General features: G+C 39.3%; 11 protein-coding genes across 34 annotated transcripts in view; 6 read left to right on the top strand and 5 right to left on the bottom strand.

Moving 5' to 3' along the window:
* Positions 1-25,920, top strand: part of ehbp1 (EH domain binding protein 1) — a 120,992-nt gene extending 95,072 nt beyond the window's left edge. For all 12 annotated transcript variants that reach the window (XM_066697277.1, XM_066697276.1, XM_066697275.1 and 9 more), the window contains 4 exons: positions 17,256-17,355; positions 18,298-18,371; positions 24,235-24,349; positions 24,746-25,920. In XM_066697277.1, the coding sequence (XP_066553374.1) occupies positions 17,256-17,355; positions 18,298-18,371; positions 24,235-24,349; positions 24,746-24,836 (380 nt within the window). In that variant the 3' untranslated portion in view covers positions 24,837-25,920. The remainder of the gene's footprint in view (positions 1-17,255; positions 17,356-18,297; positions 18,372-24,234; positions 24,350-24,745) is intronic.
* A 5,083-nt stretch (positions 25,921-31,003) lies between these two features.
* otx1 (orthodenticle homeobox 1) lies at positions 31,004-37,081 on the top strand. 2 transcript variants are annotated; one of them, XM_066696991.1, is made up of 5 exons: positions 31,004-31,099; positions 31,250-31,331; positions 33,034-33,222; positions 33,926-34,077; positions 35,300-37,081. In XM_066696991.1, exons 3-5 carry the CDS (start codon positions 33,126-33,128, stop codon positions 36,038-36,040), a joined length of 990 nt encoding a protein of 329 aa, XP_066553088.1. In that variant the 5' UTR covers positions 31,004-31,099; positions 31,250-31,331; positions 33,034-33,125; the 3' UTR covers positions 36,041-37,081. The 2 variants fall into 2 exon arrangements, with proteins under 2 accessions (XP_066553088.1, XP_066553087.1); XM_066696990.1 differs by having other exon boundaries at positions 31,004-31,331.
* Positions 37,082-44,208: 7,127 nt separating this feature from the next.
* On the bottom strand, positions 44,209-115,265 carry wdpcp (WD repeat containing planar cell polarity effector). Of its 3 annotated transcripts, none has more exons than XM_066696855.1 (18): positions 114,692-115,265; positions 92,648-92,732; positions 91,132-91,176; positions 88,537-88,587; positions 85,536-85,606; positions 85,179-85,238; positions 83,933-84,047; positions 81,617-81,750; positions 79,635-79,826; positions 75,055-75,664; positions 65,856-66,044; positions 64,652-64,775; positions 61,477-61,540; positions 58,361-58,463; positions 51,886-52,039; positions 48,570-48,670; positions 46,234-46,262; positions 44,209-45,607 (listed from the first exon to the last, which is right to left on the bottom strand). In XM_066696855.1, the coding sequence occupies exons 2-18, from the start codon at positions 92,706-92,708 to the stop codon at positions 45,557-45,559; spliced, it is 2,154 nt and encodes a 717-aa protein (XP_066552952.1). In that variant the 5' UTR covers positions 92,709-92,732; positions 114,692-115,265; the 3' UTR covers positions 44,209-45,556. The 3 variants fall into 3 exon arrangements, with proteins under 3 accessions (XP_066552952.1, XP_066552951.1, XP_066552953.1); XM_066696854.1 differs by having other exon boundaries at positions 51,886-52,042; positions 114,692-115,249; XM_066696856.1 differs by lacking the exons at positions 91,132-91,176; positions 92,648-92,732; positions 114,692-115,265 and adding an exon at positions 89,541-89,778 and having other exon boundaries at positions 51,886-52,042.
* A 231-nt stretch (positions 115,266-115,496) lies between these two features.
* On the top strand, positions 115,497-120,059 carry mdh1ab (malate dehydrogenase 1Ab, NAD (soluble)). The gene is made up of 9 exons (XM_066696835.1): positions 115,497-115,618; positions 116,418-116,516; positions 116,784-116,880; positions 117,515-117,690; positions 118,400-118,522; positions 118,672-118,848; positions 118,966-119,079; positions 119,374-119,463; positions 119,601-120,059. Exons 1-9 carry the CDS (start codon positions 115,616-115,618, stop codon positions 119,721-119,723), a joined length of 1,002 nt encoding a protein of 333 aa, XP_066552932.1. The 5' UTR covers positions 115,497-115,615; the 3' UTR covers positions 119,724-120,059.
* Positions 120,060-127,109: 7,050 nt separating this feature from the next.
* Positions 127,110-148,816, top strand: ugp2b (UDP-glucose pyrophosphorylase 2b). 3 transcript variants are annotated; one of them, XM_066697053.1, is made up of 11 exons: positions 127,879-128,402; positions 129,384-129,431; positions 130,777-130,904; positions 131,882-131,989; positions 141,955-142,140; positions 142,923-143,056; positions 144,772-145,069; positions 145,500-145,697; positions 146,399-146,641; positions 147,335-147,439; positions 148,361-148,816. In XM_066697053.1, the coding sequence occupies exons 1-11, from the start codon at positions 128,384-128,386 to the stop codon at positions 148,466-148,468; spliced, it is 1,575 nt and encodes a 524-aa protein (XP_066553150.1). In that variant the 5' UTR covers positions 127,879-128,383; the 3' UTR covers positions 148,469-148,816. The 3 variants fall into 3 exon arrangements, with proteins under 3 accessions (XP_066553152.1, XP_066553150.1, XP_066553151.1); XM_066697055.1 differs by lacking the exons at positions 127,879-128,402; positions 129,384-129,431 and adding an exon at positions 127,110-127,369; XM_066697054.1 differs by lacking the exon at positions 129,384-129,431 and having other exon boundaries at positions 127,880-128,402.
* A 635-nt stretch (positions 148,817-149,451) lies between these two features.
* Positions 149,452-168,057, bottom strand: vps54 (VPS54 subunit of GARP complex). The gene is made up of 23 exons (XM_066697052.1): positions 167,904-168,057; positions 164,853-165,021; positions 164,190-164,431; positions 163,739-163,823; positions 163,468-163,496; positions 163,234-163,365; positions 162,337-162,722; positions 161,650-161,776; positions 161,305-161,412; positions 160,675-160,730; positions 159,930-160,026; positions 159,474-159,814; positions 158,214-158,343; positions 156,220-156,401; positions 155,080-155,192; positions 154,603-154,666; positions 153,642-153,747; positions 153,235-153,322; positions 152,732-152,853; positions 152,453-152,533; positions 152,090-152,197; positions 151,860-151,954; positions 149,452-151,627 (listed from the first exon to the last, which is right to left on the bottom strand). Exons 2-23 carry the CDS (start codon positions 164,989-164,991, stop codon positions 151,522-151,524), a joined length of 2,937 nt encoding a protein of 978 aa, XP_066553149.1. The 5' UTR covers positions 164,992-165,021; positions 167,904-168,057; the 3' UTR covers positions 149,452-151,521.
* A 736-nt stretch (positions 168,058-168,793) lies between these two features.
* On the bottom strand, positions 168,794-207,350 carry peli1b (pellino E3 ubiquitin protein ligase 1b). Of its 2 annotated transcripts, XM_066696529.1 has the most exons (8): positions 207,015-207,350; positions 181,731-181,891; positions 180,852-180,902; positions 178,639-178,768; positions 177,309-177,410; positions 176,428-176,625; positions 176,114-176,302; positions 168,794-171,320 (listed from the first exon to the last, which is right to left on the bottom strand). In XM_066696529.1, the coding sequence occupies exons 2-8, from the start codon at positions 181,805-181,807 to the stop codon at positions 170,754-170,756; spliced, it is 1,314 nt and encodes a 437-aa protein (XP_066552626.1). In that variant the 5' UTR covers positions 181,808-181,891; positions 207,015-207,350; the 3' UTR covers positions 168,794-170,753. The 2 variants fall into 2 exon arrangements, with proteins under 2 accessions (XP_066552626.1, XP_066552627.1); XM_066696530.1 differs by lacking the exon at positions 180,852-180,902.
* A 10,349-nt stretch (positions 207,351-217,699) lies between these two features.
* Positions 217,700-236,189, bottom strand: abch1 (ATP-binding cassette, sub-family H, member 1). Its single transcript, XM_066696688.1, has 20 exons — positions 235,860-236,189; positions 234,345-234,483; positions 233,757-233,916; positions 233,171-233,325; positions 231,730-231,837; positions 230,842-230,935; positions 229,872-229,946; positions 229,093-229,264; positions 228,821-228,917; positions 228,495-228,663; positions 227,668-227,768; positions 226,457-226,527; positions 225,862-225,911; positions 225,009-225,065; positions 224,421-224,491; positions 224,209-224,297; positions 223,289-223,392; positions 220,776-220,935; positions 219,334-219,438; positions 217,700-218,751 (listed from the first exon to the last, which is right to left on the bottom strand). Exons 2-20 carry the CDS (start codon positions 234,473-234,475, stop codon positions 218,645-218,647), a joined length of 2,076 nt encoding a protein of 691 aa, XP_066552785.1. The 5' UTR covers positions 234,476-234,483; positions 235,860-236,189; the 3' UTR covers positions 217,700-218,644.
* Positions 236,190-238,923: 2,734 nt separating this feature from the next.
* On the top strand, positions 238,924-246,872 carry LOC136718894 (galectin-related protein). Its single transcript, XM_066696687.1, has 5 exons — positions 238,924-239,174; positions 239,714-239,797; positions 239,889-239,977; positions 240,451-240,631; positions 241,031-246,872. Exons 1-5 carry the CDS (start codon positions 239,124-239,126, stop codon positions 241,172-241,174), a joined length of 549 nt encoding a protein of 182 aa, XP_066552784.1. The 5' UTR covers positions 238,924-239,123; the 3' UTR covers positions 241,175-246,872.
* A 2,849-nt stretch (positions 246,873-249,721) lies between these two features.
* LOC136718783 (aftiphilin) lies at positions 249,722-274,849 on the top strand. Of its 4 annotated transcripts, XM_066696520.1 has the most exons (10): positions 249,723-249,932; positions 254,969-256,897; positions 264,966-265,117; positions 266,009-266,135; positions 266,564-266,620; positions 267,394-267,516; positions 267,879-267,939; positions 269,092-269,175; positions 272,034-272,157; positions 273,528-274,849. In XM_066696520.1, exons 2-10 carry the CDS (start codon positions 255,011-255,013, stop codon positions 273,670-273,672), a joined length of 2,760 nt encoding a protein of 919 aa, XP_066552617.1. In that variant the 5' UTR covers positions 249,723-249,932; positions 254,969-255,010; the 3' UTR covers positions 273,673-274,849. The 4 variants fall into 4 exon arrangements, with proteins under 4 accessions (XP_066552619.1, XP_066552617.1, XP_066552618.1 ...); XM_066696522.1 differs by lacking the exon at positions 267,394-267,516 and having other exon boundaries at positions 249,722-249,932; XM_066696521.1 differs by lacking the exon at positions 269,092-269,175.
* Positions 274,850-284,237: 9,388 nt separating this feature from the next.
* Positions 284,238-288,358, bottom strand: part of LOC136718934 (SERTA domain-containing protein 2) — a 36,278-nt gene continuing 32,157 nt past the window's right edge. For all 4 annotated transcript variants that reach the window (XM_066696737.1, XM_066696740.1, XM_066696739.1 and 1 more), the window contains one exon: positions 284,238-288,358. This exon is cut by the window's right edge and continues 494 nt beyond it. In XM_066696737.1, coding sequence (XP_066552834.1) covers positions 287,826-288,358 — 533 coding nt within the window. In that variant the 3' untranslated portion in view covers positions 284,238-287,825.

Genomic DNA, 288,358 nt, shown 5'->3' with positions numbered 1-288,358 from the left:
AACAGTGTGCTCATCCATGCAGAGCTGGAATACATATCTGTGCCTCATTGATATGCTGCGGCAAAAAAAAAAAAAAAAAAGGAAAAAAAAAAAGTAAGATCTTTACTGTTCTACTGATTCAGTGGAAAAAAGATTTGGCCAGCTAAAGCCATGTAGCACATGAAACAGGGCACACTACAAGGGAAAGGCTCCATTGACTAAATCACTGAAATTTGAGAATAGCATCCTGTTACTGATACTTAACAATTATTTTTTTCAGAAGAGTAGGTCTGAAAAAACGTCAGGATTTATACACTTCCATCACATTTCGCTGTATCAAGACTATCTCACAGTTTTGTGTTTGGTTACCCTTTTTTTTCTTTTGCCCCCTCGGCAAGTACCTCCTTAAATTGTGCAGCATTGTGGAAATTCAAAACCAATATACATTACAATTTCAGACTTATAGTGGAGCAGTTACCTGATCTCTGATCTAAAAGTATATATATAAATAACATTTTAAATCATGTATAAATGTATAAAAATTTATATTTTACGTTCATGAACTTTTGCAATTTTCTATGTATTTGTTAAAATATGAAGAGTATAAGGTATAATAAATTAAAAGATTAACTATTTACACTGTTGGTTACCTCAGAGAGAGAAAGTGTTGGACTAACACTAATATAATTTACAAAATATGAGCTCTAGGGTGTCAATGTGTCGGTCCAAATTTTATATATTTGTGTTGATAAAATCCAGAATTTGAACATGAATTTAAATCTGGAAAAAAATAAAGTACATTTATTTTGTAAGATAATTCTGTAATAATAGAGTGCCGTTTTAATTTAAAATGTAGTTGATCGATTGTGCATTACGTATTACATACACAAAGTAACGTGCAGTAAGTCTGAAGGTGGTGGAAGTGTCCCGGTTTGATCGCTGTATTGACAGTAGTGATATTGTGGTTTGTAAGCATGTGTTCTGTTGCAATGTGTGCTGTTGTACTCCTGAGGAAGTTTATCTCGTAATACCATTATCAAAACATCAGGAAATAAAATGCTACTTTATTTGAATTGGCAGAGTCCTGCTAATGTCAACATTAGAATTAAATGGCTCTTAGCCCAGTTTATCCAGATTTAAATGCTGACCTTCTGAATAAAAACATCTTTGCAGCTTTCAGAATTTAGTTATGCAATTTATATTGACAACAACTGTTTCCAAAGCTGTAAAGAACATGAACCACACACAAATAGAGCTTCGTAATGCAACATATATATTTTTTACTGCATCAGTAAGATACTATAATGTATACCTAGATAGATATAGATATTTAATTTGTACAAACAAAGACCATAGATCACATGCCTAAATTATAGATTCTGGAATCACCATACCAACAGCACTAACAAAAAGTGAGTGTCCTTAATAGATGTGGTGTCGCCTTTTGCCTTATCCAGTATTCTTACACATTTTGTGGGTGTGATGAGCCATCCTGGACTGGTACAGAATCTGTCAAGGATATCCCACACATGCTCAGCGGAGTTCATGTCCAGTGACAAAATGTCCCGTTTCCAAATAAGAAACCATTTCAGCCTTCTTGGACACATGACTTGGACGGGTAAAAGTCTCCCTTGAGGAATGTTGATGTGTAAAGCAAAAAAAGTTTTCTTTTTGCAGACCAGCAGCTGTAAAAATGGAGTGGTCCAAATCCCCCCCCCCCCACTCACACACACACAACCCTGCCATGGTCAAGCCTGGCACTTGGCGTATCTATTCTTGATCAATCTCTGCTGAAGCTTCTTCATGAACCCAGGACAGGGCTAACCCAGGGCTAAGTACATTTCTGGCATGTATAAGATAACGAACACCAAAAATTCACCAGTACTATGTGTAGACCTGGAATAAACTGTCTTTTTACTTCTGTCATATGTATAAGCTATATCCGGGTGTGTTGTCCAGAGTGACCACTAAAGATAGGGAGGGTGTTCAAATACATGCAGGGACAATATTAATAATAAAACAATATATGCTTGGAAATTATCATCAGCTTGAACGCAGTGTACTTTATAACAGACGTGTAAAGGAAGATCTTGGGCTTTTAAACTGCGACAAGGTGATGCTTCCTCACCTGTTTTGGTGAGATTTTGGCTGAAACGGAGACCAGGCTGCGCACGTTTTCAGATTAGGTATATAGAATTCTCCACATTTTCTATTACGTTGTCCCTAGATGAATTCAAAGTAATTGGGGTGGTTAATTTATTTACACAGAGCAGTTCACAGCACATTAAATAATAGAGATAATTGAACAAGAATTGTCAAGTGTCTTCTGATATCAGACATATTACAGAAGGGAATGTGCATAAAACTTCATTTCTATGCAACCATTGTTTATGGTAATTAAGTACACAGATTTATCCCTTGGTTGCCTTCCAAGCTTATGGCAACTGCTATTGTTGTCCTCCATTAATATGTAATCAGTAAATAGTTTAATTTTCTAATCTGCAGTTTGAGAATTCACTTTCTAACAACTCTTAATTACTGCATTGCCCTAATGATGCTCACGGTTATGAAAATTGAACCAATAAACTCGTTGGAGAAGTCTGGGGAATTTTAATTCCTGAGGTGGTGCTTACTTAATGAACTTGTTATTTCTTCACCAGAGGGAGCAGTGTCCTTCAAAACAGAAATGGTTTGGAGATTTATTTTCACACATTTTACAGGGGATTTTTTGTTTGTTTGTTTGTTTGTTTGCTTCAATGCTTGCTTGTTTTGCGAATAGTGTTTGAGTCCTGTAGCAGTCTTTTTTTTTTTTTTAATGAGTGAATTTAAAATCAAATTTTTTTACCGCAATTTGAGACATTGAGACAATGTTTTGCATTGCGTATGCCCAAGAACAAAAGGATCATATTTAAAAATAAAATACATCACATATGTCTACAAGATTTCAAGTCTTATGGAGGAACCAAAATGTCCAGTATCTTTGTGCAGTTTATATTATCCAGGGAAAAGGAGAAGGTACTTCCTAGTCATCTCTCGATTATTTCTTCATCTTTTCTATAAGCTTCACCAGTGCTGAAAATACAATGTACAAAAGACCAGAACACTATTAATAGTTTTTGTGTGTTGCTTTTTTTTTTTTTTGCGTAATGCTTTTTTTAAATTTTATTTCCCATTCAAAATTTACCGAATGAATAGGGGCATGGTGTGGGATTGATATGATCAGCTTTGATTATGCATGTCTTTAACAACATTTTTGTATTATTCTTGCAAAACAATTCATTTTTAAATTACTACATAAACTGTAACAATAGCAACAATTATCAAAATAACTGTTTAACATAGGACTATGCCTTTCCACCTATGAATGATAAGAGATAAAAAGAATGAGTTTTAGCCTAGATTAACATATGTTTAAAAAATGCACTTGACACAGATAAGATTGACTTAGGTTTTATAGCAGACTAATCCCTATTTTGTGTTCAACTCAGAAACCTAAATTCACACAAGAAGGATATCAAAGGCTTAATGTAGTATACAGACAGGCCACCGCAGCCCTAATAAAATAGCACGGATTTGTTCATGATGGATGAATGTTTTTTTTTTTTTTTTTTTTTTTTAACTGTGGAAAAGAATGTACTTTTTTTTTTGTAAAAAATGAAAAAAAGAAAACACCAGATTTTCCCATTTGGAAAAAATGATAAGCAATAAATTCAAAACACATAGACATGTGTTTATGTGTTTATTTAATTAGATACATAATTTTTTAATTATTTTAAATACGGCTACCTTTATTCTTGATTTTGTCGCAGACTGGTGGATCAGATACTCCTACATAGCTTTACATTTTAAATGGTAGGCGAGGTTTGTTTGTTTTCTGTCACCCTTCTCTTTTTATTTATTTATTTTGTTTTGTTTCTCTCCAGCTTTTGATAGCGTATGTGTTTACTTCCGACTTTAAACATTCGTTCGTTAAACATTTTGTGGTGATAAGTTAAAATTATTCCTTCTGTTCATAAGCCAACACACTCATCATCACCCTAGTTTGACTAAAGATTTAAGCTGAAGTACGTGAGCGGCATGGGAAACATATCCTGCTTAGAAACACAAACAGCTAGCACAGCTTTAAGTATATTATCAGGCAAGTTCTTTCAGAAACGTATTGCTAAAGAAGCTTAACATTAATTATTGTAACTTTGGGAAGATTACATCCACACCAGCCTTGTAAGAAGCAGCATACACTTCTTGACCTCCTATGCTAGAGCTTAAAGACACAAGAATGGCATTTTACCAACTTTAATGGGATAACCAGTATAATCTTTCAGCAGTAAGGGAAGAAAAAGTGTTTAGAGCATAATACCCTTCTGGGTTCTGACAGAGGCTGTTTCTGATGTCTGTTGCAATCAGCATGCATAAGTTTGCATTATTGCATTATCACATACCCGTTTTTATTATTTTTTTATTTTTATTTTCTTTAGTGAAAACTGTACCGTCTTACCAGCTTGCATGTTGGCTCAAAGCCTCGGCCACTCATTCTCCTTAAATACCAAGAGCTTTCTGCAGACTTAATTTAAATTCCTTGCCAATGACATTCCTTTTAGCATCAGTGTCCAGCTGAAAGAATGGGAACAAGAAATCAGAAATTCTGCTCGCCAACTTCGCATTCCTTTTGAAATTAATATATAGCTGAATTTCAAGCAGAGCAGCTGGAGAAGTGACAAAACTTTAGTATTCGGAGAGCAGACTGGTGCCTTTTATGATTTCTGCTAGTGTTTGCTCGCAGGGTCTTCAGTTTCATTCATAGTTTTTTTTCTAGATTTCTGGGGAGAAAACTATAAGTGTTACTTTCATTATCAAGATCATTTAGAATTTTGCAGGAAGCGTGCAGGAATGTTTTATTTACTGATGTATGCTTGTATTTATTTATTAAATAGAATTTAATTATTTTTCATGTAGGGTCTTTCAAAGCTTTTCATAGATATCTTTGAAAAACACATTTCCCAGATCCAGAAATGTCCTGTAACTGCTTGACTCTGAATGTGCGTGCATACTATAAATAGCACCATGCTTTCATGTGTAAAACTCCTCAAAACTTTGTAAAGCAGGAGTTCAATCCGTTTTTCATCAAAGATACCTCCTTTGTTTCCAGGACATTAAAACGATGTGTAGATGTGATGAGATTCCATGTTGAGTGAGTCAAAAAAGCACCACGCATCATTCTTAATTAATCTCTAAAGCCAGTTAAATGTTTGAGAAGCAAAACAATTTAATTAGTTAACCTGCAAGGACTCCCCTCCCCCAGATGTGCAGTGGTTTTCGGCTTGGTGTCAGGCTTTCAAACATTCTTAAACAGTCAGATGAAAAGGGATTTTTAGGAAGATTAGGGAATGGGCTCCTCTAGGCATTGTCTGAGAATCTTAAGATAAAACGTATTGGCTGGGTAAAAGCGGGGAGAAAAGATAGAGGAAGCATTCAGATGCATGTAATTTATATTTTGATAACTAGACACCAATTACAAAATAGTCTAGCTATTTCTGTTTTTTTGGTTTGTTTTGGGGGGAGGGTTCATTTTTTTTTTTTTTTTGGGTTGTTAATTTTTCTTTGGTTCTGTTAAGCCAGTCCTCTTCAAATTGTTGATTTGAACTTTAGTTAAACATTCGTACATGCTGCATTGTAACAGCAAGTGATATAGCAGATTAACATTCTGAAAAGGGACAATGCCTATGCTTATTATAATCCCTCTTTTATTGAACTATCCCAGGGTGTGATTGCCTTTTCATCTGGAAGCATTTTGACATTGATTCAACTAAAACAGGGCCAACAAACAGGATGTAATGTAATATATGATGTATAAATAAATGTTTTTTGAAAACCACTTTATTTTTTTTTAGAAGAGGCATAGTGAGAAATCTACATGAAAAGAGTGAACACTTAGATACGTTTTCTGGATTTTCTCACCCCAAGTGATTACCTCTGGCTGTCTGAATGTATCAAATCCCTCTCCTTAAGTGATCAGATAAAATTACCGCATGGGATGTGCTAAAGAGGGGGGGTTTACTTTGCATAATTGATCATTATTTAGTTTACAAATTGTGTTCTGACAACATAATTGAATTTTACCTTTGCAGTCAATTAATAGACCTTTTCAGATGTTAACTGATTCAGACGCACTTTACAATTAAGTGTAATGACTAGGATCCTGGGAGTAATGGCTGTATTCACTTGCAAAAGTTGCTATGCTGCCACTTTTGTAGTTGTTAATTTCCTATTGTATTACTCTGTTTTGCCTACAAACAGCAATTTAGTTGTTTACCCATTGGGAGAATGAGAAAAGAAAAGTCATTTAAAAATGTAATTGTTCGCAAAGTGATTTCAATTCTCCAGCTTTACTTTATCTAGTTGAAATGCATCCGGATTTACAGCTTTGAGTAGGTAGGCCATTTTGTTAATTTATATATATACATTACGCAGATCTAGATATATTTAGTCTGTCACAGAATTTGATTGCCTTGCATTAAACAAAAACATTACAGAGACTCATCCAGGTGTTTAGTCGAGCCTAATGGTGTTAGCACAAGCATTACTACATCAGATTAATTCATTAAGCAAATGCAGTTATAACCTTGTTGGCCTTCTTGAAATGCGTGTAATATGACACTAGGCAAATTTGTTATTACACATGACCTGGGGAGATAGCAGCCAACAGCTAATGGAGGAGGAGGGGAAAATTATGCAAAGAAAATTGGGACTGTCAACAGACTTTGGCACCTCCATTGTAAGAGTTTCTTGTGCTGTTTTTTTTTTTTTCTTTCCCCCCACTTGGGATCTTCAGTGTTTGCTGTTGTGTTACCTCAGTGAGCACCAATGGCAGTAATTTATTGAGGTTCTGCATAAACCATGAAAACTTCAAAGAGTTTTTACAATCCTCGTCTTTAAAGGCACAATATTGGATTTGCAGTATGGATTGGGGAAAAAGAGTGAAAACCAGAGAGGAGAGAAATATATGTATATTAATTTATCTAAAGGCTTAAAAACACAAAAAGGGTAGTTTTTCTAGGGCAAGGTTGATGCGCTAGGGTAATGTGGGATGCGCTGTGTCCTCTCGGGCTGAAACAGCAGGTAATGGACTATTTAAACACACCGTAGTTTTATAGTTGAGTCTTTTGAGTGAAATTGGTAAAATTAGTATTGAATCACAGGTATGCCTTGAAGGTATTATTTCCAGTTATGTTATTTTCAGTTATGTTAAATGTTTAATTTAGCATTGAAGCATTAATGCCTGTGAGCTGAAGGGGACAATTAATTACAACAAATATTGATCAGTCATTACTGAATAAATGGCACAGGTTGTTTTTATTCCCTACCTCCAACAACCTAAATAAAGAAAAATATCTATAGTGGGGAACAGGCCATTTCTGCCGGTGGTGTTTGTGTGTGAGCTCATGATCAAGTCGGCACAATGGGCTCACGATGCTAAAGCAGAAGACGACGGTACAGCTGTCAAGTAGCGGAAGCCAAAGCAAGGGCCTCGACACCACAACAAAGTCCACCTGCAGGATCTGTGCTTTAATTCACTTCCAGGTGGCACTTGATGGAAATTTGCGATTAACATCCAACCTACAGTTTTGCTTCGAATTTCTGCAGTCATGTGATCATCACCACAGGAGATTATTGTAGGGATATCTGCAGCCTATACTGTACTGTTGACCTCAGGCAAGAAACCGCATTAATTACTGATTAAACCGGCTCTCTGAACACTTGTCAAATTTAAAACATTCCATGAAACGTAATTTGCTATGAACGTTTTATTTTTTTGTTTTGTTTTTTTATTGGCCGGCGGTTGTATTTCTTTTAATTTCCGAGGATAGCATCAGATTTTTGTTTGTTGTTGTTTTAAACTTCAATTAGATGAAAAACATTTGCAAAATCAAGTTTTGGAACACCAAGTGCATGGCATTTGAAACAAAACGCAGCACAGTCCCTGCATGGCTGACAGATGAGTTCTGGCTAGCGCTGATATGTATGCATGCGTTTAGTCTTTGCTACTAGGAGCCACATTTTTACATATACATGTATGCCTGAGGAACTTCACATGCAGCCGCTACCCACTGCTGTCTAATCAGAACCCTGGCAAGATGCATTGTAACTTTATGCAAATCTATTTACATTGGAATGGGGCTTGGGATCTTCAACTCAGGCAACAAAGTTGAAAACCGAGGCCAACAAATAAATGAAAGTTTGCCTAAATCCATCAGATAATAGAGGCAGTGTTAAGACTAACCACGGAGCTGAGCTAAACAGGGGGATTACTCCTGGGCTTTGCATCAGTTGTTTTCTGCTGGGTGGCCTCACTTGTCAAAAAAAAAAAAAAAAAACGTTTAACGGGTGGATATTCACATGGCACATTGAGAAAAGGAGTGCACTTAATTCCATCAAAGCTCAGAAATCAGTCATTAATTTATTCTAACCCCCCAATTGTTGGTCATTTCTGAAACATCTGGTCCCAAACTCTTTGGAAGCCCAGATAGGACTAGAATGTCGAATTCAAGTCTCTTCCATCGCTGTGGTTAGCAGCAGAAAGAACGGGGGGAGAAACATAGGAATTATTCAGCTGTTTAGATTTTGTTGAAACATTTAAATATATTTTTTGAAGAAGGAAAAGAAAAAAAGGAATGTAAATGTTCCAGTCGATGTCCAAGAGGTAGAAAATGCGGCACTGTGTAAATAAAGATTTACCATCTCTCCTAACACTGCAAACCAACCAGCCATTTTCAGATTCTAATTAAAAAAAGATTCCATAAAAGCAGTAAGTGGAAAAGTCCTGTATTTCAGTGTTTAAAAGGGCATAACCTCTCCTTACGGTTGGTTACTTTGTAGAAAACAGCAATGAAAGTAAAGAAATTGCTAAATCTAATGGAGGACTTTGCATTTGCACTCAACTACAGTTTTTATTTGTTAGATGCAGCCGAAAGTGTGATCTCAAGGTTGTGGGTCATTTCCAATTATTTCCAGATTCATATTTTGATTATGAAGGGAAATTGTGCTGATTCCTTCACTTGCTGTGTATATGTGTGGGGTAAATTTAATCACCATTGCTGTGCACTTTGCCTTTATAGTGTAGATTTTTTTTCCCCTCCCTAACAAGATCTGTAGTAAACTAGATTATCTAAAAAGGCATCCCATTTTATGTGTACTGAAAGAGGTCTTTGCAGACGTCCCGTTTAAAATTTCTGTTTGGTCCATCAGACATGCGCGAAGTATCGGCAGGATAGGAGATGATAGGAAGAATCTCGTTAAACAGCTTGTGAAATTTAATGTTTGAAACAGTGCTTTTGAGAAGGAGCAGATTATGACTTGCATGGTGACTCCTTCCAGCTCTCTGGGAAATGAGCTGTTGACATTCTTTCGGGTCATCATCCAAGATAGGAGGCCAACCACAAGGATTTAACAGATAAATCCATCCAGCGAGACCTTTATCCATTTCACTACAACTTGGAAAGGTTGATGCGGGATAGTGAGCATTAATGTAGCCTTTTTCTTGTTCATCAAAGCAAAGCCTTACATATATATATTTTATTAGAGAGGGGGAAAAAAAAAATCAAATGGCCCCAATCTTAAATTTGACGGGTCTTCCTGGGCAAGTCATTATTTATGTACCCTCAGTACATAAACAAAATCCTTCATGTCTTTTCAAACTGCTGTCTTATCAAAACACAGCTCCTTGACTGAGGTTATTGGGCACCAGTCTCTCTCCCTTATTTCCCCCTGTTTTGTATTTGTATGATTTGTATTATTTATAAATGCTTTGGGCTTCTGAAACTTTTGCATAAGATTTGGGGACACACATGGTATAGAGAGAGGAATGGTGCTACAGCAGTAAGATTATATTTATTAAGAAACTCAAGGGGTGAAAAAGAACTAGAAGCCAACTTGGTTTGGAATTGAGAAGTTGTGCCACTGTCTAAATATACAGGGACGTTTTTCTTTTCCCATAATTCTCTGTGCAACCTGGGGCTAGCAAATACCCTGCTGTGCTGAAAACCCCAAGAAAAGACAAAAGCACAATGAAATAGAGAGCTTACCACCGGCAGCTTTCACAGAACGGCAAAGTAGGCAAACTATACATCGCGGCCACTCCAATTTTGTCAGAATGCTAATGAGCCTGCTCTGATCTTTACTCAGCTTCCCGTGTTTTCTCCGTCTTCAAGGACCACATGGCGCTAGCAAAATAAAGACAACTAAATGAGAATTTCGAACGCTTTTTGTGTTGGGACTTGGTGCTTTTCAGTTGGCGCACTCATTGAATATTCTCGACTAAAAAGAGTGCAACAGGGGGTTGGGTATGAACTTTTTAACTGGGCAAAAATTGTACAAAAAAGTAAATTAGTGTGACAAGAAAAATATGAGAGAAATTTCTGATTAATTTTCACTCTATAATATCACTGACACCTTCAGCCCCACTCGTCGTCTTCCAACAAGAGAGAGAGATAAAAGGTGAATGAAGGCTGTGTTCCCAGTGACTGTTTAGACCTCATTTAATAGCAGCGTTCTGTATAAAAGGCATCAGGAAGTACTCCGCATTAGCAGTTGAGATCACTAGTTAATAGGATGATGTCTTTTAGCTTTTGTTACAAGATTATTAGCTAGGATAGGTTTCTGTTCTCGTCGTAGCCTGGTTTGGAGTGCCTGTTGAGTACAAGTGCTAAAATACTGGTTTCTCTGTATTGTTTGGGATGTATAGTAAAAGCCTTTTAATGCAACACCTTTTATGGCTTTACCAGGTGATTTCATCATTGATCTCTCATCTGCCCATCTTGCAGAATTAATTACCTGAAGTGTTCTGCTTTTCTAAAGGTCCTTGATTTTGCCTTGATATTCAACACAGAAAAGCAAGCTGTAAATAGACCCCAGTGGCCCCTAACACAAAATATAGTAATTTGTCACACCTAGACCTTCACCAGGGTTTTTATTAGGAGAGCTGTTTCTAAATTAGTTTGAACTAAGTGTGATGATGGAGCCCAGTATATAATATAATTATGGTGACCTAAACAGATTTCGCTATAAAAAAGCAACTTATTTGCAATTGTTTGTATTTATCCTGTCATTTAGTTTGTGGAGACCTTGTTCTCAAATCAGTGTAAATGTAATTTTCAGTCTTGCTCGACTGTGAGACGTTCTTTGTGTATTTAGTTTTTTTTTTCTTCTTTTAATTTCTGCTCCAGCGAACCAAGATATTATAATATTAAAGGGCCCTAAAGAGTAGAGTATTTCTAAAAAGGGAAGAGGATGATTCCAAATTGCAGTGAATGAAGCACAGACAAAATAAGTCAATGTTTTTTTTATGATTATAGAATAAATTACCAAAATGTATTTTCTTCAAATACAGAAATGGCCTAGATTTTTTCATTTCTTCTTCATTTATGTATACACCTTCTAAACACGCTGTTTAATGGTTTAATGCAAACCTGTCAGCATCAATACCCGCCTCAAAGCTCAACGAAAATGTGGACATGCTAGTCTGAAAATTAGAAAAACAGAGGTGCTGCTGCAAGTAGCTGATAGACTGTTGGTCTGTGATAATGTTTATTGATTTAAAGAATGCAATTTGACCAAAAAAAAAAAAAAAAGAAATAGACAGGAAGGGGGGTTGGGTTTGTGGGGCAAAAATATGGAATGTTTTTTGCATTTTGTTTTTAACTGGGATTTCCTGTTGTAAACTGTGATTACAAAATAAATAAAAAGTGGAGAGAGAGAGAAGTTAGGCAAGGTGAAATTAAATTAACACTTGGGCTTAAAAAGCAAATCTGTTATCGGAGTCGTGTTTGCCTTAGCCCCCGTTATTAACTGAATGTTGTTATCCCTGCCAGCAGTGGGAGGGGGTGTTTGCCGAAGGGTGTTTGTGTACTGCATAGAGGAGATGTAGAAATTTATTAGCGAGAGTTATCTTCCGTGGGTAATAACGATGTGTTCTCACAGAACACACATTCAAACAATTACATAAAAGGCTAGGTGATAACTCTGTATGTATAAGCCATGCTTCTCCCATTTAAAGAGCATTTGCTAAATCCTTTTCTGTGTTTGACGACGTCAAGAAATACTTCAGCTAAAATGTGTATTTGCTTCTGGTTTTAACTGTGGTGAAAGATCCTGATGATTAACATATTATAATATTAATTATCAATAATAAAATATGAATAATATCTGTAATAGTAATTGTGAAACCACGGTCTAACTTATTTCCAGAGCCTCAGTTATTTTCTGTTTGTAGTGGAGATGGAGGTTCATTTTTGGTGTACAGGTTTTATGATTTGAGCTAAGCTGCATCTGCATTATTTTTTCAACATAATCCTTCATACTCTGTCTCCCGATTAAAAGAACTGTTATACACTAAATATGTATTTATTTTCTCTTCTAGTTCATCAACAAAAATGTCTGACATTTTTGATAACTGATATAAACGTATTAAATGGCACAGTGAATTGAGATTTGTACGCAAAGCTTTGGCCGGACAACATATTTGAGTCATTCTGAAACTTTTCAAAGGCACAGAAAGCATTGAACTCCGTGCGTAGAAATAAATTGCAACTTGGTTACTTTTCTCCAAGGTTAGGGAAGATAAGTCGTTTGCCAGCGGAAGGGTGGTTAACCAGGTTGAGTTAAACAAGAGAAAATGTGTTACATCCATTTTAGACTAGTGACTGCCCCTTAAACTACAATGCAGAGTGCTTTATCCTGAGATTAGGTATTGTGACAGAAGCTAAACTACCTTTTCGAACAGAGCAAGAATACAGCCTGCCTTTCTTCCTTGCTAACAAGACTGCTCCACACCATAGCCCACTCTAAGTAATTAAATCAATCCTTTGTACTTACCGTATTCTCCTCTAGTGACGGTACTAGATCTGATTATATGCTTCATGCATATTCAAAGTAAGGCAGTGACAGGTCTTTAATGAGCTCTTACTTAATCAGTAGGAACAATGTTCATCTTGTTCTTTTTTCCTCAAGACATTAGAGCAACGAACAGTGGGGCTAAAATGGAACATGCAGCATTCTTCAGAAAATATATTGTATGTTCAAACGTGATGGAGCCATGGAAGTTGCATTCTGCCCCTTAAAAGTCTGATAGACAAATTGGATTACTGGTATTGGATTAAACAGAAAATGGTTGGATAAGAAATGAGAAAAGCTTGCTGTGATCACAGGATTTAATATATTTTCTTTTCTTTTCCTTTCTTTTCTCCCCCCCCCCCCCCCCTCCCTCCAACTAAAGAAACCCAGGTCTTAGCGACAGTTATTAAAATCAGGATTAATTTGTTATGGTCATTCTTGCACAGTCATTGAAAGATTGTTATCTAAAGCAAAAATATATAAACAAATATGAAAATTAGTAAAAAGGATTTTAACCTGCCTTGTAGTTTGTCTTTGTATGTGGGTTTGCTAAATAATTAAATGTCTAATCCATCAAATATAAGTTGTAAACAAACTCTGGAAAAATTGAAACTTGGGACAGTAAGTGTTTTATAGGGAATGTGCATGGTGAAAACGCAGGCAAATTATGTTCGGCATCACATTTTATTTAAAAAATCCTGTTTCCTCCCATGGTTTTATTCATTTTTTTGTATTTAGTTTTTTTCCACTACTTAAAAGAAGGCAACATCAATGCATACAATCACTTGTCCTGGCTTATTCTATATAGTGTGCATTTTTATTAGTTAGGAACTTTTTATTTATTATCCTTACAATACACGAATACACACACACACTTTTTATATATAAAGTTCATCTGATATACTCTTTGTGAAAATGCATCTTTCTCAAACACACCATTTTAAATATCGAAAATGTATTTAAAAAGAACAACAAGCACATATCAGTGGATAGCTTTTTTTTAATCTGCATTATCTCGTATGGCTAACAAACGTAAGATAGGTTTACTGTTCCTTTTTTATATGTAGTGAACCTTCACTTTAATAATCAGCAAATAAAACCACAAAAAAAAAAAAACTAGCAGAAATATACAGAAGGTTTATACCGCAGGGGTTTTTCATTATTTATATCTGGGTTTGAATGTAGCAGTGGCCAAGATTGCTATCTTAATCTTATTTGGCTATTGAGGCTTGCTTACACACTGGTGTACTTGCCTGGCCTGCAGGCCACTGAAATAGGTCTTGTCTTTCCTTGGCTATGACTCTTCACATGCACAACACTGAGAGCTGAAGTCATTGGAAGATCACCACATTTGATGTTATTTGAATGTACTTCATTGGGACTGTAGTTTGGGGTTGAAGTAGGTCAATGAAATAAATATCAATGATTATGACCGAGACCCTTATTTAAGAGTTTCACAGTCTAGTAGACTTTATTTTCTTATTTTGACTATTGGTATGATGTGTCCGGCTACACCACTGCAATTTACGGACAAATATACCTTTGCCCTGGTAATGGCCTTTTCTGTGATTTGTAAACGGGTGAGATTGCTGAAGGTTGAGCGAAGTTTGTTAAATTGCAGAGCCTAGTGCGTCGCTGACATCGCGCTCAGAAATTCTGCATCTGATTTCCTAGAAAGAGCGATGAGTGAGTTAGTGTAAATCTAGTTGTGGCTGCAAGATGGTTTTTAAAGATGAATACTTTGTGTACATTAAATTGTGGTACACGTTTGAATAATAGACTTTGAAAAAAAAAATCTGGACTGGTTTGTGTTTTATTTTTAAGTTATTTTCTTTACTATTTGTTACACTTTAAGGCCTTGTGTATTGGTTTAGCTCATTTTTAGTTTGTTTTCTCAGACTGAGCAAAGAGAATGACCAGAGATTTATATTTTGCGAGTTAAATTGCATGAAATGTTAAAACGTCGATGAGAGAATTTTATTTTGTGGTCAAAATAAAATGCCCAACTGAGATCCACAGAAGAAAGCGATTTAAAACTACTTTTAAAATGTATCCTTCAAATGTTAACTGCTCTAAAAAATAAGTTGAACACATCTTTTCGATTTTAATATGTACTATTTTATTTTGTATTAACTTCATTGCACTTCTCTATATAAGCACTCCCCGAATCCTTCATATGCACAGTCTCCATGGCTGTGTGCGTCTGTCTTGAGTTCTGTATACGGAAGGAGAATTGTGAAGATCAAAGGTACTTATTCGAGAATGGAAATATATTAACACTGAGTCGGAGATGACCTCGGTCAATGTTCAAGGGTTAAAACTTGGAGAGGGAGTCTGAGTGACAGAAGCAGCTGCCTTATGTTGTGCCTGTGTCTTTGGTTTCCCCCACGAAGGAAGATCCAGCACTGCCCAGACTTGCTGCTTGTGAGAAACCATTAGGCCACCATAAATAAATAAATAAATAAAATCAACAGGTTGTATTTCTCTACTCATTATGATATATCTATATCTATACATCTATACATCTATATCTATACATCTATACATCTATACATCTATACATCTATACATCTATACATCTATACATCTATACATCTATACATCTATACATCTATATATCTATATATATATATATATATATAATCTGTGTGTGTGTTTGTTGTTCACTGTTAAAACAACCTGTCATAACACTTTTTTTTTTTTACTTGTCTAACATAATCCAAAACTGATCCTAAATCCCAAAGTTATTAATAATATTACATGCGTATACTATTCCACATATTAAAAAGGGTCCCCCTGTGGAACAATTGGTCTTTTTTTTTCTTCTGAATGACAGGCCTTTATTCCTCAAGTTTTTCTGGCTTGCTTTTACTCCTTTTGTTGCTGCCCAGAGATTTGTGTCTGTGGTGCCACTCTCACATGACCAGCAGAGAGCTGTCACATGGTCAGAAAATGACAACAACCGCCGCAACTTCAGACCCAGATAACAAACAAAAGATCCCCTCCACAACTGGTTCTGTTTCAGGTGGACAGATAAATAAATACAATGTGTTTAATTTAGTTATTAAGCCTATCTGGCAGTTTTTTTTTGTATTAATTTGTTGATAAAAATTTTGAATAAGTGGAATTGACATTGACAGGAACATTATAAACACTTAAAATTAATTGAGGATTATACATTTTTACATATTTTAACCTGTTAACATCACTTGAAATGTCCCTTTTATTGGCTATTTATTTTTAATGTATATTCTACTTATAAAGACCTTTTTGAATTTTGTGTTAATAGTGTAGCACATTGTCATCTTACTTAATTGTTTCTATGTCTCCATTCACAGAACTGATAATTGTGCTCCATGTTGATACTCAGGGTTGTATTGTGTTTTAAATACTGTTTTATCTCTGATTGTGATTGCTTTATTTATTTGTAAGTGAGAAGTAATAAAAAAAAGAGCTATTCTAAAGCTGTAGTCTGAGCCGTGAGTATTAAGAATAACCTAAGAGCTGAGATGATTACACAAGCTTAAAGGATGCCTCCCTTTTTTCCCAAAACAAATGAATTAGTGTCACCGAAATACTTTTAATACTGTCTGTTGATTGCTTGCGATGACATTGTTAGCCTTGAACTTCCTGAATTAATTAATTTGAATATACAGCTGCTTATTCATAGTAGCCTTGCCTGAAAAGATATAAACTTCCAGCTGGTTTTTCGGAGGAATGCATCTCTTAGATTGTTTTTGTTAAATATTCAATTACCATATTGTCTCCCTCCATGGAAATCAGCTGTAATGTTTATTAATTGTTTTTCTTTTTTTTTTTTTTCATCTCCTTAATATTATTTTCCATGGCTTAAACCACAGCCATATGTCTGTCAACACCAGGCGATACATACTGAAACACAACAGCCATTGCGCCCCTGGGGAGGATTTTGATTTGGAATCCCTTTGTTAGCTACACTTAAAGTGTTAATATGATATGTATTATAATAAAGTTTAGGGGTATTAAACTTGTACATTCACGCTGAATGATGCAGAGGGACTGTCCACGCTTTTGGTGTTTAAAATCATACACCTGCTTGTACAAATACAGTAATCTAAGCTTATATCTTGTGGTGTTTCTTCTACTCACAATAAGTGAGTGTCTGTTAAGTGTCTAATATTTGGCCATTGAAATGCATCTGGCAGAGTTCCTACCTTGTACGTCAATCTGGGCGCTTAACGAAAGCCCCTAATAGTGTAATTTATTCATTTTCACAAAGGTAGTACAATGTAAAAAAGGTGCAGCTATAACTTCCACCAAACTAATTTACTCAACGTTTCAAATTCACTTTTTTGTGCATTGAATGTTTATGCATTTGATATGAATGCAAGTTATTTTTTTTCTGATTACAGGAAATAACAAGGAGGAGGAAGAGGCGATGATGCAGGAGTGGTTTATGTTGGTCAACAAAAAAAATGCTTTGATACGAAGACAGAACCAGCTCTCCCTTTTGTAAGTAAAGCTCCCAGTAACTGTTTTGCATGTAAAGAAGGTCTCAGTCAGTTTATTAGTGCATTTACTGCTGATACATACAGATCACTCCACTCCAAAATGGTCTTGTATACTTTATCATAATTTTATCACCAGTAACCTGGTAAATACTACTAATAAACTAATGGCCCGCCTTATGTACTGCAATGCAAGTTTTGCATAATTAAGTAAATGACCCCTTGACAATAAACACAGTGCAGTGTGTTCTTTAAGTCGGCTTGTCTCTGGGTGCATGACATGAAATGTTCTGTTTTTTTGTTTTTTATTCCATGAACAAAAGGTGGCCATAATACTTGGCAGTGAAAGGCTTTGTCAAATTGGTCCCTGAGTGGCTTTTTATTAAAGGAAATAGTGATATAGTCCTCTTTTGTTTCTTTTTCTTTTTCCTTTTAATGAGTTAAGTATTCTACATGTAACTCCAGCGTATAGAACTTTCCCAAGATCAATGCTCTTTCTACTTGAATATTTAATCTCTTAATATTGTTATCAATAGTCTATTACACTTTTTTTTTTTATATAATAATAATCATTTGGCAAAGCTTTTAGACTGGTCAATTAGAAAAGCCCTGATTGCGATTTCTCTTTCACCCTGTCTTTGTCATACAATTGGAAGTGAAGGACAAATTCTATTACGGGAGAATTAGTACAGTTCTAGCGCATATAAAAAGAATAGACATGAAATCAAAATGAAATTTGCCAGTTAACTCCCCCTACCCCCCCCCACCCTTTTTTTGTGCGTGTTCTGTCAGATAGCTTTAGGTTTCTGTATCAGTTTTTTGAAGTAGATTAATGTTAAGGAGAAAAGGTGGTGGCAAGTCCTTAAATCAATGTTTATTAAAGGTTTCTTTAAGTGTTTAATGATTTAGTAATTAACATATTGATGAACTTTTACAACTTGCCTAGGGAAAAAGAACATGATCTTGAGAGGAGGTTCGAGCTGCTAAACCGGGAGTTGCGGGCGATGCTGGCAATAGAAGGTAAGCAACACACACAGCCTTTTCCACCGCAATATAACCAGTGCACCTTGTCAAGTCATTGTGGGGTACATGCGTCTCAGAGCAGAACTGCCTGAGACTCCACAGTCATAATCTTGTTCACTCTACAGTGCAATAGTTATATTTTATTCAACTCCATTGATTTGTAAAAGCTTACAATGTTCGTAATCGGATTCTAAATGCTACTGTAGAAAAGATAATTTCTCACATATGGGATGTTTTTTTATTATGTATCCTGTTTGATTAGTGTTTAAATTGTATGATTTTGCTCACTACAAGTTAACTCTTTCAAAGTCCAAATAAATAAACCCTGAAATCAGGATATTCTTTATGAGTAATATGGTATACTTGGGATTAACGTTTTGTGCATGTTTTATATAAAATAAAACATTTGTGTTTGTGTGTAAGCAGTATATATTATCTGGACTAGTATACGCTTTCATTGATAAAAATGTTTATCTGTTCAGTGGCCATTTATATCAAAGGATACTCTGTATGTTCTTTTCAGCATTTCTGTTTATAAGGCTGGAAAAAAGGCCATTGTGTTGCCAAAGTTGTCTGCTTAAGTTTAATCCTTTTGACAGTGTCCTCTTTCGCAAAATGAACCTTTTACAATCAATGCAAATTGATTTTGCTATTCGATTGTGACCTCTTAACCCTTTGGCTGGCCATGGTAATTTCTTTCTTCACCTGATAAGGTACCTGATCCATAATAAATCAATTCTAATTAGTTTGGAGACTTCACTGATGGTAAACGTGCAGATGACAGAGGGGAACGCAGGCCATTTGTTTTTGTTGCAGGGTACCTGTTTTTATTTTTCATGTCTGAAAGCTTAGACATGAGGGAATAATGTGAGTTCACACACACAGATTATTATGTTTCTGGTTTATAATCACAGTTCATCAGCAATTGTTTTAGAATAATCATGTTATTGCTTTAGATAACATATACAAGTTGTGTGTCATAACTACAATGCACTACAGTCTTAGCCATGACGTTTTGTGTCGTTAATTTCAGTTATGTAATTATACCATTCAATCAAATTAATGTTTCTCTTACATACATGCCATCTTGTAAATGAAAAACAATTTCATTTATTCTCAAAGGATATATTGTGACATTGTTTTACTACACTGTTTATCAATGACTACCTCCCCAAACAGCATGAATGAGAGAGAAGTTAGCTGACTTTAGGATAGATAAGGACTAAAGGGGCACAGTTATGGTTCTTGCTAAGATTGGGTAGGCTGGTATTAACATTGGGTTCTGAATGGTCGATGGATGACTGTGTTAAGCCTGAAAAAGGGAAAAAAAAAAAGAAAAAAAAAAATCAAACGGGCTGTGTTAACCGTCCTCCGAGTCAGTGTGCGCTCCATACATTTGTGCAGACGTCTGTGTTGTTCTAGACTGTTGCACTTCAACTTGTTGAATTTACTGAATATAACTTATCTGGCGTTTTTTTTTTTTTTTTAAAGGAGCACTTAACATTCAAAGGTAGGGCTTTCTTCTTCGAGACAGATAGTTCTGACCTAGTGATGAGGGAAGAGTGCACATCATTTCTTATTTAGTGCTCCAACAGGTCCATTCATGACGGCGCAATACAGACAGGTAATTGCTGATTTGCTTGGCCAGTTGATGACAGAGAAACATAGGCTCCTGAAGTGCTCATGCAGAGACCCACTGATGGAAAGTGAAGGCACTTTATCAGACATGGGCTTGACCTGTCAGCGGTGGTTGTGTGTGGACAGCCCCAGCACCTTGTTTGTATATCAGTGTGTTGTTTGGTGATATATGGACAGTTTTCACGTGGTTTGTTGATAAAATGGCATGTGTGGAGATTTGGAGGGTTTCTTTCGGGTATTTTTTTTTTTTTAGGTGAAATGTTTAGGAGGGGGAAGTAGATAAGATTTGATTCTCCGATAAGTTGACTGCGCTGAAATAAATCTTGTGGAATCACTGGCTTGTGACTTCCAGCAAAATGCGTAGGGCCCACTCTGATCCAGCCACGTCTCGAACAAATAAGCTTTATATCTCACGAGTAGATCAGCGAGCCAATACTTGCTGGAATTAATAATAAAACAAATAAAAAAATGAATGCAAATTTAACAAAAGACAGTTTTGTTTTATTTTTCTTTTCTTTTAAGCACTAAAGAAGCGGTGGTGACTTCCAGTAGTAAAGGTCTTGAGTTTTATTAACAGATTACAGGACTGGAAAAAGAAAAAAAAAAAAATTGATCCTGGATTTTCGTTTGTTAGGTCAGTGGATTTACAGCACTGCTAACTGAGTAACAAATACTTAAAACGATGTTGGAATAATCTTGTGGTAGCTCTGTTGTTTGTCTTTGCGTATTTAATGTTTGCCTAGAAAAGCTGCTTGGGTTAAGTTTTACACACCCTGCGGTGGTCTTTAGAACACGCCGTGTTTATTTTTCTCCCGCGAAACGGATCTTTTTCCTTTTTTTTTCTTCTGGATTTCTGTATGACTTGATTCACTCCCTGGTTTGTATTTGAAAGTGGACACTCTTCTAAAGGGATTTATGCATAGGTTCACTATTTTTGTAGTTACAGTTTGTATGATAAGCTTTTTTATATATTTAAAATCAATATGTAATCCTGTGGAGGAGCTTATCCCCTAAAAACCCCATTTGTAAATCTATTTTAGCTTTGTTACACAGCCCAGCCACAGTATTCCACAGATTGATTAGGTTCAGCAGGAGAATCCTATCAAATGGCCTGCTCTGATGATGTTGCAAACTCTTTCAGGATTGCTAGTTGACTGGAACTAAAGATAAGACTCGATTGCAATCCCCTGTGCACTCTTCACAAAAAGTGTTAATTTCCATTAAAGTACAGCCCTAGTTTTATAGAAATTGAGAGTTTACTAACAGACATTTGAACCTTAAAAAAAGGCATAAGGTAACTTAACTTTTTTGTACTATTCTAATGTACCAGAAGTACTTTTAAGGATTCTCTCTTTAAATGAACTCAAGCAAGTTACTGATCTTCTGACTCTAATCTACACACGGCATATTCATATTCTGTTATTTTATTGTTCTTTATTCAGATTGTTTTCATTGTTGTTTTTGGTTTTAGATTTTGTTTTGTAATTTTCCCAGTTAGTTATTTTAAAGTACTTTGTTGAGAGACTGTTTTATATGCGTTTCTTTTTGTAGAATACATTATCAACCTCAGCCTTATTTTTTTTAATTAATTAAACTGAGTCCTAACACGTGCATTTTGGGGCAACATTTTCAGAGTAGTTTTATTAGTTACCCACATGACTTTCTTCTTCAGTTCCATTTGGTGTCTGTTTGCCTCCGTCTCGGGCTGCTCTGGCTTTGGACAGCAGGACACAGTGACGCTCTCTGGAATCCAGCCAATTATTTTTCTCTCTGATGTTGACCTGGCCTTTGTTAGCCAGGTAACCCTGTGTTCAAAAGTGAACCTTTCTTTGACAAATTCAGTCTGTATTGTAGATCCACTTTCATTTCAGAAAAAAAAAATCAACTTTAACTTTGGTTTTCTGTTTTACTCTGCTTTTGTTCTGTGACCATCAAAAAGAAAAGAAAAAAAGATATAGATAGATAGACATTATCCATCCAACTGTCAAGTTGCCAGAGCTTATATTCAGATTGTTCTGTTATAAAGCAAGATTTGCATCTCTCCTTGGCCCATGGTTGACTTAAAGCAACTTCGCAGTCAAAGGAGAACCTCTCAGATTGAGCTCATGTTTTTGTGCCTTGCATTTGTGTTGTTCCACCAGTTTAAAAACTTTAATTGTTAAAGGATCTACAAAAAAAAAAAAAAACAATCCATATATATGATGCACTAGTGATTATGGTGTGGATCTTCATACACACACACACATACATATATTTATACCTTTAATATTCCTTTTAAACATGGGACACATTTGTGTTGTGTTATGCTAAAGCCTTCATCATATGGAGATGTATCACATTGTAAATTTGTAAATATAAACCAGAACTCCCTGAAGAACCACTTGCTTTCATAAAGCTGCTGAGCAGTTTGCGCTCTTGAATAAATTTTGCATTGGAGGGGGGTCATGGGGATTTGAACCAGCGCATTCTTGTGTGGCTTGTGAAGATTCACATGGTAACCATTGGTGTGCATTGTTAGGTTTATCTGAATAAGCACCAGCCATGTGAGTTTTAACGTGATTGCCCAGGGCAATGGAGAAAGGGAGAGAAGAGAGTAATCCAAAAGGATTGCACACACTCTTTGCTCTGGGTTCTTTTTTTTCTCTTCTTTTTTTGGAGGGGGTGCACTGGGGGGGAGGGCGGTTGCTTTAGTCAGTGGCTGTAGGTTTTTTAAGCTGGTGTCTGATTTCCCTCCTGGTCCTCATTTGTTCTGCTATGTCTCTCATCATCTACTGCGCCTTCTTTTTATTGTTTACCTTCCTAATGAGGTAGGCGGGACAGCCGGCCTTCTGATTGACAGGTGCATGCTCCCACTGTCTGCCCAGCAAGGGAAGCACTTTGGCTTTTGGCTCGGAGGTGTGTGGAGGAAAAAAAAAAAAAGGCCCTTTTGCAGATATGCGGCATTCTCGAAAAGTTTTTGTTGGCTCTGCCCTTCCCTTTCCCTGGCTCTGTACTTTTCACTCAAGTGGGGATTTCTGTGGGCAACAGAACTGGGGTTAGCATAAAGACAAATAAAGTGAGGATTTAGGCCTCCGCTTGTCTTTCAGTACGTTTTGTTCGGCCACCGTAAATAGCAAGCATGGCTTTAAAGAAACAGTCAACATCTATGTGACAAACTGTTGTTGGTTGAGGCGCTTTTGCCCCAATAGGAGAAGGGGCTGGCTCTTTCACGACATTTTTATAGTGTCTAAAGGATTTTGACAGTGCAGGGTTAAAATAGCAGCTTGGGAATTGTGGAAATATAGCATTACATCATTTATGTTTCAGCATGAGTACTTCATCAAAGTACTTCAAGTACTGAAATGGTATACAAATACAGGATTATATATATATGTTTATTTTTTTAGTGACATTTTTATTTGGTGCTTTCATTAAGCAATGGCCATGAGAATTATGACTCGTCATCATTAGGAATATAATATTACACAACAACAAAAAACAACCAAAATATAGAAACTCGGTTTAATTTCGGTCATCGACTGACTTCAAAGCATTAGAGGTTAGATGAGAATAGAGCAGATCTTTCAGGACAAACATATGGTGCCCAGCATGCAATCTTCCCAACTGTTGCAATTTCACAGAGTGGGAGAAGAAACACTATGTATATATTATTCATACTTGTATTTATTATTATTAGTATTATTATTCACAAAATAAAGGGTTACTTCTCATTTTTCAGAGATACATTGTCATAAATTACACATTTTACTGACTGTACTTTTTGTGGAGACGATTTTGTACTGCCAGATATTGTCATAGTAATAGTAGTATAAAACATTTTTTGGAGAAAGCACTATTTCCTGCCAACTGTTAGTGTTCTGGTGTTCGTATAGTGTTCAGACAGAAGGCTCTTAGTATAGATCTGATTCTGGACACTTAAAACTGGGGGAACGGATGTGTTTTTCCTCCGTACAATTCAGTGCTTATTAAATACCGCTGTACTGAAAGGTGTTAAGGTGTGGCATGGCTCAGTGCTACTGCAGGAGTCTTTTATTCACGCAGTCAGGTTGCACATTGGTCCATCATATATAATCATGAGTTTGGAAGTCTGCGAAATCCAGGGCAATACGTGCATTTCCCCCCCAGCTATCTGCCCCTTCCATTCTCTGTGTGAATCGATGTACAGCTGATATGAAGAGAGAGAGATATCCTACATAACCTTGTCTTATTTTGTCTCACTCAGACTGGCAGAAAACAGAGGCTCAGAAGAGGCGAGAGCAGCTTCTGCTGGATGAACTGGTTATTCTGGTTAATAAACGAGATGCACTGGTCAGAGACTTGGATGCTCAAGAAAAACAGTAAGTCAAATGAAGACTGAAAAGTATTTCTATTGTTGTTGTTGTTATTATTAGTAATATTATTATTATTATTAATAATAATAATAATAATAATAATAATAATAGAGATATAGGTGCTACATTGTGTAACTCTGTTTTGCATTCATCAATCTGTGAATGTACTATACAGTTAAATGTTAAAGTCTTCAGATCAGCTTTTACAAGGCCTTCTGGGTGATTTCAAAAAGAAAACAAGTTCTGTATTCATCTTGTGTTTAAAGGGCAGTAGTCCATAACCAACTTCAACTTTCCTTGCATTACATATAGTACAGAATAAAGTGCCATTTGCTATATATATATGCGTGTATGTGTGTGTGTGTGTGTATTTATATATATATATATATTTATATTTTTTAGGGCTGAAGAGGAGGATGAACATTTGGAGAGAACTCTGGAACAAAACAAAGGCAAGATGGCCAAGAAAGAAGAGAAATGTGTCATTCAGTGATTCCCATCATCACAACGAATAAAATCTTTATAATAGTGAATATTTTAAAACTTTGCTCAAATATGTGAACCTGGAACCCAGTTATCATTTGGTTCAGAACTGTGTAATATTTTCTGTTAATGGTTTAAAATGGTCCCTTGAATGCCTTATTCCAATTTCTATTGAACTCCATTGGTTTTTACTAAACTAGAAGGTACTTGTACTTAAATATACAATCAAGTGCATACAAAGTGGCTATTTACTCTCAAAAAGTTGTAAAATTAATAATGTCTGATTAAATGGCTTAATCAAGAACATCTCTGCTGGTTTTACTTTTAATAAGAACTGCTACAACAAACACACACAGTTGTGTTGATCTGAATGTGTTTTTGCTACTGGGAGGGGTCAATTTATAATATTTAAAATCTGTTTAAATGTTGGACTTTCAATAATTAAAAGGTAACTAAGATAACAAAGAATACCTGAGCATACCTGTTGATAGCAGGTGAAAAGGAATATCTAATGAATACAAATAATTTGTATGATCTGCAGACTATCCATTTTGACTGACCCTGCTATATTTTAATTACTGTAGAACTTGCTTTAATGTTTTTACTTTTAAGAAATCTTAAGGAAAAATAACTATAGTTTTATTTAAAATACTGAGGTTGTTTTACTTGTGTTGCTCAAAGTATGGTTTAGCAGACAGGTTTAAGAAAGTGTCCAATTTAAAAATGAAATTATTAAAACAAAAAGAAAAGAAAACAAAGTTAGTGTACTATCATCATTGTTGTGGTGGTTATTAGCTTGAGACAGTTTCATCAATAGAGTTCAGACAACACCATGTCAAAATGATTATTTATTGCAGTTTGTCCGTACTTGAGTTACATGTAAGTAACTGTAACATCTTGACCATGTACATTTACTCAAGGACATTTGTTCATATTTATTGTATACTTTAAGATTTAAAAAAAAGTTTGCTCTCATGTGCAGATATCTCGGTTTTACATCTGGTGCAGCTGTCTTTTTGTGCAAACAGTTACCGGTTTTATTTATTCCTGTGTCATGTATGAGTCTTCAATAAAATCTAAATACTTTCATACTGCATATGACTGTTCTTTGCATGGTTTGACAGTAATCGCTTGTTGTTGAGTTTTGTTTTCTTACTGAAAGGAGTGAGATTGTATTTTTTTTTTTTACTTTTGATCAGATGCCCCAGAAAAGAATAATATTTTATCTTCCGTTATTGAGGGAAACTCCTGACGAGGTATTAGAAATATTTACATATTTAATGTCACGTCTTATTTGTTGATTAAATTAAAACCAATTCGACCAAAGTGTGTTTTAATGTATGTACACGATGTTTTTTCACCTATTTAAAAATAATTATTCCTAAACAGCCAGTATTGTTCTCTCATTAGAATTCCAAATTATTTTGAAAGTGAATCGAAACACAGACAGTATTGTTGGGTATATTCTGATATTCATTAGATTTATGTAATTAACTTTTGAAAATGTGTATATTTTATATAGGCTATATTAAATGTAGTAAGGTTGTTAAATAAACTTCAAGCGCATAGATATCACTCATTTGGTATGCGCATTTTTGGTTTTATTAATTTAATTTATTATCAAGGTTTGGACTGAAAAAGTTTTAGTCGATTAAATATTCCCTACCGTATTTACCTATTGGACAATATCGAAATCATTGTTGAAAGTAGCCTTACTATCCTTTCAAATACAGTATATATGAAGAAATTTGTTACTTCACAATAACAGCGAAGTTTGAATGTCGCATTTTTAATTTTTGATGGAGAAGCTCTTAGGGCTCTATATTTCCCTGAAAGGAAAAATGTATAGCGACTTTGTCGTCATTACAAGTAATAAACTATACATTTAAGCAAATGAATTACATTTCTTACAGAAAAAAAGACAGCAAACGCATACGTATATGTACAGATGGATTTGCGCATATATAATATACGTATGATATGTATATATAATGTACGCACGCATGTATGTATATATACATGCATATGCATTTGCGCACACACACACACACACACACACATATATATATATATATATATATATATATATATAATACATGTATGTATACGTGCACGACGCTCACATAAATTGAACCTCAGTGCTTCTTGTACCGCGCAGGTTTTGTGCGTTTTTTCCCCCGTTTGTTTGTTGTTTGATTTTATTGGTTGGTTGTTTTTTTCTTTCTTTTTTTTTCTTCTCAAAATTCCCCGGTGTTTTATATTCATTTCTAAATGAGTGTTTGTATTTTGTTTTAATTTAGGTTAATGCAGATTATTCCTTCCTGAGAGGCAGATTAGACGGAATCGTTTTGTACAGAGCATCTGTTTAGCCCCGGTCCTCTTCTGCAGGCAGGTTCCTATATGAAGAGCCGCCTCTCAATGACAGCGGCCTCACAAGACTCATCACCAGTGTGATTAAAGAGTGCAAAATAAGTTTGGACAGCTGACGTCCTCTCTGGCCTTTCTAATACTTTCAAATTAATTTGCTGATCGCTTCTCTGCTTGGGTCCAACTGTATACCCATATCATGTGCTGTATGCAATGTGTTTGTGTTGTGATTGGGATCTGTTCAATAGCCACGAGCTCGCGAAGTCACTGTTTATTACATTTTAATAAGCGGTACCCGGCGCCTTTTCCGCATTATTCATTTCAATACCTTTTTAATCTCGCAACTGGGAAGTGCACCTATTTAAGGAAACTCGACCACAAAAGACGCAAACTGCTGGTTTCTTCGTCCCTGAATTATCTGCCTCCAAAAACCACTAACATTGTTCGGGCCTAAACTTGGTTTTGTCGAACGCACCAGGTTTCAAAAACACATTATTTTATCTTAACGCACCTAAAAACGTGCAAAAAGTTGGTTTGAAGACAGAAAGAAAAGAACAAAAGTCACAATTCTTCACGAAATAAAAATGTACAATTCCCCTCAAAAACAAGCAACCTTAAATACTTCTGGGTTTAAATTGCCTCTCGTGTATTTAAAATGAACACTACATATTTCAAGACGAAACGAACACATGCGAGTTGTATTATTATTATTATTGTTATTATTATTATTATTATTAATAATAATAATAATAATAATAATAATAGCGACTATTGATAAGAATCTACATTTAAAGCTTATTGTAACGTCAAATCCGCTAATAGTGAGGAATTATAATTAAAAAATATATATTTGTAAATAGGTGGCCCAGATTATGCCCCTCTCCTCGGAGTTGAGAAGAGATGTGCCCTGTCTATTGCGTTCAGTAGGGCTCTGGATGGCAAATAGCTGTTTATATAACCCCAGAAGTACATGGTATACAAAAAAAATCACCTGGATTGAAATTGACAATTAATATATTCTACACCTGATGAACTGTTCCAATAAACGTATTTGGTTGAATCGCAAATCATGAAAACATGCCATGCCTCGGCTTACCTGTACCTTCCCAGCAGCAACGTGGTGGTTTAGGATACACCTTAACCATGATTAATAAAAACAAACTAAGAGAAACTCTTCACAAAATGAAATGAATAAAAAAATACGGCAAAGAAGCCCATTAGGGGAGAGAAATACCTGCAGAAGTCGTTGTGTGCGAAAGGCTTATTCTCTATTGTAGAGGTACAGACTTTGAAGGCTGGCGCTTCACCTCACAGGTGCTGCAGATCAGTCGCGTTTCATGGAGGAGCCCCGGCCATTGCATCCTGTATCAATTCCTCCCTACTTTTCACAAAATGCACCAGGAGAACACGCTACCCATCTTCTCTTACAATTTCCTATTTTATGCATCACCGTTTTAATAAGCACCCAACAACATCCCCGATCTGCTACAATCCTGCCGGCTAAAGAGACCAAACTTTTTTCCCCCCTTCCCTGCGCTCCCTTAATCCCGGGCTTTATGGGCTCAGCATTAAGAAAATTCGTCTGCAATTTGGGATTAGACAAATACTCTTATTACAAAAGGTTAGTGCTACTTGATACCTTGATACTTATACGGGGTTGATCACATCTTCTTTAACGGAGATCACGAATAAAAACAGCAAATCTCTCCGATTGTTAAAGGAATACTTCCTTTTGTATTTTAAAGAGCAATTTTTAATCTGCAGTGTTATCGGCTCTTCTGTGGGGATGTAGAGCTCCACTGAAAACCAGAAAACATCAGGATGTGTAGCAGTGCATTGGGAAAACGACTTCTATTTACACCTCCGTACCTATTGTCATTTAAATCGTTCATAATTATCCATGTTACTTATTTTAAGTTTAGGCTTGTCCACTTTTACACAGAAATGCAATTTTTACTTTTTCTTTTTTTTTTTAAATAAATCAATAAATCTATCTATCTATCTAAAGGCTATATCTATACACATACATACACGGGCACAGGCCCCTATATATGTATACATTATATGTGTGTGTGTGCATATATATTATATTGCATTTTATATATACACCCGTGTGTGGAAAATCAGTCGTGTAGGAACTTTTTGTCTTGTTTTCCAGCCTTTTGAGCTTCAGCAGCGGCATCTTTGTTCTTAAAAATGGAGAGAAAGTGCTCGTGTCGGTGACTTTTGGGATCTATGGAGGGATCGTGTAAACCCTGCCTTTGAGTTGATGTCCCATATAGTCAGAAATGTAATTTCGCTCGTCTGGCGGTCACTTTCTTTGAACATTAGCTCGCTTTCAGGCCCGGCTTCAATTAGACTGAGTTGATTTTGTGAGATCAACAAAAGCAGCGACCAAAGGCTTATTAAGGCCCTCAGCACATCTCACCGAGCCTTTGAGACGCAGTTAAGGAAACAGCGCGCCCTCCATGATATTCTGTTACCGTATTTTATTGGCATTTCTTTAGGAAAGTGACGCCTGAAAGGTGCTTTCTTTGATATCCAGCCACTGGGCTTTCTTGCCTGATTTCATTTATTTTCTGGTGTCGGTTGGGTTTTTTTTTTTTTCTTATTCTTTTCACATGTCCCCCCCCTTCTGTTAAAAGACAGTCCCTATTAAACTTTACTCTGACTATTCTGAGATGTAATTCTAAGTGGGGGATTAGCTCGTCATCAATATTCATGAGATGGTGTTAAAATGAAGAAAAAAAATGAATTCAGATTTGACCATGTTTGGTAAAATAATAATAATAATAATAATAATAGTAGTTATACTAAATCTACAGCTATCAGAGGCTGGCATTATTACATCGCACTTCACTCTCAAAGTAATAGGGGAAAATGCATTCAGGCTACTTAAAATGGAATTAATATGCTGTAAAATCAAGTGTTGTTGAAGTAGCCAATTTTATTATTCCACTACTTCTCAATATATTTGATATATTTTGTATATACAGAGCACAACTGCTGTTGCAGCAGTTTGTAGGAAAATCAGTGTTTTGCGCAAATGGCTAAAACCATTCCTATGTTTTTAATTTACAGGCGCCGTTATTTTGTGCCAAAATACTACTTTTATTTCATTACTAGCAGAAATGGTAATGTAGGCTAACTACCACATAATACATTCAAATAATAATAAAAACAATAAAGCTATTTCAGCTTTTTAGCGGCCACAAAGCGATCGATAAATTCACCACAGACTCATTTAATTATTATTTTTGCATTGTAAACTGTGAATAAAATCCCATGCAACGCACCGTTTTAAGAGAATACCGAGCGCATCTCGTTGAATCTTTCTTATGTAGACTGATGGCGTTATTATAGGCCTATTTGTTTGAATTTCTATACATTTTAAGTAAGGTTCTTACAAAAACAATGCATTTAAAACGAAGTGCAATTCGTATTTTAAAAGTTATCTCCAATTGTTTATAATCAAACACGAAGACGATAACTTTTAATGAACCAAAAAAAAAAAAAAAAAAAACCTTACTCTGTAGCATTGCTTTAGTTCAACGACTAACTAAATTGCAACTAAATAAACAGCAATTCATTAAAAAAAATCCGCCTGCGCTCACTTTGCAGGTTTATGTTGTTCTCAGTATAAAGGGGAGGGGCTCCTCGGAGACTGTGAGCAGCCATTGGCTCCGGGCGCCGTCCATCAGCGAGGGCGAGCGCGGGGATTGGCCGGGGTGGGCGGTGCCGCAGGTGTCTCATGCTCATAGAAGGGCAGGGCAGAGGGAAGGTGATCAATCTTCATCCGTCCACATTAGCAATCACCTTAACACCGGCGCCGGACTCGCACCGCAGCCGAGCTCAGGCGTCCCGCTTATTGGGTCTAAACCCCGGAAACTTTCACTGATCGCCACAGTGAGTAACACACAACACGTGCGCCTGGCCAGCGTTGCTGCCGAAATAGGGACAAAATATCCACACAAAAAAAATATTTATTTATTTTCCAAAAAGAGTCAATATCATTTGATTTCCTTTTTTTTTTCCCTCCATCGCGTTACGTTGCAGATTCATTCCCCTGGTGGATGTTTTCTATACAGCTCCGATCATTGATTACATTGCACAAAGGAAACCAATCCGAAATAAGAAGGTAAGTTTTGCATGCTTGAACTCGTTCTGTTGCGACCTAGAATTGTGGAAAACGAAATGCATTGAAAGTTTCGTTTGCTCTCTCTATGAAGCGCAAGTGTAGTGTAGGAAGCACTGTGTGGGTCTGGTCAGATTGCGATGGTTTGCTCTCTGGGTGAAAGTTGCACACAGGCTGGATTGGCACTGGCAATTTCCAAACCTCAATTTAGCAATCGCTGCAAAGAGCTGCTCGATTTGCTTGCAAAGTGCGATTAAAGCAGATGCCTCGAACTCGCAGGGAGTTTGTTTACACCCATTTTTACATATATATGCGATGCATTATTCTAATGTAAATTAATAATTTGAAGAGTCCGATTGTCCATTTAAAAAAAAAAAAAACGTTGAATCTACTTAGTAGATAATTGGAGAGGCGTGTTTTGGTTTTTGTTAATTTATTTTGCTGATAAGACCCCTTCTTTAAATGGTCTCCCTGGAGGTCTAATCTAAATTGTAATTGAGTTCATTTGCACAGAGCTCTTCGCCTTTGCAATCCAGTGTATCTCCGTCCCGTGGAGCTGCAAACGCACTTTCAGACGCATCTAAACACACAGCGCGCCGGGTTTACTGCCGGGTCATTTTCACAGCACGGCACCAGATCTGTATCTTTATTAGGGGTGGGGGGGGGCTCTTCCAGTAGTTAACACAATAATTGAAATGCAACATGCAATATTGGTTGGTTTAAGTTTGATCACAAATGTAAGTAGAGTTCTTCCAAATGTGAAATGTAATGCAATGCCTACAGACCTGCTGTTTCCCTTTACAAGTTTTCTGTATAATGCAACTGTTTCTATATTTCCACCATTACTATTACTGCTACAGTGTTGCGATTTATTACAAAGTGTTGTTATTATCATCTGTGAATAGGTTACAAGTTGATATGCGCGGGTGGAAATGTATCCACTGTCCCACAACAATAAAGCCTCCTCAGTGGCTTTACACTTTACATTTCAGATGTAAATGATTATTGCATTTTTATGTTCTGCTCTCTGATTTTTAAATTGTGAAATGTTTTGCATGGAGAACTGTAGTGCTACAATTTGAGGGTATAGGGAAAACGGCTACACTTGATTTGCAAAGGGGGACTTGAAAATAACGTTCAGGTGAAGAGTCCTACATATGAATTTGACATGTTGTGATCCTGATTTAGTGTACACATTTCTTCTTGGCATGCAGAATAAATAACATGCGCCTAAAATTGAACATGCATTTGGATTTATTCGATTATTTTTAGATCACTGTATTTTATTATAATTAAAACGAATCTATAATCCCACCAGTTTGTCATGCCAAAAGAAAACATCTTTAACAAAATAAAATGGCGGGCCACTTAAGAATGCTTTTATTTTTTTTTAGAGGGGGTATGAAGTTCTGCAATGAAAAGCTACAGTATACTCTTGTATCTACTGTAGTTTGTATACCTATTCCATATCCGTCTTGCTTTTTTTAATTTTAAATGTTCTGATTTCTTAAAGCAAACGAGGTAACTTGCAGTAACTATCGAAACTATTTTACACGTACTGTATACGTGTTGCTAAAATTGCTACATGCTATTTTTTTTGTTCCCCCCCCCCCCCCATTTCGTGGTTCGCTTTGGCAGTCGCACTATTACAGGAAGAAAAGTAAGTGGGACGGAACATTAATGTAATTGTTGTTTTGTTTTCCAGTGCTGATAATTGCCCGTCCCAATTATCTGAAGCTGAATATCGAAGAAAAGCGACTAATTGACCCGCATTGGGAAACGTGTGAAGCCTTTAGCATGATGTCATACCTCAAACAGCCCCCGTACGGCATGAACGGGCTGGGGCTGAGCGGGGCCGCCATGGACCTGCTGCATCCCTCGGTCGGATACCCAGGTAAAGCCCCGACCGAAACTGGGCCTCTCTCCTTTAAAATGGATATTTTTACAGTAGAGTTGAGTCCATTTTGATGTTCGGTTTTAATTGTGAAGGAAAGCGAAAACTTTTTGGCCTATGCTTAAGCGTCCAATTTGATCATTTGTTTTTAATCTTTTCCTCTTCTAATGATGGCGAACGATGGTGTTGAAATGTTTTAATTTATTTTGTAGTATTCTTGTGAAGTTTATATGGACACTTGTGTATAGGGTTGGCTGGTATAGGGTTCTGGTTAATTTTTAATGTAGGCCCAGCTCCTGAAAAATTCATTTGAGGCTTTGAAATGCTTACTGGAATGTATTTATGCTACCAAATGAAGAAAGGGGTTTATTATAATGTATACATGTATTATAAATGTAATGCCATTGAAGTGTTTTATTGTATACAGTTTGTTTTTGAGACTTGAGGGATAGACAATTGCGTGCAAGACACACACTTTTTCTTTTCTTTAAACGGCACCAGTTGAAGATGGTTTTCTATAGACCGTGCAGACGTGTATTGAACCGCATTGCAAGAGCAAAACAACTTTTCCATGCCATCAACCGGATTGCGAAGCGTTACCTGTAGTTTGTTTTAAAAGCCGGGCAATTATCAATACTATTCCAGTTGTGTTTAGTAATTATTCTTTTTTACAAGTAATTATATCTAAATGAATGTGTTGTAGCCACCCCGAGAAAGCAGCGGCGGGAGAGGACCACCTTCACCCGCTCCCAGCTGGACATCCTGGAGGCTCTGTTTGCCAAGACGCGCTACCCGGACATATTCATGAGAGAAGAGGTGGCTTTAAAAATCAACCTGCCGGAATCAAGAGTGCAGGTATATTATTATTATTATTATTAATTATTATTAGCAGTATTGTTTTTTTTTTGTTTTGTTTTTAATGAGGTTTAAGGGCACTATTCTCATTTGAAACGCACTCACTGCGGATGCTCGATCTGTGCGCTATGTTGAGGTGCTTGACGCACTTATTATTGGACCTGCTGTAATGGCTGTTTCTCCCTCTAAATAATATATACAGTAGAAGATGCATATAGGGGCAAAAAACGTGCAATTCGCTCAGTGGCCCCCTCTTGTGCTTATTGTCTGAAAATATGTAAGGAAGGGGTCAAAATGATTCAAGTGCAGATGGAGTAAATCCGCAGAAAAGCACACAATCTAGTGCCGTTATTATCGACCGGAGCATCCATACCAAACCTTCATGATCACAAACCGTGTTGCATTTGATCAAATAGTCACTAAAGCACTATGAATTGGTTATATCTTGTGTGTATGCCGATTTGCTGCTTTTTTGGGTATGTTTATCATTGTAATAAAACTACGGTCGGATCACTGAGTAACTTTACTGTGTACCTTGATCATTGATATTGAAGTATTAACGTAAAATAAACAATTTAAAATTACAGCAAGCTAATTAGCGCACACGAATCAATTGAAACGAATCTTAATTAATTGTTACAGAAAACGAATTTGCGTGTCCGCATTATGCTTCTACGCAAAGATTGACTTGACGAAAGCGCACCGAAGCGCTCCTCAAAACAATGGCTCTGAATAAGATGGCCACAGTTAATTTTAGTTTACCCGATTACTCTGTATTTTAAAAATAAAATTAAAAAATATTTGATTACCCACCTCCCATTCAGTTAAGATTAAAGCTGCCTCCTATAGATACATATGAGAAAATGGTCTAGAACAATCTGGAAGGATGATGAGGCACACTTCTCAGCCAATTTGTAATTTTTCAAAATGTGTGTGAGGAAATGTGTTGTACATGAGTAGGCCACTGAATATTGAATTACTCTCTTCTACATCAACATCTATTAGCTTATTTATCAGAGTAGGTCCTACAGCATGAAATTAGACCCATGGAGAAGTTGAAGCCTGAATCCAAATGAATATTAATGGATATTAATTGGCAATTGGTCCTGCTGCCAAAGTCGTCGTCTTTAAAATTATTTATGGGTCTATTTAATGCATGAAAACCATTGCCCCTCTCCCCGGATTTTAGGTATTTTTTTTTTACAGAAATGTATTTTTTCAGGTGTGGTTCAAAAACCGCCGTGCTAAGTGTCGGCAGCAGCAGCAGAGTGGCAGCAACGCCAAGGCCCGGCCGCCCAAGAAGAAGTCCTCCCCGACCCGGGAGAGCACGGGCTCCGAGAGCAGCGGTCAGTTCACCCCTCCGGCCGTGTCCAGCTCGGGCTCCTCGTCGTCTTCCTCCAGCTCCAACTCGTCCAGCAACACGGGGATCAGCAGCACTTCTACCTCCATCAGTACCCCAGTCTCCTCCATCTGGAGCCCGGCCTCCATCTCTCCTGGCTCTGCCCCTCCGTCCGTGTCCATCCCCGACCCAATCCCCCCCACCAGTGCCTCCTGTATGCAGCGGTCCGTCTCCGGGGCTTCCACCGCCTCCTACCCCATGTCCTACAGCCAAGCGACAGGCTACAGCCAGGGTTACCCAGCCCCCTCTGGCTCCTACTTCAGCGGGGTCGAATGCAGCTCCTACCTGACCCCCATGCATTCCCACCACCACCCACACCAACTCAGCCCAATGGCCGCATCCTCCATGTCAGGACACCCCCACCACCATTTGAGCCAGTCCTCTGGGCACCATCACCACCACCATCACCACCATCAGGGTTACAGTGGACCAGGGTTAGCCTTCAACTCCTCAGACTGCCTGGATTACAAAGAGCAAACGGCCTCCTCTTGGAAGCTCAACTTCAACGCAACGGACTGCTTGGACTATAAAGATCAGGCATCGTGGAGGTTCCAAGTCTTGTGAATTTTTTTTTTTTTTTTTTTTTTATATATATATATATGAAAGTCTTTACGAACTTTTAAAGTAACCTGATAGATAGAGACATTCGTATGTATTTTTTTCTTTTTCATCCCTTTAAGACAAAAGTAACCAAAACCACTTGTGGACACAAACAGCCCAACACTATTATCCGCTTTTTAATCTTAAAATATATTTTTATTTTTATTCCCTTTTTATCCATAAAGGATTTTAATTAAAAGACAACTTAAAATGCTGGACAATTATTATTTTTTTAAGTTGTTTCATGAAACTGCAGCTTATTTCCAAACCCCTTGTATTGACCAAGTGTTAATGATGAGGAATGATTTCTCATTACAGAACTTTATATAAACTGTCCTGTTGCATCCCCACCCCAGCCCCCATCCCCCATCCGATCAAATTGTGTATAGTTTTTTTTTTAATTTGTTATTTTTAGGATGGAACAAAATAGTCAGCTGCATTAAGGCGCTGAACATTTGTAAATATGTATTTGGGTCCGTTGCAGTGACCACATTTAGTTGGTGTTACTGGATTGAAATTGTTTAAAAACATCATTTAAACGGGGAAGAAAACCATCCCAAATGTCCAGGAAAAAAATCGGCTGTAAGTCAGTGTACCTTTTCAATGGCGGCTTTCATCTGTCGTGAACAATCCTGAAAACTATTAAAGGAAGTCTTGTATTTTATTGCCCAGGATACAAAAAAGAAAAAAAGAAAAAAAACGAATAATTATATTGGATCTCCAGTCAAGTTGCTGTTTTTCAAATCTTGAAGTAAATGAAATAACGGATATATCTAGTAAACGTTAGAGGCATTGTCTATAGTGATGTATGTTGCAGACTCATTTTTAATAGCAGCACTTGAACATCTTTGTTAATAACAGTCATGACTGATTTGTCCTTTTTTATAATGCGAAAATTATAATGTGGATTAGAGACAATTTCAATATGCCAGTGAAATGTTGAATGTATACAAGGCAAACGCCCCTACATTCATGTCCATAAAATAAAGATCAGTTTAACACATATCCCCAGTGGTTTATTGAGTGATAATTTAATGCCTTGTTTGATCAACCGCCGAAGTTGGTGATGATGCATTTAAACTTTCTAAAATACACGTAATTAATTAACTTTTTAAATGTGACTCGACTCTTTTTCAAATGCATTTTTCAACGAATACAGTCCCAGTCGACGACCGTTCTCTCCAGCCTTGGTGTCCCATAAATGATTTTAAATAAACTTTAATTTCGTGTTAGTTATTACATTTATATGGAATTCGTACTAGCAACATTTGTACTCTTTTATATCTATAATAAAGTATATATTTCGTGTGATCAAATTGAAACGCGTTTCGAGCTCCACATGGTCGAATAATTGTATTTTTTTTTTTTTTACCAACAAATCGGCCCCATTGTTTCAGCAAATGTATCAAAATAAGTCGCAGTTAATATTGCCTTTTTAATTGAGCTGGACTATATGAAGTGCCTGTGCGCGCAGTTTGCGCTGCTCGTCTATTGACACAAAGCGGCCGCAGCGCACGGGTTCCCACGCTCCGGTGCGCTGCGGCGCTGAAAGGGTTAACACCGGGCCAGACCCTGCTTTCGACCACATCATTGCCATTTCGTTTGTGAAATTACATTTGACATTTTATGCCCACTTTTTGTGGGTAGCGGTAACTTCGTGGGCCAAGGTTTCCTTCTAGAAAAAAAAAAGTGTAATGTAATGCAGTTCAATAGCCATACAGCACGGAGCAGGAGAAATCCATTTAAAGGCGCTTCATTGTCCTGATTTAATATACTATTTTTGGTTTTGGTTGGCATTTTTCAGTTCTTCAATCCTTTTGGGACATTTTAACTTTATTGCACACTTTCACATTGTCTCATTGGTATTATATTATAATGATGTGTGTATATATATATATACACACACACATACAGGTTTCAGTTGTGTTCATTTCCAGCAAATACAGGCTAAATGTGAAGAGCTGGTGGAAACGTTTTGTTTTCCATCAAGCTGAGCTTTGCAGTGTGTAGTAAACTGCGTCTCCATGCCTGCTACTGCGCACACGCACACACACACACACACACACACACACACATGTATAGCCCGTGATCAGATGGCACAATCCAATTTTAAAATTAAAGTGGTAATTACCAGACTTCAGCTCCCGTGAATGAGCCCCTCTAAAATAACCTAAAGCAATATTAGTGCTTATGATTGTGTGATTGCGTGGGTGGAGTCGGGTTAATGGGTCACAAAGTATAATGGGGAGATGTTGCTTTTAGGCAGCATTTAAAAGTCAAAAAATAATGCTAATGAAAAAAGCCAGTTGTTCGTGTCCCGGTTGTTTAGCAGTACATGTTGTAACAATGAAAGAGTACGTGGCTAAGCATGTTGATCATACTTCACCCAAATCTCTGAAAACAAAGTCGCTGGGGGCAACATGGGGGGGACTAACTTTGGCGCACATGTAGTTTAGATGGAAAGGTTTCATCAGTTGTATTTCAATAGCACAGACCTGCAATGGTTTTCAGACTCTTATATTACAGATGTAATTCAGTATTTAATTCACAAACGTTAAAATGACCAGTATCTATCTTTAAATGAGGTATACCAATTCATTTTAAATGCCCCCCCAACTCCCTTTTCTTTTCTTTCTTTTTCTTCTTTTTTGGCTGCCGTTGTTGATCTTTACGACTCGCAAGAAACAAACTGATGAAGTAAAAATATTTGCCCATTCATTTGTGCCCTCTTTTTTATATTCTCATGGAAATGTTGTTTAATTTTGTTGATCGTCGTAAGAGAGATTTTTTTTTTTTTACCAGGACAAAAGCGCACGAATTCAATTAACGCCCGTCCGTGTTCTCTGTATGTTAATTAATATTGTGTAGCAGCTGAATAAATACAGGGGCTAAACAATCCGCCCACCAGGACAGGAAATGTGTTTGCTTTGCTCAGGGCGCTAAGACCCTCTGCTGCTGATTTCTCTCCATATTTCATCACCACTGGATTTTGTAAATTTGCATCAAATAAACGAAATCTTAATGTTTTTGAAGGAATTGAGCCGCCATGGAGATTAATTACGCATCCCCGGTGAACGAACACACCTTCAATAAGATAATGTGTATATTGTAAAATATTTCACACCGCTTTATTCATTTTAAACCTGGAAGATTCATACAAATAATACTAATAATAACTAATAATTATAAGTGTTGGTTCCTATCAATTGCATTATTATTATTATTATTATTATTATTATTATTATTATTATTATTATTATTTTATTATTATTATTATTATTTATTGTGGTTCTTGAGATTTTCAGTTAGGCTGTATGTATTTTCTGGACGACCTTTTACAAGACTATTTGTCTTACCTAAACGAATAACATGAAGCTTGTGAATTTATATTTTTCTACTTATACTTCTATTATATACATATCATACAGTTTTAATGTCAACAAAAAAGTGAAAGAAAAACAATGTTTTAAATGTGAATAATTGTAATTTAACCACGTCTCTGGGTGTATGGCTATGGATACTTACACCAGATACTTCATAACGTTATATATATATATATATATATATATATATATATATATATATATATATATATGCACACACACAAATAATGGAGGGAAAGTTAAAGGTTTACACTCCGCCCTGCTAACACAACGTTGTGGCAATGTTGTGTGTGAGCAAAGCGTCTCTTAATTGTGGTCAGTCAACTACAATTTTAACTTCTACATTTTCCGCATAATATGTCCTTTAATTGCGGTCCCAACCCGTTTCTATGTGTTCTTGAAAACATAGATCTTTGCTTTTGACTTTTCACCTTGATATCACTGTCCTAAATACATTTTTGTTTTTTTTACATCCCCCTATAGTTTTAAATTTACAAAACATAATTTTCAGACATTTTGTATTAAAAGTGTACGTTTCTCCTGTTTCTGTATCATATTACGATAGTCACACTCAAATATAACTGAAGGTGTTCATGTATAACATTGTTTTTCGTTTGTTTGTTTTAATAAAGGAGATTCATATTTAATCATTTTAATCGCGACATTAATTTTATGGTGACATTCCCGCCGCCCAGGGATTAATCTGATCAGTCGTCTCTGCTTGTGGAGTCACACGTTTGAACTGAAATGAAATTAACTGTTTTATGAACTTTGATATAAACATTAACATTTCGATGCCCTTATGTAGACGCGTTAAGTATTATACTAAATCATGATTACAACGGTTTTTACACTGTGGATCTTTTTATACATGCTAGTTGTTAATTTCTAATTGCTAATAACACAATATATTGATAATGATGCTGATGATTATAACATCTGTGTGCTGTTGTAATTAAATAATTTAAAGATGGGAAATAATAGTCTGAATATAGACATGTATAGACACAACATATTAACAAAGAGCAGACCTATTCCTTTGTATATATAACAGTTTCTTGTGAATACTATAACTCATGAGTGCTGGGTCAGTACCAGTGGATAAACAGAGCTCTGAGACGGGCCATTCAAGCAGTGTGTGTACTCCTACTCCCAGGCTGAGTGGCCCTCATCCCATCAGGCATACAGGTCAATGTATATCCAAGTTTAGTATTTGTGTTTGTCAATGAGAATAACCAGCCAGACACTGTGTGTTGGGTCCAATTTGCATTAGTGAGTCAAGTACATGACATTGTTCAAACTTCCAACTTTGCAAATTCTGCCTGCGGTGAAACACTTTTGCAAACCCAAATTCTGTACCGTTGTTGGGGTCAGCAGGTCAAAGTAAGCTTCTGGAAGAATGCCGAACAACAAATAAACCAACACATCAAGCTTGTTCAAGGAGATGTTCTTGCTCGTTCTTTCCTGGGCCTGATTATTTGGGATGATGTCATTTTTTCTGTTTGGTCCTCTCATGGCTCTAGGTTGACCATAGGTACTGTCATCACTCCACCTTCCCAGAAATAACACCTCGCTGTGAGGCATCAGTATTCACATCATGGACCATTTTTGTTTATTGGGATCTAGAACAAAATATATTCAATAGTCCTTTTTCAGCTCTGTACACCTACCAAATTGTTCTCTGTAATCAACACTATGAACTCCTTTTTTCATTAAGCTGTTCTGTGCGTCTCACAGCCTAATGCCCAACTAAGACGAGGCTTTAATGCAAGATTCAGACTGCTGACAATCTTCTATTCTGGCCAACTTGTTGACAGTGAGAGTGAGCTCATTTCTTTGATAGTACAATAACTTGTCAATGTTCGACTTGCATAATTCCCCGGAAAACAAACTCTCACAGCCTTATGCATGTATAGATTACATCTATTCCAGTTTCTGACTTAAGTCTTCCTGGAGGTACTAGAAGAGATGGAAAGATAGCAGCCTATAACCATTGCAGGAATTGAAACCGCCACATTTCAGACCAATCTGATCTTGGTCTTCTGCCCTTGGAAGCCAAATTCAAAGCATTTTTGTCATCAGTCCTCATACAACCGCACTGGAATTCTATTTCTTGGCTATGTTATCAGATGGCTTCGAGGAGCATTCCTATTGGAGCACCTGCCCTTCTTCAAATGACTCGAAGGGTTGATTGAAGGTCATGCTTTCAGACTGGGTGTGGTTCAGGTGCATCCGGCCCCCTGGTGGGTGTTTAATTATGTGCATTTGTAATGTATTGGATTTTAATGAGGTGCACAGTTAGAGCTGTATAAAAAAAAACAGATACTGAAAGTTTGGTTGTAGAGATGGGATACAGTACTTGTAGCTTCCAGTAGGGGTGCACTCAGCCATTTGCCCATTAAGCAGGACCTGGACTTTCAGATCATGTATGTATATTTACATGTTTCTTCTAATCTGTGGAATGGAATTGGACTAAAATCTTCATCCCAAAACTTATTTCAGAGCCATCATAAACTGCTACTGTTGATAGCAATTACAGCAAATTGAATTTCACAATTGTAGTAAAATATTAATTTTCTTTTTTATATTTCTAGGCAAATTGTAAATGAGATTTCAGTAAATGCTGATCAAGATGTTTATTTCTGAAAAATCATCTGGCAGTCAATTGCGTTCCATATGGTTAATTATCACAATACACACATTAATGGCATCTTGATAAAACAGTCCATTTGTGACGGTATCTGGACATCTTTGGGTTCAAAATAATGAAAGTCATATCTTCCTGCAAAACCAATATTTTTGAGACTTAAAAAAATGATATCTGTAATTGAGGTTGGTTCGCACCGTTGCCTTATAATTACTGTGTGAAATGTAAATGTAAACATTTTCCTTTTTAAAAGCCAAACGTTTTTCCTTGTGGTGGTTAATAATTATCCTAAAACTAATTATCACAAATTCTTTAAAAATGTACATTAAATAACACTTAATGCTTTGACAACCTTTTCAGAGATTTCTTGCTACTTATATTTCCTCTCTACATGGTACCCTTCAGGAAAGCTCTCACTGCGCTAAACCGCGTACCTGTTGCCTGGGTGTGCTACATCATTTCAGGTTAGGGACAACACCATATTCATTCAATTCCTTTTGCGATGTCTGTGTTATTTTATAATGGGCAAGCAGTCCACCAGGCGGTTAACCCCGTAACTACCTGGCACAGAAGATTCCTGTACCTCCAAAGCTGGTGGCATTGTGTGGTTTGGCATCTATTCTGTTCCCTCTTTCCAAAGCCGCATAGCTGTTTCATGCCATTTTTCAGCCTTCAAAACGTATGGTTTTGAGAGGTATTCTGTATGAAAGGGTTTTAACACATTTGTGTGTTATTCTATTAGCAGTGCAGGCTTATCAGAGGTCGGATAAACAGCAAGAGTGCATAGTCTCCGAAAAAAAATAGAATTAGATTTGCTACTCAAACAAAGCAGTCGTTTGGAAAAAAGACAGTCTTAAGTCTTGGGTTCATTTGTGTTCTGTGTGAATAAGTGAAAGATTATGACTGTAAGGGGGGAAAAAACCTCTCTCCATCCAGGTTTGTATTATGAGGTTGTTGTGGCACTGCATAAGACAAAACAGGGCATTTCTCGGGGGTCTTTTTTTCAGGACACTTCAGTCAAATTATCTTTATGTTTGATAGCTTTAAACTAATTTAAGCATAATCACCTATGTGACCTACAGAGCTGTGGTTTGAGGTGTGTATGGCTTAAATGTGGAATAGGCCTCTATATTTACCTTTGGATTAGATTATTTAAAAATATTAAAATAAAAAGCAAGAATGACTCAGTGTGGGTTTGCTTAAAATACCAAAATCATATAAGGAAATAGAACCTCTCTCTGGTAATTTTGTTTAACACATTTCAATGTAAATCATAACTAAAGTAATTTGGTCAAAAATGACTCACAACATTTATTAAAGTAATGTGTATAGATAGATAAATATATACACATACACACAAGCATTGCCAGTATAAATAACTGTGAGTGTTTGTTGGTTGATATTTAGTGATCATCTAAAAGGTTTAATACAATAATTAGTTATTATTTTCAAGGAAATTCTACAACCAGTTTAAAAGAATAAATATTATTTTTGTAGAAAAGCTTATACAAAAAATAAATCTGTATAACACCCCCCACCCCCACCCTCTCCCCCGCTAATCCCTGTCATGTTAAAATTTCCTTTAGTAACTAATGGTGTGCTTAAAGTCGGGAAAAGCATCTGTTTTGGGAATATAAATATGTAATAATAACAGATGGCTGTCCTCTATAAAAATAGCACCAGAGATATAATCTGTGCTTACACAAATTGTACGCACCTAAAGGTTTAAGTGCTTCGTGATAAGCGATTTGCACATTGAATCACATTTTAATTTGATGAACAAGGTGTGCAGATGGGAAAGCTGTTGAAAGGAAAGCACAGTTTTGTGCAGCACGACGGAGAAACAAAGGCGGTTTCTCAAGTCCTAAAGTGACCCGAAATGTGTTTCCGAGGAACACAGAGCGTCAACACCGATAGGCTGTTAAAAAGGATGACAACACATTTGTCAGACCTGCTTTACAGGCAGAAAAAAGTGAGGTTGACAGAAATTATGAATCTATCATTTAGGATAAAAAAAAAAAAAGAGTGAGAAAGAAAAAATACTTTACATAGAGAAGTAGTTAAATCTATTATCTATTCCTTACCGTTCCTCTGAGTTAGACTCCAAAAAAATGACAGATTTTAATAAAATAAAAAAGCCAACAGATCTACTTAAAACAAAACAAACAAACAAAAAAAAAAACACCCTGAAAAAAAACGAGCTGTCCTGATCTTCTGTCCATTTCCAGCATCACTTCTTGTATATTTTTATATGGAAATCCTCTTAGAATGCAAAGTAAATAGATTACGATACAGTGAAGGATTATGGATCACTGGCTGCTGTCAGATTAATCCTCAGTACAGACCATCAACAGCACTGACACAACCATGGCTGCTGTTCAGGAAATCGGCTCCAGTTGTTACATTTTTAAAGGCACATGCAGATTCGTTCATGAATAACTGTCTTCCAAAATCACAAATAAAATAATGAAAAACAAATCTATTTATACATATGTACATCACAATATTTAAAAGAGAAAGGCTGGTGGAAACAGATGTGTATCAGGGATCTTGAGTAAAGCAGTGTATTAAAATGTTCATTATGTTTAAGACTGTCTCTGTTAAAATACATGAAGGGTATCCAGTTTGTACTTATATACATACATACATACATACATCATTTAATTAATTTAAATGTAACACTATAAATAAACCTATATATACACATATGTTGGGTTTGGTATATTAAGAAAAGCACCCACACGAATAAACTTTATGTGAGGATAAAATATTTTGTTTATAACAAAGTAAAACACTTTCATTGTACAATACATGGATTATATCATGTAAAAAAAACATTTACAACATGAGTTCAGTTTAAAAAAAAAGTTACAAAAAATATATCACAGAATATGTATTTGCAAATGATACAAAAATTGCAGTTTTTTCATTTAAAGCAAAATAAAAGTTTTACAGACAGTCTTAATAGATTTTCACAACCTTGTTTGCCTCCAATAGTAAGGCATTTTGGCATATACACATTGCTTTATAATGATACCCTAATATAAATCTTCAAGTGTTATTGCACCAACTCTACACCAAAGGAGTTCCACATTCCTCTTATCTTTACAGAAGTGACTCATAATTTCTGCCTGCCATTCTGGTGATTGTACGTTTCAAAATAAGCTGGAAACCCTTTGAAGTGAACCTGTTTGTAAAATGTATTCTTAACTGAAATTAAATGTGACAACTGTGAAATATACATTTAGAAATATAACAACAAAAAAACAATCTATAAACAGAAATGAGAAAAAGCAGCTTTTATACACACACACACACATTATATACATATACACACACACATATATACACACACACACATATATATATATATATATATATATATATATATATATATATATATATAATCAAAATATATTTGAAGTTTAAGTTCCTAAATAAAATACCTGTTTAAACTATGCCAAAATGAACTACTTTGAGAGATCCAGTTTCTCCAGTTACCTAAAAGATAAACAAAAATTGGTAAATTAATTATAAAGACAACATTAGCAAAGGTAGAGGATCGATTGTGTTTTTCAAGGATGTACTGCACTGAAAAATGCATGGTCAAGCCAGCAACTGCAGTGTGTCCACCTGCTGTCCGTGAGTACAACCTGGAGAACACGGACACTATTTCTGAAGGACTAAAGAAAAATCTTCCACACGCATTGTTCCTGTTCTTTATACTAATGATTTCTTGCAAATCTGCACTACTTCCTTGTGCAAATAACATTTAAAGGTGTCAAAATCCCAAAAGAACAGAGGGTGCAAGAGCCCTTCCACATAGTAAGGGTAAATGTATCAACAGGACGTCCATGCCTCTCAATACATTTCTGTATGGAACCGATTCAATATTTTTATGGAACACGTCATATTATGATCTAACAATCAAAATGTGATGCTAAATTCACCCGGAAAGGCAGTCTCGATGCTAATAAGAAACACATCACTCGATTTAAACAGCAGTTCTTCAGGACAAGTCCAAAGGTACACAAGGTACTCAGACAGGATAAGGGGCGAGCTGTATTGATCATACGGCAGTTTTGAGTGCTCACTTGAGTGGATGTTAGAGGATAAAAGCATATTACCTGATCTCCGGTTTCAGCCAGATTATTTCCTGAAAGGAGAGAATTATGAAAGAAAAAAAAAAACATTATTTTATTTATCATTCTAGTAAAATAAGACAGGTTTTCATATTGTAATAGTAAGCGATGTACAATTATGTAACATCATTAGTTACAAACCCTTTCAGAGAGAGAATTCCACCCATTTAGCAACAGAAACCGGAGATTAACGCTTTTGCATCATGAGGGGGAACAGTGGCTTTTTAAAATGCCACTCGTGGGATTTCTCTGTGCCTCATGCGTAAGAAACCAGCACCAACACCAACACGCAGTGCCAAAAGACTGCTAACTATTGGCAATGGACTCAATGTTAGGCCCGTGGAAGGTGAAAAGATACAGCCATTGCGAAGTAGAAAGTCATGACAGAACAATCATTGGGGCGACTGTTTTCACTTTAAACATCTGATCTTTATACGGGCAGATTCCTCGGAAAACAGCCCTGGACTTTCTCAAAGTTGTGGCCCAGATTACACTGCTTCTTATCCCTGTGTTCAGGACGTCTTACAGTTCAGCTAATGCTGCTTTAGAGACAAAGCGGCATATGGAGAAGGAGCCTGCCATTGTTGGGCTGCAGCCTGAGTCTAATCAGGTGATTCACATGACTAGAGGCTGTACTTAGCTGGATACCTACCGGCTCCTTCTAAACAAACCAGTGTGGGTGGAAGTTTCACAGGATTAGTGCAGAGAGAGCCCTTCCAGTACACATGCTCCAGGATATCACTGATAATTTAGGGCATTAAAGAGATGGTGGTGGCAAGCACAAAGAATATTGTTTTTAATAATATAAATGATTAATGAAAGCCCATAACATTTTTAATTTTGATTAATCAGAGATTCTGTGATACAATGTTCTTCACCTAAGTGACCTAATCTGACAAATCTTATAAATTGCTGCATCAAGAGGCCAAAACCTCCATATTACAGTAGAATGATGTCCCTTTTAGTGTAATTTCCATATTTCAGTTTATATAATCTTGCGATTTAACATTTGTATGTATTACAGTGTTTTATTTATTTATTTATTTTTAAATTAGTTTTTTTATCCCAGGACATCAGGAAAAGATTAAATGTCTTCTTGGGAGACATTAAAATATAAAAATAATAATTTCCACAGAGGTCTAAACTTAATCTTATTAGATATGGAATATATATATATATATATATAAAAAATAATCCAGCTGAGTGTATTCCTCAAACTTGTAGCTAAATGCAAAAAACAAAAAAACAAAAAAATACAAAGTAACTGTTTTGGAGGGTCATATTATCTATTGGGTCTACTGATTTTACTGAGGCAATGTTTATCTTCAGCACATTATAATCCTAAATTGCTTATTAAAAGCACTATATTAACTTGGTCAAGGTTTTATATTTAAAAGAAAGGGAAGTGTTGCTGACAAGCAGCTTGTCAATGGGATGGGAGTAACAAATGCCATAAATCAACTAAAAATAAAGGCAAAATAAGACTGCAAACTAACCTACCTGTTATCTGTTATCTGTATGCAAAGAGCTACTTGAGACAAATATAATTACCATGGTGGTGGTTCTGGTTTTAAACTGAGATTTCCCCCAGAAAACTAACTGTGCCAATGGAAGCAAAGACATAGGTCAATAATTAAATTAGCCATGTTTAACGCAATTTAATGTAGTATGTTTGCAGAAACTACAGCCAAAAACGTATTTTTATGAGCTTTTTTCCCCAAACTTATGTGCACTGCCATTAGGTGAAACTAACCCTGCATGGAAACTGGCACTGTGTCATAATGTAGATCAGGGGCATCCTGCCCTAGTCATGGAGAGTTACTCTAGGTATCACTTCAGCCAAGGTCTCAATTATTGAATTGAATTGATTATAAGCTTAATTAGCCCCAATTTTCACCTTGCATACTACAAGTGATTTGCCAATATTGTGCAGTAATTTTGCTTTTTTATTTTATTTACACTTTTGTTCTGTGGCACAACCACAGTTAAAAATTACACTTTTGTTTCTAAAATACTTTATTGAAATATACAATATTTCTAGTTTTAGATTTCTGTTGCTATTTATTTTCTCGTCTGATGAAGCATCATTTTATGCTTATAAAAATCGTGACAACAAACTCCTAATCTGTATATGCATAGTTGGTGCATTTATATAAAATACAGACTTTTCTTTTTATATGAAAAATCAGAGATAAATGGTTCTGAAACGACAAACCCCATGAGTAGTGTTTTGCTGTTAACCCAGTCATGCCTTCAGGCCCCAGCCGGCCTTGTGTCTATTGGTCTGGCGGTGTCTTCGGGAATCAGGCTGTCAGTCTTACCTGCCTGTGTCCAGGCCCAGGGGTCGTCCATTAGAGCGGCTGTATAGGCCTCAACTGCCAACTCCCTCCCCAGCTGGCCTGACAGAGTCTGGCTAGAAGGTCTGGGAGGTCAAGGGGAGAAGGAAATGCATTTATCAGATTGTCCTCACAGCAGCAGCACAGTAAAGAGGTATTCCTGAAGTAAAGATGGGAAAGGTACATAAAATAACAGCACATAGGCAAGGTTTCTTGCGGGGTTTGAGGGACTTACACATGCAGTTTACGGTGTACTTCTGTCATGTCTCCCTTTACAAGAAACATACATGTGATATGTCGGAAAAGCAGTTAATTGTTTATACAGAGCTTCTCAAGAGCACAGGCCTAATTCGCAAACTCAAAATGACACCGTTGGGTGCTCTGGACTGGACCAATGTTCACTCTGTGCTGCGGGGTTGGACACTGGGCCCTCACAAGACGAGGGCCTTTATTCAGTGCAAGGAGCATGAAGGGTGATCTGCACCCTGCCTCCACATGAATGGCATGTACAAAACACAAACAAGATCTGCAGGGGGAAGGAAAAAAACAAAAAAAAAAACCCTCAAAGCACAGCAGACGTTGCCCTTCACGGTTCGACTAAAGAATCCACCAAATGAAGGACCCTAAAACACGGCATCAAAGAGGCTATCATTCTGGAATTCTGAAGACACTCCAGAGAAGTCTAATGGAATCTCGAGTTACCTTTCACCGGTATAACACAGCCACAAATAAACACCAATAAACAATTTGGGTGGTTTAAACCTCACTATGTTTCGAATGATGATTGTCGATCAATTATTATTTCATTATTGTTAAATGCATTTCCAAAGATTGCACTTATATATGTTGACTCTCTTTCGCCTTTAATTGAACAATTCAGAAGATGGCCCATTTTAGACGTCACGTTCCACTGGATTAAGCGATTTCTGTCCATGAGTGGAACGAAGACTTAAGTAAAGATAAATTATATTTTTAAGGGAACAAGTATCAGAGTTGATTAAAACTAAATGCATCATCAGAAAATCATCAGAGCCAAGGTAGGTAATTGGAGGCAATTGAAATACAGTTTCTGTACTGGTTTCATTTACTTGGCTAGGAACTTTCACTCTGTCATGAAGTGCATAACACATTTGTATGGCTTCACACTCATTTTGTTTAATTATTTTTGGGAAAGTAATGTAAAGTCATCAAAATTGGCTATTTTATCTGCTGTTCAATTTAATCATTAATCAGGATACAATATTCATCAAAGTAAAACAAAACAAGGCATAATGACTTCAAACATTTAGTCTGCCATTCCTTTGTCATTGTTATTGAAATGGGTTGAATTAAGGTTGACTTAATACGTGATATGTTTGTGGTTTTTGCTGTACAGTAGGTACATCAGAAACTCTGACTAAGGTTCTCATTTCTACTGTCGTGCGCTGTGTACAGTACAGAATGGGACTCCTGTACGGGATGACTACGGCTCTTTATTCAATAAAAATGTCAAACGATTCCCACAGCACTGTAAAAGGGGGAAACGCAAAGTATTAGTAAAAATGTTGGGATTTTTCCCAGATTTATGCCTTTTTCTGCTCCCTGTACAGTAGGGCTTTATGCATGCTGCTGTGAAGCCACAAACCAATTGTACTTCTCATCGGCTTTCCCTGAGCCAAAATAAAGCTGGAATAATGCTCCTACTCCATCACGCTAAGCCTTATTGGCTCAACATAAGAAACAATGAAACTTCATCTGAGACCAGATTAGGTTGGTTAAAAAATTGAGGGATTGTTTTTCTTTCAGTCTCCATTATCTTTCCTATAGCATCTTGATCAGCTTTCTTACATACTGTCACTAATTCTGTGAAGACCTGTAAACTGCTTTTTTGGCTGCCAAATTGCCGTAACCCTCTTATTTTATGTTCTAAAAGAGCTTAAGTCTGTCCATCCTCTTTGGAAGTGCCTTTTTAAATTGGCCGATACTGGGAGGATTTTTAGATATATCTAAAGGCTTAGAAGAAGATGTAGTTGCCACTGAGCCTCCAGTTGTATAGTCAACAACCATGAAAAGCCTATAAGGATAAAAAGAACAAGACCATTTTTATCTAATACATACAAATCCACATAAATACTCAATGTATTAGAGGAAAAACTATACACTTCCTTTTTTCCCCCCTCTCAAACTGAGACAGATCAAGCCTTTCCACACATTTGGCATGTGTATTTAGTCACAGTGTTGTTGAATTTTTGTTGTATTTATTTTTAAAGCACGTTCCTATAAAGGCCTCCTGATGATATCACACGAGAGAGGAAGTAGGCAACGATACTCCCATGTTCCCTCCAGCTTTAAGCCCAAGTAAGATTCAGGTTTTTTCTTTTCTGCGGGTAATGTATGAAACTAAAGCAGAGTGTTTTTGTATATTGCTACAAAGGTCTGTTGATTTCAACAAACCCCCTTTCAGTTGTTTCCTTTTCATTTGCAAGCATGAGGAGGTTTCTTCAGAAATAAATCGTTTATGACATTTTGTGACATGACATTGCGAAGGAGATTTAAAAGTAATGGGAAATGTTTCTTAAATAACATTTAGGAATAACTGGAAGATGCTTTCAATTAAGCCTCCGTTCGGTGCCTAAAGTGAATTTTAATAAGTCATTCTACAATATGACTGCATTTTAACGATTCCACTGGTGTTTTTAGTAGCGCACTGGCAAAAAGATAGAGATGACATGAGATACTCCTCAGTGGGATGAATTCATTTACAGTTATGGACAAAAAGCCTTTTCAATGCAAGATGCTTTAATACATACTGATTTTATTACTTAGAAATGAGGATGGGTGTATTAAAACGTGCTTTAGCTCCTGCAGAATTCAATTATGTTAAGAACTATTGTATAACACATTTTACATTATGTAAAATAATATGCACAATTAACATTGTATTGTATACGTCAATACAAAGTTTATTTGGTGCATTAAATTCTAATATTCCCACAACTGTTAATTTCAAAACAGAAAAGCACAAGTGCTGTGAAGAATTTGCCCATTTAGAGAAAAATCCGTAGTCATATAGATATGCATGAATTAAAGCATTTTGCCCTTAAAAGTAGTTTAGTTGTGCAGAGTTTTGTCCCATCACACTTTAAGACTTCCCCTCACCATTATGTGCAGTAAAAGTGTGTGCAATGGTTAAAGGGAGGACAATTTCAGGACAACAATATTTTCATTACACTTTTCTATAATTCCCCTTCAATCTTTTGAACCCAAGCTACACTCCGGGTGTTCCCAGGCCTGCAGGCTGTAATGTGACCCCTGTGCTCACCGGAGGCGTGATCTGTCCTGAGAGGGACTGCCTTGGCACTGCAGGCTTCTTTCTGCGCTGGGCCCTCGGGGGGGCAGTCCGACCTTCTGTCTGTCCATGGGAGCGTCAGGGAGGTGTTCGTTCAGGGTCTCACCTTCAAGCAAGGAAGCCTGCTCTTCTGGTCAAGAAAGAAAACCCCAAAGTAAAGGCAGGTATGAAAACCTTATGTCCACAACACTAAACAACCTTCTTGGTTTAAATTCTTCATTGTACATTTGACAGACAGAGTATCTTAACAGCGACCTCAATTTCAAAGAATGTCCTCAATCATCTTTCAGGAACTAAATTTGTATTTAACCTAGTATGATCACGTGTTGGTGTGGTGCAATGTACCACTCAGTGGAGATTTAAGGGTTAAAAGGTTCCCCTGTTTTCCTCCCTGGATTGACAACAATACAGAAAAAAGAAAAGAAAACTGTAATAGGTAATTCTGGGTTCTCACTCAGAATGACATTTCATAGCTACTCTCACAAACCAAGGATTCAGAGATGCAGGATGGGAAATATTATTCTTGACATATTGCAGTTACAGGCTTTTCACACACAAAAAAAAGAGGAAAAAAGTCTTGGATAGCAAAGAGATAAAGCTCTTCCACTTTACTACAACAGCAAGGGCCTGAAGCAATACCTTCTATTGTGAGGCTAACGCCACGGAATAAGCATCTCTTGGATATTCCTCGTGGCTAAATGTTCTCAAAGAGCCCAGCTCACATTCTTTACTCTATTACACATGACAAAGGTATATCTTCCTAAATCAGCTCGGTTGTCAGCCAGACATTTAAAAGTGATTTCCTTAAGGACTGTGAAGCACTGTCATCTTTATGTTTGAAGGAGTAAAACAGAAAAGACTGAACATAAGAGTTTCAAATTCTCAAAGAAAAAAAAGTAGAATTGTATTTTTGAAAAAGAAAACACAATAGAAAGTAAAAGAAAAAACATTTCCCTCGCATAAAATCATAATGTGCAGCTGCTATTTGACAAGAAATACATTTTTTAGTTTTATTTAAGAAATGTTTTATTTTTGTTATCGAAAACCGGACAGCTAATTAGTTTGTTAATAACTGAAAATGAAGTTTTTTTGACCTAGTTCTTTTGTGGCCATATATCACCTGTGGGTGATGGATCGCCTAAAATAGACTTGCCAACCTGACACTGAAGGGGAGTGTACCTCGCTTCCTATGGGTATAAACTACTTCAGAACCTTGAAAGTTGATCTGAAGATACAACGGCCGCCTATCACATGACCGCTCGCGTAAGCCCCGTGCCCTGGATTTCGGCAGCTCCAATCCAAGCCGCTCTGAGCTGCCTTTTGGCTGGAGACCCAGAGAGAGTGCGAAACCAGGCTGGTCTTGCCCACATCACTGATTCCCCGGGGCACGAGGGGCGGCGGCAACGTGTCAACATTTATGTTGCATGTTCCAAAATCGTGAAAAAAAAAAAGCAAAACATGCAAGCAAAAAACTAAACTGAGATGTGCTAAATTATTCAGATGCACACACACAAAAAAGCCACGTGGCATCATGTAACATGAGCCACTTTCTTGCGTGCTGGCATCTTCTTGCTCACTAAAGCTGTCCTCAAGCACAAATACTGTACTGCGCCCTCAAATTTCCCCTGTTGTGCCATGAGAGACATTAACCTGCTCTTATGTTGTGATGTTCGGTATCGTATACACTTGAGAATACTTCTGTGAACAATTATGTTTTTGCTTACCTTTCTTGCACTTACAAAAATGTGGGCAGAATTAATGACACCATAATAAAAAGTGTGCATCATTGAAATTTTGTTCACAGATGAAATATATGGATTCAAACACTTGAGTCATGTGCTGTCTGTTTGTGTATAGAAAGTGCTGAAAAGGCATTTTTGTGAAGAGATACAAGTCAGTCAAAAGTATTCACTTGCATGTTTACTAAATGTACTCCTAGATAACTCAAAGATCTACTTGAACTGCAATAATTCAAATCAGTTAAGCAACACAAATCTTCTAACAATCAGACATAACTTAAACACTTAAAAGGAAAAGATAAGGAAACAACGAGGTCACTTTAAGTGCATGCTTGTTAAAACGTAATACACTGCTTTTTAACGTGATGGCATCATAGGCATATTGTAATATCCACCCAGGACCAAGATTCAAAGCTTCACTAATACATGAAACTGTGAATAGACTGTGAATGGAAGTTAGGAATGCCCTGCCATTTAACTTTATAAAAACCCTAAAAACAACCGAGTGGCAGATCTGACTGTACTGCTTTACGAATGTGTCCCTCAGCTCACATTGATGAGGAATGGCTGTTGACATTGCTCAGCTGAGCAGAAGAGCGCAGGTCGAACAGGCTCAGTGTGCGTCAGGTGTGAGGATGGAGAGGGTGAAGACTTGCTGAAATTCGAACTGTCTGCCTGTCTTTTTCTCTCTGCACTTTTAAAGTGAGGCCGGCTGGAGTGTATGCATCTCCAAGGCGTTAAGGTTCTCTCAGGCCTGTCACTGTGGCACAGCTTGTCAGCTTGACTTCCCAGCCTAGCCAGGCTATGAAAATCAAACCTCACCTCCCAGGAGGACTCTCTCACACACCTGCACCGCTCTGGGCTGCAGAGGAGTCCTCTCTGTAAAGACTTGACTTCCAGGTACATTCTTGACATGACAGGGGCTCACAAAGATCACTTTGGCACCAACTATTCTGCCACCTCCCAACACATCGAAGTAAGTAGCACTTTGGTCTATTTCTTTGGGAATAAACCATTACTATTACTACTACTACTACTACTACTACTACTACTACTACTACATGTATCCACATGTTACGTCCAGGCTGGTATAGCAATTAATAGTAATTGGTTAGTTAGGAAATAATTATTCTCCCAGGTTTTGTTAATTAAATATATTCCTGTTTGTAAAGGATCAGCTTGATAAATATATTTGGTTGTCCTGCTTTTCACTTATTAAGGTCTAAGTAAGGTCCATTGTGATGTAAAATCTCACAAGTAGTTTGCCTAGTAGTAATACAGCCTTTAATCAGCAGCAATGATCTTAATAGGCTGGAGCAGATGTGAATTAAGATTAAAAACACGATAATGTGATATCTTAATAAGCTTTTAACTGCTCCCAAATTATTCCAATTTTTGCACAGTCATTATTTTTAATTAGTACAGTACAACATGTAAATAATAATTAACATAAGGTAGACTTAATGCCAATTTACATACTAACAAAGACAAATACCAACCAGGTACTTAATTGGATGGTTATCTAAATTAACCCCAAACACTGTATTTGGTTACACTAACTTTCTACTGGATAAGCTTCAGCAGACTTTTTCAGACAAAAAAATGGAAGTGAATGTGAGAGAATGCAGGACATAACAGGGTCATTTTAAATATTTAGCCTATTTTACAATATTATTGTTGTTGTTGGGAAAGGACAGTTATAATATTCATCAACATATATACAAATATCACAGTGCAATATAATGATTAATATAGTTAGTTGTTGTTTTTTTATATATCATGAAATCAAGAGTTTAGGTCAGTCTATAAATAAAATGTGAACGAACTAGAGAAGGCAGTAAGGTATTTTCATGGGGAACATGCATGTAAATTGTAAGCTGGCCCTGGAGATAAAAGGTACTTTGTTAGATTGCAGGACTGTAACTCTCCCAGAATGGCGAGCCTAATGAAGTTAAAAGCAGTCCTCTCGGTGCTCTCTGAAGAGCAGTATTTACACATGCAAAACAATAACTGACAGCTGTCGCTCAGAACCAGTCCTCTGGCCCTTTCAAATCGTAATGAATTCAACATTGCTAAAACCCGACCACTGTGGAGGGTAGCGTTTTAAAGAAGGAATGCCTCAGCTAGTAAACACTTATTGTATCGAAAGGAGCCTTCGAGAACGGTTTCAGACTGTCACCCGAGTGAAACGTGGAGCGGTGTTGGTCTCAAGAAGCGTTTTTTGTTTCCCAGTTCCCCTAACTCCTGAGAAACTCTCCAGTCTTTCCCAGCGTGAAACACTGGGGGGAAGAATGACCTACTTAACATATAATTGCATATAATTCGGACTTCGATAAAGCAGGTCTAGGTACTCTAAGGAATCATATAACAAAGTTACAGAACTGGCCATTAACAAAATATATTTTCTTCTCTCTTAGTCGTTTAGGTCGAAATACATAACGAAAAAACAATTTCTTATGACTTAGCTGGATAGATGAACACACAGAAAGGAAAAAATAATAAACAAATAAAATGCCTTTAGGGACACATAAGAGATATTCTGTAAATAAAACACATGCACTTATTAATTTATTTTCAGGACTACTTCATCAAGGTCTTCCATACCAAAGAGATTCTGCATGTCATCTGCATCTGTTACATATTTGAATTGCAGTGACCATCAATATCATCACACTGCAAATTAATGAGCAACTTCAGACATCCAGTGCAACCTGGCCTCTATTGTGAAGCTGCCACCGGTTCTCAGCTCATCACCAAACAGGGCGCTTAAGCACTAAGTTGGCCTGGCCTGACACACACTTTTCTATATAAGAAGATATGGGCTGGAATCCTGACACTGGTGCTACTCATTGCCTATTTATTACTACAGTCGTAAAATATTCTCCTGCAAGTGTGATTTTTGGTTTTGCTTGAATTTCTGGCCTTCATCAGACTCCTTATGGGAAAGACTTATTGATTTAAATGCTGAGATACATTGATGCGAAGAAGCCAACGTGTGATTAGTTGGGAACTAGCCTAGGGGGCAAGAGCTGTGCCATTTCTTCCGCAAAGCAATATCCAGGCAATCAAATATAATTGCTACATTTTAACCATTAACATCTGCAAAGTGTTCCCAAACAGAGTTCACCAGCACTACGAAATTCTCCAAAGTCTTTAGCCTGGCCGAGTCCAAGGATGTGTGATGCTCCAGGTAAAGTGTGAATATGGAAATCGTCAAAGGCATAATTAAGGAGCCTACAGACCGGAATGCACAGAACGATCCCCATAGGAGTTTACTGTCTTTCAACCGTGCTTAAAGGAGTCCAGGTCTACCTTTCACTTCCATGAATGCATATCATTTTGTTTTTTCGTTTTTAAATTGGGAATGACAAATAAAGCTAATATTTGATTGGTAGGCTTATTTTACTCAGGCTGAACTTGTGAAATGTCAGGCAGATCCCAGAATTATGGCATTCGTTTTTAAATCCTACACATATTATGAAACCGTGGAAAATCATAGACTGAGGACTCTAGCCCAGGTAAAATACAGCTCCTGATACAGTCAACTGTCTTACAATCAACTGTCGGTGATTATGTCCAAAGAAATGCAAACATAACAGGACCTTAATAAAATTGTCTTCACTGAGAGTAGGATCAATTTGTATGTATTTATTTATTTTTACAAAAAACATCAAGTGAAAGCACTTTCCAATTTTTCCTTGTCCTGTCTGGGATAATAGTAGATTTAACTCTCTACTGGATAAGACAATGGTTTCCTTATGCTTCTTTTATCACATCACGCCTTAAGATGGGTAATTGTAACTCTGATCTAAGAGTTATTATTGCACTTTGTATTGCTCTTATATTTTGTAAGTCGCCCTGGACAACGGCGTCTGCAAACAAATAAATAATAATAATAATAAAAGAGTCTGAAATCCATTTAACACCAGGGAGAGCGCTGTCAGTGCAGCCGCTGAGAGATCAGGGCCTCTGTCCCCTCAGCTACAGGTTACACTCTCATTAGGTTGGGCCGATTCTGACCTGGTGCCGGACTCCCCATTCCCCCCGGCGTTCTCCATTTCTGATATCATCTCATACGCAACATCTATTGGAGGTGTCTTGCTAGATTTAAACACCACGTTGTTATTTACATTCCCATTCAGTATCTGTACATTTGAGATAGCTAAGACTGAATAATGCCTCTCACTGCACGCTGCAATTGCTGAAAATTGACACATATCACACACAAAACATATTATTAATTTGATTATTTAATAAAGGAACTACCACATTTTGATGAATTAATTAGACTTATGCTTTCATGTTTTCACAAACACAATGACATTATAAACTTATACAAACTCTGAAGTGCTAATGTTACATAGCCTACCTATATTGTGAACAAAATACCTTCGACATTTACAGAAGTATACTGGATATTTGGCCAAAAGTATAAGAAAGGCACCCAAAAGAAGCCTTAATTAGAGGAAAACTATGTCTCCTCCAATTATCTTTGCATCATGCCACTAATACAGCAGCCCTGTCCACCAGCTCCTCGGCCCTGCCATTGCGGAGGTTAAATGGCATTTCAATCTAAATTATTTTTTTACAAAGCGGCCAAATCAACCAGAAGCTAATTTTAAGTCCTCCTGAAAAGACCTACTCTTCATGTGCAATGTTTTACAGAAAGGCTCATTTCAAAAGAGTGCTTTACTTGACAGCGTTCTTACCCAGTCCAGTGGTTATTGATTCTGCATCAATTTCATTAGCCTTTTTCTTCGCCACTTCAGCCAGCACCAATTCCCCCTTATCTAGGGCTAAGTAATGGATGTCCTTTGAAAGTAAAGCAAAATAAGAGATTAATCTAAAATGAATCTGGGTCCAGCAACAATGGTGTGTTTTTGTTAAAAAGATACAAGAAAAAAAATCAGTTTGAACTTCACATCAGACAGCCTGGATGAAAATGCTTAAAACTTTAATTTAGTCACATTCCCCCTCTGATTTTATCTTAAAATTAAAAAAAAAAAGAAAAAAAAAGAACTGGTATGTGGACAGCTCATTTCATGGCTTTTTTATCTTCTTGTCTGCAGCTAATATTACAGTTCTAGTAGGTTGCTTAAAATGGTATGACACCTGCATTGCTATGTTTATTTCGAAGTCAGTTAAATGAAGTGAGGTATATTGTAATTATAATTTAGTTTTCTATATATAACATGTTTGTTGTTGTCATCGTTTTGGTTTTTATTCACAGACTACTTTAATATATTTTTTAAAAGCTTACATTCTTGCATCAACCCAAGAAAATCAGACCAATTTTTCGTTCAGTTACTAAATCAATCATTGGGTCACTGTAAATGTATCCATATCTAGCCTTCATTTGGTAATATGGAGTCATACTAAAGTGCCGCCTTGTTTTTGAGTTTTCCCCATAGTTATTCCTGCCTGGTAATAGGAGGGCCCTGTGTGCGGTGGGAAGCAGTGTCTTCTGGGAGCAGCTGTGGTTACGGCAGTTCAGTACCAGCCAGTACCCGTCACCTGTTAGAGCAATACTCCCAGCACTGGCCCAGTAATGACCATTATCAAAAATCAGGGCTGAAATTTTCTTTTTCTTTTCTTCTTTTGGAAGAGTGGGGGGTTGTTGTTTTATCTTAATTGCTTAAAAAAAAAGAAAAAAAAGAAAAAAAGAAGGGGTATGATGACTACACAGAATCAGCAAGCTGGCAGATTGGACCCCCCTCCAGCCCCTTGAAAGAGGAGGTCGTTAAGTTTGAATTCCAGCTGTGTGCGCCTTGGTTTTGATGGGGTTAACTGCATTGTCACCCCTTTTGTGCACCGAGGAGAAAGGGGAACGATCACAGCTTCTGCTGCTGCTGCCGGCCCCCAGTGATTAAGAGGGGAGCGCTGGTGCGTTAGGGGCTCAGTGGCTGGATGGGCCTGGCCGGTCGCTGCCAGTTGAGCCTGCTCGGAGAGGGAGTCAGAGAGATGAGTGCTCAGGGCCTGCACGGGGGATAGAGGGGACTAAAAGGGGATCAAAATGATCAGATATTACACCTTTTATTGACGGCCTCACAAATAAGAGACAGGATATACGGTAATCTTATTTAAGAGCTTTAGTGCACACAGAACTGGAGCCTAAGTCTTCCTGTTAATCTGTTTTATAACCTTCCATTTCTTTTTTTCCCCAGCAACTAAAAAACTTGCACGCCCACAAGGCCAAGACCTTACCTTACAAAAAAGAAGAAGAAGAAAAAAAGCCATATCCACCAAAATGAATTAGAACTCCTCGCATGAACACGTGTCATAACATCCACACAGCCACCAGAAACAGAGTCATTACTGTAATCTGCGCAGCGCTTTATAACGCATTGATCAGATAAATGGCCGGGACTTAACCTTTTAATAGCATTAATTGTTCTTCTCAATAAAACAACTAATAAATCAGATTTTCTGAAGTACAGTACAGCTTGTTCTGTGATGAATATTAATAGCAATGTCTAATCTGAGATGTTGAGGCGGCTCTTTCACATTTTTTTTTTTCCCCCCCCTTCTCTCTCAATGCAGCCAAATCAAAAACAAGACCCATTAGGAACAAAGCGGAGATCTGATTCTGTAATCAGAATTCTTATTTAATTATACATCACACAACTGGAGTGCTCACAAATGACCTAATTGGATAAATTATCCGGCACTATCAAAGTGTAATTAGAGCTATAGAATGTCATCATTATGCAAAACACTCGAGCAAACGAGTCCCCCGACCAAAGTATTTCCTAAACAAAGGCTTCTTTCCCCCTATTGTTTCTTTGAAAACAATTGAATCAGCTGTGGAGAAGTGGCATGCTGGGAGGCTTACGGGGAGCTCTATTGGTTTTGTCCACCCGACCTCGTGCGACATTGTGGGGCAAGATCTTACAAAACAAGGGCCACATGCAGGGCCTTTACAGAGCCCTTTAAAAGGCAGGTTAATTTTACTTCTGTAGCTAATTAAATGGGAGGGTAGAATGTGAGGTGAAACGTCAATGCCTTTGGGTCCTCACTGCTGCTTTGTTGTTTTAAAAGTAGCTGTGGGAGCGTTCATAATTTGTCACTTTCTCATGTCTCTAAGTGACACACTGAGTCTTTTCAAGGTCCACAGAACAGGCCCCACCTTTCAATTCTGGTCTCAGCAGCTGTACTTAGTGGGGAATGGATTGGAACCGTTCCTATCTATTTAAGTGAAAAGCGTCCGCAGTACTCAGTGCGGAGGAGAGGAGGGGGGGCATAGGAAAAAAGAAAAAGAAAGTGGTTCAAAGATACAGGACCATTACTTCAGATATAAAGAGGGGGGAAAAAGGACAGTGTGACCATGATGAGTCATAAAAGACACAAACCTTCCAAGTTATTGCTCGTTTCCACCAGGCTGCTTCCTGGTAATGTGTTTTTAGCGAGGTGTAAGCCTACACTGGTTCTGGGCCTATCTTATTTTTGTGCTGCGAGTGGAAAGCCCGGGAAAGAAAGAAAAAACAAACAAATGTGTGATAGGATTCCTGAGGGGAATGTTCCAGGAGAGGAGAGGTAAATAGCAGCTGAAGGTACAAAATGGGCCCACATATAGGAATTTCAGTTGCACATTTATTATTATTATATTATTTTGTGGAGAAATTCCTATACCTTTTTCTTTAGTTGATAATGTAGCAATTTTGCATTTGTCCTTGCTCATTTATATAAATCTGCCAATGTGTTGAATAACTTTGTACAGAATCATCTGAACTAACGATATTTTGTTCCCAATGTCCTCCACTGGGATAACCCCTCCTGCGCATTTACAAAACCACAAATGTGGGTTTAAGTGAACAAACACACCTACCATAAACAAGTCACGGGCTCCTATGTCCACTGCCAGCAGGAAAGCTTTTTCATATCGCTGGTACCTTTGAAAAAGAACGCAGAGGGTCTATATTAATAACAGCACCAATGTGGTTAATCTTTATAATGGCTATTCAGCATTAATGCAAGTGATTATTTTCCATGTGGAACCAAAAATGTCTACTAAAACCATCTGATTAGTACAGCCAATTTGAATGATCTGTGCATAACAATGAGTGAACAAGAAAAACAAACAAAATGTTTTTAAAATTTTTAAGGTGATATAGTTCAGTTTGGTCACAATGCTTATAAAATGAAGACATTTAGACACCAGTGGGTTTATGTTTTTGCCCTCTCATCAACCCAACCTATGTTTTAATAGGGCTTAAATGGGATGTTTGGTACTCAGTGAACAGCATTTCATTAAAGGAAAAAAATGTTTCAATGAGATAATGTAAGGCATGAACACTGAAAAACAATGTAATTACGTAATTAAGCAATGTAAACTGTTTAAATATATACCATTCATATACTCTAGTTCATTTCATCACATTATTTCCCACAAGAATTACACAAAAATGTATAAACTGGTGTCCTTAACTGAAAATCAGAAAAACCACCTGGGCAGCCCAGGACAGAGCCAAGCATAAAATGTCACCAGCATTTTATTTCTGACCATCAAGATAACAGCACCTGTCACTATGTACCAAACTGATTTTCTCTCAGTGCCTCATGACATCAAGCACAGATCAATAAGACTTTAGTTTTCAAAAGCATCAGAAGCCGCTGAACAGAAATAAACAAGACCAAATATACAAGGTGTAAACAAACAAACCAATAAACAACCTACACGCCATACATTAAAATGGGCACAATACTTTAATAATTGAACAGTGTGCCAGAACATCCCACGACACAGATTAGTGGAGACACTGAATATCGCTAGAAAACAAACACCAAAACTTTTATGGTGGGAAACTGACATGAAACGAAAACAAGTCTATTTAATGTGAACACTGCAAAGAATGCAGGTCTACGATAAGGAAATTCTGAAGCCTTTCATTTTTTCTCTTGCATTAGAGAGCCAGGCAAAGGGAGTGAAATGTGTCGGTTTTTATTTTGTGCTCAAATAAATAAATACATACATAAATAAATTTAATGAAAGCTTTATATGTAGAGGTTTGTTTCAAGAACTGTAGTGCTTACTCAGATTTTATGTATTTCTGTGCAAAACCTCAAAATAGGTTTTGAAGACTTGCTTATATGGGGTAAATACTAGGCCAGCAAGCAATTAGTGTTTAAATATGGGGCTTGTATTATAGAAGGATTAGTAGTACAGCACTGACCTCCTGTGACCTTATTAGTAATGATTGAAAGACTGATTTATTTTGTTGAAAAACAAATCTTAGTTTTATAAGCTTTTTATTATTATTTTTTACTGTAGGCAATCCTGACAAACAGTGCTGGTCATTTGCATCAACAGCTTTTAATTAATACATTGCTATGGCTAATCAGGTCAAATACAGTCCTCAAAATTGCTAGGACCTCTACAGATTTAAATCTGCATTATAAAAACAAAGCAATATGTTATTTCTGGGAATACTATCAATCTTTTATAATTATTTTGAAGTCTGTGAAGTACTATTAAAATAAACAGTGTAACTTTCTGGTATACATGGAGTAGGTAATAGTCCAATGTAATTATTTTTGTTCTAATTTTTTTCAAACAGTAGTCCCAGAGCTTCATTAATTCATTGTGAATGCTAATAAACCTTGTTTTTAATAATGATGAGAAAACAATCATATCAGCTGGCTGCACTAAGCATCAAAGCAAGGACACTGTAAAACAATCAAATAGTTTGATAGCAACAGATTTCTGCAGAACTAAGTGAAAAAGTGACGAAAAAAAAAAAAAACTACAATACGTATTATAAAAAAATGTATATTTTCCATTCCCATTTGCTTATTTTACTGCATTTGGATGTACAGATAAGGATATTATTTTCCAGTAGTTCTTACTGAAAGATGACTGCCCCAAAGAGGTTGATAGTAGCATTGCATATTCCACAGTATTACTCAGTTCATATCAGATATCAATAAGGCTGTGCAGTTTAGGGTTTTATGAATTGCTTTTCATAGCAAAGAATATATCTGTTAGTGGGCTTACCCTGATTTACTGATTCAAGCCCAAAAATAAACAGTCTAAATAACATGCAATTATGTTTGCCTGTTGACACAATAAATTGTCTGTTGATTTCTGATCTAGGACCCTTAATGAAAATGTGACCCCAGGGTGTACTCGCTACCTATTACAGAGGAGGACTGTGTCAGTTTCAAAGGTAGTATTGAAGGTGGGGATAAAGTCATGTAGGTACCTTTCTAATGAGATTGTGGTGAGCAGATGTAACTACCTTTTCCCCTTGTTCAGTCCACATCTTTCTTTTGTCTTCTCACAGACTCTCTCACTCCAGTTCCTGGGAGTCCTGGTCTCTAATGCTTTTCATTCCAGAAGGACTGTTAATTACTCTAGCTAACTGAACCCTTTTAATTAAACCGTTTGCCAATTTCAGCTCTTAAAGACCCTGTAGAAGTTTTAAATTAGCAATATCCCTGCACCAATTTCTGGCTTTCTAAATTCCCCCTGTGACCAGACATCTGGAATTTAAGCAGTCGGGCCCATGTGACACGAGGGGCTGATTTCACAGACCCAGATTAGCACAGGTTTTGTACTACCCAATGTAATCCCACAGTAAATTTAGGCAGGGTAGTCCAAGGCTAGCGCAAAGGAATGCTGTGGAAATGCTTGATATCAGAGTGGTCTGTTCACCATTCAATGATATGCTATTAAGAATCGTAAAGACATCATTTTTTACATTCAAATTTTTAAAATTAATCAAGGATGCCCCCAAAAGATCTGTTTGCTGCATTTCTGCAAACCAAGGACTGAGACAGGAAAAACTAATACATAAGTAAACAAAGAAGTGTTCTTATTAATGATAATAACTATGTAATTAAGGCACAGTGGCATTATTATTATTAACTGAAATACATCAACTGTAACTGCCTACTTGCTCCCATTTCACTTCAGGTTCTTCTTGTCTGTTCACATTTTCTTTACAGATTATGAACAACACGGTAGAGTAAATCTGTTAGGGGGAGCACCATGCAGGCCTCACCGGAGCAGGTGATGAAAGAAGCGTCGGGCATACTTGCTGATGGCATCCCGGTACTCCAGCACTGTGGTGTCAGACAGGGGTTTTGACGGAGCGTAAAAGGTTCCCAGAGCAGCTTCGAGTTGAGCTGAAAACAAAGTAGGACAGCAGGCATCAAATAAAGTGTCAGACTGTCCGGAGACTGCTTGATGGGAGCAAGGGACTGACTATTCATGGGATTACCGTATGTAAAAGGAAGAATATCTTTCTTTCAAATTTTGGTGAACAAGCGTTGCCCTGAATTGGACTATTAGTCCAGTCCAGTCACTTTGTTCATCAGTCAGAAAAGACAGCCATTTTTTATTTTGCACTTTTAAAAGAATAATACCTGTATACCAATGCTGACGAACCTCCACAAACACAGGCAGAATTCACTTACAGCCCATGACAGAAATCAGCCAAACAAACCCAAATTGACTCTGTTATTACAAACTGCTCAGTAAAGGACTGCCTGATTATGTAGCGTAGGAATAAAGTAGCGAGTCAGTATTACACTGGCCTTTTCCCTCAGGGATAATGCTCTGGATTCTGTCTGGTATAATGTCATGATTTAGAGTTATACATACTTAATTAGTAGATAGATCGTATTTGACCCTACTTAGTATTTAGAGCACTCGAGAAGACAATTTGTACTGAGTACAACACTACAAATTTGAAGCATTGATCCTTTACAGAGGGACAAGAACCTGATTATACCTGACTGGAATTGAAAACATCAGTGAGGGAAAATGGTCAGGGAATAGAATGAATTAGAGTTTACAGTGTAGTATCTTAATAGGAGCACTGTCTATATCAGAGACTGGAAACCACAACCCCCTTAAAACTTGAAGATAAATAAAAAAAAAAAAAAAAAAAATCTATTTTTTTCTTCTCATTCTAATTTTACAGTGATATACTGGTTAAACAGAATGTCACCAAAATGATATAAACTATAATTTCATTCAGTACAGTAACTTAATATTAGGTGCATATTTCTGATATGGCAGATCAATAATACCTTTGCTTCAACATGTAATCAATTCATTGTTTAAAGAAAAAACAAGAGAAGAAAAGCATAAAGCTCAGTATTTCACACGAGGAGTGCTCAAAATCAACAAACAATTGGAACAATAAGGTCATTAACGAGGCATGGAAAAGAAAAAGAAGCAAAAAAAATAACTTGTCAGACCTTCTGTATCCACTGTTAACTTCTGCCGGAGTAGATGATCCACAATGGCAATTAGACACCTGTAGGAGTCCGGTCCCATTGTATTCCAGTTGATGCCACTTAAGATGTTAATACTTTCGTCCACCTGGTTGTAGCGGATACACTGGAGGGCCATGTCTACTGGCCCCAGCTGGCCCCCGTTAGTGGCACCTGTCACAGACAAAAAAAAAAAACTCAGATGCATGGTACACCTGAACATTACCTTAAATGCACTCATTAAACCTCAGGACCATCTTTAGAGACAACAAAGAGGACTGCAGATACACATGCTAAGCTATACCTCTCACTGCCCATCTCTGAATTGCCAGGTACTAAGAAGCTTCAGAAATCATATGAAGACTGGAAGACAACTTTTCTTTAGGGTACGATACTTCAGCATTACAAGAGACCGAAGTTAAGAAATTATTGTGTGTGTACATGGCACTGTATTTCTTTTAAAGAAAATAAAACCAATAACAAGGGGAAACACTGATATCTTCAGTAAAGAACTGGTTTAAGTACATAATTCATTACCCCCATTAGTGCTTCACAAAAAACCTAAAAGCACCTATTGCTTCTTTTCCTTTTAGCTGATATAAATGTTTACTGGAGGTGTGCCAAAATGTTCTTCTTACAAACTATATCTGTAGTGAATCTTCAATAGTATGCCGTTATATCAGAAAGACTTTCATCTCGCACACACCAAAGGGCCCGATCTGGATCTTGTGAAATGACAGAGTAAATGAAGAAGGCACGAACGAAGGCAGGCAGCTATGGAGTGGCAGTGAAAGATGCCGGTCCATGCAGAGGAATCGCGAATCCCCGACTCAAATAAGGAAAGTAAGTGCCTGCCGAGCTTCGCCATGGTGAGGGCGGTCAGGAAGAAAAGGAACACGACTTAAAGTCTGTCATGGTCTTTTGAGTGGAGCTGATCAATACCACCGAAAATAAACCACTGGAACTTAATCTCGACAGAACAAAATAAAAAGCATACTAAAGCTTCACTAAATCTTATCACGTAATAACCTGGCATTTGTTTTTTTGGGGGGGTGGGAAGGGTGGTGGTGGTTGGTGGGATTTCTATTTGGTCTGTCAACCATGCAGTTCTCCAAGCTATCACACATGGGCAGAGGGCTCCTCCTCTATTAGGAAGCTGCTCGGTTGTGTTAGTGCTGCAACGCTGATCGTGACACTGAGGTGGAAGCACATGTCAGTGACACATGGGACATTCTTGGGTCTCTTCTTGAAACAAGAAGGAATGTAAAACAGAAGGATTTACAAGTTGCCATAGACAGACACAGGACAGTACAGGTGAGAGGCAGCCATCTTGTTGTGTTCCTAGTTTCAGACAGTCTTAGCATTCCTGATTTTGTTTTAACTGCCTTAATTTAAGTTAACCTTATCTGTAGTTTGCTTTAATTTAAGTCAATTCAGTACAGCTGTTGAGTTGGTGAAAGTAAATAGGTTGAAGGAAAGGTGATTTAGTCTAGGACTAGCAGGATTTCAGTTAAGTGAGTTGTGCAAGGTGGATCCAGTTGGAGCCAGTTAGGTGTGAATTGGGGGCAGGTAGACAAAAGGATACTTTAAGCTGCTGTTGAGAAAAAGCTGTGCTGTTGAGAAAGAGCTGTGCTGTTTCTCGGTAACAAAAAAGTGAAGCAGTTGACCACGGGACAGAAACCAAGAATTAAAAAAAATAAGAAAAACTAGCAAAATTTAGAAGCATGTGGCCACTACAGTGTCATGTTTGCAGAATGATTGCCTTCCTGGATGAACTCATCCAAGAAGATTTAATTTGTGAACGCTCTCAGCATGTTGAAATCCTAGAGATCAAGGTCCGTGATCTTGAGGCTCAGATTGTTGATCTGTGCTGTATTAATGATATGGAAGCATTAGTCAATCAGCCCATTAGAGAGATGTGTGCACGCCAAAACCTAGGAGAGTTGAGACCTTAGAGCAGGAAAGTGTAGAGAACTGCTGGGTTACAGTAGGTTGTAACTGCAGAAAAGGGCGCGCACAACCCTTAACATAAGAAAATAAGAAAGTTTACAAACGAGAGGAGGCCATTCGACCCATCGTTTGGTGTCTATTAATAACTAAGTGATCCAAGGATACTATCAAGTCTATTTTTAAATATTCCCACATTTTCAGCTTCAACCACATCGCTGTATAGTTTCTTCCAGATTGTGACAACTCTGTGTGAAGAAGCATCTCCTGTTTTCCATCTTGAATGCCTTGAAGCCCAATTTCCATTTGTGTTCCCGGGTGCGTGTGTCCCTGTTGATCTGGAAAAGCTCCTCTGGTTTGATGTGGTCGATGCCTTTCATGATTTTGAAGACATGAATCAAGTCCCCACGTAGTCTCCTCTGTTCCAGGGTGAAGAGGTTCAGTTCCCTCAGTCTCTCAGTAGGACATTTCCTTCAGACCTGGAATAAGTCTGGTTGCTCTGTGGAGCCAAGAACTGTACACAGTATTCCAGATGAGGTCTAACTAGTGCATTGTACAGTCTTAACATTACATCCCTTGTTTTAAATTCTACACTTTTGACAATATACCCTAACACTCTGTTTGCCTTTTTTATTGCTTCCCCACATTGTTTGGATGGATAAATTGATGAGTCCACATAGACCTAGATTCTAGATCCTAGATCTTTCTCATGCGTTACTTCATCTAGTTCTACTCCTCCCATAGTGTAATTATAGTGGACATTTTTGTTACCTGCATGTAATACCTTGCACTTGTCCACATTGAATTTCATCTGCCAGGTGTCGGCCCACAACTGAATATTAACTAAGTCCCTTTAAATAGCCTGTGCTGCTGAGATTGTATCTGCTGAGCCACCTATTTTAGTATCATCTGCAAATTTGACAAGTTTGCCAACTATCCCAAAGTTCAGATCATTAGTATAGATTAGAAAAAGCAAAGGCCCTAGTACTGATCCCTATGGAACTCCACTAATAACCTCACTCCAGTTAGAAGCAACCAGTTCATAATCCATCTACTTACATTACCCTGAATGCATACAGCTTCCAATTTGAGGATCAGTCTTTGCTGTGGAACCTTGGTGTGGAAGAGTTAGAAATGCCCAACAGGTTCCAACTGCTGGACACTGAGTTGGACAGTGATGGATCAGAGGGTGATGGGAGGGCAGTTGAGCACCAGAGCACCATGGTGTCCACTGCCCCACAGAACAGGGAGGTAGTTATAATAGGAGACTGGATCCTTAGAGGTGTAGATCACACAAAGTGGTCTAGTGATAAGGAGACTCGCATGGTATCTTGCCTGCCTGGTGTTCAGGTTGCAGATCTCCCTAAACTAGTAGACGGGCTACTGGCCAAAGTTGGGGGGAATCTACTGGTCATGGTCCCCATTGGAACCAATGATATAGGAAAAGGACAAATTTAAAGAGTTAGGAAAGAAACTAAAGAACAGAATCTCCACTGTACTTTTCTACGAAATACTTCCGGTACCACATGCATGGCCAGGGAGACAAGCAGAGATTAGAAAGTTTAACATGTGGTTGAAATCTTGGTGTAAGGAAGAGGGTTTTAGATTGATGCAGCATTGGTCTTTCTTCTGGGATAGATGGTACCTGTACAAACCGGACGGTTGCTAATGCATTGCGAGAGGGTATGTGTAGAGTAATTGAGAATCTTTTAAACTAGGGACCAGGGGGGCAGGGAGCTCTGACAATGGGAGATGTTCCACTAAGGAAAGAAAACAAAGGGAAACTGCTAGTAGGAAAGTCCTGAAATGTTTGTACCTCAATGCCAGGAGTATAAGGAAAAAGATGTTAGACCTGGAAGCCACAGTGCTGGCATGTGACTATGATGTTGTGGGAGTGACAGAAACATGGCTTACAGAAAATGATGGGGATGAATACAAGTTGAAAGGATACACACAGTTTAGGAGAGACTGGCAACATCAAAGAGGGGGTGGGGTAGCACTGAAATTACACTGAGATAGAAAATAACTCAAATCAGATCCTAGTAATGAAACAATCTTTGTGGGTTAAATTTTGAATAAAAGATCTGGAGGATTAGTGGTAGGAGTGTGTTACAGACTACCCAATTCAGATATTCAGAAAGATGTTGCATTGTACAGTGTAATCAGGACTGCATGTTGCAAGGATCTTATAATGGGGGATTTCAATTTCTCAAACATAGACTGGGAAAGCCCAGTTGGGACTACAGAAGCATAAATAGAAATGGCTGAGATGGTAAATGACTGCTTTCTAACCCAATTTGTCAGGGAACCAACCAGAGAGAGTGCATGCATTGACTTGATCTTTTCAAATGACCAAGATAGAGTGAGGGACACTAGTTAGAGAACCAATGGTAAACTGTGATCACAATATGGTTAGCTTTGAGACATTCTTTAAAAAAAAAAGGACCAAGTCTAAAACAATGGTCTACACATTTAGAAAAGCAAACCTTGAAAGGTTGACTCCTTGACTGGAGCACACTGGATACAAATTCGGTTGAAAACAGATGGTTATATTTTAAGATTATACTACTTGAGGCTCAGGAGATATTTGTACCAAATTGAGGACCAACAAACACTGGCCAAAATGGTTTGATAGAAGTATGCAAAAAAAATATCAAGAGAAAGAAAATGTTGTATAGCACATACAAAAGGGATGGAGATGAAACAAAATACAAAGAATATGTTGAACTGCAAAGAGATCTTAAGAAAGGGATCAGGAAAGCAAAGAGGGAAATTTAAAGAAACATAGCTCTTGGAGCTAAAACTAATGTTAAGAGCTTTTTTCAATACTACAACAGCAATAGGTCAATAAAGAGGAAGTGAAACAGCTAAAGGACAAAAATTGAAGTATCTTGGAAAACGAACAAGATGTGGCAAATGTTCAAAATGAGTATTTCACAGAGGTTTTTACAAAAGAAAAAACAGATAACATGCCACAGGTTAACAACCAGTCAAACCCAAAGAGAGATCAGGATAAATGAGGAGGAAGGGACTTGCAGAATAAAAAACAAACAAATCACCTGGGCCAGATGTTATATTTCCAATACTACTTAAAGAAATTAGGGAAATTATTTATAGGCCACTAACTCAAATATTCCAAATGACAGTTAGAACAGAGGATGTGCCAACGGACTGGAAGATGGCAAATGTCATACCAATCCACAAGAAATTGGACAAAACTGAGCCAGGAAATTACAGACCAATCAGTCTCACCTGCATTACTTGTGAAATGTTGGAAAAAAATATTAGACAGAAAATAGAGGAGCATCTTAATGAAAACCATATTCTTGGAGATAGTCAACATGGTTTAGAGGCAGATGTTTTTGAACATGCAACTGCAGCTGTAGATCATGTGAAAGCATATGATATACTTAGATTTTCAAAAAATATCTGATAAAGTTCCACAGCAATAATAAAGGGTAATGTAAGTAGATGGGTGATGAACTGGTTGCTTCTAACTGGAGTGAGGTTGTTAGTGGAGTTCCACAGGGATCAGTACTAGGGCCTTTGCTTTTTCTAATCTATATTAATGATCTGGACTCTGGGATAGTTGGCAAACTTGTCAAATTTGCAGATGATACTAAAATAGGTGGCTCAGCAGATACAATCTCAGCAGCACAGGCTATTTAAAGGGACTTAGATAATATTCAGTTGTGGGCCGACACCTGGCAGATGAAATTCAATGTGGACAAGTGCAAGGTATTACATGCAGGTAACAAAAATGTCCACTATAATTACACTATGGGAGGAGTAGAACTAGATGAAGTAACGCATGAGAAAGATCTAGGATCTAGAATCTAGGTCTTTGTGGACTCCTCACTTTCTCCATCCAAGCAATGTGGGGAAGCAATAAAAAGGCAAACAGAATGTTAGGGTATATTGTCAAAAGTGTAGAATTGAGAACAAGGGCAGTGATGTTCAGACTGTACAATGCACTAGTTAGAGCTCATCTGGATACTGTGGACAGTTCAGGGCTCCACACTTCAAGAAAGATATCGCTGCTCTAGAGGCAGTTCAGAGGAGAGCAACCAGACTTATTCCAGGTCTGAAGGGAATGTCCTACTGAGAGACTGAGGGAACTGAACCTCTTCACCCTGGAACAGAGGAGACTACGTGGGGACTTGATTCATGTCTTCAAAATCATGAAAGGCATCGACCACATCAAACCAGAGGAGCTTTTCCAGATCAGCAGGGACACACACAAATGGAAATTGGGCTTCAAGGCATTCAAGACGGAAAACAGGAGATACTTCTTCACACAGAGTTGTCACAATCTGGAAGAAACTATACAGCGATGTGGTTGAAGCTGAAAATGTGGGAATATTTAAAAATAGACTTGATAGTATCCTTGGATCACTTAGTTATTAATAGACACCAAACGAGCACGATGGGTCGAATGGTTCTTGTTCTTATGTTCAAAAATCTGAGGAGGTCTGGCGGCATCTGGCCTAGATGGAACACAGCCATTCATGCTTAATAACTATTTCCCAATAGGCCACAGTAATGCACAATGTTATATGTAGGAATAGTAGAAACCAAATAAATTTTAATAATGATAATAATCATAACTATAATAATAATAAATGAGTAATTTAGTAGATGCTTTCATCCAAGGGGCATAAACAATTGCAGAGAGAAAGGTGCAGATTATGGCTTCAAAAGCTATTGCTGCCGAGTCCCTGACGATGGAGTCACTAATTGTGTTTTACGTCTGAAGGCAAGAGTAAAGGAAAATGAACAGACTTGTTCAGGTTAAAACACAATGAACAGTCAAATAGTATATCTTGCTGCTCATGGAATCACCAATAATTGAAAACAGACCGGGAAACATCGAGCCCTGCATTTTATACTCAAAGTCTCCCATGGTAAGAGTACCAATTAAGGAATCTCCAGTCATATGCCTTTTGTTTTTCTAACTAATTTTGAAGGGACATGCACTTCCCTCTGTTTTAGATCCTTAAGCAATTTAGCATTTGGTTTTGTAGCAAACAATTTCTTGTGAAATGAGGAAAGGGTCAGCTGGTCAGCATTTGGTTCCCATGACACCAAAGCTTTGAGCAGTAGGGGGCTAATCAACATGTGTTTCAATAACCCGAAGCTTCTAACACCTACATCAGGTGTAAACAACAAAAAACACCAACAGACAGAAAGTTAATTATTCAGTAGTTGACAAATCCCAGGTATTGAATCTCCCTGGGCGACACAAAATCATGAATCAATATTGGGCTTAACCTTGTTAACTCCAAGCAGGGACTGAAACCGCAGTAACAAATCTGTATGACCCAAACTGGAGACTCTTTTCCTTATATAAAAAGTTCATTAATTTATTTACTTGATGTTGTCTTTTCTGAAGATGGCAAATTACAAATATGCAGAGCCAGTTTTTATTTTTTTGGAGCAGCGAGGACCACTAATTGTAAACTTCAATTGATCTCCATCTGGACAACTGACCTCTTGTGGGTGGTAAAGCTTCCAAATGGCCTGCTTTGGAGAATAAGGTGACGGCCAACTTATTGCCTAATTGATTTAAGAAAGAAGGAGGCCGTCCAATTAAAATTACAAGCTGGCAATTAGCAGCTAGGCCCCTAAATCCCCAAAGAGCCTGCTAATGTCAGTAATAAATAAACTGAGCTCCAGATTTGGGAAAAAACAAAACAAAAAAAAAACCTTGGTCTTTCGTCAGCGTCGGCTCTGAGCTAAATCCCTTGGGAATGGGGGGAGGGATGACAAACACACGGGCACGACACAATATGAAACATACACAAACACATATGCAGTTATGCAACCCTGGAACAAACAGTCTCCTGTCACCCAGTCACACTTCTACAAATACAAGAGCAACATTTTTACTGGCCGATAATGGGCACATCTCTCCAGACCCTCACCTGCATATGGATATCCCACTCACAAGCAGATACACATCCTCACCCAACACAGTCCCTTTTCAAAAGGCTAGTAGAGCATCCAGTCTGAAGTAACTCAGCATCCAAATTTCACTTATAGGACTACTTGACTATGTCCTTTAACTGTGTTTTACATAATGAAAGAACAACATTAGGTCGATCAGACTAGGTTTCAGGCAAAAATGGGTTTAGTAGTTCAATTAAATATGACTTGGTCAATTAAGGAACCAACAGCTGTACTACTACTGCTACAATTATTATTTTTATGAATACTAATAATAATTACAGAATATAAAGCCAGAACATGATCATTGAAAAATGTAAAGCAAAGTGTTCTTCACACTCAGATAACTCTTAAAAAACACTGAAAGAATTAAAAGGAAAATATTTTTCTTTTCTTTTCTGTAGGCAAATTAGTCTTTCATTCAGATCTAAAAACTGTGCTGTGGAACGTTTTATGTTACTGTTTCCGCATCAGCAAGGAGAAGAGCACACGGCAATCTAGTAATTATTACAGCCCACAATTCTGTCAGGCTAATGAGACCTGCGATTTTAAATCCACCCTCAAAACAACAGCATTTCAGGGTCTGTCAAATGCATGCCCAGATGAGATAACTGCATGTGGCAAAAACCTTAGTCAAACTGGAGGCCTGCCAATCCCTTCTTCCACACCGGTTCAAATTGCTCTGTCGTCTACGATTTGCAAATAAATAAATAAACAAATAAACAAACAAACCCTATGTGTCTATATAATTATTAACAGAAAAGACATATGCATAGTGTTTCTTCAGATCCAAAACCTTGGCATGAGATCATTGGAAAAGAGGCAAATATCGAGTGTGCTCTCCAATCTCTATTGTGTGGCCCCATTTCAAACCTTCTTCGGGTCACAATTAAAATGAGATGGCTTTACGAGGTTGATTGGCAAGCTTTATCTTAGTACCACAAGACAAACTGCACTGTAAATGATCACGGCACAAAATCACCACACAGGACTAGGGTTGAATGCTTGGGGTTATTGATGGTAAGACCTATCGTACCATCCTTATGAGAAGCTCCCACACCAGCACAACATTCATTTAACATTTAAAAAAAAAGTCACACGATTTGAAATGTCATATTAATGCATTAATGCTTTCACAGAACAAATGTTAATTTATTAAAAAAAAAATTATGCCAATTCTTTTACATAAAGAAAACGGTCATATCCCCTATATAGAAGGACACCCAATACACCTACACGTGGATTTAGTATCATCTGATAACCTCCAAAAAAAAAAAAAAAAAAAACGTACCAAGTCTGAGACGCAAGGCTCCTATTGGTCCCCCGTCGAAGCTGACGAACAGCAGGTCATGAACCTCCAGGCCATCTGCACCATGGGGGGGCAAACGGGCAGCTGCCCACTGCACTCGTGCCAGGCCTCCCGGGGTGTTCAGGTGCCGACTGAACTGGAGAGTGGGGGTAGGACTCAGGTCCTCCGCCAGCAGCTGCACCTTGATGGGCGAGAGGGCCACGTTGAAGAACTGCAGCTCCCCCTGGCTGCTGCCCACCAACAGCAAGGCCCCCTGGGGGTGCCACTCCACCAGGGAGGGCAGAGCGGTTGCCTGGGCGAGGAGGGTGACCCCTTGGTGCCCGTCGTACAGCACCAGTGAGGAGTCCAGGCAGCCCAGGACAAGCTTGCTCTCCGTGGGGTCTCGGCTGCAGGAGATGGCCCGGGCGGTGAGGGGGATGCTGGTGACTGCCAGCCGTTGGATCCGGCCCCGGGCACACTCGTACGCACAGCTGTCTGCCATCCACTCCCTGTGCGTGCCCAGAGAGTGCTCCACTGTCAGGACCTGGTAGGGCTGGGTGATGCTGAAGCAACAGTCCAGAGGGTCCCACTCGGTGCGAATGCAGCTGAGAATCTGACAAGAGGGCAAGACACCAAAGTGCACAATGACTGACGGTTGATTTGCCTCAACAGTAAAAGAAAGAATAACAGCACTGGTTAGATTTCTTTTGCAAGGCATCGGATTAGGTTTTGAATACGGAATGGAATGGAATTTTATTTCTCTCCTGTCCCATCTACATGAAAAACAACATATAATACAAAATATGCTGCGATGTTAAAAATAAAAATGAACCATGCTGTAAATAAAAGGAGGAACTATGTACCCTGAAACCTAATTGCATATTAATTCTTTCTACTCAAACACACCTGTTTCATAGGTTCCTGCAATATTATTTAGCGGTCATATTTTTTAATAATAATCTTAGGTAGAAAATTGTAAGAGGAGAGACCTTCACTTCAACATAAGCTGAATAGGCACATAATAGATTCTATCATTTCAAAATCTAAACAGAGGAGATTATATTAAACATTACTAGTGCTGATTGTAAGCGGTTAAGAAAATATACAAATTACCTATTTCTTTCTTTGGAAAAAAAAAAAGAATTTCTTATTTCAATGAAGAAATATTGAATACAATGTTACACTGTAGCAAAATGTATTGATGCCAACCATGTAGATATTTTTTGAGTGTTCTTTAACATTACAAACACTGTTACTGATTAAGTTATTGCAACACCAAGGTAAGTGATGTTTAAGCTCAAGAACGAGGAGGAAAGAACTTCATTGTTCTTGTGTAAACAAGACGTAAGATGGTCATTGAGGCTGTTGAAAGTGGGCAGGAGTTAAATAAGAATGGATTTAAGAGGAAAAACAATTAGCTTCCACTTTATCTGAGAATCCTGCATGTAAAATTCATGTTTTTCATTTTTGTTTTGTTGTTTTTTTTTAAATATGAGAACTCAGAACTCAGACCGAGACTGGAGAAAGCAATTGGTCTCTAGTGCCCCGCTGTTTCACAGTCTATAATTCATAAAAAAAAATGTGTATCGTTGCAAAACTAAAGTGCGTCTCTGCCGTACAAGTGCAGTTCATTTTGCCGTGTAGACAGAAGTGCAGATCTGTTGTAAAGCTTGTGTTTGTCAATGAGTGCCAAAGGTAAGCGGTTCCAGGGCTCTGGTCCTCTATATGAAAAGCAGATTTCCCATTATCTTTCCTTTCGCGATGATCTCCAGGGGCTGGAGATGAACGTGCTGACGCTGCTCCAGTCTAATTCATCTTTCTGCCAGCTCAGTTATCCCTCCGACTCTGGGTGGCATCGCCGACAAGACGGATTTGCCTCAGAGTCTGAGCTCATCCCCGTGGTTTAGCCGAGGCAGGCTGGGCCTGGTCAGAAGTCCCATTGAAAGTGGAGGTGCCGAACAAAGCAGCCGCTCGGGCTAGCCAGGGGGCCCTCTTACGCTTACAGGATTGTTCGCCAAACAATGAATGGGAAAACTCCTCGAACAAAAGAATAATGCCTCACATGAAATATACTGCCTTCTCATTTTAATTGCATTATAGTGATAACATTTTCACTGCTTCGTCGCTGATATTTTCCAGAAACATCGGACACCCAGCATATTTAAAAAAAAAAAATTAACACCAGGTATAACAACAAGGTGGATAATGTGTTGAAAAGAATCAGAAAAAAATCAAGACACAAAAGTGAGCCAAATCTCCCTCTTTCTTACTAAAGCAGGAGCGACGGATTTCTATACAGTCCCAATGACTGTTCGTTTGGCACCGTCAAGTGCCGGCTGCATTATCAGCCACACGGTGCACCATAAACACAAACGGGCACTCACACTCCCTTTCTTGTGCAGTAGTGTCTTCTCCCACTTATTGGTTTCAGTGACTGATCAACTACTATTCTTCTTTCTTTTTTTCCATAGATAAACCCCGGATTGTCCAGCTGAGATCCAAGCCCTTGTTCACAGCAGTGTCCCTCTTTGACCGAATTTTCCAGTTCAGAGAGCGGAGGCGCTGAGAGGCCAAGAGAATGGCCTGGGGGGGGGGGGGGGGGGTCACACAGCGAGGAAGAGGCTGTGGAGTTTGGTGCCCAGGATCTTGTGGCATTAAGACTCTGATGCCATCTTTCACCTGTTCTGCTTTAGAAGTGACATGCAGCCTGGGAGACAACTCTCACATGTGTTGTTGAGTCATGGGTGTTGCCTTCTAATGCACACTCTTCAAAGAACACAGACAGCAGAGCTTTAGTGCCAACAGGAGAACAGACACTGCTTTTACTGGTAATTTGTAGCCCTGCAAGCAATGAGCCAACCACTATATAAAGCACATGATACGTTTGATAAAGCACTGACCGCACAACAGGTGAACTGTGGACTGCAGGTGGAACCTAGCAAATATTTATAGAATTGCGATTTTCCTTCCTAAGTTCTACCCTACATAACATCTTAAAATGTGTTCATTCATCTCAATGACTGAGACTTACTGAGCACCCAAAGAGCAGCAGTGGGTAAATACAATGCCAATGCCCCACTCACATTCACATTAAAAAAAATGAGGAACTTGGAGAGATTAAATTAGATTGTGATGAAGCGTCTCAGAGACCTCACCCTAAAATTCCGGGTGAGCTCTGATATTGGCCTGCTGATTAAAGAAACTGAGTAATTCACTTTCCTAGTGTCCAGGAAAACACAATAATAAATTGATTCATCTTACCAAATGAAAAAGGATTAGAAATGCACTAAATCTCCAGCGAAAGACAATGGGGCATGTTTGGAGTGAACACACTATCAAGACTAGCACAAATAAACTGATTGGTGAAATTAAGCAAGATACGAAATAAAATGTATATTTTGTAAATGTTTAAAGATTATTAAATATAGAAACCACAAGTCATTAAAAATGTTAAATGTCTGTATAATTAAGCACATTTTTTTTCTTGCTATGGCGGTGCTTATCAGTAAGGGGTAGGGATAAAGACCACATAGGGAACTAAATAACACTTTTAAATGCTAGAGTCTAAGTAGAAAATTGGCTTAGCATGCAGATAGAAAACTTAACAAAAGAAACATATATATAAGCTTGAAGTGATTGAAGTCCCTGTCTTTCTGATGAGAAAAGTGTTTGATTTACTCCATGGGTCTTACATAAACTGCTAGCTTAATTTCACACTGTGGATCTGAAAATGACAACAAACACTTTAATTAGAAATGATGCAAGGAAGGACTTTAATGTTCTTTAAGCGTAAAAAAAAAAAAAAAAAAATAGGTGAAGGACTAAGATAAATCCTCTGCATACTCCAAACAGACTAAATATACTGCATCATTTTGCATTTATTTTCATAACTCGCATATGAAATTGGTAACGCTATTTCCACTCTGCAAAAATGTTTGCATATATTTAAGAAGCACTCTGCTATCTTACTAAGCTGCTCAGTAATTTGGGATCGTCTGCATTGAACATCAAATTATTTGTCTATAAACTCAAGCGGCGGTGCACACTATCGGTTAGTTCTGAGGGCTGGGTTTTGACAAACTCTTTACTGAAATCACAGCTTATTTATCAACTCCATGCCACCCTGGAGACATTTAATTTATCATCAATAATTAGCATGAAACTGTAAAAAAACAAAACAAAAAAAACAACAACAACATTAATTTGTCAGACCAGGAATGTATATATTCATAATATAAGGACACATATAAACACTCCCCAAATATGTTTGAGGTGCATTGATAAAATCTATTATAACTTAATTATTATTTGTATATGAGTTTTGTTACTATACCTATATATCTGGAACAATGCACTAAGCTTCCAATATCTGTATAACAACACAACCACAGTTATATTCAGAGAGCAAGAGACAAAGACAGTTACCATTGTCTTTCAGTGGAGATGGCCCTCATAAGCCATTCTATTATTTAAGAGGTTATGCCCTATTTATTAATTGACCTGTAGTTTTGCATTTTTAGAATTTCATCCATGGCCAAACAGGCATTTACATAAATTGTCCAGCTCACGCGGCAGCGCCGTACCTTCAGGCTAGCGTTTGCACAGCCCAGCAGCACCAGGTTGGCTCGGTCTCTCTCGCTGGAGATGGGAGACCAAGGCCAGGCATCATCATTAACTGTTGGCCACCAGCAAATAGCTACATCCTGCAAGCAGTTTACAGCCACCCGCCGTTCCAGTCTGCGTCCAGCAGGCCCAGGCAAATCCACATAGGAGACCTAGCCCAGCAGAAGAACAGGGCAGCATTAACAGGACAGATACGCTCCCCAGCACCTTCCACTGATTATTAAGCAAACAAAAAACAAACACACACAACCAATACAATCAATATGGCTGACCATGTATTCATTTTTATTTTCAGCCCCAAAGTAAATGTTATTTTTATTTTTCTTTCAAGTCTTCTTTGTACGTTTATGTAAATAATAGCAATCATCAAAACAATGTATTTATTTTGAAATCTAGTACTGACATTTGTTTTTAAATATTTATTTAATAAAAGTCCAATTTCCAGGCTGTATCTGTCATCCAAACAGACTCCAGTCAGGGTGACACATAATGCCTTCTCTAACAGATGTCAACAGCTCTATCTGGCTGTTACTGGGTTTATTATTGAAGCAATATGGTTTTAAGTTGCAGATGTTCAGGGGAAACAGAGAGTGTGGAGAAAAAAAAAAAAAAAAAACATGGGCAGCCAACCATTTGGATGGGGAGCAAAGCCCAAGTTATATATAAAAAAAAAAAAAAGAAAAAAAAAAGGGGGGGGGGGGTTGTGGCGAGAAAAACATGGAAAAAAATGAAAAAACAACAACTAAAATAACAAGCCGTAGATATAGATTGCAATGCATTCCTAGCCAAGGAATTAATGGTAGTTTTGATAGCAGAAATAACTAAATAAATGAAATAAAATAAAATAAAATAAAAAATGTCATCTCGCCTTTGCTGGTCAGCAATAATCAAACCACTTTCTGGGGATTAGGCTCACAGCTTAGCCTACTGGACCAAACACTAGCAGAGGGCAGGGGGTCCCCTTATCAGGGAAATGCTTCTGGAGCCAGTCTCACTACAGGATAGATTGCTTTCATATTCCCGTCTGCGTGGCAACAAAGGATGACGGTAATGCGATAATGCCAGAGTGCAATGGGTGTTAAGGACCCGATGCATTTATGTATTGTATTTAGTAAATAATCAGACTCATCCAAATTGTGATCTCACCACTCCGTTCGGGCCATTAAAATGGGGTTAATGCTTTAAAAAACCCTTGCCGAATTTATGTGGCTAAATAAAAAGGCTGCTCTATTTGCTCAAGCACAGTATTGTTGACCTCTGCATAACCTGAATGAATACCAAAAGTGAAGAAATCTGTGCAATTATGGCGTTAGCCTTGTACCTTAAATGCAGATCTTCTCTGTTTTTTTTTTTTTTTTTTCCCCTACACTCAAATATTTTAGACTTTGAAAACCAGCTTACATTTACAGACGCTGAGCCTGGATGAACAAAACGCGGTGTGTGTACGATTTAACGTAACGGTGGCCAAACCCGAATCCCCTTTCCTCACCTCAGGGGGAAATTAAAAATACTCAGTGACTGGACCACTTAATATTATCCAAAGACACTATTTTAAAATACTTGTATATTAAAAAACAAAGTGAAATTTAATTGAGAGACGTTTTTTCAAACAAACAGTAATATTTCAATTTTCTGCCTTGTTTTATATACAGGTGGATATTCATATTTTAACCTGTGTTACATAATCTTTGCTAAAACACATACATTTAGTTTTTTTTTTAATGAATCAATTATAACAGATATATTTCATATATAGTTTTATTGTGTATTAATTTAAATGCAACACACTGCCCTCATAAAATTTCAAATTGAGATCCTCAATGATTGTTCTAGGAAAAAAACAAAAAGCCTGTTTATTGGGTCCAGTAAAAGGTAGTCTATGCTTAATTGTGTTTTATTCCTTCAGGTTATTAACTTGAACATAGTATAAATGTAATTATACCTTAAGTTCTGAAAAGGAGAGCTTTTCCAACCTCTTGCTGATGTCTGGAGAGCTTTGCTTCTTTGTCAAATGGATGTAACAAACCTTGTTTTTCTCCAGGAATGTCAAAATCATGAATCTGTCAGTGAGTACAGCTGCAGGGGAGACAGACACACAAATCAAAAACCAGATCTGTTCAATACAACTTAACATAAAGCCGAGATGCTCAGAATGTGCTTTCACATCCCTGTTTGAAAAACGTTCCCCAACATACACAACAATCTCTAAACTATCTTGTTTTGAAAGATATTCACAGCTGCGCTTGATTTCACACCAGTCGTTCCCTCACATACTGCACAGAGCAGATACATGAGCTGCCAAAACGATATGAAAGCATCATCAGAAATTGATGTTTGATTGCTGTGGATTTTAGTGGCTGTTAAACTGTGGTATAATTACCCTGAAGGGTGCAGGGTGTTAAATTAAAAAAAAATGTACTTGATCCAGCTAAACTGCTTGTGAACAACATCTATAGTGATAAAGCAATTAAGCCCCTTAAAAAATTAATCTGTTTATAAAACCAATTAAACAGATAGAAATGTGCTTTTGGAATTTCCTGTTTTGCTTAAGAGAATATTGTACCCTACATTTTACCATCCAAAAACTAATTAGAATGACATTATGAATATATATGTATATATTTTAACCAAAGAGTACGATTAAGTAATAACTGAACACAGAAGAAATACAACATCTTCAATTGAATTCAATTGTTGCTAATTTGTTATGTATGTATGTCATTTTTAAATCCTACGATTTTTAACAGAGCTCTTATAAAGATGGACATTTGCCGTCAAAATTACAGGATTTTTTTTTTTTTTTTAATCATAATTCAGCATGGTATGAGTATCAAAATCAGTAATGATTGGACAGATTTAAGTTATTATTTTTCTGATCGGGGGTAGGGACTGCAAATTGAATTGCGTACGCTGCACCGCAAATTGGGAAAATAATAAACAGGGAAGTTCAGAACAGAAAGAATATGGACCATAACATTTATACACTGGCTGCTGTTGAAGATGAGTGCTAGTCAGAGATACATACAGTTAGGGAAGCATGAGAGAAGGGGTCCTGTCTTCTTGTCATTCTGCTCGGCGCAGTCCATACGGGGGCTGCGGAGCCTCAGGTGTACAGGGTATTGTTGAACAGATGCACAGATGACTCCCAAGAGCACATGCCTCCATTCTTCCCCAGTAATTAGTTCCTCTATTGCAGTGAATGGACAATTGTGGTCTTTCTTTATGGGCTGCCGTGAGACTGTAGGGCTGGGGGTCTCAGGTGTCAGGTGAGTTGTGGGGAGGGGATGTTGCGTGTTTGTGTGTGTGTTTGTGTATGTGTGTGTATGTGTTTGTGATGGGGGCTCAGCTGTGATAGTAGGCAGGGTGTTCCACTGTGTCACAGCCTGTTTTGCCCCACTGTCAGACCAACGGTTTTATAATCACTTCGTTTTACTGCAGTCTTTCCAAAGAATACTGTCATTTGGCAACATTCATACTGACTGAACAAACTCAATTATATAAGCAAGAAGCCCTTTGAATTGAAAAGTCTTGGATGTTTTTTCAGAATCAAAAATACTGCTAAAGATGAAATGTAGATTTAACAGTGCTAGAGTATAAACCTGTATTCAGATCCCAGGTCAATGTATTTTAATGTCCCTAAAGGAAATCCATTTTGTGCATTTATCCACATCAGCCTTCTACTCATGTAAATGCAGTGCTGTTTATGGGAACTAAGGTACCCTCTCCGACTGTTTAATTTAGCAAGATACCCCTTGCACACAATTTGTTTGTGTGTGTGTGGAGTGGGGAATTATTATCCATTAATATACACCCTTTGACCACAAAAAAATAAAACGAAACAAAAACACTCAAACTCAGGAAGGATCGATACAGAAGGAGCTGTAGGCCTCTGCTTAACTCACAGTGAGCCCTGGACTGATGGAAAAAACACATGCACTTTAAAGTATACCAGAGCAGAGGAGGATAATGAGAACAATTAGCAGACCAGTGAAGACTCTAAACTTACATCACCTTCATTATTACACCAGTAGCCCTTCGATCCCAAGGAACTGAATTATGAAAAAGAAAAAAAAGAAAAGAAAAAGAACTCTCTCAAATTCAGCCTGTACAGTCTCAAGGGTGGTGACTAAAGCAATATTTGCAATTACTTTGGTGCTCTGCGATTCCCTGGTGTCGGCAATCAGTCCACCTGTCGGCAGAGTATATTTAGCGTGCAAGTGTTAATGTAGACAGTCTGTTTGCTCTTGTGTGTAATTACCATCACTGATGGTGTCAGCGGCCAGCTTGCCCACCAGGGTCTTGTCGATTGTCACTTTTTCCAGCTGTGGCCCAGAGAGGCTGAGAGACACCAGCACACCTGAACCGAGGATCATCTGAAAACACAGACACAGCAGAGCGGGAGCCATCAGCAGCAGGACTGGGGCACGGTCTCTTAAAGCATCACCAAATGCGTGTATTCCCCAGTGTTTCCATTAAGGTGTTCAAACAAGCCTGTCAATTAATTACTGTCATATTTTCAATGGGTGCACGGGTGTGTTAAACAAAAAAGACTACTATTGTGGATCGCACAGCAGTTATGAAAATACAAAAGTACACTTAAGACTGTGGTTAAAATCTGTAACACCGTGAAATTAGTTATTATTAACACATGAGACTTCTCTCCAGGGCTTCTACAGGTTAAAGCAGAGATTCGGAAACAGGCAGCAAAACGTTTACAGGGAACTAGTATGATCTTGTACATCCCCCTAGGATAACTCACTGTTCAGAACTGAATCAAAACTAACATGTGAGGTACCGTCAAGTTTCTTCTAACATCAACTATACTTAAAACACTTTAATTCAAGAAGGTTGCATAACAAAACGTAGCATTATTTTGAAGAGAATATGCATGTGTCTATAATTGACTGAAAGCCCGAAAGTTTTCCATGTGCATCGTACATCCCAAATTCACGCTCACAAGGTACTAGGCATGCAGTCTCCTCATTTAATACACAGACTTTATCAGAAGTTAAATGGATCAAATTTTTTAATTAAACCCCCCCCTCCACCGCAACCACCTTTCCAGGAGAGTTTATCGCCACATCAGCGAGGTACCTCTCCCTGGTTTTAAAAGATGTGGTTTGGCTGAGAGGGAAGGCATTGAGTTGCTCAGTGATGCAGGGAAGGATGCACTCTGACAGCATCACTGGTGGAATTCCAATGATTGCAGCTTGAAAAACATCGGTTCTGTCAGAGACCCACAGACAGCTGATTTCAATCAAGTATAGCAGTGAAGCGGTTAACTTCACTTGAAACAATTGTGGGAGCCTAATGGAGAATGTAATCTTTTCTAAATGGTACAATCAAAGGCCTGTTTTCAAGGCATCTGGACCCAGAGCCGGGCTGCACAGATATGTTCTCGTTTCTGTATCACGGTCACCATCGTATGCCTACAGCTTATGGTGCTGAAAAGCGGTTCAGGTCTATTGGTTAACAACACACCGGCTAAGTGCAGCAACATTTACCTGACAGAAGTGCTTGTTCCTCCATTTGCTTCGAACACAGCGGCTGCTTTGGAGCAGCTCCTGAAAAGACAACAGGACACAGTCAGCCATTTCCAACCTGCGCACGGTTACCTCTCGGTGAGGTGTTTCTGATTTCAAATCGGGAGAGATTAGTGTGGTGCGCAAACAAAGATGCATCTGTTTCACGACGAGCCGCGGCATAGGGGCACTGTTACCGCCACGCTATGGCCTGATCCCTTCAAATTTTGAGGCTGTTGACAGAGGGGGAATGGCGAAGGGTTAGGGCGGGGGGGGAGGGGAGCGTAATTGTTTGTTGTCAATCTCGTAGCACTAAAAAAACAAAACAAAGAATGTTACCTCCAGCTCCTTCAGCGTGTCTCGAAGTTTCTCGGGACGCCTATTCTTGGGAGTCCATGGATGCCCGCGAGCTGGAAAGAGAGAGAAGGTATGACATCTGATACGTTTGTCATTTGACTAGTTAGGGGACATGGTGGGAGGGGGGGTAAAAAGTGCACCAGCACATAAAAGGTCATGCTAAGAGGCCGTGGGGAAAAGAACAGTATAGCTGAGGTCTTCCCTCCCCCGGGATATCGCCAGGCTTTTTACTGGGTCTGTAAGGGATTAATACATTTAATTAATAAACAATTTGTATATTGCGCCGCTGACCCACCAGAGTTCAGGAACTCTTCCCTGCAATGCAAAACCACAAATCCTCAGCCGTGCAGAGACAGTCACCACCTGTGCAGACAGGCTACTACCAGCATGGCCCGAGACGAAGGCAGGCAAAGCTAAACACAGGCTGTATCCAAGAACATGGGAGTCCTGGAATGTGGGCTCATATTTCCTCATAAGTACTACTCACAGGAAACCGGTAGCTTAAAAACATACATTGCACCCAGTAATTATGTTTTTGAGGCATTGTAAAATTAGCTCTGAATGCCAATTAGTCTGAATTGTGTATAACAGAATACAAATGCCCCATGTCGCCTGGTCATGTGAAAAAATCCTGCCCATTCCTTGGCCTAGGCCTATCCCAACTTTCCTGGTCACAAGAAGACCCCCTAACTGTATCAGCCACTTGTATATTTTACAATGTGAGTACGCATTTGTCTGTGAGCTCCACTGAGCAGCGTTATCACTTTATCTGGAAAGTAATGAAATTGCTATATTGACTCTTTTTGCTCAGTGAAGTTTCAGCCGCTAAAATCTGAAGCCATTTATTTTTTTGCCTTAAATGTGTAATGGATAAATGGTTAAGAAACGCAAAAGGCTTCTGCAAAAACCTGGGAAGGATCTTTTGGTTGCTGTCCTACTTCTGGAGCATTTTCTGCAGCTCAGTCTTCATTTTTTGAGGAAAAGAAAGTATGGTTTACTGTCCAACTGCTTTGTGATATCAAGTGAAGGTTGTAGCCTATATGTGTTGACCTGATTGTCTCCATTAGGGAGAGGATTCCCCTCGCATGGCTTCCATTTCAATTCAGAGAGCCATGAAGACCATTCAAACTGATGAAGACTCTGCTTTAAAGGAAAGTTAATTTGCTTTTTTTCTACTTTAGGGAAGATAGTTTATATCTGTGAGCAAGCAAACAGAATTTTCTTCTTCCTTTAAGAGCTTGGATTCAATTCACTTAACAGCTTGAGGGTGAAGAGTTGTGTTAACATTAAAAGGCAATAAATGGACCAGATGAGCTTGTTTTTTTTATTTTTTATTTGGGCTCAATTTACAACTGCTTATGTATAATACTATACCAATACTAAAGCAACGCTTCTGCTCTCTGCATTACATATTTCATATCCCACTTAATATTGTTCACTTGGTTTTACAAAAAAAAAAAAAAAAAAAAAGAATAAAACTTGTAATTTCCCATAAGGCTTCCCTCCAGCGAAAAAGTTAATTGAATTCTCTGCTGAGTTCAGGCACTGCATATACATTAGCATTAATGTGGAAACGAGGTCTGTTTTTTTAAGATGCTGTAATCAAATCAAATCTGTTTTTAAACCATTAAGAAATTTCCTTTAAAAGAGAAAGAAACTAAATAAATCAATTTAAATAAATAGTGAAGTGAGGGCGGCACAGAGCAGTGTGTTTGTCTCCTGATAAGGGTGTTTATATTTCCCTTCTGGGCGCCTGGTTTGAATCCAGAGCAGGTCGAGTGATTGAGAGTTATTTCTGGATGATGGCCATGCCATATTAGGCCTTAATGATTCAATAACCAGAAGGTCTGAACCCCAACACAGAGAAAGTGGGAATCCCCCAACAACCCTGCAGTCGCAGAGCAGTGGAGTGGAGAGAAAGGTAAATTAGAGGGATTTTTTTTTTCTCTCTTCAGTTTCTTTGACATCAATATTTATATTCCTAGAGCTGTAGCCTACAGGTTTAAAACAAAAGTAAAAGAAAACAAAGGAAGCAGAGTAACAAACTCAAATTTTCACTTCTTGTGTCAAACCTGACAGAATATTCTCACAGACTGCTCTAGATCTGGACATTTAAACTCAGCTGCTGTACGCTTCTTGCACTGTAAATTAGTTTCGCTCTGTACAGCACTATACTTCACTCTACACTCCCCCTTGCCTGCAGAACTGTTTTTGAAGGACAAGAAAAATGGTTCCTGTTTATATTTGTATAGAGAATCTTTTAATATATGATCTGAAGTGCTACCATCCTACCATGATAAAGTCCGAATTAGAAAGCCTGGGGGAACAGGTTTTTTTTTTTTTTTGTTAACTAATTGCTGTAAATATCTTGAAACTTGCCGATTGTGTTTTGTCCTTATATTCCACTAATATTTAAAGTAATTAAAAAAAAAAAAAAAAAAATCCCATAAGAGGCATATTTGTAAAAAAAAAAAAAACTACTGTAAAAATAGAACACAATCATAAAATGTATGTTTATTCACAGTATTTTGACTTTCATTGGTTGAGTATGTTAAATTATTACCTTTACCAGCTGTTCTAAGTGGTTAAATAGTCAGACTGAGACAAACTTTTTGGTCAGGAGTTATGATGAATCCAGAGATGGAAATATATAATTTATTTCACTATTATTTCTATAATAACAGACTCAAGTGAGCTACATTATCTTTCTCAACTCTATCTGTCCAGTCAAACACACTCTTAGCATGCCGTCAAAGAAGTACTAGTAACACAATGATCATAACATAAGATGTAAGCCATTTAATATCTTCAGTTTTTAAAAGAAAGCAAATATTAAAAAGATGATCAGTATATATACCAGTTCCTTGGCTTATTGTGCATAGCTTGTTTGTTTTTAGTTTCCATCTCAATTAACTACCACCTTTTGTCAGTGATGGAAATAAAACAGGTAAGATGTGAAAGAACATTTAAAAAGATGACTTACTTTCCAAAAAATGCTGCTTCTCTTCAAAGTAATGATGATCTGTCGGTGTGACTAAAAAAGAAAAGAAAAAAAGATGAAAATGTTTCTTGGTGCGCAGTTTTAGTAAATATTCTATGGAAATAATATCAGTGTCCTAATTTCGCCTGGCATTTTCACTTTAAAGAGTTCAGAGACCGGGGAGCAGGGTGTGGGGGAGAAGTAATTTTCATTTTCACCAGGAAGTGCCTCAACTTGGCACTGAATAAAATACTTCTGTAGCCTCAACAGGTGGGCTGGGATCATAGCGCTCCTTGTATCATCGGATAGGGAAATGGTCTGAAACTGAATCCAGGGCCGAGGCGCTTGTTCTCTGTCTGTCAGCAGCTCTCGGCAAGACAATATATTACAGCCACACCCTGGACAAAGGTGCCACACAAACCTCCTCCTTAACCTGCCCCCAAACAGGAAGCAACCTTAGCTGGAGGACCTCTTGGCCATTTAAGAAACTTCCAGGATTAATGGAATTAATCAGATAAAGAAACATTATTATACACCAAGGACCTGACTATTTTTATAAGGCACCTGCTGGGAAAGGGGCCGACCTGGTCCTTATACAATGAGCCTGTAACTCCCTCTGCTGGACAGACCATATCATAACCAGCCAGTCAAGGATGCTCAAATAATTACTGCCACACAGAATATAAAAATGGCAAAAATCAATTTGCACAGTTTCAATTATGCTGAAATGAGTCAGCCCTTTCTCTCTCTCGCGCTCTCCATCTCTCCCCCCCTCTTTCTCTCAGTTATCAAGCAATACTTTCGTAATCCTTCGAATTAAAAGGATTTCAGCAAAGAGCAGCATCTCCACTGAAGATTTTAATGAAAGGGACACCAGACTAACTCTAAAGTGCTCCAGAGAGCAAGGAAACACCCACTTGATTAAGAAACGCAAGAAGAGAAATGGAAGTAAAAGAAAACAAATTAAAGGTCCAGCCATACAAACACTTTGACAGCTTAAGACGTACCTGAAATATACATCCTTACTCCTTGTGCCATGAAAGAGGACATGCCCCCTTATTGTACTTCTTCCACATTAAAAAGTATGTTGACAAAATTACATCAGGAACCTCAAATTCGGACTCAAGCACAACTTTAAGCAGAAAGTGCATATTTTTAAACAAAATGTATTCCAAGATTACCAATTATTATGATGTATCATGATCTTAAACCCCTTTTAAACACTCCTTTGTGCATTTCTGAGGGCAAACATTCCCAAATAAATAACGCTTCCTGTTCTTCATCAAAGCACCAGTTGCGAAAATGATCAGAGGAGTGTCAGCAGCTATTGCAGCCATTGTGGTCTCGGGATCATATATTGCATCACTGGAGTGGAAGTTAAATGTACTGGTAATACTTCCGACTAACAAAAATAACAACTCCTCTGCAAGCCTAATCTATGGAATTGTATTTGTCCCTGATATCTTCTGATTATCAAACTAAATATTACAAAAACACCTGTCACAATTTTGAGCAGTGTAAAATGATTTCTTCAAGGGGAAGGAGAACAATAATCTTGTGGGACAAAAACAATACATAATAATAATCACACAAACATATAGCCATTCTTCGCTATAAGAATGTTATAATACCCAGAGCTTGTAAAGCATAATTACGCAGTTTAACCACTGAACACAAGGTTACGTTTAAGGCGGCAGACAATCTTTTTGGTATTCATTTTGAAACAATTGCTGAGGTTTAAAAAAACAAATAATAAATAATTCCCACAGGAATACTGCCTGTTAATGACACAACTAAAGCCTCATATTATGCAATACGGCTTAATTTGCTAATCTGGAACAGTACAAAATTCAACCGCTTTTTCCCTTGAAATGAAGAAGGAATAAAAAAGAAAAAATCTTACATTTTTTGCAGTTTTCTTTTACAGTAAATCTCTTTAAGTTTTACATTTTTGTCAACATTCACAGTCCTGACGAAAGCTTTACAACTAGAAGAGTGCATCCACGTCTTAACTATAGGAATATTATATTCCACGCAGTTTTCCATGAAAAATCTGATAAAAACAGTGCAAAAATGCACAAAATGAATGGAATCCTGAAGTGAACTAAAAAGAAGAGAGACTGAACTGTCTGGATTAAAAAAAAGCCTCATAATTATCCCGTACAGCGGTTTTGAGTTTAAATACAAACTATTTTGTTCTGTTCATTTTGAGAGTAAAATAAATAAATAACGACACTGAGGTTCTCTAACTGCAAGTAATGTTAGTGATTTATGTGCTACTGAGATTTTCAAAGACGGATTTCAATTTCATTAAAACATTCATATTGAGGGCTTGAAGACCATATTCTTGATATTCTTGTCACCAGCACTTAAAACAAAATGGTTTCAGTTATGTGATGTTTAAATCTGCATATTATTATACAACTTGGCACGGAAATCTGCATATTATTATACAGTATGACCTGAATAGACAGTGAACAGTAATTATAGCACTTCTGATCTAATTGCATTTCTGTAATATTATACATTACCTACCTGGAACTTAAATCATTACAAGGAAAAGGGTAAAGAAAGAAAGGAAAAAAGTTGCTTCTTTACCTGGCTCTCCTTTATCATAGTACTGATACGTGCCAATATCTGTATCTGTGGACAAAATAAACACTCACTGTTAGAAGTGAACAGATCAGCAATTTTGCACTACAGGATAAACAATCATTATCTTCCCATGTCCAGCGCCATCTGGTGCATAGTGAGAGAGATAAGAGCGGGGGAGCGCAGGGGATGGATTTGCCGCAATGGATTTTAATAAAGACGGACCACTACGCCCAACAAAGCCTTTAACCGAGGGGCGATCTTCCTTTCTGAAATGCGGTCAGCTTCTTAGAAATTGCTGATATTCTTTTTTTTCCTCTCTCATGGCATCAGAAAAAAAAAAAGGTTAGATTTTCACAGCACATCAGTTTTCCTTTCTTTAAGTCTGGGGCCATGTTGTCTTTCAACAGACCCAGTACATATGCACTGTATAACATACACAGAACACTGCACAATGACTGTGGGAGAAACTCATTTTAAGTGCAGCAGGAGCTGGCAAAACAAGTTACTTGTTATTTCATGAAAAAGAAAAACACACAAACACACACATAAAGCACTTTTTTACGATTTTAGAAATAAAATAGAAAGAACCCTAATATCAGTGCAACACAGAGACGTATGTACCACATAGCTGGCTTTGTACCACTGCCATTCGCTGAATGCTTCACCCATTGTTTGTGTGAGACACGTCTGGTGCACTGGAGAAAATAAACTGTGTGTGTGGACTGTCGCACAGAAAGGGGTGAAACCTGACAGCGTGTAATATACAGATGTACACAGACATTTTCAAGACAATACAATCATAAAAAGTTACCTGCCTAAGGTGAAAAAAAAAAAATATCTACAAAACCAAATCAACTTGATTAAAGTGTAAAGTCAGTTTCCAGTGCCTGTCCACCCTGGGCACAATGGGTTCCCCTCTTCACCTCTCTATGCATACTTGTAGGTTTAAATCCTGGTGACTCCTAGGCCCCATCCCATTCTGACCCCTGTGTGAAGCTGAAGAGCACAGGGGTTCAGGACAATGACACACTCCTGCACTATTCTCTGCTGCATTGTATTGGAGCTCTTTATCTGCCTTTATTCTGATTTTAGCAAAGCACACTATACAGTGAAGTGGACAGGAAATGTGACCTATTCGAGTCTACTATTCCAGGGCTTCTGTATGTTCTAGACAGAATCAAATCGATACATCCTATCATCAGAGTCAAGTCGTGGAATAATTTCCACTGGTCATCTTTTGATGTGCATCACTATATACAGCAAACTGGGATGTTAGCTATGACTGCTTTCAGTGAAAAGTAAATGTTCAGATCTGCCACTCGTAGCTTTGAAAACAGATTTTTAGGTGAAGCCGAAAGTATGTCGTGTTGGCAGCTTTTCAAAAAATGCATTGTGAGGAAGCAGGTGAAACAACTAAGGCAATGCAGCGAGCCTAGCGGCAGACAAGAGACAAATGCCTCCGCACTGAATTAGCATGGAAAGTAAAAAGGTGCAGACAAATGATCGCCAGATTAATTACCTCTGACATGCAAGGAACTCCTCAAGGACCACAAGTGCAGCTCAGTCAGGCAGAAAGACATCTGATTGTGAAGGGAAACTTGATTCTGTTGAAACAAGAATGGAAAAAAAAAGACAACAACATAAAAGATAACTCTCCTGATGGGTGTTAGGGTTCTCTGGCACAAGAGCTTGTAAGAGGCTACTGGAGAGTGATATGTGGACACAGAGCCTTTCTACAACCTTGTACAATTTCACACCAATGGGCATTTGCTTTGTGAGTGAAGTTGTGATATTTCCCTGAGCCAGCCTCACAGATGCCACTCGTTTGTTGATAAAAGGTCATAATTAAAGCACGACTGAGTGAACATTGAATTTAAATAAAAGAGACAGAATTATAAAGGTTTCACTTATATAGTTATAATTATGTTTTCAAACAAATTCACTATGTTCTTATTAAGAAAATCATTGAGTTTCAGTATAGTTAAATAGTTCTCAAGTTATAACAAATAAAATGCAATTTTTCCCCACAAACAATAAAATAACAGTAATTGTATCAGCATAGCGAGATACATAGGGATCTGCAGTTGCCTATATTGAATGAGCCGAGCCTGGGGTGCTCAATAAAACTGAATTCTGACTACTCACTTTTCTTTTCCTTGGTCTTTGTTAATTTGATGCCTGAGACTGGTGTGGGCCATGGTAACAAACACAGTCAGGCTCAGAGCCAAGAGGTGCCTGGAGAGCCACCCTCCCTCAGAAGTCCACAGGCCACCCCCTCCTCCTAACCTGAATAACTCCTGCTATTGGGGCCTGGGCCTCTGCCAAGTCACGCTGCCAAGATGCACTGAATCATGCCAAGCTGTGTTGCCATTTCTTTATTAAACCGGGAGAGAGAGAGAGATGTGAGTACCAATGTCTACCAGGAGTAAATCTGAGACCACCAAGGCTTGGGTCAGTCCTAACCTGAACTGGTCTCCAAAACCAGGCCTGAGGTAACTAGATACTTCAAATCCCTATTTTCCCTTTAATTCCTGCAATTAAAAGACAAACAAACAAATCAATCAAACAAAAAAAGAGCGGAATATGACTATGGTACTATCAAAAATGGGATACCCTTTTGTCTCCTGAAATATAAATAGACCTTCTGAAGCCAAATCTCAAGGTTACTGGGTTACGTCTTCCACCACATTGAGTCTGTTGTGCAAGACCTCCAGGATTTTGTTTTGTTACCCGAGTTAGTTCTGAGAATGAGCAGGACACGTTGTTTGACAGTTACTAGAAGAACTGTTACAAACGAACCGTTGACCTTTAGTAAAAAAAAAAAAAAAACAGGCATTCACTAAAAACTCCACCTAAAGCATCTGGCAACATTTCCGTCCCCCTCAGCTATTCACCAGTTATTAATTCACAATATTGCATGCAGTCCATACATTATTAACACCCAGAAAAAAGGTGGCACTGGTATCCCTTTCAAATCTCACTCTCTGGCCCCATGTGAAGAAAACTGATTGTGACTTAAGATATGGACCTCAGCAGGGCGGGATCATTGGAGCTTTGCTTGATTTTGTTTGGCTTTTAACTGAAAACGAATATGTCGAGCAAGTTTTTCATACAGCTCACAAAGCCTGACATTAGTCGTCCATCTCAAGGTCAAAACAGAAACATTCTTGAAAGCACCAACATAAACTAAGCATGTTAACAAAGGGGTCTTCTTTGCCGCTGCTGAAGGCGACTCTGGGGGAGGGTCTGTTTGGCTGATAGGAACTTTACAGCATGGTAACTGGCAGTGTCAAAGGAGAAGGCTTCCCGTGACTGGTATTTGTGCCGTTTAGAGCAGGATAACAGATAAAAGGCTGTAAGTTTCTGTCTTTTTCACTCATCGCTCTTCTTAACACAGGCTTCGGCAGCTCAGCAGCGGCGGGGCAGGCTCAGAATAGGGATCTCCGAGCACTCGGCACCCCGGGGCATCACGCGACCGCTGCTGCCGGCCAGCCCGGAGCAACCGAGGCCAACACACAGCAGATGTTACAAACAGGACAAAAAATACACAGACTTCAAAACCCACAACGAAAGCTAAATACCCCCATTCCCTCTGCTGACACTGCGGATGTACAGCTGCATTTGGAGGAGGAAAAAAAAAAAATGTGTGCATTCAGAGTAACAGGTCCTTCATTACAAGCCATGTCACTGGGGTGAGAGCTCAGAGCTTGGAGAGTCTTATCTGGTCCTGAGGTTGCAGGAAAAGGAAAATTTGCCACACTGTCCACGGGAAAAAATGTGATAAATCAGAACCTATATAAAGTGCTGCTCCTAGTATTGCTGATTAACACGTTTACGGCAATAAGAGGATTTTTAATCTATTAACAAGTTGTTTTTTTGAGAAAATAAGTCCACTTTTTTTGAGTAGGCTATTTTTTTTGCAACCCCATCTTTTAACAAACTCATATATCTGGCCAACAGCGCAGAAGATATTGAAGTTAGAGTTTGTTGCCTATTCTTGTGAAAAATATAAAATATATATATTCTCTCAAAACATTAGGCCACGTTTAAATGCAGGTATAAAATGCACTTAAAAAAAATGCCTATTGGCATTAGTGGTATTAAAACAGCAACAAGAAAGAGACAAAGCAATCATGGTCTTGGATTCAGTTAACTAGATCTAGCCTACTAACCAGTTACTGCTCAAGAATATAATATTAATAGGAATATAGAATTGAATTTAGTCAAACTTATTACATATCACAAACAGTGTGTATGTATGTAAATTTAGAAAGATGCAGCATATATAGTCTACTTAGTAAATCTCAGAAAATGAACTAGCAGTAATACAAATATGAAACCAACGCTTTGGGATACATACTTGGCATATTTTATTGCTTCCCATTCACAAAACAGATTCACTCCCTAAGTGTTTCTTAAAACAATTTGATTGGGAAATGGGAAGCAGCTGTTGAGTGTAAGATTTGTAGTAGAGAACAAATTGGTGGTCTTTAATTGCCCACACATTAGCATGCATTCATGGGCTAATGGGCTAATAATATTCTTGGTTGTAGTTACATGTATTTTAATATGAAAAGCAGGAGAGCCTGTGTGTGCAGTGTGTGTGCAGTGTGTGTGTGTGTGTGTGTATGTAGGTGGCGGGGGGGCTGAAACAGTTTTCAGACCTAGCATATGAAAGCAGACTGCCTAAAAGTCCCTGAACCCAAAGTAAAGGAAAACATTGCCCTAGGAACCCTGAGTTTCCTGCATGTCCCTCACAAGGAGTTTAGTCACAATGTCAGCCCTTCAGCTGATTTCCTTGCTTAACTACATGCACGCCCTAAACATTCTTCCTTCAAAGGAAAATGTAATTACTTTTTCTAACAAAGACAACTCAAGTGCTTCTTTGAATTCTGACAAGCTGTCATTCGCACCTGACGCAACTCTCTTTTCCACTCCTGTGCGCCGGCGAGGCTGCAGGCTGTGGTGAAGCCCACTCCTGATTTGTGCTGAACCGTGAAGAGAAGCCAGGGAAGGCGCACAGGGCAGGACCAGTAGATCACGTTTTCCTGGACTCCTCCTGGTCTCTGTTGCGTCAGGCGAGGGGCACTCTGCCACCTGCCCTTCTCACCAGAGCCAGACATCGCCAGAGGGACATGGGCGTTGCTGGTTGGCGGCTGATACCAAACCTCTGGGCCAGACAGACACTCTCAGCCGAGTTCCAGCACACAGAGGGCTGGGAGCTGTGCCACCGGCTTATCTGGCTGGGCCAATCAAGCATAGACAATGCCTTAACATCCAGCTCTGCCGGCGAAGCTTATCTCCTCATGTTAAGGAACAGTGTGCCATGCGGTTGCTTTAATCCTTACTAAAAAGTGACCATTCGTTGAACATGCTGGGGAGCTGCTGTAAAATTGTGTTCCAATCGCGCTGGAGCTCAGCCGCTGGAGCTGACGCTGGTCTTCTCAAGCAAAGTGGAGACAATTCACGTGAAAGGGTTACATGCAGTATAGAGCACGCGCGGATGCATGTAAGGAACCACAATATAGGGAGTATAAGAGGCATCACCCAATATAAGTGGTTTGAATGTTATTAATCGCTGAAGGTTAAAGACTTCATAAATAAATAAGTCACAGCTGATGCCATATCTCAAGGGAGAGAAAACAGTCTGAGTGGGGAGCAACACTTGAGAATCAACTGGGCAGAAACAGAGCAGAGAGGGGCCACCAGGACTGCCATTACAGACACTGCTGTCGAAGCTGAGAAATGACCAAATGACTTCAGTTTCAGTGGCACTGGACAAGAAACTATCAATGTCATCATAGGCAACAGAGCAACTAGAGCTGAAGACCAATGAGCAGAGCTGTGCTTAGCTATCTGAGGGTCTGTTCAGTTCTCTTCTGTTCTGATCATCTTCAGGGCTAAAATGTTACATATTTCCTCCTGCCCCTTCTGTTGTCTGAAACACATTTAAAATCTAGCCATTAAGGGCTTATGCAAAGCGAACATTTCCCAAGGACCTGGGAAGTGTGGGAATTTGTGGTAATGCCTTCTAAATCCTGGTCTTGGTTTAAGCAGATAGGGAAGTGGGAAGTGCCACGTGAAATGGCATCTGACGTCTTTATTATTAAGCATGCCGTTTAGAGCAGGATAACAGATAAAAGGCTGTAAGTTTCCGTCTTTTTCACTCATCGCTCTTCTTAACGCAGGCTTGCACAGCTCAGCGGTGGCGGGGCAGGCTCAGAATAGGGATCTCCAAGCACTCGGCACCCCGGGGCATCACACGACCGCTGCTGCCAGCCAGCCTGGAGCAACCAAGGCCAGCACACAGCAGATGTTACAAACAGGACAAAAAGTATACAGACTTCAAAAGGCGAAAGCTAAACACCCCCATTCCCTCTGTTGACTGTGCTGATGTACAGCTGCATTTAAAAACAAGAATCTGTGCATTCAGAGTAACAGGCCATTCACTACAAGCCATGTCACAGGGGTGAGAGCTCAGAGCCTAGAGAGAGAGAGAGAGTGATAGAGATAGAGAGAGAGAGAGGGGGGGGTCTTATCTTGTCCTGAGGCTGGACAAAGGGAATTGGTCAAGAAAGCGATATGTATATTGGCATAAAAAAAATGGTATTGAGGAAAAAATCGTGAAAAAAATAAGTACCGCAGAGCTTCCCATTTTTCGTCCATGTCTTTGTTTGGCACTACGGAATACTAAACAGTAAACCCAGCGATGAAGGATGAGAACTCCAGAGAAAAGGCTTCACAATGGGTGGAACTAAAATAAAATGTGCAACTGAACTGGCTTCAGAATTTTGAAAAAATAAAAAAGAAGAAAAAGGTCAAGTTTTCTCTCTGAACATTCACGGGACTGTGATCTCTCGCTTTGAAATATGACTGACAGGATTGAGAGATCTTCAGAGTTGTTGTGTAATCTGCAGAGGCCTCTTACAACCTATACGTTAACATTAACCCTACATGTTAGAATAGTAATGGTGAGGTTAGAAACAGATTTACATTTTTGGACTAGATCTTTGACATAGCAGATCAGATTACCACCTACTGATCAATAAAGTAATGACAGCATAGTAAAGTTTACATTTCAAGACCAGAGCTGAAAGATAGAATGCAGAGAACTCACATGAGAACTGACTGACGACTTCCCATTGTAGCAGTTTTTACTGTTAAGTAAAAGCCATTGACAAGAATTCATTTGGAGTACCATGTATTACAAACTGACTCAGTCATCTGTTTACTTAGCAATTTCATCCCCTCAAAAACTTCTAGGTTTTTTTTCCACTAGGTTTTTTATCTGCAAAATATTTAAGTTCACACATGGGGCCTAATTTCTAGCTATAGGCTATGGACAGAATGGCACATTTTAGCACTCTTGCGTTGCTCAACAGCTGTCAAGACAAATGATAATCCCTATCCTGGGGTTTGAGATTAGCCCGTCCAGCAGTCCCTGCTGGGGGAATTGGTGACCTGTGCAAGTGAACATTTCTATCTACCTGTCCAAACACATGGCTGGAAATTAGTTTGTCTTAGTTTACAATTAAAGAGGCTGGTGTAACTTCAAAGCACAAAAACAGAGCCATATTCTCTTTCAACTCAGCTGCAACAGAAGGGATTTTTCTCCCCTTAGATCTTGACTTCAGTAAATATCCCCCGTGAAGGAAATAAGACCTGGGCAAGATATTTTGGTGTTAAATATGAACTGCACTTATTAGACACAGAACCAACTGACCATTTCATAATGGGTTCAGGAGTTCAAACACCACCAACAGACTGAGGTAATTTTGGCCTAAACTCACTTGACAAAGAGAACATGATGGAATGAGCCAATGGAATGAGCCAAAGAGCTGCTGCAAAGGTGGTGTCAAGGGGTGGAAAAGGGATGTAAAGCAACGAATGCTGGGAAAGCCACTTATGCTTGGTAAGGTGGAAGTCAGGTGTGAGATTGGGGGTGTCTTCCTCAGGAAAACTTCAGCTTGAAACTCCATTTATCAACCCAAACAATGAAGAAGATTGCAGACTGACTTCATTTATATTGTTGTTTCACTGGATGATAGTGCAGCATTTGATTTTATCATAATATTCTACATATTTGTTACCTGGTTTGGGACTTATATGTAGTAAAATAAATTCTGCTACTCTTGGAATATTCTCTTAATCTCCTAGATTCTTGACATTCAGTGTTTCTATGGGTCATGTATTAAGCCCTTTATTTTTCAGTATTTACATACTCCATCATTGCTGTTTGGACTGATTGCTGTCCAACTGAGGACATTCATGAGGACATTCTGAAAACACTTTACACTTACATAGGAGGGCATGGACTGATCATATAATTCACAGCAAAAGGTGATTGTGAATCAACTCAGAGTTATGCAGAACTCAGACAATTAGTGCTGTAACAACAAAGTAATCAAATGACAGCAAAAATGCAGGACAGTGTATTCCTTAAGGCAAGAACTGGCAAAATGAAATACCTCTAAAACTAAGCAAGAAGGTTTGCATTGTACAAAAAGAGAAAGGCTTCTTGTGACTAATAGTTTTGAATGCCTGCCCTTCTTGCTTCAAGTGAACCTAACATCATAAAACCAATAGAGTAAGGTTACTTTTGTCAAGGTGCCCTGTCAAAGCCAGGCCCATCTCACAGACTTCCATCACAGGGAAGTGAGACAAGGTCATGTATAAATAGACTTTTTAGTATTCCATCAGGAAAAAGCTGTCCCTGTCTAGAAGCATGGATTAGTCTCCATGCCTAAGAGATCTGACATTTTCCTGCTTAATAATTAAAGATTAAATTAATGACTCCTCATTTATTCCCCACTTTTTTGCTGCCACTTCACATTTCCCCATCAGCCCTCCCCACCTATTTCACAGCTGTAATGACTCTTAATACCACCAGCTCTTTAGTGAGTAATCATTTCATTTCTGTTGCTGTGACGTAAAAAAAGGAAAGAAAAGAAAGAGAGAACTCACATAATGGAATCTTCAGTGCTTTTAAAGCTTGTCCCCTTGGCAACCCTTGAATGTCTCCATTAGTTTTGCACTCATGAGGACGAATCCCTTGAATTCAGCAAATCCCTGTTCCACAGCGCCTCCTATTGGGAGTAGTGGGCAGGATTGCTGCAGGTGTCCCTGAGTTTACAGACTTCTGACTTAATTAGGTCACAAATGGTTGAAACCAATGGAGCGCACCTGTCTCTGGCTTTGATTAAAAACAGGAATGATCTCTACTGGGTTCTCTATTTTTCCTGCCACATTATCTACCTAAACACATACTACTCTCTCCTCATTTATATCAATGCACTTAAATCAAATACGACTCAACAAATTATGACCAAATAAATCAAGAAAATTAAACCCTGCTCTACAATAAAAGCCTGAGAGAAACAGAACTAAAGAAATAAAGAAATAAAGAATAATCTGAAAAGCAACTGTGTCCCAACAAACCTTTAATGCAATTATGACAATTGCTCTCGTGGTCATACAGAACGATAGTTAAATCTGATCTATGGACATACTATATTAATGGAATTTAGAAGTGATTAGATTAAACACAGAAAACTGAAAGGAGATTGAGAAAGGTTTGACTGTGGTGTTACCTTCTTGTATACATGAACAGCACCCCCATGCTTGTAGCGCTAAAAGCAGACTAATTAATGCCTGTGTCCGGCGCCGAGCTGCCACGAGATCTGTGCCCAGGTGCAGCGTGGGAAAATCACAAGGATTACATTCAGCCCTGTCAGACTACATTCAACACAAGGGTTTAATTTATACCATTTCCTATTAAACAGGAAACCAATTTAAAATCCCAACAACACTTGTGGACTGTTTCTAATTAGTTTTTTGACACTCACTAATAACAACCTAACTATTAACTGATAATAAAAAAATAATAATAATTAAAAAAAATAATAATAATAATAATAAACTATTTCCTATAAGTATTTCTGCTAATATCGGAAATATTATGTGTAAATATACTATACTACATTAGATGTCAAACCATCACATATATTATGCTATGAGCACAGATTAAGGTGGAGACCATTATTCAGCATTGATTTAGTCTAAATGTCCTACACTTCATTAGAATGTTTTAAGCCCTGTCTAATATAAATTTAAACAGTGTTGAATATCCTCATAAAACCGTTGCTGACAAATCTCAAGCACTGTGTATTTAAGCCTCAGTAATAAAACTGCAATGCAGCAGGACTCTTATCTCTGTCCTTGAGGGGACTGTCATTTTCTTACAATGGTAGTAACAAGAGCAAGAATTAAAACAAAGCAATGCTTTGGGAAAACAAAGAACCAATGTCACAGATCAAAATTCTGTATCAAGGGACAGGTGGTGGTTGCCTCAGAGCACTGTACAGTAGTTGATAAGTTCAAATTAAAACAGATCATGTTATGAAGGTCAGATCTGTAGCTTCTCCATAGTGGTTGATAACCTCGGCACCACTGGAAGTTATCTGAGCAGAGGGATGAAGTTGAAATTCCCGATACAGGCGATTATCAGCGTGAAAGGAACATGACTGGAGTGCATGTGGGTACGATGGAGATTCATACACATAGTCAAACCCCTCAGGTAATGAAGTGCTGGAATACCATGGCAGATAAACATCATATTTACTGGAATAAATATGAATTATATATATATAATTCATATTTACTCCAGTAAATACGATGTCCAGCACATCCATGATATAGAATATATATTTATTTTCACAATATTACAAACATAATAATAATACAAGTATGTATTACAAAAATTGTCAACTCAACTTTGAAACCTCCCAAAATTAGCATGTGCAAATATGTAGGCTTAATTCTGTCCAATCAGTTTCTTCTAGTTGAAATAGCATGATAGAAGTATTCCCTATGTAGCCATTTTATTGCATCAGCAGAAGTAAAAGTTGCTATTTTTCATATGCATAATTATATAATATTATTATAAATAATCACAAAATATATTTGAATTAAAATGGGGGGGGGGGGGGGTCTGTTTTTTACTTACAGCAATCACATATCATCTGTAAACCTTCAGTAAGTTGCTATTATTAGTAGTGGTAACATTACCTCCTCAAAGAAACCTTGTGTCAGTGCAACCACAATACAGACAGACCGGTTTATGGTACCGATAGGTTAATATGATATGACCAGAAATTAACATTTAAAACATTTCAGTTCTGTCATTAGCCCAGAATTACAAATACTTCTTCCAAAGCTGCAATTCATATCCGCTCCTTCACAAGCTCTGTCAGAAAGTCAAATGTACCATTTAAGAGCGACAAAGTATCTCCGCTGAAGAATGTACTCAAGAGCGACACACCTATTGAAGAGCAGAAGGACAATGTGGCGCCAGCCGTAACACTGAAAGAAATGTGGAGGTTGGTAAAGTAGAGCTAAATTAACCCGGGGAAAATACCTCATGCATACAATCCGTACGCCAAGTGGAGTGGTTATAGAGATACTCCTGTGAGAGACAAGCTATTGACTAACAGAAAGGATAATAGGATTATGGACAACAAAACAAAATGAGCTAAAGGTAATACTATTCGTTCAGGAGACATGTACAGTGTGTGTATCAATCACGGCCCTGACAACATTAATGAAGTCCAACACTCAGTGTACAACCGATACTGCAGACGAGTCTCACTGGCGGCAGGAGCCATCTGAAGGGATGGGTGTGAAAAGTTGAGAAAGGTCAAAGAGGATCCAGCTATAATTGGCTGGGACTTCGGGTGCGCTCCGAGTTAAAAGTTGAAAAGTTCATGCAAAAGTGTAAGATGGGACCTCAGGCCAGAGATAGAACACAATACAAGGTGAGAAAGGGGGGACGGGATTCGTGTAATCATCAATCTATGAAACTGGAGAACTACAAAAGACTGAATAACCAGATTACACTCTGACACGGGAAAAGACGTCATGTTTACTACGGGAAATCGTCACGTACAGAGCAATGCAGGTATGGTGTCGTGGCTTTCGTCAGGCACTGGGAGATATGCTGAAGATGAAGCCTTTTTCATGTGCTGTACTGTTTCAAATATTGAAATAGAGCGCTATCATATTGCATGTCCCAGAAGCACAGTCTCCAACGCTTCTCTTAATGTTTCTCACTGGCAGAGATTGGGATCCCTTGGACAGCCATTTTCTCAAAGAGGAAATGAAACGTTACATGCAATCAAAATGTCAGGTATACTACTGAATGAAAGGAATCAGACACTTTGTAAACAAAACCTCTTTTCAGCATAAACAGTGCATACACACACAAACAGTGCAGTGATTGATGTCAGTCTTAGAAAACATTAGTAGTTACAAGGATCTATAAGAAGTGGTTGTTTATTTAATCTAGAAGGACTACAGAAAGAGGCGACAAAGGCTTGGCAGAAATACCAGCAACATCTTATACAACACAGTTAGGCAGGATTAGCTGAAGAATGCCCCCTTCAGCTGCGTTTGACAACCTGCCATGTTATTTAAAGCTTGACATACAGTATTTTCTGGAACATTAGAGAATTCCTATCATATAAGTCATCTTGTTTGTTTCGCCGTTTTCTTTTCTGAACACAGTCATTTTACGGTTATTATCTCAGACACTGCTAAAGCCATGAAAAACAGAAGAAGAAAAAAAAATTAATTAATCTGGTAAATGCAATCAATGTTTAATTTCAATTAGTCTGTAATGAATTTCTCGGGCAACAATGGCAGACTAAACAGTGAGCTCAAAACAAGAAACCTTTGATAATTACAATGTCATGGACTAGACAAAAAAATGTTTTGCTTTTAATATTGTTGTTTATTTTCTTGTTTACTTTCTGATTTTTTAACAATGGGAAGAAAAAAAAAAACATGGCTTTTTAAATCAATACTAATGTCTGACTGGCTTACCACCAGTTACTCTGTATACATGCCATAGGCCAAAAATGTCAGTGAGACCCTGTACACTGTACACATTTATCTCCTATATATTTATTATTTTAATTATGTGTCTGTTTGTTTTTTATAAGGTAAGAGGATAAGGGGGGAACATATATGTGGCTGAATGGCCTACCAAAAATATACTAATACGGCCTTTAAGAGTATTTTAGTAGGGAACACTGCTCTATACAGAAATTACTCTTTCATGGAAGAAAGCAGAAGTCTGGCAGAAGATTGCAAGTCCTAGGGAACAGGGTGATGGTGTGTGGAAAGGGCTGAATTGCGCAGCTCCAACTGAGAGCTCCAAAGAAAATGCACAAGAGTTCGGGAGTGTCTCTGAGCTCCTCTCAGGCATTCTGGGTGAACAGTATCAAGGCATTGAATTTGCAGGTTTAAGCAGGGCCCAGCGGAGAGCGTGCTTCACAGGGTTTGCTGTGCAGCCTGAAGCTGAGAATGCAATTGGAAAAGGGGGATTGAATCAGAGTCTTTTCTTTTATTCTCCTTCCAGAGCTCAGGTTGGAACAGTGATGATAACCTTGAACAGGCCTATGGGGTCAGGTCTGCGAGCACAGCAGCACCACCGCTGAGCTAGAGGAGCCCCTACATCCCACTGATTTACTGGGGAGGCAGCTCTCGTATCTGGAAAAACGGCTTCTCTGTTTTATTTTGGTTTTTAAGAAACTGCTGAATAATAATTCACATCCTGAATGAACTCAAAATACACTTTAATTCCAAACCATACACACTTACATTTCTATGTAGAATTTGGTTACTAAAAAAGAAAATTAAAAAAAAAAAAAAAATCAATATTCAAACTTGAGATTTGAATCACTGACAAAGTATGTGATGATGGCAGCCATCTTTCAATTTTAACCAACCATATAAATAACTTTATTCTAATATCTATCAAAAGTTCAGAGGCCTGCTGTTACCACTCAATAGTTGGGTTAAGAACTGAAAGCCTTGTTAGCACATAGAAACAGGAAAGAGCTAGGCTTTTCTTATGAACTTATTTAAACCATGACAAAGATGTACAATATTAGAACTAAGGTTTTAAAATGAAATTCAAATTTACTCCCTATAAAATGAAGAAAGATTAGTTTACTGGAACAAATACTCAGTACTCTGGATTAGGCCAGGTAACAGTAAAATCTGTTCCCATCTGAGATCCGTATAAATAGGCCACAAGTGAATCGCACCAGCAGCTTTGAGATACCGGTACACAAAGACTTTGTAAAGGCCCGAGTTGTGACCGCTTGCAGGTTTATGTAATAGTTTTCTGAAACAAACAGAACTATTTCAATTACTCATTCAATTATGGTCTCACCAGCTGACCACTGTTTTCCCCTACAAGGGGAAACTGCAGAGGACGCCAGACTCGCTTCTGGGATCGCAAAGATTAAAAGCATTCCTCCCAGGATAGAGGGGCTATTTGAGATTAGCTCAGCCACCCTTGCCACATACTCCGACGTCATGCCACAGTCTTATGAAACTAGTTGCTGCAATCCCACTTGGGCTGAGAAAAACAACTGAGCTAAATTAAAGAAAACAGGCATTGGACAATACGGGTCTTAATAATAATGTTTTCATTGTAAGTTTGTTTTTACATTATTTATTTGCCCTATACAGCCCAGACACAGGTCAGCTATGTCTTCCATTGATATGCTCCTTCACACATAGGAAAAGTAACAAATTTCGATTGGTCTCTTTTGTGTTTTGTGAAACGTACAAATGGCGCAATACGGTTCAGTTTACTGGACCCTCAAAGGCCGCCAATTGCATCTAGTCGCTATTGGAACCTCTTTAGAAAGGTCAGGACGGAGAAACTGCGTGGGAGCAATAAGTCAGGGGCACTAAGAACATCTGCAAACCTCATTAGAAGGTACAGCAAAGTTACAAATGAGAAGCAATACAATAAAATGGCTTTTACAGGTATTTGCGCTTAGAGGAGAAGCAGTAGAATAAACAGACAGATCATAATGGAAGCAGCTAGAAGGTGGAGCATTTCTTCTCCGTATGAAAGTCTCCTCGGGTTTGATGAGCTGCTTAGCTTTTGGCTTAGGAGGGCAGTCTCTGTGGGAGAGTTATTTACACTCTTCGCTCGGGCCCCTAGAGATTATCGTTAATCTCAGACCCACCCAGTTTTACATTGGTCTGTGGTCTCTACAATTTGCTTTCCACTTCACTTGGAAAAACTAAATGCATAACCTTTAAGTCAACTAAAAGAATACAAAACTCCACAACGGATCTACAGGGATAAGGGACTTGGTACCAACAGATACCGTCACCGTTTCTCAAACTCACATCACCTGACTTTTTCCAAAATGTCAACTGTCAGATGAGAGCACCGCTCACGTCTGGATGTTGTCCGTGCCATTTAATGGCAGCATATAAGTCCTAATTGTGAGGACAGTGAGGAGCTGCAAGCTGAAGAAAGGTCAGAGATTTTTCCTATTCTCGTTAGCCAATATCCTTGACCTTGGACACGATCAGACCCCTATTGCGATTTATTTTTTTCAATCCCATGTTTTTCCTAGTTATTTGAGATGTCAGTAAGAGGGCAGTGTTTACCAGTCTTATTCCAATCAGCGAAACAGCTGCATGCTTTCATAAAATGAGACAAGCAACATGAAAATGGACAGACACATTCTAGGTTGTTTGTTTCTCCATATGGGTCATTTGTGGTCTTCTGCCTTCTTCACTGAAAACCATTTGCAATACATAAGTAGTGTGGCAGACTACTCTGAGAGAATCTAATCAGACCGTTCAATAGTGACCTGCAGACAAAAGCTGGAGGCCAGATCCTTTTCCACGGTGACAGGAAAGCTCGGTGGACAGCACACAGCCCATAGGCCATTATTGATTGGAAATGGGACAGCACTGTCCTCCCAATGTTAGTGGGTCTGAATATTATTGTGCATTTCAAATTTAAAGAACATGGCTAGGTTTAAAAATTATGCTTACTATATTTTATAGATAAATGTCACTTTGTAACCAAAACAGGCAGACAGGACGATGGGCGGCTATTTAAAGAGCTTGATTTCATTATGTGGAATTACTGACGTTTCTGTATACAGAGAGGGACGTATCTTTCAAATGGAGCAGTATCTGAAATAGTAAGAGTAAAAATATATTCGTCACATAGAGCTCCACACCTGGGTGTTTCTCAGCTGACAGCCCCCCCCTTGGTGTTCAATGATGCATGCAGGGCTTCACAGTCAATTATCTTCAATACCACAGTGATTTCACCATACTCTAGTAATGTCCCTCATTTGACATACATTTCTTTTCTTTTTTTTCTTAAGAAAAACATCAAACGATTGTGCTTTCACTAGGTCAACTAGTACAATGGTAAGAAAAAGTGTATTCCGCCTTCATGTCTTGGCTTGTATGATTACCTATCATCTTCCTATAGCGCATCGCCTAAAGGCAAGAGTCAGTTGTTGAATATTCACTGGCAGTTAAAGTATTAAAATGACTTTCAAAGTGTACAGTTTCAGATTTCAAATAACTCTGCTTGTCAGGTTGTGAAGTTTCAAGGAGAAAATATGTAGCAGAAGCAGGAACCATTTTCACAGGGGAAGGAAAACACAGATTTTGCGTGTGGGACACTCCATTCAGGACCAAGATATATTGTTTTCTCTGTCATTTCACAAAATTCATAAGTGATTAAGTATCCATGACATCCAGAAATAACATAAGTATAGTCTTAAAGTATAATGAACCATAATTATCAACTAAGAGCAAAAACTTATTTCACATTTTCCGTTCATAATGTCAGGAAAATTAACACAAACAAACACAAGTAACCTATGCAAAAAAAAAAAAAAAGCACCTGAGAGAAAAACATTTTCAACTACGCCCTGTGTTTTGAGTCTTGACCAAATCCACTAGCAACCTCAGACTTGTAAAGATATAGGCTTACATATAATTGTTCAAATCCTTAGGCATTTTCTGAGCAAACAAAAGTTGCACAGTATTGGAAACCAGGGAGAGTTAGCAATGATGGTATCTTCAGCTACTTTGTCGGTCTGAGAACATGACCCCAGAGTTACCCAAGCTCTACAAACATAAAACTAGCGTTGTAAATGTAAATTGAGGCAATTTCCAAAGTATTTTTCTGCTACAATAGCCAACCATGACTCAACAAATTAGAAAGCTAATTTGGGACTGTGCTCAAGTATCACACAGACAACATAGCTGCTTATAAAGCCCTTGTAATTCTGTTAATTGTATTTCTACCATAAGCTGCAGCTGAAAAAATAAATACAAATATATAGACCTGCGATCTTACAAGATTTTCAAAAAGTTTAAATCAAATGTATCAAGTATTTAAACCTCCTACCATGAACATTCAACAGGGGGAAATGCATACATACTAAACTTCTTTGCTGAGGGTATTTCTGTTCTTTCAGCAACTCCTTATTAAAAAAAGCAAACAAAACGAACTTGTTGGTTGGGGAGATTTAACCTGGAATCGGATTGCCCCACATGAGTTGAGAGGCGCTCACATCCTCTTCTATTGTTGTGCAATTGCTGTTGAAGCCTGACCAAAAACATTTCCAGACTGCAGGATTTGAATTAATGTCACATTGTAGAGGGCAGTGGATTTCAAGGCAGTGCCATGGACATTTTTTTTGTCTAATAACAGCCAGGCTGCGCTCCAGGCCAATTGCAGTTCCAGGCCACTTTGCAACACGACTTCTTTTTAAGCCACGGAAAGAGAAGAGGGGGGGAATGGCGGGAATAGAAAGAAAAAAATAATAATCAAACAAGGATTTTGTCAGGAACATCAAACTACAGCTCTATAGCACTCTCTATGGGTTTAGAACTATACAGGCCTTTATATTAGCTCAAGTTAAAAGACAAAACTCTATTAAATTTCAAATTGTATTGGGGTAGGGGGGTTGTTTAAGAAAAAAGTTTGCTTTAATTGGCTTCTATGAAATCGTAAAAGGCACAGTAGAGTTAATAAGAAAGTGTAGATACTTTGCAACATCACAACAATGTTTTAGCCTATCTGAGTCAGGGACAAAGACAGCTGAGTTTATTCTGCCTTTATTTTCCTTGCTTATTTAACATTACTGAAATAGGAACACGTCTCATTTCATTAAAGAGAAATTAAAAGCACCATATTAGTGGCAGAGAGGGTGGGGTAGCTCAGAGGATACAGCTGTTAAAAAGAGGTGTGATCCTTTTAATTACACAGAACCAGGTTATTAAAAATGTGAAAATTATAATTGTGTTGTTCTTTTAAAGTATTAGCAACAGTTAATGCCCTTAAGGTGTTTATATGTGCCAAGGGATGAATAATAGTACAATTTACATTCAAATTGATTTGCAAAGGTGACCTAATTCCTCTGCTTATTTGCTTTCTAGGCTACACATCCTACAATCTTTCTATCTCCCGTATGACTGCGTATAATGCCTCGTAAAATGCATTACACGTGTTCCGTGACAGATTTGGTAAATGATATCATTTAAACATATTTTCCAGTCCGAAACAAATGCTAAGCTTCATGCAGGCCTGTCTAATCGCTGTACTTTTATCAAGTGCTTTCAGTTCACAAAAGATTGTGTATACAAACCATGGAGCCGGCTTAACTGTGGGCGTATGCTAAGTATTGTGACTCAATGCTAGTAAAGTTACTTAGGTAATCTAGGGAACAATTATAAACAACATTACACAATAAAGCCCTTTGCTAGACAAAATTAAAGTGACATTATCAATAAGATGTCTCCCTCTAGTGTTCTGATGTTGTGACTGCAGACACAGACCAATCATAGCACAGGGCAACTGCAACAAATGGTACCAAATAAACTTCAAAATCTGAATTAGCTCCATAAATATCTTCATTAAGAATTCCCTCCACCTAAAGGTCTCAGTTAAATATATTATTATTACAACCACTTCAAAACATTATATATAGTTTGTCCATTTTCTGTCTAAAAGGCATATAGTAGAAGTAAGCACAAAAACCTGTCAAACTCCAAGTAAGGGTTTTAGTCTAACTGATCTGATATGTTCTACAATAGGAAACTGGAGCTGTCATTAAAATTCCAGAAACACGTCCCATTTAGGTTGTGACTGCTTTAGGAAATACCTTCTTTTCTCTCTGCCAGGTATTGTCTTTCACTGGCTGGTGGTGTATTGGCAGAACGTGTGAAAGAAGAATATGGAACAGAGCGGGTTGTTGTGGTATGCACAGTCAAGTGCCAAGGTGGAAGTCCCTGCACAATGGAGCTCCACTAAGACACCCTCCTTTAATAATGTTGTGTGTGTGCGATCTGTCATAATCGGGATATTCAAATGAAGGGGTCGTGATGTTTGGATTGCCAATTCATCCCAATAGGACACATCTTCCTTATGTGCTGTCATTTCAGAGGACACCCAAAACAAATAACTGGTTTATCACAAAGGAATATAAAAGAACACTGTGTACAAGGAAATCCATAATGTAGTCCATGGATTATGGAATGTGGTTATGGAGAACATTGAGGAAAATGGAGCCCATAGCTACAACCCACACGTGATCCTCTACAAAGATTGACTTAGAAAGGTTTCCATTAAAGTCTGGATATTCATGAGTATGCTATAGAGGCAAGGGCAAATCTGAGACTTGGGAACCTTAAGGCTGGGTGATTTTTCTTTCAGCTGATTGCATTGAACTTCCACACTGTGTCTCAGCCTTAAGCCTTTCTCAGTAAAAAGCTGTTTTAACTGCTCTGTGGAGGAGATTTGTACACAGCTACCAAGACTGTTTTAATGCTGCCAGGATCACAGCTCATATCTGATATCTGGCTCGACACTCAACTGCGAAGGAAAATCATTCACAACAAGGTTGTTTTCTCTGTACACACAGGAGGAATTCAAAAAGGCACCAATAACAGATAGTATCATCACTGGGTTTTATTTATGCATTTATTTATTTATCTTTAAGCAGGCTTAGAGGCAATAAGCCCAGATACTCAGGTGCTTTCATGCTATTGTAAAAAAATGTCCTTAAGATATAAATGCTTTTTTTTTTTTTTTATTCACTTGGCAGACATACCTTTTCATTTGGCAGACATGATCTTTAAGATATAATGATCATTTTTCTAAATGGAACAGAAGATGTAAAAACAGAAACATCTTCCTACCTGTTTTGTGGTCTGTGTTCTGTTACCCTTTGTCTGTCTGCAGAGCTGGGTGGTTCAGACACTTATGGAAAATAAATTATTTTCGCTCTCTTCGTTCAGTGAAGTGTTAGCAGCTGTCTACAACTGTATTTTGTCTGGATAGGTACTTAATAAATAGGTCAAATGTTTTACAGATTATGAAGAATAAATGTTCTGTTCTGTGTATAACTGTAACATTATTCATTTTCATAACCAAGCTTCAAAACCTTCACTGTCATTAAAAAACAACGATCTGTTGGAAATAGAAACCAACACAGTATATCTATCCACAATGGCTAATGTCAAGTTTTCTTCCAAATAAATATTAATAATTGATAGAAAATACTGATTGAACTGTTTTTAAGAATTTACAAAAAAGACAAAAAGATGATAAATATTAATCTGCTGTATTTTACAAGTTGTAGCTTGCATACTGTAGCTGCTTAACAAAATATGAGTCTTTAGAAACCAGAATTTCAAACTTACTGTAGCTCAGTTAATAGAACAAGCCCACTCACTCTAATGGCAAGTATGGACAAGCTGATTAAGAGAAGAAACACTAGTTCATATAAATGGAAGGCCCCAATAGTATGAATAGTAGTGAATACCAGGGCTTACCGTTCAACAGCCTGTCAATCACAGGAACATTTCAACTTTTTGTTTATTTGTTTTAAGTGAAATCAAGTCAAATTAAAACAAGGATTTTATTTTCTTTTTTTTAACACCCAACCTTTTTTAATGTTTCTGTGACTCTGAATGAAAGTGATGACAGGCCAAGAACAGTTTGGTTAGCTATATAGCAAACAGCAAATGTGAGTTCCTGGAGGATTAGACAGCTGCTGGCATCTGTTAAATCAAAAGAAAGAGCATCTTTTAAGCTACAATACCACATAATTCCGGCACATTTGGTCTAGGCTTTGACGGATATAGTGTTTTATATTTTCATACTTTTTAATAATGCTACACAGCATCTGTTTTTTACACTAATTCAAAGAGTGGATTCTCTTTTTGACATTTAAAGCACTCACTGAAAGAGCCATTATTAAAAAAAAAGGAGCTACTAGTTACCTTAGTGTTTTCTACAGTTCTATACATTAGAATAATTTTCAAAACCCTAAGGAAAGAAAAATCTTTATTATGTTTTAATTTAGTTTTAGTTTTTTACACAGCCCCGAAAAAACATACTGTTTATCTTAAAACACAAGTATTGCCACTTATATATATATATATATTAAAGGTATTACTCTCATGAAAAGTTTTTTTTTTTTTTATATATATATATATATATATATATATATATATATTAAAAAAAAAAAACTTTTCATGAGAGTAATACATTTAATATATATATATAAGTGGCAATACTTGTGTTTTAAGATATATATATATATATATATATATATATAAAAAAAAAAAAAAGAGAGTAATACATTTAATAAATGTATTATTCAGGCTCATCAAAAGAATTGTAATCCATGCTGTTAATACTTGGAGCTGCCTTTAACTCTCCAAACATCAGTATACAAAGTTATACAACAGCCCAACATCTTCACACCCATATAACCACACTCCAGAAATAAACAGTAACAAACATCACAAACATCACATCAAAGATCAAAGGCCAGCAGGCACAATAATTCAATTAAATAAAATTATTGTATTAAAAAGTTAAAGTAAGCCCTGAAATTTGCTTTCCTAAATCTGGTGAAAACAAAACTATCAACAAAAAATATATATATATATATATATATATATATATATACTTTCCCGCTGTAAAAAACGCACGGAAATGTCTGTCACAAAACAATGCATGCCGAGGTCAATGAGATGTAACACAATCTCGAGCTGTTTTGTTCTGTTGATGTAATGACCCTGTAATTAGACCATGAAAAATTCATAAGTGTGATCATCTAACACAGCACTCTCAATGGAAAGCCTTTTACCACTCCTGCTATCAAAGACCTGCACACCTGGTCAGGAAACACAAAGGACTCTTCAACTTCTCTGCGCCAAACCTGTGTGGCAACTCCTTCACAAATCGATGTCTTAATTGATGCATTATTTTGTTTCCCATCATTTTATTTGACTCATTGGCTCTCACGGTACCTTTGCTGACAAAATAAATAAGGGGCTTTAAACTAGAGGAATGTAATTATAATGATGGGTGTCATTATCATCAACCTTCCTAGTCATCTAAACATGTGCAACTAGTGCAAAATCACACCTATCACAGCTTTTATATATCTATATAGATATAGATATAGATATACCCACAAACTGTATATAGGCTCTGTAGTTCAATTTCACAAAACAATCCTAGACGTTTTGTGAAAACAGTCCTTGACTTCATAAGTAAACCTTTTGTTTTGATCGGAAAATAACTATATTAATATTATTTAAATAATTCATCATTACATAGGAACAAAAAAGGAGTACTGTGGATTTTTTAATATTGTTTACCATGTTTCCGAAAGCTAGGAATAGATTTGAAAAGATTTTGTTTTAGGTAAAGTAGCTTAAGTGAATATACTAGACTGTGTTGTATTAGCTGAAATGTAACAAAGATATTTACTAATCAAAACAGCTACAGCACACAGAGGTCCAGTTGAGCGCCTGGGGTTTGCTCGGATGTGGCAGCACTGTCTTCCAACAGCTGGCATGAAGGGGGGGGACAGATAGGTGCCAATTCCAAACAAAGCTTGACTGTATGAAGTCCCACAAACATAATACAAGTGCAAATGTTAAGGACCCGCCACACTTGTCCTGGGGAGAAAATGACCTTGATTGTGCATTTTGATGGCAGTGTAACAAACATTTTGAAACCAGCCCTGTACAGAATGTCTCCGGGAACCATTTGTCTGGGCTCCATAAAGGAACTGACCAATTTGGCTTGCAATACAATCATGTCATAGGCGTGTCGTTTCCTAGGACAGTTTTTATCTGATTTTTTATTTCTCAGTTTGGACTATGTGCACTGCGAAGGGTTGTGCGAAGTATCCTATTAATGTCATAGTTTCACATGTTACATTCTTTTAGTCATCGTGGCATTAATGCAGCTTTTGTTAAATCTTATATTAATTAGGTGGGAGATGCATGACAATACTATTTCTTAGCTCATGGGAGGGCATTGTGAGTGGAAACCTTTTGACGCTGATTGTACTATTATTGCCGAGTATTAGGCATGGAGAACATATTTTGAAATATGCTAAACAAACTTCAGTTACACTTGATCAAAATCACATACATTTGGAGACAACTGTTTAGCGACTGTACACCCAGGCATCACAGCTATGTGCAAAAAAAAAAAAGTACTAAAGACTAGTCACAAAACATCGCATTTCCAGCATTGCAGTTGCCACAATGACGAATAGTTACTGGAAATTCAAACAGCATGGGCGACTGAAAAGGCATGTTACGCGAATCTGCTCATTCTTAAACGAATTATTTTAAAACAGCATTGCTAAAATCACTAGTTTGATCACGAATTGGGGCTTACCTGCTTGATAAGGAAACCGTTGCTGCAATCTTGGTTGTGTTCATTTGGTGTTTACGAGACACAGACAGACACCGTGCGTCCTTCTTTGCAGCAGCAGCAACAACAACACACACACACACACACACACAAAGTTACTTTTGTTTCCCAGCAGTGGTCTACATGTGATGCATCAATGAAGGGTGTTTGCTGCGGACTTGATTGGGGGTTGTGCACTGTTACAACACCGGTAACATCACTTTCACCGTAGAAAAAGCCCTTCCCGCGGCCTGGACCGGTGCAGGTTTGACTCTTCGTGTCCAGGCAACAGTGCAAGCGGCCCGGCTCCCCTGCAGTTCAGACTCCGGAAGAGAGGGGGTGCAGGCGAGCACGGCGCCGAGCGGGGTTATTCACTTCCGGGTTGGTCAACCGATTGATTTGTTAATTAATTGTGATATTAATTTTATTATATAACAGCACATACATTACCTTTATTATTTTTGAAACCAAAGTATAACTAGCTGACATTTTTTTTAAATCGCTTAAACGGATACAGTTGCACACCAATATTTGTCCAAAGGAGAATTCAAATTAAAAAAAGATCTATAATATTTTACTTGCTGTTGACTATTTTACGACAAGGATAGAGGACATCTCATTCATTATTGTTTTTTTCTTTAAAGCGTAGGCGTATTTAAATCCATCGGGCTGGCGACTGCGCGGTGGATGTTGGTTAATGTATTTCTCAACTGTTGGTTTGCAGGGAGAGGTCGAAAAGCGATTCTGAAATATAAACTACATGTCCCACAACACATTGCGTTTGTCGGCGCATGCGGCGTAGCTATTCTTTTGGACCCCGTGATCAGCTGCTGCATGAAATAGAGGTCACCCCCATTCTATTGCATTTGAAGTGGGAGGACGGTTGTTGTAGGGAGAAGAAAAGCAGATATGGTGAGTGAGGAGATGCTGTACAGATTTACATGCATTTTAATTCAAGTAAACCTGTTTAGATTTGTAGTGTGTCGGTTCTGAAGAAGGTCGTTTATAAGTTAATGTATGAGTGAAGTGAGTAGGCTATGATTTATTTAAGCCAGATATACATCAAGTGAAATGGGGAAACTCGAGTTTCTGACATCTTGAATTGCACTGCATAGGACATACGTGGCTCCCAAAGATATGTTTTCAATTACGTTTTTTTGTGCGTGCATTTTATATAGAGCTCGCTGGCGATTTTTATGCATTGTACGGTTTCCTTAAGGAAGGTCTAATGTTTGCACATTTTAAAAGATTGAATCTCTACATCGTGCATTCTTTGACAACCGCAAGCTGCGCAACCGCTATGCTTTGCGTTATTTCACAGTGCATTTTTAACGCTGTCTTTTAAAGCTCATTCTTGCATTTTATTAACTCAAGGTGACTCGATTGTAGGACAACTAGGATGTTTCTACTTCCGTATTGAACTCGATTGATTCTGTATATATTGGTCTGTACATATTATGAATGTACTGTTTCTTTGCGCCGAATGATGAATTGATGCCAGCACCGTTTTTAAGGCATTTGCAACCCGTTAATACGTGTCTTTACCGTGTCCTCCTTGAGGTAATGCCGGAAAAGTGTTTTCTATTTATGTGAACCCCTCCGCCTACCTCTTGCGAGCTACGCATTTGATCCGTGCTTAATTTATACTCTTACCAGTCTCCCACATGGTATTGTTAGATCATTGAGGTTTGCATTTGTTTTCTTGTTGCAGTCTGACCCCATTAAGGTTTTGGTGACCGGCGCTGCTGGGCAGATCGCCTACTCCCTTCTGTACAGCATCGCCAAGGGAGATGTCTTCGGCAAAGATCAGGTAGGAACCGGAATCCATCTTGCTGATCTGACTGATCATCTATTCAAAAGAATATTTAAAGTAACTAACAAATAAGCTACAGGTAACTAGGTGCTGTAGCCAAGGTTTGTGTCCATGAAGCCAAAATAGATGCTTGTTTGGTCCACTTTCAGATTAATCAACTGCTTTGGAAATGGTCATTTGAACTTGTTAAGCAGTGCAAGGGTTGGTTTGAAGATCTCATTCACCTTATCATGCACTGCTCTATTCTTATCTGCCCCATGTTAGGCCCTTATCCTTGTTCTCCTTGACATCCCTCCAATGCTACCAGTCCTAGATGGAGTTGTGATGGAACTGCAGGACTGTGCTCTCCCACTTCTGAGAGGTATGATCATGGTGCCCAGGGCTTGGTGCTAATTGTACAACGCATTGTAATGCACCGACTTGACAGTGTTGGCGGTTGTTGTACGTTTCTGTGCAAAAACAAACAAAAGGCAAGCATGCTTTGAAGGCTTTTAAAATAAGGCATTTTAAGTGTGCTGGTCTTACTCAGTCTTGCTTGAAATGGCTGGCAAAACGTCTGTGCTGAAGCCCTAAAGCAAAATACTGTTTCTAAGAACACAGTGGAGAGGTGTGTAAAATTGGAGGGCCCTGATTGGTCCTCACTTGTGACATCGATGAATGCTGCGTTTTGTGCAAGGTATTACCATGTTATCAACTCTCTGAGCCCTGGCTGAAGTTCACCCTGATAAGTGATTTATCATCACTTATCAGAGTGAAGTACATCGGTTGGAATCTGTGAACGGGGCCGTTTTCCTAATTAATTTTGCTACATTGGTCATGTTTAAACTAGTATTTTCCATTAAACTGACGGGTTTTTCTAGCGTTTATCTGAAATCCATGCTTCAAAAAAATAGACCTACCTACCCCTTCTCGGTTGGTTTAAAGGACATCCTCAGATTAAGTTTACAGTTTACAGTTTACAGCTCAGATTCTGAATGAAGGTCTGTGTTCTGCAGAGGTCATTCCCACTGACAAGGAGGAGGTGGCATTCAAGGACCTCGATGCTGCAGTCCTGGTGGGATCGATGCCAAGGAAGGAAGGCATGGAGAGGAAGGACCTATTGAAAGCCAATGTGAACATTTTCAAGTCCCAGGGTGGTGCTCTGGAGAAATATGCTAAGAAGACTGTCAAGGTGACCAAGACTAATGAGGCTGTGGGGGGGGCAGCCGAGCTGATTGCTTGTTAGATTGATTTTTCATGTGGTGCACACAGCAGCCTGTCTGGAAATCCGGTTTCTGCAGTGCGAGCAAGAATTCCTCAGGTTACTTCCTGCAGGTTTTTAATTTTAAGAAGTCATTTCTTCTCTAGTAAACTTGCTTTAATTTTGAAGTATTAATTTAAGTAGCATTCTAAAACTAGTTGTCTAGCACTTATTTTAGCTTTTTCTTGGTTAATTTTGAAGACCAGTAACAATCTTGTAAATGTGAAAATTTGTAATGATTGCCTGAATCCATTGGCATCAGGGGAGACGCCAGGGTATCTCCTCCCCCATTCCTCTATCCAGTCCCTGGCAACAGGAAGGAGGGTGTATATTTTTCTTCCTGTTGCAGGCTTTTTTTATATGAAAATATGCACAGATCAGCAATGTACCCCAGACTTAAGCATACGAGGGGAAATGTCTTGTTTTCTTTTCTAAATTGAAACTTGCATTTAAAATTTGTTTACTTGAAAATGGTTGGAGTTATGGTGCATCTTTTTTTACACTATTCAGTTCTAGTATAAACCAGGATTTGATGAAGTTTCTCAACTTGTTCTGTGTAAATTCAATAGGCAATTGTATTCTAGGCCCTTTCGTGACCTGGACTGCAAGAGTTTCCAATTAAGCTTTTTGTTCTTTCCAGGTCCTGGTGGTTGGAAACCCTGCAAACACCAACTGCCTGATTGCCTCAAAATCGGCTCCATCTATCCCAAAGGAGAACTTCTCCTGCTTGACTCGTTTGGATCACAATAGGGCCAGGTCACAGGTGTGTGGATTTGTAATGTCAAAATGTGCCCGGTGATATAACCTTGTAGTTTAAAACTTGTTCTGAGGGGAGATTTGTTCATAAATCTGTCCTGCCACCATAGAAGCTAAACAATCTGGTCCCGTCACTGAGTTTTGGCCTCTGTGCAGGTTGCAATGCGGGTGGGAGTTTCTGCAGACAATGTGAAGGATGTCATCATCTGGGGGAACCACTCCTCCACCCAGTACCCTGACGTTCACCACGCCAAGGTCTCCATTAAGGGCAAGGAGATCTCCGCATATGATGCAGTGAAGGATGACGCCTGGCTCAAGGGAGACTTCATTTCTGTGAGTCCCCCACCTGAATAACTCCTCAGTTACCAGATAGACCTCCTATGATTTATTTAAATGTTCTGCTCTCAAACCCACTGTGGAAACTCCTTTCTCTGTTCTCTTCATCGTCAGACGGTGCAGCAGCGTGGGGCTGCCGTGATCAAGGCCCGCAAGCTGTCCAGCGCCATGTCGGCTGCCAAAGCTATCTGTGACCACATGAGGGACATCTGGTTCGGTACTCTCGAGGTTAGCAGGCTTTTGCTGAAAGATATCTTGTGGTTCCAGCCTCCTTGATTTAAACCTGAGCTGTGCCCTACAGGAATATGGCAGTGTGGAATGGAGGCTGGTCTTCAGAAAATCCTAAACCTCAAATTTACCTCCTGTCCTTAACCCTGTGATAAAATGTAAAAGTGATAAGGCTACACAGCAGTGCAAATTGATTTTCGTAAAGCAACTGTATTTACAGGGAATCCGCTTTAAAGTTGAACTTTCTTAACCTCCCAAGCACAAACTTGAAATTGGTTCTTCTGCCTCTTTCAGGGTGAGTTCATCTCTATGGGGGTGTATTCTTCTGGAAACTCCTATGGTGTCCCAGATGATCTCATCTACTCTTTCCCTGTGACCATCAAGGTAAGGTCACAAACTGGAAATTGTCCTTAAGCAGGCAAACCCAAGTGCTTGGATGGGTCTATGTGGATGTTGTATGATCAATAGATTTCAAAGCTCCAAAATCTGAGGGGGTCTTCTATATTAATTTTCCTGTACAGGACAAGACCTGGAAGATTGTAGAGGGCCTGTCCATCAACGACTTCTCCCGTGGGAAGATGGATGCCACCGCGGAAGAGCTGGTGGAGGAGAGAGATACCGCCGTCTCATTCCTGGGAGTCTGACTAGGACCCAACGAAGCAACAACACAGCACTTAGAACCCCAGAAACTTCAATGTCGTCTGTAACACCAGCAGCACTGTCCTTTATGAAGCTTTACCGGGCCTTGTCTGAAGACACTAGAGTGATCTTCGTAATGCACTAGTCCTAAAATCATTGTATAGGTGACTTTAAAAGTACAATAAAAAATTAAATGGAACATACCTTACATGTTTTTTATTTGCTTCTAATGGTGATCCATTAGTTTCCTTCACACCTGGTACCTTAAATCTACAGACTGGAGGTGATGTTTGTCAGACTTGTTAAAATAATTCTATTTGGAATAAAGTTGGTAACCCTGAGATCTGTTTTATTTTAAAGATTGCTTTTCACAACCAACACTAACTTGTTCTAAATGGTAGTAGAGGAGAATTGCCACATGAGGGCAGTATTTACTGAAACTACTGGCTTGTACTTTCATTTCAAGTCATATATATAGATTTTTTTTGGTTTTAGGATAGCCAGATTTTTAATCTTAAGTTGAGTAATCAAGCTAAATGGGGGTGGCATTTTATATTACTTTCAAATGAAACCTGACCTTGCTTACGGCAAATGCACTGCAGCCCTCTCTTAATGTGTTCATGGGAATTGGCATTGCTCCTCTATTTTAAGAACTGCATATAACAAGACCAATTGGGACTTGCATGCAAGAGAATCAAATGCTGTTTGGGCACATTCACAGCAGGAGTTCACTAGAATTGGTGACACCAGCAAACTGCAAAGACTTAAATTGTACCAGTCTCTGTTTTCATGGAAAGACATACTGCAGCTCTATAACTGCCTTATTACTGGCAATCAAAAAAGCACAGTCAGACCCCTTGAGTCTTACACACACAGCATTAGAATAACTTAAAATAAGAGATTGTGAGATGATGTAGCTACACATTCTGCTTCATAAATGAGAACAATGTGTTTGCGTAACCTGTTTAGTTACGGTTCATGTGTTATCCAGCGCTTTGTTCAATTAATCATGTGGAAAAACTAAAATGAAAGCACAGCATTGTAATTGGAGAGCAGTCTCATCAGTATGACAGCCAGGCTGCCGTGACGAGTTGTAAAAACCTCAAAATTCAGAGGCATGCAACCAAGACTCTAAATGATGCACAATACTAGTATAAAGAGTGACATAGTGTTTCAGATCTGAGCACTTCAGTTCCTATCCTCAATGCAGAAAAGTATTTTATGTAAAATATAAAACACTTCATTTTTTTTATATCAGCTGAATACAAGGAAATCTGAGTGACTTGGCAGCCAGAGACCGTACCATGCAGTTATTTAGCAATCTGAGCTTTTCCTTGGAGCACAATGTAAATTAAGTGGAACAGCACAAGTATTAAAAGCAATTTTCACTTTCATGAATCCAATGCACCTTTTGTGGTCTATTTCATTAATGACTGCTCTGTAGGGAGCAGCTTATTGAAAGCATATGCAGTACACTTCAGCTGCCATGATATCTAAACCTTAGCAGGGGCTGGAAATGAATAGCAGTTTGAGAAACGAAATCTTTAAAATCAATTTGATAGGACAGACAAATAGGAATAAGCATGTTAAAACCCAGGTACATTCCCACACTGATACACTTCATTTTCTTGTAAAGGGCTCAGTTTAATTTAGCTTATAATTCTAAGGTGTTCTTTATTTTCCATACAGGATTAATAAAACTGCACAAATGTGTATGCTGTCAGGTTATCTTCCTGAAACCAAAACATTGAGTGACACGGCTGTTTTTGACACAGTATAAAGCATGTTCAGTGGAGGATATTATTTATATGTTGTAATTATAATATTTAGAAGCATAAGCATTGTTTCACTCAACCTTAAAGTCATGTTTCAAAATGATTATTGTAGTCTGTAGTGTTATAGGAATAGCAAGGAATGTTGGTTAATAAACAGTCCTCTGGTAATTCAGACACCCTCACCTCAACAAAGTATTGTATTATTCAGAGAATGTGGCACTTCTTTATAATGTACATAGGTAAAAAGTTCACATTACAACATTATCTTCTCAGGAAATATCTCTAGAAATTACAACATCCACCAGATGGCAGTAGATGGGAAAAATGTAAAACATGCAAAGCAGTGGCCTTGTAGTAAACCTATAAAACACAGCAATACATTATTTGAGGAAAAGTAACTGCATATGGTCCCTTACATTTCAGCTTTGGGGATAACATACATCATTGAAGTTGGCATACTTCATGAAAATATACTGCAGGTGCCTAATTTACAACTTCTACAATATGTTGTGAGCTACTTTTTACTTATCAAAAATACTTGTTTCATATGCTGTGTATGAGCATGGCCGGTAGAGACGAAAAACAAAGATCAGAAAGGTAAATACAGAGTGCTTTCATCCCAGTTTATTTAAATACTTGTTATCCAGCAGTAAATAATACAAGGTTCTTCTTTATTACATATTTGAAACTGAGATAAATAACAATGGAAAGACGGAAATATATTGCTTTGAATTTGCACTTAAATGACATTGAGTTAAGAGGGACACGTAAATGTTACAGAATCCACCCCAAGCAGATTTACAATAAGCACCCGAGAGATGGGGCTTATCTGTTTATTGGATATCATCACTAGGCTACCCTTCAAACAACCTTAAATGTATATAGTGAACATGGCCCTGAAGCATGATTGGAATAGTCACAGCTGATTAATAAATAAACCAATGGATTTAGATGCTCTATGTTTTCCATATTTTTCCTGTTGCCTTATCAGTGGGAGATAAATTAAACTGCACTTTGAATCTGGAATTTGGAACACCTAATTAAACCTTTTTCCAGGGAGCAACATTAGTGGTTATCAATCAAGCATAACATTAGCTGGTTCCAGGGAATATACAACAAAAGTTCCTAATTACTAATTTGAAATGGGTCATTAATGGTGAATTCTAGCAAAAAGCTAGGAACATCTTCAATTAATAATCTAATTCCATAGCTACTGAGAAGAGGAGAGCACAACTTTTGTTGATCATTAAAGCAGCAAAGGTTAGCGTATATTTTTTTGATTTTATATTCCCTGCAGAGACTGTATGTCAGATCAGAGTCACTAGTCTGGGCAATAAACCATACAGCGAATCTATACTCTTTGCAGTAATGTTAAAAGACTGTCAGGGGCATTTCTTGACAACAGTGTCAATAACAATTTGGTGCACAGTCAAGTTTCAGGGACTGCCGTTACAAAACCAAATAAAGGGATGAAAAGAGTTGCGTACATTGTGTTTGAAATATGAGCTAATCTTGAGATTTGACGAGATTGTTAGCAAATGTAGTTCCTAGACTTTCTGTGAGTTTCCCCACAATGTTACCACATGTATCAGTCACAATTAAAGGGACACCGCCACCAGGGAGGTGACTGTCCCCTCAATTTTAAAACTGGGGAGGTCAGCATATGATCCCCCCACCATACACCCAAATGTTAGCATTACTGGAGATTTGACCAAATCTAGACTATACAGGAGGGCTTTAAACTCCCTGACTGTGCATTTTGTCAGGGATCATATAAGGTAGGGATGAGTGTATCATCCGATTGTCCTGAGGCATCAAGGTTATGCATTTCGTTGAGGGCTGAGAGAGACAGATTGCATTCTCAGGGGGAAATACAAGCCTCAAGACATTGAGTTTGTAAAAAAAAAAGGAAAAAAAAGGGCGAACATGATTTTTCAAATTAGTTAAATATGACAAAATATGATTTACACTCCATCTAAAATCCATTAATAAATAGTAAACTATTACTACATTCAGAATTTTCATTATATTATACAATGAATAAATGTTCTTGTCTGTGCACATCTAAGCAATTTAGCATCTTGTATGTCTGTTTTGTAGAAAAGTGCCATGTTGTTATATTATTTTACATTTAAAAAACCTGTAAGGGGACGAGGGGATGTTAAGGTCTACAGCAGTTTTGAAATATTAATGTTTTGTTAGGGAAACAGTACTTATTATTTTTTTTAACATTGCAGCTACTAGCAAACCTTATCAACTGCTGATCCTGGCAGCAAGGAAAACTGCACCAAGAAATTAAAAGATCAGCCACAATTTCAAAAAGCCAAACATCTCTATTCAAGTATCTGAAAAGGTTAGCTAAAAATATATTGCAAAGGAGAATCTCTGTCTCTGTTATATTGCATTAATTTAACATTTCGTATTGCCAATGCTTTATTGTTCTTTTCTTTTTTGTTTGTGGATTTGGCATCAGAAAAAACAGAAGTGTACAGATGTATCTGGAAAATATTATAAAGGTAATTTACATTATTTGCATTGACCATTAATGTTTACAGGAGTGCTGCTGATGTGGAGTGATAATGCAACTTCATGGTTTGCTCTTTTGGTTGACAGCTACACTTTCTCCTATTTCTTTCCTGTATGGTGATTTTTGAAATGCGCATATTTCACGTCTGCTGTAAGACACCCTGTGTCAGGGCACACCTGCTGATTGCAATCATTCTGTGCTATTGGTCCACTCCCTGTGCTGTTCGTATTTAGACCCTTCGCATACTGACCTCTTGAACTTAGTACTATTCATGTCTATCTATGTACAGTTTTACTTTCTAACACTCACTTATTTAACCCTGGAGAGAATTAATTTATTTCTCACCAGATTGAGTTGCCTGTGTTTTCTGTTCACAAATTTAAGGTGTAAGCGTACATGTGCTCGGATTCTTTCAAATACATAAGCAGCTTTAGCTGAGCAATATGCTTGTTTACTACAGGTTGCAAATGATCTTTTGTCACCCTATTTTCTACAGCGATAGCCTGAAATAACCCTAAGTGTGGAGATCCGCCCCTATACTGTTGAAGCAGTTAGTGTGCCAAAACTCGGATATGGCCTATGAATAACAGGAAGAATGGGTAATGAGTTACTGTGCACCCCACCTCACTTACACAGGTCCACGATGTTAAATATACCTCTCTCCCAGTTCAATCTGATGAATGTTTATATAGCCTTGTATAGTCAAAGCACTTACATTGCAAAAGCTGTAATGTAATGTAATGTAATGTAATGTAATGTAATATATATATATATATATATATATATATGAAGTAACTCTCTCTCTCTCTCACACACACACTCTCTCTGTGTGTATGTGTCTTTATGTCTCTCTATATACACTCACCTAAAGGATTATTAGGAACACCTGTTCAATTTCTCATTAATGCAATTATCTAACCAACCAATCACATGGCAGTTGCTTCAATGCATTTAGGGGTGTGGTCCTGGTCAAGACAATCTCCTGAACTCCAAACTGAATGTCTGAATGGGAAAGAAAGGTGATTTAAGCAATTTTGAGCGTGGCATGGTTGCTGGTGCCAGACGGGCCGGTCTGAGTATTTCACAATCTGTTCAGTTACTGGGATTTTCACGCACAACCATTTCTAGGGTTTACAAGGAATGGTGTGAAAAGGGAAAAACATCCAGTATGCGGCAGTCCTGTGGGCGAAAATGCCTTGTTGATGCTAGAGGTCAGAGGAGAATGGGCCGACTGATTCAAGCTGATAGAAGAGCAACTTTGACTGAAATAACCACTCGTTACAACCGAGGTATGCAGCAAAGCATTTGTGAAGCCACAACACATACAACCTTGAGGCGGATGGGCTGCAACAGCAGAAGACCCCACCGGGTACCACTCATCTCCACTACAAATAGGAAAAAGAGGCTACAATTTGCACAAGCTCACCAAAATTGGACAGTTGAAGACTGTAAAAATGTTGCCTGGTCTGATGAGTCTCGATTTCTGTTGAGACATTCAGATGGTAGAGTCAGAATTTGGCGTAAACAGAATGAGAACATGGATCCATCATGTCTTGTTACCACTGTGCAGGCTGGTGGTGGTGGTGTAATGGTGTGGGGGATGTTTTCTTGGCACACTTTAGGCCCCTTAGTGCCAATTGGGCATCGTTGAAATGCCACGGCCTACCTGAGCATTGTTTCTGACCATGTCCATCCCTTTATGACCACCATGTACCCATCCTCTGATGGCTACTTCCAGCAGGATAATGCACCATGTCACAAAGGTCGAATCATTTCAAATTGGTTTCTTGAACATGACAATGAGTTCACTGTACTAAACTGGCCCCCACAGTCACCAGATCTCAACCCAATAGAGCATCTTTGGGATGTGGTGGAACGGGAGCTTCGTGCCCTGGATGTGCATCCCACAAATCTCCATCAACTGCAAGATGCTATCCTATCAATATGGGCCAACATTTCTAAAGAATGCTTTCAGCACCTTGTTGAATCAATGCCACGTAGAATTAAGGCAGTTCTGAAGGCGAAAGGGGGTCAAACACAGTATTAGTATGGTGTTCCTAATAATCCTTTAGGTGAGTGTATATCTGTCTGTATAGAATTATTATGAAATATCTACACCTGGGATATATTGGATTGTTTCACAAAAATGAAAAAGACTTTCCACAAATACAAATGTTGCAGTTAACTGTTACAAAATGCAAATCCCCTGGCAGGATATTACTGCTGTTTTATAATTGGTTACACTCTGTGAAACCTTAAGAATAAATTAATGAGGGGGAAAACATTATAGCAATGGGCTATATTATGTGTATATTTGTCTACAGCGATTGAGTAACAAAACTAACAGCAGATCCCCTTTAGAAAACTTTTGATAGTTTATTCATACAAAAATATGCATTTGACTCAATTCAATTTACAAACCACACTTCCTTTGCAGTTGCATTTCGTACACCAATCTGTTTCCCAGTGATGTCTGCGATTATTAACATCCAGAAATTATTTTTGCACGAATAAACACTTTAATCATATAAAACACACACGCACACGCTCAGTCACAGGGTATAATATGGGTTGCGCAACTAACATCACAAGACACTGTCCGTGATGGTAATACAAGAGCAGGCTGAGTTCAGGATCCCAGCCAAACTGGAATAACCTTGAAGCCTGCAGCCTGTGGCAATTCATCTGTACTTATAGTATTGCACTGAGAAGAATCCATGTTGGCAAATCCATCAGTGGTTACAATGTATATTAACATGTGCTACACTTTAAATCTAACATGAATAATTAGAATGAGTTTCACAATCCCGTCCTTTCCGTTCGCATTGTACCTCGAAAACGTGCGGAGGCCCTGATTGGCTCCTTCTCCCGTCCATCTCCCATCCGCGGCAGCCCGAGTGATGTTTCCTCGTCTCCCATTGGAGGGCTTGTCATTCCCCGATGGCTGTATCGCCAGCCGCCATTGGTCCGCGCAAAACCTGCCATTCGCAAACCCCCTCTGTGCCCGCTGATTGGCCCAAACCCTTTTCTTCTCGCATTCTGATTGGTGAAAACGTTTTCCAAACCCGGCGTGCAGCTGCCGGACGGGGCTCGGTTATCACTCAAACGTGTGCGACACTTCCGCTTAGGCGAGATGTTTCTAATCTGACAGTGGCCGGCTGTAAATCTCTCTCTCGCTTTGCTATCAAGTATATAGCCTAGCTAAACCTTCTAGCTAGCATAAAAACAGGGATATGCTCTCCTGAAAAATAATATTGCACTGAAAGCACAGACTTAGAGTGCTTGTCCTGAGCTAAAATACCTTACCTTTGGAGTTCCAAGTTGATGAAAGTGTATTTATTATAAAAAGGTGGGTATGGCTGCTTCAGTTAGAACATTAATAAAGCTTTTGCTTCAGTAAATACTCTAGTAGACGGTTGGTTAGTGCATTATTATTATTTGCATTGTTATCCCTTTCCCTATATGTGTTGCTGTGCTCCGCCTGTGGTGCTGCTTAGTCAGGTTTTGCCATGTTTGCATGCTACGTAGTGTGCATTTCCTCTTCTACTTCCACGATATAAATGTAACTTAATTATATTGCCGATATGGGTCTTCTTTCGCTCTCTCTTAAGCATGGTCGGTATGTTTGTGTATCCGCCTAGTAGTTGTATGCGGAAGCCCGGCCACTATTATCCTAACGTAATATAAGGAAGTTGAAGAATATGGGATTTACGGTAAAAAAAAGGGGGCGCGGCAGGCTTCCCTTAGTTACGCGAGGGGGTTTAGTGCGAACCAACCAAGAATGTGTGACGTGGATTATTTATCTGCAAAAGGGGCCGAACTGGTATAAAACACGTCCGGGATTTTTCATCCCTGTAAAATATTCACACACAATTGTGCAAGAGGGGTGTCTCGTCCCTTTTCCCATTAAGATCCGCGATTGTGTCCATTTTAATTGGTTGTTTCCAGCGAGGACAAGTGGGAGGAGAGACGATGACCCTCGTTTAGAAGGATCTGTGTGTGTTTCTTTTTCTGATTTTTCTTTTAAAGGAAATGAGCAAGACCGGGCATTACCCTCTCATTCAATGACCACATCATTTCAATGTGTTTTTTCACGCTTTCTGACAGGACATTGGATGTTGAGTCGCTGAGGGCTGATTAGATGGCACTGTTTTTTTCTGCTCCGGAGTATATGAAGGTTGATTTTAGATGGTACCACGTTTATTTGTCTTAATGTCTCTTTAAATTGACTTCCACTCAAGCGGGGAAAAGAGATTCTCCTTATTATTATTTTTTTTTAATGTTATTTGTATTATTTTAATTTTTTCCAAGAAGATACATTGTAGCTTTCCAAAGAGTATTACACGTTACAGGATCTGTCACTATGTCGCGTTACGTTGAAGGTAAGTTAAGTTACTTTATCCTCACTGTAGCGGATTAAAGATCATTAATACCCAAAAGGAGAATGATATTATGCATTTAATAAGTAACACAGTTGCCTCAACATCCTATGTGTAAAACGAGTTCATTATGGACACTTTAAATAATGGAAGTTCATGTTATGCCTTCCAGGGAATGAAAATCCGTGGCTAACTGATTTATTATAGGGTGACTAGTATGTGATTATGGGGTTTTCTACCACTTAACCGACTGTGTTGCTAAGGCTTTGACCATGGTATTGATGATAGTTTCGTATTATTAATATTAGGTTAGCTTTGTGATTGTAAAGGCAAGGTCACAGAGTGTGAATCTGGAAAATACAAGGGTCGTTTTCTTGAATCAAACGCTTTAGAGGCAGCGTTTCATTTGTAAGGTAGCCAGCCCATCACTCCCTGTGTACGTGTTTCAATGTAATGCTACACCTCTCACTCACTGTAAGGTAATGGGGAGAAAAGAAAGCCCACATGGATCTTCAGTCCTGCTAAGACATTTGAGAAATCACACATGTTTGCACTGTCTGCCATTGCATTGCATTTTTACATGTACTTCATATTATGATTGCTGTGCTGGCATGCATCTTAATGTTGTTTTCTTTCTACACACAAAGGGGTCTTCTGAGCAGATGCTGAAGTGGAATTAAGCAGATGTTTACAATTATTTCTAGATTTTGAATGTATAGCATTGTGAATTGAACGGAGATCGATACACCCTGTACAGCTGTTTTGCCCCGGGAGATGGATGCAGTGTGTGTGACTAAAATGAAAAGCCAGACTATACTTCATGAGGAGAATTTGCAAACCACAAGTTAACGTTTTCTTTTTCACCTAGTGCTTACCACAAGCTCTGAAGGAGATGTACCACAGTCAGTTTTCTGTACACTTTACACTACATTCATTAGCTAAAAATAACTTTTTTTTTTTTTTTTTCTCACCGCTTCATTGCAGTTGCCCCAGAAGTGTTATTTTGGGTAGCAGAGTTCCAGAGTCCCTCAGGTGCTCAATTATCATTAACTGCTCCAGACTTTAGCCACCTCTGTGACAGCTGCATCATAATACACTTGAGTGTTGGTGTCAAATACTTCCTATTTTCTTGTATCTTATGATGCGTAGAATAATGAATTCTAAGAAACTGAACTGAGCTTTGAAAGTTTAAACTAGGATTTAGTAGGAAGATAAAATCTCTATCCCCCACACTTTACGTTTGTCTGTGTCCAGTGCCCCTGTCATAACGTGAATATCTGGTGTTACTTTATATATTGGCCGTTATTAAAAACTGCCCAGTATAATTCCCTATACCATGCTGTGAGCAAAACAATAACTTGTCTTGGCAACAGCAGTGTTTTCTGTGCTGCATTTAGCTACAGGTACTGAAGTGCAAAGGTCAGGTGATTTGCCAACATCTGCTTTGGGCTTTGCTTTCCTAGTTCTTATTCCTCTAACCATTTTTTAAACCTAAAACTTAAAGAAAGCCGAAGATCATGCATGCCTCCTGTAAAATCTGATTTAATGTTTGATCTTTTTAAAGACCTGAAATGAGATCATGCAGAAATTAGATCACAACACCTTTAAATTGTGAGGGGGAATTGTGATGGAGAAGTTCAGGGGGAAAGAGCTGCAAAATCTAAAATACAATGTTACATTGTTCATGGTGGTACATTGTAGTACTGTCAATACTTACTGTCTCCTTAGTGATGAAAACATCTGAAAAGGGGTAGAGCTGGGATTAAAATGAGATCATACAATTTGGCCAAGTCAGATGCTCATTTCTTTTTTTTTCTGCCATTGGAAATTGTGACCATACATTTACAACATGCTTGTATAATTTAAGTGATATAGTCACACCAAACATTAACCATGAAGTGATTTCTAATTTGACATTTTAAAGAAATTCCTTCTCTGAAAACTCTTCATACTTCCTCCTCCTCCTCCCTAATCATTTATATGCCAGATTTCCTTCTTAGTGATGGATACATTTTCTCATTTCCTTAGCAAGAAATTGTAATACTTTCTGAGCTGAAATGAAACCACTATGTCATTGCTCAATACGATACTCTATTCATAAAATGGTAATGGTGGGTGGGGCTTGTCCACCATAATAGAATATTGCAATGAGATGCCAGATTGCACAATAATCAGTGACTGATGTATGTGAGCATGTGCAGAATGTTGTAAAGATGGAAACTCCTGTCATACCTTTGGAAGAGGCCACTGTGTGGTGAAGGGTCATCTGTCCTCTATTGGTATTTCCCGGTTTCAGGTGACAACTCTGAAAAATTAAATGTTAAAGTTTATTCTGCATGACTCATTGACTCTGGACAATGGCTTCCTTCCCTCCCAGGTTTTACCAAGCGAGCTACCAACAGTGGGATGGCGCAGTTTGAAGAAGTGATCCGCCAGGAGCTGGAAGAATCCATGAAGAATGAGCTGGAGAAACTGCAGGCGACGGCAACCGGTGTCGAGGCAGAGGTGGGTGTAGCTCATAGGCTTATAAGAAGTCTGGATTACTGTTACTGTGCACAAAACATACATTTCTAGGCTTATTTTTGTGTAAGCACCTGAACATACTGCACAGTTCTGAAATGTCTCCCTTAAATAAGTGCAGTTTAGCTCGAGGAGGATTGCCCCCAGGGTCCACCTAGGCCCGGTTGTGTACTCAGGTGAACCTCTAAGCAGATCTGGAAAGCTACAGTCAGTCCACTAAAGCTCTTTATAGTGTGGCTGCTTGTAGCTGATGGTGATAAATGAGGTGTCAACTATGGTAGCGATTTCACAATGTGGACAGATATCCAATTAGTTCTGGGATGAGACTTCTCTGGCTTGGGTTTCTCCTGAACTGTCTCTCTCTTTCTAGGCTGCAGTTAAACCCCCCTGTCCCAGATATGAAGGTCACAGAGTCCCATCAAATCCACTTTATTTTAAAGGCTTGACAGAGGACCCATATGGTATTAATTGTGCTTGCTGGCTCTATGTCACTTAAGGAACTGACACATACTGTTCTCTCAGACCCAACTTCTGCTCTCCCAGTCTCAGAACAGAAAAACATGGATGGCAACAGTTGTCAAAGCACAGCCTGACCTTTAACCAAAACTGGTGTGTCTACTAACGTGTGTAACGTTTGTTATAATTAGAGCACGGTGTTAAGGAGAGAACGCATGTCTTGTGTACAAACAAATCACCTATTAGCAGAACTTTTACTTGTAACAGAATGGTGTAGGCTTAAGTTATTGCACATGGGTCACATGGGAATAATTCACGAGTGCAATAAAACCAGCTACTGAAAGTGGAAGTTCTCTAAGCAGCTGTGAGCACATTTAAAATCTTATTAAACTCTGGAAAGGGTTATTACAACTTTGAATCTAGTTGTTTTAATTGTATTTTGTAATGTCATTAAAGAAGGCAAAAATACACTCTTTGTAGAGTTGTAATGTATGTACTTTTCTTAGGTTACCAGGAAGGACTTTGAGGGCTTTAAGAAGTTGTTCCACAGATTTCTGCAGGAGAAAGGACCCTCTGTGGACTGGGGGAAGATTCAGAGACCCCCAGAGGATTCGGTGAGTTGGGATATTTTTCATATGCTTTTATTCCGGTTCATAATGATAAATCCCTGGTTCTTTCAATAAGCATTTGAGTACAGAATGAAAAGCTTTACTTATACTGTACTAGTATTGTTTTCCTTTCATGTAATTTTTACTTGCACATTGTGTAGCACTGCTCCAGAAGGGCTCAGACAAATGCATTTTAAAAGAAATGTGATTCCTTTCCAAAATTCCAAGGTTAGCCTGGAGTATAAAAGTAAATTAGACTGAATACCTGGAATATTAAAAGACAGTGATGACCAAACAATTAACACTCAGGGGTTAGTGGATCCGATATCGGAAACTGTGTCAGTCATGCTCTGGCAGCAGTGAAGATCTGGACCCTGTGGCTGGAACTGGCTGCTATATTTACATTCCACTCTGATGGAATACAGATTCGGCACTGAGGGGTGTTGATGTATTGGATCTGGCCCTTCGGTGGGGTTTTGTATTTCTCAATCACTGTACCCCCAACCCACTCAGTTCTGGGGTATACCCAAGCAGTCAATGTTGCTCTCACACTCGCATCCTGCCTTAAGCACTCCATACATGTTTCTTACTCAAGGTCATTCAGTGCTTTCCCATTTTTCCATTACATTTTTTCATTGGAAGTTGCATAAATTGAAAATTGTGTACTCAGTTCTGCTGGAGAGCTCAATTTGACATTTGTGGGACTGTCCTCATACTTGAGGTCATATAGCCTACATGTATTGAAATTCACCAGTTAAAACCTAAGCTAGATGCAAATATTTGGTCTTGAGGGTTTTTTGTATTCTGAACACAGCCTAAAGTAAGCTGGAGTGTAACTGCTGTTTGCAAAAGGGGATGCATGTGACAGCTACTGCCTAGTATTCAATGTTTCATTAATAAAGTGCAGTAGTATTCAGACAGAAGGCCTAGTGTTGGGTTTATTTTTTTATTTTTTTGAGGCCTGCACCCAGTTCCCTTTCATGATCCGGGCAAGCCCAGTATTCCTTTAACATTCAGAGATGGTTGGAGCTTTGGAAGTGTATGTGTGGGGGGTGGGGGATGGAAACTTAACACTTTTGTGGCCGGTCTGTGCTGATGAGGCCTGGACACACATCATAGAGGTGATGTAAAAAGAGTGACTGCCCGTGACATTTAAATGCCTTAGAAGTCCACCATGGCTGTAATATTTATATTTTTGGAAGGTTGCTCTATAAATAGTGCAACCTCTGTAGCATCCCACAATTCCCCTCTCCCTTTGAGTTGGCTGACATTTGCATTCTAATGAAACTTTAACAGGTCACTTCTCTCGGCGATTCTCATCTTGCTAGCTATTCTAGTGCCTCAGGACCTCAGGTTTTGTGGAGTCAGGGAATGCGTTCCTCTTTAATTGCTTTTGTGTGTGGGGCTAAATACTTTCTACTGTAAGTCTCATTGTATTGTGGTATCACTTTGAAATCCTGTAATTCATGTTATATCTGTATTTCATTTTTCCCTCTGACTCCTGAAGTAAAGTTTAGCATTGGCCATGACTAGGTTTTCTAGTGTCTCTCTCATGGCATATGTCAAGCTCTTGTAGTGTTTCACCGACTTAAAAATAAATTCTGATACCAGAGCTTCACACTGGTACAGAATGACATGCTTTAAAAGAAAAGATCTGTTTCAAAGCAAGGACAATGGCATTTTGATGTGGTTCGGCTTCAGTTTCCTGTGGGATATCAATGTTTGATTGTTTGGTTTTTCAATGAAAAATGCATCTCCAAGGGCAAACCCAGAACTTTACATCGAGTATTTTAAGTGCAGACAAAGAACTGTCCAATGCTCTGTGCTTTTCAAATAAAACCAGTTAGACCTGATTTGCATGGCAGAGGTTTACAGATATCATCAATACCAGAGAAATGTGCTTCATTGGGGCAGAGTGTCATAGTTGCTCATTTGGACTTACTGCTGTGGTTATTAATATCTTCTTTAAGGGTTTATTGCACAGGTCAATAAACTAGAGATTAGCTTCACTGAGCAGCTTCCTGGGTAACAATGGATTTGATGTTCATTACCTTATGTGTCAACAAAGAGGATTATTCAATATCCCTATTTTCTAGCATCTTATACATATTTAAACATAATGTTGAATCAAAGACACATGCAAGAGTTATGCACTTACCAGGAAAGATGACATTTCCATGCAAAAAAAAAAAAAGTAATTTACTTTACATGATATTTACTTTCCCATCATGTTTGTACAGCTTAGGTAAGATGATGGTGATCAGGGAGGAAACAAATGGGGGGGGGGGGGGGAATGGCTGGGAAATGTGTGAAACTCATCTAGCAATAGAGTGACAGAAGTCGTGCTCTGTCCTGATCAGAATTTGACTGCAGTCACCAGCTTAATGGCAGCTTCATCTCCTGCTGTTTATTTAGGTCTGTGCTCTCCGTTATCTTTGTTTTGACAGTATTCCTCCCTGCTTTGAGCTTCTCCCGGTCTTTTAATGTCCATCACTGGCCTGTGTTAGTGTCTCGGGCTGAGGCAGGCTGTGCGGGGCCCGGGGTGAATTACACACAGACAGTTCGACAGGAAATCTCGGGGCTTGTCGAGGAAATGGTCTGCATCTCTCCTGCAGACTGTTTTTCTGCAGCTGGAACAAATGAGTGGTGCGTAACTTCCCCTGAGACAGAGCAGAAACGGGCATGCGGAAATATATGCAAGAAAACAGATTGAACTTCTTTACGTTTCCTCACTTCTGCAGGTTTAAGTATACCTTGCTCACACAGCCCCTATGTTCCTGTTTTTCTTCTTTCTTATTGGATGATTTGGGATTCTGACGGCCCTACTTTTGTGCGTAAAAGGTTTGCAGCTGACCTATTTTGTCTTTATAATCCTTCCTCCTGCCCTTTCATTCTCACTGATTTGTGGGCACGGTTTAAAAAGACTGACTGTGGTGTTCTTCTCTCCCACTGCCAGTGTTTGTCAGACATTTGTGTGAGACGACTATTCTGTAGCTTCCCAATTGCTAGCCTGTTTCTTATACTAATTCCTTGTACATTTATGGGTATCATATGAAATCAATTACTTTCTTTATTCTGGGTGACTATGGTTTGGAGATGGGAGCTGGTGTTAATAATAATGAGCCATATTAAAACAGGAAGAGAACAGAAATTGCTGAGAATCATGTCTGTGGAGGATTAAGTCTGTTATTAATTTACTTGCTTTAAAGTAGCAATTTGTGATTATTTGTTGTATATAAAATGTTCACTATCCACCCACATGGGGCTGGACTGCTCAGGGTCCTCTAGTTTCTGCACAGACTCCTTTCTTAAAGGAGTCTTGGAAGTTCAGAGTGTCTTGGATGACTTTATCTTTCCCGCTATGGTTTGCAGACTTTTGCCCAGCCGACCATGTTTTTGTAATTGTGGCTTATGAGTTATCTATTTTCCCTATTGTTTTAACATAGTTAGGTCTATAAATATTTGGACAGTGACACAATTGTCATCATTTTGGCTCTGTATGCCACTACAATTGATTTGAAAGGAAACAAAAGGGAAATGTTCTTTTAAGAGTAGGCTTTCATCTTTAATTTGAGGGTAGTTACATCCAAATTGGGTGAACGTGTAGGAATTACACCCGTGTGGTCCCCCCAATTTTAGGGGCTCAAACGTATTTGGACAAACTGACATAATCATGAATTAAATTGTGAGTTTCAATACTTGGTTGCAAATCCTTTGCAGTCAATGGCTGCCTGAAGTCTGAAACCCATAGACATCACCAGATGCTGGGTTTCTTCCCTGGTGATGCTCTGCCAGGGCTGCACTGCAGCTGTCTTAATTCCTGCTTGTTCTTGGGGTGTTTTGTCTTCAGTTTTACCTTCAGCAAGAGAAATGCTGCTCAGTTAGATTCAGGTCAGGTGATTGACTTGGCCATTGCAGAACATTCCACTTCTTCACCTTAAAGTCTTGGGTTGCTTTCGCATTATGCTTCATGTCATTGTCCATCTGCACCGTGAAGTGCCGTCCAGTGAGTTTTTAAGCATTTGGCTGAATCTGAACAGATAATATAGCCCTAAACACTTCATCAATAAATACAAGGGTATCAGTTCCCTTGGCAGCCATACATGCCCATACCACAACATGCTTCATGATGAGGTGGTATGCTTCAGATCATGAGCAGTTCCTTCCCTTCTCCATACTCTTCTCTTCCCATCATTCTGGTAGAAGTTGATATTTGTCTCATCTGTCCATAGGATGTTGTTCCAGAACTGTACAGGTTCTTTAGATGTTTTTGGCAAACTCTAATCTGGTCTTCTTTTTTCCTGTTTACATCTTGTGGTAAAGTCTTCTCTTGATTGTCGACTTTTACGCCTACCTCCTGGAGGGTGTTCTTGATCTGGCCGACTGTTATGAAGGGGGTTTTCTTCACCAGGAAAATAATTCTTCTGTCATCCACCACAATATGCATGGTCTTCCGTGCCTTTTGGTGTTCCTGAGCTAACCAGTGTGTTCTTTCTTTTTAAGTGAGCGAGTGTACCAAACAGTTGATTTTGGCCACACCTAATGTTTTTGCTATCTCTCTGATTGGTTTGTTTTGATTTTTTATTATTATTTTTATTTCTTGGCAGACGCCCTTATCCAGGGCGACTTACAACAAACTGATGGCAAAACGCCTCAAGATCAAGCAGGAACTAAAGACAGCTGCAGTGCAGCCCTGGCAGAGCATCACCAGGGAAGAAACCCAGCATCTGGTGATGTCTATGGGTTCCAGAACTCAGGCAGTCATTGACTGCAAAGGATTTGCCACCAAGTATTGAAACTCACAATTTAATTCATGATTGTTAGTTCGTCCAAATACTTTTGAGCCCCAGAAATTGGGGGGACCACATATGAAAATGGGTGTAATTCCTACACCGTTCACCCAATTTGGATGTAACTACTCAAATTAAAGATGAAAGCCTACTCTTATAACATCTGGATTGTTTCCTTTCAAATCAATCGTGGTGGCATACAGAGCCAAAATTATGACAATTGTCACTGTCCAAATATTTATGTACCTAACTTTACTTTTGGTGTGATAACAGACTACTTGGTTTTACTGATTTTAAATGTGTGCTACCACATCTACTTTCCTACATAAATTGCTCTGCTGTGTACAGTCTTTTGTTATATTGGCACACACAGGTGCATTCACTGAAATATTTTACACCACATTCCTAAAATTAGACCTTGCAAACCTTGAGGCCAAAGCATCACTTTGCAAACATACAGAATTTCATTTTTCTTGACTTACTGCTTTAACTTGTTTATCGATGGGTTTCTTTTTTCGTTTGCCCTCCGGTGATCCACCAAAGAGGAAAGACAAAAAGGAAAGGGAACTATTATATGTTGCAAACAAAACCGTATCTCGGAAATGGTATTACTTAAAATAGAAGATGTGTGAAGGACTTAAAAAATATGTCGGCTGTAGCCTGCTCATATTTGTGTGAATAACAAAAATTGAAAGAATGAGAGTTAAACTAAAAAAGCAGGCAGGGACATACAACAAGAACAAGGATATAAAGTAGCTTCACTCTCAGAAGCAAATGGATTTGATATTAGAAATTGTTGCTTATATATTGATGGGAGAGATTGGAATGTGTCGCTGGGTTCCAATAGAGCAGCTTCCTTTTTTACTTACTCATGAAATCAGATAATTGTTTTGGAGCTATCACGTACTTTTTAAATATTTTGTCTCCAGGGGATAACTGTGAAGTGTTTGCTGTATAGGAGAATTCTTACATGCCCATAGGTTCAGGAAAATCTTGGTGCTTGGAGTTAGGCATTAAATACTGTGATTTGAATGATTTTGCTTAACCTTTTCTGAATATCAGTGAGACACTTCCTAGCCATTTAGTGAATGCATATTTAATTTCTGGATGATGAAACCGGGAAAAGTGACTTTCATATACATTATCCAGCAATTACACAGAGCGAGAGAGTTGTTGGGAATGAAAAAAAAACATTGACCTTCTTTGCTGGGATGTGCGAACCTCAGGCAATGGCAGCTCTAGAGTTAATGTGCTGAAAAAGAGCAGCAGGCCGTGGAGGCAGTCTTTTCACTCTGCATTGCCAGTTCTGCAGAGCGAGCACTGGTCCCGGGCCGCGTGGGCCCCTGTGCGGCGGGGCAGTGCTCTCGCCGGGTACCTGAGCGCACACAGGCTCATTGTTAAAGGGCAGGCGCGGGGCCTTGGGGGCCGCTCACAAAATTAATCCCCCTGGCCGTGCAGGAAGCGAGAGGCATGCGGCTGGAAACCAAATGAGGCCTTTCTTTCCCCAGTCTGCACGATGTGAACCGGGGAGCTGCACTGTGAATCAGGCACGGGGCGGCCGAGGCAGAATCTATAATTAACTATGTCTTTTTGTCCTCTGCGTCAGACATTCTCCTCCATAGGCTGACTGTGTACAGATGAAAACCTTGTGCTCTTTAAGCAGAAGGATCTTTTTTTATTTTTTATTTTTTTATATATATATATATATATATATATATATATATATATATATATATATATATATATATATATATATATATATATATATATATATATATATATATATGTCCTTTCCAATCACATTGTTGCATAGTCACTCATGGTATTTTAATGTTAATGTAATATGTGAACAAGCAGAGCTTTTAACTGACATTTTGAACACTAATTCTTCTAGAATGGAAAAGGAAAATGTTTTCGTTTTTATTCTGGGGATGCTTGCTTTTTCTTCTGGCACCGAGCACTTTGTGAAATGACATTTTAAATGCATAATTGGAAATGTACTAATGCAGCACAGCTACGGGAAGGTAGGCCCCGAACAGTAATTTCCTCTTTTAACATTATTAAAATATATATTTTAACCTTCTAATTCAAGCTAATTACGTCACTGTCGCCCTTTACTGTCCTTCTTCTTTTTGTTAAATGTCCTGATGTTACAGAATGAAAATGCTACTTTCAATCTGATTTATGAAAATCAGATCATTTCCAGTGAAACAATAAATAGGTTTGAAATAATTTCCTAAATTGCAAATGAATAAAATAAAATGACACATGAATGAATGATTAACTAGTTCATTAGGTGGTATTTGGGAAATAACTGAATGCTCTTGGTTAGTGACTACAGGTCTTGAAGAAATACAATTAATTATTCTATTAGTTAATAATTCTGTAGAGAAGGTGATGGTAGTATAGCTGTAACATCTGAGATTATTTGTACTTTCATTGCCAGCCTTTCCTGACATACCATTTTTAATAACACGGACACACGTCAGAAAGTTCAGAATGTCTGTCGTATGACCAAACCCTTTTCTATTTGCAGAAAAAATTATCTTAATCAGGACTACAGTCATATTTTAAAAGTTTCCAGAGAAATGGGACTTCAGAGCATAATAATTAATAATGTTAAGCAGAACTTCATGCTACATTGTGAGGAAATGCACAATAGCAGCATTAAAATAAGCCAGGTTGATCCCAACAATAATAGGTTTACCTGCTTTTTTTTTTTTCTTGTCTAAACCCATTGACTCTTTAATCAAAAAAGTGGATTAGTAATTATGAATGCTGAACTAATTGAAATGCGCACAAGCCTTATTTCTTAGTGTTCCTCCCTGACTACTCGCTTTGAATAGCACAGTGTGCAGGAAATATAAGCTGACACAGTGCATGTAGCACACAGTGGGGATTACTGGAAATGAGTCTTGTAGTGTAGATGCAAAGTAAAGAAATCCTCTTCAGCTGTGGACGCTGGCTGAATGCTTTGCTTGTACTGAACAGCAGGCAGGGAAGCTAAATGGAGGAGCAGGGAAAACTGCGCTGGTCTTCTGTTCTTGAAAAACGTGCACAGCCAGTCTTGCCATCAAATATATGCACTACGAACAGCAGTTTAGGCCCCTAGCTTAACCACAGACATTTTATAAATGGTTATCGGTCCACATCCATGTTCTAGGAGTATCTTTTGTCAAACCACTTTATTTTTATTGTGGCAATATAGTGTACACAAGTCAGCCACGCAGTTGACCTTTGGCAGCGGGCTTTTGTAATTACTTATTTCTCGACATCATGAAAGTGGTGGTCATTGAATGCCTTTAAACAATACCCGCCATTAGAAGCAGTAAAAAGTTACGAGGACTGGCTCCTAACCCGTCCCCCTCTAATTTCATGGTGCTCTCAATTTCACCTTGCCCACGTGCCCTCACCTGGATGGAAACACAAGCTGCAGAACCTCTTAATGATCATACTGTAGAGAAGCACAGGTTTCAGGACAGAATATTACAGATTTTATCCGCCCAGGTGTTGGGCAGATCAAGCCCACGGTAAACAAATACGAATTTCGAATGAATGACATTACTGTATGATTTCCCTTCCTGTATACGCACTTTAGTAAGCATAGTGGAGATGCTGTCTGGCTAGGGGAGACGGGGGCAGTGTGCTTGAATAATCTGGAAGTTGTTTCAATGTGGAGAGTCAGTCCTTCCTGTCGTCTATGTAAGTGCTGTAGTTTTAAAGTTTGGGAGTAGCCACTTACTCTTTGGGATCGAACCAAACCAACACCCTGAACTCAATACTTAATTTCACTCAGGACTGATTCCCCTTCTACAGTTATCTTTTCTTCACCCCTTTCTCTGGGAAAATAGAAAAAGTAATAGAGATGAGAGTATAATAAAGAAAAATCAAGATGGATAACCTGAATTGTTGTTTTCAGTTTCAATTATAGAAAAATGCTATTGTCTGATGTTTTTGTTTGTGATGTTTTGAATTTTGAAGTGACACTAAATCTAAAATGGATGCAAATCCTGAAATGTCTGCATGTACATTCTTTACATTTCAGGAAGAGTTTTCTATTATATTGTAATTACTTGTGTTGTTAAGAAGATGGTAGGTGTAGAGATGTAAAATCCTCAAGTGGGTGTGCCTCAGCAGTTTCGCTATGACGCCCCAGCCCTGATGACGTGATCTCATACAATGTTAAGGCGTGTTTCTTTCTGAAAATGTTTGGGTGTCTGTATTGTTAAACACTCTAAGGATAGAATAATGCTTCGAGGATGGTGACATTTAAAGAGTAATCTCTTGGATGCCATCAGAGAAGTACTGGAAATGTGATGTTGGGTATGCTGACAAGATTTGGGCTACACACTGTTGCATGTGTTAAAATGTACATTTACTCGGAACACTATCTGGCCTAGTTATTCACACCTACTTGTACTTCTGAGATGTATAACCATACGTGTGACACCACAAATACTATGGAATGCATTTGCTTTGTGGTCTATGAATCACCATTTCTGTGAAGTCCCTCAATTGGTTCAGATGCACAGATTCCCATTACAGGAAGTTGAACCCACAGAGTTTGTGTTGTGTAATAGTTGTCCATCACATTGCCTTTGTTGTGGTGAGCAGAAAGCAAAGCCAAGACCAATTTTCTGCGTTTACAGAAATCCAGTCTTTTGGCCATGACGAACCTCTTGAGAAGTTGTTGAATCAATGTCCAAATAGTGTCATTGCGATGTCTGTACTTTTTATGTGCTTTTTGCTGTGGACTGATCAAATGTACAAAATAAATCCTACCCATTTTAAAAGATTTTCTTAATAATGGACTGATTACTGTTGGCAGCCACACAACATGCTTCAGTATAAGTAGGATTATGATAATCCATCATTCCTAACCTTCAATGTCAGTGTTTTCCGATAATGAAAGAAACCTGGTAGTTTCATATTTGCTATAATCAAGAAAAGAAAAAAACTTACATTTTTCTATCGGCTTACAAAACATGTGGAAAAACAGGAAAGGCTGAAACATATTTCTTCCACTTCCTGGAATTAGATGGTACCTAGTGTCCTGGGTTTAGATCAGTGTAATGATGCCTGGTGCTTTGCGAATACAGCCCCAGCTATTATTCTGTTGGAGTTTGAAGGATTGCCTAGGCTGCTCTGACCGTTGGCTCTTTCCCCGACCTCTGAATACAGATCCAGCCCTATGACAAGATCAAGTCCAAGGGGCTTCCGGACAACATCGCCTCCGTGCTGAACAAGCTGGTGGTGGTGAAGCTCAATGGAGGCCTGGGGACCAGCATGGGCTGCAAGGGTCCCAAGAGTCTGATCAGCGTGAGGAACGAGAACACCTTCCTGGATCTCACCGTGCAGCAGATTGAGGTAACGCAGGGAAACTCGTCGCAAGTGGGTCACGATTGGCTGGCATTGGGTGTTTGTGGCGAGGGTTGTGTGAGTCGAAAGGACCAGAGTGATTGTGAGGGTCCAGTTCAGCCTTGCTGGCTGATAGGCAAGACACAACAGACACTTCATGGTTGCAGCACACTAACTTTCCCCATTTCTGGGTGAAAATTACAACCATATGCAAGTTTTTTTTTTTTTTTCCTTGTACCGTTTATAAAGTTAAAATTCAGGCATACACATAAGTACACAAGTACTGTATTTTCAATATTTGACATCTAGTCAACCTTTTCCTCCCCAACTCTCTACTGAAAGCGCAGTGGTTTTTCAGTTCCTGTGTGAGTTGAGTTGAGTTCTAGCTGCTGAGAAACAATATCCAGTCTGTTTGGAGGCTAGGTGTGGACGTTTTGGCCAATATGAGACACCAGTTGTAATACACTAGTCCCAGTGTCTCTTATTATTGCACTAAGACTCATATTAATCATCGTCTTCTAGGCAGATTTACCTCTTAAATTATCCTTTCCTTTTCCCCAATAAATAAAAATACCATACCTACTATAAACCTTAAGTTAAGAAGAGCACCTTTATTGATGTATAATAAAATTAAACCCTTACATTAGTGATGCAGCATTCTCCCCAAGCTTTTCATCATTTTAAAAACATAACTGTTTGAAGCAGTTTCTAAATCCGCATTGACTGTTGTATGCTTTGTGATGAATTATAGTTGGCAAAAGTGTAAAGATGTGTTGTTTCCCCCCCACCAGCACTTAAACAAAACCTACAATGCAGACGTGCCCTTGGTTTTGATGAACTCTTTCAACACAGATGAGGACACCAAGAAGATCTTACAGAAATATACGCACTGTCGGGTGAAGATCCACACCTTCAACCAAAGCAGGTAACGCTTCATGAATTGCCCCCCAGTGGCTCGGCACAGTGCAGCCCAAATGACAAACGTGACCATTCATTTTAATATTAATGTTAATTAATTCCATTATAGATGGATAGTGTTTTTCGGTTTTGCTGTTAGTAGGTCTGTATCAAAGTGAAACTAAACCCTAAACAAATGTGGTGTGGTTTACAAAGCACTCCGATAATTATTCCCCTTCAGATATGGATTGTAGTGTATTTCCACCACCTCCTGTAGTTTCAAAGTCCATTGCAAGAGGTACATTCCCATTCCAGCCTTTGCTTAATCGATTTCGTTTTTAACCTCCCCCGCCCCCCTCGAAAGTCAATAAGACTTCATAGCATAACATATTTCCTGCTCTGAATCTCTCTCAAGGTCTAACTGTTGGCAGGCTTTTTTTGGTTATCTAAGAATACAATAGTCCAGAATCAATTTAATATTTCATGCCTCAGGGGCGAAGCATGAATGATTTAGTTATGCTTTGGTTAATTGTCACGAGTATCTAGTTTAAGTATCTGCACGCTGCCTTCACGTTCAATCCAAATAAAAGATTAGACTGTCTTAATCTCTCGCTGTCTGCTGCGTTAGCCTTTTGAAGCATGTCGGAGCCTTAATCTTCAAACAGCCAAGGTCCTTGTGTCTCACACTCCTGACTCCTGTATCAATATATTGGAAAAGGAAATGCATTATTATTGCAATGCGTCTAAGAGCCTGCGAATCAATACTCGGCAGTTTTCCAGATCTTATACATTTCCTTCAAATGTACAGTATTGACCCGTGGTGGAAATTTAGAATATGAACCATCTTAAAGATGAATGAGCTCTCTGTGATTAATGAGAGCATTCATATTTTATGAGTTACAAAGAGGAATATAGCATGATGTTTACATGTAAGTTCTTTAACCTTTGGGTAATTAAATAAATACGCTATATACATAAACACATGGAAATAACGATGATAAAACTGATTTAGATGCAATGAAGAGATGTCACAGCAGTAAACAGGGGGAAAAGACAGTCATTCAGCACACATGCAGATTATTGATGCATGTAAAAAAAGTATTAGTCCATAATTAGTCTTACAAATGGAAGAATACCTTTTGGGGAAGAGATGCATTTTCCCCAAAGCAGCGCACGATTAACAGATGTGATGCGTCAGAAAAGCTGCATCACGACCCCACTTGATTGTCACATTCTCAATTCTAGCTACTGAATAAGCCAGTATAGTTCAGCCTTAACTAATACCGTTACAGGGTGTTTACACTGAATTCAAGACCTGTGAGAATCAGCTGTGTGTCATCAGCTTTATCTGAGCTCCGATGACGCGGCCTGTTGCTGTCTTGATTGGGAGAACCTGCCAGACACTGCCTTTGAAGTCTGCGCTTAGTAATTGGGTTGTGTAATCATCTTACCAACTCTACCTGCTCTCCTGCCTCAGATTCCTCGCTGCCAATAATTCCCCAGATTGTCTACGAGCCAGAAAACGTCATTCTGGAGATAAACTGAAAATCTTCTAGTTTACTCTATTATTCCATTTAAATGCTGCCATTTACTGCTTAACTATATCGAGCACTAATGGCTTTCTAACACACTTTGCAAACCTGACCTATATCAACCTTTATTGATCCACTGCTGGATGAAGGCCTCCAAGATATTTCCACTAGTTTGGGGGGAAGGAATGATTTTATTTCTCCTCTTCCCTAGATATCCTCGGATAAACAAGGAATCCCTCCTTCCGGTCGCACCGGATGTGTCCAAGACAGGAGAGAACGCCGATGCCTGGTATCCCCCTGGCCACGGTGACGTGTACGCCAGCTTCTACAACTCGGGGCTGCTGGACCACTTGATAGCGGAAGGGAAGGAGTATTTATTTGTGTCCAACATCGATAACCTGGGAGCCACTGTGGACCTGTACATCCTCAACCACCTGATGAGCCAGCCCAACGGCAAACGCTGCGAGTTCGTCATGGAGGTCACGGACAAGACCAGGGCCGACGTCAAGGTGAGCAGGAGGGCAGTGCGGAAAAAGGGCCGCCAGCCTGTGTGTGTGACCAGCAGTGGCCGTTTTTGATAACCATATATGTCCTAAACATTGTGTGTGTATCTGTTGGCCTCTTTGTATGTAATGCTATTAGTGCAAAGTGGAAGATGTTATGTGGATGTTTCCTGACAAGTAATCCCACATTTTAAGTACTAATGATAGAAGTAAACATAATGGGCACAACAAGTCCAATAATGTAACCCTTTAGAGGCCTGGGCATCCATATGCATTTGTTGGCATCAGTCAAGCAGCAGTCCTTACCTGAGATGAGTGGCAATAATTGGGTTTAATGACTCGAGTTGGCACCAGTTTGCTCCATCCCTGTCCGCGTGTTGGTGGTGGTGCCGGTTGCCTGCTTTCAGAGAGAGTAGCTGTGTGGCTCTGTCTGCAGGGTGGCACTCTGACGCAGTACGGGGGCAAGCTGAGACTCCTGGAGATTGCTCAGGTACCCAAGGCACATGTGGATGAGTTCAAGTCGGTCTCCAAATTCAAGATCTTCAACACCAACAACCTGTGGATCTCACTGCCGGCCATCAAGAGGCTACAGGAGCAGAACGCCATCGACATGGAGATTATTGTGAACCCCAAGGTGAGTCGGGCCTGGCTGCACAACAACAAACATACGCATTTCTCACTGTACTATTACACTTGGATTGCACATGTTTGTTGCAGATTTTAGTTTGATTATAAAGTATTGTGTGCTTCTAAGGCAGTGGATTTTGAACTTAAAGGGTGAATCGGTCACTGTAAAGAGCTTCAGGGAAAGGGGACACCTTTGTGAGCATATATATTATATTAAATGATGATCGTTTAGTGCGGCGCTGCATATTCTACATCTGTAGCTCACTCCCCTTGAGGTGTGGGAGGGTAAACACAGCAGGCTCTCCGGTGAAGCCCAGGGGACTGTCTCTCTCTTTGTTTTGTGGCACTCTGGGGAGGGGAAACATGCATTTGCTAGTTACAGCACATTAAGCAGAACCGAAACACGGCGCAAGACAAAGAACATCAGGATAAATAAATAATGATTTACCTCTTGCAAATGACTGCATCCTGAGTTAGTTCAGCCTGTTTTCTTGGATTCCTTGGAGCCATTGCTCTCATTTGTATCGGTAAACCAGCATTTTACGTCTGTTCGGTGGGGCTGCTGATCTGACGGTGAGAGAGGACTCCTCTTGTAAACGATTACTGGCAACATCAGAGCCCGTTTATGGATTAGAAAGCAGACTATTGTACACAGCCATTGTAGAGCATTTTCTAATATTTAATTTTGCATCGTTTTCTTCCTTCCAGACTCTGGACGGGGGGCTGAATGTGATCCAGCTGGAGACAGCGGTGGGGGCGGCCATTAAGAGTTTCGACAACGCGCTTGGCATCAACGTCCCCAGGAGCCGCTTCCTGCCGGTCAAGACGACCTCTGACCTCCTGCTGGTGATGTCCAACCTGTACAGCCTGAACGCAGGCTCCCTGACCATGAGCGAGAAGAGGGAGTTCCCCACCGTGCCGCTGGTCAAACTGGGCAGCTCCTTCACCAAGGTCAGGGGCCACACAGACTTCAAAACTACCAGGACTTGAGATCTGAGGTGGCTTCTCTCCGATTAGTGACCTGGATTGTGGGCAGCTGTAATTCACACAAAATTAAAAAGCAAATAGTCTTAACTGAAACCACCTATTTGTTTAATGTAATCGACACTGAAACACCATGTTTTATAGGGAGTGCGGTTTATATAATTGCCTCCTTTTTTCACCTTGCCTCAGAGTTGCCTGCGCTACTGGAATGAGTGACAGGAGAGAATGGACCTTTTTAGAGTAAAAGCAATTTAAAGTCCATGAAATAATACAGGCTAAAGCTTTCTAAACTCCCTGGTGTATGTCTCCTCTTCCAACATTATCAGCTACTGCAGCAGTAGTTGTTTAACCTGCCCGTAGTCAAGTTTATCAACCCTTCTGTTGTCTGTGTGTTTTGATTTGAAATATGGTCGCCTACAGTTCAGATCTGCCAGATCTCTCTCTCTTCCTCCTTCCTGCTCCACGGTGCTTGGCAGACCAGTTCTGCTTCATTTGTTTGTTGGCGACTTTCCCTGTAGATGTAAAGAGTATTCATCCTGTTCATCAGGATCTAAATGAAGAGTAATTCGGTGCGGTTTGCTTGTGTACACCACAGGCATATATATGTAGATGAGCATACACTGGCATTGTTTTAAACGTGCTTTATTCTGTCGTTATTAGGTTCAAGACTATTTGATGAGGTTCGAGAGTATACCAGACATGCTCGAGCTGGATCACCTGACCGTGTCTGGAGACGTGACCTTTGGGAAGAACGTTGGTCTTAAGGTAAGCCCCGGGCGCGGGAGAGAAGGGGTTGTCAGGGAAAATGGAAAAAAAAGTTCTCCAGCAGTCAGCGTATCGACAGGAGTGTGTGTGGGCCAGTCACGTCACGGGAGCTGCTGGAGAGACTGGTGTAGAAATGTATACTGTGACAGAGCCTACGCCGGCTCGTTAACAGCCAAGCTCATTAACGTCAATCATTCTTCATTGTATGAGTAAGATGCCATGAAAAATACATGCTAACAAGGCTGAAGATGATCAGGTCCATCTCCTCAGCTTTTAAAACGATACAGATCCCCTCTCTCTCCACACACACACACCCACTCCCTACTCTTATTCTGGTTTTACACTTCACATCTGAGCAATACTTAACAATTCAATAAGATGTTGGATCATTCACATCCCTTTGCAGGCCTACATTGCTGGCATTGATAAGCACTTACTAAATCTAAAGGGACACAGAGAGAGTCAAAACCAGTTACTTCAAATCTTGTGCCCTTAATAAAGAATGCTTGTAGCTCTTCATCGTATTGCGTTGAGGCCGCTCTCCACCGCAATCGGAAGCTTGTTTACTGAAATTACAAGAGCTGCTCGGTTCAGAAAGTGGGTGGCAGACATGGCTGACTTTGTAATGAGCTCTGTGCGTTTTCATTGCACACAGTGAGCTTCCCCGCTTATTACATCAAAGAGGAGCTGACAGCATTTAAATTGTAAGATGATAACCTTTTAATGTAGTCTGCAGAAAGTATTCATCACGGAAAAATACTTTTGCATTGCTAGGACTGAACAGGTTAGAAGGAATGTGTGTTTATACATTTATTTTTCTTTTTACAAATTGTCCTACTACTCTATTCTGCTTTTTGGGGATTCTTTACAATTACGAGCTCCAGCTCATTACATTCAGACATGATCTAATCTCTCTTTCAGGGAACAGTGATTATTATTGCAAATCACGGAGACCGGATCGACATACCTGCCGGAGCTGTGCTGGAGAACAAGATCGTGTCTGGCAACCTGCGCATCCTCGACCACTGAAGGCGTTATTAATCTAGAATTTCAGCACCATTATGAAGAGACTTTTTAGTATTCACCCCGGGTTGTTACAGAACAAGAGCCTTCTTGATTTATTTTTCCCACTTCGCTGTTATGAAACCCGTTCATACATCACGTGCAGTACAAGCAGTCTGTCGTCCACTGTTCTTTTAGAGAGTGTGCTGTGTATTGAGTGTTAAAATCCCATACAATTCTTGAATGTATCATATCTGAAGTATGTAGACTGCAATTTGTTGTTGGAAAGCAATAATTGTTCTTGAAAGGGTTCCAGCTGAGAAGTCTGAATTCTAGCTCGGTCACTGACTGTAATAAAGTGCAATATGGATTAAATGTGTGGCCTCAAGTCATATACCTTTGAATGAAAGGAAATGCTGTATTTAGCACAGTATTAAATGTCCAGACTGAAATATCTTGGTTTGCCATTAATAACACTTAAGACAGCTTGTGTATTACACTGTGAATGAAATCCAATAACAGTACTGGACCCAGTCAAAAGGATATCTATTAAATTCAATTTATATTTGGACAATATCAAGTCAAAATGAATTCTTCACTGACAAGAGCATTGAGGTCAAATAGTGCAGTGCCATTGCTCTGCTCTTGGCAAACAAAATAACAAAAAGCCTTCACCCAGGCAACTGCCAGGAAATAGAGGGGGGAAGTACATTAGTAAAGCACATGCATCCCTGTAACTTACATTAAAAAAAGCTCAGTGCAGATATTACCTTTTATCCCATGTATACTGTGAGGGAGTGATGAGTAAACCACAAACCAGCCACTGGCCATATTGCGTTTCAACAGCTGCTTAATGTCCAATTAAATTCTCAGCGGTTGTACAAAGACCCAGACACCCCCCCACCAAAAAGCAGTTAATCACTGTAGAGATTAAATCATTGGTTTCCTCCTCTCCTAATTTGATTAAGACTCAAACCCTGACTCTGCAATGGAAGACAGTCAAAGGAGAGTACTTTCATAGATTGGTTTTATTGAGAAAGTTCTTGGGTTCAGGACAGTTCAAACTCTCAGGCATGCCATTGAAGTTTTTGTACCTGCCAGTGCAGCAACCAGGGACCATTCCATACGACAGGGCGATCGCTTAGGCACTGGAACAGGAAATATACTGCTGGAAGAATCCATAGCCTTTGATACTCATTTAAAAGTAGGCACTTTTGAGTTAGCAATGAGTTTACAGCACTGTTACTCAATGGTGCAAAGTTAATACAAAAAACACCTTGTAAACGTAAGAATCAACTCACTTCATATTCAGACTGCTATGATTGTTAAAAACAGGGGGAACATGTTACATATACTGAAGAAAGGAGACACCAGTGTTTATATGGACAGTATGCAAATTAATAGGGGTTCATGTGCTGAGTTGGACAACCCCCCACATGCCACAATCGACAGACAAAATTCCACGCTACCTCCTCTACAAAGTCCCACAATTATTTCCCAAAACCTAAAAATGATTAAAACCATTTATAAATATTTATTTGGAATAAAGAGCTCTCTAAATTAGCTTCAACTCCTTTCTTTCTTTAAATAGATTTGTCCGTGTAGATCGTGTACTGTGGGATTCTGCCCAAGTTCATTTTAAGCCGTGGCTCCACCGTCGGCAGGTTATGAACCATGGCCACAAAACGGTTACATTTGGTAGAATACGCAGCACCAAGGGCATCTGTAAGTTCACCTCAGAATCTCCTCACACGGGCCCTGATGTTCCCAAATCGAGCTGCTGTCCACACTCCTCAGTGTCATCTTCCACAACTGAACCAAAATTGCCCCTGTGGTTATAAATACTTCTCACTTGACGCCCAGTAGCCCCTTCCTATTGATATTCCTGTTTGCCTACTGCAATACCAGAGATAACTTAGATTGTAGAGTTAAAAACAAATGTCCTTTTGAGAGATCATGTTAGGGCTAGGGACCTTTGGTCATATATGACACACACACACACACACACACACACAAGTACAGGAGTGTGCGTTACATTTACTTGGACTTCTCGCTTTTGTCATGGCGTGCTTAAATCAACGTATTCACTCAATCAGTGAATCAGATCCAATATACTGCATACCTAAATCAAGACCATACAGAATATACTGGGGATTATATTCAGATAACATCGAGGTTTTATCGCTGGAGCCAAAATGTAAATTATACTGAACCGGAACGGTTGAATGCGATATCTGATGCTCCACCACTCTTTAAAGTCGCTTACAGTTGATCTAATGGGTGGTGAGGATGTTAAAAATCGGTAAGCGATCACTTACACCAACTCCAGAATTTAAAACGTTCTAAATAAGCAGATACTGCAAATAAAAAAAGTCCTTCTGCCAACCCAGAAGATGCTTGACCAAAACTGAAACACCAAAAGAAACAAAACATTCAAATAAACTAGGATTTATACAAATATATTATATAAGATTTCATTTAACAACCTGTACAATTACATCCAGATTTACACGCATGTAACCATTTCTGTTTTGTATACCTTGCTGAATCAAAATGTTTACATCTTTTAACGCAACGGAATCTAAAAGTAAGATTTTAGAAAGATCTGTAAAAAAATAAGTTACCAGATAGTGTTTGTTTTTTTTGTCTTTACCTCCTTGCAGGATTTAAAAGCTTTTGTCATACAAACTGTACCATGATTGAATTTCTGGAACTCAATTGCACATGAGATGAAGTCACAGCAGTACAGATGCGCCGCGCTGTCGTCTCACTGACAGAGCTCTTCGGCGCGGCCCCGGCTGTGTCACAGACATATCCACGCTGCGATTTGGTCCAGAGAAACCTGAGTCTTTCTAAAGAGTGTAATAAGTCACAGGGCAGCAGCAGCAGCAGCATCCCTGGCCTGGCCACAAAGCCCTCTTCGGGGCATTCCTCCCCGGTCACGCTCACCCTCGGCCCCCAGGGGCCCCGCTGCGGCACGGCTCTGGGCTGGGAATCCAGTTCCAGGGCAGAAAAGGTCTTAGAATTGAGAAGCGTATCCTGACATGCGATGGACGAGGCTTGAGTTTCCAGTTAGAGCATCACCTCTTCTGCTCCCAGATCTCTGCCATGTTCAAGTGTAGATTTTCAAGTGTCTTCAGTGATTGGATATTCCCAGTGTAAAAAGCTATATCTACCATAACCAGACTGCAGGAGAGAAAACACGGACTTGTAAAATAAATCAAACTGAGCTGGCTGCCTAGACAAAAGGTTTCCTAATAATAAAACAGCTCTGAACTATTAAACGTTCTCCTGTAACTCGGATTCTCATTTCAATTATGTGAATAATTTCATGATGATAACTTGGGAAATGCATTCAGGAGGAAGTACAGATCTGAATTGTGTCACAAACAGAATATTATTCAAAGGTATTACACACCCGTGTTGCGGTCCCCCGTCGTTTATGACATTGAGTCGAGCTAGCTGCCTCTTCAAATGGAGTTTAAAGCTTGCATTTATCCTCAAGAACAATATCTTCAGGAGGGAAAGAATGAAGTTAGATCTTAAATTATGCATAATATAAGTTGAAATATCCCAATTTTTACTTAAAAAACTTTCCTGAACAATTCAGGTAATCAGCATCAAGAGACTTGGTAACTGAAGTTGCACCTGTGTTTGTTCTTCAGGTAGAAGATCATATATCGCTTCATGCATTTTGGCCATTTGTTTACAGACATTTCGGAAGCAGGTAGATGGCATAGGGGCCTTAACTTCATACTGGAAAAAAAAATAAAACACTTTAAGAGAACTGATATTGAAATCCATTTCAGTGTCACATCACTTTATGTATTGTTTTAGGATTAACATAACTGAATTGGTGGTGAGTGAAAAGCAACCATAGCAATATTAACTAAAACAAATACATCTTCCATCTCACTGCTGATATGAATAAAATCTGTAAGCTTCTCAGTACCACTTCTTTTCAGATAGATCTCCTCAAACAGAATAATTAGAAAACCAAAACTTCCTTACCTTGGACAAAACTTTCTCGAACAAGCCGTCCATGATTGCTACAAGTTTTGCCGAGATTTCAGCTATATGGTCATTATAGTCCTGTTATGGAAGGAAACTGCATTTAGAATCAACAGGTCTCACGGTCAGATGCTGAGCTCAAACAATACCCCTTGTTCCCCAGCTCAAGAAGTACCAACCACCACCATAACAGTCTAGTGGAAACCGACAAAGACAATGTATTTTTTTTGTCCTGCAGATAGTATGGTCAACACTGAACATGTCTGGGCTCCGACTCACCTTTGTAATGTGGTCAAAGTGCCTGAGAATGCTGTATTGTTTGGGCTGCAGCCGGGCTTCGAAGTGAGCCCTGATTATAGGAATGTAGTGTACGATCAGTTGCAAACAGCGCGAGGCAAGAGCTACAGGGGAAAACACAAACATTAGGATCATCCAGTGCAAGTAAAAAAAAAAAAAAAGAGCGCTGCATTTCAGAAACCCATTTGGAATGAAGATTTGCGGTTTTCTTATTGAACTGTGCGCTGAACTCAAAAAGCATGTTCATAATGGCACGAGTCTGACCAACAAAAGCAGGGCTGTAGCGCGCTTACCGTAACTCACAACATCTGTGCGTCAGGGTGAAGAGCAGTGCAACAACCAAAACTAACACTATCTGGCAGTTTTTGATTGTGAATGGCTGAACTCGTTTACACTGATTCTCAAAGCAAAACTGGATCTTCAGCCATGTCAGACACCTACAGGGTTCTCCGTGTACCCTACAGCTCAAGAAAGCCATACTGTACCCAGATTTTTTGTAGTTATTGTCTTCAAACCAACGACCTGCAGGGCCCCAGCCCCGAGGACCAGTTGGCAGCTCCGGGAGTTGAAGTGCTGAGGGCAAGCAGCAAAGAAAGACAGGATGAAATTTGAGTAGATTAGAGGACAAATGCTCATTCTAAGAGATTAGCATGACTTGGAACTTAAACCTTTGCAGTTTAACAATGTTTTCCCCCCCCCACAAACCATACATTTAATTTATTCATGCATATGTATCATACTGGATACTTTTAGACATCTACAGCGAAAGAGCACACTGTGAGAGATGTCAGTCAGTTGTTCCTCTAGTAGAGACGAGCTTCAATGATATCAGTTTGTTACACAGATTATTACTTTTATTTCTCCTGAGACATGATGGAGACTTTTCACCAACCTTCAGTAAGTCTGACAAGCGAGTGAGCATATCGGTGGCTATGGAGGGGATGTCGTTCACACACTGGCAGTATTCAAGGAAAATTCTGATCAACAGCAAGACCGTCCTGCCAATTACAACAAAAGCAGCCGTTTAGCCAAAAAGCACCAAACACAACATTCTCCATCAGCAAACCGAGCCAGGAGAACCCAGGCGCTCCAGAACACAGTTCAGACTAACAGATGCTGAACAAAAATCACATCATGGAAAATAAAGCTTGTGAAAAGGCACGCCTTCACAATTTGCAAATCACCCCTTTCATTTCATTTTGACGGGCTCTTTCTAAAGCTTTTGCTCTTTGCACTGCGTCTGTTTCCTGGGAGACGGTAGGACTGAAATCTCGCCACAGTGATCCCAAATTCCCACGGCACCTTGGCAGCAGCACAGATTAAAACTCTTCAAGGAGTCGCACTTTCTAACTAAAGCTTGCACTACAGTAAAGCAACGATGACCCCTGGAAAGTTTAATTTGTGGGTGCGTTATCTGTTACAAAGCTCTTTAAACATGAAATTGTGACAATTGTATCATTTGCATGGACCAAGCACACAAGTGATTGAACAAAAGATCTATTCAACACCAAAGGGAAGAAACAGAATAGCCCATATTTTGCCCCAATTGACTAAGCAGTTAGTCTAACGTCTTTCTAATGGTGTCCTTTTTTTCACATGCTGTAAAGAAGCTGAAAGGCATGGTTCAATTGTTTTAACCTCCTCAGCAGATCGGGGGCGATGAAGGATGTTAAGTGCAGTATCGCTAAACAGAACAGCTGACCACAGGAGAAAAAAAACTGAGCAGAGAATAATTTCAGCTTTGTTACACCTTTATAGACAGCTTTTAGTGTAATCATAATATATACACACACCAAACAAAGAGATAATCTATATTGAGAGTGTTTCCTCTAAGTAAATGATACAAGTCTCACCCAACAACAGTGTACTTCTGTCCATCAACACTCAGGTAGTCACTGGGCTTCCGGTCTTCTGTGGCTGACGTGAACAAAAACAGTTTCATTGTGAGAGTGGCAGAGACTCAAGTACACAAATCTGTGTGCTACACAAATACAGCACCAAAGATACAAGAACTTCCTGGGGTTTGATCATTATTAGATTATAGATTTAACTTGACAAGAACATCCACACACCTCCCTTGAGAAAAGCACAGACATACATTACAATGTTTATAATGATGTCATAACTCTTTCCCATCCTTAAGATGAAGTGAAGCAGGGTTTCTGCCATTATTGTAGGAATTTGAATCAGAACATAATTTTCAATGTTCTTCACTCTTTCCTCAGTTGTGCACACTGAACATAAATGTTGCAAGCAGTCAGAGAGCCGAATATAGTTTAGGATCCTGCCGTGTAAGTGAAGATGGAAGTAGGAGGCTAAGACGAGCATACCCGTTTGCTTTTTATCTGGTAAAGTAATCCTCCCGTCAGCAATAGAGTTAACAAGGTCCTGAAACTCTGCAGGAACTTCTGCCTGCTTCCAGCGTTCATTATCGAGCAGGAGGCTGGAGGAGAGGAGACACACGTATTAAAATATGCATTCATGGAAGAGGCACACACCTTCAAGCCCATGTTTCAGCTAGAGCAACCTCAGATTTAACACCCAGCAAAGTGAGACATGATGCATTACAATGAAGAGGAATAACAATGTAATAGATGATTAATTGATTAAACCCTTTGCAGTCCAATTATTTTGCAGCTGTCGGGCTGCTCAGGTCCAATTTAATTTAGTATTGTTCAAGTTGAAAGAAGTTCACTTTTTTGCATAAAAACAATGCACAAAGCAGTATTATTCCAAAGGACAATCAATATTTACAACTATTTAGAAGTGACAAAGTTTGAAAACCAAAAATAGAGAAATATGTAAAATACACAAAAATACGCAAAAACAATCACCTGAAAGCTATATATAATTTGCAATTGTTTTGCAAAGCTCAATGGTCTCTGTTTTTGCCATGTATGATACTTCTTGAAGCATTCATTTGGGTGTAAGCCAGGCTTTCTGCTGCAGGTTTTGCATAAGTATATAGTCTCATTTTTGCTTCCATCTAAATAACTATTTACTTCACTGTGCTTATTCTAACATCTGTAACAGTTGTGCAGATATGCACGCTGTTTTCTGACTCTGTGATGCTGATGCATCTATGTTTAGCCTGCAGTGAGAGCCTGCATCTCTCTTCCTAACTCCAGACTCTCGCGGGGGGGGGGGGGGGGGTGATTAGCCCATTGAGTGTTTTTCAACTTATCGCAACGTTTCAAAGGCTGCTGAAGGCTGTGCTCAGCTTTTTCCAGAAGAGAATCGTCTTTTTCAATACGAAAAAGACAGGATCGCAACCGTATTTTTACAATGTCGGATCCAGTCCGACATAGGACGGCAAAAGGTTAAACATGGGAAAATAACATCTTAACTAAGAAACCAATGTGGAATACATCTTGCAATGAGTGGATATGGAAATCAATATAACAGGCTGTGCCTCCAGACACTGCAGAACACCCTCTCTCTTTCTCTCAGAGCAGACAGTCATGCCATACCTTAGTTTGGTCTTGCGTTCCTCGTGGAAGCGATTGACAAAGCGGTTGGCCTGGCTCTGCAGCGCCCCCCTGAGGGACATGCTCCTCCTGCCACACAGCTCCTCCGTCTCCTGCACAAACTGCTCCACGGCCTGAGAGAGCCCCACGAACTCGGACGAGCTCAGCCTCTCCAGAGACCCATCCTGAAGAGTGAGAAATAGAGGAAAAACAAAAAGGGTATATCACAACGAGGTGAAGGTTTAATAAGCTTGTGTAAGCTGGTGTGCCCTGTTGAGATATATCAGAATATGGATCCACTATAAAGACTGCAAAAAAGGGATAGGAGGCTATTCCACTACCAGAGGCACAGGAAGGGTAGGAAATGGGAAAACACCAAAGATAACAACATGAAAGCTGTTCCAAAACCAATTACTCCTCATTGCTTTGAAGACAAAAAAAAAAAAAAAAAACTATCTAGAAAAGCAGCCAACCCCAAATGAAAGAGAAAATCTTTGAACTGTGGATCAAGAGAGGGAGAAAGGCCAGGCACTGGAGTCAGAAGAACACCTCTAGATAGTGTTGAGACCATAATAAAGTCATCTGCAAACAGCAGCTCTTTGGAGCCGGTCAGAGATTGTCGTACTCTGTAATCTGGGACACTTTTACCTGGGTTTTGAGATTACAAGCCAAACCCAAATTTGATTCACGGTGATTGCATTATAATCTTTTGAAACGTCACCATCAGCAGAGATTTTGTGCCCCGGATTCACAACACGGTGCCATTACTTAAACCTAGGGGCCAATACATACCCTCTAGACAGGACTGATTAATTTATTCTCCACGATATGGCGAATCTGGCTTTCATTCAAAATTACCATACGATATCAATTCTAATAAGAGAACTTAAAATCCCATCTGCCCGGAGGAAAAAAACTATAAAGCCTGGAGCCAAACACACAGCATCAAAGCAGATGGGCGTCAGATCCTACAAACATCACAGTGGGAGTTTATTACTAATCATGTTTACTGTGCTGATTTTATTAGTAATAGGAGTATAGGAAAAAAGGGAAGCAGACAGTTTTCATCTAAAAATCAAGGGTATACATTACATTTTCTAATAAAGGAAAAAGAAAAATCGAAAACAACAAAAAACGAAAACTCATTTGCATAAATGGCTCCAACATTTCCTTACTTTGCAACCTATAAACAGTAATAACAGCACTGCTTGACACTTCCCACTGCAGAACACCAGAAGCACATTTGTATAACTTGTAGATCTACATGATTGCTATTTATGCATAAAACAGTCTTGCATCTCATATCCAAAGCTTCTGCATCTTGTCCTTGAAGCCGTTTGTCAAATGTAGAGAAACCAAAAAGAGACGTTGGATTACTCTAGTAAATGTTTAGTCTTCTCTCTCGTTTTCCTTGTCATCAGGCTACATGATTTATATGTGCAACAGCCACAGAAGATACAAACATGTGCCGTTTAAAAATTGAATGCGGCAACGTGTAAAAAATAACATGACTTATTAAAATGCCCAAATGTAGAGTTCTTTTACCTCTATACTCTGCAGAAAAAAATACTGCATTCCACTCTATTTAGACTGGCAAGTCTAGAGACCCATGTGTGCAGCTGACCCATTTTAGACAGAACATTACCCACACTCTCCTGCACAGATGGGTACAATCACATTTACATCCACGGGGTGAGGCAAGGAAATACTGTGCCATGAAAAACAACAAACTGTGGGCAATAATGATTATCAAATGTGAAATTCCTACAATGTTGTGCAAGGAATTTTCAGGTCAATGCTAGTTCATTAGCAAACAAAAATAAATGACTTAGAAATCTGATCCAAAATAAATATGAATAATATGCACACACAACAGCACCACAGCCATCAGCCTCACACACTAGATGGGCTGGTTAGCATTACCTCTGGCCTTAACAGAAACATCACCCACCGGGAAAGTCACTGAAAATTACAGATATACGTTAGTTTAAATGTACCTTTGCCCTGGCCATGAGGAATTTGACACAGCGGTCGTGGCACACATCGGAGGCGTTGTACAGCAGCTCTTGAATGTTATTGGCCACCCGGCCGAGTTCAAGGTCTGTCAGCATCATGCCCTCGCTAACTCTGCAACACAAACAGGACAGTAAGCAGAGCACGCAAAGGCCGCTGCCCTGCCCCCCTTCACACAGTTATGGACTGCCTGTAGGTCGAGATGAACAGCTTTTTGTGTTTTTTAAATCAATAGTGTACAACTTGCAACCTAAAATAAATAAGGACATCTTCGTAAAACCCAGGGTGCCAAGGACAACTCATTAAGAGTAATTAAGAATGTTGGCTCTGAGAACCTGATAAAGAAAGAACAATTTAAAAATACCCACCCCCCAGACCTGATTATTAAATATTTCACGAGCAACCTTCAAAAGGTTTCTGCAGAGGAGACCAGTGAATTATGAGGTGACATTGAATTTTCTTGGCTACATTAACATTGTTCCATCAGATGAGGCACAGGGGAAGTGCCTTCTGAGTTGGCAAATCTGCCCCTTTCTGACAAGACATGTTACTGATGTCTAATGTTCTGCTTTTTGCTTAGTCTGTGCAAAATGAGTTCAAGTGAATTGAAGGAATAAGCACACACAGCGATGTCTATGAGCAAGGTAATGTCAGGCCATGGAAGTGCTGAATTCTCGCTCTAATTTCCTTAAGTTTGATGAAGGAGAGCTATGATTCCTATGAATGCTAGAAACTGAAATGCAAATATTAGCTACTGAAATGAAAATTGAGGAAGTATGGAGTTGCACAAGCTATTTTAACAGATTTTCTGCCAAGTTATTCTACGCTGTGGGGGGGGAACACTGGAGTGTTATGCTTGTATAGAGGGCTTGTAAGATTAAAGTACAGGCCTTAAAATATATCATACATAGAATAGTAGCTTCGCGTTTTCCTCACATCTAGGAAAAACAATCAGGACAAACCAGAGGTACCAGATAACATCATAATAACTTCTTCCATTAAAGAGACGCATTTCCTAGTAGTTAAAAATGTATGAATTATAATCTGTCGTGCTTTTCACATGCACTGATATTACATAAGCGTGACAGCTTGTGCAACTCCACGCTTCTGCATTTTTGTGCTTATATTTTGTAAGTCGGCCTGGATAAAAAATAATAATGGCGCTGGTGTCCCATATCCAAACAGGTGTCGTCTCATATCCAAGTTTTATACACAGCTCTAGACAAAAGTGGCCAGTTACGTACATCATCTCCATCGCCCCCGGGGTGAGCGAGGAGGACGTCCGCTCCCTGCTGGATGAGGACTCTGTGGGGCAGTCGGGCTCCGAAGCAGAGTCGCTCCCACCCGGGTCGGTACGGAGGCTCGAAACCCTTTGGTTCTTGCAATCGGCTCCAGCGCTGCTCGTTTCCGTTGCGCTGAAGGCGTCGCTGATGAACAGGCCTTCGTGCGTCAAGTAGGCGATTTCAGAATCCGGGTGGGGGTTTTTGCCCGCACTTCCTTCAGCCACAGCGCTCTCGGCCAGCTTATGCTTTTGGTTCCCATCCAACACTTCCAGAACAACATTCCTGATGACACTCAGTGTCGCCTAGTGGAAAGAAACGCAAGACAGCGGGGAGATTAATAATTTAACTCCACATACATAGAACAGTATCGCTTGCATCACGTGAAGACCATTCGTGAAATATTAAAGCCTTCCCTACCTTTATCCTTTGGAGGAAGAGTATAAAGTTTGCAAAAATGTACTTCAGAAGTTCAAACCACTGGGGGAAAGTCATGAGCCTCATCTGATCGGCAAGCCTTTTAAATGCAAAGTGAAGAAGAAATATGAAAGATGTAGGATGTGTTCTCTGACTTGTAAGTCACAATTCATTTATGAATCTTTCTAAAGGCAAAGTGAAGTAAAGCTATGAATCAAGAAACAAAGCTTTTTTAAGGTCTATGAAGAAACACAAAATTAATTATTTAGACTAATGCAGAAAAGCAGTAGGACTACAAAGAGAAGAGGTACAAAGTGTCTCAAACTACATGGGAAGAAAATCTGATTTAAAGAGATGAGCGCTAACCCATTCCTGATAAGTTATCAAATAAAACCTCTGTGATGGTGTCTTTGAGCTGGGGGCAAATCAACAAACTGCATGGCACTGTATATGAAAACTAGCTGCACACGCACACATACAGCATAACTATAGTTCAATTGTGCATGAAAAAATAATTTGTAAATGATCACTTGAGCTTTAGAATGGCAATCCAGAAAGTATGGTTGCATCGATCATTTTTACATCGACTAATTTCTTCTGTAGATAACTCTGCTCTATCTATCTTCATTATCCTAAATTTATCATTTAACTTGCCAATGTGACTTCACTTAAGAACCCAATGTTTCCATTTATCTTCTATTTACAAAAGTAACCTGGAGGTATTTGCTTTTACATAGAAAATACTCACTTTACGACAACTTCTGTGTCTATTTCTTCAATTTGTAACACTGTGTTGATAATGCACTGTGGAAGAAGAAACTGGTTTAAATAACAAAACAATCTAACAATTACAAATTTCTCGAAGCACATCAAAGAAAGGCCAAAGGTGGTTCCTCCTTCCCCCTTTGGACCTGAGCTCAGAAACTGTTCATTTCAATAACATTAACGTTTCCCTGGGGAGTTTCTCATTTAGTACATTTTGTACTTAAAGGGTGAATTTAGATAAGTAACATACCATCCCAAAACAAACTCAAAAACTAAACTTTTTTTTTTATAAAGAACTGCATTATTCCCCATAGCAAGAAGACAAACTACAATCAGCCCTTCCGTATATTTGATTGGAACGCTGATTATATCTATCAGATGTCTAGCTGTGATGGGAGTGTGATACAGTCCTAAGATACAGATACCTCTGTTCTATCCTCCATTGTGTGTCCCTTCCTTTGGCGTCAGATTGAATTGAGAAAAGGATTTGTATTTATCTGTAAATTGAAGGCATGTTTGACTGCTCGAGGACACAAGTGACAAATAAACCTTTTCATGCTGAAAATCAATTCAGTAGTACAACCCAGCATGCATTGCACTCTGCGGCCCCTACCTGTTTGACAATACTCTTTGCAGCAATAATCATCTCGTCACTGTAGATCTCCAAGAAGTCGAGCTTTCTCTGTCTCAGTAGCCCAAACACCAAGGACTCCAGCCTATCCTTTAAAGCAGAAAGCACAAAAAGCATTTCAAATCAATAAGTACACATGACAAAGCCACTATACATAGTTATGCTCTATTAAGGCAGAAACATGTATTATTAATGCATGTAGCAGCGATAGATACCGAGTGTTTGAAAACTGTATAAATGCTGTTTCAATACTTATAAATGGATAGAAACACTTAATGTATCCTCTTGATATTATGTTGGGCAAAAACAGAAACGCCACGCTCATACCTTCTCTAATACTTGGCATTCATCCTCCAGGGGTCTGTTCAGGTCACTTCTGGCATAGGTGATGAAATCAGCTATCATCATCTTATCTATTAACTTTTCCAGCTCACAGAGCTGTGACCCCAGGTGTCTGTGAGGAGATGATTGTTTTAAAAACTTGGCATTAACCTGGCTTGATCAGTTGGATACATCTTGTCAAACAAAAAAAAGGAATGAATTTAAAAAAAAATATATATATATATATATATGTAACTGCCTTATAACACAAAAGAGAAAGACCAAGCAGTGTAAAGGAGCCTAAAGTCTTCCTTTACACAATAATTATGTAACAAAAACAAAAACAAAGCTCTACATAGAAACTAGAGGGAGATGAATCTCCTTATACATAATATATTTGGTAATGAGAGGAAAAGGTCTTTAACAAAAATAAAAATGTCAAACTGAAAAATGGCAACGACAACAAAAAAAACCTCACCATGACCTGATTTTGTATTTTTATTCTCTGCAGAAAAAAAAAATCTGAATACTTAAATTTAAAATAATGTCTGTAATTCCATGCCAACCAAAATAAATTAATAGATGACTGTGTGCTGCCATCATGTGTAAGTATGCGGTACTGCAAGTCCCTGCTAGAGGGAAGCCCTGGCTTGCTGGCATTTCCCCACACTGGGACTGAGTGCAGCCGCTGACCTGAAGCTGTGGATGCCCTGGAGCTCCTGCTGCAGCACCTCCTGTGTGGTGGCGATCAGCTCCAGCGCCCCTACGAACTCCGAGGTGGACAGCAGCAGCTGCACGGTGGGCTGCGTCTGGTGCACCGTGGCCATGAGCTTCATCTTGTTGTAGAGCTTGACACAGTTGTTCCGCGTCAGCGCCTGCCGCAGGATACGCAGAGACCCTTCGCACATGACCTTGTCAATCTGAGCAATTTTCTCACGCAGCACTTTGACACCCTGCGAGGTTTTCCTGAGGTAGTCCTGCAGCTCATGCTGGGAGGTCATGGCATGAAAGAAGGCTTCAGACCGTAGGGAGATTTGGTGTGCAATATTCACCTCCACCACGTCCAGGTAGTGGCTCAACTGCAACAAAAGACAAGTGCTCAACAGGCCTGTCTCAGTGAGAGAGAGCAGGGCAAACCTAACCATAGCCATGTCTTGAAATCAAAAGGAAAATGAGCAAAAGAAATCAGCCCCTTGTAACAGCAGCTTGGCACAAACAAAACCTAAACTGTTAAAGCAAATCAGCATTTACTAAGGAACCTTTTTTAAATTTGTACCCTAAATGCTACCAAAAAGATCAGAAAGGACCAATACAAGTCAGGGATACATTTCAGAAAAACAATCTATTAAACTACTGAGTAGCACAGGTGATTGGAAACCACATGTAATTAAACAAATATATACTGCTCAAAAAAATTAAGGGAACACTCCAAGTTCAGAAATCAATGTTAATTTTTTTGAGCAGTATAGTTATGTTTCTGTCAAACGAGGGGTACACGGTCACAGTTTGCAACTATTTAATTACATGTAAAGAAAAATTGCAGCATTTAAATTCTGTGGAATCATACTGAATTTAAGGGAGAAGGTTTACCTTCTCTTGAAGTAAGCGTGAGGAGGCCAGATCACGGCTTCCTTTCCCCCCAGCACCACTGAAATGCGACCACGGTAAAACGGCATTAAACGTAGTGGGATCATCCAGGGCAAAATCTGGCTTCATAAAAATCTGTGGCAGAAAAGATCAAATTAATGCAAAGGCAACATCTTTTAACCTTGTATGCAGCGTTGAACAACACTCTATATGTTGATACAGTAAGAAAATTCTTACCTTAGGTACTTGCTCCAGGTCTGATTTACCTGCAAAGAATATATTTCAAATAAATATTCAATTACATAATACATTTCATTTTGACTTATAGATGTAGTAATTTAAAGTAACGTTTGATGAACATCACAAGAGTGATTTCAAATATATTGAGGTTCATATGAAAATATCAATGGTGGCAAAGCAAAAATGAATACATAGATGGGTTAAGGATCAGGTCAGGCTGAAAGGTGTGGGGGGGTGATAGGGATTGGGATAACAATAAACATCATACCATGGTTATTTGAAAGGTTGGAGACTGTGTCAAGTTCATCCTTTGTCGGACAGATATTCTTGCATTTTTCGTGGATTTTTTCTCGCTTAAAAAAAAAAAAAAAAAAAGATTAAAAAGGATTATTTTTTAGCATTTATTGATTCTATGAATTATTGCACCGATTTAAAAAGTATGAGGACATGGAAGAAAACATTTTGCTGTCCTTTATAGATTATCATTCTTGCTGGATCAGTTTTCAAGTTTTTAACGTGTTGGAGAAAATTCATTTTTTAAACCTGATGGGGCACATTGCTGCTTAACCAATATGAACTTCAGGTTACTAGAGTACAGGGGGAGCCAACTCCTGCACAACAAGTTTTATTGGTGGTAAACACCTGGTAAAGACCTGGGGAAAAGGTTATTTGTGCAGGGCTGCAGTAGACAGAATGGCTTTCCGCATGGTATAGCTTACCTGAGTGGTCTGTTGAAGGTAGGGTGCAAAGTGTTCCTTAGTGACATTTGGGAGGTAGAAGGAAGGCATGACTTCAGTCTCTACGAAGTCCAGACCCCATGTTTTTGTGAAGAAGTCCGACTCCCTTTTAGCAAGACGAGGGTCATTCAATGCCGCAGGAAGATTGACTTTCGAGTTATAAACTGTCCATCTGTGCTGATCAGCTACAACAGATGGGCCATCACATAGACTGTGACTATCCTCTGGAAATATAAAATGATAAAAAGGAGAAACAAAAAAAACAAGTGTTTAGAAATCCAGCTGAGCCTTGTCTGGGCCCTGGGACTCTGAAAGTAATACACAAATGAATAATACACATTTGAAATCAACATCAAGTCATTGTTTTCAATTTAAGTCAGATAGGAAAGACTTTCAAGAGTGGGATGTGGTAAGTCACCATAAACCACACTAACAGAAGCAACCACGGCTACATATACAAGCAAAACAGGCACACCTAGCACTTTAAATGCTGCAAGCCCCTTTACAGAGTATATGCATGCATATACTATGGACATTGATCCCGTGCAATACATGTGTATCTCGTGATGGCTCTTCTGAGCGTCTGCTCACTCATTTGTTAGGAAAGGCTAAAGTAATTTGAATCGCCCTGATCAAACATCCTACCTGTGGGCTCCTTTGGACACACATCAGGTAGTGACCGGACAAGCTTAAAGTGTTTTGTAGAGGAGTTCCTCTCTTTTTTAAAGATACCATCACTGTTGCTGGGATGAGGCACTGGTGAGGAACTGTGGCTCGAAGCCATTGCATAAGGACACCTCGGAAAGGAGGCTAGCTGCAATAGAAGAAAGGACAGGGTTAGCGGCCCAATGGGCAAGCAAACCACAATTTAAAGAAACATTGACTCTGGGTTTACTGTTGTAGTGGAAATACCCTAGTCAGTATAACACTTTTAAATGTACAAACACCTCTATACTTCCTGTAAAACATTATGTCTAACTTGATATGGAATGGTCATTTGACATATAATGGTCACATTGATTCCATGAAGTTCCACCGCGAAGAGAAGGAACAGGACCAACTTTCAAAATGTTCAAGCAGAAATTTCTAATAGAAGTGAAGTGAAACTGTTGTCTGTTAATCAAGATTTCTCTTCTACTTTCATTTTTACATTCAGTTTAGAATAGCTTACTCTTCTCAAAGCAAAAATAAGACCAAAAACAAAATTTTTGAAATAATGCACAAATCAGTGATTCTGAAAGGATATTTTTATGCAACTGAAGACACAGCATGGTAAATTGATCAATGCCAATAAAACAGTGCTACTAGAATGCAGTTCAAAATAGAGCCATTCACAAAGAGAAATACTTTCAATTATCAATTTTGGATACATCGATTAATTTAGATCGAATTTATAATTAGGGTGCAAATGAATTCCACAAGACCTTTCTTCTACAACTGAATGGGTAAATGCCATTTTCACACAAAAAATAGATAAAGGACAATTAAATACTTACTTGGAACAAAAATGTTTAAAAAACAATACAGATTATTGAGTGTCTGATTGCATTCTGTAGGTACACTCTAATGTTTCTCCCATGCAGTGAACAACCTTGTCCCCTTAAAACTGATCTCTTCTCACTGTTACTAAGTGTGTGATCTAAGTCTCGACTAATTTTGTTTTTGTTTTTTTGTTTGTTTAAAAGACAGAAGGAAATCGACTGTTTCTGGTATTAATGAGTTATTTTCAAGAACAATTAGTTATGTCTTTTGACATAAAAATGAATATTCTGGCCTAAAGTGTAGGAATTCAGCTCTGATTCCTGAAATGATACAGGCATTGAAGTGATCAGTAGATCCCCAAGAACAAGTCTGCTATAATTTTCAGCTGCTTGCAGTAACTACTAAAAAGAAAAATGATTCATTCATTTAGTTTTTAATTTATTTCATGACTTAATGAATTATCCTTCTGCATCTACCTCCATGTCCATAGCTTGAATTTTACACTTGCGGATGAGAAGAGTTCAAAACAGGAAGTGTCGTTATTCCTTGCACAGTTTTTCATAAACATATCAGCCACTGGTCGGAGAGCATGATACATCCTTTTACAAAGATTTGTTTGTGAACTTAGTTCAAAAAATATTTTTCAAAAAGGGAATGAAAAAAATACAGTGATTGACACCTGAAGGACACAAAGTAAAGAATCTGTTCAAATGACCAATCAAAACATCTCAGCAACCACCACTAATACTGAAACGATATATTTATGTATGCATGCGAGTGTGTGTATCTGTGTGTAAGTATACTGATGCGTGTGTGTGTGCGTAAATAACCTTTAGGCTACATCACCCAACCCAAAGCACTTGCTGCTGTATGTGAACATTGTTTTGTTTTCCATCTAATTTGATTTAGCTTTGTAATTTAGACAAGAACTAACCATGACAAGCAGGAACATATTCACACAATAAGAGAAGCAGTCTAATTTCTAAAGATAAAATCACAGCTTCTGTTCATTAAACCAACCAAAGCATTTTAACCTCCATTAATTCAAGTTCTGCTTTCAGCTGGTGGAGATGGTTGTGGAAAGAGGAAAGAGGCTTAACGTCTTAATATGTCCTTCCCAAAATTACTGGAAGAGACTGCTTTCCAGAGGGATGTTTTTACAGGAATTAACTGTGTGAACACCTCAAACTGTTGTTAGTGAACAAAGTAAGTGTAACAAGAAGCTGGCAGTGGGAAGACAAGACCACCTTGTAGCCACGAAAATGATCTCTGAAGTGAAGTAACAATGTGTATAGGAAGGAACAGGACCACTGAGTGTGAACAGTTATAGAAACCACAACAGTATGCAACCATTAAAAAAAGTATAATAAAGTTCAGCAATATGACTATGACTGAGATTGACTCATATTGTATACAGCACAGAATAAAGCTCTAGAAAGACCAAATTAAACGCGGGGAAATGGAAATACTGCCTTTTCTGGAGACGTTTTCTTTTTAGGCAGAGATATAGGATTCACTGAGGATAGTGAAACTCACTTTTTCGAGATGCATACTTGCGAAGTTGGCAGTTTTTATAAAGTGCACATCTAGACGACTCTGGCATTGAAAAGGTTGCAGCACACACTGCAAATATGAAAAATGCTTACGGGTCATGGCACAATAACTGCTGGTCTCATCAGCGACAAGGATTTATTTGCAAACTTAATGAACGCAAATCAATAAGTAGCAACTTAAGCTAGACAACCGTGTTAAATCCACATCCAGTATGTGATTTTTACAAAACACACTTTAAAATCAAATGCAATGACTAATACACCTCTACAAGACACTGTCACCCGAGTAAAGCGGAGACCTGCAGTTTCAGGCAAAAACAGCACAAAACACTAACAGCCTGCCTATGTCTGCGCTGCTACACCAACACAAAACACGTCAAACTGCGTCCTCCATTATAGTTACTCTTTCCCACAACCATGTTTCACTCGGACTCCATTCATACTGTCTCCCGAAACCTATTCCCGACTGGAGCAGGACGCGGCGGTACACCTGGCTGAGGCCTAGTTTACTATCCAGCTGGATACAGTTACACGTAGTAAAGCACCAGCTGCCGGGACGGCCTGGAAAGAGCAGCGCTCATGACAGCCTCTCCGCCATATCAGTGCCGCGGAAGCAGGCCCGAGCCCGGATTTCGCCGCACACAAAGCCCGCATTTGGTACCTGTCGTCTGAAACACAGCAGCTCCGAGCCGTCCAGCCTCCCCGATCCACCATCACAGTCATCAGACAACAACACGGCAGAGAGCGGCCCGGCGACCACAATGCACCGCGCCGGGGCGGAGCCAAGTGCAGGGATGGAGGGATGGCGTGTCAGCGGCAGGAAGGGGTGCTGTAGGTGTGCCTGTCAGGTGGCCAGACACCGATACCGTCATTATAAAGTATTAGCCGAATGTGAACAATTAAACGGTGTCCATCTGAATCCATTTGTCCCTGTTGTGTGGAGTCTGAAAGGTCTCACTTGTTGTTTCACCATAGGCCAGCGTGAGCAAGTTGTGGTCCACGAGTATCATTGTTTTTAATAGCATAGACATGACGTAATAGCTTTAAAGGACTGACTCATAATATTAACATTTTAGAAATGACCTGCCCTTAAAACTGGAAAACATTGTTTTGGTATTGTAGTGGCAAAAAAACACAGTACAATGTCAATTTGCAAGGTAATTTGACTGAATGTTACAATTAATCTGCCTTCTAATGCATAACTATGTGTTTTGTAGTTTGTGTTAATTCCACTATTTGAAAACAACTATAATAAACAGCTATGTTATCATTGCAGGTGCAACCAAAAAGCTAATTTGATTCCTAAACTTAATTCTAGTGCAAAATGTTAACAAAAACAGAAATTATTATTATCAGACCATTCCTACCTTTACATGTTACTAGTTAAAGCTTACCATTACTCCAATCATTTTCAAATGTATTCTCTCATTTAAGATATTACATCTTCTCCATGCAGTGTAATAATTTTCTTGACAGCCTTGAGCTCTCTACAAAATACATTTACACTGAAAAAAAATCTGTTATGAACACATACACAGAGACACCAAAATGTAAAATCCATACATTTTAAACTTTATTGTTTAAAGTTGGTACAAAACGGTTATCCGCAACAATATTCTCGATTTGCCTTAAAAGCATCAGGGAATTTCAGAGCACAGAGGAACAGAAATTGAAGTAATGCTTTAGGGACACAGACCATGCAGTGAGTACATTGACAATAAAAAGCCCTTTCTTGCACTCTTTTTCATAAAGAGAGTTGCTGTTCCTTAGAAAAGTCCATAGTTTAGCTTAAATACATTACTTAATACTGGATTGAGACAAAAAACAAGAACAAACAACAATAAAACGGAAAGAAACCAGCAGACGAAGTTGTCTGTCCCCCAAGGTTTCTAATAAAAATGCTGCTGTTCCAACATGAGACTGTTTCTGAATGCAAGTGACCAGACTGCGGCCTCTCCCTGAGATGTGATTAATGCTGCACTGAAACCTGACATACAGTGGGCGACAAACCCCTCAAACACAAACCGAACAGAGCATCTGTGATAGGCACACAGCACGGAGAGAGAGGAAAAGAGAACACACCAGTAAGTGAACAAATTTGATTTACGAGATTCTCATCCTGGAAAACTCCTGATGACTCCAAGACAGTAAATGTTCTAAAAAGTGTTTGGGTACAACAACTAAACTGGATACTAAAGACAATCTCATAATTCAGTTTTGTAAAGGACCTATAGCCTCTGCATGTCATTTGAAAGACACACACAGACTATAATCGTCAGCAGCCTTGGTCAATCCACTGCTGGATGAAAGCATTTCCAAGGTTTTTCCTATATATCATTTATATATATTTGGATACACAACTATTGAAGACGGTTTAAATGTTCACTCAACAATGTAGTTTCTTTTACTCTAGGTATGGGTTCTGTGATCAAGGATTTCAAGTATCGCACAGGCTTTATAGGTCAGCCCTGTCTGGGCTATACAGTGGGGTATGGCAGTGTCAGTGTCAGAGTAGCGAGGAACAGGAAAGAGCTATTTTGAGTGTGGGATTATTAAACAAAGGGCCACATTCAAATGAAAGGAAGCAGGCTTTGTTTTGGGCCTGTCTGAATAGAGCACAAGTCATATCAGTAAATGCTTTATATCAAGCAAAGACCTACATTTCAATATGGTCAACATTACACAAACAGTTTTGATTAACCCAATTATTTAAATAAAATAAATTCATGGTAATGCCTTAGAAAAGAGAAAACAAAGAGGTCATGCTGCATGAAAAGAAGTGTAAATCTTCCCAAAGTAGTTTTCCAAGTAACAAGATGGTGAAACAGACACTCTTGGATCCATCATGGAAGCCAAAGAGGTGGTAACAAGTCTAATACACACTAGCTAATCCCAAACAATTTGTACAGATCAACACTTAAATTAAAAACAAAAAAGTTACTAATACTCAAGTTAAGCATATTACACAATATAGTGATTTATTAAGAAAGACGTGTTAATTGCTTTCTATAAACTAATATAGTTTGCATCTTGGAGTGGTATTTTTATTTATTAAGCATAAACAGTCTGCATGTGTGTAGATTGTTTTAGAAGAACAAATTACAAACAAGGGGGGAAAAAAAGCACACACCCACACAAAACTGTGAATGATGTATAAATGGATATCACGTCAATAATGAAGCCTCAAAGGCTTCTAATAATATAGTATTTAATTCCCTATAAATTAAAAAAAAAAAAAAGATGTTCGACAGTTGTTTTGAGCCCGCTGTTTTTTCTCAGATGAAAATATACTGATCTTTTTTTTGTTCTTGTTGTGTTTTTTGTGTGTGTTGGTTTTGTTTTTTAGTAAATAAGAAACAGCACTCACTAGAAAGGTCACTTAAAAAAAGTCCCAAAAATCTCAAAGAGGAAAAGGAAAAACAGAAAATGAAAAATAAAAATAACAAAAACTAGCTTATCTTGCATCATAAGCTTAGCAGTGTAAGAAACTGTATTAGTAATCATTAGGAGTCTAGTCCACAGGTCCTTGGAATATGAGTCTAATGTAGCCCTGCTCTCCACTGAGCTGCTGTGCACAGAAAGGACAGGCTGCATGGAAGGTGTGCGTCCCGTGGGGCAGGGGGATTTGGGACCAGTAGGCCACAGTTTTTTCAGAGCACACATGGCCACAGGGGCTGAAGGCGTGGGTGGGGGGCCCCGCGTCTACGTAGAAACCTGCCTCGCAGCCCAGCCACAGGGGCACGTAGGGGCCTCGTGCACGGCACATCGGACACTCCCGGTCCTTGCCGTCGCGCTCCTCCTTGTTGCCCCAGTTGTGGTAGCCATGGACGTGGCCACAGTTGAGGTAGACCCAGGGTTGCTTCTCGTCCACCACCTCCTTCCGCCGCATGCTGGGGAACGCCAGCGTGTTGAAACCCACCGGGCACTGAGGTCGGGCGGCATTGATCTCCTGCCGCAGGGCCTCCAGGTGCTTGACCGTGGGTGTGTGGGACAGTCCCTCCGCTGTACGCCACAGCAGCGTGGCACCACACAGGTCGATCAGGGAGCCGTCCACAAGCTCATGGGTCTCATTCTCCACCTGCCAGGAAGAAAAGGACAAACCATAATCATGTTAATCCTAAATTATTATTTTACTCCAGGATGTTTATTGGCTTTACAGATCATGTGGTACCACATGGCAACCATTTTTTCTCCAGACGAGGCAGAGAACTGAAATCCACCCAGAACAGTAATTACCTCTTTTCATAATTAGCCAATAAACGGTGGCTTTGCACACATCCTTAACATAATGCCAGGCAGATTTGTAGAAGGCATATTGCAGTTTGTGAAACTCCTCAGAGGCTGACAGATTGAGACTGGAGATCCTACAGGAGGTTCTCTGTGTGGTACAGAGACAAGTGGGTGTATGAAATAGATCATCCCGTCATTCTGTCAGCAATGATTACTGAAACCCTTCATGAACACTGCAGCAAAGATGAAGTCAAGTTGTCAGATAGAGTTGGGAATATGAACACATACTGTTAATACATTTGACGGGGCTGTGACCAGACTACAAGAACAGAATAAAGTGATCCTAAACCAGATGGATTCTGGGAAGCCTGACAAACACAGTCAAGTGTCCAGATTAGAAGTTGTATGATTAAAACCCTAGTTTTTCATCACATAAATTAAAATCTCATCTGCTCTCTGACATTCTGTGGTTAACTAAGGCGGCAAAGTATCAATCCTCTGTTGGGTTTCTTCAGAAGTACAATACAATGTATGAAAAATTCAGTTTCCATCTGACTGGGGGAGCAGAATATAGCATTTATTAAATATCACCTGCCTGAACCACATACCAGTAGATATTTGAAGACTTAGCAAATTAGCAATGACGTTTCAGGATCAGGACAATCCCTCTTCAATTAGTCACTGTTGGACACTGACCAGAAAACCATGTATTGTTTTAAATTATACATAATTACAGTACAGTAAACTGGTTGTATCATAATAACCACATCAAAAACAGACTCTGCTGGTCTTAATATCATTGGATCAGTTTTACTCTTTCATGTGCTTGCTGTAATTTACCTCATTCTTGACACACATCACGAAAAGACCAGAAAATCATTATTTAAAAAAAAAAAAAATATATATATATATATATATATATATATATATATATATATATATATATATATATTTAAAGAACCCACTTAGACAAAGATCAAATAAACTTTCTCCTTCACTTAACTAGAGTCCTTATTTGAGATTCACAAAGCTGATGAATCATGTCCTGAAATCAGCAACATCTCAATTCAGCTTCTTGCAATACTGAAGATGTTCCAATAGATGGCGAACAGCACAACATTTTAACTTTCTTTTTGCATGAAAAACCACTCAGGATCACACCGCAATTTCAGCATTTCATTCTCAGTAATTCGTAAGGTGAACAACAATTGACCACATGTCATTAATTGAAAGATAGTGTGGTTAACAAACTCATGGTTGACAGCAGATCACTGCTAGATTTTCAGCTACTTAGGTGTCCATTTTCTCTATGATTGTATTATGCTTAGTTAATTTTGTTTATTTTTTATTTCATGAAATATAAAGTATTACCACAGACAAAGGGAATACACTGCACATTCTACATTTCAGCAATTTTGTTTGTTTTGGTAGAGCATGTTTATAAGACATAGATGTAAGGTGTGAAATATATAAATCTCCAAAGATTCATATAAGGAACTTGCAAATACATTTGGGAAATCACTGGCAGGGGTTAAAAATAAATGGGAGAAACTGTGATATATTGTCCTGGCTTGTTTAATCGATTCTAAAAAGGAAAAATATTTTCCAAATTATACTTTAGCGGTAGCCAAATTTTGTTTATGTTTTTCTACAAAAAGGAGACTTGTCAAATTTCTAGTGTGTGAGAAGCACATTTAGCAAAAGCAATTTAGTTGTTGGGTTTTATTGTCAGTTCCAGCTGGTGACAAAAATAAATCGTGTGTTGGCCCCCTTGGACTCCAAGTTCAATAGCCCTGATTGCGCAGCACTATCGACTTATTGAAAATGTGCAGTTTCTCCAGGTTTTCCGTCTCTTCTCCTACCACAGCTTGGCTGTTAGTTCCTGGGCTTGAGTCTCTGGGATTAATTGTGTAAGCATATGCTTCAGGATTTAGGAACATGTTAATTTCTCATGCTAGTGTAAAATTAGTAAGGCCACACAGGGTTCACAACTTTTCCTCTTTTCTTTTCAAACACTTCAATAGCAGTCACCAAACGAGAACCAGAGCGTAATGGAATGGACTCGGTTTATATCAGTTTCAGTAAATAGACTAATCAAACTAGTTACTGGGTGGTCTGAAAACATGCATACAGCTTCCAAAAATAGTCAAGTAGAGCCAAATAAGCAGTCTGTACAAGGAGCAAACTGAGGAGACCTGGGTCCTTTCACTACACCAGAACATGAGAAAAATTCCAGTGCTGACGTTGAGCATACCATAAACAAACATTGTGTTGAACATCAACATGCTCCTGCAATGCCTGTGTAACTCATTTGGATATCAGTTCCACAAGCAGTGTAATCTTGGTCTCTACCTTCATCTGTCACCTACACTTTCTGCCAATTGAGAGAAATGTTATGTCTGTGACATCACTTGATTGAACTAGAGCAGGGGAAACCAGTGCCGTACCAAGGCTTTGAATTTATTGTCGTTTTTCAGTGTGGAAATGATTCAGCATGGCCCATTTCCTTGACTCAAGAAAAGACAGATGACCTCAAAAGAAAAACAGAATAGCACAGGAAATGCTGCTGATGAGTAAATGAATGGCATTGTATTGGAAATGGGGGGTGCTGGGGTAACATACATATATTAAATGGTGCAATAATTATTCCGATTAATACACCCACATGCATAACATTATCCAGGTCCTGCTACAAGTCCTTTAAACGCACACACTTTTGTCCCATACTTCCAACAATCACCAGGGAGACTAAGGTCAGGACTGCGGCGTTCTATGAATGTCCTCAGGGTGGGTTGTATCTTGAGTAAATGGCTTTGTATGTATTATTAGATGAGCAGACAACACTATGACCTACCCTTTCCCTCTAAATGGTATTGGAAAAGTTATTAAAACTCTATCCAGGCCTAAACATCATTTGAAATGCAACAAGTTGGACTAATCTCATGAGCAGAGGCTTGAAAAAAAAAAAAAAAAAAAAAAACATACTTCCTATATCACAGAAAACGCAACTCAGACAGGACAGACAGTCTGCACACACGAAGTATAGAATAGTATAGATATCAGAAGAGGGAAAAATGGAAAACAGAATAAACACTGGGGGTGGGTGAAATAAAAGTCTCTTACCATTATTAGCACCAATAACCCCAAAATACATCTGGAATGGCAGTAAACAAATGTAAAACATCTTTCTGACATCTACTCCTAACTGTCAAGTTAACTGGTTTCAAAAATCTTTCCCACCCACAAATTTAAAGATGCTCTAATGAAATTCATCTTTAAGAGAATAAAGTATGCTTTGCTGTGCTCCTATCATACATTTAATGTTTCTTGTTCCTATCCCACAGAAAAAACTAATGCATTTTATAAGCGTTGTGATGATAAACAATGCTACATTTTCTTTCAAACAAGCACACAAAAAAGCAGATTCAAAATATGATAAACAGGACAGTTCTTGGTGTAATCTGCATATAACCTTCAGTGAACCATGCAGCAGTCACATGGTGGAGAAGACATTACATACAGAATACAGGAGAGGAAAACTGAAGCTATTGTATGACAGTGTTAAGAATTTGAAGTCCAGGTTCCCATAAACATAAAAGGACTCCAGCAGGGACAGAAAGCCATTCTTCAGGCCACTGCATTGTCAGCCTGCTCCAGACAGGAGACGTGAATGAGTTCACCGCTGCCAGCTCTGTGTTTAAACTGCCTGTGTGCTCACAGATTAACAGGGCTCCTGAATGCACTGACACTGCTTCTCCCCTGATTTACCTCAGACCTTTAACAAAGGGAACAATTCAACAACAAGATGTCGACATCTTGGCAGGAAGCAGTGAACGTGATGCAAATAACGAGCGCAGCCTGCTTCTGATGCGGTTAAACCCCAAGGTGGAAGGCATTGCAGGAATTGGTGCTGTGTGTTGCACTGGGAAGAGGGAACCAGACCTGGGAGGGTCAGACACAGTACTATTTTGAAACTCTGTTAAGTTCAAGTGTGGGTTACTAACTGAGCCCCATTTCAATTACAGTTAAATAGATTCATTTTCCTGTTTACAACTTAATTACAAAGACATTACCCAGAAAATAAATGTATAGGCCATGCCAGCACTAAAATTACAGTTGTGTTTATGCCAGAACCTATTACCAAAGAAATTAATAATTAAAAATGTTCTTGGATAAATGTAAATTGTCTTTACTGTCAATCTGCAGTGAAACCATGACTTTTGTCCTCTGTATGAACTGGTCATAGTCACATATAACCCAACGAATAACTGTAAAATGTATATTTTTAAATCCAGTCTGAAATTTCAAGTGGGCTCAGCAAGGCAGTGTACAGACAAACAAGGGAGAGGTATATATGTTTGAGAGATTGTCACATAAAAGTGACTGCACTAATAATTTACATTAATCACTGATACATACGAAATGTGCTTATTTGGCTACATGAGTATTTGGACTAGTTGTCAGATCAGAGACTTCAAGTCTTCTAAGCCATTGTGGGTAGAGCTTCAAACACATGCACACACACACGCATACACACATGCACCACCCCCGTTCCTTTCCATTTCCCCTGAAACAGATGGGGAAATACAGAACGACCTAGAATTCCCCCCCCAGAGACAGTGGGAGGGGACAGAGACCTACCATCTTGCCCCTCTGCTGTGCTGATCTGGTCTCCCGCAGAGTGAAGACGCTGCCGCAGACGGAGATCTCTCTCCACACGCCCGGCTTGGAGTCCTCGGTGAACCCATTGCGTGGGTGCATGACAAGGACACCATTGGTCGTCAGACCGTCCATCTGACCATCTGTCATCTTCCACTTGGCAGCCTTTTCCTGCCAGTACAAACCAGCACTTATAAAAGGCCCCATTTATCCAGGACCACGCCTGGTCCTTTATACACATTATATATATTTTCTATTGATACATTTAGTTTCTCCCTGTTCCTGAATTGACTTACTCCGAGGAAAATGTTCTTGGACGAATCAAAGCCGGCCGCGTAGATCCGGGCAGTGTAAGGCGGGGTCCTCTCGCACATGATACGGCACGCAAACCTGGAGATGGTGCTCTGCACAGACTGCGTGTCCGAGTTGCTCTGGCTGCCCGGGATGGTGTCTGTCACCACAAAGTCGATGGGGCTCTCAGTCGACCGGCCAATCTTTAGCGACAAGGAGGGAAAGGCGGAGCAAGGGGTTACGACACCAAGACTGAGGCTGTCATTGCGAGCACAAAGCAGCGGGAATTCAGGTCACCCAGCAATACATTTGAAAATGTCTGTGATAGTCATCTCTAGATTATAAATGTGGGAAAATGTAGAACATTTCTCAAACCCTTTCTTTGGGCTGAAGCTTTTGTGAGGGGGAAATATGTAAAACTTATGTAATTCATTCATTTTCTTTAGATTTAAATCTGAAAATAATTTAAGGCCCTTTAGCTTTAGCAGCATGACGTGGATCGTGCATTCAAACAACATTCTCAACTGCACCCTGCCATCACGCCTCTACCACTTGAAAGATGTTTTTTTTAATAGTTTGTGAATTTTAAATTCATGCTACCGGCTGTTTAGAGCGTGTAATAATCAGATCTATTTATAGCCCTTTTTAATCTATTTATATTCCCAGGATTTTGTATGATATCTATATATTTTTTTTTAATTGGAGTTCTCTGTAGTCCTAAAAATCAAAGCATGACAGCTCAGACAGCTTTTAAAACCCTGTGGTTCATCCCTGTTATGAAGTCTCTTACTCGAAGCATAACTAGGCTTCCAATACAGGAAACGGACAAGAACCTGTGATAAAATAAACCGAGGAGTTGGCAAAGAATCAGATGTCTTGGGCCTACCTGGAACATGTCTGTATTGCTGTCGTGAGTGTATTCCACCACCACAGTCTGTGCTCTCGAGAGAGTGTAAGAGATACTGTGCTGGTCCTTGTTGCTTATTGCCTGTAAAGATTAAAAATAAAAATACAACACGAGTAAAAATAACAGGAATTATTAGTGAACACTGTGAAAACAGGATGGTTGAGAGTTTTTCATGCACTCCTACCTCTGCACTGGAGAGAAAAAACATCTTCCATTTGTAAGCACCTGCTAATATCTGTACACATTCTTTTAGCGCAGTGCTGAACCACAACCAGCTGGGCATGGGTTTTAGAAGGGGATTTTTCTACTCAGCTTGGTCAGTTGTGGAAAAACAACAGAAAGACCCCATTCAAATTTATTAGGCCGGCCATGGGCTGCCTCAAATGTAGTCCTACTTTTTTTTTCACTAAGTGTGGGCGAAAAGGCGGCCTAAACGACATGCATGGCGGGAATAAACAAATCTGCTCAAACAAACCACTTACACATGACATTAGGTCTGCTTACAGGTGCATGCGATGTATGTATAATCACAATGTATTAATACTGATATATATATAGGCTATTGATTGGTTCTATATTTTCTTTGAAAGTAATCTTAACCCTTTGCAGCTGAGGCTTTCTAATATAAATTTAAAAAATGTGCTGGTTCAATGGGGAATCAAATTAATATATTTCCCTTTTCAAATGTCTATCTGCGGTTCTGCAAGTCTAAAAATGCTGTTCTACAATTCACCCGAAACCGAAGCACATTTAGTAGGACATCTACATTAAATCATATGGATTAGTTTTCAACAGCCTATTGTGTATTACATACACACACACATACAGTACACATAATATATAATATAGTAGTAGTACTTCAAAAGGGTCTGTCTTTCAGTGCTGTTTGCTGCAAGTCGATCTGTCCCATGCAATCCAAGCTGCTGCTCAGAATTTCTTCTCAGATTTCTTCTGTATTTACTTCTGCGTTGGCGAGAAGCGGCGTCTCCTTTGAGTCAGACACGTGAGTCTCTGGGGGCTGGGCTTGAGTTACGTCACGCACTGACGCTTTCCACCCGGCCCAGAGCCCGGCGTATTCATATTCACATTTAGGTCGCCTTTAGACCGCCTCAAGAGATTTAGGCCGGGTCAAAAAGATGGACTAGGCCGCCTTAAAACCATGACCCCGTTCCCAATTTAGTTAAGGCGGCACTGGGCCGGCCTAAATCTCAAATGTGAATGGAGTCAAAGGCTTTAACTTACTCAGACTAGTGCAGCATCACCATGGATAAAAATTTCCCCAGCACGCCCACATCTTGGTGGCTCTTACCTTGGCAGCTTGTGGTGTGCAGGCAACATGCACTGTGCTTGGCTTCACCCCATTGGCCTTTGGTCTTTTGCATAAAGCAAAGCGGCTTTTGCGTCTCCCCCGGTCTCCATTAGGTAGAGAGCCATTGTATCTACAACCAAATCGAGACAAAGAGTTCATCAAAAAACATGAAGTGGACAGAACAATTAAGTCAGAACTATAGCAATGTATGTTTAAGAAATACATCTGTACAACTAAATCTGCATACAAGATCAAGTTTGAGGAGCTCTTAACTCTTATTTTTTATTTGTATAGGTATACAAGTATTTAAGATAATATGCTAAACAAAGATGTGTGTTTTTTTGGTGATGGCACCTGTGATGTAAAAAGTGTAGTGCAGTACACTTCAACAGTGCTCTACATATTTTTCCCTGGAAATATTTGCCAAATCACAGTACAGTTCTGGTGGCTCAGAAGGCAAACGTCCGGACAAACATGCCACAGACGGGTCATTTCAGAGTTCAACAATAGGTTTCCCTTTGTTTACAGTCAAAGCTCCATATAAATGAAATCCTCTTATGTTAAAACTGCCAGCCTTACAGTCGCTTTTAATTAAGAACTTAAATCAGGCCAGGCTTGTTTACAAGTACCAGTGCGCTGTCCTTCTCTCCCATTACAGCCCCACACCCAGATCAAATAGTGGGTCCAGAGAAGGCCGATGCACTGTGAAAACTGAGTGAGCTCGGAGTCAGGAGGACACCCCTTGTTTTTAGAATGACCTGGGAGACGCCAGCCCTCTTTGGCGAGTGCCGTCGTTTTCTGCCTCTTCTGTTTGTGGATCACCAGGCCTTGTGACAGGCTGGCCGGCTCTGTCCTCCCCACCCCTGTCCAGCCTCCCAGAGCAGTAGCACATCTTTGATAGAGATGTTCCCTCCACTGTCCACAAACCTCCCAACAGCTGCATCCTCCAGCCTGCAGGATGATATTTTGACCCGAAACCTATTCTTTGACCTGTCCCCTCCTCCCCCTCTACACGCCAGCACACTGCGTGTGAATTTCCGTTTTTGAGATACTAAACTGCCATCTAGAAAGCAGAGTTTCATTTCCAAAAAAACAATTTCTCATTCATATTTGTCCTTAGAATGAAAAATAAAACAAGCTTGTAAAGTAATGGATGAAAACGCATCACAAAGGCAGATCACGGACATTGGACTGCAGTATTTTGCAGGCCATAGTTTAAAACCTCCAGCAATTCCTCTTCTAAACAAAGGTTACTTTACTGCCATTGTTCTGTCTGGCCGTATTTAACAAATGTAAAGAATAAAATTAGCCTGTTGAAAGCCATGTTGAATTAATTAATTGTAGGGGATGTATGCCCTTTCACAAGTCAAAGCCTGTCTGTGTGACTTGCTTTATCTTATATAATTTCTGTATAAATACATACAGTATTTTAACAGGCTATTTGTGTTGCGTTAGGAACACTGGTTGTACTGCAGTGAATCTGTATGCTACAAACTATACTCAAAAGAAAGAAAGAAAAATATATCTTCCTGTCTTTTGGGACAGCATTTTCGTAAAGGCTCTCTAAACAAAACTGCCAGCTAAAACACACAGGGACATTAAAGTGTTGAGATAAAAAAACAACCTCAAATATACAACTTCATGCTAATCTCCAGGGAAAGCGAAGGACTCATTGCAACACACGGATGATTGTCGAGGAGGTATTGAGCAGCTGTAGGATGAGTCAAGCTGTTGAAACCGGAGCCAGTGGATACTCTGTCATGATGTGTCACCAATGACAATCTCCTCTACAACACATCGCTCTAGAAAGCTAGCATTTCTCTGCAAGAAACATCTTTCTGTCCGAGTCAAGTGAAGTACACTTACAACTCATGTGTGTTTAGTTTAGTTCTGTCTATTTCAGGAGGCCTGTACAATGCTGCTGCACAATCTCAGGTGAGCCTGCCCCCCAACTCAAACTCACAGAAGAGCAGACAGAACATCTGACATACAGATCCCTGCATCACAATTAAAGACCACCCTGAATTCTCGACTTCAGGACAAAACAATTACATTTTACAGGCAATACCATCATACGTTTATTGCACATGAAGCATTTTCAGAAAAAGCCCTCCATCTAGCTATTATTACTTCACAGGATGTTATTAATTTTTTTCTGTGCCAATCTTCCCTACACAAAATGGAGGGTGATTTCTAGTAAGTCTGTATCTCACATTTCTCCATGATCTCTGCGTTCTTCCCCCAACACTGGGTATCTTTCTACCCTAGAGAGAAAAACAAAACAAAAACAAAAAAGAACAAAAACTCCTTGGCTGAGAAAGTACAAAGACATCAGAAATTGACTACTTTAGCAGAATGTAACAGGTCTAACATCTTAGGTGTAGGAGAAGTGTTGTGTCTAACCAATACAGAGAGGGAGAACTCAGACTGCCCCAGCATATAGTGCTGTGGGCCCTATGTGACTAGCACTGCTCCACCACCTGACCTACATTTCTAACACATTAGCGTACATCCCGGCAATTATGAGTTTTATCCACCATGAAATATTTGTGTCCTTGATAAGTCTTTCTGACTGCACAATGACAACATGGTTAAAACATGTTCACTGCAATCAAACTGCCCTTCGCAGAGATGGGTGTAGGACTATTGGGTTCCAATTGACCTTATCTACCACATTTCCTGATGGTCGATAAGTCAGATAAGACCAACACACTGTAGAACTACCAAATCTACTACGGTGTGCATTTTGTTTAGTGTACTGATTTAGACTCCAAGCAAAGAGATAAATATACATACAATTCTTAAAGCCAATTGGGCAACAGCTCAGCACTATGTGAAACTGCACTACCTCCATTTTCTTTCTAGAAAAATCAGTTAAGCTTTCCAAAAATAAATATATTTTTTATTTCCTCTTACTAGGCTTGGTGTTTGTTTGAATCTGGGTCTGTTCTCAGATTAACAGCAAGCGCCTTGATTTCCTAACCCCCCCCCTCCCCCCCAACACACTGAACTGCACACAAAAGCTGCCCTTGTTCAAAAGCAGCTGTACAGTCTGCGGGTGTGTGAGTGTGAAGTAAACCTAGTCTCCTTACCCCAGTACAATGAGCTCTCCGTACTTGACGGGCACTTTGGTGGAGGCAGAAATTTTTTCTTGGTCAGGAGAGAACATTAGCCTGGCTGTCCAGTCGTCACCCACAATTAATGCTCTTCGGTTCTGGGCCTCAGTCCTTTCTGGTCATTCTTTTTGCCAAAGCTGTGCAGAAAAAAAAAAAAAAGAAAGAAAACAAATCTGTAAGAGAGAAACATAATTCCCCCAGGACATCCGTTTTGCTCCGCTCCAATCTCTCCCGTTCTCGTCTGCAGCTCAGACACGTCCTACAGCACAGGACTTGCACGAGTGGGCCGACATCGTTGCCTTGTAACTCGGCGCTACACAATGCTGACACAGCAGTAGGGGAAGGGCATTTCTTCAGCTGGGGATTCCTCAAAATAAACCAGCGCTATCAATCCCATCACTCCAAGCTAAAACACCAAGACACTCAATTAAGCCTAATCCAAATCAGCGGCACCACGGAGAACAGATAATCACACAGACGATCGTTCACAGAAACGAGAAGCAACAAAACCGTTTCGAATCTGGGTCGGGGACAGGTTGTTTTGAACACTAACCGAATGAGAGAAATGCTACGGTTTCTTCTTAGTTAACAAACCAAGACCTAGTGTTTTTATCAAATCTACATGGATAAAGGCTTCCGTTATCAGTTATTTGTTGTAGGGCTTTTCTTTTTTTCTGGAATTTATTTTCCATGGATTTGTAGATTGTAAATAGTTATCATAACCTGCCTGCGGATACTAAAATAAATGAATAGAGAAATTAACAAAAACCAGAGAGCACAAGGATCTACATTTAATCCTGTAACTGGCAGCCTCAATGATCTCTAATGCTCTAAGGGCATTCCCAAAAGGGCCGTGGAGAAATACCATTGCTGCCCAGGTGATCTCAAGGGAGGGTCTAGTGTAAAAGCAGCCCTGCTACTCTGCAACAGGTGCACCACTTGACAAACTGGGGCTATATTTGTGGGGGATTAACAGGAAGGCTCAGTCTTCACATGCTTTGCTAACCCCCTGTTGGATGTTGTTTGCAGCTCAGGGTTATTAGCAGGGGTGATTTTGCTACTTGACGGATCCCAGGTAGAGTCCATAATCTGCTCCCAACCAGTCCCGTCCATATGCTTCACTGATTCAGATCAGGACTGGCTCAGAGCAAAGTCCAGAGCAAAGTCCAGAGCTTACAGTGCTCTTACTATGGAGTGTAGAAAAATTGACATTTCCAGCACACATTTTTGTTTTGTATACACATTCAGCCGTCATTTGTAAATGCAAGCAGGTCAATACATTTCCCCCGTTCACATGTTCAATTTTACAGTAACAGAGCAGTCCCCTTGTCCATACTGGTCCCTACGTTCCCCACCACTTCCCCACTGATGACTTCTGGTCTCTGGCTACATTCCCTCTAGGCGCCAACCATCTGGGCTATGGCTTAAATTATTCAATGTTAATTCAGGAGGCGGAACGTGACGCAATCACAGCGAACTTCACACCCGTCAACGGAACACCTCGAGCAGGGTTTAATTAATTATTGGTCGTTATCTATCGCGAGTCAGTTCAGCGTGACGATAATAATCCGACACGGTCATTTTAGAAAGTAGAGGAACCCAAAAACTTAAAGAAACAGTAATGAAGGAAGTCAAATCAAAGGAGGATAATTATAGTTTGTGATTTTACTCCTCCTTCGATTCTCCATATCCATGACATGATTTAACCTCAAATAAGAAATAGCAAGCTCTTGATGTTAACAGGAAGGCTTCACATTGGCAACGAGTTTGTTTTCATGGTATGACTGCTTGCAGTGCACTTTCCATACGCAGGGCAGTGAAAGCACCAATAAAGAGACTGTCTTGATGCAATTGAACAGTCTTCACTCGACGCCGTGCACAGAATGACAGCAATCGCTCTCTGACGCAGTAAACACTGCCGTAAAGAGCTGCTGGGGGTTAGGCTACATAGAAGTACAGGTCAAGCAAATCATTACACTGCTTACGACTGCATTGCTCATAAGGCTGTATTTCAAAGAAACACTACCTCAGCCTGAATACTCCCCTTCAAACACTGCCAGCCTATAAACACTACAAGCTGGGGCCAAGCAGGAGAATATCCACACCTGGCTGTTAAACATCCACACACTTCCTACTATAGTCGGAGAAGTACTGTATTCTCCTTATTGTGCAAAGTGAACATCATGTCAGGCTTTTCCAACAATGTGATTAACTTTGATCTTTTTAGGATCCCCAAAACCATTTTATCTTTGAGAGGCATTACGTATTACTCACTGACATTTATTGTATTGCCTAATTACGTGGATCATTTAAAAAAAAAAAAAAACATTTTACAGTGCACATTTCATTTCCTGATAATATGAACAAAATGTACTGAAAGTCTTCCAAATGAATAAATAATCTGAAAATAACTTCCACTGAAAGACATCTGTAGGCAATCAAATATCTCGCCGTTCCTCTCCATGTCTCCATGAACAGACCCACAGAACAAAAGGGTTTGCGTAACAGCCAGAATTATCATTGTTTTTCTTCTTCCAATGATAAAATATATACATAATGCAATTGGCAATACTTAGAGATCACACTGAAGGCTCCCTGAAAAGTGAGGACTTTTTTTTTGTAGAAAGAGCAATGACAGGGTTGTTTATGAAGGAAAAGACCAGCTCCATGTGATAGCAATGTGTTACAGGCAGGCTAAATTACACTACTATCACTGCTTCTTTAAAACAAACTAAAACCTGGGGTAAATTTCAAGGAGAAGTTAAGCTGACACATCTGTGATTAAAATGACAGAGTTTTTAACTAAATACTAATTCTGAGTGCAGACCTGTCTTGTGAAATAAACAACAATGAGGGTTTCTGCTTTGGAGTACAGTCTACAGTCGAGTGCTTGGCTTTAGCTTTTGCCTTTCAGCACATTTCCAAAGCAAGAGGACTCCTACACTTCTCATCTCACGAGAGGCCTCCTGGAAATTAGTTAACACATTCCAGGGGCTAGTGCACTCCGAAAGTCAGTCTCTCAGCGCTAATTACACAGAAAGCCATCCTTACAAAGCAGTCTGATATTCACAGATTTCTATCCCCACCATGGTGCTGTTGAGTGTGGTAGAGATACTCAAGTGAATGGAAAGGTCAATCCGGGAAACTATTAAAGCAGGGTCTCTGTAGGAATAGAACATGACTTTACAAAGCACAACTCCTGACAGCACCTCTCATTGTGCCTAGATCTTAGCTCTGTTAAATGAACAAAAAACAGGCACTTTGCAGATAATGTCCCCTGTTTAGAGCATTCATTATCAAGGACCCAGTGAGCTACTGTCTTTCTCAGGCAATAATTTTCTGAGCAGGTTGTGAAGTATCGGTGACACTTTGGGGTTTTGCTCCAGACTTTTACTTGTGGCACCTAAACAACTATTTCCATATCTGAACTAATAATGTCATCTCAGCTAAGTACACTAACCCAACATTCCCCCTCCCTGAATGAGCGACATAGTTCCGGATTCCCATGTTATCCACGTTGTGCCGTTGCCATGGTGGGGCTGTTGTTTACGAAGTGTGTTTTTGTGAACCTTGTGCATTTGGCACACGGCTCCAGTGGTTAATCACCTCGGAGGTGTCGGCTGAGTGGATGACGGGTGCCGAGGCTGGGCCGGAGAATGCGATATTCCTCCAGATTGTGCATGATTCGTAACCACAAGAATCACCACTTCCAAAACTGGAATGCATTATGATAGAACAGATGTGATAACCAGTTAATGCACACACACACACAAAAAAGCAAAGCACAGTATCAATTACAGAGAATTTGGCCGAATACTAAGAATTCCAGTTATCAAAAAGTTGTATGGTCAAGATGTTAAGATGAAAAGCCAATGACCTCCTAGTTACCAGCCTAAAACCTGTCCTTATTTAACAAAAATATCACACTCTTTAATCCGGATACAAAACTCTACCACAATAATCTATTTCAGTTTGTTAATTGTTTCAGGTATGATTTTGATTCAATGCCAATCACAAAGGACTAGTTTTCTTTTTTATTGCATTTAACCGAAAATTTAAATGTATAATCTAACAACACTGGGACTAAAAACAGATAAGTGTTTCTCTTTCCAATTAATCCTATTCTTGTGACATGACATCAGCAGTCCAGGGGAATTTAATTTTCTATTTTAAAGTCCAAAAAGGGTGTAACCATATTTATTGAATTTCTGAATTACAAACAGTAGTCCCAATTTTAGAAATGATGACCTAAAAAAAAAAAAAAACCCGACATGCTTTAAACCTACATGTCAATGCTGGATGTAATATCTTTGACCAGCACTCTGGGGAAGTTCCCTCATACAAGAAAAGTTTCATGTTTTTTCCTACAATGGAAAATGTATCCAATCACTAGTGGGTGGACAAAAAACATTTTAAATTACAAATAAATGTGAATAATAAATAAAGTCAAGTGTATATCATAATTTGGTTCCTTCTCATGCCTTTTTTAGGAAATGGTTTAAATAACAGGATTTAAAAATGTGCTACCTTAAGTGAATAAATACTTACATGCATACAGTATATAAATACATACAACTAACAAAAAAACAAGCTAGCACCTGCCCAAGTTATATAAGGAAAGTGTCTGCCCTCCTCCACAACTGTGCGATGGCTTCTTCCTCCTCCAGACCCACACAGACACAGCCCGTGTGTGGGCTGTCTAGTCAAGAGAGGCATGTTGACTCACTACAAGTCAATCTGGGCACAATTCTGGGCACATAAACTCTTTCCTGCCTCTGTCATGTGTCCTCAGCATCTCCAGTACGCCAAACACCACCAGAAGTGGATGCCTCACAACCCGGGCCACACAAATCGAAAAAGAAACACAAAAACAAGGGGTGCTCAGTTCAGCCCAGCTCTATACACTCACCTAAAGGATTATTAGGAACACCTGTTCAATTTCTCATTAATGCAATTATCTAACCAACCAATCACATGGCAGTTGCTTCAATGCATTTAGGGGTGTGGTCCTGGTCAAGACAATCTCCTGAACTCCAAACTGAATGTCTGAATGGGAAAGAAAGGTGATTTAAGCAATTTTGAGCGTGGCATGGTTGTTGGTGCCAGACGGGCCGGTCTGAGTATTTCACAATCTGCTCAGTTACTGGGATTTTCATGCACAACCATTTCTAGGGTTTACAGAGAATGGTGTGAAAAGGGAAAAACATCCAGTATGCGGCAGTCCTGTGGGCGAAAATGCCTTGTTGATGCTAGAGGTCAGAGGGGAATGGGCCGACTGATTCAAGCTGATAGAAGAGCAACTTTGACTGAAATAACCACTCGTTACAACCGAGGCATGCAGCAAAGCATTTGTGAAGCCACAACACGTACAACCTTGAGGCGGATGGGCTACAACAGCAGAAGACCCCACCGGGTACCACTCATCTCCACTACAAATAGGAAAAAGAGGCTACAATTTGCACAAGCTCACCAAAATTAGACAGTTGAAGACTGGAAAAATGTTGCCTGGTCTGATGAGTCTCGATTTCTGTTGAGACATTCAGATGGTAGAGTCAGAATTTGGCATGAACAGAATGAGAACATGGATCCATCATGCCTTGTTACCACTGTGCAGGCTGGTGGTGGTGGTGTAATGGTGTGGGGGATGTTTTCTTGGCACACTTTAGGCCCCTTAGTGCCAATTGGGCATCGTTTAAATGCCACGGCCTACCTGAGCATTGTTTCTGACCATGTCCATCCCTTTATGACCACCATGTACCCATCCTCTGATGGCTACTTCCAGCAGGATAATGCACCATGTCACAAAGGTCGAATCATTTCAAATTGGTTTCTTGAACATGACAATGAGTTCACTGTACTAAACTGGCCCCCACAGTCACCAGATCTCAACCCAATAGAGCATCTTTGGGATGTGGTGGAACGGGAGCTTCGTGCCCTGGATGTGCATCCCACGAATCTCCATCAACTGCAAGATGCTATCCTATCAATATGGGCCAACATTTCTAAAGAATGCTTTCAGCACCTTGTTGAATCAATGCCACGTAGAATTAAGGCAGTTCTGAAGGTGAAAGGGGGTCAAACACAGTATTAGTATGGTGTTCCTAATAATCCTTTAGGTGAGTGTACAGTGGCATGAGAAATCGGTGCTGTGAGAATAATGCCACTGTGGTTTAAAGTTGCCCCTAATGGAGAATCACAGTGAGCACAGTGCCAATCAAGATGTCCTTGGGCAGTAGGTCGAATTTCTGTTGGGCATTATTAATGTTCCAGGAGGCAGACTGGTTATCGAGCTGGTAAGGCAGACAATTGATAGTCATTGTTTTTTTCCAGTTTTGATGTTGTTTTGGTTTGGTTTTGAGAGAGATTCAGCTAGACTGAGATCCAAATACACTGTAGGTTGCACTGTGGAAAGTGGAAATATGCCCTGAAAACATTTCCATTCTTTTTCTGCGATGTCCTCTCCATCAACCAGTTCATCGATCCTTTAAAAAGTGACAATACACCCCACTCTGAACAGCAACTGTTTGTCGATCTCCACCGAGTTTGAAGTTTTGGGAGTAAAAAAGGTCATCTCCGGCACATAGGATTCTCAGAATATCTGGGACAAAATCTTTTGTTTATCCTCTTCACAGCACAAGGTTTAACAAAATGATTAAAAAGTGACTATAAGCTTGGACTGTACAGTGTTTCTATGGGTGTGTCTGTCAGGGGTCCAAGTCTAGTACTGTACGTGTACTTTATCAGGTTATTGCTCCACATTAAAGGCTTTTTATAATAAAACAGGAAAACACATGATTAGGCAAGTTGCTTGTTCTTAATCTGATATAATGAATAATAATGTGTACAACATTCCAACTCTAAATGGGAATGAAAAGGGGTGGAGTTTAAAAGCACAGAATTATGACATTCAACCACAGAATAGGAAGCCTGAACAACCACATTAGAGCATGTGTGCCGAGACATCCACGTAAATCAGGCAAGTTTGAAATTCTTGGCCCAGCAGTCATATAAGCGATTACTATATGAAAATCTCTTCACCTAAAGTTTGCTACACTTGCATACAGTAAAGACGCACAGTGAAATTCATTCCAACTAGTGAAGGACAGATGTAAGTCACATTTAAAGTACGAAGCCAGGAGGAAATCTGTCTCTGTGGGTAATCTAGAAACAAGACCAACACACCAGAATAAGGAACTTGATTTCCCTGAATCAAAAACACATAAATCATTGCAAGTACTAAGGTACAGCACTTCTCTAAATGAAAACCAGAAAACTATAATAAAGGCCGAGATGAAAAATTGGTATTTGCCTTTAACCTGCTTTAGCTCGTGACTTTTATTTTAGGTGCTGCCTTTGTGTTTTGGAAATGATAGGAAATCCTCACTTGGAAGGGTCAACAAAACTACACCTCTTCCTGCAGAAAACATGGAACACATGGTTCACTTTAGATCTTCAAAATCAATGATCAAAACAAAATTACATAATAGAATTACAGGTATACCTCGTTTTGCACGAAAGAGAGGTTGCAGAACTATGTGGGCTAAACAGGATTATAAGTACATTGCATTAATGGGGTTGGGGGCATGCAGGAAAGCGCTTTGTTTTCTTTTGACTCACTTTGTGGATTGGAATAAATTCCGTTTTTAAATGACTGAACGTTTTTACAAATCTATTTTTTTCCATGTGATTGACATTTTCATTTATTTTTAATGCTGAATGAATATTATTAAACTGAATGCATCTGCTGCATCTTGCCTTGTGTCAAAATCCTCTAAAAGGATCACATAATTTTCACAAGTGTAATAAAAGGATCAAACTGGTGTCAACAACACCGGTTTAATGTTTGTCAAGCCTCAGTGAACCATGTAATCCATCTATGGATTGGTAGTAGCAGGCTTCAAGCACAGGAAACAAGACTAGGCTGTGAAATCAGTCTCCCTTGCACAGATCCAGTGCGTCTGCAAAGAAATGAATGCAGGCCCACGCAATACCGCCTGGTTCTAGGTTTTTGTGCTCTACATGACATTGTGCACAGTCACACAGTCAGCTGTGACTGTGTGGTCCAGACTGCAGCAGTAGATCCAGACAGTATGACAAATCAGCCTGGGTCTCCCATCCTGAGATCTAGTATAAAGCATTACAGCGTTGGCGTGGGGAGACATGCTGACTGAGTATCATTAAATACATCCTAGAAGGCAAAAGATATTTGAGCAGCTTCCCTTGTATGCATTCCAGTGCTGGGCTACCACCTGCTTAATTATGTTACCGAATGTCTCGATTAATCAAACAATCAGCAAGCCAGCTGTGCCAAACGGCTACAATGGAATGACTCGGGAGACCCAGTGTTGGGCGACACATTCCATTAAATCTGAATGTCATGCATATGGAATTTCCACGCACCTGAATATAATGCTATGCATCTAGTCATTAGACATCTGTAAAGCAACCTGACATTTAAAAAAAACGAACATTCTCCATTGTGAGCTGGCCAGTCCTACAGGGGCTGTCCTTAAACTGCAGCTGCCATTGCAACGCTCTCAGGAATACATGACACGTTCAGTCCCAGGAAGTGAAAAAACAAAGCTAAACATCTGGTGTAAATCGGTGGAACTGCATGTGTGAAAGTATGACTGAAAAGAGACGTTTGTAATGATGGCTGGAAGAGTGGGTGGAGGACCAGGGCTCTCACAGATCCCTGTGTGGTCAGGGGTGTTCTGACTAGGCTTCCTGTGTGACATCAGCGAGAGAGGCCTGCCAAGACATCCATGCCTAGAAAGAAAATATGATAAACAGAGACCAGCCAAGACACCTAAAGTCCGGTGCTATAGAAGGATTTAACTTCAGAATGGGGGAGAATAAAAGAGAGCCTATCAAATCTTACTGTCACTCCCAAGAGCATGAAATGTGTTTATTTATAACAAATTATATAGGAAGTTTATTTAGCTCTTGTAAATTTGTCACACATTCCAAAATAAGTGACATACAAAAAAGCACAAATCTCAAGAGGTAATTGTGAGAGCGTGTGTGCCAAAAGAAACACAAAACGCAAAAAAAAAAAGCAAGACAAAATTTGCAACCACAAGTGAGCCATTTAAAAATAAATAAAAGCTTAGCAAGTCTGACATCACTGAATTTAACCATGAATGCCTGTGAATCGAGCACGTGCTCCCTTTGCCTTTTTACACACACAACTGAAACTAGGTCATTAGATCAGGGGGGGTGGGGGGGCAGGGACACACTCCCCACTATCTCCACTGTATGGTCACTACTAATTTATTGCGCAAATGGAACAAGCGACACCTCTCTCATCTAGATCGCATGAATACAATAGTGCCACTGTTGTAAATGATGAATTACGCTGTGGATTTGGAAGAAGGTACCAGACACCACTAGCCAGCGCTGGTACAGTTCACTGACTGGAGAATAAAAATAAAAACACAAACACAAAGGTCTCAAGTGGATCTAAACAGGGAGCCCCTTCATTCATTATCATTCTTCCACTTCATCAGCCTAGGAGGATGACACACATTCTCTGGATGAGACTGACTTTGTTTTCTTAGTTACGAAACTATGAAGTGAAGCTAGACCGTATACAAGGAAAGTGTAATCATATTATTTCCCAGAATAAATAAGCTACTTCTTTAGACCAATTTGTGAAAGAAAATCTTCCAATCTATCATTCTAATTCTAATTTATCCAAGGCCTTTCAAAATCATTAAAGCAGAAGCCCCACTAAATCCCACTTAAAGACAGCAGATTGATTCTGCCACAAATGTCATGAATGACATACCTGGTAAAAGGAAATGAGAACTTCATATATTTAAGTGAAAGGTGAAAACATAAAAAATGCCTTTTAGGATTACATCTGACTAATTTAAAATGTTAAAAAGCCAAAACAGCTGATTTTGTGTGTGTATTTCTAATTTAATATAATTGGCTTAATTACATTTTGTTACCCCCCCCCCACTGCATTCCTTTTTAAAGTATTTGAGTAATTAAAGAACACAATTGCTTTGTTTCTTAATGTCAGCAACGTTAGGCCTTCTGTGTCTATACACAACTTCCATGACGACTCAATGGCTTGCAAGTATTTGCATGTATTGATTCCCGATCGTAATCCAGTCATGATCACCATACTCCTACTGTAACAACAACACTGTCTCCCAGTGCAGACGTGCAATAGGAATCTATGCATGAACTGAACACGTAAGGCTAAAATTATTGATCTCCAATAATAAAATGTATACAAATCTCCATCTTGGATCAATCCGTGTGAGGATTTCTGTACTTACAGTGCATATTATTACAAAAGAGGATAGGGATAAACAATGAATGAAAGTAAAATAAAAGACTTTACAACGTTTATGGATTTGGTACATTTACAACTGCATATGGTTTCGTTTTGTGTTACTAATCTTCACAGACAATCTTCAAACAATATATTAAGGTTTTGATGTATTCATTTAGTGAAATCATGACATTATCAGAATAAAAACACAGATGCAGAGACCCTAAAACACTCTTAAGTAATATCCAAGACAAACACCAGATAATATAGGAAACTAGCACCAGGCACCAACAACCAACTGTTATTTGACCAGTAAATGTATTAAACAAAAAAAGCCTATTGAGAAGAAACGGGTGTAGCATTGGGTGACCTGGTATATGATTTAAAACAAAGGCTGTGTTCTCTTCAGCTATGCCTGAGCAAGACCAGCCGTCTAATCATAAGGGATCACAACTATTAGAGTTTGCATTGTTGCAGCAAGGATACAGATACACCCAAAACTTCCACAATGTACTAATGGGGCGGTTCTGTAATACCTCGGCTCAGAGGAATACCATTAAATAAGAAAAAAGGCAGGAACCCGTCTGCTTCATCTCTAGCCACTGGACATGCCTGTACTTGTCATGTCTGTTGCACTTGGCACTCTTATCAGAAGGAGGCCTCCACTGTAGGGACGGGGATACACAGATCTCACAAAAGCACACAAGGAATTGTACCTGCTGAGCGCTTTCCTCAATGTAGAAGACTGAGGATTGCACCCCTTTTGCAGCATGAGGAAAATGCATTTTTTCTCTCTCAGAAGATCTGCAAACATCATTCACGTGGTGCGTTAGAGTCACCCTTCAGAAGCCGGCTTTATTAAATTTGAAACAGCTCGTGTTCTATTCTCTGGAACACTGGAATGCTCACCTTCAGATGTTCCATTGGGTTCAATAAACACATTTGTGTGAGACTTATGTTTTCCAGCACCAAAGTCATTACCAGCTGCTTTCATCTGTAAATAGCACATGCTGCCCAAATGTGCACACTGTAATACCCTTTTAGAGCACATTATAACCATCCTCCCTCCACCAATTGTTTTCACCTCGTTTTTAAATGTTCAGTAGAAGACAACGCCATTAACTCAAGACACTATCTTAATTTCTAAGCAAACACTGCACACTGACAATGGGACGACAGCGATATCTCATACTTAATTTTAGTTTTAAACCCTTCATTTCAGGTGAACATCCACTACTGGAAATGCACTGATCTTTGTTTGCATTCCTTTATTACTTTTTGATCTAGCACTGTCAGGTATTGGAGAACACTAACTGATATTAAAATTTATATTCCTGACAGACTCGCAGGTTCACGCTCATTCAGACTGCAGGTCTATCCAATAAAGAAGTCACTTCTCATTTTGGACAAGACTTGATCACCAGCGACACACTACGTCCCTAGAGTCCACACTATGCTTGGTGCACACTGGGGTGATTACAGATGGTAAAATGTCCATGAAATACAGATTTATTAGTTCTGCCAAGGCAACTAAGTTGTGCATAATACCATGAAATAAGTTCATAATGTTAACAGGCACACAAATCCATTTCTTTTTTCCCCAGGTTTTTCTGTTTCAGGGCAGTGTGCGAGCGTACACGAGGGGAGGCCAGCTATATTACACAAACTGCAATAGGATCGAGTGGGAGAAAGAAAGGAGGAAACTGTCTCCTTTCCACTTATTTAACGGAAACGTGTTACTTCCTGCAACTGTCATTTGGATATGAAAGTGAAAACAAATTGGTCGTTGTTTATATAGGCTAGATTTAAATACATCCATATACTTGGTAACATGAATAGCAGGCATATCCTACGAACTCGGCTTTTGTCGGCTGGCCAACACATTTCACAGAAACCCGAAAATGCAAAGGGCCAGAAAAAAAGGGGGGGAGGGGATGTGTGGTCTTATATAGAAGAACTAAATGTTTTGGGGGGTTTTTTGTGAAAGGATATGAGAGCATTAGAAGTTTTAATCCTAAACAATCCGGTTTCCTTCTCTAGCACAGATGGATTTGGTTTTGCAGAGCTTTTGAAGCAGTCTCTGCAAGTCTGATCCCCAGCACTCAGAGCTGTCTGTAACACAACATCTTACATCAGGTGTCCAGCAACACCGTGTGTGAGGTTTAGAAGGGCAGTCTAATTATTACAATCTTGCTGGGAATTTGCTGAGTGTGGCAATACACAATACCAAGCCTTCTTGTTAAATGCAAGACAGATGGGGTGAAAAGCAAAGCGAATTGGTTCATTTTAACCACAGTCCACAATTTGCCTCTTGCACAAACGTCTGGAACTGAACTCAATGTTTTGTTTTGTTGTTTTTTTTCGCATCTCCCAAACATGACAGAACTTTGAACGCTCACTGCTGTAAGCACTAGACGTGTTGTTTGGTGCCTAGCAACTGTGAGATACACAGAGATGGAGGAACGCAGCACTACACAGTCTCTCCCCGCAATCTACCACACTTCTGCCTATTCTCTTGGGGGTAGAGATGAATAAATGAACGAATCAGAAAAGTTCACACCTTCCACTGGAGAGTTTACAAGAAAAGCTGGTTTAGGGGAATGACTTTTAAACAAGCATGACTGCACATCCTTGTTTTAGATCAACTGCAATTTAAACCTGTTACCACCTGCTCCTGTTATCTCCAAAAGGCAATGTCTGTATAGTGAACATATGAAGCCACACACACACAATTATTATTTTTATTTCTTGGCAAATTAATTTGGGTTTAAACATATCCTGAGAAAAATGACTACTATAAAGCCGAGATGAGATTTTTTATTCCCAGATAACGTTCCATTCAGATTTCCAGCTGAGAGTTCCCAAGTGAATCAAACGCAGTCTTAAAGCGTGAAACAGGTGGGCTGTATGTCCTGACTGTTGAGGGACTGTGGCTATACCTTCCTCTCTGTGAACTTCTTGAAACCAAAGGGAAAAAAAAAGTTACTGCTGTGTAAAAGTCCCAGTGGAGATGCTATCACGCAAACCTCTATCACAAGGCAACACCTACGGGAGATTCTCTCTCATTTTAGTTTTTTTTTTTCTTTTTTTTTCTTTTTTTTTTTTTTTTTTTTTACGCAAGGTGGAACAATGTCATTCCACAGACTGTCTGATCTCTGCAGTGCAGTACTTGATAGAAAACTCAAGAAAACAGGCAGCATCAATCACAAAATGACAGAAGTGATTATCGGGCTTGCATGTTCTATCAAAGCACCCCCTTTCAAAAAGAAAAATCTGTAAATTCCAAGTGTGTTATGATATAGGACCTTTAAACCCACTGACACTTATTTAACCAGTGTACATTGTATGAATAGTAATACAGATGTACCGCACAGCTATGAAAATGTTAGTAGCTCAGATTAGGTTCCTTTTTTGGACCGTTCCATTAGAGACAACTCCAGGCAATAGTTATGTATGTATTACAAAAGGCATATTTCTACCCTTCTCCCAAAGCACTAGCCTTGATATGTGAAAAGGTGAAATGTGTTCATAGTGCTGCTGTATGCGAACATAACAGTGCTGGGCAGCAACCCGCAAAGCAGGTAGACCTGTGTAATAATCAGTCCTGGTAACAAAAGGGCTTGTTAATGCCTACATCCAACCAAATGTAGCCAATGCCTCCTCTCTGCTTACAAGAATATAAGTGTAATGAAAGGAATTTGCAATTCTTAGCCAGATTCATACAATGCCAAACCATCTACAGTCTTCAACTCATAAATAAAATCAAGCTGTTCTCTGTGAAGATTTTTTTTCTTGTTGGTATTGTATTGTTTAGTTTTTTCGTCCAAGTCTATATCCACTATTCATGGTATACTTTCAGATACAAAAAACAGTATCAGAGTGATTTGATAATTTAGGGAAAATCCAGATTTTTTCATCTCTTTCCTACATTCTTTAAGGTGAGACCAGTCAAAGTGACCAGAATGGCACACAAAATATAGGTCAAACCTGGCTCTTTTTATAGAACCATTTGTTGATGTAAACTGTAAATTACAGTTAGTCAACAAACATCTAGGCTCTTCAAGCTCTGTCAACTGTGAAGTCAATTAATGCTTCTAAAACTCGGCTCCATTTACAGAATGACACACTTATTGGAAACCTAGAGAGAAGAAAAATAACAGCCACTTTCAAAACCACTCCAACAGTCAAGTGTCCTGAACTCAAATCAAGCACTCCAAAAAACAGTGAGAAAAAGGGGACACATTTATAATAAATGTGATTCCAGCTTCTCTTGAAACTACATATCACCAAAAAAAAAAAAAAAAAATTGAAGAGGGAGAGGTCTTCAAAATAGAAGCAAAATTAAAAGCAAAGTGGGATCTGGTTTCCAAAGCTTGGTTACCTCTAATGTGGCCTACTAAATGCTTTGTATACCCAAGACAAGGCAGCCACCTCACACAACCCACAACTTTGTTAAGCTTTATTGTCAATTATAATTTACTTTCAGCCCAGCCATTCAAGGAGCGAAACTTGCAAGGTTAACCACGAGATATTAAAAGAGCGGGCCACATGTGGATTTGGATACCAACTGGCTCCAAGCCCTGGCTGGACCAAATGGCCTTTTCTCTTTCATGGTTTTTACTGTGTTCATAGCATCAGCGTGCTTAAAACATACTGTACAAAACTTAATTCAGGCCACGCTGTGAGAGGAGGGCAGAAATCTTAAACAGCTGACTTGTGTCCTGGGCCAGTTATGAGAGGGGTGTGAGGGCTGAGCAGATTAATTGTGTTGCCTGAGGTCTTCAAGTTGTGAAGCTGAATGCTTTGCACATTTCCATCACGTTCCTATTCCCAACATTCCCAATAGCCTGAGGATACAAGCAAAGGCTTTTTTGTTTCTTCGCAACCACGCGGAACGGCTCGCTCCATTTTATTAGTGACTTGCATACACATTTCTGAGCTAAACATAAACCTGAAATCGGAACAAACAGATACAGAACAGGCAATGGGTAGATACTGGATAGAAGTGAATTATGGATCAGTAACATGCTCTGGATTGGAAAAAGTCACAACCCCTTCCGTGTCATTTTTCTTAATTGAATAATTGTTTACATTGACTAAGAGTTTGGAGGGGATTAGCTGCATTTGTGACATTACCTTCTGACGATATCAGCCACTCAAAAACACAGTCCTGTACAACAACAAGGATTCTTGCTTGGCACAAAGATTTCATATAGAAAACACACAGTGGTGCTCCTTCTTTAAAATGTTTACATTGCTTACATCTAGGAGAGAAGGTGAATTGTACAAAAAGCCATTGTAATCAAGTTACAATAAAGCCTGAGAAAACAAAAAAGAGTTCGAGTTCATGCTTTGTTTTTAAATGCTTTTGATTTTCAATAGAGCCTAACTTTCTAATGGTTGTGGGAAGAAAAACATTGACCAGTTTTCACCCATAAGTCTTGAATACTGCTAACATTAGAAACAAAGGCCTAGTTCACTATACATGTTCTAAATGTAACTATAGAATTTCAGTTGAATACCCACAGTGAAAAACAAACAAAAAACAAGACAAACCAATCTTAAAATATTAGACTAAAAGAAGGGTAGATGCTTGTTAGCTAAAGACCTTTGTCTTGCACAAGCAGCAGGAAAAAACATTGCAGGCCGCAAGAGTGTGCCGCCTTGATGCTGTTAATGGTCTTGCTCATACCAGCAGTGGACTCACTTGCCGAAAGCAGACTGCTCACCTTGGCCTAATGAGAAGACTCACTGCCCCTTGCCATGAAGTCAAAACCTGGCCACTGCTATCAGAGAGGAAGACAACAGGCTGGGATTTCATCCTCCCAGCAGGATCTAGTTTTTAACAAGCTCAGGCAACAGCAAATAAAAAAAAAAAGGCCAATGTTAAAACAATGCTTCCATCTGTTTCTGTATGTTAACAACACCCTCCTCCACCCCACCACACAAATACACTCTATCTCCTCACACTCTCACACACTGCAGAATGGGTTCGTATGACCAGTAAGATTAACTGAGACCCCCATTTCTGGGCTCTGTTAATTTCAATCAACACATTGAGCAGGTTTTGTTAGAACAGGAAGCACCTTCTTGAAAATCTTTAGCTCAGGTGCAGTGAAGAGCTGGAGATCAGCATCTCCGTGCACTCCGGTAGTAAAAATGTCACATTAAACTGAAAATCTGAAAAATAACAACTTCATTCAAGTGATGTACATTGTCAGGCTCATTCGAAATACTAGGAATGTTTTCATAAAACCCTTGAAGCACTTAAAAGGCTCAAAGCCTGAAAACAATAGCTGGCTTCTGTCTCTCTGCCTGTCAGAGAACAATACTGCTAGAAACCAAGAGATTTTTTATTTCTTGTAAAGGTGGTCTGTGCTATTCAAATGCTTCTCTCCTTTTCTTTGCTTCAATGCTATTAAAGTGGATTTTGCAAGCTCCAACCTAAAAGTGCTTCATAAAACAGCATCCTGGTGGCTTTTCATTACAAACATTCCACTACTTTCTGAATATTATATACAACCAATCATTATCATATAGAGTACAGCCTAATTACTGAAATAAAGTTAAAAGCAAGAACAATCTTGAAAGCAGAGTGGTAAACATGGGGGCCGATGCAGCCTGGTGAATCAGCAATACGTCCCCTGAGACACATTAAGGAAGCACAATACGAGAAACACAAATTCTTTGAAGTGGCAGGAACTTACATTTTCAGTTTAAACATGACCCACACGAAAAGAAAGCACTGAACTCCCTCCCTCCTTGAAGGGTACAGTATAGAGTTACTGAAATAGCACCTCAAAACCCACCATGTAATGATCCTTATAATTATAAGATATTAAAATATAGAATAATGTCCCAAAATAAGATTGCTGCCATTTTACAGCTGAGATACTCTGCTTGTTCTATTTTGGCGCATGATTGTTAAGTATGCAGATTTGAAAAGTTAAAATCAGTATTTAAGGTCTCACCTTCCCGTCCCCCTCACCATGTTTGCCTTCATTTTTTGTCTCTCTTTAAAAACCATTGTGTCCAAAAACATCCTTCTGAATGATTTATATGTAAATGTGTCACAAGAACAAAGGATACAGCAGGGATGGATTATGCATAACAAATGCTATTATTAATGAAATATGCATCTCTGAATATATGTAAACTGAAGTCGAGATGCAAATTATCCTTCCAGTTCTGTCTACATAATGGCATGGCATTTGCCCTTCATAAACCTTTATAGACTGCAGTGCAATTGAAGTGGATTAAAACAGGAGGTTCACCGCTAAATCTAATGGTTATTAGGAGGTAGTTTTACTGGCACCCTGCTACTGGGCCTTGTTAACAGATTATCCTGTAGGTTCGGCACAGCCTTTTAGGAAAACATGTTCCTGACAGTCTAACCAGCAGCTTACAGATTCAGTATACAGTACAGGCAACATACCCTGGAAATAACAGAGTCTTTCCAAATAAAACTCCTGAGAGGATGAGAAAAGAAGTGTGAAACAGAACCTCAAGTCCTCTTTGATTACTAGGAAATTATGTGACCCGGATGTTTCTCAAGGTCTTAGAAAATCGGGACCAACAACATTGCTGGGCAGTTCACACGGCTCCAGACACACCCAACTCTGTGGCGAGAGATGTTTGAACTTCACAAGCACAAAGGTTGGGCAACCAGGCGGTTACATTACCACGACAGATCTGATTAACCCACCGAGACCCTCTACCTGTAGATCAATGCTTCCGTCTGAGCAAACTCACGATCTAAATACGCCAAATTAGAGAAAAGTACTTTCATAACAAATTTAAAATACATCAACATCTGTGGGGGAGTTTCTCAAGATTTATTAAAACCTCTTCCATTCTTTCAGCATTCGAAAAACTTAGTGTGAATGAAGGTTATGAAATTATAATTTATTTTTTTAAGTCACTTTTATTATTATAATTATTATTATTATATTTCTTGGCAGGTTACACATTTTGTATTGTTATTTTGGAGAATGTGATGGCCAAAAGAAAGAACCATAAAAGACACAAATGTAGTGAGCACTGAAAGTATTACATCTACCAAAAGCAACATTTGTAACAGTAGTTTGCATCTGAAAATCCCTTCTTACTTTTGAAAATGTGTTGTCCTGTGGCACAACTGCAAGTGACTTATAAATAGACGACTGCCTCAGTTACCAAGACAGCTACTACGAGACCTCAGTGAAGTGCTCAGCGGCACCTCTGGTCCAACCCGCGCTGCCGGTACGAATGCCATGTTCTGCCCTGGCATTCACTCAGACGGCACCAGCAAGAACTGTGACCCCCAGCCTTTTTACCGACACCTCCTGGGAGCAACGCTGATAACTGCCGTTGTAGACTCACTTAAGTAATATGTATACCGGCACGCACACCCGTCTTTAGATTAGCCTGCAGACCTTTCACAAAGACCCGCGTGCAAACAATTGTGGAACGTCACCGACATGCCATTGTTGAAGTGGGTGATGGGGATCATAAAAACTAAAACAAATAGGGCCTAAACCCATTTATATAAAAATAATCATAGTATAATTGTGTAACAGTATTGAAACTGTTATACCAGTCCCATAGTTGATGAATGAGTTTTTAATACAGGCAGATGGAAAGAAACAAGGGGTAGGATTTCACTCCTTTAATTATTCAGCAATCTGCAACGAGACCAGCAACTGGTAACTAAATAAACATTTAAAAAATAATAACACCTTTGCTCTTTATTGCCTCCCGCTTAATTTCCTGGAATGAACAGATGTAGTTTTCCCAGAAGAGATGAAAAGACAATCATGAGTTTTTTTCTTTGCCATTGATGATGAATGATTTATTTGCCATTCAGGCCTTCCAGAACTCCCTATAATATCCCTAACAATAGAAAGGTAATGATCACCACAGACACACAATAAGATAATGAAATAAACAGTTAAATTAATATGTTCGTTTCAAGTTGCCAATCTAATACATATGGAATTAACAGACCCCACAGCAGCATTACTAGAATAGCATGCCTAGAAAACCCAAAACTAGGGAAGCTCTGAATTTATTTATAACAGTATGAAATCTTCTGAATTACCATTAAGCAACAGGGATACTGCAAAATCTAGTGAGGAAAAGAGTTAAGCACAACAAATGGCTATTTGGACCATGCATGCTCAAAAAAATAAAAAAAAATAAACACATTGACCAAATCCTGATTAACACATAAATCATTGGTAATAATTACAGACACCTCATGTACTGCCAGGATCTAAACATTGAAAAGGCTATATTTCTAAACATCTGCACATCCCAACAGAAGAGATGTCTCCTAGCAAGCACCTGTAACACTGGAGACAAACACAGAGACATGTTGTATGTGCGTTGGGAAGCCAGACTACCATGGCTCTCTGAGGAGGCGGCGATGGCAGGGTAGATGGTAAAGGAGCCTTTTGTGGGCATGTATGGCTTTTTTCCTTAAGATTTTAAATCACTTTTTTGGAAAACAAAGATGCCGCATTTCAGGTGTTAAAACTGCCCTTCCAGTATGAAATGAGTGTATGTTTGGAAAGCCATTAAAGAGCCTCCACTTCCTTCTTCAACAACGGGGTAAGGAAATCGCACTTCCTAGGGATGCAAAACTGGATGAATTTCCTAAATCATAGAAATCGCTCCCCTGACAAGTGGAAAGGCGTCACTCGATGTTACAGACAATGTATCGGCAGAGGCCTTGGCAGCTCCAGAGGGGCTTGTGAAGACAGCCAGCCTCGATCACGCTGCTGCTGTGGAGGAACCGGAGTACAGCTCTGCAAGTCCCGGCTGGCAGGAAGATCCGTTGGCATGGAGGAATTTACATTCATGAATACCGAGCAAAATTAAGCAGTCTCACTGTTTTGCAGTATTGTGTTTGGTTAAATCTATTCTATGTGAACAAATTGTTCCGTTTTGTTTCTTAATTCAACAAATGATTTAGTTTTAAACTTCCCTAAGCTTTTTAGACCAAAGATTGTTCCTACAGGAGCTTACCGTGGCACCGAAGAGAAGGTGTTAACAGGGCTATAAATTAGTATGAATGCCTCAGTGTGTTGCAGTAAGCGTGCGGAGCTGTAAGCAAGAGAATAAAGCTCTTGTGGAAATAAGTTGCATTTTTTTCCACTGAAACTGCAGCAGGTTCTTATAGACCCACTGTCTGACCTACTTTTTCACAAAGAAATTTGTTCTCCTTGAAAACCTGACCATATTTCCCACTAGCAGATTCAGAGGCTTTTACGTCAACATACTACTTGCTCTCCGGAAAAATGAAACTGTGCTCATGCAAAATGCCTTTTTTTCCTTCCCTTTTTTCTAGTTGAGCTACTAGAGACACAGCAGAGGATAACAGATTGGCTTTAACCCAAGGTAGTCAAATTGATTTGTGGGGCACAGATTGACTAGGCTGTATCTTTAGTTTAGTTTAGCTTTTACAAAACAAAAATATACGTTTAATTAAATTGGATCACTAAAGTAAATATCAGCTTGGATCTTCTGAAGGCAGTATCAGTATCCATGCACTTACATCACATTTTGTAACTCAAAGCCATTTCAGCTCACTTGTTCAATCCAACTTCATGAGGCGTCGTCAGCAGAGAGATGAAGTGCACAGTGTGAACTCCAGGATGAACCGATCATTTCTGGATAAACCACAAACAGTGGACATGTGAGCAAGCCCTCATTATGATTTTATCTAGAAAATCAACAAAAACTCACATTACACAGTTGAAAACATAGGCCAGCTTGAATTGGTTATGTTTTAAAGAACTCAAACGAAAACATTTCAGGATATCGTTAAGCACCCATTCTGGGAAACATTGCCATTGGGGATATCTAACATTTCCTAAGAACAATGAATAAAAAGCAAGAAGGATCAAGCCTGGGATCACATCACTGTAAAACACATTGTCCCTTTGACAGTATGCTCAACTGTACAGGCTGGAGGGATGCAAGTGGATCCCTCGGCTGTAAGACAGAATTTCCTCCTCCATAGAGACAGGAGTGATATCACAGGGCACATTCAGAGGTCATAGAGATTCCTGTGGGAATAAGCATCCGGTCTGATGAAAACCTCTAGGAAAGGACTGCTCAGGAAAGCTACACCTTGGTTCCTTATTGATAAACCATCCCCAGGTTTTAAAGTCTAGGGTGGAACAAACCTGCTGTGGTCACGTCACACAATTTGTACTACTGATCACACATGGTGGAATTTCTTCTACATTTCCAGACTTCTCTCAAACATAGTAAAAAGGGCTGGGTCTACAAGATGAAAAGAAAACCTTCCACTGCATCCCCCAAAAACCATGATGAGAAGCCAAGAAGTGCCACAAAAAAACCCAGCTAAAACTAACAATTACAAGCATGAATTTAAAATCAGTATTTCTGCCATCGTCGTGACATTTCTAATTTGTTCAATATCCTCATGACCTACAAAGATTGTGATCTCGTGATATTCAACTGTTTCAGGAAATGTGCGAGAAGGTTTCTCAAAGTTGAATGTAAGGAAGTGGCCAAGGGAAATGTGTCAATGTTGCACCTGCCTGGGGGGTGCACTGCCAGTTATTCTACTGTACCATGTTTCTGGAAGAACACTTGTTTGCTTCCTCGGTGCATTCCTAGCTATGCAAAGTCTTTCCAGAATATATTTTTACTGGAACCTTTGCTTTATCTGGAAGTTGTTCAACAATTTAATGCAAGAACTAAAAAAAAAAGTCTGTAAGATGCATTCTTTTTTTTTCCCCCACCGTAAACACATACAGCCATCGTTTCTGAATAAAATCAAATCCCTTAACTTGAAAACGTCTGTCTGTGCAAGTGGGGGAGCAGCGAATAAAACAAACAAGAGGAAGAGCTGTGGTAATATGCACACTCCCAATCAGAACTGACTCGGAGATCAGAAATAGCGATTAGTGGAAACGTTGTTGTTTTGCCTGTTAACTGGCAACAAGATTTAACTCCATCTACATATTGTAGTACAAAATGCTTACCCCCTATAGTCCAGACATCAAAAATGTATTTACTTCAACCTGTAACAAACACAAATGTCATATCAGCTCTCAAAATATTAACAGTCTAATCAGTTGCCTGCAGGGATACATCTGCAACAGACTTTTTCATAAGCTACAATAAATCTACATTTTCCAAACTATGAAAAAAAACTAATGGATTACATTAATTCTTTCCCTGTTGGATATTTCAGTAAGTTGAAACTAAACTAGTTTAGCCTTGCTTTAGGACAGTATGAATTACTAATAATTGACATATGTAATACCATACAGTGAATGTATCTAGAATAAACACAAGGAAAAAAAAAAAAACATTGCAAGAACAGGTGTTTGCAATAACTCCTACTCTGATGGATTTAACATTCACCAAAGGTTACACCCTATTACATGCAATATGTATTTGATTATTTGAAAATAAATAAATACCAGGGAACAAAACTACAGTTTGTTCTGTCCAACACAACTGATCTAAGCTTGTGTAACTGGGAAATACTGTACGTCTGGTCTGATTAGTCAAGCTGCAATCTCCCACATGTTAGAGATGGAAACTTAGCTAATTAGTTAATACCAGTATCTCCATCCATTTGCTTTTTGCCATGAATACTGGGTTCTGCAAGACTATCTGCTTTAACAGCTAAATAATGGGTGTGGGGTTGAAATACGAGAGCCGTATCTTGTTAAGGGGTTGACACTTCAGCATTAAAGCCCTGTACAAAAAAACAACAATCCTCCTTTCCTGGAAGTGGGAGAAGACACCAGGTCCCAGTTGATTTACTCTGTGGGATTGACACACACACGCACACACACTCACAGACAGACACAAACACACACAGACAGACAAAAGCAGGGACTCAGTGACTGATTCAGCCTTACAGTACCAAACACTGCCATGGGCCTCCCAACCCATCTGCTATTATAATAACTGCCCTGGGCTGTCGCTTCATTGTCGTTGCAATACTGCACGGGCCAGACCTCGGAAAAAAAAAAAAAAATCTTCATACTTCATTAAGGCATGGCTTGCATGGGCTCCGTAACCTTCACTCCTCCTGCGTGCCTCACAAGGTGCATTGTCCTCCGATTGCACAGCTGACAGTACAGCCATCTGGACAAAGTGAGACAGGGCCAGAGAGACCTCACTCACTCTAGTGTTAGGACACCCTCTCCCAGACCACCTCAACCTTTGAGGTTAGTGTGTCTTGGGGCAGAATAACACTAGCCTCAAAGTCCATCCCTCCTTCCACCACTCTCCTCCTTCCCGGGCACTAGGCCGTTTAAGGATTGTAGTGTTCTTTTCTGGGACACACGGTTACCTAATTTGATGCACTTCTTAATTTAATACAAGGCTTAAGAACTGTAATCTTGACATTGCGATCCCGGAATGTATTATTAGATAGACATTTCAAGTCCGCCTCGAGCGCCCTCGGTGGCTCCACTTCGAGTACCAAGGCAATCCGATACCCACTTTGCTGCTCTCGCGCCATTCATTTAATGAGAAATACCCACTGGTGGCCATTTGTTTTGATCCCTAATTAGCCGGGTAACACGCCCTCTTTTTGGAAACTTTTGGCTAACAAATGCACTTGCACGAACTGACACCAGTGAAAAACGATCCTGACTTATTATTTTTTTCCCCAACCACAAGCAGCATCAAGGCGTATCCAGGGTTCAAGTCTTCCAACGCGATTAAATAAAGGACGGAGAACACCACAGTGACCATTTCTGGAATGGAAACACCACCGTGTCCTGCAGAGGTTTATTTATAACCTGCCAAACCAATAATACAAATAAAGACCAGTCTGTTCTTGATTACACTTCACTCAGACGGAGGGGTCACACCAGACGACCTTAGCTTCCAAATGAGCAGCCCCCCCCCCCTTTTTGTTTTTATTAATGAATTTATTTTTGGACTAGACAACTTACTGCCAAGTAAACAAACAAAAAATGGAAACAAACACAACTGAAGACACTGATGTGAAATAGTGCAAAAATGACACACAAAAGCAGTTTACTGTATCGTACAGGGAGGAACAAAAGTGGACAAAATGGGACAAAAGACTGACTCTCCAGATGCTCTTCTGGGATGTATGCAAATCAGTTGATCCTTTAGGAACAATACAAGCCTGCCATCAATTACCCCCCCACCCCCCACCATCTTTAAAGGAAAAGGGGCATTTACACAACCTTATCATAAAATGCATGTTTAAACCCAGCAGGAAAATGACTCAGACATATGGCTTACTATGACGAAACTGTAGTGAGCTTTCGTGAACAGTGCACTGACGAACAAAGAAAGAAAGAAAAAAGAAAGTTCACCCCAGATCAGAGACGCTTACATGTCAGTTGTGTTCAGTATATAATAACGTGTAGTCTTTTTCCACACAGAAACAGGACAATAGGAGACATTCACGATGAGGGGTTAACGCAGCATAAGGGGACCCCCTTTTGTGTGCAGCCTGTGGTTCACTTCGCGAAAATCATGTCAAGATGTTCAACTACAACATACACGACGGTCGAAAGTACATTATTAAAATAGCAAACCGAGTGATTTTGTCACACCTGGCTTCCTCCACACAGCACTGAAGACGGCGGGAAGTAGTGCACATACTGATCTATTTCGTTTATTTGATAGGTCTCTTTACTACAGCGATCTGTCAAATGCCCAGCCTATCAGTGTGACACAATGTTTGCACACAGTCGTGCTTTGTAAGACGATGCATAATAAGGAGGAGGACATCAACAATGCTTCTTCATTTTAGGCTATTTGGGTATTGAGGCGATCAAATAATGGGACAGGACGCGCAATCTCGGTCCTGTCACTAGTGTAGCACGGCGGAGTACACCACACTGCTCTTTATTTATGTCACCTGCCTGAAAGAAATTGGACACAAGGATCAGGCAGCACAAAAGAAAAGATGCAAGAGTGCCTGTCTTTCCACACTGTTGCCATCTACTCACAGCGGCGGTGTCGTGACTCCCTCTCGTCGCGGCTGGGGCTCAGGTCCGCTCAGCAACAGCTCCTAATGCCTCGTAATGTAGCGTAGCAGGGAAAACTTGCTGTAACAAAGGCAAGTGAGCACAGATCCTCGACTGAAGCGAACCGAGAGCAGCCACATTGAACTTCTGCTCGGTCTCTCCCCCGCCTGTCTTTTTCTTCTTCTTCTTCTCTTTATTTCCCTTCAATAATAGATCGATGACACGACCCGAGTGCGGGTAATCGGATCTGACCATAAGCAGTGTCTGGCCCCTTTAGGTCAGAGTCACACAAATACCTGCCGCGTCACTCGTGGCGTCGCGGGGGCTTGTGGGGCGTGTAGTTCAGATGCGTTTTTCCTGCCGTGCGCTATTGTGATGCTGGAGGAAGTGCTGAAGCCGGACTACAATTCCCGTGATGCTTCTCTACGGAAAGACAAAGGAGACGGTTTAGGTCAGTGCTAGTGATTGTTTGGCTGGTTAAATCCAAACAACAAATGGAAAGTGAATTATTTCAGTGTGATTGTCTACTATTAAAGGTTAAACAAATGTGTCTTCTATATCTGATACATTATATATTTATTTCAAAGCCATTTAAAAAGGATTTGTGTTTTAAATAGTGTGACAAATTCTTCTTCTTATTATTATTATTATTATTATTATTATTACAAAAAAATAAAAAATAAATGCAGGATATTATTTTATTTAAAAAAAAAGATCATAAACAGCCCCTATTATTGATCATTGTATGTAAAACAAATTCCTTGACCCTTCTCTTGGAGTGTAATGGTGAAGCATGCACTCGGCCTGTGTTTGTTGAGATATTAAATATTTATACTTATAGGTCTAAACATTGTAAAGAATGTATGCACCTGAGCTGGTAAATATAGGTCTGCAGCTTCTGTTTTGTACTGGTTCACTTAAGTACCAATGTTGTATGTTTATCACCTTTGTGGAGAAAATGTCCATATGTAAATGAAAGTGGTGTGTGGTTGAGGTATTATCATTTACATGTTTTTTTAAAAAAAAAAAATATATATATATATATATATATAACAGTCCAAAGATGGACAAAATAAGCTATATAATGGATCCCAATAGGTAAAGAAATATCTAGAAGACAACCACATAAAAGATTAAATTAAGATTTGCTGGTGTGACCTGGAAAAGAGATGCTGAAATCGTTTGGGGAGGCCTTAATCCAGAAGTGAATCGGTAAAGGTGATGATGATGATATAATATATGTATTAGTTAGCTGTAGCATGAATGGGTTAAAGTCAGAAATGTAAATAATAAATAGTCTGGCGATAGATAGCTTATTGTGCTGTGCTAGGATTGAGGCTGAGTATTGTTTTCAGTTGTAAATGTGTCTCTAGGGGCACAGAGCAGCTTTGCATGGAAGGCGTTAAATGCAAATCACATAGCCCTGACATCTATCAGTTTATACCAGATCTCTTCCCTGGCCCATCTTACATATCTATTTAATTCTCCAGGGTGTTCTAAAAATGCACTTGTATGATGAGGCCGTATCCAATGTACCTAACCTTAAATGGAATTCTGTACTCCCACGGTTCCTTCAGCAGGGGTTAAAAAAAAAACAACACCGCAAATTCACAGACTGTGGTCTATCAATAAAAATAAAAAAACAGATGCTTGCAGCTCTATTACTATCTCACACCAAGGAAAGATATAGTCATACCAGAGAATAAACCAGTCAACGTTTTATGTGGGGGGGAACGGTGTACAGAACCTAACACATGGAATTGCTAAAAGGAGACAAACGCAGTGTTATAAACGCACTGACACCAACAACGCTGAACAAAAATAGCACACCGCCAGAAAAGTGCAAATCCGTCTGTTTTTTTCCCACTGATGCTACCATGGTGTGCTTCTCTTGCATTCTTCAAACTGTTTAGTCACCGCAAGGAAATAGTGACTGAAACAGAAATGTTCTATATAAATTAAGCAGAACTCCTTTAAACCTGTCCCCTCCCACCACATAAAAAACAGACAACAAAAAACATGAAAGCTTCCACACATTCGGCCCATTGTCAAGTGCATTTTTAAACTGGTCTTTCTAATATCCAACCACCTTAACTGTTGCCCTACCTTGTCTCTCAGAATATGTCTCAAGGGATGCAAGAATCAGGTTTTAAATTCAGCATATGTTTGATGTTCTCTTATCATGAAACGTGTAATTGTTTTATGGTTGACAAAGGAGGTATTCTTGACAAAAGGAAAGGTCTTGACGCACATAGCTGATTCTGAACTTCTCAGAAGTGGGTGAAGGTAACAGGAACATCTGCTCCTTATTATTGTACAAAACAATCTCTTGACTCCTCTGTGCCCTTTCCAGATCTGTGCTTTATAGCCATTTTTATGTGTACATTAAATTATATCCGTCCACTCAGCTATTTCGCTCACGCTCTTTCATTTCAGATATTCAGCCGTCAGCCTCAGATCATTAAGTCAGACACTCACAGCCTGATCAAGGTAGAAGTCAAAATGTTGAGGGATTATAATGATTTACATTTGGAAATGCCAACATGTGAGCCCAATGCTAAGTAGAAAAGGCAGACAGGTATTAATTAAAATATAATTAAGTGTCAATAGCAGTTAAACACCATGCTTATATTTTGGGTGATACTGAGACAAGTTCAGATTCATGACTGAACTTGTCTTGATATCTTCCTTTGCATTTATTTTTTAAGAGGTTACACAGAATTAATCCTCTTAATCACAAGCACACAAATACATATGTTGTCTGTCTGATATTTCTCATTATGGTTACCTTAATAGGAATAATGCAGAGTAGCTTATGGTTGGTATAGACATAATTACAAAAACTAATTCATGTAATGTATTAATGTAAATATAAGCTTTAAATCCCAGTAATAAACACAAGACATCAAAAGTGTCAAACTTTTCCAGAAATGATAAACTGTCATTTGAGCCCAAATCTTCAGTGCAGCTTATCTGGCACAGTTTATCCAGTCATTCTACCTCATTGACCTTGATGACCTACAAACATACAGCAATGAAAGACAAGAGAATGTGTTTTCAGTGCGACATAGGTGTTAGATAAAGTATCAATCAAACAATCCTCCAGACAACAGGGGTTACAGCAGTGTAGTAATAAGACTACATTTCAAGTCCTCAAGAAAGTAATTCTGATGGAGCCTGAATGAAGTGTTTCCAGGGGGATTTTTAGAATCCATTATCACTGCATTTGCCCGGGCACAGACAGAATAAAACATGCCACACTGAGCTCTACACATCCAATTTTTTTTTTTACTGTTTTTACAGTCTACTCTCAATGATCTATCTATCTATTAATTATCTTGTGCTGTAGTTCAACTTGTTTTTCTGTGTAATACAATTCAGGTCCAGCTTTTGAAAAAAAATATATTTCCCACATTTCACTAAACAATAAAACATGAAATTAGGTTTTTGTTGTAGTAAATATAACTTCTATTATATGCAGTACAATTATATCATTATTATTACTCGACACTTTCTTTTATGTTTTATCTTTTATGTTTGCTCTTGGCTGAAGGCTACAATTTGACTTGCAACATATCAAACAAGTGAAACATCAATCCCCACTCCTTAGACGCTAGTTATAAATGAAACTCTGTAAGGATATTATTGATCAGCTGGTGCCCTGTAACCTGTATCATTTGTTAGTTAAATTCCTAAGCTGCAACGGGAAGTGCCTATTAATCACAGACACCTCACCTTTAGAGCTCAGCATTTGTGCAAGTGCCCTGTAACGAAATACAATAAAGGCAGTATTTGTGTTGTTGCACTAACACAACATAGCAACAGCACCCAAGTGCAAATTCTTCTGTGCATGCTGACTAACTTTGGTTAGACTATAATATATGAGGACACTGTTAATCCTGTTTATGATTTCGTGCCATGGGATTACATAATACAAATTTAGGACTAGTGCTAAACCAAATGTTAAATTTCCCCACTGCACTGTTTGGAAGCCAGCCGTCTGCTGTTGTCATGCTGCCATGGACACAGTATCCAAGTACACAGATATGTTTACAGAATGTTTTAAATATTACAAACTTGCAAGGAACAAAAGAAGGATTGGCTGAATTCCATAAGCGTACATTTTTGTTGTGTCATTTTCCCAAGTCTTTTTTATTGGTGTCCAGTGCCGCGCTCCAGTCCTTATTTGTACCGTCACTTTCTGCGGAACAGAGGGGCTGGAAAAAACGAGAGCGAAGGCATTCAGTTGTAAGAACTTCGGCTGCACTTCAGTGTAATTCGAGTCATTCTGTGCTGATTCAACATTTTATGCACGACAGGAAAATTGTGGTGTGATAGTACTGTCGTTTTACACACACAAAAACTTGAACTTGTTTAATTTGTTACCTCTTTCTGCGGGAAACTAACTCAATAAGACACTGGGAAATTATAATCATGTGTCCATTTTGTGTCACATTTCATTTTTTTTCTTATTGGCAGAAGAGGCCCAGTACAATAATCTAACCTTCTAAATATTCTGTGTCCAAATGGTCACATATCAAATACATACGAGGAGGCCAAGGGTCTGAAAACAGCTTCTCATCCTAGCACCACTCCCAGTGTTACATATTGTTTCCTGGACTTAGAAAGGCATGTTCCATCAGGTTTTCAAAAAAGGACAAGCTTGATCACTAACTGCAGAAAATATCTCCATGCCATTTGACTCCAACTAACCCGAACCAAATCACAGTAGATAAACACACATTATACTGTGATACTCAAAGTAAGGTCGCTCTGTATGTTTTGTGCATTCCAGTGTTTGATAAAAGAAAATGACATTGTTGTGGATGTACATTGTATTTTCACACAAATGCGCATACATTTATATTCATATTCTACTAGACCCTTATTAACATAACAATTAGGTAGCACATTTCGCAGTCTAAATGTCCCTTGGACTCATTTAGCATTCATACCAATTGTATACTTAGTTATCATGAAGAAGGTGGAAACATTTGGTTTGCATTGTTTACCTGTCAAATCAAAGTGGTTACCAATAAACAGAGTCCCAAAATACATATTGTTCACATACTGCTGACTTTATAAACTTATGCTATATGTCAAATAAGATAAAATATATCAGCTTGCATTTGTGAAAGAGATTTGTACTGGATTGTCCCCGTTCCTTTTCCACATGCATACAGGACTTGGCACAGACAACATGAACAGCCTGCAGAAAATACAAAAATAAAGCACTTCATTGCCCGTTTGCCAACTGAGTCTCTCTGATGCTCCTCTTGAGTACTCTTATGGCTTTTCTAAATAAGAACTTGTGTAGATTCCTTAAAGGACTTGCCAAAATAAGATCAAACCGTACTCAGAGATGGTTGTGAGACAAGAATACAAAAAGATAGATAACTATCTGTCCCCCATAAAATCCAGAATATCCGAATGTGACCTAAAATCAAATGAATACCTACAGTAAGGGAAAAAAGTATTTGATCCCCTGCTGATTTTGTACGTTTGCCCACTGACAAAGAAATGATCAGTCTATAATTTTAATGGTGTATTTTAACAGTGAGAGACAGAATAACAACAACAAAATCCAGAAAAACGCATTTCAAAAAAGTTTTAAATTGATTTGCATGTTAATGAGGGAAATAAGTATTTGATCCCCTATCAATCAGCAAGATTTCTGGCTGCCAGGTGTCTTTTATACAGGTAACGAACTGAGATTAGGAGCACTCTCTTAAAGGGAGTTACCTGTATAAAAGACACCTGTCCACAGAAGCAATCAATCAATCAGATTCCAAACTCTCCACCATGGCCAAGACCAAAGAGCTGTCCAAGGATGTCAGGGACAAGATTGTAGACCTACACAAGGCTGGAATGGGCTACAAGACCATCGTCAAGCAGCTTGGTGAGAAGGTGACAACAGTTGGTGTGATTATTCGCAAATGGAAGAATCACAAAATAACTGTCAGTCTCCCTCGGTCTGGGGCTCCATGCAAGATCTCACCTCGTGGAGTTTCAATGATCATGAGAACGGTGAGGAATCAGCCCAGAACTACACGGGAGGATCTTGTTAATGATCTCAAGGCAACTGGGACCATAGTCACCAAGAAAACAATTGGTAACACACTACGCCGTGAAGGACTGAAATCCTGCAGCGCCCGCAAGGCCCCCCTGCTCAAGAAAGCACATGTACAGGCCCATCTGAAGTTTGCCAGTGAACATCTGAATGATTCAGAGGAGAACTGGATGAAAGTGTTGTCAACTCGCCGTGTTTGGAGGAGGAGGAATGACCCCAAGAACACCATCCCCACCGTCAAACATGGAGGTGGAAACATTATGCTTTGGGGGTGTTTTTCTGCTAAGGGGACAGGACAACTGCACCGCATCAAAGGGCGGGGCCATGTGCCGTCAAATCTTGGGTGAGAACCTCCTTCCCTCAGCCAGGGCATTGAAAATGGGTCGTGGATGGGTATTCCAGCATGACAATGACCCAAAACACACAGCCAAGGCAACAAAGGAGTGGCTCAAGAAGAAGCACATTAAGGTCCTGGAGTGGCCTAGCCAGTCTCCAGACCTTAATCCCATAGAAAATCTGTGGAGGGAGCTGAAGGTCGAGTTGCCAAACGTCAGCCTCGAAACCTTAATGACTTGGAGAGGATCTGCAAAGAGGAGTGGGACAAAATCCCTCCTGAGATGTGTGCAAACCTGGTGGCCAACTACAAGAAACGTCTGACCTCTGTGATTGCCAACAAGGGTTTTGCCACCAAGTACTAAGTCGAAGGGGTCAAATACTTATTTCCCTCATTAACATGCAAATCAATGTATAACTTTTTTGAAATGTGTTTTTCTGGATTTTTTTGTTGTTATTCTGTCTCTCACTGTTAAAATACACCTACCATTAAAATTATAGACTGATCATTTCTTTGTCAGTGGGCAAACGTACAAAATCAGCAGGGGATCAAATACTTTTTTCCCCCACTGTAGATAGCTTTTTAAAAAGTGTATCAGTGTTTAATTGTTATAATACCAGCAGGTTATTATTATTATTATTATTATTATTATTATTATTATTATTATTATTAGTTTGCATTTGAGAACATGCAATCATTATTATTAGAAATAATAATAATAAATGGTCATAAAGCCCTGTAAACACTTATTTGATTTCATAGTAGTATTATTATTATTATGAAACTTCATACAATGATCCGAAATCGTACACAGTAGGTTGTTTGTGATTTTCTTCCTGATATGATCCAGAATGAGTGATTTATAACCGCTTAAAATGACATATAATGTTTTTGATAGAACAGAAGTAAACACTGAGACAGAAATTGAACACAGACCAGTGGTGGTCTATGAACTAAATTAAATGTTTGTTGTTTATAGCTTTAAAAGGGATTTCAGATTGAAACAATTTCTCAAACTGAGATCCAACAGAGCTACAGCATCCTGAAAGAAATGTGTCTGGTGTTCTGCTGTGTTATGTCTGGTTTCTGCTACAAATTGGCCTTCACTGGGGTACACACAAGCACAAACATACACCCACAAACATCTATTTTACCTCTGTAAACACTAAGGAGATCAATATCAATGCACATGTACTGCCATTAAGACAGCCAGCCCTTGAGAATTCCGTCTGTGACATCAGAATACCACAGGAAGCAACAGCGATGCCATTGATTTTATTGTGCACTGTATTTGGATAGATTAAAATGGCACTAATAGATGGAAAAAGATAAATCCATGAAATGAAAAGAAAAGAAGCAGCAGAGGATGATCAAGGCTTAGGGGCACAAAGTAACAGTGCTCAGTTTTTTCAGCTGACTTCATATATATATATATATACATGTTGGATCATTGAATATAGGTAATTCTAAGTGCTCACCAAAAAAATAAATCAGCCCACAAAGTGTAGCACAACATTTTATGAAAAGTGCCTGCGATCAGGTATTGAAAGCCAATACATCGCAAGTCAGAATATCTAATAAAAAGAGCAGTCATCAGTGTTGTTGTTCGCTCACCTTTCGCTACAATCTTGCCATGTAAATACACAGACAATGAAAGCTGGTTCCCTCTTTATCACCCTGTGCAAAATGCCAATTGCAGCTATAATGGAGAGAGGTGTGACAGTGGGAGGGCAGTGAGTGGGCTGTGGGCTGTGCAGGGCCATGCTTCAGACATCAGCACGTCAGTTGCTCAGATTGGACAGGGACTCAGCCTCCATTGGACTGGGAAGTCTCTGGTCGATGAAGAGAGGCCTTTGTCTTCTCACCGAGACCTGCGATGTGCTGTATCATTAACTTTATTTTGAATCAATGTCCATTCAGGGTCAATATTGCCCGAGATGAGAATCCAAGATGGAGGTGGATATCAAAAAATAACACACAAGTTTCTCTTAAGTGGCCTTCTCACGCACAAAACAAGCTTAAGTCCTTGTCTTTGCTGATCAAAACTGAGAGGGTCTTGATGTTCAGTCCAACTGAAGTGATAACCTTAATCGGCCCATTGTGTCTCCATTTAGAACAGTACACTGAGGATGTTTACAAATCCTATGAATGCTTAAATGGCAGGCAGGCATGAGGCTTCAGAAGAGGGCCAAGTCACTAGCATCATCCTTGGCAAGGTAGATAGATGATCAGTAATTTGTTTGCCAATGGTGGTAGGATGCGATCCAGGAGTTTTTATCATATTACATACTTTTAATTACTTAACTTTGACTAGGAAATATAACCTTAATCTTAGCCAAACCAGATGTCCAATACTACTTTGAACTGTAAATAAATGAATCCGGTAGAGTTGGCCTCCCTAATTTTAACCTTTACTGGTCGGCTTTTTGTCCCATGCAAATGCTGGCATTATAAGGAAATATCTGAGGGGCAGTACACAACTGACCAGATGCCACCAGGGCAGGATGGTTGAGCGACTGGATAACCTTGCGATCACTGCACAGCGGTGACTCCCTGTGGCTCCTCTCATGCACCTGCAGGTTCAGATTGTTATCGGGTTCAGCCACTTCAAATTCTCCCATTCCTGTAATAGTTGTACTACGGGCATTCTGGGCCGGGAGTTTGAAAAACTGGTGATAGCAAACTGATTGCAAAGGGAAATGTATAAAAAAAGACAGAGAAAAGAATATAATTCTTACAATAATGCGATTTCTGGTGCTTCTCCTTTGGGTTTGTTACACAAGGGGCAATGTCCCACTCTGCCCAGTCAGAGCGCTCCTCACATATGCCATTCAGAGCACGTCAGGGCTTCCTTCCTGCCATTGTGTAGGTCTCCTCTGTGCCGCGGCTTCCCAGTTGACAGCAGACAAACAGATCTGCATGCTTATGAGCGATTGCCTGGCTGAGCGATTCCTGGCCTCCAAGGGACAAGCGCTTGTCTTCCTCCGAGAGAGATCCTCCCAGCCCTCTCCCCCTCTCCTCCCCTCCCCCATCAGCAGCAGTGTCTGCCCTGCAGGGACTTCACCAGCATGCTCCTCGCTTTGACCTGAAACCAAAGACAGCCTTCTCTTCTGGGGAAGCCACCTTGACCTGAGATCCGGGAAACTCAACACCTTCACTCTCACAAAAGGAAGAACAATATATTTTTTATGTACCAGGTGATACTAAATGCGAGACCTTTTCAGGCAGTGTCAGGGATCATTGGGGCTTTGTTAAAAGCAAACAGGTCAGTGGGCTATTACTTGATGGAGTAACTATTGTGGTAACCATTGCTCAGATTGGATGAATAGGAATAGCAAGACCTAAAAGGATTATAGAGCAGAACATTTTTTTTTTCTAAAAAAGGCATAATTTTTCAAATTACATTTCAAACATAGTTTCCCATAACTTTTTCCAAAGCAGTGGACTGTTCTTTTTTTAAAATAATAAACTTACTTTGCCCTGTCCAGCCATAACATCACCAGGGAAAATAAAAACAAAAAACTTCAGAGTCCTGGCAGCTTTAATGGACATAAATTTGAGAAGCTAGAGAAACTGGAGAGGCCAATATGAAAAAGATGGAGAACTGGCAGCAAAGGCCTCCATGATAATGAGATGAAAGAGAGTGGCTTTTAATGCCCTGGGTATTATCCCTTCGATGCACATTCAATAAAAGCAATAAGGAGAAAAGGAGAATAATAGACATTAAACCAGTTTTTGGAGACAAGTTAAGGTCATGTCTTAAATTAATTGGTGATTGGAGACACAGTCTTCAGATAATGCGCGTGTCATCTCCTAAGATTTGTTTTCTCTTGTGTTGTCTTCGAGGTATTTGTTTTATTTGTTCTGCTGAAATCCAATTAACAATGTTTTTTCCTCAGCCATTTCTTGTCATGTTCCTGGTCTCCATATTAAAATCCATTAAACCTTACTTGACAAATATATCATTCTGAGATGGACACCACCTGCAATTAAACACCACTTACTGTCAATTGGGATAGACTCAAAACAAAACTGCTTTTTAACTCCTAAGAGTCATTGCCTTTAACGTTCTTCAGCGGTAACCATTCTGCTAATAAAGGCTTAGTGGTGCACAGGTTTTAAAAAACATTCACACAAAGTTTGATGGAATCATAAGATTAAGTTATCAGATGATTGTTTATTGTGCAAAAGAAACATTTTGGTCTCTTGCATATATATATATATATATATATATATATATATATATATATATATATATATATGTATGTCAAGATATTAAAAACTCTCCTGATTTCCTATTTTTCATTCTGGTTTTGCGCTGCCTGCATAGCCTTAGTCTTTAAACCCCATGGCGTCGCAGTTCATTACATATAATACTGATGCTTGGCCGAGAATTCTGCTTTAGTAACCCTTGTTGAAGTATTTTTTGTCTTTCAGGGAGCCCAGGCTACCAAATTATTGTTGACAGCCTCACATCAGTCAGTGTGTGGCATCAAATTTCCAACAGCAGCAAGAGGAGGTCCTGTTGTTCTTCGACAGGCCTCATGCTCCTGAGCACTGAGCTCCCCAGAGCAGCTGGAAGGACAGACTGAACACAACCGAGATAGCACAAACACCATAAATATAAAAGAGGGATACATCAATACATCTAACTCAAGACCAACTAATGCACCTGAGCACCTAATGACCATCAAGGTGGACCTTTACCACTTCCATCAAAACCACATAAAAGGACAATACAATGGAATAGCCAGTCCTAGAAAAAACAAGGGGAATTCCAGTGGATTGGAAAGTGGCATCTTCCTAATGATTGCCGCACATTCATCTAATAATTCAACATGACGATATTTCTATTCATAAATGATCCATGTCCCGGGACTCTTGCAGCAAACAACATTGCCTGTGATTGATCAGATAGTCAGCAACTCACATAAAATGGGAAGAACGTATTCACAAGGATGAAGAAGGCTCAGGGAAAGTCTCTAGGTGGCAAATCCTGGATATGAGGTATATAATGCTGGTATTCCAATAGCACCTGGGAAAGTCAGTGTGGAGCTCCCTGTCCCTCTGCTGCGAGATCTTGCTGTATGGTCAGAGATGCACCCCCTTGGTAGTAAGGCAGCTCCAGACACAGTGGGGCTGATGGGGTGACCTCAGCTCAGGATCTCTTCATGTTTACTGCACCATTCCCAGAACTCGCTGGACGGATTAAGTTCTGAGTTTCAGTATAATGGTCGCCAGGATTAAGAAGAAGGTGTTCCAAGCCAGGGTGACTGCGAAGCCTCGCCACACAATCATTTGGGTTAAACCCCACCCTAAAAAAAATAAAAAATAAAAACAGTGACCTCCAATTAACCTCACTGCTGCGACTGCACTTAAGAAACCTCACACCGTAAAAACACAGATTCTGTTACTTTAAAAAAAAAAAGTTTAAATGTTTAATGATCTGGTAGTGTACAGCATCCACAGGCCCCTTTAAATTTGTACTCTTGTCCCCTTCCTCCTGTTTTTTTTATCAACCTTGTGTTGTTACTGCAACTTCCCAATTACCAGTTTTACAACATCCACCATGGGCCACACTGAAGCTGCTGTCATATTAACAACCTAGAGCTCCATCAGCACCAATATGTGAGAGGAAGACACAAAAACAGCCCTTCAATATTAAGAGTGCTTCTGAATAATTCACATGGCGCAGCGACGCAACGGTTCCTAAGCATTTAGTAACATAAACCAGCACCATCAGCACACAGCGACGTGGGCTGCCCATACATTACAAAATGCTGCACTAGAGAGAGCAGGTTGTCCGCAGTGTCAGGCCATCTGATGAGACAACAGAAATTACAGAAAGTTTACTATCTCTGCAACCACGCAAAGATGGTAATTTGGCAGGAATTTACCTCTGTACATGATACTGCGCAAGGCCTCTGCTGCGTATGTCTGTGGCAAGGCCATGCTCACGTATCGCAGTGGATAAGGTATGCACTCCATGGGCCAGATAATACCTGCAAAGAAAACACTCATGTAAACTGTATTGGCTGGACCACTTTCAATGCTTTTGCTCTAGCAGTGAATTCCACAACATCTTTATGTTTAAAAACCCTTGGGGAAAAAATACAGAAGAAAAGTCATTATGGTTTGAAAATAATGCATCAATTCTTTATCTATAGTCTATATATTATATGTCCTATATAGAAGGAGCAAATCCTGAAGCTTTCCCCTGCTGTTGGGTTCCTCCAGACTGCACACCCCTCACCTTGTGTTTCATGTGAAATGGAGCCATAACCTCCTATCTGCAGCAACGGGAGACTCAGCTCTGCCCCCTCTCTAAAGGTTAATGCTCAGAAATCTGCCAGAATGGTTTTTGATAACACCCTGCAACATAATTACCGCCTGAAATTTCTCATTGTTACTTGTGTTTCCAGCTCGGCAGGATCAATTAACAGTCGTCCTCCTTTGCCAGTAATAGAAGGTACAGATTTTTTCTCAAGGGAAGCCCTTGGTAACAAAAAATCCATCCCGTAGCCACATAATTATTGATCTGTAATGTCTGACATCACCCCTTTTATGAATATCTCGTTAGCAAATATTCGGCGGGCACAAGGAGACAGCCTGGATTACAACCCCCTTGTTTATGCTTTGGCATTTCAGTTCATTGTCTAGTGCCCGAGACTCAGCAGAAGCCTTCAAGCCTCCTGAGCGACTGATTCACACTGCTGTAGTGATGCGTTCGAGCTGTCAGACGCGATCAGGGTGGCATGCTGATACACGGCCACAGATGACGTCTGTTTTCCCACATACCACTCTGTGTGGGTGCCCAATGTAAGACATCACTGTAAGATATGTAAGATACAATTTTATGCGGCATTTGAAAGGCAAATTATGGGAATCCACACATATACCAATCTCTTAAGCAAAAGGTTGTTATCCATTTGAAAATAAGAAATTTCTGCAGATGTGTTATCCTGTCGTTCTACCTTAGCTACTCCCATGAATCAGTTTGCCCCTGTAGGTTTCTATGGTGAGCTACAATGGCTTGCCCGTAAAAGGTTACTATGGATACACATTATATTATAATCATTATATCATTATATTTCATCTCCTTCCTTGGAGCTATGGAAACCCAAGATATAATCCAATAAGGGAATATAGATTCATGGGCATTACTGAAGCAAAACGCCAATAAAGAACCAAGTCCAGTATTTTCTGACACTGGCAAGCATGGAAACGTATTCCTCAATATGAAATTAGCTCTGATACGAATGTGTGAAATTAGTTCCTGTTTAGGGGCTCTGGCAGTCTGGCCATGTGCTCTCTCTCAGCAGGGCCGGGCAGGACGTACCGCTGATGATGAGGTTGGGGTAGAAGACGCCAAGCGCGGCCTGGTTGGCAGACTGCTCATCGTCGATGCCAGCAGAGATCACCAGGCCAAAGGAAATCCCTGTCATCCCCTGGAGGAAGATCATGATCACCACCAGAACCAGGGATCCTTCATTGGGGATCTACAAGTCACCAAGCACAACAGGAGTTTATTGGCGCTTTATAAAGACACACTGGTCAAATTCCCTCCAACTACAAAAAAAGACAAGGGTGATTTAAGTAATAGTTAAGATATTTTATATTTACAAAAACAACAAAACAAAAACAAGAATTTGTGACCCCATTTCTTTATAGTGTGAGCTCAAAAGGGGTTACAACCTCAGATTTAGAACCACAGTTCCAGATATTCACAGTACACTTCTAATAACACTCGCATTTTAAAAACACTGCCTACTGGAAAAGTAATGTAATATCAATAATAATATAATTTATTTCTATAAAAAGCTGTCGTAGTGGGGTTTTTCAAGTTCTTCCAATACGCCAGCCTCCTCCCGACAGCTCCTGCAGACGGCAGCTCTCTCTCCCTCTGAATATTTAACACGGGGAGCTGCAATGGAGATAGCACTAGGCAGAGGCATATCTCATAAATTATGTGCATGAAACCAAGCTGGAGAGTTTATTATAAGATGTTCTAGTGCCCTTAATGGTGCTCTGTAAGAAAACTGTGGAAGCCATGGGTGGATAGTTATCAAATCAATCTTTAAAAAATATTGCTGCTGCTCTGTTCTACAGTATCGCTACAGTAATTGGTTGTTGTAATGTAATTAAGTCATGGGATCTATGCATCACAAAGCTATATTAACTGCCCTTCTCGGACTGGTTTAAGGTAATTGTTTCTGAATACTGTGCATTGTGTTTCACCATGTCAAGTAATTTATTACATTTCGTACTGTGTCAGTCACGGTTTCCTGATGGAGAGCGACATGTCATTGTTATGAAGTAGCCAACGGAAATCACCTGGTTAATGTATTTCAGAGTCCATCATAAATCTTTATGATGAACCTAAGCATCCTCCTGGACTTCAATCTGTTTCTCATTAGTTATCTTCTTGCCTAATTATAAAATGGCAGCCATGGGAAACATTGGCCCTAACTTCGGCAATTTGTTTAAATGTGGACTCTGTGTCTACACTGAGCTCACAGGTAGCACGATACAGTTAAATATGTGACCCTGGTGGCGGAAAACAAATGACTCAACAGTAAACCCCCAGTCCACGAACCGCTGAAGAGAAAAAAAAAAAAAAAATCAATCACTGCGCCTGTGATAATGTTCAATTAATTTGTCGCAAAAGGGCAGTGCACAGCAGAAGCAGTAAACAGGCGTGTTTTTTCGCAGAGGGTCCAGGGGCATGCTGCATTGTTGCGTCGTATCACCAGGATGAGAGACGGCAGGATTCGGAGCTTTATTACCATTGCTCTGTGTCACTGAGGCGGGGCTGAGGTGGCGGTGAGGAATGGAAATGGGATATCGGATCTTGGGTCTGCTCAAGGTCGCAGGGTTAAAGGCAGCGCTGCTTGACAGTCCTGTAGGGTCTCGGTCTATGTGAGGCCTAAGTGAAATGAGAGCTAGGTGTCGGCTGAGTTTCTCATAAAAAAGGTGAGGCCACCCCTTACTAGGTTACCACCTCAGAGACAGGGTGGTTCTGTGCGAAGTGCTGAAGGAAAACACTGATCTGCCAGTGCCAACAGCTGGAATGAATGGAGTAGTAACTTTCTCCACACTGTACTTATTAGTGCATTGGGTTTTATTGGTGAAACACCTGAGAAACACCGAAAGGCGAATGGGAGTGAGCGAGAAAAGCAGTGGGGGTTTAAAGAGCACTCCTCAATATTTTGTAATTAATACAACAACAGCACATTCTTCAGAAAGAGTAACACTGAGGTAATTCTAGTGAACGGGTGAAAACATAACACAGCCCAGCTACTGTTGTGGGGTAAAGAGACCACAGCCACTTCCTGTCTCAGGAATAGAGAGAGGTGAACGTAAAACACCCAGCTCTCTTGGTCTGAAACAGCACAGTCAGGAGCATGAATGTTTGCAGTTAGATCAAAATGACAGATCTGTAGAAGAGAAGCCAAGCAAAAGAGATCAAGAAAACTGTTGAATAGCACAGGAAAAAAGCACTTGCAATAAATCAGTATTATTTCATTTTCAAACTTCCTGTTCTGTGTCTTTTTAGTTCTGTGCTATTCAATGTTTTCAAGGCTACTTCTTTAAATGGTGAAAGAACGACAACAACAAACAAGCTTGTATCAGTGACTGAATGATATATTATCCCACAGGTTTTTTTTGCACATTCACAGAGGACTGATATGGAAGCAAAGGGCCAACATAATGAATCAATTCCAATATGCGTCAGCCATGACAGGAGACGATGGCTGAGGTGGAGGGAGCAGCAGATTTTACAGAAGTATGGTGTTGGAGCGGTGCACGGCGTGTGGGCATAGGTGGAAGCGATCGCATACGGGCACGAACCTTGAACACCAGGAGGATGAAGAGGAGCAGCAGGGTGATCTGGACGCTCATCACAAACAGCTGGGAGAAGAGATGGGCCAGCATGGTCTCTAGAGAGCTGACTCCTACAAAGACAGACGCCACATCAGAGGGGCCTGTCCCCAGCTCCTCATCTCTCCATTTTCATATTCACAACATGGACCAGGCCTTTCAACGAGAATCAGCCAGTAGTGAATGTTCTCCACCATGCTAGATCATCAACTCCTGCCCAGCCCACAGCCTAGCAATCTATTTGAAGGCATCAGATTATAATACGAGTTTATGTTCCCGCAATCACTGTCTATTTAATGTCCAATGTTGAAAAATATAAATAGATATGCATAGGTATTTTTACATAGGTTGAAGGACAGACAGATCTAGTTTAAATCAGGTTTGATGGCGTTGCTTCTAGTTTCCATCTTTCCCAGTCTGGGACAAACACAGTGCTGTTCACATGTGGCTGTGTCTTGAAGAAGAGAAGAGGTCTTGCAACAGTTATGGATTTTACAGAAAATATGTTTGGTACCGTCAGTGTTATTCACCAGGGGATCTTATTGCTACTGTGAAATATTAATGTTTTGGTTCTTTTAACAGAGTGTTCAGTTATCTGATCCGGCAACAAGTCTTGGGTTCTTAGTCTGGGTCTACAGACACTAATTACAGGAAGTCACGTCACGCTGTGGAGCTGTGTGTGAGGAGGGGTTCATCCTGACGTTGCCTTTGGTTACACATCTGTTTTCAGAGGCCCCTGACACAGACTAACCTTGGAGCTGTCACTCCCCCTGCTGCCAGACTTATGACATTACACTACAGCGTTCCTGTTTGAAAATGTTAAGTTGCCCAGGGAAAGCGGGCTTGGCACATTGACACAACATGTGAGGTGAGGGATCTCTGTGACTGACCTGCGACCCAGCACCTGTCCAGAAGCCCTTCTTTGCGCTCTATTACAAACGACAGAGCGGTCAAGCCCACTGCCAAGTAAAAGGTGATGCTGCCAAGAAAGAAGAAAGGATATTAAAATCTGAAAAACACATATTAAAAAACAATTACTTTCCAGATTGGGAGACAAATGGGCTACTTGATATTGGAAACAACATATAAAGGTAATCTGTACCTCAAAATTGCTCCAGGTGTCACAAATGTAGTGAAATCCGTGTTTTTGCTGCCATATATAGGCTCCTCAAACTGCACAAAACACACAATTGTGAACACATCATTCAAGGCTGAAACTGTATAAATTCAACATTTTAAAACATTTACCAACTGCACAATGTTAATAGTGCTACAACTAGATAAATAGCATGTTGTGTTGAGTCTTATTTATACACATCACATATACAGACCTGTTCTCTCAGGAAAAATAATAAACTACACATGGAGTCAATAACAGGCCTTTCCCACGACCCTCGAGAGTTGGAGTGGGAGCGGGAGTGGGAGCGTTTCTATAAATTGGACTCCAACACAAAGAACCTTGTTATATACAGGGCAAATGCGTAAAACCTTCTTCAAACTGCTGCAGATTACTTTTTCCCTAAGGCGTTTGTAATGAAAAGAGATTAAACTCTGCTTTGACTGTTAGCTATGAATCCTAGAAAACAGATATAAACGGCATTTGCCAAATTCATATCTTTCCTCTCCACAGTTTACAGTTAGCACATTGATATATATGATTAGTGGTCATGAGGATCCTACAGATACTTACCTTCACAGGGAGGGACACCAGGTATGACATCTTGCCAAGTTTGTCCTGAACAAAGGCCTGAAACAGAACACTTTATTTCATGACACAGGTATTATTCACTCCTTGAATTATATCTGACAGCATGACATAAATGAGTCCACAGAAGGTGTGTATTTGCTATTAAATACCTGAAGAAGCACATTCCACTGCATGATGTACATTTCTGTAGATACTACACTGCTGCAGCTTGATTTTCCAGTTAATTCAAGTTCAACTTGCCCAGCACTCATTGTGTCTCCTTTGGGTCCTTTGTAAGTATAATAATGCTTTACTCCCTTTCCCTTCCCCTGGGCCAGCAGTCTGACACCGAATGTCTAGGCTGTGTGCAGCTCAGCGCTCAAAGGTGGGTCTAAAGTATCGCTTTGAATCCAGGGTTTGACAGCTAATGCAAACACTTTACTTGAAAGTTCCTCAACAGGTGGATTAAGAATATGACCTTCACAGGCAGTTCGGGTTTGGGATTGTAGCTACAGGTATGTCTATGCGGAAACTAAAAGGCTTTTATGTTTGCCCTAATTGAGAACATCCCCCAAGCTGAAGGTCACTTTGACTCAAGGGGAGATGTGCAGGGCCTTGCAGTTTCACGTCGGTGAGCTCCTGTCGCACTGGCTCAGAATAGCCTGGCTTCTGCATGAGTGGTCTCATAATTTGACTTTGCTGTACCATAGATAGCATCTAATATTTATGAACTCTCTGTGAACACAAAGATGTCTTTAAAAATAACAATAACGAGCATGATAAGGACAATCCAAAGTTTATAACTATTTTCCCTGAGCCTGGAAGCACTGAAAACTGCGAAAAAAGGCTAAAATACCTCAAATGCCTGTTGAAGCTTCTGTTGGAGCATCATCGCAATCTGTCTGTCTAGAAAAGAGATTAGTAAAGCAATTACAGATGTGAGGTTAAAGGTTGTGAGGGCTGGGGTGAGTGAGGAGCTAGGTGACCTGTATTCCCGTGCCCCCTAACCCTCGCAATCTGGACAGGGACGGGCTAGTGGTAATATTGACTACAATTTAAGCAAAAAAGTTGCAACTTTCTGTAACAATAGGTTTTTTTTAATAGTTTTCCATTTTTTTCACCATGCTTTGGTGCCCTCAAAAAATGATGGCACTCTAAGCAACTTCTAATGGTCGCACCAGCCCTGAAGGAAAAGCAACACATAAAACACATAACTTTAAATACCTATAAGCATTCACAAATATACAAAAATAAAAATTACACCTGGATGTAGAAGAAAATAAATATTTGCCTTCCATTGCTCTATTACTGTATTACATTCCTTGGTGCACGGTGACCCCATGTGGCCAATTTTGATTCAGTGTGTACAGCATGCTCAGAAACTGTAATTTGAATTGTTCTCTGTCAATATCTGCAGTTCTGCAGGAGTCTACAATATTGCATGTACTTACTTGTCATGTCAAGCCAGATGTGCACAGACCCTCCATCCACTATGTCCTCAGAGACTTTCGGCTGCAGCATTCTGTACAAGACAGATCCCCCCAAAAATATTTTAACACCACAAGTCCAACGTATGGCACTTGGCGTATGGCGTATATTCCTCTCTCCTCGTACCTGAAGCATTTCAGCATTCTCTCCTCCACACAAGGATGACAGCAAAGTCATAAGACAGCAATATTATATACAAAATAGCAAATTTAGCTTAATTTGCTTGGCAGATGAATGGCTGGTTGCCCTAATTATGTGTCTGGGACTCTGCAGCAAAAGGGAAATTCCAATGCTGGGGTCTCATGGCGGTTCCTGTGAATGTACACTGGAAATGGCCTGAGAGACGGCCTACTACCAAGCCTGTTGTGATCAATTTCAAGATCTCCACATATCAAACAATAGTAGCATTCATTCAATTTTTATCATTTTTAAATAAATAACTGTACAATGATTCAATCTGCTGTGACAATGATTCAATCTGCTGACCAAACAGAATTCACAACAATGATAAACTCCGATTATTATAGCAAATGTACAATCCTATATTGTGCAGAACACAAAATGGAGCAGGTGGGTTGGGTGTGGGTGGAGCAGGGGTTGCTGGCACAGCACAGAGGTGGCAGATTTCTCAATGCTCTGACTGACCACAATCCCCTTATGCCCACATTTTTGTCACTTGTTGTATGAACATCAGCTCTTCCTTATTCTATATCAAGGGCTTGCCTGTGGTGTTCCCACTTCTCACTCATTCATGGCTGTCAGAAAAGTCATAGGCATCACATGGTATCTCCTACCACAGTGCAGCCACACACTGGAAAAGGTGTACTAATGAGGTAGTTATTTTCTGATGCGGCTAAAAAAAGCTGTACTATAATATCTGTGCCCAATAATATGCAAATGCAAGGAAGGAAATTTCTCATTGCTAAACGAAATGAGCAGAGGGAATGCAATGCAGAGGAAGGAAGCTAGATTGCGGTTGAGGAGGAAGGCTTGTAAGTGGGCTGTTCTCCGATCTGAACCTGACTCACTGTGTGCTTCCCTGAGGAGACTTAAAACGGAGGTCTTATGTAGATAGATATTGTAGATATTAGTCCATATAGAGTATTAAACATCATGTTATAGCCATGGCACAGAACAAAAAAAAACAGGTCAGTAAAGAATGTGTAAAATGTACCTCTTCGTTAAGTCACTGGAGAAGTTTTTTCCAAATCCTATTACACCCCAGTACTTCCCGTCTCTGACCCCAGCAAAGGCCTCTGATTGGCTTACCAGCACCTGCAATATAAAAACACTCTTGCTCAATAAACCGACAGTTCAGAGAGGATCTGAAAAATGATCTCCTGTCATGATCTAACGGCAGCGTGAGGGTGAAATTTATAGTCAAATGGAATTTTGATATCAAACACAGCTTGACACATTCCTTCCAGTATTGTTATGATGTATTTTCTAAAAGTACATTCTAATAAACAGCTGCTAGATGAAGATGTAGGGATGCACAGATGTAGGGATTTGAATTTCCTTTTTATTCTATCTACCTCCAACATTCTAACACAATCCCAACCCGAAGAATCGAAGAAAAACCTCATCCTACATGTAAACCGCTAACCGTAAATCTAGCAACTTTCTACAATTACAACTTTCTGTTTGACTCAAAATTATATCTTATTACGTCCAATTCACCGTGTTCAATCTGCTCGTAGTACACAGGTCAAAACACACGTGGTGAAGAAATAAATGTGCTTCTCTCTTTCAGTTACGTTGAAAATCAAGCTTCCCTCAACGCAGCTAATTTTGTCTGAATCAGCAGAAGTGAAAAACAGAACTAAAGCAGCAGAAGTTCACGCGTCAAAGTTCAATGCTCATAGACAGTTGAGAGACTTCAATGAAAACGTGTTCACGTATTAGTGTCGCCACAGCTGAGAAACACAGCTCTGAGGCAGTCCTCCATCCAGGACACACAACTCCAGCACAAGGGCCTGGGCCAGCGAGTCAGACGCATACCTGCTCCACGCTCTTGTTGTCCAGGAAGGACAGCAAAGAGTGGCTTAAGGACGAGTTCCCCGTCTCATTGTTCACCACTGCCACCTGGATCCCCTGTGCTTCTCCCCCAATACACAGACACATCAGCGAGATCTGGATCACTGGCAGCAGGAATTGGAAGCACAAGAACCTGTTCAACAACAACAACAATAACAGCAAAAACAGTCATTATCATTTTAGACTATTACTGTGGATGTGCACCACATTTCTTAGGCCTGCACTGTCAATACTATCACGCTTGTTCACTTGGAATGGTGTTTTATTCTTTTCCTACTGCGGACTCTCACCCTGGCATCCTCTTCATCCTCACAAACGTCTTGATCATCAAGGCCCCGATATTGCAACATTTTGGCAAGACGTGTTTGCCCCGCACCTTCCAGTCCACTGTGGAGAGACACCGGCCACAGAACTAGGAGATCAGAGCAAACTCCCAGAGCATAAAACAGCAATTCCAGAAGTTAGCAGAAAAGAGACTGCAATCATAATGACGTGTGGGAGAAAGAACACTATTTATTTGAAAGCTGGGGATATTTTGCCTCTCACGTGTAGGGTGTCCTACCTGTGAGTTTGAGCTCTTCTATCAGGGCTCCCTGGCCCAGGATAGGCAGACACTCATCCTTGGTCTCCTCTGAGGACTGGCTGCTGTTCTTGTCGTGTGCCTCATTGATGATGTTCAGTTTAGACGTCTGATTGGACGATTCACACAGCTGGAGGAAGGCGCTCTCCAGAGTCTGAGAATGAATGACCTTTTTGGTTAATTAGTCCTGAGTGACAAACTGAACTAATGGTGCACACTTTTCAAACACCAGAAGAAACACAGAGGCACGCTTGGCTTAGCAGGGCCTATCTGGTGTCAATATGATAACAGAGATTTGTTGGAACCTATTGGTGTAGAGTGAGTCGAAGATCCTCTAATTCACATGACACACTTCCTTTTCAAGGCTCGCCACCAACCATGCAATTTGAATTTAATTAATTGAGTGTAAATCAATGTAATTAAGAAGCATACCAAGAAATGTTAAATAAAACAGCTTGAAGGAAGCAAAGCAATTTTTATTTACACTTGGTCAATTATGACCAAGTCACTTGCACAACATCTTGTTTGTTCATGGCAGGAGTTTCCTTGATTTGAGTAAACACAACCTTACTGTGTTTGTCGCTTCACGCAGCGTTGTAGAAGAAGGAAGGGAGTTGACCGGAAAGGAGGGGGGAAACAACCTGACTGTACTGTGGGGCTCATGAAAATGTAAGAAGTAGAAAATCTTTATATGGCATCAGGAGGGTATTTCTGTGCACAGTATCTGAAATTTTGAGACATGCTACCCTTTGAAAACTCACCATGGCACAGTGCTGCTTCATCAGAGCATCGGGGGGCGCTTCAGCAAGAAGTCGGCCATTGCGCATCAATCCAACCTGACAAACAACAACGAAATCTGGGTAAATCAGTCTACAGCATAGTGGAAGTCTTGTTACTAGCAGTAGATATCTAGTGCGGAAATGTTACATTTTTCAGCTGTAAGACCAGCTTGCTGACATACTGTAGTTGATTAAGGTGTGAATTGCATTGCCAGCCCTCTTTTAAAAGCTGTGTTTTGGCTCCCAGTTATGTGTCAAAAAGATACACACACACAATCACATGAGCACAGCTTAAGAGGAAGTGAGAACCGCATCGTTTTCTTTTGTTTGTTTCATAGATTGACTGGTACAAGCAGAATCACATAGGAAATCATAAAAATATCTAAGATTCTTTTAGATTTGATGGTGACAAAATATAGATAGGTAGATATAATGAACACAGATGAGAAATAACAAGATAGGGCGTTGGGAGCAATTTCAGACAAAAGCCCGGTCAGGGCACCCTAAATTAGTCACAAGGTGAGTCTCTAGATGATTTCCCTTTTGAGGGCTTGTGGATTCATCCATAACTGCAGGGCTTTACATTGGATAGGGACTGGTCCACAACCCACATTTAATAAACGAGTATGAGAATGTGTTACACAATGTGCCCCAAACACTGCAAAGAAATTATTCTTTTGTGTGCAAAAACTCAACAATCAGCATTGAGCTCCTTCCTACAGAGCAAAGCCAGCATGTCCTTTCAAAGCCCCTTTGTTTGTCTTTTGGGGAATTCCAGTGTATAAGTTTTACAGAAGTGAAACATAATACGTAGTATAATAAAAATAAAATGTCTAATGGTTGTTTTTTATAGTCGGAGTTATGCTTTTTAATATGCACATATTTCACAGTTTTTGATGTACTTAATTCTGCAGTAAATGAAATGTCATGAAAGGACCGTCCCGAGTCTTACCACATTGGCTTGCCTGGCCTCTTCTATGTAATGGGTGGTGATGATGACCGACACTGTTCCATTTTTCACTATCTCCACCAAATGCTCCCAGATCCTGAGGTTTAAGAAATGCACCAAGACTGGTTTTAACTGGGCACACTAGCTTGAAACAACAGAAAATCAATCTCACCACACGTTTGACTTCTGTGTGAATTCTAAAGAGCCTTTTCATTCTTTCAATAGCCTGAGATATATAACATAAAGCATATAACCAATTTAATCTTACAGCGCTGTTAAATAAAGATACAGTCCTCTGAGGTTGTCTATACCTGCTTCCACGGGGCACCCTCACCTTGGCATCTATACTCAGTTCAGATGCCAGAAAAGTCAGCAAAAATTACAGCTAAATCACAGCTATATTGTTTGAGTGATTTTATTTTTATAACGCTGACACGACCGTGTATAAATAATTTTCTGCCTGGGTCTGAGGCAGTGGGAGTGGGGTTATTGGGTTACCAGCACCCTAATAATACTTTTCAAATCGCACACTGTCTCCCTCAGCCTGCAGAAATAGCTCTCGCTTGTAATTTTGTCAATGAGTGGGCCGATCCTGCAGAGGTCAAGCAGGTTAAATCTCAGAGGTACCACGTGCCAACTCATGTGCTATTCTTTACAACCAAAGGGCTCTGGAGTTTAAGAAAGCCGTGTTAAGTATATTTTCCCTGTTGTTGTTCAGCAAGTTGTGTTTCTTTTTCAAATAAATGAAATGAGGCAACACTAACAAGTCCTGCCTCCTCATTAAGTTAATTACATGCTAAGATAATGCACAATGTTCAGACCGGACCCGTGAGGCTTCGCCAGTTGGCCCTGTCCACTCAGTCAGGCCTAGGCTGTGGAGGAGGGGCGTACCTCGCTCTCAGCACGGGGTCCACGCCCACGGTGGGCTCGTCCAGAATGAGCAGCTCCGGGTTCTGGAGGAGGGCGGCGCCCAGCGAGACACGCCGCCTCTGTCCACCACTGGGAGACGACAGTGAGACAGGAGGAAACGGGACTTAAAGCAGGTAAACTGACCTGTCCATGACTGCTATGTAAATATACAATAGTATACAGAAACACACCACACACATCTGACAGAAATAAAGTATTTTTGTATGGGACAGCTTATTTATTCTCACGGAACAGTGAATAAGGAAATAGATTTGAACATTTCTAGGTGGGGAAGTCAGTAAAATCCATGTTTTTCCCAACAATTGCAAAAAGGTTGATAGTTTCTCTTCGTTCCTTGGTGTGAGTACAGTAAGAATCGTTCAATGTGTTTTATGACACTCGGTGACAATTAGCAGGATCTATTCATTAAATAAACCTGTGCTTTAGTTCACAGGAGCACAAAGTCTGACATTTATAGAGTAAACACTATGCATCATTTTTACAGCTTTAATGTACATAAGCACTACAATTACAGCTTGTTTGTTTAGTTTATGAACTCAATAAAGTGAATTACACAGCTGTTACCTTGATATGAGAATTACTGAGCAGGATCGAGCACCTGGACTTGTAAGTCTTTGGGTCTTTCATGTTTAAAAAAATAGATTGAAATAGAAATGTGGTACAACACAGCAGGCCTTGCTTTCCCTGCATGTCTGGCCGTGTAGGACAGAGGCCTGGAACATTGTATTAATGACTTTTGTAAAATGGAGGTTATCGTGTTTCTGAAATAACCCGTCTACTGTTTCCCGAAAAGGGTAAAAGTCGCACATATTGCCTTCATCAGCCGAATAGTAGCTCCCTTATACTGGACTTAATGCACTACATAGGAAATGAGTTTCTGTGCACGATCACATGATGAAGTGGGCACAGGGCCGCTTTCTCCAAAGTCTCCAAAGTCTTGGAGGTGAGCCAGCTAAAGGGAGAGAGGTGGGAGAGTGCCAGAGCTGTGCTGGGGCTTTATCTGCGGCTTCAATTCTTAAAAGATTCACTGTTGAAAGAGTCATTTAATTGCACTGTTATTCCAATCTAAGAAAGCGGTTTTCTAGTCTTCTGTTTTGGGAAATCCAATAAGACTCAGGCAAAATCAATAATTAGGTAACTGGTTTACCTCAGAGCTCACAGATAAAAATGCATTGTGGTAAATTAAACTGTTAAATTAAATTAAACCACGGAATTCTGAAATAGTGACATTACATTGTGGTTTAAGTGAATTAAGTTATCAAGGTGTGATGGTGTGGAAGGGCCACAGGGAGTTACCCAGTCACTGGCGAATTGCCTCCTGGATGTGAAAGCATGGAGGAGCAGCTTTGTAAATGTACGTTCATCTTCCCATATCACCTCCTCAGCATTTTGTGTGGCGTACCTGAGGTTCCGGACCAGACGGGATTTCTCAGGAAGGTCCAGGAAGTCAATGAGGAAGGTCATGCGTGCCTCTGTGTCCTTGGAGGAGAGTCCATGAATCCGTCCAAAGAACCAGAATGTGTCGCTGATAGTAAACTCATGGTATAAAGCTAGGTCCTGCAAAAGAAAAAGAAACAGAGATTATATAACTTTCCAAGTGTATCTCAGGTATCAGGATACTATAGTGGTAGACACTCCCAGGATTAAAGAAATAAGATGAACTCACACAAATACAGTATGAATATTGGAATATGAAAAATCAAACATGAAATGGATATTCTGTGAGTCACAATTATATGCATCCAGATTATCATAAGTCATTTGCTTGTACATAATGTAACATACCATCTGCACTCAAGTAGACAGTAAGGAAAAAATGCTGACAGCAGAGATTGACGACTTCAGTCTGCAAGTGACAGCTCCCTACTCCTTGAGCAAGATTTCACTTTTCTGCTCTTATCCACAAACCTGCTCTCCAGTCAACTCAAAGGCAACATTATGGACTGTGTGCAAAGGCCTGATCTGTGAAGAACACCAGGGAAATTTACCTGGGGCATATACCCCACCATCCTCCCAGGAACCTGGTGCCCTGGGAACGCAGGTGGTTTCCCCAGCACTGTGATGTGGCCCTTGGAAATTTTCAGCCTTCCCAGAATGCATCTCAGGAGGGTTGTCTTGCCACAGCCACTGGGTCCCAGCAGACCATAACTGGGGCAGAATGGGAAACGCAATATTGGACAACAACAAAGTACATGTAAAAATGTACACGTAAAACAGGACCCTTCATGGGATACAATGACTGTCAGAGCAAGTGAAAATTATTGTAGCTAGCCAGTGTTTAAAATACGGGTGTCTGGACAGAGTAAACCTGAATTCCATTTATGCCAGTACTGATCTGGGACTCGGAGTTAAACCCTCTTGAAGTTGCATTAAGCATGCACAGTGTTAACTTCATTTAAGTACAGTGTAATCTGGCGTTTGTAGAAAGGAACACGCTAAGGTAACTTGATTTTATCAGGAAAGCACAAACATGTTCTTTGGTTTACAGGCTGTTAATGGACTAAGCAATTCATTTGAAAGGATGTTCCATACACAGCAGATGCACACATTGTTATCAGGGGAAAGGCAACACTCACATCTGTCCCTGTGGTACGGTCAGATGAAGATTGTTGATAATTTTTAACTTCCCATATGACCTGCAGACACCTTGGCATTTAATGGCTGAATCACTCAAACTGGGCAATGAAGACTCAGTGTCGCTGGCCATCCTTTCTACTGCAAACCAAGAAATACAAGAAGATTACTAAAAATAAAAAAATGCAAGCAAAAACATTATTGTTGAAATTGAGTGTTTTACTGGCATGCACTGAATACATAATATGCCCTTTTGTTGTTTCTTTTTCACAGGTAATCATAGCACACTTAAGAACTTCCGAGCTGAGTGTTATTTCTCTCTCAAGTTGGAAGAACATTTAATGATGTATATATTAAAACAATATTTATAGAAAGATAAGCAAGTAGATAAACAGATAAGCAGACAGATAGATCGAAGTAATGAATGAGTTTTGCAGTTCTCGTATTACTTTTACATAAAAGTTTTTGGTAAAAAACAAATACCTTGGATAAAAAGTTAAAAGGAAGCCTTTGTATGACCCCACAAAATGGTATCTAAGCAACAGTCTTGGATCTTTCTCCCGCTCTGTTGTCACAGTGTTGGCAAGCCTGGGCCATGTTAGTACAGTATCTAGGTCATATGTGCCATAATCTTTAATCCCAGCCTCTTTTTTGTGCTTTGTGTCCAGTTCATTCTTCACCTTTTTTTTTTTTTAACTGGATCGACAGAGATCTTGTTACAGATTCAATTCATGGACACAATATGAATTGCTTTCTGAAGAAAAGGCAGCTGTTCAAAATGCCAAAGAAAAAGGTAAAGCTTTCAAAGACACACTTATTTTTCTGTTAGTTTTTAGATAATGTGTCATCAATTGCTGTTAATTAATAACTATATTCAGGAACAACTGAGAAATATGCATGTGGATAGGTTTCAAAACGACTGTTCTACTCCAAAGCTTGCTATTTATAGATTTTTCTTGTTGTGATTCTGTTCTCTCTTCCTGTTCATTTATAACAGTGTGTATAACTGTGTTTTCAGTGAGGTAAGGTGATATCTAAACAGCAAATACAAAAGATCTGGGCATTATCTTTACACTTTTCAACATGATCACAACAAAACAGGCTACATTTCATTATTCCAGCAAATTGATGCGAGGATCTTTAATCGCTAAGGTGTCCAGTCCATTATTATTACTATTCCATCACTCAATCTTAAACTCGATCTAAGATGATTTAATGGATTAAAGTTAACCAAGACCTGCTGCTGCTCCACATTTGTAAAACTTTCGGTGATCATTTCAGTTTGACAGCATATTACACCTTTTAAGAATAATGCACAGTGCAGCTGTTCTCTAATTTTAGATAGATCGCAGATATATAGGTAGATAGAGACAGACAAGCAGATGAGACTGAAAGGCAGATACATAGATCGCAAAGGAATGTGTTGACACATATATCAAATCGTCCCATCTTTGCTTTTCTTCTCGCTTTTGCTCTTCTGTGATGTCAAAAGCGACATAATAGCAGCAGCGCATTACCTCGGTGTCCGCGCCGCCGCGTCTGCGTTTGTTTCGGAGAGCAGCGCCGTCCGCGCAAAACGCAGTATTTCCTCGACCTGAATTAGAGGCGCGTTTTTCTATGAATGCAAACGTCTCTGCGGCAGCTGTCATCCGGCGTGTACAACCTGCGAGCCGCATTCACACACATCCCCTTTCACAACCCGTCCTCTCCATCCCCCAGCTGCGTCACTGTCCGTGCACCGTGCGGCTGCCCGGCTCATTTAGACGCCCCCTTCCTTATATTGCATTTTTAATTTGGAAATGCATTTTCATGATCTGCGTTCCCGCATGCAATGTCTTTTACTACAGGTTAGCTTTAGATATGTCTGTGCGCCAATGACGAATCCGGCTGCCGCATATTGAAGCCGAGCTGATATTGAGGCAATTTGTTGTGACCCGCACTTCCATCTATGAGCATCAGTGCAGAAACGTCATGGCTGTGAGGGCTGGATGGGAAGAGGAAAATACATGAGGCCCACATTGTTCATTTTAAAAAACGCAGCTTTCTTGGATAATTTGTATTACACAGCTGGCCAAATAATACAAATATAATTCGGTATTGGATGTGGCTGTATATTACTACACACAATTCCTATTGCCCTGCAAACACTTAACAGTGATTACCCCCATGTAATATTATTAATTGAATCATTCCATATTATTATATTGTATAATATTATATAATGTGTACTGTAGTAAAAAAAAAATACAGTAAGGTGTAGTGTTGTAGCATGGTAAACACATGCTAAAATAGTTTATCATGGTAACAAATATGGTTAATAATGGTAAAGTGTAGTGTGGTGTACTATGGTAAAAACATGTAAACTTCGGTAGGTTTTAGCATGTTAAAAATATTGTAAACGTGTTTCCTCATGGCAGGTGTGTATGGTAAAATAGTTTTATAGAAGCAGATGCAATAAACGTTGTTAACGTACAAATAAATGGAGTGATATACAATTGTAAATTGGGCATAATGTAACATGTAATTGAAATCAATCATATGTATGTAGTTCAGTAGTATATTGTGTAGGTTTTGTCGTTTGTTGTGTTTAAGCAATTGGCTTTAACTCTTTATTGCATATTCCAGCAATCCAGATGTTGCAGCATGATAATAAGGTTTCAGTTCTGTAGTTGCAGGCTGTTACTCCAAGATAAGTCTAATAGACCAATGGCAGGCAGTCTTTTGGACATTTCTAGGCATAAATCTTGTGAATCAGAATGCCCTGTAAACCCTGAGGCACAATAAAAGTGAAAGTTGTTTTTATGAGCTTTCTTATATTGTAGCTTGGTTGAAAACTGTTTATTGTGGTAACTACATTTGTGTCCAGTGCCCTGTATCTTGATGCCTTGCAATATCCAGAATATGCAGGGTCATAATGGAACTGGTCAGAGGAAATGTCAAGGAGTACAGCTATAAACCATGTGGACGACACAGTGGGAGAAACGGAGCAGGAGACAAAACAGAACAGGAGGGCAAGACGTGGGCTGAAAGTAGAGGAGAGACAAATCAAGAACCCTGAACCCTCAGTCTCCCAGAGTCTCTGGAAACTGGGAACTGGGTACTCTCCCCCACGGCTGAAGACAGGAATAAACATCCTGCCTTAATCTCCACTTAGACTACAGGAAGTTGAACTTCTCCAAAAACAGCCTCTTCTAGTGGAACACAACAGCACCCTCTGTCACCATATTGGAGCACTGCTTTGGATGTATTTTTTTGGAACAGAGGAGATAAGCACCACCCATTGGTCCATTATATTACCACCATTTCCAGCAGCTACACTACATGGCTAAAAGTATGTGGACACTTGTTCATCGAACATTTGCATTCATATGAAGTTGGTCCCCCCTTTGCTGCTCTAACAGCCTCCACTCTTCTGGGAAGGCTTTCCTCTAGATGTTGGAACATTGCTGCAGGGATTTGCTTCCATTCAGCCACAAGAGCATTAGTGAGGTCGGACCCTGATCTTGGGCAATTAGGCCTGGCTCGCAGTCTGCGTTGCAATTCATCCCAAAGGTGTTTGATGGGGTTGAGGTCAAGGCTCTGTGCAGGCCAGTGAAGTTCTTCCACACCAATCTTGACTTGACAAATCTCCACTTCACAATAACAGCACTTACAGTTGACCAGGACAGAAGTTTGATGAACTGACTTGTTGGAAAGGTGGCATCCTATGACATGGCCACGTTGAAAGTCACTGAGCTCTTCAGTACGGCCCATTCTACCGCCAATGTTTGTCTAAGGAGATTGCATGGCTGTGCGTTTGATTTTATACACCTGTCAGCAATGGGTGTGGGTGAAATAGACGAATCCACTAATTAGAAGGGGTGTCTGCATACTTTTGGCCATGTAGTGTATCTGACGTCCCTGTGATGTCTCCCATCCTAGTACTAATCAAATGCACATTATACAATAAAAGAGACACATTTCACAAGACATATTAACATATAGTAGTGGAAGTATATTTTAGGTTAGGAAGTATGCATCAGTAATAGTATGTAATAGTAAGCAGGTTAGTAGCTGTAGTATAATAGCAGGACGTTCATATTCGTGATAGTATGTAAGTTACTATAAGTATATGTAAGTACTCTTATTATAATCATTGATCATACATTAATCAAAACCCCTTAAATATAAAGCGTGGCAGAAGGTGGCTTAAAAGTGTCATAAGGGAACAAGAAATGATAAATGGGACCATGGGCCAAATATGAGGCTGTAGCACTTTTGTCCCCTACACGAATGTGGTATACTGTGGTAAAAATACAGTAAGATGCATTGTGGTGTAGGGTGCTTAACACATGGTAAAATATAGTTTCTCATGGTACAAAATGTGGTTAAAATGGTTAGAAAGTGTAGTGCACCATGGTAAAAACATGGTAATAAAATGTGGCAGGGTAAAAATAATAATGTATCAACATCATATACACCTGTTCTCTATGGCACCACTAAACTAAACATGTAAAATATAGAAATATCCTTTTTTAATGTGCAACCCTGTGATTGTGAGCGCGTTTCCTGTTGGTGGAGCCCAAGACCACAGTCGTCTCGGAGCAGGAATTAGTGTTTATGAGCAGACAGGGATTAAGCTTTTATCTGTGGTTACACGTCAGCAATTGTGCTCGTCCTGCAGGAGGCTACTGCTGTATATCCCGTTTTGCACACAAATCCCTTGTTGCAGGAACTGCTTCAGTGTTGCCACATTGCCTGGGACTGACCTGCCTCCCGGCTCAGCTGATCCATCCAGCTCTATGGTATTTCTGTACAAGATGGCGGGATCGGGCACGGGAAAGGACGGTTTAGTAAGTAATGCAATACAAATCAAGCAACTGTGCGATGCAGGGAGGTCGTGGGCTTTTTATTGGGGGGGGATGGTGGTGCAACACCTCTTTGTTATGTGTTACAGTAACCGCAAATGTCAGCCTTGCACACAGACTTAACGTGGATACAGTATCTGCTCACCGGAGGGGGCTTTACATGCACCGGGATGGAGATCTCCTGGAGACGGGCCGACAGGTGTTTTGGCAGCATCTTTCGAGCAACGTTGTATTTTTAGACTAAGGGCTTTGGATAAGATGGTGCTGGGTATTTAAGCAGCTCTGCAGGCGTTTCAAAGGACAGATGTGCACAGATGTTCTTATACGGATCGGCAGCTATCACACAGCAGACAATTGCTGTGAGATACGTGTAATAGCGGCTTCCACACATTATTTTGCCTCCCTGTGATGTTTGCATTCAAATTGTATTTACTTTGGAATAGATGTGCTTTAACCCCACTCGGAGACTTGGGCTACTAAGATGAATTGTTTTAAATCAGTTTTCTTTGTGTCTGTCTGTACAGACTATTGAAGATGCACACCTGAACAATTCCTTTGGCAGCTCCGCTCTGTGGTCCCCTGATAGAGAAGACATAACACGGTTCCTGGTAATTTTGTTATTTGATAGTTTTGATTAGTATATATTTGAGTGTGAAATGCCAATAAACACGCTGATACATCTCGCTTTCTTGTGAATAGACTGTTCCTTTTAGTGGTCACATCAAGGGTGGGATGAGACCAGGCAAGAAGATCATTGTGATGGGCATTGTGGATCCAGAGCCGGACAGGTAAATCCATTCCAACAGTCACAGTGAAGTTTCTGTTTTTTCTTTTAGGTTTTGTTGATCATGTCTTTTCTCTCTCTCTGCCAAACCAGCTGGGTGGTAGGACGCACAGTTTTGCCGGATTGATTTGCAGTGACAAATCTACCCGCTTTTCTGGTTGAACTGATATGCTTTCTGTGTCTGAACAGCAACAAAAGAAGTTAGACTTGATTAAATTCATGTAACACCTTGTTCACCATTTGCTACTGGATGAAAATGCATTATCTCTGTGTTAAAACCAAACGCCAGAAGGTTGGAAAGATTGGGCAGCTGGTGACTGGGTCTAATTGTTATGTAACTATCTATTAGGTTAACCAAGTGGCAGCAGTTATATATATGCAGGTTCATAATTATGTAATAGCTGGCTATTTTACTATAGTTCATAGCTGACTTGCTGTGCTTCAGCTCAGTGTTTTCATGAGCCCTTGTTCACACAGCTTTGATATTAGCCTGGCCTGCGGTGGGTTAGAGGAGGACCCTCCCGCTGATGTGGCCCTGGAGCTGAGCGCCCGGTTCGCAGAGAAGCAGTTCCTCCGCAAGGCCTGCGTATCTGGGGAGTGGGGCAAGGAGGAGACGTCTATCCCCTACTTCCCCTTCATCCAGGACCAGCCATTTAGGGTAATTACATGCATAAATATCAATTATGGTTAAGAAGGGACTATGAAATAACAACGTTTCAGATATATTATGTGTGCCACATGAAATGTATGCATTCTGTTTATAGGTTTTGTTTAAATGAACTTTGATTCATTCATTTTTAAAATATTTAGGAATAGTAGACATTGATGGCAAAACTGTACAGTGTAGAGTGAAAAAAAAACAGTTTTGCCTGTTTTGCAAAAGTAACTATTAATTTTAATTACTAAAAATAAAATAATAAATAGTGTAAATGTAAAAATAGGCTATTCTATTACAATCATTTGTTTTCAGTTTTATTATTATTATTATTGTTTGCGGTTGATTTTTGCAGCTTAACAAAGGGCTGCATTTCTTCATGACTGTATTTAATATTTTTAGATTGAAATTCACTGTGAACACCAACGTTTCCGGATATTTGTGGACGGCCATCAGCTCTTTGACTTCTATCACCGCGTGGGGACTTTGCCAGCCATTGACACAATAAGGATTAACGGGAGTCTACAGATCACTAAACTGGGTTAATCTGACCATTAAGCGCAGGGGGACTCCGTCAGGTGGAGATGGGAGCTGATACGGAAGCTACCCGACACACACTGCAACACTACAATAGTAATGACACTGACAACGCTGCTTTTTTGTTCTGTCAGCTTCCTCTGTTGTGATGATACGTACAAACAAACTGAAGTCATCTGTCTGACGTCAGTTTATCAGAAGGGCGCATTGCCGTCAAAATAGCACATGGATTAATGGTTGCTATTGCGCAGTTAGTTTTTTGAGATCACAATATAACCTGTGCAGTCCTCATGCATATCACAGGGATTCTTCTGTGCTATGTTAGAAATTACTTATATACAAAAATGCATTTTTGTATTGATAAAAGCAATCGGCTCTCAGGAAATGAAACAATATCTATAGATGTATTTATTTGTTTGAAAGATATTTAATATTAATAATGGTGACAATAATAAGCTTGGGAGTTGCTAGTATCAGCATACAGAAAATATTTTTTGAAATTAGGGCTAATTTTTTTCACAGAAGATAATTACATCTGTAACCGGACTAGTAAAACTGAAATTCAATTTTAACATGTAAATGTACTGAAATCAGCATCATGAGTATATTGTGATGTCTCTAATTATGATGTAGCAGATTTTTTTTATCCAGGCATTTTCGAGATGCAAGGTTAAGATGTAAGGCTAAGGTTTATTTACATTTTTATTTTCTTGTACATTAATTTTCAGTACATTGACTCTTGCACTGAAATAGTGCAGCACAGTAGTGAATAGATTATAGCTGTTATAGGGCTACAAGGGGGACATCATGTAGTCTGTTTGAAGTGGAATAGTCTTGACAATCACTGCATTGAATACACCGTATAAATAATCCAATACAAAAACAATCAGCAGCTCATCGAATTTGGTATATTCTAAATCATGAAGATTGAGGATATTTTCTGCCGGGAATAGCATTCTTATGTGATATTATCTCGGTGAAATCATGTTGCTGGGCACATGATCTGTATTTTGAGCAGTAGAAGCCAAGATACACCACCTCAAACAGTAAATTGTAAACACTTTGGTGTTATTGCAGAGTTCACATCTGTAATCTGAACAGCGAAAGTGTTGATCTACATGGAGTTTATCTTCTATTGTAGTGCTTTGGAATAGTGATAGTTCGTAAGAATAAGGCTCTTGCTTTATGAATGTACTTATTGTTTTAGTTGAGGTGTGCGGAAATGTTGGGTAGAGTTTAGCCTTTAGGAAAAGTGGTATTTATCTTGCGTATGAAATAGAGATACCATATTTCCTGTTTCCTTCGTGATTAAAGTAGAGGTGATTTTTATCAAGGCTTTCAGCATATTTGCACTGCTCTGTATTCTAGATCTAGGCTTGTCGTGTGCGCTTGGCTCATCATTGTCTCATGAAGTAGCTCCTCTGACATATTCAGAGGGAGCTGCATCGCTGTACTTCCACTGGTTTTAGCAATGCAACAGCCAGAAGCTCAAGAAGACACAACACGGTCTGATATATAAGATGTAGACATATACTCTAGTGTGCTGAACCCAGAATCTAGTTTTAGCTCGTCAAATTGCATGGCTTAGAATTTTAATTTTGAAATGATTTATAATTTATTGTTCTTAATTATAGTTATAATTATTGTTAATGATTTCAGCCTGGTACCCTGAGTAAGTGTAGGGATTACTTGCTGTTCTGGTCTTCCTCCTGCCCTTTCTTTGTATTGCCATAGTAAGGTTGTAGCGTAGTGTTTTGGGACACAGTAGTATTTTGATCCCAGTCTTCGCGACACACTCTATTCTGTGTTTGTGTGCCTTTAACTGTAATAATTATTTTCTTTGTTAGATCTTACCTTTCATTTGTTCAACAGTTGAGAACAGGTGCTGATTTTAACTTACCTGTGAAATCTGACACATAAAATGTCTACCTTCAGTGCAGCAGAAAACATTTAACTACAGATTGATTGGTTAATTTAAGGGATGTCATTAATTAATTTAGAGCTTGGTATTAGCAAAGCCAGAAGACAGTGTGCTCCCTTGGACTGTGCTTGACACAAAGGCACTGTAAAATTAGAGTGTGTGAGAGAAAAGACTTAGCCTTAAAATGAAATGCCATCCCCCTTCTCATATTAAGTCAGTGTTTGGCAACAGTTTATTTGAGAAAGTATTGAGTCACTATGGTCCTGGTACCTGCTTGAGGCAAAATAAGTTTTAGATTTAAATTATTTACATAACTCTACACTCACATATCAGGTGGAGAAACACTCAAGATGTCCGAGGTTCCTACTATAAAAGTTGATTCCTTATGGAAGAACTATTTACATGAACATCTCTCTGAAAGGGTTAAACAACAAAGCTTTTTATCAATTTTCTGATAAGACGTGGCACCTGAGCCATTTTAACTCGACAAACCCATGACTGAGCCTTTCTGCAGGTTCCTTTTATTACACAGATAATGGAAGCGGACTCAGAGTCAGTGTTTAAATGTAGTAATACGGGCAAACACTCTGACTGAAAGACAGTATAAATGTGTTTATTTTATTAATAACCGCCCCCCTCCCATAAAGATAACAAATAAAGGATCACTGTACAATTATGTACATAAAATGGGATTCATTTTGTATGATCTTGTGATGCCTGACAGCTGCTCTCTGTTTTTGGTAGCATGTTTTGCTGTGACAGCTTCTCAGCAAGCAGTGGGCTTTTTAGCTGTGCTGCATAGCTACAGATGAGCAGGTTGTTCAAGGTGCTACTGCTGCAACAATACTATTTTATAATAGAGATTTTTCCTTTTTTAGGGGACTCTCCTGTTGGGCTGGATATATGGTTGCATACACAGGAAGTCTGGTTAGCCATTCAGAGCTTATTGGTAACATACAGAAATACATAATCATGATTTTGAGTATGATTTGTTGTTGTTGTCGATTCCTAGTGGGGCTGCATAAATAATTTGGCCATGTGTTGTTTTGGTCAGTGATTTTCAAACTGTAATGTGCTACATGGGTGACAACGAATGTTCATATAATTGTATGTTTGAAGGTACCTCAGTAGGTGTTATAGTGTAAAAAAATCTGGAATTTATTTTATTTCTTGGCAGGACCAGGCCAGAATAAGTTTTTCAATTCTGCCATGCGTTTATAAAATGTGTTGACCTTGTGGCAAGAGTGAATCAGTTGCTAATCAGTATTTTAAAGTCAGTACATAGGGACAGGCAGCTTACTGTATTCTGTATTACTGTATGATTACGATTACTGTATTCCTTAGCATGCCAATACTGGCACTGAAACATAGGCATTAACTGCACAAACGTACTAATCAGAATACAGATTTGGAATACTGAACTTAAATTATGATTCTAGAGAATAATTAAGAGCTTGTATATGAAGTTATATGATAAACAAATAAGGGTATTGTCAGTGAAACTGGGTATTAGCTATAAAATAGCATGGAGAGAGGAGCCAAATTCAAGCATAGCACTGTAAAGAACTTTCTTCCTAAGGAAATATGCCAAATTTTTGCTTTTTAATGATTGGCAGTAATTAAGCAATAAGCCCTGGTTTTAGGGGCATATTAATTCACTCATAAAAGAAAAGATCTTCCTGGTTAAAATGAATTAATCATCTGTGTGGTGGTGGGTGATAGGAGGGTTCCCATTCTTCTCTAGGACTACACTAAACTACCTAATGAACACAATTTTATCATAGCTAAGGTGGCAGGGAATTCCTTGTATGAAATGCTAATGCCCTACAGGTATCATAGAGACTGAGGGGTACAATTGAGTTATGAAAGATTGCATACATTTAACAGAGTACATCTCAACATTTAAGTGTGTTTTTGTCATGATTTTACTTTTTACATTTGAGAAATGTATATAAAGCAATGTTTACAAAAAAACTAAGTGTTTGTAAATTATGAAAATGGTGCCCCTTTAGATGTGGATCCAATAAAGTGGCTGGGGGTGAGGGGAGTAACTCTGGTTGAATGTTCCTGATGGTTTAATGTTTTCAGGGTTACATGCCAGCACATCAGAATCTGATATTTTAGGCAATAATCATGTTACAAGAATGTAGTGACAGCAGTATTATTGAATTAATGTGTCTTATACCATTCTGCAGGCTTGTAGACCAAGAGAACAAACAAATCATTGAATGTCCTTTGAAGTCAAATTAGCTGAAGCCAAATTGTTCAACTCCCTTTTGTATTCACACTGAGGGTTTGGTTGACCATGCCTTTTTGTTCATGGTTTCAATATTCTAAAAATCCAACCCAGTTCTAATCTGAGGAAAGCCAGCATGCTTACATAATGCCTTATGGGTGTCTGTCAGCCTTGAACAGATTCAAACCGTCTAACAGGATTATATAATATAATGTTACTACTTCTTACCTCTCCATCTGGGTCCACATTTGTCTCGTCTTCATCTCAGTCAAGTAACACTGAAATTAATAAAAAAAATCCATGAACTGGAAAAAATTCAGAGATTTCAGTTTCTATAAAGCATGCTTTTGTTCTCTTCAAATCAATACTGTACTGTTACTTAAACTAAAAAAAGGGCCTTTAGAAATGTACTTGATCAGTTCAAACGAATGTCATTGTTCCTGATTGTAACCAAGTTTTGGCTTTGTCTGTCGGTTTGATGTATCTTGTATATGTAAAGGCCTGATTTGACAAGTTTTAGCAGTTCTGGTCAATTTGAGTAATAGTAGGTATCGGAATTGCTCATATATATTTTTTATTACGATGAAAATGGTATTGGACATTTACCTCAAGTGGTGTAAAAATGTAAACCACTTTTCTGAGTGCATTTGTTAATGGAAGAAAGTAATTACTTCCCTCAAATTAGAATGTACTACTTCACTGCAGTAAGAACTTAAAAATCAGGCCTTTGATGTGGACTATTAGAGTTGTTGGTGATTTTATTAAGCTAAAACTATGTACCTTATAGTATTCCTTGATACAGAGGATATATCTGTGCTAAGTTGAAAAAGTAATGTATGTACAATCATGTTTTTTTTTTTTTTTACTGTTCATAGAAGGCCTGTTATGAAATTTTAAAAGCTGTCACTGATTATTTTCATACTTTCACTACATATAATGTAAGCATGCAAATGACAGCTAGACTTTTCAAATAGGGGAAGGTCTATTGAAGAATACTCTCACCAATTGACTTATATATCAAAAAAGCACTTTCTGAACCAACGTTTCAATCATTTGTGGAGGAAATTATAAACAAAAGCACCTTTTCCAAATCTAAGTGTAAGTGCAAGACCAAATACATGGCGTAGCATAATCATTAGTTTGAAGAAATGCTCCTTGGCATTTTTTAATTGTTATTAAGAAGTGTAATATGTATTCATTTTGTTTCCTTAAAGATCTGGTATAAGTCCTAACACTAACTAACTGATGATGCCTAAAGTTACCAGATACTGATATGCAGTCAGCATGCTTACTGTACAAAGTGTTTGTAAATATGCTCTTTTTACTTTTATTCTGTGAGAAAGTAAGTCCTGAATTGGCTGCGTTTTCAGAGATGCCATGACAGCTATTTATTTTTAGACATTTTAAATAAACTGCCCATTTGGCTTTGTGAAAGCTAGTGTTTTCTTTTGGATTAAGTCATTCCAGTAATTGTGTTATTTCCAGTTTGAATGTTCCCTTGTGCTGTTTTTTAAAGCTAATTTGCAGACTAATAAACTTATCACCTTTTACCCGGTGCCACTGATTTCTCTCAGTTGAAAGTACTGAGCCAAACTGCACTGACTAGCTCATGTGTTCCTTGGTTAATCACTTCTTGGGATCAGGATTTATTTCCTAATGGTTGGAGTAGGTTTAATATATATTAGGGCCCGACAGATACAGGTTTTTTGGGTCCGATACCAATAATTGGAAGCTACATTTCCTGATTACCAATATATCTGCCGATATTTACTCATTTTTTGTGAGCTTGCAAAACACATTTTAAAGCATGGCTCCCTCAAATCTCTCCCTGTCAGAGAGAAATTGAGTCAAATATGCACTGAAGGCAGGATTTTTACATTTTTACATAACAAACGTAACATTCATTTTCATCAAAAATAACAACCACAAAAATCAAACATTGTAAAAATATATTAAATACATTAGAAAAAGGTAGAATAAAGGAAACATAAAATATGCATGTTCTATACATTAGCACAAAGACCAGGTATATGAGCAAATTCACACAAAAATAGAAAATGTGCATGTTCTATACTATGATATAGATAAGTGCTGGTCTAGTTTATATTAGTATTTTACACGCGTCAGGTTCTCTCAGGATCTCAAATCCTCCTCAGTGCTCAATACTGCCGATCACACCATGGCAGGTTATAGTGCTGCCAGCACAGCATAGCTCTATTTGTTTTTTAAAAATGTATTTTTAAAATGCCCTTGAAAGTGTAACTTATTTAATACATATGTTAAACGTATTGCAATACGAATCACAGCCAAAACACGATATAGGATTTGAAATAGTTTTATAAATATAATGTATAGTTTCAGTTTTATCCAACATTGTCTGAGAGATGCGTTTTTCACACATTTTCTTTAGATGTTTTACTGTGAATTTAAGAAAGCCATAGCTGTTATTTGTCTGTAAGATGGCAGGTATGTAGCAACACATAGGGATGTGAAACTCATGTTTTTTTTATAACAAAAAAATCTGCTACTTTCTCTTTAAGGCAGGGTGGTTTAGTGATGCGGAAAAGGTTTCTGTAGGCTCTAACCTGAAGGCCAAAGAATTAAGCTGACTTAATTAACAATGCCCCTCTGCAAGGCTGGTAAACAATGTACTCACTCACACCCACTCCCTCATTTTAAGACTTTAAAATTACAGGGAGTTTGTTTGCCTGAGTCATCTAATGTCAGTCACAAATTCACTAAAGCTTAAAAATAAATTAATACTCAGTATGAGTCAAAGCTCCAGGATTTTGCATTGCAGTAGCTCTCCAGGCTTTCCTGAGTAAATATTAACTCAGGGCTTGATTAGTGTGGGATAAAGGCCAGACCAATGGTTCCTTAAGGTGTATCACTTCTATTGTGGACTCTCCTGGGACTGATGGAAGTAAATTAGCATTTTTACAATGTGAATGCTGTCTGAGGAGTTTATTCCTAGGCAAATTCCCTAACTGGAAAGAGTGACCTTTATGCTGTGTGTACTATATGTTATCTGAAGAAAAATTGTATATCTTCATTTAGTTTTCCCTAACAAACAGGTAAGCTCTTAAACTGTGAAAGAAACAATTACTAAAGTAAAAAAAACTTGTTTCCCCCTTTTATTCAAACATGTTTTCTTGTGATACTACAATGTGTTTTTAGAATAAATAGTTTTTGTTATAAGCTATTGAATCAGTTTTGTGCACACTCTCCCTTTAAAGAAAGTCCTTGTTTTCTTGTTCTTGTGTTTTTAAAGGCTGGACAGTGGGCAAAACTTGCAGAAAGTATTTCTGGAATTGTCTTTCGATTACTACCACACTTGACCATTTTCCTAGTGAAATCATTATGCTACACTGCAGGCAACTCCCAGCCATGCTGAATAAATCTCCATAGGCTAAGACTGTCACTTCAAGTCAATTTCAGTGTTTAATGACAACTGGGCTATTAACCCCTCTGACTGATTAGAATAAAAAGAAAAATAATTCCCTCTATCCTGTTTATGATACAATTTATGAAAAATAAAGTAACTACAAACTAAGTCTCCTACTTGTCATTCATCATCAGTTTAGCTGTGATCTGCTTGCATGGTCTAATGCATGGTATTAATGATCTCTTGAACTATTTTGTGGTTGCTGGAATAAGTAATATCGTAAATACTTAGCTAGGTCAATCCCTAAATTTGATATATCCTATATATGTTTTCTTTATAGGCCTACATATAATGTATATGTGTAAAGTCAAAGATTATTATTTATTATGATGTTTTTTGTTTTTTTTTGGCAGATGCCCTTATTTAGGGTGACTGACACTTTACACAAGCTAAGAGATAAAGAACCACTTTATGAGATAAAGAACCAGTTTAACCAGACTTCATAATACTTTTCCAAGAACAATATCAGACTTGTACTTTCAGTGAAGAATTAAAGTGCAAGCAAAATGTTTACATAATGTAAAACTTCATTAGGGTGTGCACTGTGCAGGTAATCTGGCTGCACCGAATAAATGATTAATTCAAGGTTGTGCTTTACCTTAAATCTGAACTATCTGACATACACATTAATTACAAGAGACAAACAGACACTGTTTTAATTTGGCTCCCATCAGTGCTGAAGGTGATATTATTATCTAAGAGAAGTGACCCTCATAAATTGTGACACCTTGAAATGCCTTTAAATATGACATGGTTACATACTTGACTATTTGATCAAGAATCACTCCATCATATCTGATAAAGACATGATAATAAATACAAAAATCGTTTAATTATAAAATATATAAACTAATAATCGAGAAAACGGATTGCTGCTCCAGAAAGCCCCAGGAAACCCAACTCGCCAATCCTGGCGGAAGTGACGACATGGGGGCAGCCCTGACCGCTGTGCTTTCTGTAGTCGACTGCTCCTGTTGCATGCTGGGAACTCACAGCACTGGGCTCCGGGGGAAGGGAAAACTGCGAATCTAAAGCCGGCTGTTAACCTTCATTTACACAGAAAACAAGTGCAGGAATTATGCGTCTTAGTCCCGGCTCTGTCCGTCAGTCCGTGGCGAGGACCAACGACGTTTGAATCATGAGAAATGACGGCCGAGATCTAAAGGTACGCTAATTATTCTGTGTGTACTGACAGCCAACCAGGATATGGAGAGGGTACGGGCAGGCAGGGGAGGGGGCACTCATCAGCTGCAATGCAAACAGGGACATTTGGAAAACGAAATCTGACCTGGATATCTAGTTAAAAATTAAAGGCGGCCTCTTCGGCCTTGAATAGCGAGTTGGCGTGTCGAGGCCGCACAGGGCAGTTTGCCATGCCGAGGACATTGTGTTTGCTGTGTTGGTAGTTGTTTTTCTACCGCGTTACGTTTCCTACCCCCTCCCCATCCGAAGGTCCAGGTTAAGGCCTAATCTGAGTCACTCAATGCACAGGCTGACACAGTCGCAACAGCTTCCGCTTTCTGTTACTCGTTTGTCGGCATGCTTCAACACAACACACGGCTCTGTCCACCGCACATTTAGGTTTATAATCCCACTGATTGTGTCTGATGAGAAACTGTGAGAGAGTCAGGTGACAGCTGTCACAGAGCAACCTGTTCGTGCTGCTGCCAGGGCATGTAAAGGTAGATCTATAATGCATGCATTTCCTTAACTTTTTATCTTTGAATCTGATCGGATTGGCATCACAGATTTCCAAATCATTTTAGAAAGGGATGTGCTGCCTATGAACACGTTTCTAGTGGAGTTCAGTATATCAGCCATTGACAAACACTTCACTGAATAGCTCAAACTATTATAATGCACTATTGCCGGGTTGGTATCAGATATTTAAATATTTAAAGTGGCTGATTATTGTCACGTTGAGCCATGAGAAGTACACGTCACATGTCGATACAAATAAGATGTATCCATGCCAGCACCAAAACATTTACCATATGTGGTTGTAACTTGTAGATACTTTATTAGTGTTCACATGGGTTATATTATACTGAAGAAAAATATGAAAAGCAATACAATATATTGAGGGTAGGGATACTAAAATGTTGTATTAGGCTATACATTTCTATCAGAGTGACTTGTCTGGCTTTTCAAGTCACACATTAAAAAAAATCATGACTATACTATACTATACTATACTATACTACCCATCTAGCCTTTAAAATGTATTAGTAGCTAGCTGAGCTCTGTGGGTTTTGCTTAAAATAAGTCTTATGTGTGAGGAAATGTTTTTTGCTGGTGACAGGATTCGATTAAAACAAGAGATGCATTAAAATGGAATTAAAGAACCCAGCCTAGTGTCAGGGGCTAATTTATCATGGCATGCAAATCTCTTCTTGCAATTTTGCATTTCCGTTTGAAAGGTTACATTAGCGCCTATGCACTTGGAATAATATGTCTACTACAAATCAAACTTATGGAGAGGATATCTAAGCGAAATTATTGTGTATTCAGAAATAATAACTTCTTAATCATGCTAGTGTGAGTTGGCCAATTTGCCAATGTGTGGTACCCTGTGGAGTTTTCATTTATTTAATTTCCATGTTGAAATCTGTATACAGTTTAGAGATAATTGGATTATGTATTGTCCATGTCTTATTATTTTTTTCTTGTTTGTAAATCAGCTTTATCCTGTATTTTTAGACATAGACATTCCTGTCAGTTATACTTCCTGTATTTACCCATGCAGTGCAGAAATATTTAATCAGCATTATATATGGGGGACATTTTAAAACTGTTTGCTTGGAATTGCACTAAGGTAGCCTATTTCCAGAGGCTGTCATTTTAGTCTAGAATTTGGCAGTGTTATTTGAGTTCATGATTGACAGCATGAAAAGAAAAGTATACAAATTTTGCAGTGTGAGTAAACTACATGATGCTGCAATGATAAAAGAATGTCTAGGTACATAAAGGAAACATTAATGCAACCAAATGGCTTAATGCAGCTTAATGAGTTAATGGTGCAGATACAGAAAAATATAAAAAGAAAGTTTGCCATTCAGAACACTGGTTTGTGGTTCTTGTGCCTGGTGATTAATAGACCTAAATGCTAAAGCAGCATAATGGCAAGAGAGCATTGATGTCTGCATATTTCAACCACAAGGGACAGAAGAATTGCTTGAAATATTCAGAAGATACAAAAATCAGTTATGCATTAAATTATACATCACATATAAGAAACCAGCCAATCACAGAGTAGCATCTCCAAACATTCCTATCCTCTTATCTTATGTATAAATGTCGTCCTGTTCATAGAATGATCAGAATGTAAAAATTCTTCAGTTACCAACATTTCGAGAAACTTAATGCAAGTAGGGCAAGTGTCACAGGATGTACATTTGTTTTTAATTGTTTTGTTAGATTTAACCAGCCTGAAAACACCACACAGCTCTGCTTCTGTAGGTCAACAGCAGAACCTGGACCAACACATTTTTAGATGGAGAGAGAGGGTGTTGATTGTTATTTTTTGTCTAATTCTTCTGTGTGTGATTTATAATAAGTTAATAGGTTGTGTGAAAATTTTGCACACAGTAACATCTCTTCTACAATAAGAGACACCCAGTGTTTTCCAGGTATAATCTTCTGAGGATGTTGATTATCAGGTTTGTGAATCTTGAGTTTTTTAAGCTTGTTAGATAATTTTTCTTGAAATGTTAATGGATCCATTTCAATTTACCTGGTGAATAGTGTATCCTGTATGAAGGCATGAAAACTCTGTGGATTCACCATCTCCCAGGAATAATCAGGACTTGCTTTTAATAGACACGTTATTGTGGTGAAAGTGACGTTACTCTTAAATCCATGCTCAACTGAGGGTTTTTTTCTGAACACAGTTCACACCAGTATGCCACAGTACTTACATCCGACAGTAACAGTCATTAACAAACCACTGTGCCTGATCCCATACTGATTAGAAAACGTTGGCTGAACCAGAGGAGAAACGCTTCCAATGAGCATGTCTTAAGTCTTTGCCATAGGTATTCCTTATTAAATCAGACATTGTTATTTTAGGCTCATGTCCTTGATAACTCAATGCAACTTTTATAAATGTCTTCAATGGCGAAATCTAGGCCTTTGCTATTTTTTTGATTGTGTTTATCGGCCTGTGTAAGCAGCTGCAATGCTTCTTATGTGCAAGACAGCATCAGTCAGAAACAAGTAGCGGTGGCAGGTTTACAAAATAAATCTTGTGTACTGCGATGGTTTCTTTGCAGTTGATAAACTCAGCTACCGCTTACCTGTAAAACGACACAAAACCCTAAAAGGAGCTTTTTAGTTATCGTTCGACTCAAAAACACTGCAGAGACTTTGAACAGTGAAAAACAGTGTTGCTGCGGTACACATTTGTGTTAATGATTGTCAGAGTTGTCAGAGCTCATGTACCTTGTGAAATTTTGCTAATTAATTAATAGAAAGGGTAGATGTTGTCCCACATGTGTGAATGAGCACTATGCATATAAACATTATAATGTAAGGAACCTATGACATGCACATTTTCTCAGACGGGAGATATCTGTTGTTCAGCATAGCCATTTGTCACTCTGAACAATTTGTGTACAAATGGCACAGCTGTCGTTGGATCATGACAAGAAGTCACTAAATTTGTATTGAGTTTCAAGCCCTCACTCCTTCCTTCCTGGTCTTTCCTTTCATTGTGTGATAGTTATCTTTTCTGATAAATGAGCATTAGAAAAATCTCTTATTAGATTTAATCCAAAACCTTGGACTATACTATGTGTTTTTGGTTGTCGTCATATCATTTAGCATGGCCTTTTACTTTTAGTTTCGTAAACTTCGTTGCAGGAGCCAGCAGCTAAATGTTATGATGCGATTGGTCGAACTTTAGGCCCCTATAGTGCACCTGCCTCCCTACTGTATGAGTTTTAGAATCCAGTCAAACAGGTTTCCTACTTTCTGTACAACTGCACATAAATTGTTCCAATTCAGATAGGGACACGTGCCACGAATTGTAGGCTTTAAAAAACAGAGAATAGAAAGTCAGACACCTCTGTTGTGTAACAGGGGTTTACCAGACCTGGGTATATAAGAACTTGTGCGTTTAAAATAATTTTTTAGGTTGCTTTCTAGAGTTATAGAAGAGTTGTCCCGAGAGATCGCTTTGTGCGGATTAGACTAAATACCCCTGCGAATTAGGCACTCGTTAATGTGTTGGGATACAGATGATGTGGTTCCACCGAATGGGAGGCACTTTAAATGGCTGCCAATGGAAGCCTTTAATATGATTACATTGACGAACAAGGCAATGTCTGTGCCTCTTTTACTCACATTATTCTGCCTGTAAATTAGATCACAGAAAACGAGTCTTCATTAAGGGAATAACCTTAACAATTCGGAAATGACACGTAAGAATCTTATTGTTCGTTTTCTAAAAGAGATGTGGTACAATGTTAAAATAAAACTAATTTGTATAACCGCCTAGAGGAGAAGTTGGGGAGCTGTACTCCATCAGGAAGTGACTGCTCTATAGCAACAGGGAAGTTTATCAGTGAGAGGCCGCCACTAGTAGCTGGCACTGTGTGATTGCGGAACTGAAAAGAGGTGATAACGCTAATCATGTAGAACTGAAAAGAAACCATTATACTTTTGCTTATATCGCTGATGGAAAATTATAGTCCAGTTGTTAGACAATGTGGTAATTCTTAGTAGAACATTCTTACAGGTGGTCAAGAATCCGTATCATGAAAAAATGTGTATGTGGCAGCGGTCATGAAAAGTTTGTGTGTTAAGTCTATCTTCCTCCTGATACAAACCTTTTAGTGTCCCCCCAACCCAAACTGTTGTGCCAAAACCATACCACACATGGGCGATAAACAGAAAATAAGTAAATTTTTAAATGGGTTTTGACTCAAATTATTTGCTTGTCACCCCCCACTGCAAACTGTAGATCATTTTTGGAGAGACCTGTGAATACAGATTAAACTTAACTTAGGGCAGTATCATTCACTGAATATCTTTCTTATACAGTTGTAAAACCAAATACCAACTATTATGAGTAAGGGTTATATTAATTATTTGTGTAGAAAGCGGCATTAGAAACCTGCCAAAAATTCAGTGTACATATCTAGGCGTTATCGAAACAAGGACAGGAACCTTATCCCTAACTGTTTGTTTTTTCCTGCCTAGGTGTGAGTTTGTCGAGTTGAGAGACAGTGGGACAGTGGGACCATGGAGCCAGAAGTGATCCGGATGTACTCGTCTTCTCCACCACCTCTGGATGACGGGGCTGAAGAGGACGACGATGAGTTTGGAGAGTTCGGGGGCTTCTCTGGGGTCTCTGCCAGCGTCAGCCTCACTGAATTCGATACACCTGGCTTTGTGCCGCCAAACCACTTCCTTCCGGAGAAAGACTATTCCAACAACGTGGATGGCTTCGCAGACTTCAATTCAGGGCCCCTTGGCAAGGAAAGGGGCCCCAGTGTGGAGACAACCATAGTTCCGGATGCCAGCCTCCGCGGGTTAGAAACTGGCACCGACAACGACCTCTCTTGGCCTGTGAAACCTGTCATCATGGAGGGCACTGGCATGAAGGAGGAATTGAGAAAGCTGGCAGACCAAAATGACCCCAATCCTTTTATGAACTCTTCTGCTGATGAAGCCAGTAGTAGAACTGATGTTAAAAACCAGCCCCACCCAGCCCAGGACTGCAATGGGGGGGTAGTTAAAGAGATTCTCACTAATGGCTTTGCTGGACTTGAAACGCAGCACTCCTGCCCCCAGGCAACAGGGAAGCTGGCCGGTATTACTGACCCAAAGCGACAGCTAAACATCAGCCCTGAACCAGCCGTAAACCTTTCTCCTCCTAGCCCTGAGGACAAATTTGCTGATTTCTCTGCCTTCCCCAGCGCTGACGCATCTGCTGACAGCACCCAGACTATAGGGACGAGAGACCACAGAGAAGGCTCGAGCCAAGGAGAAACACTGACCAGTCAGGACAGCTCACTGGCAAACAGTGTTAATGAACTGCACATTCCAGGGCTTGCTGAGGTAAGCTCGGAGAATGACGGTGTCAGAGACGTGCACAGTACAGGGTCTGATCCCTCGAACTTTCTAGCTGTAGCCATGGAAGGCTTAAGCAACGGAGAAAGGGAATCTGAAACGGTGGAGCACACTGATCCTGCTGTACCGGGGCGGAGAGAAACTGAGCCTGACGCCGTGCATCAGACTGCCGGTGCGCTACACAATACAGACCAGTGTGCCACGCAGAATGGCCAAGAGGAAACCAGAGCTGAGGAGTTGGGTGTTTGTGCCAGCGCTAGTGTTTTCCCCTCACGCTGTGGAGATGAGGCAGATGGCCGGCTGGGGAGCAGGCAGGGGGCTGAGGACGAGGATAGGGAAGGAGAGTCGACTGTCCTCAGCACGAGTGCGTCAGTCAGTGAGGAGTTTGCCTCTTTCTGTCAGGCCATCTCTCCTGACGGGCTGGAGGATTTTTGGGAATTCAGCACGACCAGCGGCCTGTCTTCACAGCCTCTCTCGGAGGCAGCACCAGCTCCTCAGGGCCTCGAACCAAAGGGCTCTGCGGAGCAGGTAAAAGAGCCGGAAGATGAAGACTTTGGTGATTTCGGGGACGCAGAGGCTTTTGAAAGTAAGGGTTTCGCTGATTTCAGCCGGCCTGAGGGAGACCGTGCTTCACCGCAGGAGCCCGAGGAGTGCGAAACACAAGAGGAGTCCATTGAATTCAGCAAAGAAACCTCAAGGGAAACCAATGACGATTTTGGAGATTTTGATGAAGCCCATGAACCCAAAGGTGGCGAGGAGGAGTTTGCCGATTTCCCCATCAGCGACGGCTTTGCAGACTTTAACTCGGCACCTGGGAGCCAGGATGGGGGCTGGAAAGCTTTTGGGGAGCAGAGCCAGAGTGGGGGGGACTCTTGGGCAGCTTTTGGGGAGGAGCAGACTGCGGAGTCCACGGAGGGTCAGAGGTGGGAGTCCGACAGTGCAGTCACTGGGGCTCCTACTAGCAGCCCACAGTCCAGCCGGAAAGACCCCCCTGCCTTCGCTTCTTTTCAGGATGCAGACATCGAGTCCAGTCCCGAGCAACACGAAGCACAGAAAGTAAGTGTCTGTGAAGCAGTTTGCATGTATTCAGCCAGTGTGAAGCTGGCTCCTGTATTCACAATAAATTCAAGGTCATTGTTATAAAATCTAGAAGTTTGCTCCTTCCACAATATAGTGACACTGCCTTCTAACCAGAGTAAAAGGAAAAAAACATGAGAATTTCTTAATGAAACACAAGAGATATATTTATAACTGTACTATTTTCGCATATGTACTGAATCTATTGAAAAGGAAAATGCCTGATAAATACACATGGTACCTCCAAGCTCTAGGATGTTTAAATAGACTAATGCTTTGTAGCTGTAGCAAATATAGCTTTTCTCCAAGAATCTGGATGTTTTCATGAAACATCAGACCTGATATTTTTCATGTTACAGTATCTGTTGGAATTTGGTGGTTGTTTGTTGGTTTACAGTTTGGATTGTTATTTATTATCAGTTTAATTCCTGTTGTATGTAAAGGGGCAGTTTGTTCTCAATCTCATTCATTCCACTCATACATTTTCTTGAAAAATGTTGCTTTAGATTTGTATCTAAGGAATGTGAACTTACTAGATCCACACACTTGCAGACCTATATTAGTACTATGCTATACACTCACCTAAAGGATTATTAGGAACACCTGTTCAATTTCTCATTAATGCAATTATCTAACCAACCAATCACATGGCAGTTGCTTCAATGCATTTAGGGGTGTGGTCCTGGTCAAGACAATCTCCTGAACTCCAAACTGAATGTCTGAATGGGAAAGAAAGGTGATTTAAGCAATTTTGAGCGTGGCATGGTTACTGGTGCCAGACGGGCCGGTCTGAGTATTTCACAATCTGCTCAGTTACTGGGATTTTCACGCACAACCATTTCTAGGGTTTACAAAGAATGGTGTGAAAAGGGAAAAACATCCAGTATGCGGCAGTCCTGTGGGCGAAAATGCCTTGTTGATGCTAGAGGTCAGAGGAGAATGGGCCGACTGATTCAAGCTGATAGAAGAGCAACTTTGACTGAAATAACCACTCGTTACAACCGAGGTATGCAGCAAAGCATTTGTGAAGCCACAACACGTACAACCTTGAGGCGGATGGGCTACAACAGCAGAAGACCCCACCGGGTACCACTCATCTCCACTACAAATAGGAAAAAGAGGCTACAATTTGCACAAGCTCACCAAAATTGGACAGTTGAAGACTGGAAAAATGTTGCCTGGTCTGATGAGTCTCGATTTCTGTTGAGACATTCAGATGGTAGAGTCAGAATTTGGCGTAAACAGAATGAGAACATGGATCCATCATGCCTTGTTACCACTGTGCAGGCTGGTGGTGGTGGTGTAATGGTGTGGGGGATGTTTTCTTGGCACACTTTAGGCCCCTTAGTGCCAATTGGGCATCGTTTAAATGCCACGGCCTACCTGAGCATTGTTTCTGACCATGTCCATCCCTTTATGACCACCATGTACCCATCCTCTGATGGCTACTTCCAGCAGGATAATGCACCATGTCACAAAGGTTGAATCATTTCAAATTGGTTTCTTGAACATGACAATGAGTTCACTGTACTAAACTGGCCCCCACAGTCACCAGATCTCAACCCAATAGAGCATCTTTGGGATGTGGTGGAACGGGAGCTTCGTGCCCTGGATGTGCATCCCACAAATCTCCATCAACTGCAAGATGCTATCCTATCAATATGGGCCAACATTTCTAAAGAATGCTTTCAGCACCTTGTTGAATCAATGCCACGTAGAATTAAGGCAGTTCTGAAGGCGAAAGGGGGTCAAACACAGTATTAGTATGGTGTTCCTAATAATCCTTTAGGTGAGTGTATATTGTATGCTGTTTAACACTTCTGGGCATTTTGAAGGAGAATGTTTGTTTATATTTACTCATTCATTCATTTGCACATCCTGTTTTTCTTTTATGTTGTCTTCTGTTCCTGCTGCTTTGTTTATTTATGGTTCTAACAAAATGTCTTGGAAGAATTGTGTGAAAAAGTTTCTCCAAGATGATCTTATTGAAATTGAGCAAGGGGAAACAGATAAGTGTAATGCAGTTGTCTGCTGCCCACTTGGTTTAGTATTGTGTACTTAAGGCTATGCAACATCAGTGTCTGGTCCCCTCTTCATTTTCTCCCATGTTTTTTTCCCCAAAACCTTGCTGGAACAGTCGGGTAGAATGGCAATCAGAATGACAATAGAAGTAATTGTAAACGGTTAGTGAAAACACACACAGTAGAGGTGTAAAGCAAAGTAATGGATGAAATAACAGGAAAACGGCTGCTGATGAAAACTATTAATTATAAGCGAAGGTGCAGTATGGCCTGCCTTTGTCATTAGGCTGGGAAAAGGATGTGTTAGCTGTAAGAGGAGTATGAATTGGTTCTTCAATAGCACTATCGATCCGAGCAGGACACCTTGGAAAAAGTCTTTTGACATCTGGCTCCTACAGTGCAAAGTAAGCAGACTGCCTTCCTGAACTCATTTTATAACAGTGGGTATGTACAGTCTCCCTGAAAATGGGACAGTGTTCTTTACCCTTATCAAGAATGGTGTCATGAAGAATGCTGTCTTTTTTTCTCTCCCCTTGATTCAAAGGCTTAATAGTTGTTCATGGCGTGCACTGTTTTGGTTTTAAAAATAGGAGAACCTTCCTATATGTCAAAATGTACTGTGGAATTGAATTGGTGCCAAAAAGCACCCTTCATTTTCAGTTATTGCACGGGCTGGACTTAAAAGTGCTTGAGAGCATGGAGCTGACTGTGCCTAATGACCTCTGATATTAATTTTAGGAGATGTATATGTATGCAAGTACATATAGACCTACTGCAGCTTAAAGAAAGTGAAATATGTAACAGGGAGGAATAATATCCTTTGAATAACGTGCTTTGAAACACTGATATGAGCTGACACGGTCCACTGAGTATTTGTAGTCTCTGCTGCTCAATGGTGGGATTATATGCAATTCACCTGTCAGTGCTGCTCCTTATATTGCTAACGAGTACATGTGCCTCCCCCTGCATTCGGACACTGACTGCCAGTTCAGGAAAATTGTAGTTTTGAAATATAGGGACATGTATTCTCACTTTCCAGGATTGTCTGAAGCAAGGCAGAATGGAGAAGTCTGGAAGGCTTCATGTAAACACTTTGCGGTCTTAAAATAAAAATAAAATGTTTTTTTATTTAATCTCAGGGATTGTTTCATGTGAGATATCAGACATTTACAGCTGGCAGAGTGGAGGACCTGATCTGGTCTTTTTGGGTTCGCAGCAGAGTGTTAACTAGTGCTCTTTGTCGTAAACATGCCTAGACTACTATCTTTGGAGCACAATACAGTTTTGAATGATATAGTGAGGGGAAAAAAGTATTTGATCCCCTGCTGGTTTTGTACGTTTGCCCACTGACAAAGAAATGATCAGTCTATCATTTTAATGGTAGGTGAAATTTAACAGTGAGAGACAGAATAACAACAAAAAAATCCAGAAAAACACATTTCAAAAAAGTTATACATTGATTTGCATGTTAATGAGGGAAATAAGTATTTGACCCCTTCGACTTAGTACTTGGTGGCAAAACCCTTGTTGGCAATCACAGAGGTCAGACGTTTCTTGTAGTTGGCCACCAGGTTTGCACACATTTCAGGAGGGATTTTGTCCCACTCCTCTTTGCAGATCCTCTCCAAGTCATTAAGGTTTCGAGGCTGACGTTTGGCAACTCGACCTTCAGCTCCCTCCACAGATTTTCTATGGGATTAAGGTCTGGAGACTGGCTAGGCCACTCCAGGACCTTAATGTGCTTCTTCTTGAGCCACTCCTTTGTTGCCTTGGCTGTGTGTTTTGGGTCATTGTCATGCTGGAATACCCATCCACGACCCATTTTCAATGCCCTGGCTGAGGGAAGGAGGTTCTCACCCAAGATTTGACGGTACATGGCCCCGTCCATCGTCCCTTTGATGCGGTGCAGTTGTCCTGTCCCCTTAGCAGAAAAACACCCCCAAAGCATAATGTTTCCACCTCCATGTTTGACGGTGGGGATGGTGTTCTTGGGGTCATTCCTCCTCCTCCAAACACGGTGAGTTGAGTTGATGCCAAAGAGCTCGATTTTGGTCTCATCTGACCACAACGCTTTCACCCAGTTCTCCTCTGAATCATTCAGATGTTGGCAAACTTCAGACGGGCTTGTACATGTGCTTTCTTGAGCAGGGGGACCTTGTGGGCGCTGCAGGATTTCAGTCCTTCACGGCGTAGTGTGTTACCAATTGTTTTCTTGGTGACTATGGTCCCAGCTGCCTTGAGATCATTAACAAGATCCTCCCGTGTAGTTCTGGGCTGATTCCTCACCGTTCTCATGATCATTGAAACTCCACGAGGTGAGATCTTGCATGTAACCCCAGACCGAGGGAGACTGACAGTTATTTTGTGTTTCTTCCATTTGCGAATAATCGCACCAACTGTTGTCACCTTCTCACCAAGCTGCTTGACGATGGTCTTGTAGCCCATTCCAGCCTTGTGTAGGTCTACAATCTTGTCCCTGACATCCTTGGACAGCTCTTTGGTCTTGGCCATGGTGGAGAGTTTGGAATCTGATTGATTGATTGCTTCTGTGGACAGGTGTCTTTTATACAGGTAACTCCCTTTAAGAGAGTGCTCCTAATCTCAGTTCGTTACCTGTATAAAAGACACCTGGCAGCCAGAAATCTTGCTGATTGATAGGGGATCAAATACTTATTTTCCTCATTAACATGCAAATCAATGTATAACTTTTTTGAAATGCGTTTTTCTGGATTTTTTTGTTGTTATTCTGTCTCTCACTGTTAAAATACACCTACCATTAAAATTATAGACTGATCATTTCTTTGTCAGTGGGCAAACGTACAAAATCAGCAGGGGATCAAATACTTTTTTCCCTCACTGTAGGTGTGCGTGGTTTAACTCCAAAAAGTAAAATTCAAATTTCATTGCCGTTTTCCCCCCTCTCTTCACATCCATATTGAGCTTCGTGCTACAAGAGTTTTCAATCTGCCTGATTGGGTGCTTAGTGGTGCGTTACATCTGACCCCCATACTGTTCGTACATCTCGGTCTGTTGCATTAGTCTGTCTGATGGGCTGACCAAATGAGTCAAATCAGGTGCCAAAGCAGAGGAGTGAAACATTCGCCCAGTTCCCCTGTGGTCTGTTGAATTTATCAGGTTTGTACTGTAAGAGACAACAAAAATAATGGCAAGCAAGCATTTATTCAACTCTACATGTCTGCCAGTCTAACCTTGAATGCACAGGATGTTGTGTACAACAAAAAGCAATATTCACAATTCGGTCTTTTTCTGTTATTGTTTTTGCTGCATTCTCTAAAACCTTTACTACATTTCCTAGTTAAATTCTTAAATGACTTTCTTCATTCACCACTCATATAATTGCAATATATTTCTTGTTAATGGTGTAGTTGGTGCCCCTTAGTGGTCAGAAATCTAAAGCACAGTACTTAATCGTCTGTTTTTGACACAAAGAATGTCTCCTTCAGAGAGCATTGAAGAAATATATAATACATTTTCTAAAGAATTGGACATGCTCCTTGTCTTTATTTCTGTAAAACAGACGAGCAAAGTTAAAAGGGACAGAGTTTTAGAACTGTGCATCAGTACAGAATCTGTATACCACAAATGGATACAGCGGCCTAAAAACTTCTTGAGAGGTTACCAAAATGGAAAAAGATTAAATCGGATGTCGGTATTCCCTGATTCAAATGTGTGTGTCATAATGCTTGGGAATAATCTAAATAAAATGCTTTTCTTCTTTAAACTACTACCCCCTCGCTGTCCTCCTCTCCCCACAACATCAAAAACAGTAGATTTTGTGATGGACCCCTACTTATAATTAGCGTTTCCAAAACCGGGAGAAAATTCCAGGCCTGGGTTTTTGGAGTTTAAAATGTATAAACCCGGGGTCCCCGGGGCACCCGGGCTTGATGACAGATTATTTCATAGGCATATAAATAGGAAAAATAAGCAATATGAAACAAAAATAAGTAAATAAAAAACACTAAGCTCACTAAACTTTTCCAATTGCGCCTCTCTCTCAATAATAAAACGCTTTCAGCGCAACTTAATTATTTTATTAATTAAACTAGAACCCCATGCCATATCAACAAGGTAATACTAAATAAGTAAAATAATAACTTACTGTATTTTTGCACTTATGTTGTAAGTCGCCCTGGATAAGGGCGTCTGCTAAGAAATATAAAAAAATGTTTATTATTATTATTATTATTATTATTTTTGTGTCTGTATTTTATGTGGAGCTGAAATTAAACACAAACTCAAGTTATACTGCATTATCCATCCATCCATCTTCAAAACTGCTTATCTGGGTGAGGGTTGTGGGGAAGCCGTTTACTTCTTATATGAAGTAGAACCTAACCGAGCTTGGATCCGACCATTTTTCTTGAACTCCTCTATTTTGCAATGGTGCTCAATTATATTGTAGGTTTTGCAGGTTATTTAATTAACATTCCCGCTTCAATCTTCTCACCGAATGAGAAAATACACGAAAGTATACAAGAGTTTGCTGTTGCGCTGTGCACGCAAGTATGATTTTTATATTTATTTTTTTCGTCAACCCCCGATATATAGTTATATACCTATGCCAATCCCAATCTTGCGGGGTTGAGAAATCGGTCCGTGTTGCCCAGGTTTTCGGTGCCCCTGGTCCCCGGGCTGGTAACACTACTTACAATGTAATCTTTGTAATTGAGGAGAAATCTGGAGCAGGGATTCAGATCAGCCTCATTAAATGATACTTGGGCTGCATTCCTTATTTCTCCTGGCACCATTTGCCTGAATCTCGACAATACCTGGTGTAGCTGTAGCTTAATGGCAAGTCTCCTCTTTGTATGGCAGCAGTGACTGCAGGAACCCACTTAATGATATCACAAAGAGTCAAGGTTAAATCACTGGCTGTGTTCATTAACCACCACTTAAATGCAGTATATAACATGAAGAAGGGTAATTTTCATTTTTATGTAATGCTTTCTGAAAGAAATTGTGTGCGTCGGGGGGGCAGGGGTTTGAAAGGGCTGGCCTTCATTTCTGGGTTCTGAGCTGGTCTAGTCAACTTTAAACACTGACACTGGGCTCAGTCCGTGCAACCCACTAAAACTGTTGCAGTGCTCTGCTGGATCCTGCCCCTCGATGAGGCCTCGCTGGCCTGTGCCTCATCTATCCCTGTTATTTTGAAATTAGTGTGCCTATCGATTCCTGCTCGGCGCCGAAGTCGTGATTCAGCAGCACGATGCCTTCCATTGACTCAACGTGCTGGATTTTATTAGTCCTGCGGTTAAATGGTGCTAATGTGTTTCTGCGAACTACTCTCTGGTCATTCAATAAAACTTACTTATGTATTTATGTATGTATTTCTTTATGTATCCAGTTTTGTGTCTGTTGCCGAGTAGAGCATAATCTCGTTCAATTAACACTGTTTTCTAATTTTGTATGTATCTTGATTTTATACTTTTCTCATAGGGAGTATCAGAAATAAACAATAATAAATTCCTTTGAGAAAACTGGATAGTTTGCTGTGAGCATTTTAGCTCATATAGATGATTGAAATAATAATGTTGGTCATTAGATAATGCTGCGAATTATATGCTACAAGTAAATTGCAAAATATTGTGTTGTAAGTGGTAGTTTGTTTTATAAAAGGCATGACTGTTGAAACAAACCACTGTTACATTTTTCCATTGTCAATTCTAATGTAAGCTAAATACTCTCCCTATACATGCACACTCAAATACCCTGTTAAGGAAACTGATTTTTAAAAATGTATTTAAGCCACCAACCTTTATGGAAACTATTGTAGTGACACATTAATGTATGTATTTGCGTTAATTTCTCCTTTCACTGCCCAAGTTCTGCATTGTTGAAAATGTATTTATTTTCATTAATCGACTGTTTTTGTTTGGAGTTTCTCCAAGGCCTTGGGTACCGTCCCGTGGCCAGGGCCAGCTATCTCACATGACTGAAAACCATATTGAGCAAATCGGGCTTAGAAGCACAGCTACAATAAGGCCTGTGTTTGTCTCCCTTAGACAATTTTAGTGAGCCGTCTGGAGCGCCTTTTTCTAGCCAGCTTTCCCTCTGCGCCTGTCCTGGAAGCCGATGAAGATATCCCTTCCCTGGAGATACTACTGGGGCCAGGAGAGCGGGAAAGCAAGGAAAGCAAGACCTTGGCTCCACATGGGTGAGAGTCCTCCTCATTGCCGCACTGATGCTGACTGCTTAGAGGTCATTCCAGCTGTGATTCGTAGTTTAACTTTACATATCTCTCTGCAGCAATATACATGTATATATTTAAATATCCATTTTAAATTGAGTAGCTAGTTACATAAAGGTTGTATAAAGCACACATTTGAATGTGTAGTTCAAATACGTATTGCACAAAATAATGCTATTATATAATATAACTGCACAATGAGCTTCCATTGAAGTTTAAGGAGCTTTTTTGTCACTTTTTCAAGATCAATTTTTAATTTATTTTATATAGAAGTAATCTGGGGAAAAGAGTGTAGTGCAGAGACAGCTTACTCTTGTTTAAGCATATTGAACTTGCATTTTATGTAATACTGCTCAGACTACTTGTCAGTTTTTATCCATTTAAGAGGCTAACACTAATAGATGTATAACAAAAAACAGATTTCAGTTGTGTGATAAATTCACCACTACAACAAAATGTGCCCAGAGATGACACAGTGTCTCCTCTGTCTGCTTGTTCATGATCAGTACCATGCCACTAATTACACTGTTTGTGTTTTGTCACATACACAATAAGAGGAATTGATATCTATCCTCAGCAGCGAGTGATGAATGGGGGGCTGTGTTTTGTTGCATGAGAGCTCACTCCTGTGACCCCCGCTCAGCCGGAGGCCTGGCCATTAAGCCCAATATCGGCTAAGCACTGTGATCGTTTTTTAATCTGACGCGGCGGGGGTGGGGCGAGGGGGCCCTGCTGTCCGCCTAATGGAAGGCCTGATGGCACTGTTCAGGGCAGTGGTGTCGGCGAGGGTTGTAGTGTGGTGGCCGGGGTCACATGATGCCGTGTTTTAATGATGTGCCTTGTGCGCCGGCTGTGCAGGGAGCTGCGGGAGGTGTGGAGGGAGCTGCAGGACATCCACGATGCCTACGGACTGAAGTACCAGTGGGGTGGCTCCCACAGCAACAAAAAGCTGCTGTGTTCCCTGGGCATCGACACCAGGAATATCGTAAGTCTTTTCCACATGCGGAAAACAAAGCAAAAGCTTCTCTGTAGACAACCGTTCCAACACAAGCCTGGCTTTAGTTTAGGTACAAGCAAGACACTGCAGGGAAGAGACTTTATTGGCTATGGTAATCTATGTCTATCTATCTATACATGTATTTATTTCTGGAATAAATTAATTTTGTTTACTCTTGTGCCGGTTGTGTTAGTGATGAAAGTGGGTGTGGGTGTGTTTTGAGGTGTTCTCCTTTTCTACTTCTGAGTTTACTCAGTGTAACATCGGATGCGGATGCAGCCGTGAGAGAAATGTGTTTTAACCCAGCAGTGTTTTTACGTTTGGTATTTTATACAGTCAGGACAGGTTTCTTTACACTGGGCTAGGTTGCTGTGACTGAATTAAATTAAGTACGGTCACTGTGTTTTCTTTTGTAGCTCTTCACAGGGCAGAAGAAGCAGCCGGTCATCGTACCCATGTATGCAGCTAGTTTGGTAAGTGTTTTTTTTTTGTTCATGCTCAAGTCATTCTTGGCTTGGGGTCAGAGAACGCAGTCCGTTCCATAGAGACTGTAATAAACACATCTCATTCGGAAAACCTCAATACTGTTCCCTCAGTGACATGCGGTCAGTGTTTTAACTAGTAAACTAAGATATGAAAAGTCTGAACATTGAGAAAAATTGCTGGTTCTTTGTGTATTTAATTAGTTTTGAGACTATATGTCTGTACATCCTGCAATCTGCCCGATGCTCAATGCTGTTAATGTGCCGTACATCTGTTATAAGCATAGACATGTAACAACATAACCCTTTTTAAAGAAGAAAAGATTGCGGTCATATTGTAAAGATACATCAGTCATCTCAGCGTCTGGGAACACTCTCAAACACAATGCTTGCTTTGTATATGTGTGTTTGAGTACTAACTTAGTTATCTGTGATATACTTATCTCTATAGCATTTTAGTTGTATTTTTCCACATTAATATTAACACGATTTAGTTTACAACAAAGTCACACCAATTGAAGAGTATCCAACTGTTGTAACATTTCAGTAAGGGCCTTAGACAACACATTTCCCCCCCTTAACTGCAGTGAATGAGCGACCTTTCCTCAGGGTTCAACTTCTCACAAACAGCACTAACCTGATAATTTCTGCTGCTTACTCATAGCTCACATACTCACCCTCCTGGCTTGTTGCTCTCTGAGAACGCACGTGCCTGGCCTTCAGCTGCACAATCTTTCCAACTTTCCTCTCTAATACATTTCTAGGGTATGCTAGAGCCCACCAAAGAACCTGTGAAACCCATTTCAGCTGCGGAGAAGATAGCTTCAATAGCACAAGCACCTCCTGTGTCCCCAGACATGAGCACTTGTTCACCAGATCAGACCCAGGTAAGAAACACTGTGCAAACCATCCCTTTAAGACTTAGCTAAGGGTCTGCTTATCTGGCTTTTCTGCCTTATGTTAAATGAGTCAGTGTTTCATTTATTATACTCCTTTCCAAATTCATCCCATGGAAAACTCTTCATTGGTAAAACATCCTCATACATACTTCCATTCTATCAAAAAAGCTTTCCTGAGATCACTATGTGTAGATGCGTTCGTTATTCTTAAATGTCATCCTATTTCAGCAACCACATAAAAATACTTCTTTCCATGCTTGAACTGTCTTTGCTGGTGTCATCACTAAACTGGTACACAATGGTGACTTATGAAACCTTTCCACTGACGCCATATTGCTCTTGTCTTGCAGGAGACCCTCCCCCCCGTCCAGTTTGACTGGAGTAGCAGTGGCCTTACTAACCCTCTAGATGGTACGTCTCTCCGTAGAGCCTCTAGCACCAAGGCTAGAGTTAAGAAAGCTACCCAGTTCAGACAGACTTCTCTCTGCTGACTTCTCACTTCTTGCTCTTCTACTGTGAAAGTCCAGGCTTTCTTTCTTGCCCCATGGATGTCTAATACACCTTTTCTGGATTAAAAAACTGTATCATACACATTTTAATGCTATATTTACATGTACTGCACACCTAGCCACCTATGGGACTTTTCCATAATATATTCTCCTGGACTGGGTGTGTCTTTCCCTTTTATGCTTTATACAGTATATGAGGGCTTAAAAATGAATAAATGAATAAAACAACTAAATAACAATGGATTTGATGCAGAGATATGAAATGTGATGAGCGTAGTGTAAAGTCAGGAATTACTGAAAATGGAAAGATTGAGTTCAATAGCACACTTCCTATATATATATATATATATATATATATATATATATATATATATATGGTTAAAAGAAAACCTAAATCCTTTGCCTTGAGTTTTACTCATTAAAAGGCATCCTTCCAGACGTGTCGAGGATGAAAGCCTGGACAGACTCTCGCTGTTGTCTTGTGTTATAATTGCTCTGTGTTCTCTTTAACAACCTGCTTTTTAACTGTATCTAATTTTCTTTGTTTATAATTAAAGGGGAACCATATTTAATACACTTATATGTTGCATAACTTCTAATAAAGCATCTAAATGTTAAATGTTTATTTATTTATTTGCTATTCTTACTTTCTATTAAATTCATTATTAAATTGTTTCCCTTTAATGACGTAAACCAGTCTTTAAATCGCTTCTTGGAAATGCTACATAACTGATTGCAATAAATACAAACTCTTGTAAAAACAAAAATCTTTAGTTTTTAATCACATAATGCTTTGTATAACTGTAAATGTTTTAAATATATCTAAGAAATCACAATTTACTTTTCCCTTAAACTATTTAAGAATTTCTCGTTACTAATGAAAGCTTTGATGTGGATTTAGACCCTTTTTTCTCTCTGACTAACTGCCTAGTCTTTCTCTAGTAATGATAACTTGCATGTTCAAGTATGTGTCTTACCACTTTCTACACATAATCCCACCACCCTGGCTTATCTTCTGTTTGGCTGCCCTCCAACGCGGTCACTGAATTTCAAGCTAGCGGAGGTTCCACTCTTCTGAACCTCGATTTCTTTGGGCCCGTGGATGACTCTAGTTCTAGCAGCACCACCACTATCCCAGGTCAGCAGAGTGTTTTAACCACACCCTTTCTCAACCGCTAACAGCTACTACTACTAACTCTGAGATCACTTTATCTGACACATGGCTTCCTCAAAAACACAGCAGGGACTCCTGGCAGCAGGGCATAAACGGCAGGGCCCAGTCCTCAGCCCACCTGACACGTCCAGCCACTCTCTCCTCTCCACAGAGGAGAGTGCACCTTTTAAAAGCGGCTGTCGATGAGAGGGAGAATGTTACCCGAATAGAAAAAAAATATATATATATATAAAATATGTGGACCAAGTGATTGTTTTTGGTGTGAGAAAATCACACACACACAGACTTTTCCTTATTTGATCCATTTTGTAGCTTTTGCTCGGGTGAACTGATGTCCACAAAACACCCCAGCTCAAAGTGACTTGTGAAGTGTAGTTTTTTTAATGTAATTATGATCCTCTTCGTTAATGTACCATATAAAAATCAGGTGCTTTCCATGATTGAAAGGTGCAGTTCTTGGGTAACACTATATATCAAACCCAGTCCAAAATAATTTGATTCCTTTTTTGGTTTAAATGCTTTACATTAAAGTAGCTTCTATAAAATCGTCTATCGTGGAATATAGTTGTTTAAGTAAGTCGCCCTTGATGTCATCAGCTGTTCATTCTGTTTTTTGGAGAAGCCATGCTATTTCTCAAAGAGTGATTTCTTGTATTTTCCTGTGCTGTGTTTCATTTACTCTCTAACATATTGCTTGTGTCTGTAAATGAGATGATAGTTGCTGTTTTCCCTTCTATAAAACCACATTAAGACCCCATTAAGGTCTGCAAGGGTGTTCTATACATCCAGTCCCATGTGGACTGAATGGAACAGTTGCAGTAATAGTCAATAAGCTATTTTTGGTTTATACTTTGTATATAAAATGTAGAGTGATTCTTTTTAAAGAAGATAATGTATTAAATGTATTAATTAAATTTGTGAAGTCTGCAGTGGAAAAGACATGTAGGCCATACACTTACAACAGGTTTGAAAGTACGTATATCATCTGATTTTACAATTTAAGTTTAGGGTTCCATTCCTATAAAAAAAAAAAAAATTGAAAGCCTGTTATATAAATGCTTTCCCCGACTTATACATACAGCATGATGCATTTCTCATTAATCCACAGCATAAAGCAGCTCATTCATTGTGCCTCTTGTAGGCGTCAATGGCAGGGTGATGTACCTAATAATTACAGGTTTATAGATATTCTCTTATTTTCAGTATGTCATGATGACTGAGCAAGCAAATGGTCTAGATGAGCTTCTGTATGAAACAAACAGAGTATCTTTTCTTCAGTCTTTTCCTACATTTCCTGATAATACTCCATACAAGTGGAAGCACCTTCATGGGGTCTGTCATGAATTGTTTGCTCTGGTTCTTTGTAGTATTATTTCTAATATAGTGGTCTACCCAACAGTTTGATATGCATATGCTTTCTGAATCAAAAACTGCACACACATTGGTCTGTAAACATCGGTCATGTTGAAAATGACAGCTACTTGTGTATAGAAATGAAGCGTCTTTGTCCACTTCCCCTCTGATGCCGAGAGATGCACAGGGCCCCCTGAACTGCACCAAGAGTCCCTCCCAATAAAGCCCCTTTAATGTCTGTTCCCTTTCACAAGACTCATGCTTTAGTCTTGCAGCAGAGAAACACAAATGCACAGCTCATTGATTTTGTGTCTTTATAACTGTGCATGTAAACCCCCTGAAAATCCAGTGCTTGCTCTTATTACAGTTTGAGTGCATTGCAAAGTTTCAGTGTCTTTTCCCAGTGGTTTAAATATGCACTTGGTATGTTTGTAACATTTCTTGTGTAGATGTTTTTTTATTGTTGTCAGACATCTTGACTCATTTGTTTTCACTGATGTGATCTATGCCACATCTTTCTAAGACATACATTTTCTAAATTCTAATTACTGCATTTGGCTTCACCAAAGAAATTAGTTTCTATTCTCTAAACAGAGTGAAGGTGAACATCCAACAGATTAATTTTTTATTTTTTTTTCAGTTTTGCTTTCATTCCCAGCAGTGTTTTTGTCTTCCTTGTGGTGAATGAGTGATGGTAGCTGTATAATAGTGTATACGTTTGTGTTAAGAGTAGTGTATTATGAATACACCAGAAAACTTGGTATCGGCTGAACTTTTTTCCACCTAGAAAATTAAAATTCTGTATAAAATATTCCTGTGCCTATGGAGAAAAGATTATGACGCATCTCGTATGATGTATACATCTTTAATGCCCATTTAAAAAATAATAATAATTCAGAATGATCGCCTCGTTTCATTTATTTTATTTTGTGTAACCTTCTGGCCTTAGGAAGGATCTTTTAAAAAAATATATATACATGTATTTATATGGTCCAAATGGATCTTTCCTATTCTCGGGGTCTGAAAGCTTGGTCTCTTGACCTCCCCATCCACTGCGGAAATACTTCTCATATGTAAGTACATCTTATCTTCCTTTCAATACTAGAGCCATAACTGCATCCAGACTTTAACAGAAAAAAAATATTTTGTAGTCAAACACTGCGGTTAACTGCCGGCAAAACATGTTTTATTGCATGTGATGTGAACCCCCCCAATCTTCTCGCCATGGCCCATATTCAGTAAAGTTTTTTTTTTTTTTTGTACTTTTGTTAATTTTACCTGAAAAGCACTTAATTAGTCTGGGAATCTTATTTAAATCTTTGGTGGAAGCATGAAGGTCTGTTCTTTTAACATTGCCCAGATGTTTACAGAAACCATTGCAGTTTGTTTAACAAAAGAAAGATAAAAGCCCTTTCTCTTGTTGTCCAAGTAGTTTAACATCAGAGCTGACCTCTTGTCCTCTCATTAAGGTGTGGACCCTGAGCTCTATGAACTGACCACTGCCAAACTGGACAACACCAGCTCGTCCAGTCGTGTGGCCGATGCGTTTGCAAGACTGATGTCCACAGTGGAGAAGACGAGCACCTCTGCTAGGTAGAGCTGGGGCGGGCGCATGTCTGTGTGTGGAGGGGCAGGAAGGGCACAAAGGGTGGCATGGTGGGTTCTTTCCATGCTTCATATTGCTGGTTGTAAGGAAATATGTGGGGCAAGTGAGTTAGTGTCACTCCACGATGCAAAGTCTTTGATGAAGCATTCTTTCTAAAAGGTGCCCTGTCTCTCAGCATTTCCCCCCAGTCTGCATTGAAACTTTGTGTTTGCATGAACAAGACAAGCACCCAGAAAGCATGGAGCAGTTTTTGTAATGAGCAGGGATCGAAATCCGAAGAAAATACTGAACTGTTCCTTTAACTAGGCTTGGCTTAAGCTACTGTACGCCTAAGCACTGGCTGGGGAGCAGCAAATGTACACAATGTACAAGAATATACAAAAAATCAGTAAAGGTAATGCAGTAATAACCTCAAAAGATCTTTTAAAGTCTGAATAGTCAACCCCTCAGAAACAACAGTGCGTTTGATCTGTACATGTTCAGAATGGCACAGGTTCGCACCCTACTGATAAGGACTGTCAGTTCTCCTATTAAAACCAAGACAAGAACAACAGACTGTACAGGAGGTGACTATTTTAAAAGGCCACTTGAAAATCATGGTCATAGGAAAGGAACTGCAGCTTTCGTGATGTACATGTAATAAATTCCTTGAGATTTGGACTGTTGCAAAGGAAATTAAAAATGCATGTTATTTTTTGTTTCTGTCTCATATCAAATTATTTATTGATGTAGCAGTACGAGTCCACAGCTTGTTGAATTCCACAAATTTACATACTGTGAAACAAAGGCATAACGCATTTTACAAGCTATAAAAATGGAGGAACCGATAAAAAGAGATAATTCATTGTATGTGCAGTGTTAATAAGTTGACAAATTGTCATTTTCCAACCACGTTTACTTCGGGAGATACTATATTAATTATGCAATGATTTTACTTCAATGTTTTTTTTTTTTACAGTCTGAATTTATTCATATTTCTATGTTCTAATAGAAGTTAATAGTTTGTCAGACGGGCAGAAAACGTAGCTGCTCATGCTTTACCCTGTGCTTGAAGGCTTTTTTTTCATGGCTGCTTCCCACATGCAAATTTACTAGATGCATATGATTTAAAGTCCCCTTTCTTATATCTGGAGGGATCCAGCTAAATTGAAAGATGACTGCTAGCGTTTGCTTTCAATGTTGAAGGTAGGCCACAAGATGGAGCCAGATGACACCGGGCTGTGAATAGTGTGTATTTCACTCATGCGTGTGGATGGTTAGAGTTTTCTGTTATTTTGGATAATCAGGGTCCAGTGAAATAGGAGCCCACCCTAATATTCCCTGGAAATAAAGCTTGTTCTCCCTTTTCTCCTCACAGGAAGCCCAGAAAAGACGAGAATCTGAGTGAGGAGGCGGCCAAGGTGATCGCCAGCCTGCCTGACCTCTCCTTCATGCAGGCCAAAGTGCTGATGTTCCCAACCACACTCACCCCACTCACCAGCCAGCAGGACACGGCAGAATGACAGAGCCGTCCCCCAAACACAGAAGTTTTATTTCCTTTTTCTTTTCTTTTTGTTTTTTTTTAGTCATTTTAATACGATTCCAAATTGACCCCCTTCCTCTAATAAAATGAAAACATCCATAGTGATTTGTTGGCAAGCAGGTCTGGGAAATGATATAAATACAACGAACTGAAATCATGATACAAATGTATATTTATTTATATACCGAAGTCCTAAAAGTCCTGTTTATATTAGGAGATTCAATCTGTAAATAATCAGGGATGAACCGTTTTTGAAGATCTTTTGTTTCGTTTTGTTTGTCGTGCTGAGGGTGTAACCGTTTGTCATTGTGAGAGAACACTGGTTGAAGTCCTTTCCTGGAAGGTGTGATCTTAAACGAAAAATATAACAACGACTTGAAAGCTGCACTGCCTGCAAAATCCAGGTGAATGTTTTCTGTTGTGTTCATTGCCTTGTTTTTGTTTCTTTGTATTGGCATTTTACTGTATAGATTTTATCAATTTCATTTTGTTTTATTTTAAGAAAAACAAAGTCCATGAATGTTCCATCTTTCTTGTATGCTTATTGGTTTGTTCGTTTTGTTTGTTTAACTTTAAACCCTATTATTTATGGGCAGTTGCTGCCTGTTTTATGTTTTTCTTTTTTTTTTTTTTCAAAAGCATTAACGTATGGCTCAATACAGCCATTATTAAACGCACCCCGTTCTTTTGGGGCTTGTTTTTTGTTTTTGGTTCAAACCACTGCTGTTGGATGCTTAAAATAATCAAATGTGAGTAGCTGATGATAGTGATAATCAAATCAAATTACAGGGAATGAGGGACCAATAACTGCTTCCAAGTCTTTGGTTACAAGCTAAAATGTTACAGGTGTTTGTTTTGTTGCTTTTTTTTGTTTTTGTTTTGATTTGATTCTCTTCTTTTTCTTTTACCACTGTACCTATTTTAATGAGGATTTTGCACATTGTAAAGGTGGGATGGATGTAATCATAGTTCGCTGTGGTTTTAGACTGTGTACAGTAAAACTATGGACTGTAAATGTATGGGGAAATTCCTATGGAAAAACGATACACTGAAGAACCTGTCAAGAGGTTAACATGCATGCCCAGGTTCTGTTCAGACTTAGTGTGTAAATTTACTTTTAGTGTACACAAAAATTAAAATAATTTAAGAGAAAAAAATGGCCTTTGCATATTTTTATTTGTATAAAGTGGACCTGTGATTTGTTTTTTTAATATTATTTTCTATTCACTTAGAAAGGGTGAGTTACCCAAGTCGTTTAAATGTAAATAAATACCAGATTAAATTACTACTTCACCAAAAACTCAATGTCATTAATTGTGGGACCCCCAACTACCCCCCACCCCCCCACACACACCCTCTCTCTCTCCCTAATCAAACCCAGGAATTTAGACTGGAGTTCCACCCCGTGTCTGTTTTCTAGTTGAATTCACTGTAAAGTAAGCTGCAAAAGATACGAGGTGTCTTTAAATATTCATACAGGAGCAGTTGTCTTGAATTACCTGCAATGACCTCCAGCTTGCTTTTTCCAATTGCATGCAGGGCTTAGGGACCCGGAGAAGGAAACTCCACTCTGGTGTGGACAGCGTTCCCACTATAGAGATCCCCCACCCCAGGTCTCCCCTCATTATGTATATACAAAAAAGGACATCCTAGCAAAACCATGAGGACTACCCTCACAACTTCAGTACAGCTATAGCACTGATTCTGTGCTGCCAGAGGAAGTAAACTTCTCTCCTCAACACTGGGGTTGTTTATGTAGATGTGTAAAATAGATTCAGACCACGATGCGTTACTGTGGAGAACCTTGTGGAAGATCTTTGAGCAAAGAGCCACATGAATGGAGAAAATGCTTTTCTTAATCACAGAATTGAATTTAGTTTTTCTTTTTTTTTTTTACTTTCCTTTTTTCTTATTAACACAACCTGTCTAACCCCCACACACTTCCGACACCCACATGCCAGCCTGTGCTCAGCCTCCCGTTCTCATTGATTTTTTTTTTTTTTTTTTGTTGCTGCACATTTCACAGCCTGTTCCCCTGGGTGCTCTTCTCTTCTCTTCCAGGGGCTGGTGCCTCTGAGCCCATTACCTCCTCACCTCAAACCAGTACAGCCTGTGGCCCTTCAGCAGTGGGTAGTAAGGGGCCACAGTTTCCATCACTGGTTCACTGCCTCCCCCCGATACCTCCCAACACAACCCCCAAGGCACAGAGATGAAGAGCAGCAGAAACTGCTCACTCACTGCATGGTAGCTAAACTGGTTCTTTATGAGGACATTAATAAATAAATATTTGTGTTTTTGCTCAGGTACAATACATAAAAAACTAAAAACCATTTGAATATAACCAAACACAATACTGTGACAAGAAAATGGTTGCTCTCAAACATACCCTTACAGTATTGTATTTAATTACATGTTCCTGTTAGCATCCAGCTCTGTCAGCCACTGTCTCCGCCTCCTCACTCGCTCAGTCCAGAATAAAGCAACACTGAAACATAATGATTAACTCCTAGGTGAACTTTAGTGCGAGGCTAATCTGATTGTACTTTGTATGAACTAAATTCTCTCTCTTATGAGGGGGAGCTTCATTCATTACATGTTACTGCATTCATGCTGCAAAAGTCACAAGAAAATAAGTCCTCTCTGCTGTACAGTTTAATCTGTGGCAGCAGAGTGTCGAACTATAGCAAACCGAATATTTTTAGATGAATACATTTGATCATCCTGGAGTGTGTTTATGTAAAATAGATACAAAACGCGTTATGAAACATTTACCCTTTCCAGATTTGATTAATGCTGCACCGTAAAAGACAAACCGTAAAAAAAAAAAAAAAAAAAAAAAGCAAGTGTCCGTGTCAAATAAATAAGGATGATGGAAATTGTTGTGAGCTGGCACTGGACTTTTGACATTCTGAAACCGGTCTTTCTGGGATGTCATGCTAGAAAGTCTAACTATAGCTTGTGTTCATTTTATATGTCTGCTCTGAATTATCTGTAGCCAAAACACTGGTCATTGAAAGAAAACCAGAAAGTACAGAACTTTCCTTCCTGCACTCTCGGCCTGAGACAAATATTCAACTTGATGTACCCAGGGTGTCTTAACACTCTTGAGAGGGAAATGAAAATGAAAACAATTCACGTGTTTCCACGACAGAACACAGTTCATCTGACCAATAATCAGCTGGAAAATTATCGGTTTCACATAACATAACTAAATATGTAAGTGTTGTATGTTTTTTTGTGTTGTTTGTATAAAATATTACATTGAACAGAGTATAGATTCAGGTCTTCCATAAAAGATTATCCTTTAACAGTCATGAATATGTATCTATTTATAGTATAGTGTATGTATGTGTGGTAGGTGTGTATTTTATGGGGGGGTTAAGTAGGCAGCGCTGAATAGAGCAGGGAGACCCATGAGGATTTGTCAAGAGTGAGGTTTTACAGAGGTAATTTTAATTCCAGCCACAGGTGGCAGCAGGCAGTCGTGGTTCATGTTACATAAACAGCTCTGGCAGTCAGTCTTGTTAGCACAGGGAGACAGCTGCAGGCAGTTTTTATAGCTGGTGAGTGGGAGTGGTTAGCCTTCCTTATCAAACACTACTTGAAAAGAGAGCAAGATAATTTAGTTATCCACTGCATAAAGCGAAACTGACAAGCTGACGAGGACGGGGGGGGGGAAATGCTTCTGTAAACTCTTAGAGGAAACATTCTTCAAGATTTCTCTGCGGCACTGAAACAAGAAGGGGCCTTGGCCCTTGTGTGAACTGCCTACATTAAATACACTCTCCTACAATTCCACAGCAAAATTCAACAAAATGCTCCGAGTTTGATCATGCTGTCGTGCCACAGGAAAAGCGGTTTTGATATTCCCTTTTCGTCAGAGAGGAGAGACCTGAAATTTGAATACATTCCTGACAAGAGAGTTTTGAATTACATTAGGGCTGTTCTTTGAAGTCTGCGTTTATCAAGGGTGCAGGGATGGAGTCAGACTCTGATTCCCTGAGTTGCCCGTGTCTTTTCTCTTTCAGGTCAAAGGATGTTAGTCTCAAATAAAAGCACAAGGACTCTTAAAAAGTCAAGAATTAAACTCTCATTGGATGTACCTCTTAATTACCTCGGCATTTTTCAAAAGCCTGGGTTGACATGATGAAGCCACACTAACACTGACATTTAAAATCTGTATCATCTGTGAGTGTGCAGTTGACCTTTTAAAAACAGTATGCACGCCTATCAAACTAAAAAGCAATAAATCAAGTAATATAGTACAAGACAAGACAGTACAGCTTCAAGTACTTTGTGCCTTGTCTATTTTTTGTTTCTCCATGCAACTGGACCCAAGCTCTTACAGTCATTTGTAAACAACTTAATTGTCAGCACTGTATTTCCACTTCACATGTCGGTGGGTCAGGGCTCACAATAACGAAGGGTGACAATTTCAAACCGTATCCACTGTGTTTCCAGGAGGAGCTGTGATCCAGATGTCAACAACTGACTGTCTTCCCTACAGGGGTTTCTCTCCCTGAGCGCTGGGCAAAAACTCACCCAGCAATTCTCCCCGACTGGTTGGTCACACTGGAAATTGAGCGTGTCAGCCGAGATACAAGGGCTTTCATCTGAGCTTGTCTTTTATCAAACAGAACTGCGAAATGCTTAATTATGGCAAACTTGAAGAGTAGTCATCATGGGAAAAGAGTGACATTTTGTGTGATGGAGTGATAGTCGCTTCTTCAATGGCCTATTTAAGAGCCAAGGGGGGAAGAATTTCAGAAAACCCTGCAGCCCCTGAGGACCAGTGCTGATGAGCTGAGCCACTTTTAGGACTTTAGGATTTAGGACTTTTATCTTCTGGATGGCTCATGATGGGAAATGCTAATTCATGTGTTGAACTGGCTAGGGTTGGTGTTACAAACCTGTGGGAGTCATCCTGCCTTACAACACCTCCTGGCAGCCTACTGGTCCAGCTAAACTGTCTGTTTTTTAACTTGGCTAAGCCCTCGATTTACACACTGTTCGGCACAGTTAGAGAACCCGCATCTGTTACTTCTGTTCTCACTGCCCAGTGGGTGAGCAGTGTTCTGTGTGAGTAACCAGCCGCATAATTACCACCCAACAAGGAAAAACAGAAGGGAAAAAAAGGGAAATGCTTCTAACCACAAGAAAAAAGCAGGAGTTTGCATCAAAAAAAAAAATAAACACATAGATAAATCAATATATAAGCTGGAGCCTAACACAAGTACAGACGGAATTAATTCCCCGGTGGAAAAATTAGTTTGAGATGAAGGAGGACGTCATTATCCAAGGAGGATTGCAAATGCTCTCACAGGGCAGGGGAGGAGGGGGGAGAGCTCTGCACTCATTCACTACATGCTGTAAGAAGACGTTGCTTTTTTTAATTCTCTCTATCAGTTTGCTTAGGAACCATCACGGCATATGAACAAATTGTGCGTGGCACGGGTACTCCCGCGGGGGGTTCTGGGGCAAAGCAGCGCCGCCATGAGAGATTCCCTCTGCGGCCAGAGTTTATTGATTGGTCATTCTCCTTTTGCTTGCTCTGGACCAGAGTGGGTCTACTCTTGTTTTTGTTTTGTCATTTTGTGTCTCCAGTTAGCGATAATGAACGGAAAGCTTGTATCTTAGCTTGATATGAATCCTAGAACGTTTCTTAATAATCACATTTTAGAGGTTTATCTATTGATTTGTTATTTAGTTTGGTTATAGACTTAGGTGCCGGAGGAGTGTGAAAAACTGCTGAAAAATATATAGGAAGCTTTTGCACTGGAATAGTTAACAACTCTTAAGTAGAGGGGTATCCCATATTAAAAGTTTCTGCAGCAGTGAGTTTGCAGAAGGAGAATCTTAACCTCTAAAATAATCCACCAAGGTGCAATTTTAATAAATCACACAAACTGACTGGAATCATGCACCAGGTGGTACAGTTTACACACAGACACATATACCTATGTGTTTATATTCTGCTGTAATGCTGCTGCAGTTTTTTTATTTATTTTCTTTGTGGTGTGGTCTCAGCACCCTCACTTGACCTATCTGTACATTTTGGACATAGAAAAACACAAGCTGTTAAAAACCTGGCACAGTCCCTTATTCTCCTTATTAATTAGTAGTAAAAGCTTCTCATCTCTTAATTGCTTCAGAGTCATGGTTGTTAATCTTTTCACTTAGCGTAGACGAATCCCTGGAAAAAAGAAAGGAGGTGGCAGTGGTGACATTTGGCCTTCATCTCACGCCGGTTTGCCAAACAGATGCAGGCGACAAACTCAGCAGTACGTTTCGTGTTTGGAAATCACATTACAGGGGGACGGGGGGACAGAGGGTACTACAGACCGACCAGCGATCATGCGGGGCAGTGCTCTCCCTCTTTTTTTTTTTTTTGGCAGATTCGATTCTTTTGTCTATGAAGGCTGAGGCACAATGTGGGATTCAAACCCAGCTGTGTGGAAATAGGAACGCTTCAAGAAAATCAGCTTTCCAAATCAACAGTTTTTCCATAATTACCATGCAGCAATAACAGAGTATTTAGAGAGTTATAGCTGATAAAAATGAAATGAAGTTACCAGTAGGCTCAGTTAGGAAGAGTTTGGTGATAGCCATGTGTAGGCCAAGCACAACAACGGGAGGCAGTACAACAAGTAAATGACCTTCTGTCAGACCTTCACGTATGGTACTGTTCTACAGCAGCATGGTAGCTGGTTAACGAACTGTATCTGCTTTCTTATTTTGTGGTTGTGTTGACGAGCTGGCAGGGTTACATAGCTTTGGTGGGATTGAAATGTTCACGGAGAGGGAGACTTCTCCACAGAGTCTGCCACGTTTTATTACAAATTTGAAGTGATGCAGGAACTTGAAATGCCAGCCAACATCACAGGCATATGTGAATACATCATAGTGTTTGAAAGCTACATCTAGTGATGATTCGGTCTCCAGACTTCCAGAGCAAGTAAGCCCAGTTGGAAAAAAATATATACCTCCCTGTGTGTAGTTGCAGCTGTTGGTTTGATTCCTGACAACCTGTTTTACAAAATCAAGCTTTTCAGCTTTCTTTTCAGAATAAGCCATAGCACCACTTGCTGTGTGTTTTTGATTGTTATTGTGGAACATGTCAAAGGACACGATACTAGAGGGGAATGTCACACATCCCCAGTCCACTAGCACAAGACAGAGAAGACATTTTGATTAGTGGAGTGTAATAGACTTCAGTCTTTTGTATTAGGTCTTCAGGATGTTAAAGAAAGGCACACTTTTATCAAACAATAACGAATACGAACCTTCACCCTGCTAACCCTTCCTGAAACACTATACTTTTCCATTTTACCATCTTCACACATATCAGATTACAAATCGTTATAAAGAATTTGCAGCATTGTTTCTCTGTTGGAAAATCAACAAGGTTCGTCTTGATCGTTTCACACACTGAAAACATGTTATTACTTCTGTTTGATTGAGAACTGATGGTATAAAAAAAGACTAGCAATTGCTGCGCAGTTCGCATTGTACGGGCTTCCTGTGATGTTTATTTGCCTTGGATCCAGAAGCATTATAAATTGCATTTGAATTACTACTTGAGCATTCCTCAGTCATATCCATGTATATGAGTATAATTCATCTTCAGCCAGTTGTGCAAACATTGTCTGTGGTTAGGAATTTGGCAATTCAGAAAAGCTGGAATACATAATGGGGCAGACAGGAGCTTTATTGTCAAATGTACTTGTAATTAAAGTAAATACACTTAAAAAAATGTTATAGTGATTTGTTTTTAGATTGAATCAATTACAACATATAGTGTTTGTTTGTTTTTACATCATAGCCTTCTCTGGTGTCTATTAGATATAATACAGAGCCTACACAGGATTCAGGGACACAGGGGACAAAATATGGATGGGGTAGGAGACCTGAAGGGTCCGAGAACAGAACAGACATCATGTGCTCCGTTTACACAAATGCCTACTATGTTAAAACTGCCATTATAGACGGTGAGTAATGTATATGAGGGCACATTGTTTCAGTGAAAGGTACATCACACTAACAGAGGTCAAATATGTATAGGTTAATTATTTGAAGGAAAGCCAAATATAACTTTTCCAGTTGTCCCTTTCTTAGCTATGAGGCATTAAACAAGGGAACGAGGGAGTCTTTGCTTCGTTAATACTGCAACACAACATGCTTTATAGGAGTCGGGGAATATTTACCATTCTCACAATTCCATTCGATTTCGATTATTGGGTTCAGGATTCGATTTTAAAACGAGTCTCGATTCTCAATTCGATTTTGAATTATCCTCATTTCAATGCAGTAAACCATTGAATAGATAAAAGCAAAAATATTTGCGTAACTTTACAATAACGTTGAGTAATCTGTAAATGTCTTTAAAATGAGCCAACTGTCTGAGAGATCCCATGTGCATCACTGAGGTGGTAGAATCCGCTACAAACCCCATGTAAGATGTGACTTATAAAATATGGAGCCCCCCCTTATATTCAAGAATATCATTTAGCATGTTCCTACTACAATTTAAACAATACAGTACAGCAAACATTTAGTACGAAGTTAATCAAACTTGAGAAACAAACACGTTGGTATTTTACTCACGCATCAGGTAGGAGAGGAGCACTCAGCTTGATCGTCAGGAACAAAAACACCCCTGTTATTTGGTTTTGTAAATCCTCTCCACTGTGCTGTAGTCCCTCAGGATCACTGTATTATAGTCAGTAGCGCTAACGTCCATGCATGAGCTCAAACACAACAGTCTTTACCACTACTTCAATATGTACTTTACTTTCGATGTCAAAACAGGTGAAAATAAAACCCTGTAGCACTAACTGAAGCGGCCCCTCACACCCCTCTCCCTGTCCCTGTCTCTCTAACCCTTTCCCGCTCTAGTTCTACCTCTCGTTCCCACAAAATCCCGCAAAATCTCGCGGCTCTCTGACTCCATCCCTCACCTTCTCTCACCTGCAGCGAACAAAATCAATGAAACATTTCAAAACAATATTTCATTTACTTAGCCGTCAGGAGCCAATAAGAAAACCCTATTCTATTTATGATTGACGGGCTCCAAATTTACATGACACCTTGGAAAAATAAAATGGCAATCAAGTTCCTTAAAAACATAATTAAACATGAAATGAAACTTAATGAAACAGGAGAAAAAACTAAAACTTAACACCCTTTGTGACTGGGTGTTACACAGGTTTTAGCTCACTTAACTGGCAGCTATGTATGCTTCTTCCCTTATAGGCCTAGGCTACCGTCAGGGGGAAATTGAAACCATGTGAAACCTGGATGCTTCTTAAATATCGATTTTTGGAATTTGCAATCATAGAACACAGAACCCCGATTCTTAGATTAATTGAGGTTTTCCCCCAACCCTTAATGCGTAATAATGTAAATACAATATGTTCTAATGAAAAGGGAAAAAAAGTGTGACAGTGCAATCATGAGCAGTGGCACTGGGAAGGGTTTGGGTAACTTTTACATGGTGACTCACTGCCCTGTGATTTTCCCCTTGTTCCAGCAGCATACCAATACAGTGCTCTCTAAAAGCAGCACACTCAGTCACGGCCGACTCCATACTGAAAATAGGCAGCCACAAATGTCTGTTGAGTCATGCATGTAAAACGGCAGTATGGGTGATGCGCCACAAAACGGGGCCCTCTCCAGGTCACGTCTATTGAAACGAAGGGGAAAGTGGTTGAAACTCTTCCCTCTGCCAGTCACCTTTCACCTCAAAGACTGAAGATGGGACCCTTTCACTGCGGACAATGCCACATTTACACTTACTGAGTGACCACCATTCTGCAGACGGTTCAAGATTGGAATACCAGACCATTTGGGGTACAAAAAGTAATACATTTTAAGGTCTTGGTGAGACTCAACCTGTGCAATAAAATATATATTTCTAATGGGAAGAAAATTGACACATTAGAATACAGAAGTCTGCTTCACATGTGCTGACATTGGAGTGAACCTCACTGTCTCCAAACCCTTGAACACTTGATGTACGTCAAGCTTTGCTTCATGAAGAAAAAACGGATTCATTTTTTCTTTCATTTTTACAGTTTATTGTATAATATAAAACTACAAAAGTAAGACTGCTCAATTTCATGTACACCTGTCCATTTTGTTTTATACTACAGTCCATACCTTGATGTGAATACAGTAATCCGTATTTTTATTTTATTTATTTTTTTATTTTTTCCAGATGAATATGTCGGTAAAATTGCATAGAAAAAGGCACAGCTCCAAGGTCTGTGAAACAAATTACAGCCTTCTTTCAAACGACAGCAGAGAAGCCCTCCCCCAGATGTCTGCCCTGGCGTTCACACTCCCCCCACCCACACCCCTTCCCCCCTCTGTGACAGTCAGTCTGAATACAGCTCACCACAGCCGGGGAAACCTCACTTCTGTCAGCAATACACTTTAGGTGGGGGGCACAACAAAACAATTTAAAAAAGGTTGATAAAATGTAGTTAAAAAGTTCCCGTGAGATTAATTTAAAAAAGTATTAAAGTTTTTTTTTTTGTTTTTCCACATACAGTTTGGCATTAGAAATTGACATCATATTTCCTCTCACCAGCTTTGGAATCCAAACCTCTTCATGACGTTAACATGAATAAAGTTCAACAGCACCAACCTTCCCGATGCACACAAACGCCATACTGGGGTAAGGGAGTGTGAACAATGAATTGGTACAGGAAACCAAAAACAAACCCAAATAATAAAATGACAGGAAGAAAAAAAAACAACTACTTTTAAACATGGCTTCCACCCCATTTCCAGACAAAATATACATTCCTAAAGAAGAGTACATTCCTACCATACATTCTGTACACATTACAATCCAGATGTTAGGTTCACAATAAAATAAATATATTTACACGGGAAAAAAAGAATAAATAACTTAATGAAAACAAAAATCACTTCAAAACCAAAAATTTAATTATTATTATAATAATTATTATTATTTTTGTCCATTGAGCTCTCTCCTGGTCACCATTGAAATTGTTCAACTAACTTTACAAAAGTATAGTTTCTCCGCTAGGTTTTCCTACAGCGAGTCCTGTTGTGGTGTGAAATGGCTGCACTGGGAATACCCTTTGTCAAGGTCGTTAACTCGTGTTTAGCACATTCCCTCCATGCAAAGCACCTCAAAATGGGCATAACTACAGTGCAGTGAAGACATGGAAAGTTAGATAACGTGTAAAGGGTCTTTTTCTCTTCTGCTAATGTGAGCAGCTTGGTCAGAGAGGGAGGGAGGTTTCTGGCAGATCTAAATTAATCTGTGAAGTTGGTGCCCCAGTGGCCTATGTTAATCTTTATTAGCATTCACTTCAAAGCATCCAGCAGCAGATGGGAAGACACTGTGAGGAGGTCTGTATTGAGGATGCAGAGCTTTGCAAAAAAAGAGTAAAGTTTGTTTTTTAGTCAACGGCACATAAGGAAGCTTTGCTTACGATAACTTGTTTAGTAAGCATATGAAAACATTTCCGATTCACAGCATCAGTCATGATTCTAGTTCTAAAACAGCATGTTCGGAGTAATCAAATTGTACATAATTTGGTCTTTATTAAGTTATGAGATACAAAAATATTGCTTGCATACTTGGAATGAATGCCAGTATAACAGAAAATTGCTCGTGTTGTAGTCTTTGGTTGGAATGATGGTCCCTTTAATCCAAACAGTTTCTACTTTCACTGCAGCCTTCTCTGTACTACATCTTGTGGTTTTTGTCCAAAGACAAAAGGTATCATGTCAGCCTTACTATTTACTGTAGTCTTTGTCAGCGTTTCCAATAATTGACCTTCCATGGGTTTAGATCAAAATAATGGTGTAAACTGTTAGTGTACATCGTTAATCCCAGTGCAGATGTTAAATCATAGATGACGATAAGGACTCTTAAGGAAAAAGTAAAAACTACATCAAGAAGACAAATAAGTTGCCGCTTTATTGCACCCAGAACCCCTTGCGACTGCCTTCATCACAATATCTTAACCTGTGCAGTGATTTAAAGTGCCAGTTTTTGTAACTGCCATAAAAAAGACAGATCTCTGACCCAACCAATGACAAGGAGAGAGCAAACAGCACTTGAAAACATTGCTGGATGACATGAAACATAAAAACTTAAATAAATTAATATAAAAGTTAATCCTAAAGAAGCCATATTCATTTCAATATAGGTTGTAACCCTGCACACAAACAGCTAAAAGTACCATTAAAAAGCTACTGCCACAGTAATTTTGGCAACAGGCATGATACATTGCAATAGTATCTACACTATAAATGTACAAGACGATGTTAATAAAAAAAAAAGTTTTGGTGCAATTAAAAGGTTTGTGACATGTTTTGCTGATTCAGATTTGTAGGGATAACATGCATAAGAACCAATGTTTGGAGGGGAATAAAAGGTGTTTTGAAATAGTAAAGCAATTACATCACTGAAATGAGAAACTCTGCCATATTGAAAATGCCAAGCGATGTAATGTTCTTGGCTCTCGTTTCATGAGTGAAAGCAGGTCACATACAGCCCCATCATCTGTCTTTCCTGGAGAGAAACAGGATTCACTTCACTGTTACTTCAATGTACCAGAGAATGTACTGCTTCTACAAAAGCCTTGGCTGAACAGGGTGGCAAGGTGGAGCAATGGGTTCTCCAACACCAACCACACTCATTAGGAATGTCAGTAAATTCTGGGTAATTGGACAATGCAGTTCTTCACTTAAAACAACCCAACAAAACCTGTTGAATAAAGGTGACAAAATGAAACCCACACTGAATTCACTCAGTCGCTGCCATTACCTGATAGTTTCTGTACTCACATATGCAATTTAATTTCAGACTTCCTGTTGTGATTATAACCAATATAAAGCAGTTTTTAAAAGAAAAAAGGGGTGTAATTATATGTGTTTTACAGCTCATTTTAAATGCAAGTAACCCTATTTACGGTTTCATCTTTTTTAAATTAAAAACATGGTCAATTTACAATTCTAGATGTGTGTTTATATATACATACAGACACACACATAATATATATATATTATATATATATATATTTTCACATTTTAAAAAATAGATCTTTACTATAATACAGATCTAATAATGTTTTTTTTAAATAATAGATCTTCATTTAATGGCTCTGGAGACTGTACAATATCTGGTTTAAGATATTTCCATCAACATTAGTTTGTCACAGTGAGTGGTTAAGAACATTTATTGCCACTTGAGAAATACACAAACTCGAATGTCGTGGTTTTCGATCACCTTTTTGAAAATATATGTGAATATTTGACTGAAATACAAAAGATGCTGCTGAAAGCACATATATTTGCACCCAGTAATCCTCTCATGCAGATTCATTTGCTCCAGTACATGTAATATTCACCTATAAAATGTTTTTCTATAAAAGTACATGACAATCTTGTACATTTGAAATAATTAGGAGCTCAGCGAGCAAGTCCTATCAAAATAGGATTTTTTCATGTGTATAAATTCTTGTCTGTATTTCAGGAAAACAATCCCATTCATTCCAGAATCAATATAAAAATATAAAATAAGTTTGGGCAGCGGTTTTTAAAACAGCCATGTTGCGCAACAGTCGGTTTAGTTAATGCCAGTGGTGACAGAACTGATACATCAAAACAGGGCAACAATTGTTCGAGGGGGAATAAAATAAATATCAAATAACACTTTTCTCAAAACACATTGCTGGAAAAAAAAAAAAAAAAATGGACATGCAACTCAGTTTTCTCTGTAGAAGTTGTGCTTAGCATTGAAGTTCATTCTTTGCACCGGAGCAAAGCTGTCCATGGGAATTATTGAGTCTTTTACAGGCAGTCCTTCTTGATCAATGAGACATCGTTAAAAACAAAACTAAAACACAAAATGAACAGGACCGGAATTGACGAAGTGGTCATACGCAGATGAAGGCACTCAAACTCTGCTACAAGCCTAGTGTGATCCTCATTTTCTTTTTTTTGGAAAGGCAAGCAAAGATGCATGCACAGTGTTGTGAAGTATTGGGTGTTTTCATTATTACCAGGATATAAAACTGTACAAAAGTAAAGAATTCTTGTAGAAAGTTTCTCTGTTTTGTTTTATATATATATATTATTTGTTTCTGATCAAGAGCCAACAAGTACTTCCATTATGTGGTCCAGTTCTGTCAGGTCCATTTTGAAAGGCTGATTTGGGGCAACCGGTTGGTTGTTGTATGGAGACAAGGTCTTGAGGAGGTCGTCGGCTGAAACGGGAGCAATTTTGGAGGTGGCTCCCGCCGCAGACGTGCAGGGGTCGAAATCGTACATGGAGGTGTCAATGTCAGCAAAGAGGATGTCGTCCAGGGCCAGGTCTGTGAGGAAGCCTGTGGATGCCGTGCTCTCCAGGTTCCCTGGGGGAAGAGAGTCCATCAGCCTGGATTCGGCGGCGGCAGCTGCTTTGCTTTCCTGCTGCGTGATCAGTCCCTCAAACTTTTGGCTACAGACCTTGCCGCAATCTTTAGAGTCTAACACTGGGGCCGGAAGCGGCACAGGGGGGAGATGGGGGGTCGCGATGGCCGCTCCGGGGGAGGTAGTTGTCGGATAGAGCTCCTCTATTTCATCCAAGGCTGTGGAGAAGCTGTCTTTCACGGCTGCCGGTGGGGGTTTGGTGGGGACCC

This window comes from Amia ocellicauda, chromosome 23 (assembly GCF_036373705.1).
Source record: "Amia ocellicauda isolate fAmiCal2 chromosome 23, fAmiCal2.hap1, whole genome shotgun sequence".
NCBI classification, from domain to species: domain Eukaryota; kingdom Metazoa; phylum Chordata; class Actinopteri; order Amiiformes; family Amiidae; genus Amia; species Amia ocellicauda.
The sequence above is the reverse complement of the archived record's forward strand: the minus strand, read 5'-3'. Positions and strand labels throughout refer to the sequence as shown.

Bases quoted from the DNA above. Each gene is read 5' to 3' on its own strand.
- mdh1ab (XM_066696835.1), top strand. The intron at 116,517-116,783 runs GTAGGAACCGGA...GCCCCATGTTAG, and splicing joins ATGTCTTCGGCAAAGATCAG to GCCCTTATCCTTGTTCTCCT. The intron at 119,080-119,373 runs GTTAGCAGGCTT...TGCCTCTTTCAG, and splicing joins TCTGGTTCGGTACTCTCGAG to GGTGAGTTCATCTCTATGGG.
- LOC136718783 (XM_066696520.1), top strand. From the start codon at position 255,011: ATGGAGCCAGAAGTGATCCGGATGTACTCGTCTTCTCCACCACCTCTG. The intron at 256,898-264,965 runs GTAAGTGTCTGT...TGTCTCCCTTAG, and splicing joins AGCAACACGAAGCACAGAAA to ACAATTTTAGTGAGCCGTCT. The intron at 266,621-267,393 runs GTAAGTGTTTTT...ATACATTTCTAG, and splicing joins CCATGTATGCAGCTAGTTTG to GGTATGCTAGAGCCCACCAA.
- abch1 (XM_066696688.1), bottom strand. From the start codon at position 234,475: ATGGCCAGCGACACTGAGTCTTCATTGCCCAGTTTGAGTGATTCAGCC. The intron at 228,918-229,092 runs GTAGGACACCCT...GTCTCTCCACAG, and splicing joins AGAAGAGCTCAAACTCACAG to TGGACTGGAAGGTGCGGGGC. The intron at 227,769-228,494 runs GTATGCGTCTGA...TTTATATTGCAG, and splicing joins ACAACAAGAGCGTGGAGCAG to GTGCTGGTAAGCCAATCAGA.
- peli1b (XM_066696529.1), bottom strand. From the start codon at position 181,807: ATGTTCTCTCCTGACCAAGAAAAAATTTCTGCCTCCACCAAAGTGCCC. The intron at 178,769-180,851 runs GTGAGATACAGA...ATTTGGTTGTAG, and splicing joins CGCAGAGATCATGGAGAAAT to ATACAATGGCTCTCTACCTA. The intron at 171,321-176,113 runs GTAGGTCTCTGT...TCTTCCTGGCAG, and splicing joins CACAGCAGAGGGGCAAGATG to GTGGAGAATGAGACCCATGA.
- vps54 (XM_066697052.1), bottom strand. From the start codon at position 164,991: ATGGCTTCGAGCCACAGTTCCTCACCAGTGCCTCATCCCAGCAACAGT. The intron at 161,777-162,336 runs GTCAGCGGCTGC...ATCTCCTCACAG, and splicing joins CAGGGCATCCACAGCTTCAG to ACACCTGGGGTCACAGCTCT. The intron at 156,402-158,213 runs GTACATTTAAAC...CTCACTCTTCAG, and splicing joins TCCTCATGGCCAGGGCAAAG to GATGGGTCTCTGGAGAGGCT.
- ugp2b (XM_066697053.1), top strand. The intron at 143,057-144,771 runs GTAACGCTTCAT...CCTCTTCCCTAG, and splicing joins CACACCTTCAACCAAAGCAG to ATATCCTCGGATAAACAAGG. The intron at 146,642-147,334 runs GTCAGGGGCCAC...TGTCGTTATTAG, and splicing joins TGGGCAGCTCCTTCACCAAG to GTTCAAGACTATTTGATGAG.
- LOC136718894 (XM_066696687.1), top strand. From the start codon at position 239,124: ATGGTATTTCTGTACAAGATGGCGGGATCGGGCACGGGAAAGGACGGT. The intron at 239,978-240,450 runs GTAAATCCATTC...TTGTTCACACAG, and splicing joins GTGGATCCAGAGCCGGACAG to CTTTGATATTAGCCTGGCCT. The intron at 240,632-241,030 runs GTAATTACATGC...TAATATTTTTAG, and splicing joins TCCAGGACCAGCCATTTAGG to ATTGAAATTCACTGTGAACA.
- otx1 (XM_066696991.1), top strand. From the start codon at position 33,126: ATGATGTCATACCTCAAACAGCCCCCGTACGGCATGAACGGGCTGGGG. The intron at 33,223-33,925 runs GTAAAGCCCCGA...AATGTGTTGTAG, and splicing joins TCCCTCGGTCGGATACCCAG to CCACCCCGAGAAAGCAGCGG. The intron at 34,078-35,299 runs GTATATTATTAT...GTATTTTTTCAG, and splicing joins TGCCGGAATCAAGAGTGCAG to GTGTGGTTCAAAAACCGCCG.
- wdpcp (XM_066696854.1), bottom strand. From the start codon at position 92,708: ATGTCTTTCTGCCTGACTGAGCTGCACTTGTGGTCCTTGAGGAGTTCC. The intron at 84,048-85,178 runs GTAAATGTTGCT...CTGTGTTTTCAG, and splicing joins GGAACAAGCACTTCTGTCAG to ATGATCCTCGGTTCAGGTGT. The intron at 58,464-61,476 runs GTAGGTGTGTTT...TTACTTTCAAAG, and splicing joins GAGCCCGTGACTTGTTTATG to GACATCCATTACTTAGCCCT.